The 288,358-nt window shown below is 37.4% G+C and overlaps 1 protein-coding gene, 1 non-coding gene and 2 pseudogenes across 7 annotated transcripts; 2 read left to right on the top strand and 2 right to left on the bottom strand.

Moving 5' to 3' along the window:
• Positions 1 to 47,876: 47,876 nt before the first annotated feature.
• On the top strand, positions 47,877 to 184,401 carry BRWD3 (bromodomain and WD repeat domain containing 3). 6 transcript variants are annotated; one of them, XM_061137254.1, is made up of 41 exons: positions 47,877 to 48,106; positions 48,237 to 48,295; positions 48,499 to 48,528; positions 48,942 to 49,001; positions 60,246 to 60,396; positions 62,067 to 62,165; positions 96,677 to 96,837; positions 98,159 to 98,380; positions 102,781 to 102,881; positions 103,396 to 103,466; positions 104,417 to 104,517; positions 106,763 to 106,803; positions 109,711 to 109,815; positions 110,848 to 111,001; positions 114,327 to 114,461; positions 115,703 to 115,831; positions 116,748 to 116,973; positions 119,885 to 120,052; positions 122,481 to 122,664; positions 126,188 to 126,281; positions 128,256 to 128,405; positions 130,107 to 130,183; positions 130,766 to 130,934; positions 132,350 to 132,463; positions 141,604 to 141,711; positions 146,473 to 146,597; positions 148,852 to 148,934; positions 149,970 to 150,081; positions 151,060 to 151,121; positions 151,222 to 151,377; positions 152,057 to 152,177; positions 153,192 to 153,317; positions 153,405 to 153,483; positions 158,145 to 158,201; positions 159,911 to 160,051; positions 160,923 to 160,997; positions 162,282 to 162,434; positions 163,760 to 163,923; positions 164,319 to 164,416; positions 168,359 to 168,517; positions 177,303 to 184,401. In XM_061137254.1, exons 1-41 carry the CDS (start codon positions 48,076 to 48,078, stop codon positions 178,055 to 178,057), a joined length of 5,406 nt encoding a protein of 1,801 aa, XP_060993237.1. In that variant the 5' UTR covers positions 47,877 to 48,075; the 3' UTR covers positions 178,058 to 184,401. The 6 variants fall into 6 exon arrangements, with proteins under 6 accessions (XP_060993237.1, XP_060993241.1, XP_060993242.1 ...); XM_061137255.1 differs by lacking the exons at positions 47,877 to 48,106; positions 48,237 to 48,295; positions 48,499 to 48,528; positions 48,942 to 49,001; positions 60,246 to 60,396 and adding an exon at positions 79,665 to 79,786; XM_061137257.1 differs by lacking the exons at positions 47,877 to 48,106; positions 48,237 to 48,295; positions 48,499 to 48,528; ... (1 more) ...; positions 60,246 to 60,396; positions 62,067 to 62,165 and adding an exon at positions 87,929 to 88,528 and having other exon boundaries at positions 177,303 to 184,400.
• LOC133051854 (tubulin alpha-1C chain-like) lies at positions 144,572 to 145,990 on the bottom strand (annotated as a pseudogene).
• Positions 184,402 to 185,185: 784 nt separating the features above from the next.
• Positions 185,186 to 185,257, bottom strand: TRNAG-CCC (transfer RNA glycine (anticodon CCC)). The gene has a single exon. It is a non-coding gene; the product is annotated as a tRNA-Gly (tRNA).
• A 59,146-nt stretch (positions 185,258 to 244,403) lies between these two features.
• Positions 244,404 to 244,820, top strand: LOC133052246 (small ribosomal subunit protein uS10-like; annotated as a pseudogene).
• The last annotated feature ends 43,538 nt before the right edge of the window (positions 244,821 to 288,358 follow it).

Raw genomic sequence — 288,358 nt, forward strand, 5'->3', positions numbered from 1 at the left:
AGGACTGTTGCTGCCAGTGCCCCTGTCCCTGCAGTGAGCCACTGCTGACCAATGCCTCCACATGAGACCCTCCAGCACTAGCAAGTAGGTCTGGTTCAGTCTCCTGTGGGGCCTCTGCTTCTTTCCTCTGGGTTTTGGTGCATGCAAGATTTTGTTTGTGCCCTCCAAGTGTGGAGTTTGTTTCCCCTAGTCCTGTGGAAGTCATGTAATCAAATCGCACTGGCCTTCAAAGTCAGGTTCCCTGGGAGATTGCCTGTCCTTTTGTTGAGTCCCCAGGCTGGGAAGTCTGATGTGGGGCTCAGAATCTTCACAACAGTGGAAGAACATCTTTGGTATTATTGTTTTCCAGTTTGCAGGTCACCCACCTGGCAGGTATAGGATTGATTTTGTCATTATTGTGCCCCTGCTACCATCTTGCTATGGGGTTATCATGTTTAATGCTGAAATAAACATTCAAATACAAAATTTTCAGTAGACATACATTTCAGTTCTTTGGAGTACATATCTAGGAGTAGAATTGTTTTAACTCTATGTTTAGATTATTGGGGAACTGTTGATCAATTTTTCAAAACAGATTCCACATTTTATGTTCTCACCAGCAGGGTATGAGGGTTCCGGTTTCTCCACATCTTTGTCAACGCTGTAAATTCCAGTCCAAGGTCAGGGCAGGATGAGATGAGATGTCCCAGCTTAACAGTAAGACAGGGAAAAAGAGAAAAATTCCTCTTTCCTCTACCTTTTGTTCTATTTAGGTTCTCAAGGGATTAGATAATCCCTATCTAAAATTCACAGATTGAAATGTTAGTCTCATCCAGAAACACCCTCCCAGACACACCTAGTTGTTATTGTTGTTGTTCAGTCAATAAGTCATGTCTGACTCTTTGTGACCCCATGAACTGTAGACAGGTTTCCTTGTCCTTCACTGACTTCCAGAGTTTGCTTAAACTCATGTCCATTTCGTTAGTGATGCCATTCAACCATCTCATTCTCTGTCACCCTCTTTCCCCTCCTGCCCACAGTCTGTCCCAGCATCAGAGTTTTTTTTCCAATAAGATGGCTCTTCTCGTCAGGTGGCCAAAGCATTGGAGCTTCAGCTTTAGCATCAGTCCTTCCAATGAGTTTTCAGGGTTTATTTCCTTAAGGATTGACTGTTTTGATCTCCTTGCTGTCCAAGGAACTCTCAAGAGTCTTCTCTAGCACCATGTTTCAAAAACATCAATTCTTCAGTGTTCAGCCTATATGGTCCAACTCTCCCATCTGTACATGACTCCTGGAAAGACCATAACTTTGACTATACAGTCCTTTGTTGGCTAAGTGATATCTTTGTTTTTTAATATGCTGTCTAGATTTGTCATAGCCAGATTTGATGCTTTTGAACTGTGGTGTGGAGAAGATTCTTGAGAGTCCCTTGGACTGAAAGGAGATCAAACCAGTCAATCCTAAAGGAAATCAGTCCTGACTATTCACTGGGAAGACTGATGTTGAAGCTGAAGGTCCAACACTTTGGCCACCTGATGCGCAGAACTGACTCATTGGAAAAGACCCTGATCCTGGGAAAGAGTGAAGGCAGGAGGAGAAGGGAGTGACAGAGGATGAGGTGGTTGGATGGCATCACTGACTTGAAGGACACAAGTTTGAGTAAGCTCTGGGAGTTGGTGATGGACAGGGAAGCCTGGCATGCTGCAATCCATGGGGTCACAAGGAGTCAGACACGACTGAGTGATTGAACTGAACTGAACTGAACTGAAATTTGACACACCTGAAGTAGTGTTTAATCTGGGCACCGCTAGGCCCATTCAAGTTGACACACAAAATTAACCATTAGAAGCCCGCCCCTGTCAATCTAAAAAACCAAATAAAGACAATAAAAAGGTCTTAATTCTAACATGATAAAAACATCCTGAAAATAACTGAAAACATACTGACACTTAAAGAGTAAATAAAGTCCTTGAGTGATGTTTAGTCTTCTTAATTTCCCATTATTTAAATATTATAATGTAAAATTGACAATACTTAAATACTATGAGATAAAATCAATACACCTTACATACATATACACACACACCTGCATTCATAGCAAAGTAAGTAGAAAATCATCCATAATAATTACAGTTCTTGTTTCTGTCACTGATCAGTGGACATAGCTGGTATTTTATAATCACCTTCTGCTATCCATTTTGTATTCCTTTTGTCTTCTGTAAGTACTTCAGCTGGTCAGGGTTCTTTACCTGGTAGGATGATTCAAACTTTCATTACTGAAAGATCTGGGTCATTACTAATTTTGCCTGGATTTGTGTGTTGTAGTTTTCCATTGATCTTAATCACAGAACATGGTAAAGAAGAGAAACACTAAGGGATCTCCTGTATACCAGACATACTCCTCTTTACCTCCATTCTGGAGCAGCAGTCCAATATTTCCTTTGTATTCATGGCAACCCACTCCAGTATTCTTGCCTGGAAAATCCCATGGATGGAGGAGCCTGGTAGGCTAAAGTCCATGGGGTCGCAAAGAGTTGGACATGACTGAGCGACTTCACTTCACTTTATTCACGATCAAACACTTCAGTCAGTCCAATAATTCCCTTATTTGCCTGTTGATTTAGAGGCATTAGGGGAAATTCCTTGTCAGTCAGTGGTTAGGACTCCCTGATTTCACTGCCAAGGTCCTGGGTTTGATCCCTGGTTGGAGAACTAAGATCCCATAAGCCACACAGCATGGCCAAATAAATAAATAGAGGCATTAGGAGGCCAAAGTGCCTGGATGACAGCCTTAACTTTCTTTTCAACGGAATCATTGTGTCTACTAGCGGAAACGTTCTTCCATTTGGAACTAAGATCTCCAGCCCAACAAAGCATAATATAATGGTAACAAGAATCAAAAATCTTGCTAACAGACCACTAAGGGTAATCGTAAGTGTTGCCACTCCCATTTTTACTCCTTGATTCTTGGATCCGTAAATCCTGGCTATTGGAGCAACAGTTATCATATATTGGATGTTGATTCAAAACATACACAGGTTTCGGGAGAATATTATGCTCTGAAAGATATCACCACCTAGTGAGCACTGTAACTGAATTTTCAAAAGCCATTATACTGTACTATCAAGCCAGCTTGCACAGTGATAAAGAATTAGCCTGCCAGAACAGGAGATGCAAGAGACCTGGGTTTGATACCTGCATCGAGAAAGCCCCCTGGAGTAGGAAATGGCAACCCGCTCCAGTATTCTTGCCTGGAAAATTCCATGGACAAAGGAGTCTCACAGGCTACAGTCCATGAGGTCTCAAAGAGTTGAACATGACAGAGTGACTGAGCAAGCATTAAGCCAGCTGCTTCAGGACAGCAGGGAACATGATAAGATCAGTGAATTCCATGAACATGGGCTCATTGACACACTTATTTACTGTTTCTTGATCAGAAACAATGCTGTGTAGTATACCATGATGGTGTATAAGGCATTCTGTTAGGTCCAGAGATGATACTGATGACAGAAGCATTGTATGCTGGAAAGACAAATCCACATTCACAGTATGCTATTTGAGAAAGAACAAAATGCTTTTACTTCCATGATAGAAGTGGTCTGATATAATCAACCTGCCACCGGGGAGCTGGCTGATCAACCCAGGGAATGGCTTTGTAGCAGGAGCTTAGTGTTGTTCTCTGTTGCTGGCAGATTGGGCAATTCAATGGTGGCCATAGTCAGACTGACTTTGGTGGGTAGAAATCTATGTTATTTAGCACACCTACAACCTCCATCCCTGCTCATTTTGCTCATGAGCCCATTGGGCAATGATAGGTCTGACTGGTACCCAGGGAACGGATCATACTATCAACTAGGTTATTAAAGTCACACTCTGCTAAGGTTACTCTTTGGTAAAAATTCATATAAAACACAGATATCTTCATATTTTTTGCCCATTCAGAGAGTTCTATCCACATAGTGTTAGTCACCCAACTCTCAGTGACCGCATGAACTGTAGCCTGCCAGGCTCCTCTGTATGGAATTATCCAGGCAAGAATACTGGAGTGGGTAGCCATTCCCTTCTCTAAGGGATCTTCCCTACCCAAGGATCAAATCCAGGTGTCCTGCATTGCAGACAGATTCTTTGCTGTCTGAGCCACCAGGGAAGCCCTCTTTCCACATACCTCTTCCCCAAATGCCATTGTTACCATTTTCCTGATCATGTTCCTTCCAAGTCCCAGACAATCCAGCCAAATCACTGGTTACAGCCCATCAATTTATATAATCACACATTTGACCATTACTCCTACCAAGTGAAGTGAACAACCAGGTGCACTGCTCACAATTCTGCACACTGGGAGAATGTCAATTTATCAGTGGCCTTCAGCAATGTCTCAGAAAGGGCCTGTAATGCTGTATTTCTCCACTTTCAGATGGTACCTTTTTGTTGTCCAGAACCATTTGTAAACCAGGTTGGAGTCTTCTCTTTTTCTGTCAACTTATCTTATAGAACTCCCCATAAGGCCAAATGGACCAGAATGGGAGAGAGAAGGTAATTTAAAAGGAGTGGATTTAAAAAAAAAAAAAAAAAAGGAGTGGAGACCATGGGCATTTGGGTGACTTCTTTGCATAACTTACTTGTGCCTCTAAAGCCTGCTTCAGGCTAAATCTGTATATATCACTTACACTTGATAATGGTGTGTTGCTGTGAATTCCCAACTTTATAGCTTGGTGTGTCAGATTACACCCAGTTCATGATTGGCAGCTTAGAGAACATGGAAACTCGGTGGCCCATAGTAAAGCATTTAGTCTCTGCTAAGGCCCAGCAGCAGGCCAAGAACAAATTATCAAATGGAGAATAGATATCTGCAGATGATAGCAAGATCTTGTTCCAAAATCCTAAAGTTCTGTGCTACAATTCACCTAGACAGGCCTCTCAAAGGCTTTAAAGATTATCCCTACCTGCTTTAAGCACCATTGAATATGCAGGATAATATAGTCCAAGTGGCAGAGCAGTCTGCACAGCAGCCAGGACCTGTTGTAGAGCCTTCCCTTGTTCTGGGCCCCACTTAAAAGTAGCAACTTTTTGGTTGACTTGGTAAATGGACCAGAGAAATACACCAAAATAGGAATATGCTACCTCCCTAATACAAAGAAGCCCACTAAGTGTTATGCCTCTTTCTTGGTTGTAGGAGGGGCCAAATGCAACAATATATCCTTCACATAGAAAGCAATTCTCAACATGTCTCATATCACAAGACTCCTAGAAATTTCACTTAGGTATAAGTCACCTGAATTTTAGTCAGATGTATTGCCCATTCTCTGCCATACAAATGTCTTACCAAGTTTATAGTAGTTGCTATCTCTTGCTCTCTGGATCTAATCAACATAATGTTATCAATGAAATGGAATAGTATAGTATCTTGTGGAAGGGAAAATTTATCAAGGTCCCTGAGAACTAAATTATAACATAGGGGTGGAGAGTCCATACGCTTCAGAGGAAGAAGAGTGAAAGTGTGTATTTGGCCTTCTCGGATGAAAGCAAAATGCTTCTGGTGGATTTTTATGTACAAAGATGTAGAAAAAGACATTTGACAAATCTATAGCTGTATATCAGGTACCAGGGGATATGTTAATTTGCTCAAGCAATGAAACTACATTTGGTATCAGTTCAGTTCAGTCACTCAGTCGTGTCCGACTCTTTCTGAACCCATGAATAACAGCACGCCAGGCCTCCCTGTCCATCATCAACTCCCAGAGTTTACTCAAACTCATGTCCATCAAGTCGGTGATGCCATCCAGCCATCTCATCCTCTGTTGTCCCCTTCTCCCCCTGCCCCCAATCCCTCCCAGCATAAGGGTCTTTTCCAATGAGTCAACTCTTCACATGAGGTGGCCAAAGTATTGGAGTTTCAGCTTCAGCATCAGTCCTTCCAATGAACACCCAGGACTGATTTCCATTACAATGGACTGGTTGGATCTCCTTGCAGTGCAAGGGATTCTCAAGAGTCGACTCAAACACCATAGTTCAAAAGCATCAATTTTGCAGCACTCAGCTTTCTTCACAGTCCAACTCTCATGTCCATACATGACCACTGGAAAAACCATAGCCTTGACTAGACGGACCTTTGTTGGCAAAGTAATGTCTCTGCTTTTTAATATGCTAAGTTGGTCATAACTTTCCTTCTAAGGAGTAAGCGTCTTTTAATTTCATGGCTGCAATCACCATCTGCAGTGATTTTAGAGCCCCCCAAAAATAAAGTCTGACACTGTTTCCACTGTTTCCCCATCTATTTGCCATGAAGTGATGGGACCAGATGCCATGATCTTAGTTTTCCGAATGTTGAGCTTTAAGCCAACTTTTTCACTCTCTTCTTTCACTTTCATCAAGAGGCTTTTTAGTTCCTCTTCACTTTGTGCCAAAACGGTGGTGTCATCTGCATATCTGAGGTTATTGATATTTCTCCCAGCAATCTTGATTGCAGCTTCTGCTTCTTCCAGCCCAGCGTTTCTCATGATGTAATCTACATATAAATTAAATAAGCAGGGTGACAATATACAACCTTGACGTACTCCTTTTCCTATTTGGAACCAGCCTGTTGTTCCATGTCCAGTTCTAACTGTGGCTTCCTGACCTGCATATAGGTTTCTCAAGAGGCAGGTCAGGTGGTCTGGTATTCCCATCTATTGAAGAATTTTCCACAGTTTATTGTGGTCCACACAGTCGAAGGCTTTGGCATAGTCAATAAAGCAGAAATAGATGTTTTTCTGGAACTCTCTTGCTTTTTCGATGATCCATAGGATGTTGGCAATTTGATCTCTGGTTCCTCTGCCTTTTCTAAAACCAGCTTGAACATCTGGAAGTTCTCTGTTCACGTATTGTTGAAGCCTGGCTTGGAGAATTTTGAGAATCTTTACTAGTGTGTGAGATGAGTGCAATTGTGCGATCGTTTGAGCATTGTTTGGCATTGCCTTTCTTTGGGATTGGAATGAAAACTGACTTTTCCGGTCCTGTGGTCACTGCTGAGTTTTCCAAATTTGCTGGCATATTGAGTGCAGCACTTTCACAGCATCATCTTTCAGGATTTGAAATAGTTCAACTGGAATTCCATCACTAGCTTTGTTCATAGTGATGCTTCCTAAGGCCCACTTGACTTCACATTCCAGGATGTCTGGCTCTAGGTGAGTGATCACACCATCGTGATTATCTGGGTCGTGAAGATCCTTTTTGCCACCTCTTCTTAATATCTTCTGCTTCTGTTAGGTCCATTTCTGTCCTTTATTGAGCCCATCTTTGCATGAAATGTTCCCTTGGTATCTCTAATTTTCTTGAAGAGATCTCTAGTCTTTCCCATTCTATTGTTTTCCTCTATTTCTTTGCATTGATCATGAGAAAGGCTTTCTTATCTCTCCTTGCTATTCTTTGGAACTATGCACTCAAATGAGAATATCTTTCCTTTTCTCTTTTGCTTTTCACTTCTCTTCTTTCACAGCTATTTGTAAGGCCTCCTCAGACAACCATTTGGCCTTTTTGCATTTCTTTTCCATGGGGATGGTCTTGATCCCTATCTCCTGTACAATGTCATGAACCTCCATCCATAGTTCACCAGGCACTCTGTCTATCAGATCTAGTCCCTTAAATCCTTTTCTCACTTCCACTGTATAGTCATAAGGGATTTGATTTAGGTCGTACCTGAGTGGTCCAGTGGTTTTCCCTACTTTATTCAATTTAAGTCTGAATTTGGCAATAAGGAGTTCATGATCTGAGCCACAGTCAGCTCCCAGTCTTGTTTTTGCTGACTGTATAGAGCTTCTCCATCTTTGGCTGCAAAGAATATAATCAGTCTGATTTTGGTGTTGACCATCTGGTGATGTCCATGTGTAGAGTCTTCTCTTGTGTTGTTGGAAGAGGGTGTTTGCTATGACCAGTGCGTTCTCTTGGCAAAACTCTATTAGCCTTTGCCCTGCTTCATTCTGTAATCCAAGGCCAAATTTGCCTGTTACTCCAGGTGTTTCTTGACTTCCTACTTTTGCATTCCAGTCCCCTATAATGAAAAGGACATCTTTTTTGGGTGTTAGTTCTAAAAGGTCCTGTAGGTCTTCATAGAACCGTTCGATTTCAGCTTCTTAAGCATTACTGGTTGGGGCATAGGCTTGGATTACCATGATATTGAATGATTTGCCTTGGAAATGAACAGAGATCATTCTGTCATTTTTGACTTTGCATCCAATTACTGCATTTCGGACTCTTTTGTTGACCATGTTGGCTACTCCATTTCGCTGCAATTAAAGTCATTGCCTGATTAAGCTTATCATGATCTAGCGTCATTCTCCAAAACCCATCTGTCTTCCTCAAAACCAAATAGGAGAGATGAATGGGGATATGGTAGGAATTACCACTCAGATGTCTTTCAAGTCCATGTTGGTGACACAAATCTGTGCAATCCTTTCAGCAATGTGGTATTGCTTTCAATACACTGTTTTTCCAGGTAGAAACAGTTCTAAGGGCTTCCACGTGGGCTTTCACATCATGATAACCCTCATCCCACAGATTATAGAGAACCAATGTGGGAATTCTACCATTTACTAAGTATGTCTATTCCAATATGCATTCTGAAGCTGGGGAAATAACCACAAGGTGTGTTTTGGGACACACTGTGAGATGGATCAAGGCATGTCTGTTGATCACCTGACCTCCATAAGCTCCTACTCTGACAAGAGGACCACAGTGACATTTTGGGTCTCCTGGAATCAATATCAGTTCAGAGCCAGAGCCCGGTAGTCCCCAAAGGTCTAATTATTTCCTTTTCTTCAGTACACATTTATTGTGGCAAAAGGTCATAGGTCCTTTTGGGTAATGATGAGAAAAAGACTAACAGTATAATTTTTAGGAGTGTACTAGTCTTTCCTTGAAGTAATGTGCCCTTCCCTTTATTCAAGGGTTTCTGGGTCTGTCTGTAAACTGGCTTTTCTGGTAATTGATGGAGTGACTATGACTCCATTTCTATGACTTAGGTTGGACTTTGGTTTACTTGACTTAGAACTTTTCTGCTCATATAGATTAAGTCAGGTTTTAGTAGGTTTCCTATCTTTTTTACTTCTAAGAACACTATGATCAATTAGCCAATGCTATAGGTCTGGCAAGTCATACTTTTGTAATTGCAGCTTTAATTCTATTGTCCATTACAGAAATCATGCCCACATTGCCTTTAATGGTTGAATGCAGCCACTTGGCCTCTGTCATCTAAGGATACAATTATTCCCACTGCATTTAGATTTTCTAATACAGTAAACTGTAGTTTCCACCATGAGGTGTGGCCTACAAAGAAGAGTGACCACAGAGCTCTTCAAAGATTCTGTGGCTCGCCTCACAAATATATGCCTCACAACACTAGTAAAATATATGTCTTTTGGGCCATCTCAGTTTGGGTGGGTTGGTCTTTAATGACAACCTCCACCATTCCAACCTCCCTAAGCCCTAAGTCTTTATAGCCCTTCCTCTGTTAAACCAAGGCATGTCTAGCATTTTCAGCTCACTCATGCTGGCTACCTTTTAATTCTACCAAACAACAAACTAAACAAACTGTTAAGAGTCCTTTCTTACTCCCTGGGCTGCAACATTAAACATGTAATTTCTGTTTAGTGAGCAGATATCAAAAAATTTGTCCTGATTCATTATGTTCCATCCACTATTATCCACACCCTTCCTATTCATTTCTACATATGTTCCCAGAATTTTGATTTGTATAATTAGAAAACTCAAGTAGTTCTTTTGGAATACATACACCTCCTTATGGGTCACACATATTGTACCTCATCTTTAGGGGCCTGCAGGTATTCCAGTCTAGTTATAGATATAGAAGTAAAGAGTGGTGGTGGAGGTGGGCCCTTGGGAGAATCACCATTGTCTTACATGGCAACTGCCTTAGAAGGGATCCTTACAATTTCTTTGGGCAATGCATGATTAACTCCTTTAGGTGGAAGAGGAAATCCTGATACTGCTATTGATGGAAAAGCTGATACCAATCAAGTTTGAGATGTTGCTGCTGCTGGAGGTAAAAGACTGCTTCTGACATCAGCTGGGAAGCCAATTCTACTGGGATTTACAAGGGCACTTTCCACTGGTGGAAAGATATCCCTTGGACCAGTAAATAAGATTAATCAGAATTTAGGGGCCCAAAGTCCTCAGCTTTTTCAGGATCTTCCCACATTTCCCCATTTCAATTTATGAGATCTCATTCTTTCAAAATCTATGTCCTCACTTTAACACAGACACCTTGCAAGGCAGGGAGTTCAACTTACATTATAAGTCAGCCAGTCACAAGATGACATTCTGTATTTGATTTTCAGCAATTTCAGCTCTATAGCTGAAAGAGATAAGAGATAAATAAGATAAGAGATAAGATTTCTTTCATGCTACATCCACACCTTCTTAGGTCATTTCTGTGCCTTTTTAAAAAAATTTTAATTTGTATATTTTCAATTAAATGATAATTACTTTACAGTATTGTGTTGATTTCTGCCAAGCATCAATATGAATCAACCATAGGCATACTTATGTCCCCTCCCTCTTAAACAACCCTCCCACTTCCCTCCTCATCCCACCCATCTAGGTTGTTACAAAGCCCCAGTTTGAGTCTCCTGAATTATATGGCAAATACCCATTGGCTATCTATTTTACTTATGGTAGTCTATGTTTCCATGTTACTCTCTCCATACATCCCACCATCTCCTTCCTTCTCCCCAGCCCCATGTCCATAAGTCTGTCCTCTATGTGTCTCTGTTTCTGCCCTGCAAATAGCTTAATCAGTATTGTCTTTCTATATTCTATATATATGCATTAAGAATATGATATTTATTTTTCACTTTCTGACTTCATTCTGTACAATAGGCTCTAGGTTCATCCACATAATTAGGACTGACTCAAATGCATTCCTTCTTATGGTTGAGTAATATTACATTGTATGTATGTACCACAGTTTCTGTATGCATTCATCTGTTGATGTATATCTAGGTTTCTTCCATGTCCTATATATTGTAAATAATACTGTAATAAGCATTGGGGTACATCTGTCCTTTTCAACTTTGGTTTCTTCAGGATGTATGCCTAGTAGTGGGATTGCTGGGTCATATGGTGGTTTCCTAGTGTTTTTAAGGAATCTCCATACTCACTTCCATAGTGGCTGCATCAATTTACATTCCCACCAACAGTGCAAGAGGGTTCCCTTTGCTCCACACCCTCTCCAGCATTTATTGTTTGTATATTTTTTGATGGTGGCTATTCTGACCAGTGTGAGGTGATACCTCATTGTAGTTTCGATTTTCATTTCTCTAATAATGAGTGATGTTGAACATCTTTTCATGTGTTTATTAGTCTTCTATATGTCTTTTTTTTTTTGGAAAGAAATGTCTGTTTAGGTCTTTTGCCCACTTTTTGATTGGGTTGTTTGCTTTTCTAGTATTGACTTGTATGAGCTGCTTGTATACTTTTTAAATTAATCCTTTGTCAATTGTTACATTTGCTATTATATTTTCCCATTCTGAGTGTTGTCTTTTCACCTTTTTTATAGTTTCCTTTGCTGTGCAAAAGCTTTTAAGTTTAAGGTCCCACTTGTTTATTTTTGTTTTTATTTTCATTACTCTAGGAGGTGGGTCATAAAGGATCTTGCTATGATTTATGTCATAGAGTGTTCAGCTTATTTTTTCCTCTAAGAATGTAATAGTTTTTGGTCTTAAATTTAGGTCTCTAATTCATTTCTAGCTTATCTTTGTATATGGTATTAGGAAGTGTTCTAATTTCATTCTTTTACATATAGCTGTCCTATTTTCCCAGCACCACTTATTGAAGAGGCTGTCTTTGCCCCATTGTATTTTCTATCTCCTTCATCAAAAATCAGGTACCCACAGTGCATTGGTTTATCTCTGGGCCTTCTATCTTGTTCCATTGGTCTGTATTTCTGTTTTTGTGCCAGTACCATACTGTCTTCATGACTGTAGCTTTGTAGTAGTGTCTGAAGTCAAGAAGGTTGATTCCTTCCAGCTCCATTCTTCTTTCTCAAGATGGCTTTGGCTATTTGGGGTCTTTTGAGCTTCCATATAAATTGTGAGTTTTTTATTCTAGTTCTGTGAAAAATGCCATTGATAATTTGATAGGGATTGCATTGAATCTGTAGATTGCATTTGGTAGTATAGTAATTTTCACAAGATTAATTCTCCAACCAAGGAGCATGGATTATATCTCCATCTGTTTATGTCATTTTTTACTTCTTTCATCAGTGTCTTATAGTTGTTGTTTTTATATAGCTCTTTTTTCTCCTTAAGTAAGTTTATCCCTAGATATTTTATTCTTTTTCTTGCAGTGATAAATGGGATTGATTCCTTAATTTCTCTTTCTGATATTTCACTGTAAGTGTATAGGAATGCAAGTCATTTCTGTGTTTTGATTTTGTATCATGTGATTTTGCTAAATTCATTGATTAGCTCTAGTAATTTTCTGATAGTACCTTTAGGGTTTTCTGTGTAGAGTATCATGTCATCTGCAAAGAATGAGAGTTTTGCTTCTTCTTTTCCAATTTGGATTACTTTTTGTTTTTGTTTTTTTTTTCTTCTCTGATTCCCTTAGCTAGAACTTCCAAAACTATGTTGCATAATAGTTGTGAGAGTGGGCACCCTTGTCTTGCTCCTGATCTTAGAGGGAATGCTTTCAATTTTTCACCATTGAGAATAATGGTTGCTGTGGGTTTATCACACATGGACTTTTTATGTTGAGATATGTTCCTTCTATTAGAGAAGGAAATGGCAACCTGCTTCAGTATTCTTACCTGGAGAATCCCATGGACAGAAGAGCCTGGCAAGCCCCAGTCCATGGTGTTGCAAAGAGTTGGACATGACTGTGCGACTAACACTTCATTTCACTTCACGTTCCTTCTATGGGCTTCCCTGGTGGTGCTAGTGGTAAAGAATCTGTCTGCCAATGCAGGAGAAATAAGAAAATACAGGGTTTGATCCCTTGGTCGGGATGATCCCCTGGAGGAGGACATGGCAATCCACTTCAGTGTTCTTGCCTGGAGAATCCCATGGACAGAGGAGCCTAGTGAGCTACAGTGTATGGGGTTGCAGAGAGTTGGGCACAACTGAAGGGACTTAACATGTCCCTTCTATGACCATTTTTTAAAGAGCTTTTATAATAAATGGGTGTTGAATTTTGTTGAAAGCATTTTCATAATTGAGATTATCATATTGTTTTAATTGTTTTAATCTCTCAATATGTTAATATGGTGTATCACATTAATTGATTTGTGTACATTGAAGAATCCCTGCATCCCTATGGTAAACCTGACTCGATTAGAGAGTATGAACTTTTTATTGTGTTGTTGAATTCTGTTTGCTAGAATTTTGTTGATGATTTGTGAATCTCTGATCATCAGTGATATTGGCCTGTAATTTTCTTTTCCTGTGTTGTTTTTGTCTGCTTTTGGTATCAGGGTGATGGTGGCTTCATAAAATGAGTTTGGAAGTGTTCCTTCCTCTGCAATTTTTTGAAAGAATTTTAGAAGGATAAGGATTAGCTCATCTCTAAATGTTTGATAGAATTCACCTGTGAAGCCATCTGGCACTGGGCTTCTGTTTTTTGGGAGATATTTGATCACAGTTTCGATTTCAGTGCTTGTAATCGGCTTATTCATAATTTCTACATATTCCTGGTTCAGTTTTAGAAGGTTGAACTTTTCTAAGAATCTGTCCATTTCTTCCAGGTTGTCCATTTTTTTTGGCATATAGTTGCTCATAATACTCTTTTATGATCCTTTGTATTTCTGCGTTGTCTGCTGTAATCTCTGTTTTTTCATTTCTAATTTTCTTGATTTGACTTTTCTCCCTTTTTTTCTTGATGAGTTTGGCAAGTGGTTTCTCCATTTTGTTTATCTTCTCAAAGAAACAGCTTTCAGTTATATTAATCTTTGCTATTGTTTCCTTCGTTATTTTTTCTTTTATTTCTGCTCTGTTCTTTATGACTTTTTTTCCTTCTAAAAGCTTTAATTTTTTTTTTTGTTTGTTTTCTTTTCTTCTTTTTCCAGTTGTTTTAGGTGTGAAGTTAGGTTTTCTATTCGATTTAGGTTTTCTTGATTCTTGAGATAGGATTTTATTGCTATAAACTTCCCTCTTAGAACTGCTTTTGATGCATACTATAGGTTTTGAGTTGTGTTTTCATTGTCATTTGTTTCTAGGAATTTTTATCTCCTTTTTGATTTCTTCAGTAACCTATTTGCTATTTAGAAATGCATTGTTTAATCTCCATGTGTTTGTGGGGGTTTTTTTGTTTGTTTTTTTTTCTTTTTTTACAGTGTTCTTATAATTAATACCTCATCTCATAGTGTTGTGGCCAGAAAAGATGCTTGATATGATTTCGGATTTCTTAAATTTACTGAGGCCTGATTATTTGACCCAAGATGTGGTCTATCCTGGAGAATGTTCTATGTGCACTTGATAAGAAAGTGTATCCTTCTGCTTTGAGGTGGAAAGTTCTAAAGTTATTGATTATGCCCATTTGGTCTAATGTTTCATTTAAGATCAGTATTTCCTTATTAATTTTTTTTGTTTTGATGGTCTGTCCATTGGTGTAAGTGGGGGCTTAAAGTTCCCTACTATTATTGTGTTACTGTCAATTTCCCCTTTTGTGTTTATTAGTGTTTGCCTTATATGGAGGTGCTCCTGTGTTGGGTGCATAAATGTTTACAATTGTTATGCCTTCTTCTTGGATTGATCCCTTGATCATTACATAGTGTCCTTCCTTATCTCTTATAATATTCTTTATTTTAAGGTCTATTTAGTCCGCTATGAGATTTCCCACTCTGGCTTTCATTTTATTTCCATTTGCATGGTATACATTTTTCCATCCTTTTACTTTCAGTCTGTACATGTGTCTAGGTCTGAAGTGGGTCTCTTGTAGACAGTATATATATATATATATATATATATATATATATATATATATATATATATATACTTATATATATATATGGGTCTTGTTCATATATCCACTCAGCCAGTCTGTGCCTTTTGGTTGAAGCATTTAAATCATTTACATTTAAAGTAATTATTGATATATATGTTCCTATTGCAATTTTCTTAATTGTTTTTGGTTTGTTTTTGTAGGTCTTTCCTTTGTCTTGTGTTTACTGCCTATGTAAGTCCCTTTAATATTTGTTGTAAAGCTGGTTTGGTTGTGCTAAGTTCTTTTCACTTTTGCTGGTCTATAGTTTTTTTTTTTTTTTAATTTCTCTATCAATTTTGAATAAGATCCTTGCCATATAGAGTAATCTTGGTTGTAGATTTTTTTTTCTTTCAGTACTTTAAATGTATCGTGCCATTCCCTTCTGGCCTGCAGAATTTCTGTTGAAAGATCGGCTGTTAATTGTATGGGTTTTCCCTTGTATGTTGCTTGTTGCTTTTCTTTTGATGTGCTTACAATTCTTTCTTTGTGTTTAGTCTCTGTTAGCTTGATTAGTATGTGTCTTGATGTGTTTCTCCTTGGGTTTATCCTGTATGAGACTTTGTGCTTCTTAAACTTGATTCAATATTTCCTTTCCCATGTTGGGGAACTTTTTGACTATAATCTCTTCAAAAAATTTCTCAGTGCCTTTCTTGTTCCCTTCTTCCTCTGGGACCCTTATAACTCATATGTTGGTTCATTTAATATTGTCCAGGAGGTCTCTGAGGCTAGCCTCAATTCTTTCTCTTTTTTTCCCTGCTCTTCAGCATTTATTTCCACCACACCATCTTCCTGTTCACTTATCTATTCTTCTGTGTGAGTTATTCTACTATTGGTTACTTCTAGAGTATTTTTAATTTCAGCAATTGTGTTATTCATCTTTGTTTATTCTTTATTTCTTCTAGGTCCTTGTTAATTGTGTTAATTGCTTCCATTTTCTGCATTCTATTTTCAATGTTTTGGAACATCTTTACTATCATTACTCTGAATTCTTTTCCAGGTAATTTGCCTATTTCCTCTTCATTTATTTAGTCTTGTGTGTTTCTAGTTTCTTCCTTCATTTGTGCGATATTTTCTGCCTTTTCATTTTTTAACTTATTGTGTTTGAAGTCTCCTTTTCTCAGGATTCAAGGTAGAATTCTTTCTTCCTTTTGGTTTCTGCCCTTGGTGGGTAAAGTTTGTGTAGGCTTCCTATTGGATGTGACTTGTGCTTGCATTTTGCTGGGAGTAAGTGAGTTTTTTCCCTCTGATGAGCAGACTTGTATGACATGGTAATCCTGTCTGATGGTGATCTGGTTTGTGTTTTTGTCTTGTTTGTTGTTTGGGTGAGGCTTCCTGCACTGGTTGCTTCGGGCAGTTGGGTGAGGTCTTGTATACAGTTGTCAGGTCTTGTATACAGTTGGAGACCTTTGTGGGAGTTCTAGCTAATTAATATTCCCTGGGGTTATAAGTTTTCTGGCCGTAAAGAGTCCTGTTGTCAGGGCTCCCACTCTCAAAGCTCAAGGCCCTGTCTCTGACTAGGAAACTGAGATTCCACAGGTGATTCGTTAATGGCATTAAAGGGAATTAATACACACAAAAAGAATAAACTAAATACAAACCCCTGACACATGGGAAATACAATATCAGGCAAATAATAACAAAAATAATAGAATGTACACACATATTTACACATATAAACAAAACCAAAACAGTCCAAAAAAGAAAAAAGAAAGCAGAAGTGATTGACCCAGTGAGCAAAGGAAAGCAAAAATGGTATCAACCAGTTAAAAACTAAACTAACTAAAGCACAAATGAAAACAAAACCAAAGCAAGGTGCCAACTTGGGAATAAAGCAATAAAAGCAAAACAAACTAACAAACATAGAGAGAAAAAGAAAAATAGAAGAGCAAAGTTAAATAGAGATGAAGATTTATATATATTAAAGAATAACTATAACAGGAAAGGGCTTCCCAGGTGGTGTTAGTGGTAAAGAACCTGCCTGCCAATACAAGTTAGGCATAAGAGATGCCGGTTTGATCTCTGGGTCAGCAAGATCTTCTAGAGAAGGGAATAGCAATCCACTCCAGTATTCTTGCCTGGAGAATCCCGTGGACAAAGGAGCCTGGTGGGCTACAGTCCATAGGGTTGCATAGAGTCAGACATGACTAAAGCAACTTAGCATGTCACATGGCACAACAGTAAAAGAACAATAAGAAAAGCCAACAAAATCATATATGTAGAAAAATAATAATAAATTTTTAAAATTCTAAAATAAAAAAAAGTTAAAAGAAAAAACCCGCATAAACTCATTAATGGACAACATAAAGGCAGAACTACTTAAAAGAAATAAAAAATGTGATTAAAAATTTCTCTAAAGCATAAATAAATTTAATAGTACTAATAAACAACTTCAGCAACAGAAGGGGAAAAAAGAAAAGAAAAAAATTCAGAAGCAACAACAGAACAGGTCAAAATATAAGAATAATAAATGTTTTTCTTGGATCTCAGCTGTCAGTGTCCTTTTTATTTGCTATGAGTCACAGTCCACCTCACCTCCCTAGGATGCCCTTGGTCTGTGGACCTGCTGTGAGGGCAGCTCAGACTCTAATTTGGTCCTACTCCTGCAAGTGCTTGCCTACAATTTCCACAAGTGCCAGGGCTAGGGCATTTTCTTTTGTGGGATATCTCATTTTCCTTTTATTTATTCATAGACACAAAGTCTGCCTAGCTGATCATGTGGATTTAATTTGCAGCTTGTACCACTGGTGGGAAGGTTTTAGGTCCTCTTCCTTAGCCACATTGTCCCCGGGTTTCAATTGTGGTTTTAACTCCAACTCTTCATGTGAGTCATCCACAAGGTTTTGCTCCTGAGGCTGCCCTGGAGGACCTGGGTCTGACCAAGTGAGGACCGGGTGTTGTGGTGGTACAGCTGCTTGGATCACTGAGGCCCTGGCAGCATCAGTTACTCAGGGGAGCTGGAGGCTAGGGCAGCAGGAAATATGGTGATCTTAGGGTTTTTTCTAGCCTCTGGCAGCACTGATCCAGTGGAGATTGAGCGTGGAGTTTGGGCAGTTTCTTGGATCATGGTGACCCTGCCAATGTGTCCCTTGAATGTGTGAATTTGAATCTCATCCTTTTCTTTCACCATTAGTGATATTAAGAACAGTAAACCAACATCATTATACTTATTAGTTTTCAAAAAATACTGGAAAGTATCATATACCAGTTACCTAGCTCTTGCTCAGTGTCATCTTTCAATGTAATCAATTAGAGATTTGAAAAGCTTAAACCCTAGAACCAAGGAGGTTTGTAACATTGTATAGGAGGTGATGACCAAAATCGTCCCCAAGAAAACGAAATGCAAGAAGGCAAAATGGTTGTCTGAGAAGGCCTTAAGAATAGCTGAGAAAGAAGGGAAGCAAAAGCAAAGGAGAAGAGGAAAGATATACCCATTTGAATGCAGAGTTCCAAAGAATAGCAAGGAGAGATCAGAAAGCCTTCTTATGTGAACAATGCAAAGAAATAGAGGAAAACAATAGAATGGGAAAGATTAGATCTTCAAGAAAATTAGAGATACCAAAGGAATATTTCATGCAAAGATGTGCCTAGTAAAGGACAGAAATGGTATGGACATAACAGAAGCAGAGGAGATTAAGAAGAGGTGACAAGAATACACAGAAATACTGTACCAAAAAAAAAAAAAAAGTCTAAATGACCCAGATAACCACGGTGGTGTGGTCAGCAACCAAGAGTCAGACATCCCAGAGAGTGAAGCCAAGTGGGCCTTAAGAAGCATCACTAAGAACAAAGCTAGTGGAGATGATGGAATTCCAGCTGAGCTATTTCAAATTCTAAAAGTTGATGCTGTTAAAGTACTACACTCAATATGCCAGTAATTTGGAAAACTAAGCAGTGACCACAGGACTGGAAAAGGTCAATTTTCACCCCAATTCCAAAGAAAGGCAATGCCAAAATGTTCAAACTACTGCACAATTGCACTCATTTCATATGCTAGCAAAGTTATACTTAGAATTCTTCTGGCTAGGCTTCAACTGTTATGTGAACTGAGAATTTCAGATGTACAAGCTGGTTTTATAAAAGGCAGAGGCACCAGGGATCAAATTGCCAACATCTGTTGGATTGCAGAAAAAACAAGAGAATTCCAGAAAATCATCTACTTCTGCTTCACTGATTATGCAAAAATCTTTGACTGTGTGTATCACAACAATCTGGAAAATTCTTAAAGAAATAGAAATACCAGACCACCTTACCTGTCTCCTGCGAAACCTGTATGCAGGTCAAGAAGCAACAGTTAGAACCGGACATGGGACAGACTGGTTCAAAACTGGGTAAGGAGTACGTCAAGCCTGTACACTGTTACCATGCTTATTTAACTTATATGCAGAGTACATCATGCCAAATGCCAGGTTTCATGAGTGGCAAGCTGGAATCAAGACTGTCAGGAACAATATCAACAACCTCAGATATGCAGATGATACCACACTAATTGCAGAAAGGGAAGAGGGGCTAAAGAACCTCTTGATGAAGGTGAAAGAGGAAAGTGAGAAAGCTGGCTTGAAACTCAACATTCAGAAAATTAAGATCGTGGCATCTGGTCCCATCACTTCATGGCAATCAAAGGGGAAAAAATGGAAACAGTGACAGACTTTATTTTCTTCGGCTCCAAAATCACTGCAGATGGTGACTTCAGCCATGAAATTAAAAGAAGACACTTGCTTCTTGGAAGAAAATCTATGACAAACCTAGACAGCATATTAAAAAGCAGACACATTATTTTGCTAATAAAGGTTTGTCTAGTCAAAGCTATGGTTTTTCCAGTAGTCATGTATGGATGTGAGAGTTGGACCATAAAGTAGGCCAAGCATGGAGGAATTGATGCTTGCAAATTGTGGCACTGGAGAAGACTCTTAAGAGTCCCTTGAACAGCAAGGAAATCAAACCAGTCAATCCTAAAGGAAATAAACCCTGAATATTCACTGGAAGGACTGATGCTGAAACTCCAATACTTTGGCCACCTTTGGTGTTACTGAAGGAACATAGATGTGGGGTCTGGCTTCTCGCTGCTCAAAAGCCAATACACAGGCCAGATTGTGGAAAAGAAAGTTTGCCTTATTTCAGATGCTGGTAACTGGGGGGTGGGGGGTGGGGGTGGGGAGGGTGGCAGACATTGTCCAAAGGCCGACTCCCCCTACCTGACAAGCAGGGGGTGAGGGCTTTTATAGAGTGGAGGGGTGGGGGTGGGCTACATGCAGAAACTGCACAGTCATGTCTATCCACCTGGGGTTTTAGTATCTGTAAGACAGCTCACAGGATATGGCTCATATCATTGTCTACAGACCTTCAAGAACAAAAAGTCCTTGACTATGCTTAATGACTACATTATTATTATTATTTAGTCTCCTTTGGCTGTCTTCCTTTATTTCAGCATTTAACACTTCTTTGATTAAGCTTATTCTTTTCCACAGACAAAAGCCAGGTAAAGGACGTGCTTTGGGGAAGGGGGGTATGGACAAGGACCATATGATCCTGCTCCATTTCAGTGGGAAGAGTCAACTCATTGGAAATGACCCTGATGTTGGGAAAGATTGAAGGCAGAAGAAGGTGACGGCAGGGTGAGATGGTTGAATGGCATCACTGACTCAATGAACATGAGTTTGAACAAACTCCAGGAGATGGCGAAGGACAGGGAAGCCTGATATGCTGCAGTCCATGGGGTGGCAAAGAATCAGACACAACTTGGTGACTGAACAACAAACTCCATAACAACTTTAGAAAACAGATCCATAAAATTCTGTTCCTCTAGGAAATGTCTTACATGTTTACAAAGTCTTGAGAAGTCCCAGTTGTTTCCAGTTTAGAGACTGTGGTATAATTCATTCTTAAGTCTGAAGCCCTGAGAATGAGGGAACCAATGTTGTCGTACTTATTCAGAGGGCAGGAGAAGATGAGATGAGATGCTCCAGCTTGAAGAGTGAAATGGGAAAAAAGGGGTCAATTTTCTGCATTCCCTGTCCTTGGTCCTTTTAAAGCTGTGAATGGATAGGATGATGCCTACCCACATTAGGAGGGACAGTCCACTTTACTGAGCCTACCAATTCACAAGTTAATCTCATCCAGAAATAGCCTCAAAAACACACCCAGTATTGTTTAATCTGGTCACCTATTTCTAATCAAGTGGACACATTAAATTAACTATCACAATATTCATAGGCAATACTGTCTCTAGTTTTCTTGTGATGTATTTTTTGCTTTGGATGTCAGGGTAATACCTCATAAAATGATTTATAAAGTATTGTTTCCTCTACTATTTTTTGTGGAATTTGTGAAGAATCGCCATTAATAATTTAAATGTTTGTCAGAATCCAGGAGTAAAATTAACTGGGTCTGGGCTTTATTTTTTTTAGATTTTTTTTTTTATTATTTTTTGTTTCTGTGAGTTTGGCAAGAGTGCCTCACCTTTCATTCTTGATTTTAGTAGTGTGATTCCTCTTTCATTTTTTTTCTTGGTCAGCCTATCTAATTTTCTCAGTTTTGTTGGTTTTTCACATTACCAAGTTTTTCTTTCACTGGTTTTTCTCTACCATTTCCCCATTTTCCATTCCATTAATTTTTCTTTAATTTTTCTCATTTCTTTCCTTTTGTGTGTTTTGCATTTCATTTGGTTTTCTTTTTTCAGTGTATTGTGGTGTAAAGTTAGATTACTGATTTTGGAGTTTTCTTCTTTTTTAATATAGGCATTTACAACTTTAAATTTCCCTCTAAGCACTGCTTTAGATGCATTTCATAAGGTTTTGCTTCATTGAGTTAATCTAAAATTTTTTAATGCAATTGAAGAAGCAAGCAACAGGACCATGGTTATGCACTTAGCATGGTAAAACCTCCTCTAGGACACATTCTTAAGTTTTTACAATGCTTTTCAAACTTAAGTTAAATAGTTTTGGACAGTCTCAATGACAGGTGATACATTATCTATTGTATAGTTCTTCTGTGTATTCTGATCACCACTTCTTAATCTCTTTTCTTTCTGCTAGGTCTTTGCTGATTCTGTCCTTTATTGTTCTTATCCTTGTGTGAAATTTTCCCTTGGTATCTCCAATTTTCTTGAAGAGATCTCTATACAAAAAAAAAAAAAAAAAAAAAAAAAAAAGAAAGAAAAGAAAAAGAAAAGGTCTTAATGACCCAGATAACCATGATGGTGTGGTCACTCACCTAGAGCCAGACATTCTGGAGTGTAAAGTCAAGGGGGCCTTAGGAAGCACTACTATGAACAAAGCTAGTGGAGGTAATGGAATTCCAGCTGAGCTATTTTAAATCCTAAATGATGATGCTGTTAAAGTGCTGCACTCAATATGTCAGCAAATCAGTGAAACTCAGTAGTGGGCACAGGACTGAAAAAGGTCAGTTTCATTCTAATCCCAAAGGAAGGCAATGCCAAAAAAAATGTTCAAGTGCCAAACAGTTGTGCTCACTTCACATGCTAGCAAGGTTATGCTCAGAATCCTTCAAGCTAGACTTCAACAGTTTGTGAACTGAGAACTTTCAGATGTACAGGCTGGATTTAGAAAAGGGAGGGACTTCCCAGTAGGTGTTAATGGTAAAGAATTCACCTGCCAATTCAGGAGACATCAGATGTAGTTTCCATCCCAGGGTCAAGAATATCCCCTAGAGAAGGACATGGCAAACTACTCCAGTATTGTTGCCTGGAGGATCCCATGGACAGAGGGAGCCTGATGAGCATAGGGTCGCAAAGAGTCAGACATGACTGAAACAACTTAGCATGCACAGAGACAACTTATTAAAAAGCAGAAACATTACTTTGCCAATAAAGGCCCATATAGTCAAAGCTATGGTTTTTCCAGTAGTCATGTATGGATGTGAGAGTTGGACCATAAAGAAGGCTGAGTGCCAAAAAATTGATGCTTTCAAATTGTGGTGCTGGAGAAGATTCTTGAGAGTCCCTTGGACTCCAAGAAGACCAAAACAGTCAATACTAAAGGAAATCAACCCTGAATATTTATTGGAAGGACTGATTCTGAAGCTGAAACTCCAGTACTTTGGCCCTCTGATGCGTACAGCCAACTCATTGGAAAATACCCTGATGCTGGGAAAGATAGAAGGCAAAAGGAGGAGAGAGTGACAGAGGATGAGAAGCTTAGATGGCAACACCGACTCACTGGATGTGAGTTTGAGCAAGCTCCTGGAGATAGTGAAGGACAGGGCAGCCTGGCATGCTGCACACAGTTCATGGAGTTGCAAAGAGCTGGACATGACTTAGCGACTGAACAACAACAACATTATCTTTTGAGGGTGAAACAAGTTTTGGAGATATTTCAAAAGTAATTCAGAACCAAGTCTAGTGAACAGTGTGTGTGTGTGTGTGTGTGTGTGTGTGTGTTAGTCGCTCAGTCACGTCTGACTCTTTGCAACGCCATGAACTTTAGCCTGCCAGGCTTCTCTGTCCATGGGATTCTCTGGGCAAGAATACTGGAGTGGATTGCCATTCTCTTCTTAAGAGGATCTTCCTGACTGAGGGATCAAACCCTGGTCTCCTGCATCATAGGCAGATTCTTTACCATTTGAGCTACAAGGAAGTCTACAATGGGAAGAAGAAAGTGAACAATGAGGGTAACACTATTTTTGTTTGAAAATTATGTCATAGAGAGGACACTGTGAAAGCAGAGTAATACAATTCTAAAGTCAATAAATGATTTAAAGTATATTTCTGTACTTCACAGATACCCTCAGTTTACAAAATGAATTTGAATCAAGTTTTGAGAAATTTTGTACAAAGACTACCACTGAAGTTGATGAAAGAATCAATATTTTCACTTTTTGTTCATCTAGTTAGCAATCATTTACTGAGTTTATAACAGAATTCAAGAAAATCTAAAGTTTCTACTGAAGGGGTTGATGTTCTTTGAGGTCATACTGTTCATGGGGTTCTCATACTGTTCATTGGCTTGTTCCTTGGAATAAAAGCTATCACCAACCTAGACAGCATATTAAAAAGCAGAGACAGTACTTTGCCAACAAAGCTATGGTTTTTCCAGTAGTCATGTATGGATGTGAGAGTTGGACTACAAAGAAAGCTGAGAGCTGAAGAATTGATGCTTTTGAACTGTGTTGTTGGACAAAACTTTTGAGAATCCCTTGGACTGAAAGGAGATCCAACCAGTCCATTCTAAAGGAAATCATTCTTGAATATTCATTGGAAGACTGATGCTGAAGCTGCAACTCTAATACTTTGGCCACCTGATGCGAAGAACTGACTCACTGGGAAAAACTCTGATGCTGGGAAAGATGGAAGGCAGAAGGAGAGGGGACGACAGAGGATGAGATGATTGAATGGCATCATTGACTCAATGGACATGAGTTTGAGCCAGCTCCCGGAGTTGGTGATGGACAGGGAAGCCTGGAATGCTGCAGTACATGGAATCACAAAGAAACGGACATGACTGAGTGACTGAACTGAACTGAACTGAACTGAAATCATACTCTAAACATTTTGTTTTATCATTAGGTACTGATGTGAACTTCCAGATGTTCAAGCTGGTTTTAGAAAAGGCAGAGGAACCAGAGATCAAATTGCCAACATCCTATGGATCATCGAAAAAGCAAGAGAGTTCCAGGAAAACATCTATTTCTGCTTTATTGACTATGCCAAAGCCTTTGACTGTGTGGATCACAATAAACTGTGGAAAATTTTGAAAGAGATGGGAATATCAGACCACCTGACTCACCACTTGAGAAACCTATATGCAGGTCAGGAAGCCGCAGTTAGAACTGGACATGGAACAACAGACTGGTTCCAAAGAGGAAAAGGAGTACATCAAGGTTGTATATTGTCACCCTGCTTATTTAACTTATATGCAGAGTACATCATGAGAAACGCTGGGCTGGAAGAAGCACAAGTTGGAATCAAGATTTCCGTGAGAAATATTAATAACCTCAGATATGCAGATGACACCACCCTTATGGCAGAAAGTGAAGAGGAACTAAAGAGCCTCTTGATGAAAGTGAAAGAGGAGAGTGAAAAAGTTGGCTTAAAGCTCAACATTCAGAAAACTAAGATCATGGCATCTGGTCCCATCACTTCATGGCAAATAGATGGGGAAACAGTGTAAGTAATGTCAGACTTTATTTTTGGGGGGCTCCAAAATCACTGCAGATGGTGATTGCAGCCATGAAATTAAAAGACGCTTACTCCTTGGAAGGAAAGTTATGACCAACCTAAATAGCATATTAAAAAGCAGAGACATTACTTTGCCAACAAAGGTCCATCTTGTCAAGGCTATGGTTTTTCCAGTGGTCATGTATGGATGTGAGAGTTGGACTGTGAAGAAAGCTGAGTGCCGAAAAATTTATGCTTTTGAACTGTGATGTAGGAGAAGACTCTTGAGAGTCCCTTGGACTACAAAGAGATCCAACCAGTCCATCCTAAAGGAAATCAGTCCTGGGTGTCCATTGGAAGGACTGATGCTGAAGCTGAAACTCCAATACTTTGGCCACCTCATGCGAAGAGTTGACTCATTGGAATAGACCCTGATGCTGGGAGGGATTGCAGGCAGGAGAAGAAGGGGACGACAGAGGATGAGATGGTTGGATGGCATCACAGACTGGATGGACATGAGTTTTAGTAGACTCCGGGAGTTGGTGATGGACAGGAAGGCCTGGCATGCTGCGATTCATGGTGTCGCAAAGAGTCAGACAAGACTGAGTGACTGAACTGAACTGAACTGATTTCCTCAAAGACTAGTTTTCTTAAAAGATCAGAATATCTGACATTTCAGGTATATTACCTCTTGAAACATGGACAAGGACTGTCTCTAAAATCCGGTTCATAATAAAAGAGAAATGTAGCTCACATTTCAATTTCTTTTTAAAAGAAATCCAGTTTATTTAAATGCAACAATCTTCAGTTATTCTGAAGATTATTGAACAATGAACAATGAACAAATGAAATGAAATGAACAATCTTCAAATATTCTTTGGGAGAAATACAATTTCAGTGATTTCATCAAATAAATGAATAGATAAAATAGAATATAAAATTTCCCTTTTGGTTTCTTCTTCCTTGGTAATATAGGAGTGTGCTGTTTAATTTCCACATATTTTTAAGTTTCCCAATTTTCTTAGTTTAAATTATTTATTTTAATTGGAGGATAATTACTTTACAATGTTGTTTGTTATTGACTTCTAATTTCATTTGATTGTGGTCAGCGAACATAATTTGTGTTACAGACCTTCCTTGACTTATGGTGGAGTTACATCCTAATAAACCCATTATAAGTTGAAAATATTGCAAGTCAAAAATGCATTAATGCATCTAAACTACTGAGCATCATAGCTTAGCCTTGCCTACCTTAAACATGCTCAGAGCACTTGCATTATCCTACACTTGGGCAAAATTATTTAACACAAAACTTATTTACAATGAAGTGTTGAATATCTAATGTATTTTCTTGAATAATGTACTAGAAGTGAAAAACAGATGATTGTGTGGGTACAAAACCTTATGTATCAGCTGTTTACCCTGGTGATTGCATGCTTGACTGGGAGCTGCAGCTCACTGCTGCTGCCCAGCATCATGACAGAGTATTGTATTATATACTGCTTGCCCAGGAAAAGATCAAAATTCAGAATTCAAAGTATAGTTTCTTCTTTCGCACCACTGAAAATTTGAAAAAATCGTAAGTACCAACCTAAGTTGAGGGCTGCTTGCATTTCTATCTTTTACAAATTATTGTTGTTCAGTCGCTCAGTCATGTCTGACTCTTTGTGACCCCATGGACTGCAGCACACTAGGCTCCCTTGTCCTTCACTATCTCCCAGATTTTGCTTAAACTCAATGTCCATTAAGGTCAGTTTTATGGCCTAGAATATACTTCTTCCTGATGTATTGAAACTTCTATCATAAAAAGTTCCTCTTTATTACTAGTAACATTTTTTGTTTTTAATTTTATTTCTTCTGATATTAGTATAGACTCCAACTTTCTTGTGGTTGCTGTTTGCATGATATATATTTTTCCATCCATTTCATTTTAATCTGTTTGTATCTTTGAATCAAACGTGTTTTACCTACAGACTGCATATAGTTGGATAATATTTTTTTTTAATCCATTATGACAAACTGCCTTTTCACTGGATTGTTTAATCCTTCATATTTAATGGCATTATTGATATATTTGGATTTACATATCATATTAGTTTTCCCCCAGCTTTATTGACATATAACATTGTGTAAGTTTAAGATGTATAATGTGATGATGATATAAATATGTATTGTGAAATGATTAGCATATAAGATTAGTTAACACATCCTTTCAGTTTAGTTCAGCCACTCAGTCATGTCCAACTCTTTGCAATCCCATGAATCGCAGCATGCCAGGCCTCCCTGTCCATCACCAACTCCCGGAGTTTACTCAAACTCATGTCAATCGAGTCAGTGATGCCATCCAGCCATCTCATCCTCTGTCGTCCCCTTCTCCTCCTGCTCCCAATCCCTCCCTTTATATAATTGCAATTTTTGTTTTTATGGTAAGAATGTTTCAGATTTATTTTCTTAGTAACTTTCAAGCATACAATACTGTACTGTTAACTATAATCACCGTGTTGTACATCAGTGTTGAGGATTTAGTTAAAGTACTCTACAACATCGCTTCCTTGGTATCCATTTTGTGTAGCCAAGACCTACACACTAGGTCTTGGTCTTCCTGGGAGCATCTGCCCTAGAAACAACTTGCAGAGTCACAAGCAACTGCAAGTTCCTGACATGACTGCCCTAAAGGCCCTTTTGATAAACAGTCCCCACCACCTCGCAGAGCCTTCCCCTTGTGCACTCCTTAGAGAAAACCCTTGTAAAACAGACCAAGCACCTTCTCTTTTTGGTTTGAATTGATCAGTCTGGCTTTAGCCTGGAAATCTCAAAGCACTGCACCCTCGGACTCTGATAAAGGCATGGATCTTAGGTCGTGCTACACACAGTCCCTTGAGGCATGCTGTGTACCTCCTCCAGGACCTGTGAGGAATAAACTTCACTAGCTTTGTTTTTGTTTTTATTTGATGGCCTCGCATTGCAAGGCTTGTGGGATCTTAGTTTCCAATCAGGAATTGAACTTGTGCCCCCTGCAGTGGAAGGGCAGAGTCTTAAACAGTAGACTGCTAGGAAGCCCTCAAAATGTCTCTATTTTAATCCTCTTGTTGTCTTTTCTTGAGCTGAGGCTCACCACCTGACACTGAGGCTCTACTTAAAAATAACAACATAACAATTAGATTCCCAGAACTTCTGTATCTTATAACTAGAAGTTTGTACCCTTTGACCAATGTCTCCTTATATTCCTACTCCCTTGCTCCTGGCAGCCATCATTCCACTCTTGTTTTTATGTTTAGCCTTTTTAGATTCACATATAACTGTGAATAATAATAAAAAAACAAAAACCGAGATTATACAGTATTTGACTTTCTCTGTCTGACTTCTTTCACTTAGCAAAAGGCCCTCAAGTTTTATTCATATTGTTGCAAATGGCAGAATTTCCCTTTTTTATGGATGAATAATGTTATATATATGTATATATCACATTTTTTTTTTCATTTTTTTTTTGGTTGCACTGTGTGGCATATAGGATCTTAGTTCTCCAACCAGGGATCGAACCTGCACCCCCTGCATTGGAAGCATGGGACACCTTCCTACTGGACAGCCAGGTAAGTCCCTATACCAGATAGTTTCTATCCTTTGTTGGTTGACACTTAGGATGTTTCCCTGTCTTGGCTATTGAGGATAATGTTATGAACATGAGAGTGCAGATATCTGCATGACAGTGATTTCATTTCCTTTAGATATATACACAGATGTGGGATTGCTGGATCATAAGTTAATTCTTTTTTTAATTTCCTGAAGAAACTTATACTGTTTTCCGTGCTGACTGCACTGATTTACACTCCCACCAACAGTTGTTATCATTTTACTTTTTGTTCATTTTTGTCCCTCTACTCCTTATTTGTTTCTTTCTTCTGCATTAAAGTGAATATTTTATGATGCAGCATTCAAATTTCTTTAATAATATTTTCACTACATTTTGGGGAGTTATTTCCATAGTGGTTCTGAAGCTTACTATGTACATTATAAATCATCAGAATCATCTTAAGATTTATACTAAAAAAAAATAATTAAAAAAATTTATACTAACTTAATTCTGTGGAGATATGGAAATATTACTCCTGTATGACTCTACTCCACTCCCCCTTTGTGATGTTAAACATACTATATTTATAATTTTTTCAATCCACACAATTTATTTTTATAACCATTACCGTATGTAATTTAATCTTTTATAGAAGTGAAGAGAAGAAGAACTAGTATATATTTATAGCTTTTGTTATATTAATGTGATTATTTGTTATTTTTTGCACTCTGCATTTGTTCCTACAGATCTGACTTACCATTTGGTATTACGTTCTTAACCCAAAGCAGCTTTGTTCTCACCTTCTTTTTGCTGTTATCTGCAAATTTATTACGCTTTTATATGTGATATGCTAAGCATTTTATTTTATACAATCATAAAATAATTCAACAATGTAGGAGAAATATATATTTTTACTGTCTTTTGTAGTTTACCCAGTTATCTTTGCCATTGAGTTTTTGTTTTCCGTGTGGACTTGAAAATTTTTTTCATCTGGATTCAATTGCTTTCGGCCCAAATAACTTCCCTTGATAGTTTTTGCAATATGGGTCTGCTAGCAACAAATTCTCTCACTTTTTATCTGGTAATTTCTTTATTTCACCTTCATTTTAAAAGATAGTTCTCTTGGATATAGTATTTGTCTTTTTTTTTCTCTTTGAGCACATTAAATATGTTGTCCACTGCCTTCTGTCCTCCATTGTTTCTGATGAGAAATCAGCTTTTAATCATCCTTTGTAAGATAGAAATCATTTTTCTTTTGCTGCTTTCAAGGCTTCCTCTTTGTTTTTATCTTTCAGAATTTTTACTATAATGTGACTATTTGTGGATCTCTTTGCATTTTTCCTAACTGCAGTTCACTAAGCTTCCTGCATGTTTTGAGTACTGTTTTTCAATAAACAGTCATCATTTTTTCTAATTTTTTTATTCTCTCTTTTCTCACTCTTCTTTCCTTCTAATACTCCCAAGCCACATATGTTAGTACTCTTTCTTCAAAAAATTATTTATTTATATTTGGCTGCACTGGGTCTTCAGTGCTGCATGAGGGCTTTCTCTGGTTGTGTTGAGTGGGGGCTGCCCTCTAGTTGTGGTGTGCAATTGTGGTGGTTTCTCTGGTTGCCCAGCTCTGCCTCTAGGCACACAGGTTCAGTAGTTGTGGCCCGCAGGGCTTAGTTACTCCAAGGCATGTGGAATGTTCCCGGACCAGAAATCAAATCCATGTCCCTTGCATTGGCCTGGAATTCTCCAGGCCAGAATACTGGAGTGGGTAGCATTTCCCTTCTCCAGGGTATCTTCCTAACCCAGGGATCGAAACTGAGTCTCCAGCATTGCAGACATATTCTTTACCAGCTGAGCCACAAGGGAAGTCCAGCAATGAACTTGGGGGGGGGTGGTGCATATAACTTTTTGAAACAGCGGTTTCATTTTCTTCAGGTAAATACCCAGAAGCAGAATTTCTGGATCATATGCTAGCTCTGTGTTTAGCTTTTTTTTTTTTTTTTTCTTTTTTAATTTTTATTATTATTATTTTTTTTCCCAGTGGGTTTTGTCATACATTGATATGAATCAGCCATGGATTTACATGTATTCCCAATCCCGATCCCCCCTCCCACCTCCCTCTCCACCCGATTCCTCTGGGTCTTCCCAGTGCACCAGGCCCGAGCACTTGTCTCGTGCATCCCACTTGGGCTGGTGATCTGTTTCACCATAGATAGTATACATGCTGTTCTTTTCAAATATCCCACCCTCACATTCTCCCACAAAGTTCAAAAGTCTGTTCTGTGTTTCTGTGTCTCTTTTTCTGTTCTGCATATAGGGTTATCGTTATCACCTTTCTAAATTCCATATACATGTGTCAGTATGCTGTAATGTTCTTTATCTTTCTGGCTTACTTCACTCTGTATAATGGGCTCCAGCTTCATCCATCTCATTAGGACTGGTTCAAATGAATTCTTTTTAATGGCTGAGTAATATTCCATGGTGTATATGTACCACAGCTTCCTTATCCATTCATCTGCTGATGGGCATCTAGGTTGCTTCCATGTCCTGGCTATTATAAACAGTGCTGCGATGAACATTGGGGTGCACGTGTCTCTTTCAGATCTGGTTTCCTCAGTGTGTATGCTCAGAAGTGGGATTGCTGGGTCATATGGCAGTTCTATTTCCAGTTTTTTAAGAAATCTCCACACTGTTTTCCATAGCGGCTGTACTAGTTTGCATTCCCACCAACAGTGTAAGAGGGTTCCCTTTTCTCCACACCCTCTCCAGCATTTATTGCTTGTAGACTTTTGGATAGCAGCCATCCTGGCTGGCGTGTAATGGTACCTCATTGTGGTTTTGATTTGCATTTCTCTAATAATGAGTGATGTTGAGCATCTTTTCATGTGTTTGTTAGCCATCTGTATGTCTTCTTTGGAGAAATGTCTGTTTAGTTCTTTGGCCCATTTTTTGATTGGGTCATTTATTTTTCTGGAATTGAGCTGCAGGAGTTGCTTGTATATTTTTGAGATTAATCCTTTGTCTGTTTCTTCATTTGCTATTATTTTCTCCCAATCTGAGGGCTGTCTTTTCACCTTACTTATAGTTTCCTTTGTAGTGCAAAAGCTTTTAAGTTTCATTAGGTCCCATTTGTTTAGTTTTGCTTTTATTTCCAATATTCTGGGAGGTGGGTCATAGAGGATCTTGCTGTGATTTATGTCGGAGAGTGTTTTGCCTATGTTCTCCTCTAGGAGTTTTATAGTTTCTGGTCTTACATTTAGATCTTTAATCCATTTTGAGTTTATTTTTGTGTATGGTGTTAGAAAGTGTTCTAGTTTCATTCTTTTACAAGTGGTTGACCAGTTTTCCCAGCACCACTTGTTAAAGAGGTTGTCTTTTTTCCATTGTATATCCTTGCCTCCTTTGTCAAAAATAAGGTGTCCATAGGTTCGTGGATTTATCTCTGGGCTTTCTATTCTGTTCCATTGATCTATATTTCTGTCTTTGTGCCAGTACCATACTGTCTTGATGACTGTGGCTTTGTAGTACAGTCTGAAGTCAGGCAGGTTGATTCCTCCAGTTCCATTCTTCTTTCTCAAGATTACTTTGGCTATTCGAGGTTTTTTGTATTTCCATACAAATTGTGAAATTCTTTGGTCTAGTTCTGTGAAAAATACCGTTGGTAGCTTGATAGGGATTGCATTGAATCTATAGACTGCTTTGGGTAGAATAGCCATTTTGACAATATTAATTCTTCCAATCCATGAACACGGTATGTTTCTCCATCTGTTTGTGTCCTCTTTGATTTCTTTCATCAGTGTTTTATAGTTTTCTATGTATAGGTCCTTTGTTTCTTTAGGTAGATATACTCCTAAGTATTTTATTCTTTTTGTTGCAATGGTGAATGGTATTGTTTCCTTAATTTCTCTGTCTGTTTTTTCATTGTTAGTATATAGGAATGCAAGGGATTTCTGTGTGTTAATTTTATATCCTGCAACTTTACTATATTCATTGATTAGCTCTAGTAATTTTCTGGTAGAATCTTTAGGGTTTTCTATGTAGAGGATCATGTCATCTGCAAACAGTGAGAGTTTTACTTCTTCTTTTCCTATCTGGATTCCTTTTACTTCTTTTTCTGCTCTGATTGCTGTGGCCAGCACTTCCAACACTATGTTGAATAGTAGTGGTGAGAGTGGGCACCCTTGTCTTGTTCCTGATTTCAGGGGAAATGCCTTCAATTTTTCACCATTGAGGGTGATGCTTGCTGTGGGTTTGTCATATATAGCTTTTATTATGTTGAGGTATGTTCCTTCTATTCCTGCTTTTTGGAGAGTTTTAATCATAAATGAGTGTTGAATTTTGTCAAAGGCTTTCTCTGCATCTATTGAGATAATCATATGGTTTTTATCTTTCAATTTGTTAATGTGGTGTATTACATTGATTGATTTGCGGATATTAAAGAATCCTTGCATTCCTGGGATAAAGCCCACTTGGTCATGGTGTATGATTTTTTTAATATGTTGTTGGATTCTGTTTGCTAGAATTTTGTTAAGGATTTTTGCATCTATGTTCATCAGTGATATTGGCCTGTAGTTTTCTTTTTTTGTGGCATCTTTGTCTGGTTTTGGAATTAGGGTGATGGTGGCCTCATAGAATGAGTTTGGAAGCTTACCTTCTTCTGCAATTTTCTGGAAGAGTTTGAGTAAGATAGGTGTTAGCTCTTCTCTAAATTTTTGGTAGAATTCAGCTGTGAAGCCATCTGGTCCTGGGCTTTTGTTTGCTGGAAGATTTTTGATGACAGTTTCGATTTCCTTGCTTGTGATGGGTCTGTTAAGATCTTCTATTTCTTCCTGGTTCAGTTTTGGAAAGTTATACTTTTCTAAGAATTTGTCCATTTCATCCAAGTTGTCCATTTTATTGGCATAAAGCTGCTGGTAGTAGTCTCTTATGATCCTTTGTATTTCAGTGTTGTCTGTTGTGATCTCTCCATTTTCATTTCTGATTTTGTTAATTTGGTTCTTCTCTCTTTGTTTCTTAATGAGTCTTGCTAATGGTTTGTCAATTTTGTTTATTTTTTCAAAAAACCAGCTTTTAGCTTTGTTGATTTTTGCTATGGTCTCTTTAGTTTCTTTTGCATTTATTTCTGCCCTGATTTTTAAGATTTCTTTCCTTCTGCTAACTCTGGGGTTCTTCATTTCTTCCTTCTCTAATTGCTTTAGGTGTAGAGTTAGGTTATTTAATTGGTTTTTTTCCTGTTTCTTGATGTAAGCCTGTAATGCTATGAACCTTCCCCTTAGCACTGCTTTTACAGTGTCCCATAGGTTTTGGGTTGTTGTGTTTTCATTTTCATTCATTTCTATACATATTTTGATTTCTTTTTTGATTTCTTCTATGATTTGTTGGTTATTCAGAAGCGTGTTATTTAGCCTCCATATGTTTGAAGTTTTAACAATTTTTTCCCTGTAATTGAGATCTAATCTTACTGCACTGTGGTCAGAAAAGATGACTGGAATGATTTCAATTTTTTTGAATTTTCCAAGACCAGATTTATGGCCCAGGATGTGATCTATTCTGGAGAATGTTCCGTGTGCACTTGAGAAAAAGGTGAAGTTGATTGTTTTGGGGTGAAATGTCCTATAGATATCAATTAGGTCTAGCTGGTCCATTGTGTCATTTAAGGTTTGTGTTTCCTTGTTAATTTTCTGTTTAGTTGATCTATCCATAGTTGTGAGTGGGGTATTAAAGTCTCCCACTATTATTGTGTTACTATTAATTTCCTCTTTCATACTTGTTAGCGTTTGCCGTACATATTGCGGTGCTCCTATGTTGGGTGCATATATATTTATAATTGTTATATCTTCTTTTTTGATTGATACTTTGATCATTATGTAGTGTCCTTCTTTGTCTCTTTTCACTTCCTTTATTTGAAAGTCTATTTTATCTGATATGAGTATTGCGACTCCTGCTTTCTTTTGGTCTCCGTTTGCATGAAATACTTTTTTCCAGCCCTTCACTTTTAGTCTGTATGTGTCTCTTGTTTTGAGGTGGGTCTCTTGTAGACAGCATATATAGGGGTCTTGATTTTGTATCCATTCAGCCAATCTTTGTCTTTTGGTTGGGGCATTCAACCCATTTACATTTAGGGTAATTATTGATAGGTGTGGTCCCGTTGCCATTTACTTTGTTGTTTTGGGTTCACGTTTATACAACCTTTCTGCATTTCCTGTCTAGAGAAGATCCTTTAGCATTTGTTGAAGAGCTGGTTTGGTGGTGCTGAATTCTCTCAGCTTTTGCTTATCTGTAAAGCTTTTGAATTCTCCTTCATATCTGAATGAGATCCTTGCTGGATACAGTAATCTAGGTTGTAGGTTATTCTCTTTCATTACTTTCAGTACGTCCTGCCATTCCCTTCTGGCCTGGAGGGTTTCTATTGATAGATCAGCTGTTATCCTTATGGGAATCCCTTTGTGTGTTATTTGTTGTTTTTCCCTTGCTGCTTTTAATATTTGTTCTTTGTGTTTGATCTTTGTTAATTTGATTAATATGTGTCTTGGGGTGTTTCGCCTTGGGTTTATCCTGTTTGGGACTCTCTGGGTTTCTTGGACTTGGGTGGCTATTTCCTTCCCCATTTTAGGGAAGTTTTCAGCTATTATCTCCTCGAGTATTTTCTCATGGCCTTTCTTTTTGTCTTCTTCTTCTGGAACTCCTATGATTCGAATGTTGGGGCGTTTCACAGTGTCCCAGAGGTCCCTGAGGTTGTCCTCATTTCTTTTGATCCTTTTTTCTTTTTTCCTCTCTGCTTCATTTATTTCCACCATTTTATCTTCTACCTCACTTATCCTATCTTCTGCCTCCGTTATTCTACTCTTGGTTCCCTCCAAAGTGTTTTTGATCTCATTCATTGCATTATTCATTTGTAATTGACTCTTTTTTATTTCTTCTAGGTCTTTATTAAACAGTTCTTGAATCTTTTCAATCTTTGTTTCCAGGCTATTTATCTGTAACTCCATTTTGTTCTCAAGATTTTGGATCATTTTTATTATCATTATTCTAAATTCTTTTTCAGGTAGATTCCCTATCTCCTCCTCTTTTGTTTAACTTGGTGGGCATTTTTCATGTTCCTTTACCTGTTGGGTATTTCTTTGCCTTTTCATCTTGTTTAGATTGCTGTATCTGGAGTGGGCTTTCTGTATTCTGGAGGTCTGTGGTTCCTTTTTGTTGTGGAGGATTAACCCAGTGGGTAGGGTTAGACGATTGGCTTGTCGAGATTTCCTGGTTAGGGAAGCTTGCGTCAGTGTTCTGGTGCGTGGAACTTGATTTCTACTCTTTGGAGAGCAATGGAGTGCCCAGTAATGAGTTTTGAGATGGGTCTATGTGTTAGGTGTGACCTTGGGCAGCCTGTATGTTGATGTTCAGGGCTATGTTCCTGCGTTGCTGGAGAATTTGCGTGGTATGTCTTGCTCTGAAACTTATTGGCTCTTGTGTGGTGGTTGGTTTCAGTGTAGGTATGGAGGCTTTTGGACAGTCACTTATTACTTAAAGTTCCTTGTAGTCAGGAGTTTTCTGGTGTTCTCAGGTTTTGGGCTTAAGTCTCCTGCCTCTGGATTTCAGTTTTATTCTTCCTGTAGTCTCAGGACTTCTCCAACTATGCAGCCCTGATAAGAAAACTTCTAGGTTAATGGCTAAAAGATTCTCCCCCGTTAGGGACACCCAGAGAGGTTCACAGAGTCACATGAAGAAGAGGAGAGGGAGGAGGGAGATAGAGATGAACAGGAGGAGAAAAAGGGGGACTCAAGAGGAGAGAGACAGATCTACGCAGCTGTCTGTTCCCAGAGTGTTCTCCGTAGCCCAGTCACCTACAAAGATTCACAGAATTGGATTGGGAAGAGAAGGGGAAAGGAGGAAATAGAGGTGTTCTGAGGTAGAAAACAGAGAGTCAAGATTGGGAGAGAATAATCTTCGGTTTAAAAATAGGGCTTCTCTTCTTTTTTTTTTTTTTTTTGTAAGGTTATAGTGTATTGAAAATGAAAATTAAGGAGTAGTAGAGGAGTACTAGAGGACTTTAAAAGAAATAAGAGAAAAAGAAAAATAGAAAATAGAAGAGAAAAAGGAAAGAAAAAAAAGAAAGAAAAAGAAAGAAAAAGAAAAAAAAAAAAAAGAAAAAAAAAAAAATTTTTTTTTTCCCCCTAATTAAAAAATCGTAAAAGTCTATGGAAATGAAAGTTAAGGAGTAATGGGGGAGTAATAGGGGATTTTAAAGGAAAATAAAAGAGAAAAAATAAAAAAGAAAAAAGAAAAAACGAAAAAAAGGAAAAAAAATTGAAAAAATAAAAAAAAGAGAAAAAAGTAAAATTATATCTAGGAGTTTCTCTGGAGCTGTTGCGGTCAGTGTGGGTTCGGCTCAGTTTCAGATAGCTCCTCGTTCCAGCTTACGCTTCTCGATATCTACAGGCTCCTCCGGTGTAGACAATGTTTCCTAGAGGGATTTTAATCTGTTGCACCAGTCCCTTCTGAAGCGGTTCCCTTTGTTTATTTGGCTTCTGTTTGCCGGTCTCTTCAGAGCCTCATTTCCGCCCTGACACAGGCGGGCGGAGGTGGACTCTTATTCAGGTAGCTAGTTCCGTCGCTCCGCGGGGAGGGGCTTGCGCCGCGGGGATGGGCTGGGGCTGCCAGGAGGGGCTGACGCTGCTCTCTCCTTCTGCGCTGCTCAGGCTCCCGGCTGTTCTATATGGAGCGCGCCCCGCGCTGCGCGAGGTTCCAGCCCTCGGGTGTTCCACAAAAGCACGGAAGGAAAAGCTGCGCCCGCTCTCAGTGCCTTCCCCGTCAGAGCGGTCCAGGCAGCCAGGGGCTTGGTGGGCGCACTCTCCCCAGGTGTGGCGCGCCCCCTCCCCTCCGCGGACCCAGTCTCAGTTTCCGCTGGCGCCAGTCGGGTGCGCGCGCCTTCTGCCCTCCGCGTCCCCAGCCCCAGTCCCCGCCCGCGCCGGTCGGGTGCCTGCGCCCTGTGTCTCGCCGCGACCTTCCCCTCCCCCGTGCCTCCTGCCTCCGGCGGGGCTGGGCCGGTCCGCAGCTTGCGAGCTCCTCTCTGGACCCTCTCGGTCTCTTTGTTCTGCGAACGGCCGGCAGTGTGTTCGGGCTGGTTAATTTACTCTCTCTCCTCTGGTCTCCCACAGTTCATGTTGGCAACTCACAGAAGCTCCCTCCCATTGTCCTCAGGGCACTCAGGCCCGGACCCTACCCCAAGCAATGCCGCCTAAGAGCTCCCGGGACGGATCTCCGTCCTTAGCTCTTTTGTCTCACTTTTTATCTTTTATATTTTGTCCTACCTCCTTTCGAAGACAATGGGCTGCTTTTCTGGGCGCCTGATGACCTCAGCTAGCAATCAGAAGTTGTTTTGCGAAGTTTGCTCTGCGTTCAGTTATTCTTTTGATGAATTTGTAGGAGAGAAAGTGGTCTCCCCGTCCTACTCCTCCGCCATCTTGGCTCCTCCCTACTGTGTTTAGCTTTTAAAAGGAAACTCTATACCATTTTCCAAAGTGTCTGTGCCAATTTACATTCCCCACAGCAGTGCACAGGGGTTCCCTTTTCTCCACATCCTAGCTAACACTTGTTATTTCTTTTATTTTTGATGATAGCCATTCTAACAGGTGTGAAGTGATATCTTATTGTGTGTTTCTTTTTTCTCATTGTGGTTTTGATTTGCATTTCCCTGATGATTAGTAGTGTTGAGCATCTTTTCATGTACCTATTATGTCTTCTTTGGCATAATGTCTGTTCAGATTCTCGCCCCCCCCCCCCCCCCCCCCCCCCCCCCCCCCGCATCCTGTGGCTTGTGGGATCTTAGTTCTCTGACCAGGGATTGAATCCAGGCCCTAGCAGTGAAACCACTGAGTCTTAACCACTGGATCTCTAGGAAATTCCCTCTCTGCCCATTTTAAAGTCAAATTGTTTGTTTTTTGTTAATGAATTGTATGAGTTTTTCATGTACTTGGATATTAACCTATTATGAGATATATAACTTGCAAATATTTTCTCCCATTTAGTAGGTTGCCTTTTTAATTTGTCGCTTCCTTTGCTGTGGAGAACCTTTTTAGTTTGATGTAGTCCTGCTTGTTTATTTTTATTTTGCTATTTCTTTTTATTCTGCCAGTTCAAATATAATCTTGTTCCCTCTAGTGAGTTTTACATTTTAGTTATTGTTCTGTTGAAACCCAAAATCTCCATTTTTATAAATATGTTATCTTTATATTCTTTATTTGATGTGACATTGATGTCATACTTTCCTTCTTTAATCATGGCTTCCTTTAGTTTTTTGAGCATACTTATAATGGTTACTTTGAAGGCTTTGGCTATTGAATCTAATATAATCTGATCATTTTCACAGGAAGTTTTTGTTGCCCCTCCCCCCTTTTTTTCTGGTGTATTGTTCATGCTTTCCTATTTTTTTCATGTCTTTTTTTTTTTTGATGGAAACTGGACATTTTAGACATATTGTAGCAAGTCTGGGTACTGTTTTTTTCCCCCCATCTCCACCTCTTTGTTATGTGCTTGTTTACTTCACTGTGCGAAGACCTTGATGTTGACCCTCCGAGGGTGTAGCTTTGAATACACATACAATCACCCTGGGATGACACTAATTTTGGCAGGGCTCTCTCTTTGTCTCTTTCTCTGACCGCTTCCAGCTCTTAAATTTCATTATTTGCCTGCTGTTTGCTCTACTGTTTTCAACAATACCCTTGGGTATTATTGTTTCACAGTCTGATCCTGTCAAATTTGGGCTCCTTTGAAGAGGTATTTCCCTAAGCTAGTGTTTGAGATTTGCTCTGACTTCAGGAGGGTTTTTTTTTTTTTTGCCTCACCACACAGCTTGTAGGATCTCAGTTCCCCAACTAGGGATCTAACCTGGGCCTTTTGCAGTGAAAGTGCAGAATCCTAGCCACTGGACCACCAGGGAATTCCCAAGAGGGCTTTTTTCATTTGTCTTTTTCCTATTTTTCTTTTCTGCAAGCTAACCAGCCTATGGTTTAGCCCATAATTCCAAAGAATAAACCAATTTTCTTAAAATCCTCTTTTACCACTATCTTCACTGTTTTCTAGAGTACTCTTAGGCTTGAATTTGTTTATTCTGTTGCAAATGAAATCAGTTCTTCTGGGTGAAGATTAAGAGCTCTCTATTCTTAGCCCAGTTTCTCCCCTAGGACAAAATTTCTGAGCTACAGCTCTGGTACTGAGGGCCAGGACAATAGCACACTTCTCTCTGACATCTCCGTTTTTGGAGATGAGTGCTCTGTGTAGGAAGGGAGCAACAGGCCTAGGTCTCTTTGTCTTGCCTATTTAGCATATATCTCCTGTGCCTCAATCTGGTGCAAGGGTGATTGAGGCTCCAGTATTCCCAATACTACCCATCATGTCCAAGATGTAGTCCCATGACTGGGGGTTGGGTAAAAGAAGAGGGCTCCCACCTCTTGGTTATTCAGAAGTTAGCCTCAGCAATAGGTAGCTGGGAGAAGTATGAGAAACACTTGTGTCCCTTCCCACACAAGAATATAGCCCTTCAACTGAGAAGCAAGGGGAGAGGTAGCCCTGTGTTCTTGGCCGTTCTACTCAATAGCTTCAGTAGGCAGAGGAAGGGAGTGGGTCTTGGTTCAAATACCATAAATTTTCACTGTTCTTAAAGTTTTAGTAGATTTCTTCAACATGTGTTTTTTTTTTTTTAATTGTTTCATGCCATTAGGACCATTTTCAGAAATTTTAAATGATTGTTTACATTTTATAATTTTTACTAGTTTAACTGGGGAGCTGGTCTACAAAGCTCTTCATGCTATCATGTCAAAAGTGAAACTTATCCATATACATGTAATGTTTTTATTGACGTAGTTAGATTTATGTCTGCCATTTTAATATTTTTTTCTATATGTCTCATGTCTTTCTTGTCCTACTCTTCCTTTTTCCCTTTCTTTTGCACTAAGCAAATACTTCTTAGTGGAACTTTAATAGTTTTTTGAACTTTAAAAATAATTAATTTTTTTTCACTATTTTTAAAGTTATTTTCTTAGTGGTTCATCTAGGGCTGACTGTGTACCTCTTAATAGAATACAGCTTGCTTTTATACCAAATTCATTCTTTTGAGATATACAAATGATACTCTTCTATAGTTCTATTCCCTCTTCTTTTTTTCTCTATTTTTGTTATATTACACGTATGCATGTGTTAAAATGTATTATTAGTAATGTATTATAATGCACAGGATATATTTTTAATGTAAGAGCATGTTATTTTAATTGTCATACTATATAATTTTGTTATTTTAAGAAATGGAGACAGGAAAAGAAAGCAACTATTTATTTACAAAGTTTGTTATATTATTTTTTTTAACTTTTTTGGCAGTGCTGAGTTGCTTGCAGAATCTTAGTTCCCTGGCCAGGGATTGAACCTGGGCCCACGGCAGTAAAAGCATGGTGTTCTAACCACTGGAAAGCCAGGAAAGTCCCTTAATCTCCTTATTTACCACTTCTGTCCCTCCATCTCAGAATTTCCTATCTTTTTTTTCTTTCTTTTTGGCCATCCTGGGGGAACTATTAAATTTTCAAATTTGATCTTCCCTTAACATGTGATTTTTATAGAGTCAGAATAAAATAAAAATTTTGTGGGTTTACTTATGTGTTATCCAAAAAATATATCTATGACTTATCCTCCAGTACCTGTGAATATGACCTTGTTTGAAAATAAAATCTTTGCAGATGTAGTTAAGTTAAGGTGCTCAAGATTATTCTGGATTTGGATTGGGGTCAAAATCCAATGACTGGTATTCTTGTAAGAGAACAAAGAGAAGGAGATTTAACACAGGGACACACAAGGAAGAAGGCCATGTGAAGCCAGAGGCAGAAATTTGAGTCTGTGCATGCTAAGTCGCTTCAGTGGTGTCCAGCTATTTGTGACGCTATGGATGGTTAGCCCACCAGGCTCTTCTGTCCATGGGACTCTCCAGGCAATAATACTGGAGTGAGTTGCCATGCCCTCCTCCAGGGAATCTTCCTGACCCAGGGATCGAATCCACATCTCTCTTAAGTCTCTGGCATTGGCAGGTAGGTTGTTTAACACTAGCACCATCTGGGAAGCCTGAGATATGAGTTAGACAACCATAATTTCCAGGAATGCCAGGAGCCATCAAAGCTGAAAAAAGGGTTCTTCACCAGAAATGTTGAGGAATTCTGGCCTGATGACAGTTTAATTTCAGACTTCTGGCCTCCAGAACTCTCATAAAACACATTTCTGTTATTTTAAGCTGCCCAGTTTGTAGTATTGGGTTAAATACCACAAAAGGTTTGTTTTGTATTTTCCTTAATACGGCTCTCATAGTGCTTAGTTGTCTTTAACTTCATTTGGAACAATTTTGTTAGATTGTATTGTGACGGCTGTCATATCAGCATGAATTAAAAAAAAATCAAAATAGGTGAATTTTCATATAGCCATTTTAATACTGAAGATGGAAGAGAAAAAGTAACATTTTCTGCATATTATGCTTTATTATTCCAAGAAAGGTAAAAATGCAACTGAAACACACAAAAAGGATTTGTGCAGTGTATAGAGAAGGTGCTGTGACTAATCAAATGTGTCAAAAGTGGTATGCAAAGTTTCATGCTAGAGATTTCTGGTTGGAAAACACTGCATAGTCAGGTAGACCAGTTGAAGTTTATAATCATCAAATTGAGACATTAATTGAGAGCAATCAATGTTAGACAATGCAGGAGATAGCTGACATACCCAAAATATCCAAATCAAGTGTTGAAAATCATTTGCACCACCTTGGTTATGTTAATCGCTTTGATGCTTGGGTTGCAGTACGTTAAGTTGGGTGTGGGGGAGATGGGGGACATTCTTGACTATTTTCACATATGATTCTCCACTGAAACTTAGCAAAAACATTCCATTTTTAGAACTGCTATATGACCCAGCAATCCTACTGCTGGGCATACATACCGAGGAAACCAGATTTGAAAGAGACACGTGCACCCCAATGTTCATCACAGCACTGTTTACAATTGCCAGGACATGGAAGCAATCTAGATGCCCATCAGCAGACGAATGGATAAGGAAGCTGTGGTACATATACACAATGGAATATTACTCAGCCATTAAAAAGAATTCATTTGAATCAGTTCTAATGAGATGGATGAAACTGGAGCCCATTATACAGAGTGAAGTAAGCCAGAAAGATAAAGACCAATACAGTATACTAACTCATATATATAGAATTTAGAAAGATGATAATGAATACCCTATATGCAAAACAGAAAAAGACACACAGATGTACAGAACAGACTTTTGGACTCTGTGGGAGAAGGCGAGGGTGGGATGTTCTGAGAAAATAGCATTGAAACAAGTATACTATCAAGGGTGAAACAGATCACCAGCCCAGGTTGGATGCATGAGACAAGTGCTCAGGGCTGGTGTACTGGGAAGACCCAGAGGGATGGGATGGGGAGGGAGGTGGGAGGGGGGATTGGGATGGGGAACACATGTAAATCCATGGCTGATTCATGTCAATGTATGGCAAAAACCACTACAATGCTGTAATGTAATTAGCCCCCAACTAATAAAAACACAGGCAAAAACAAACAAACAAAAAAAAAACAACTGTGACCAGTGATGAAAAGTGGATACTGTACAACAATGTGGAATGGAAGAGATGGTGGGGAAAGTGAAATGAACTACCATCAACCACAGCAAAGGTTGATCTTCATCCAAAGAAGGTGATGTTATGCATATGGTAGGATTGGAAGGGAGCCCTCTATTATAAGCCCCTTCCAGAAAACCAAATGATTAATTCCATTAAGTACTGCTCCCAATTAGACCAACTGAAAGCAGCACTTAATGATAAGCATCTGGAATTAGCAGAAAATGCATAATCTTCCATCAGGATAATGCAAGACCGCATGTTTCTTTGATGACTAGGCAAAAACTGTTACAGTTTGGCTGGGAAGTTCTGATTCATCCACTGTATTTACCAGACACTGCACCTTCAGATATCCATTTAATTTCAGTCTTGACAAAATTCTCTTAATGGAAGAAATTTCAATTCCCTGGAAGACTGTAAAAAGGCACCTGGAACAGTTCTTTGCTCAAAAAGATAAAAAGTTTTGTGAAGATGGGATTATGAAGTTACCTGAAACATGGCAGAAGGTAGTGGAACAAAACAGTCACACACTTTTCAATACATTTCTTGGTAAAAATGAAAAATGTGTCTTTAATTTTTACTTAAAAATGAAAGGAACTTTTTGGTCAACCCAATAATTTGTTATGGTAGTCCTTGTAACTAACACACCTATCAGGTAAACATTCGTGACTCGTTCTACATAAATCCATATTTGCTTTATGTATGGCAATAAATACATAATTTATTTAGCCACAGGTTATTTTTGAAATAATTTTATTTATTTATTCATTTTTATCTGTGCTGGGTCTTCTTGCAAAACACAGGCTCTAGGGCATGTGGGCTTCAGTACAACTACTGGCTTCCAGTACAACTGGGTCTTCAGTACCACTACTGGCTCCCAGACTCTAGAGCACAGGCTAAATAGTTGTGGCACATGGGTTTAGTTGCTCTGAAGTGTGTGGGATCTTCTTGGATCAGGGATCAAACCTATCTCCTTCACTGACAGGTGGATTCTTTACCACTGAGCCACCAGGGAAGCCCCACAGGTGATTTTAATTGCAACAAAATAATTCAAAGCATTAGCCTCATCTAAAACACAGATGCGGGGATTCCCAGGTGGCTCAGTGGTAAAGAATCTGCCTGCCAATGCAGGAGACAGCAGGCCTGATCCCTGGGTTGGGAAGATCCCCTGGAGTAGGAAATCAAAACCAGCTCTAGTATTTGTGCCTGAAAAATTCCGTGGACAGAGAGCCTGGCAGGCCACAGTCCATGAGGTCGCAAAGAGCTGGACACAACTGAGCACACTATATTACATACTATGTCTTCTATTTCTATTTTTTTGTTGTTGTTGTTATCATTACACCTTATTAGGTAATTCCTCATTATTCCGATCTTCTGTTATTGTTAATAATTCTGTATCTTAAACTTTTTCTATTCAAATTACTGTATACTTTTCTCTCCTGTGTGCACCCAGATTGATACTAAGGATCATGGAAATAACAATGCCCTATAAAGTTTGAAATATGACACAAATATATTCACATTAATTTTAGAGCAGTTCCTTTGAAGTGGGATGGCAAATACTATTACATTTTATACATGAAGAATATGTAAGTGAGTTGTCCAAAGTCATACAGTATTTTTATCATTTGTAAAATGCAGATAACAATAGAAACTACCTCCTAGTGTCATTATAAAGATTAAATGATATAAATTATGTAAAGTGCTTTGTACATGGTAATGGCTTAATGTTAACTGTTATATATATTATACTTGATCTGTAAAGTGCATTCAGTCTGGTGTTTTGCTGAGCTACTTGCAATTACTTATATAGGGCTTATATATTTTTTCAATATCTAATTTTTTTATTTTTAGTTAATGGCATTTGTCTTATCAAGTACTATAGCATAATGACCTAAGACAGACCTATCATATCACATATCTTGTGTGGTTCTCTCTGAGGGGAAAATAATGGCCAGAGTGAGAGCTAACCAAGGTATGCTAAGTTTATGTCAGTATGATGTAATTCTAGGCCCACTGTGGTCACTGGCTGAGCTCTGTGGGAGGAAATCAAATTCCTAAGAATCCAGCCCTAACCTTAAAAGGTGAACCTTCAAATCAGAATATTTCATTGTAAATAGTACATGCAGCTTAAACAGCATTTCTGGTCTCATCAGGTTCAGCTTCCATTAACCACTTTTTGGTCAGGGTATGAGGTGGGAACATGACATTACATAACAGAAAATAAGAGCCTTGATGAAAGTGAAAGAGGAGAGTGAAAAGGCTGGCTTAAAACTCAATATTCAGAAACCTAAGATCATGGCATCTGGTCCCATCACTTCATGGCAAATAGATGGGGAAACAATGGAAACAGTGACAGAGTTTATTTTTTGGGGTTCCAAAATCACTGTAGATGGTGACTGCAGCCATGAAATTAAAAGATGACTGCTCCTTGGAAGAAAAGCTATGACCAAACTAGACAGCATATTAAAAAGCAGAGACATTACTTTGCCAACAAAGGTCCTTCTAGTCAAATCTATGGTTTTTCCAGTAGTCATGTATGGATATGAGAGTTGGTCTATAAAGAAAGCTGAGCACTAAAGAATTGATGCTTTTGAACTGTGGTGTTAGAGGAGACTCTTGAGAGTCCCTTGGACTGCAAGGAGATCCAACCAGCCCATCCTAAAGGAGATCAGTCCTGAATATTCATTGGAAGGACTGATGCTGAAGCTGAAACACCAATACTTTGGCCACCTGATGTCAAGAACCGACTCATTGAAAAAGACCCTGATGCTGGGAAAGATTGAAGGCAGGAGGAGAAGGGGACAACAGAGGATTAGATGGCTGGATGGCATCACAGACTCAATGGACATGAGTTTGAGTAAACTCCAGGAGTTTGTGATGGACAGGGACGCCTGGTGTGCTGCAGTCCATGGGGTCATGAAGAATCAGAAATGACTGAGTGACTGAACCGAACTGAAAGAGAAAATAGGGATGAAGACTGTTCATTATATGTGTCAATTACTCTACAAATCCTTTCATCACTTAAATAGTTCAATAACCAAATACTGAAAATCAGTATTATACTAAAAGTTAGGCATTTTATATTAAATAACAAACGTTGCCCCAAACCTGTAAAATACCTTGCATACAGATATGAAAAAACGAATAAAAACCCATGGCTAACGTAAAAATATTTTGGCAGTATTTGAAGACACAACTGAAAGTTATCCTATAGGAAAGGGACAGATATGGCATGTGTTAAACATTCACTTCATGGCAAATAGATGGGGAAACAGTGAAAACAGTGGCTGGCTTCATTTTTCTGGGCTCCAAAATCACTGCAGATGGTGATTGCAGCCAGGAAATTAAAAGATGCTTACTCCTTGGAAGGAAAGTTATGACCAACTTAGATAGCATATTAAAAAGCAGAGACATTACTTTGCCAACAAAAGTCCGTCTAGTCAAGGCTACGGTTTTTCCAGTGGTCATGTATGGATGTGAGAGTTGGACTATAAAGAAGGCTGAGCGCAGAATTGATGCTTTTGAACTGTGGTGTTGGAGAAGACTCTTGAGAGTCCCTTGGACTGCAAGGAGATCCAACCAGTTCATCCTAAAGGAGATCAGTCCTGGGTGTTCATTGGAAGGACTGATGTTGAAGCTGAGACTCCAATACTTTGGCCACCTGATGCGAAGAGTTGACTCATTGGAAAAGACCCTGATACTGGGAAAGATTGAGGGCAGGAGTAGATGGGGACGACAGAGGATGAGATGGTTGGATGGCATCACCGACTCAATGGACGTGAGTTTGGTAAACTCTGGGAGTTGGTGATTGGTAGGGAGGCCTGGCGTGCTGTGGTTCATGGGGTCGCAAAAAGTCAGACAGAACTTAGCGACTGAACTGAACTGAAACATTCAGAAGTGGAAAAATAAAATGTTTCATGTCTGACAGCAAATTCTTCCTGAATTATTTATCAGAATCCGGGGACATTTGATAGCTGCTCTTTCTTTGTAACAATAAGAGCCCTGCCCTCTGGACTGCTAACTACACAGGATTTTCACCCGGTACAAAAATCATTTTAAAGAAAAAACAAGTGACCACGAAGTAGGAGATCCTTTTCTTTCTCAGTCACAAGACACTTTAGCGGCTAACCTCCTTTCGCTGGAAGAGAGGTAAAAAAATAAAGCCTCTTTGGTGCCGTGAGGAAATCTACGAAAGACGCTGAGTCAAGTTGGCTCCTCACAAGTCCCTCATCACAAAGCCAAAGGGAAAAGTCCTTAACAGGAAAAGACCTGACTGCTCTCACAGGAAGGGAAAGGATTCAGAAGCTCGCGGAAGGGAACGTCATCACCGAGTTCTGCGGCGGCTGCCAGAGCGTCGGCCATCAGTTAGCACCTCCCCTTCCTTCTGGGAGTAGTAGCTAGGCAACCGTGGACGTCTAGGAGAGAGGAGGACTGGCGGCTGCGTTAGTGCCCCTGGCGGCGAACAACGAGCGCTGCAGTTACCTCTTACAGTTTTTACCCTCCCCTCTCTCCACCCCCTTTGCCCCCGCCCACCCCTCCGCCACTTCGGCTCCTCCCTCCTCTTCTCTCTCTTGCTCTCCTTCCTCCTCCGCCTCCTCAGCTCTAGGGCTAGGATATCTATGGGTCGAAACGTGATGCGATGAATCCGAGAAAGACCGAAACTGGGACGCGGAGTGCAGCGGAAGCGGCGGGACTCCTGGGCATGGGGGCTTCACCACAATAGAGACAGCGCCCCCACTCTCCCCCGCCAGCCCCTCTGGAGCGAAGCCCCCAAACCCCCTCAGGAAAAGGATGGCGGCGGCACCTACCCAGATCGAAGCCGGTGGGTGGCTGTGTCCGGGGGTTAAGAGGATGGGGGCTTAGCGCGGCGGCTGTCAGTTTCTTTTGAAAAAGCTTCTATTTCTCTTTGCCTCCCTCTCAACCTCTCCCCCCCCCCCCCTCCTCTTCCTCAGAGCTGTATTACCTGATCGCTAGATTCTTGCAATCCGGACCCTGCAACAAATCCGCTCAGGTGAGAAGGGGAAGGAGATCTGGGAATCTTGGGGAATGGTCCCAATGGGGAAATTGAGGCAGCAGAGTGTGCGGTTTCGTTGTGGTTGAGGTAAAGGCCGGCCTTGAGTAGCTCTACAGCCAGCGGCTGGGTTCGAATTGGGGAGGGAGGAATGGGTGATGGCCCGAGCTGCTCGTCATAATCCGTGTTTCCCTTTTGCTCAGGTGCTAGTGCAGGAACTCGAGGAGCATCAGGTACGTAGCCCCATCGAGAAGAGGTGGGTAGGGTTTGGGTGAGACTGGAGGAAGGGGAGGGCAAGTAAGGGGCGGAGGGCAAGGGCTGGGAGGGAGCCTTGGATCTGGGCACTCATAGCTGTTGCTACAGGGGTGAACCGGCTCCTTCCCTCAAAGGGGGCGGATATCTCTGGGGTCCTAACTCACCCCATTTTATGCCTGTGGGAGGTGGTTTTTCAGGATTTCCTCCTCCTCGGCCTCCCCCCCCCCCCCCACACACACACTCGTCTAGCTCTGAGACAACAGCTATCATGCCAGAGAAATTAAGACGCCAAGGGTCGAGGACCCGGACCCAAGCTGGGTCGGGTTGATGCGGAGCAGAGGCTTGGCCTTTATCGTTGCCCCCTCCACCCTTTCTTTCTGCCGGCCCCCAGCTTATTCCGCGCCGCTTAGACTGGGAGGGGAGAGAGCACCGAAGAAGCTTCGAGGATCTGGTGAGTAAAGTTTTCATTTCAACTCAACCCAACTCTTTCTTCACTCCCTTTCCACCACCTTGTACCCCCAACCTACCCCCGACCCCTCTACCGACGCGGCTCTAGAGCTCCGTGCTGAGCCCATGAACGTCCCTTCCCCCCTCTTGGCGAGTCGGAGAAAGGGTATCTTGCCCTCCCCTTGGCCTCGTTTGTTTCCACCCGAAAACTTTGAAGAATGTGAGTTGGTTATCAGAGATGCCGTATTGTGGTTTATAAATATGTTACAAACATCAGGAAAGGCCCATTGTAGGGGGAAAAAGGAGAGAAACCCGGGGGTTATCTTGGGGCACGTACCAGGACTGACGCTGGCCAATGACAGCGTTGGTAACAGCCGGGAGTTCCGGATTAGTGGAAGAAAACTGGTTTCTGGTTGGTCCTGGCTTAAAATACGGGAACTGAGGCCAGGCTTAGCCTTTTTTGGGGAGGTGGGGGGGAGCAGTCGGGCGGCACGGCGAAGGGGCTTCCGAAGGGGAATTGACAGACCCCGGACTAGGGAAAAACGGCACAATTAAAAATAATAGGGAGCATCGAGCTAATTACAAAACTTGCCAGGTTTAGATAATCGACTGAGGAATAATAGCATAATCATTGTGTATCTCAGATTTTAGAAAATAGTCATTATTAAATCGCGTTTGTGTAGTTAAAATTTCACTAGATAAGAACTATATATTATGCGTTTTTTTGAGGACTAATGAAACACGATTTGGGATTTTCAAGGAGACAACAATGGTTTTTAAAATTTTAAAATAGAATGTACTTTAGTAAAGGACCAAAAGCTTTGGATTGACTGTTGTTTGTCTTATAGATATAATTCATAGTGTAAATGCACCTTCTGTTTGGCATTGACACACACAAAAAGGTGATCCTTTTTATTTGGGGGGGGGTTGTTACCTTATGTTATCCACTGGCACAGTCACTTGGAAGGAAATGGAAGGAGAAAGGCATGATGTTACTAAAATCTAAATTCAGCTACTTTTCCTTCCGATAAGATCCGAATGGAGGAAAATTAAAGAAAGTTGGAGGATGTGGTAGACTCTAAATATAAATAACATAATTTAAAATTTGCTTTCAGCAAGACAATATTTAAATTACTTTGGTGTTCATTTGATTTTTCTTTTTATTAAATTACAAGAATGAAGCCATGCTAATTACCAAATCTAAATTTTTTAGTTTTGCGAAGCACAGAAAATGGTATAATACTTGAGATAAGGATAAACTCCATCATCTGTACTATTATTAAATGGCAAAAATTCTCAGATAGATAAAAATTATTTCTGAAAAACTGCTTGTATTTCCAGTTTATTTAATTTGTAGTCACACCTTTTTGTTGGACTGAAGTCCTGCCAAAAAAGGGCAAAAACAACAATGTCTACCAATATGTTTTAACACTTCATGACTAATGTGGTTTTGAAAATAGTGCTTCATACTAAGGTGTATCGACAAATTTTTTGGTTAACATTTATTTGTCTCTAAGTCTACCATTTTAAGCAAGTAGCATTTTTTAAAAGTAAAACCCTTTTTAAAAATTAACTTGATGTGGTAAAAAGTAAATGAGCATCAAAATTATTAAAAATACAGTCTTCTAACCACACACACATATACACAGAAACACACACAGAGAAAAACAAAAAACTAAACAAAGCCCAGTTTACTAGACTTCCTTTCCTTATATTGTAAAGGCATATTTTCATGTATTTGCAATAAGTATCCACTTCATGCTTTATATTTTCTTAACACTTTTACATATACTTATCTATATTTGAATAGCTATTGTTATTTTAATGGCAAGGAAAGATTCAATTTTATCTAAGTTGCTGTGATTAGAACTCAATTGCTAGTTGAGCATTTGGGTTACTTGCAGTTTTTCACTAATATCTTTGCATAGTTAAGTAGTCATTCTGCTTTTTCTCCCTTTTTTTCCCCAGTTGTTTTCCTGGGCTATATTTCTGAAGTGGAGTTATCAGGTCAGGGGTCTCATCCATTTTATATATTATAAAATTGCTCTCCAGGAGAGTGTACTAATTTATAATCTAACCGTCTAGATACTTAGAATGAATTTTTAAAATCTTTTGGTGGTTTTAATAGGTGAAAATAATCCTCTTTGTTTATTTAATTAGCTGTTTTCTGTTAGTGAGGCTTTAACTTTAGCAAGTTATTTTTTAATTATTGTTAATCCATTTGTATATTCCTGTGTATACATGATTTTCACCTTTTTAATTTATTGTTTTTATAATTCCTTATACATTTTTAATTTTTATATACACAGAATTTCTCTATTAATATTATCCTTAGTTTAGATAGTGTTATCTTCTTTGTTTTTTGCTTAATTTTTATGTTGTACATATAGGCTTTCATTTTTCCACACCAGGATCCAATTTTTCTAGGGATAATACATTTTGATAATATAGTTTTATTTTTCATCATATGTCTGTTCTCTACCTATAGATTTCTTTGTAAGGGGAGATGAAACAGAGCTGAATAAGAATTTGAACAGAAGGAAAAGATGTGGCTGAGAACTGAGTGTGTAGTGTTAGATGGATTGCTAGATTCATCAGTTGTTGATAAAAATGATTTCAAATCTGATGTGAGATTTTGAGTGGCTTCATTGTAGGAGAGATGGATGTTTTTCTTGGGGTATTTTTTAAAGTGCTGTTAGAACAATGGATTTAAACAGTGTGATCTTTGATTTAGCTACATATTTTTTATTGAAATTTAGGACAAAGTGGTATTAATTAGTATAACCTTATATGTTAAATTATATTGCAGAATTTCAAACTTAAATGTACTGGGATATTAAAAGGAAAGAATACAAATGCATAATAAAGAGGGAAAGGAGTATAAACAAGGATATCAAAATAGTGAATTGAAATTGCATAGTCATGTATACTACATACTTGAAACAAAAATCCTGCCTTTCTGTCCATATGAATATTTTTAATTGAATTGTAAAAAAACTATCCTGCTTAGCTTGATTTATCCAGAAGAATACTAAGGTAATATGTTGGATTTCTTCAGCACGTATTACTACTGTTATTATTACATAGTCTAAAAATCCCTCTTTTTCTTTCTTAAATCTGATTTAGTGTTTTACTTATAATTTGAAACACCAGGAAAGGTGCTTTTTTTGTTAAACCTACTTGCAGCCAAATATCAGCATGTTGGGATCTAAAGTGCCTTTTAAAAATGAGTCTTGGTGAAATGTTTGTCAGTATATGTTGAACTGTAACATTTTTTATTATGACATTAGAAAATTCTAAATTAATTTTCAGAGTTTTATAGTGATACAGGGAGAGATTTGAAGTCAGGGTGATTGTTTCTGAAGTTTGATCTGAGGATTTTTCTTTATTTCTGCTTGACTTATTTACAATATAATAGAATTAGATTTGCTTCTTACTTTTTAAGGTAGATAATTTAAGTAATTACAAATGTCCTTTCATTTGTGGTGACCCTGTTGAATTGTTCACTATTTTATTGCTTCCTCCTTGGAGCTTTACTGGGGATGATCATTGGGAATGACAGAGCAGTGAGGAGTGTGTGTGTGTGTGTGTGTAAATGAATAGTTTTTGTTAATACACAAATTTTACATATTGGAAAGATGACTTGGAAACATTTTTAAAGACATACCTTAAGATTTTTGAATCATTTTGTGGGTACTTTTATCATAAGACTGAACCAGAGACATAATTATCTTTAGGTGTGGTGTTTATTTTTACATTTATTCAGCATTTTTCATCTGTAGAATTGAAAGCATCAATTAGTGCTTACATTTGGAGTGGCATAGATTGTATTGCCTTTGTTTTATATGGAAAAGACTTGAAGCAGTTTTATGCTATTTAAAAAAAAAAAAGAAAACTTTATCAAGATTTTAATCTTCACTCGTATCTTTAAAAGTAATACATCTATGGTGATATATGCCATTATAAGAATTTACACCTGCATTTAATATACTTAAGTTTAAAAATGTTTTCACATTATTTCATTTGATCCTCACCAACTGCTTTTAAATACCATATTTGAATTCCAGACATACCTGTATTTTTTTCTCCTCTTACCCAGCTCTTGTTCTCTAGTTACTAGTAATAGCTTAAACTGTCTAGTAGAACTGTAGAATGATCTTTGAGTGCTAGTAGCATGGTTGTTGCATCTCTAAGTGTGGAAGCAATTTAAGCATGTGTGACTTATTAACTGTTATGTGAACACACAGCCATAGTTAGGAACAGAATGCATCGTGGGAAACCAAAAGGCATGTGCTGCTTGACCCCCTTGTACATATAATGCTAACTGATAGGTATGGCAGACAGCAATCAATGTCTGGAAACTGGTATTCTTTGCTACTGATTTGCTTGAGCCACATCAGTTTTAGCTATTCATCTGGATTGATCTTTGGCTTTTCCCCCCACACTTGGGCTCTAGGAATACATTTTCAGTGATTAAAACCCCTTTGGAGATTTCTCATCAGTCCTGGGAGAACTAGTATCTCAGTACAAATGAGATGGTATTAAGTAAATGAAGAGAGTGAGAATTTGGATTGGGTGAATGTTTCTTTTAAAATTTTGTCCCGAAAGAACCTTTGTGACATTTGACTATTAAGTTTAGTTTGTGTGTTTTTGTTAAAGTTTTACTGATGTTGGTTATTGATTGATTAATAAATTTTTTGTAGGGATTAAAATAGTAATTTAAAGTCAATTTAATGTTTATATCATATTTTAGAGATGCTTTTAATTTTTTCAAATAGAATTTTGTGGGTAGTAGAAAAGGCCATAATATTTAGTCATTACTTGCTGAGCCACCCTGGGCAAGTTACTTAACCTCTTAGAGGATCAATTTCTTCATTTATAAAATAAGAACCCCCACCTGTTTTGCAAGGTTGTTATGTGTATCAAATGAGTTAAATATGAAAGAATGCAAATGAGTGCAAATAAGTTGGTTACTACAATTTACTGTATTTTAAAAATAGAACACAGAGTTTGAATGACCAGCATTAAAATCTGAAGAACTATGACCCCAGAATTTATGTTTTCTTAGCTAGCTAATTATCACTACCCAATTTTCCTAGTAATTTTTCTTTTTATAAAGTAAGGGGTATATATAATAGTAACATTAAAAACAGCATTTAGAAAGTGTCAGAATTGAGCCCAAAATGAGTGTTTTTGAAGTGCATCTGTGTTAAACAAAGAATGATTATTATGTCAAAAGATATTTAGTGTTATTTACATTTTTATGAATTACAGAAAATAATTCAGTGTAATACTGGAACAGTATTCACTGATTTTTAAGAAGTGGAAGCTATCTTTTCCCATGTCTTGCAGGGATCCTCAACCCTTCTGATTGATTTCTTCTTATCCTAATCTTATTTTCTACACATGATTGATAATTTATTTCTTGTACTTTATATTACCTTGTTGAACGTGTTTTTCTTATGCCTTTTAGTACCTACCGTGGCGCTTTATAATTAGCTAATTCTTACTTGTTCAATTTTCTTAACTTTTTAAAACAGTGTTTCATGGTATATACTTTTTACATATGCTAATCTGCTAGCTGGTATGGAGTTCTTTTCATTGGACCTTTCTCTCCTGAGAAACTTCTAGAATGTGGTTGGGTCCCTAGTTCTCGTCTCGATGTCATCTGACCTTAAAGTTATAGTACTTTTAGTACTTTCTTGAGGCAGTATAACCCAGAGAATACTTGAGCCCTAGGTGGATTGCTTTGCCTGTTTCATTCCTGAGGAAATCTTAAAACTAATAAAAAGAAAAAGATGCTATGAACTATGATTAATATTTTCAAAAGAAAGTGATAGGAAGTCTTAACACTGTAGCCCACCCTGTTAACCAGTGGTTATTAGTACAATGGGGAGGCCTGTTTTCTTTCCTTTGCTGCCCAGTTTTTCATTTCTCCTTCAAATTCATCAAACATTAAAACTAATTTTTTAAAATTATAAAGGTAATATTGGATTATTGTAGACATTTATATTTTACTGGAATGTATCAAGCAGAAAATGAACTATTAATTTTTAATATTCTCTTTCATTCTTCTTTTTTGTACAAATATGTGCATTTTTTTCCTTCAAAACCAGATGGTACTCCAGATAGTGTTTGATTTTTTTTTTTTAACTTAATGTTATGGAGGTGCATCTTAAACCTTGAGGAGATATATGTACTCGGCACTGTGAAAGTGTTTGCTTTTTGCCTGGAATGCTTTCTCCTTGTCTCTCTTGTTACCTTTCACTTAGAATCCGGGTGTGAAATTAGACATGAACCCCTATCCCCAGGGTGAATGAGGTACTGTACTTTATGCCTTTAGCTTTCTGTACTAAACCTCTGGGCACTTGTAGATTTGATTTGTTTCTATCTATTAGTTTTCCCAACTCGGACTATGGATTCTCTTAGGGCAGCAATTTAATCTCTCATTATATCCCTATACTTTAAACGTCTGAATGAATGGTTTTGTTTTTGTTTTACAAATAATATTAAGTAGCTATCATTACTCCCTGTTTTACAGATGAGGGAGCTCAGAGTCAGAGAGGCTGAATAACTTTGCAGGTCACATAAGTAGGGGCCTGGGGATGCTGGAAAAATTCAAATCCAAGTCTTTTCCCTGTATCACACTCCCAAAAGAAGTAACAGCTGGTCAGTTTTAGAACTTGAGTAATTCAGGCTCTTAGACTTCAGAGTATCATGCTTATCTTAAAGCCTTGCTGTATTTTTCAAAATCTGTTTCGTTTTCTGTCCCTAGATATCAGAAAGTCCTATGATAAACTGCATATGTGCTTTTTCTCTTCCCCCTCCTCCACCAGAAAAAAGAACATTTTAAATCTCAGATAAAATGTTGCATTTTACTTCTTCAGCATATGTTCTCAGTTTCATTCTTCATTTTTCCTGTGTAGTCATGATTTTAGTTAGAAAACAAAATATACAATTCTTTTTTCTTCGTTTTTTAGTTACTTGTCTGATCCTATTATTTCAAAACGCGAAGTAAAATTACTATCATGGCCATCTGAAAATTAGTATTTCAAATATAGCTCTTGGTGCAGGCCTGGCCCCCTGAGATTAGGGACCCTTTGTGTTTTATTCAGTGCCCAGCTGGATTTCTTTTAACTAATTATGACTGGTAGGATCTCTCTGGTCTTCTCAGTTGTCATAATGATTTTGAAATGTGGTAATTTCAGTTGTTAGATTTGCTCTTTAGGTCAGCCAGTCTTCCTGTTAAGAAGGTTTATTTATAATCTAGGCTTTATTTAATTTCTTTCAGTTTATTCAGATTTTATAGTTTTAATTTTTTGTAGTCTTTGTATTAATCACCTTCATTTTTCAGCTGCCTTAATGGGGCAGTAATAGAAATAACAGTGGGCAGAGAGACCCAGATTGCTATTCATTCATTGTGACCATTGGACATCACTTCTCTGAATCTGTTTTTCCTACTCAGATATGGAATTAAGTTAATTATATATAAGGATCCTTCCAGTTCAAAAGTTTTATGATTTAACTCCTTGGAGTTTTTTTTTTTACAAAATAATACAGAAGTTTGTATTATACTCTTGAACTGTGTTTTTAGAGAATGGTTTTCTTCTTCCAATCTGAAAGCACTTGTTCTGTTACTTGTTGGTCATTATATTCCAGAAAGAGAAATTTGGTTAAATAATTGAAATTAGAATGCTTTGAGTTTTAATAAAAAAAATAGCTTTTAATAAGGCATTAATTTCATAGAATATTTTTAATACATACTTTTGATATTATATTTTATTATATATTTCATTATATTCACATGTAATTCTAATATAGAATTTTTTTAAAAACTTAGAAATGTAATTACTGAGTGTAGGTAAGAGTTCCTATGTTTAAAAAGATCACCTTTAAGAAATTCCAGCTTTAATCAAAGAACATGGGTTGAAGTAAACGTTTATACCACTTCTAAGTCCTGAAGTTTGATTTAGAAGAAACCGTTATTTGCAAGAACTGTGCTGATAAAGTCTGGAAGCCTGCTAATGTTATTTAAAGGAGAAGAGCATGTTCAAACTCAAAAGTATTGTTACTGCCATTGTGTTGATAGAATTTCTCTGTGTTCCTCTAGTACTGTTTTATAATCAAATTTTTATTGATTTTAGAGTAATCAATTTTTGAATGGGACTGCCTAGAAGTTGAGTAATTTTTCTGTTGTATAGGGTGAAAAGCAAACTTGTGAACTTTATTTAATAGTTTATAATGCAGATTTTCAAGGGGAAGAATTTGAGAGTAGATGAGCCTTGTTTTAGTTGCTTAATTAATGATTCTGTGTTTTAAAATAATTACCGAGGAAATGATAAAAAGTTTATATAATTGTTGGTGCAGATGTTAAAGAATCCACCTGCCAATGCAGGAGACACACACAAGAGGCATAGGTTCAGTCCCTGAGCTGGGAAGATCCCCTGGAGGAGGAAATGGCAACCCATTCCAGTATTCTTGCCTGGAAAATTCCATGGACCTTGCAAGCTACAGTCCACAGGGTCACAAAGAGTCAGACAGAAATGAGCGTGCGCATGCACACCCATGTGCGCATGTACACACACACACACACCTGAAAATCGAACATCATTTTTTAAAAAATTTGTTTTCATTATTTATTTGGATGTACACACACATCTGTCTTAGTTGCGGCAGGCAGGATCTTTGATCTTTGTTGCTGCATGCGGGATCTTTAGTTGCAGCATTCAAACTCTTAGTTGTGGCATGTGAGAACTAGTTCTCTGACCAACGGTCAAACCTGGAGTCTTAGCCACTGGACCATTAGGGAAGTCCCTAAATATCATTGTTTTTATAAAATGAAGTAGCCAGGGGGCCTAAGATTTCAGTTCAAGACATAATTGTTGAAATATTCAACTTTAAGTAGTAAGGGTTTTTGAAGTAAGATTATATTTATTTTTTGTCCTTTTCTTACTGCTTGATTCTTAATAAAATTTATATAATCATAAAGAAGACATAAATCTGACAGCTTTCTATAAGAGGGTAATTCTCAAAATTCATATCAGAGAACTCCTATTTTCTGGGTATATATTACTGTATATTTCAAGTTCTAGGGTAGTTAGCTTTTTGTAACTCTTGAGATGGTAATGAAATGAGGAAAAGAAAATTGATAGAATAGAAAATACCACTGAAGACATCAACTACCATCATGTGTAAAGCCTTCTTATAACATTTACTTGGTGGAAAATGTTAACAGAAGCCCAGTTTATACAAGACAGTTTTTTGGGGAAAAAGGCACAAACTATTATAGATGTTAATATGCTGTATTTTAAGGCTTTTTTCTTTGTGATGTATATATTTTTGGGAGTATTAATTATATTTGTGTGTAGGCCTATTTAGGAATGCCCTCTTGTGGAGATGATGAATTACAAACTAGGGTTCTAGGATATCAGTGTCTCTGAAAAGTGAAAGTCGCTCAGTTGTGTCTGACTCTTTGTGACCCCATGGACTATACAGTCCATGGAATTCTCCAGGCCAGAATACTGCAGTGGGTAGCCTTTCTCTTCTCCAGGGGATCTTCCCAACCCAGGGATCGAACCCAGGTCTTCCGCATTGCAATAGATTCTTTAAGGGAAGCCCATCAGTGTCTCTAGGTAACAACAACAACAAAAAGGGCTTTTAAATTGAATCATCACCTGCTTTGACTTTAATATTACTTGTATTATTTTAGTTCTATGTAGTTAATTGCTTAGAAACAAACTAGATTTGTATGAAGTAACTGAAAGAATTGGCTTTATCCTTTGTCCCAATCCAGATGCAAATAAAGAGTAATCAGATTAAGTTGCCATTCTTCCTGACCATCATGACAGTTGCGCAGGCCCCAGTGATTTGGGTAGATCAAAATTGGTTTGTGGGGGCTTCTCCGATGGTCCAGTGGTTAATACTTCCAGGGCAGGAGGCATGGGTTCTATCCCAGGTCTGGAACTAAGATCCCACATGTCATGTCCTGTGGCAAAAAAAAAAAAAAAAGGTTTTCGAGGGGGCTTGTAAAAGATAATTGGCAATAAATAATTTTAAAAAGTCATGGTAGATCACTTATCCCCAGATCCTACATACATGTTGGATTGTAGTTCTTCAACCTGTGTTTCCTAAGAAAACAATCTGATAGGAGAAGTATTTTTCCTCTGTGAATTCTTCTGATTTTGCTTATAGGTAGACTTTGGTTTTTATTTATTCATTGATTCAGTGAACCAATATTTATCAAGAAAACACATAATCTCTTCTGCTGGTGATCATTAAGGATGATTTACAAAATTATCTTTTGTACTATATTGTTCTTGATTTGGTGGTAATATATTGATGTGTGTTCTATGTGATGGCAGGTATATATATACACACACATATGTGTTTCTCTCTCTCTATAGCACTTATAAAAATTGGCGTTGTAACTTTATAACTAGATAGATTTTAGGACCTTTTGTCAAGATGAAAATGTAGGTGTTCTTTTTATCTAAGGATTTTTAATATTCTAGTTTACCCTGTTTACTGTTTTAATAATTAGGTATTTGTGAAACACATCCGTAACTTTAACACTAGCTTAGATAAAAAATGGAAACCACTTTTGTTGTTTTATTGTCTCATTCCTGTCTGCATTTGTTAGCCATCTTCAAAAATTGTGTTTTACAAATGAGTTGTTGCATTGAATTTTAAGTACATAGGTTAGTTGTTTAGAACATGGTATATAAAATTATCATTAATTTTATACTCTTTTGAAAACCAATTAGCTTTTTTAGGGAAAGAGTGCTGCTTTAATTAAGCAAATATGTACTGTTAATCCTAAAGGGGCTTAAGTGGGAGTTTTATGGAAGTAATACCTTTGTTTGCATTCTTATCATTTATATAGAACCTAGATTCTCTGATTCTTGATCAGTTTGTCCCTGCTGATCAAGTACTAGTAGAATTTAGCCATCATCTTTGTACTTCTTTGCTGTTTTGTAACACTTACTTGTATAAGATGAACAGCTAAGCAAATGATTTAATCAAAACATGTAAAAGTAAGTTAAACTGCCTTGTCATTTACATGTTAATATTTGCTTAAATGGTGCTTAATTCTTTGTAGCTGTTTCCTAAATTTGGTTGAAGTATTAAATATTTAAAATGTTGTTTTCCTTGTTGTGTACTTTAAAATTGTACTTTGTTCCATATTGGAGCAGTTTGGTAATATCTTTAAACCAAATTTGTTTTCCTGTATTTCATTTATGCTTTTTAGGTGGCAGCCAATGCACACATTCCTCCAGACTACCTCCTTAAAATTTGTGAGCGGATTGGTCCCTTACTAGATAAGGAGATCCCTCAGAGTGTTCCTGGGGTACAGACATTACTCGGTGTTGGTCGGCAGTCTCTGTTAAGGGATGCCAAAGGTAAGATTTTTACAGTTTTTAGAGAAAGGAATATTTTTATGTGAATGAAATGTTCCCAGGCTTTTCTAAATACTAATTTTCTTCTAGTTTCTTATCTTGCCAATCTTGTTTTTATTTTCCTATTATACAAGTAAATTTCTAGAGGCCTAAATGGTGCCCTTTTCTGTAAAACAGTGAATACTGTAGAGGTAAAGGATATAAAATCTCTTTGTAACCCTGTGGAATAGAGATCTCAAAAGATCACTGCTCTGATTAGTACAGTATAAATGTGTAAAATATTCTTTCATTACATTTTGATGTTCTTAATCTTTGAGTCTTGATATTCTAATCACAAGGGGTATTTCATAACAGGTAAATTAGAATTATGATTTGTCAAGATGTTTATATTTAAAGATATTTAAACAAAGGTATCAATCCATCATTTTTCAGTAACAGTTACTCTACTCCACTGTTTTCAGTCTTTTACAGATTTTCCCCAAAGTTGTTTTTTAATTTATTAATTGATTTATGGCTGCACTGGGTCTTTGTTGCTGTGTGCAGGCTTTCTCTAGTTGCAGTGAACAGGGGCTCCTCTCTAGTTGTGGTGCTTGGGTTTCTTATTACCGTGGCTTCTCTTGTTGCGGAGCACAGGCTCTAGGCTCTAGGACTTCAGTAGCTGTGGCACGCGAGCTCAGTAGTTGTGGTACACAGGCTTAGTTGCCCTATGGCTTGTGGAATCTTCCTGGACCAGGGATCGAATCTGCATCCTCTGCATTGGCAGATGGATTCGTAACCACTGGACTACCAGGGAAGTCCTCCCCAAAGTTTTACATGGAACCCCAGTATGTAAATTATATAGATAGAATTTTCTGAACATAAAAATGTGTAATTAGGTGTTAAGGATGCCTTAGTGAATTAAATACTTCAGGTCTATCTAGAAACCAATTTATTTCTGTTTTGCTTTTTTAGCATAATGTTTTTAAAAATCCTAATTCACAAAGATAAATAAATGGTTGCATAAATGATACCAGTTTTTTATTATCTCTTTTATAATTTAAGGAAATTCTTTGATTCAGTTAGCTTGACATCTTTTGGGAGATTGGTAGAATACTTTTGTTTCAAAGTTGAATTATTAGGAATATTTCATATTTGCTTGAATTTTGACATAAACATTAAAGACAAAAAACACAACTATTTTTACTCAGTTTTCATCTGATACATAGTGTTGTTACCTGTTACAGTACTGGCAGTCACTCCATAACATGAGCATACACAAAGTATAAATTTCTGAATGTTACTTGGCATACTTGTGCTATATTCATTTCCTTGCTTATACAGTTTTATATGAGTAGACATGTGTAAGCCTAAAGATCCAGAAGGGGACCAATATAAACTTAAAACCGTATTAATCCATGACATATTTACATAAGATTCAAATATATGTATAATAAGAGCTTTGATTCTAGGTCAGCACAGAAAGTGAAATATCCTGATGATAATATGAAGGCATTGGTGTTTACCTGCCATAATATAGATTATAGCATGTTTAAACATATATGTTACTTTTTTATTGTGGTTTTAATAGTTATAAATGTATTTCAACAAATGAAATTTAAAATAGACATTTGCCTCTGAGGTGCAGTTTAAAAAATATTCTATGCCTTGACTAACTTTTGAATCTTTTTGTGTAGACTGTAAGAGTACACTATGGAATGGCTCTGCTTTTGCAGCTCTACATAGAGGCAGACCTCCAGAACTACCTGTAAATTATGTGAAACCTCCAAATGTGGGTGAGTAATGTCCATGTGAGTTATAAACACATTCTTGATTTGTTCCTTCCTGAACTCATTATAAACCCAAAAATAGGTATCAGAATTAAAATTGAAATGTAAATGAACTGCTTACGTTTTGAGGTGTTTCATGGTTGGTCCAGAATTTTTTTAAAGCATTTTTCTTAAAGCAAATATAATCATAGTTTTGTAAAAGGTGATTTTTTTTTAATTCATTTTCTTTATTCCCCTCCCCTCTCTCCCTCCTCCTCCCTCCCCTGCTTCCCTCCTTTTCCTTTCCTCTTCCATCCTCTTCCCTTGTTTTTTCCCTCCTCTCCCCTCTCCCTCCCTTCCCTCTTAAGACCCCTCCTTTTTCTCTCCTCTCTCCTTCCCCTCCCTATCCCCTTTCCTCCTCTCCCCTCTCTTCCTCCCCCATCCTCCCCGCCCCCTTCCACTTCTTTCCTCTCCTTGCCTGTCTTTTTCTTTCTTCTTAGCAGAAGCATTTCCTTTTTTATATAGTTCAGGTGTTTTTAGCCATATGGAAGTGTATTTACATATTTCTGTGCCAAGCTCAAAGATTTTACAGGGAACTATGTAAAGACAGATTTTAGAAGGAAACAGAAGTATATTTTTCTTATATTTGCTTGCCAAACTTATAATGATACAATAAGTTTTATCTTTATTAAAAGGAAGAAATATCACCCTTCCCATATGTAGTTTACTGAAATTCTTATGTCCTTTTCATATTATCCTGGGTCATCTCTGGCCAGAACATTGTAAAGAAATGCTAGTATGGTTCCTGAGAAGATCTAGCTAACAAAACCATTTATACTAAATTTAATTCTTGCAAAGACTGTATAGAACCAAGCAGATAGATGAGTAACTGCCACTCTGTTTTCCTATTTTCTCACTCTTCTGAACAATTAAATTATTTTATTTAGTGCCCAGTGCCTAGAGAATATTCCTTAAATTCGAATTGAAAAATAAGAATACATAATTAGCTTATAGAACTTATTTACCCAAAGAGGTTAGATAAATTTAGACTAGAAATAATTTTTAAAATATTTAGATGAAGTCATTGATAAAAGATTCATAAGCATTATTAAGATAATTTTGGATTCTTTGATCTATATTGCCAACAGTACTCTTTGATAGCCTGGATTTTACCAGAAAAAGTAGACTACTAGGTTGAGTCTAATTTGACATGGTGTTTTTAACACTTTTTTTCATTTTCCGGGGTAGTTTGTTCACCATCCAGAATTTTCTGGTGTTCACTTTTCCCTTAAGCTTTATTGATTGAATTATATTGAGATAGCTTTTATTATTCATGTATTTATTTATGTTCAGAAGATATAATAGTTTTAGCCACACTATCAATATTGTTTATATGCTTTATTGCTTCCTTCAGTGGTCACATGTGAAGTGTTGAAGAGCAGGCTTTAGAGTATTAGGTTTTCAATATTTCTTTATTCTTCTCTTTTCTTTTAAAAAATTCTAATACTGCACATATGCATTTGAACTTTTGTTGGTTTTTTACAGTAATTGCATTGTAATTGAATTGTTATTCATAATGTTAATTGCTTGGGAATTTTAGTGTCCCTGTCATTGATGCTTTCACATTCTTAAATCTGCCATGTTATTTGAGGAGGAGCTATTAGAATAGAGATAGTTCAAATATGATATGTTTTCATGTAGTATGTACTAGTCAAGATACTTAAGTTCAACATATTTAGAATTCAGAACCTGATAAAAACTCAAGGGAGTTGACTAGGAATAGGAGATCTTTTAAAATTTGTCCTTTGAAATAGTTTTCTCATGGTGGAGTATAGTTTTCCATAGCTACTTTTAAATCAGTTAGTTTTATAGTTCCCCTATGTAAATAAAGCTTAATCATGAAAGTAAGTCTTAAAGGTTTTATAAAAGAATCTTAGCACTAGAAAGAACTTTTATTAATATTATTTCTTATCTTGGTCAAGTAAATGTGAAAAACACTGAGTTTAAAAAAATATGGGAAAAAATGACTACATGTAGGACTGCTCATATACTAAAACGCATTGTGAATCATCTCTTTGGGAGAACATTATCTAAGTAATTTGACAGTGGAAATCCCTTTCCCTGTAACATTCTGAAAGTTTCCTGGTAATAAATTTGGGAAACTGGGTTGTAAACCCCTATTTACAGAAGAAAAATCCATAGCCCAGAGAAGTATGTGGCTGGCGTACATTACACTGCTTGTCTTTCAGTTTATTTCTGAACCATTTCATGGGGCATTCCCTGACAGTCCAGTGGTCAGGACTTTGTGCTGTCACTGCCAAGGTCCTGGTTCAATCCCAGCCCAAAAAAACAAACCAAAACCAAACAGATGTTACCAATACTTTGTAACATATCTATACTTACAGCACTCAGAAGATTGAGAATTAGCCGCATTACTTTTATTTTTTTTTTAAGTCAAGTACATTACGGTGTGTGTATGATTCACATAAAAAAGTTCTCCCCTTTTTTTCTTTTGGTCCCTGCCATGAGGTTTGTGGGATCTTAGTTCCACAACCAGGGATTGAACCTGGCTGGCAGTGAAAGCTGAATCCTAACCACTGGACCACCAGGGAATTCCCAAGTTCTGCCCTTTGAAGTGTGCAGTTCAATGAGGTTTGACAAATGTATACATTTATATAACCACCAGTAGCACAATACAAATATGGAACATTTGTATCACTCCTTAAATGTCTTTCGTGCCTCCTTAGAGTCAGTCCCCTATTCCTCAATCCCTAGAAACCACTAATCTCTATCACTGTACTTTTGCCTTATTTAGAATCTCATCTTAATGCAATTATACAGTATGTAGCCTTTTGTGCTTGTTTGATTTCGCTTAGACCAAATTCTTCTGATTCATGCATATCATTTCACCAAGTTGTATTCTGTTATATGGATATACTACAGTCTGTTTGTTCATTCATCAGTTGATGGACATTTGGGTTCCATATTTTGGCTGTTATAAATAAAGGCCTATAAATGTACACGTTGTTGCATGAACATCTTTTTTCATTTCTCTGGGTAAATAGCTAGGTAGTGGATTATTGGATCATATGGTAAGTGCAGGTTTAACTTTAAGACACTGTCAAATTATTTCGAAAGTAGCTATCTCATTTTGTATTCTACTAGCAAGGTATAATTTTAGGATTAGAATATCAATTTCTATTAAAAAAGTGATATAGATTTTGTTTGGGGTTACTTTGCAGCTATAGATTAATTTTGGGAAAATTAATATCTTAGTAACATTGAGCCTTCAATTCTAGGAGCATAGTATAATTCTCCATTTATTTAGATCTTTTAAAATTTTTCACAGCAATGTTTTATGAAATTTTTCCCTAAGAATTTCCTGGGTTTCTGATGATATTTTAAATTATGTATTTTAAAATTTCAGTTTTCAGTAAATAGAAAATATATATATATATGATATATATATATATATATATATATATATATATATATATCACTAAATCCACAATTCCACTAACTACATCAAATAGCCTCTAGTTTTTTGAGATTCTTTGGGATTCTCTACATGAATGATCATGTTGTCTGCAAATAAAAACAGGTTTACTTTATCCTTTCTAATCTTGTTTGCCTTATGGTGTTGTTGTTGTTTTCTTTTTTTTTTTTTTGCATTGAACTGCTAGTACCTCAAGTACACTGGTGAATTGAAGTGATGAAACTGGATGTCCTTGCCTTGTTGCCATTCTTATAGGGAAAGCGGGCAATCTCACCATTACATATGATTATAGATGCTCTTTATCAGGTTGAGAATGTTCCCTTCTAGTCCTACTTTCTTTAGAATTTTTATTGTAAATAGATATGTCCCACGTTTACAATTTTATTCAGTAATGTTAGAATTTTATTAGTCATTTCTTGGCACTCATTTTAACTGACATTTTATGTAGAATAGTGCTATCTCAAAGAACTTTCAGTGATAATGGAGATGTCCTATCTTGTGATATCGAAAACAGTAGCCACTAGTCACATGTGGCTATTGTATCTGAGGTCTAAGTTTTTGTTTTTAATTTTAGTTATTTTTTTGGCGAGCTTTTCTCTAGTTGCAATGTGCAGGCTTCTCATTGCAGTGGCTTCTCTTGTTGCAGACCACTGGCTCTAGAGCACAAGCTCAGTAGTTATAGCACATGGGCTTAGTTGCTCCACAGCATGTGGGATCTTCCTGGACCAGGTATAGAACCAGTGTCCCCTGCATTAGAAGGAGAATTTTTTTTTACCACTGTGACACCAGGGAAGCCCCTAAGTTTTTAATTTTATGAAATTTTAAGTAATTTGACATTATGTAAGCACATATAGCTAATGGACAGTGCATATCTAGACCTATGTGGGAATCAGTAAGCAGCCCTCTGGATAGGTGCATAATTTGTTAATAATCTGTTGACTAATATTCACTCTACATACTTAACCTGGAGTGTTTCCAATTTTTGTACTCAGAAGCTGACTTTAACTTTTCCTATTATGAGTTTAGTAATTCACTTTAAAAATCACACTGTGCCACTTTTTTTTCCACTCAGAGTTTTACAGTTGTCTTTGGCCAAACCCAGTAAATTTTTACCTTATCTGGACTCTACTATATTGGATTGTGTATTCAGATGTTTCCATCTTCTGTGCAGTTAATCAGCAATATTATTTAGTAATTTAATGAAATGGAGGGGAGGGAGCATGGAATGAAATTTGGGAGTTACTTCCCGCATACTCTTCAGGCTAACAACTGTAGTACTTTAAATGTATGTGACTTAAGTGTACCAGGAGTAAATTTCCAAATTACTTTAGGGCAGGGCCAGTGCCTATATTTACATTATTATAGGTCTAAGCTCCAGTCATTCTACCTCATTAGTTGTATGCTTGACTAATCAAGTTGATTTTGCTTTGTGTCAAATCAGAGGAAGAAACTTGAACTGAATTAAAAATAGTATTTTTTCATATTAAGTCTCTGTCTTAATCTTTTTTAACCTTTTTTTAAAAATTGAAGTATAGTTAATTTACAATGTTGTGTTTCAAGTATATAGCAAAGTGATTCAGTTATATGTATATTTATCTACTTCTCAGATTCTTTTCCATTATAGGTTAAGATACTGAATATAGTTCCCTACTATATAGCACTACTGTATAGTGCTATACAGTAGGTCCTTATTTAATCTATTTTATAAATAGTAGTGTATATAGGTTAATCCCAATCTCCTGATTTTTTTCCTTCCTGTCCACTATCCTTTTAGGTATTCATAAGTTTCCCATGTCTGTGAGTCCTTTTTTCTTCAAAACAGTATTAATACCTAATGCCACTCAAAGAAATCTTGGAGCATATGTAATTAATATTTGTAGTATTGTTTGAGATCTTGCACTCTAGTCACTATGTATTTTTACTTCTTTATCCCTTTAAAAATTAGTAGTTGTCTTGGAAACTGTGTAGTGGTCACACTAAAATTTGAAAATATAATTTCACACCAACACAAATCTGCTATGAGCTAGTTTTTCAATACAGAAATAATTTAAAAAAATCTGTTTCATGTCTGTTCAAAATGGGTATTTGGAAGAACTAGTATTATAGTTGTTACCCATCATGGTAAAGATTTCAGAAATTGTCCTAGTTATCACATTCTGAACAGTTTTCATAAAATTATAGAAATGGCAGCAAGATAGCTTGTTCATTTTAGCTTGCAGCTTAATGTAATACCCAAGGAACAAATGTACATTCTTGTATTTCTAAACTGAGTGAAGAGTATGATGCAGTAACACTCTAAACCTTTTTTGTGTTTTACCCCTTTTATCTTTAGTACAGTTGACATATAGCAGTGTCCTATAATTTGCATAGTAGGCCTGTAATTTATACCTTACACAGCTCAGAAGACTTATATTAACTCTATAGACAAATTAATATTTGTTTTCATAAGCTTCCATTTAGCATTGATTGACTCTTGACTTATTGGCATTCATTGTAGGGTTATATGTCACACTTAAAGCCAGAATTCACTTGGAGGTGGGAAATCTGCCTCTTGTTAATATGTAAATATAAATTGAAAGAAAGGAGTCTAATTTATGCCTTATTTGGCTGAGGTGACAGGGTTTCTGCCAGGAATATTTGTCATCCTTCCGCTCTGATTTTATGTAGTTTTCATCTCTTGCCCATGGATTACTCTTTGGCTAGGCCTTGCTGTTTGTTGCTTGCTTCCCTCCACTTCACCTTCCTCCTTTTTGTGCTTGATAATTGTGCATGAAGCAAGTTACTTCTAAAGTTATTACCTTTTTATTTAATATCTGGAGAGGAGCAAGGGATTCTTGTCACACCTGCAAGTGATTAGAAGTGGAATATAAACTCAGTCTTTTTGTACATTCTACATTGTGAGTCCTTACTAAATATTAAATGAATGGAAGTGCTATAATTGCTGTTACATGGAAATGGAAGCATCCCTTTTAAAGGCATTTTTATGGTTTTTTATAGCTTATGTGAGTTTCTAGCCCCTCGTATCCATTTCTGGAATCACCGTTGTATTATTAGGGCAAATAATTTTATTTGATTTATTTGAAGGAAAATAGATTTTATTGTCTTAGTATGATCATGTAAAGTATAATGAAAAAGTTTTAGGAGAAGAAAATGGCAACCCACTCCAGTATTCTTGCCTGGAAAAGTCCATGGACAGAGGAGCCTGGCAGGCTGCAGTCCATGGGGTTACATGACTGAGCATGTGTGCACGAGGGTGGAGGGAGATGGGGTGGTAGCAATAAAGTGGTAGAACTAAAGAAAAAAGGAAAAAGAGTTTTGTTTAATTCTGTTATCAACACTTTTTTCCTTTCCTTATCATTCGTTCTCATTTCTTTAGCTTTTTCTTTCAACATACATCAAAGTATTCTAAAAGGATCTTTTAGTACTTGTTATATACATTTTACTCGGTACCTTATAGAAATAGAATTTTATATTTATAGTTCACAAAAGGAAGCTGTAAACAGTTCTAGATTTGTTTAGTTGGAGGAAAAGGCAGTCTAAAATGTTTGTGTATAATAACCAAATCAAATGAAATGGTTTAGAAGAATATAGTAAAATGAAGATTTAGAATATTTATTCTCAAATTATATTAAGTGAACTTTGCAGAAAGGCTGAATGGAATTAGAAATACTGTTTCTTTGCTATATCTTAGTATTATCTAGTAATAAGACATTCAATGACCATGAATACCAATAGCTTTAGGATTTACTAGTTTTATTTAAATTGTACTGTGGATGGGTGTTAAGAGGGTGGGAATGGCATCAGCCTTAAAGATTGTAAAGCTGTTGTTACTTTATGTGATTAAGGTTTCAGAGACCTAATTTGATTCATAGTAGCATCAAATCCATGAAAGAAATAGTTCTGTTTTGCTTCTACTACAGTTTTCCGGTTTTATTAAAATTCATTTTTCTTTTTTTTTTTCTGGCTTCTTTTGAGACTTTATGTTAATTTGCTTCCCAGGTGGCTCTAGTGGTAAAGAACCCCCCAGCCAATGCAGGAGACCTAAGAGGCATGGATTCGATCTTTGGGTTGGGAAGATACTCTAGAGGAGGTCATACTAACCCACTTCAGTGTTCTTGCCTGGAGAATTCCATGGATGGAGGAGCCTGACAGGCTGCAGTCCATGGGGTTGCAAAAGAGTTGAACTCTACTGAAGTGATTTAGCAGGCACTCATGCATGCAGAGCTATTTTGGGAAATCACAAACCAAGCTTCACAAAGAAAACACTACTAGTCATTTTAAATCTTGAGTTGACACTGAATTTCATGAGTCAGTTTCCAATGTTCTTTTTTTATGTATACATTTTTAAATTATTTATTTTTTTATTGCATTGGGTCTCTGTTGCTGTCTGTGGGCTTTTCTCTAGTTGCAAGGAGTGGGGGCTACTCTTCATTGTAGTGCACAGACTTTTCATTGCAGTGGCTTCTCTTGTGAAGCACAGGCTCTAAGTGCATGGGCTTCAGTAGTTGCAGCTCTCAGGTCCCTAGAGTACGCAGGCTTCAGTAGCCGTGGCCCTTGGGTGGTTCATGGGCTCTAGAGTTTTGTGGGCTTAGTAGTTTTGGCACAGGGGCTTAGTTGTTCCGTGGCATGTGGGATCTTCCTTCCTGGTCCCGGGATCAAACCCATGTCACCTGCACTGGCAGGTGGATTCTTATCCATTGTACAACCAGGGAAGTCTGATGTTTTTGACAGTATTTTCTTGGTTTGTTATAGGCCTCTCTGTTTATAGGAGCTGATTGATATGTTTAACAATATTTTAACCAATCAGAAAGTGGTATATATGCTATCATTCTATTTTCTAATTAAAATTAAAATACATGACTATAAATGTTAATCATGTGACTTTTTTTGTGAAAGAGAAAAGACTAATCCAAGAATATTTTAGCACTCTTTAAATAAGGCTTGTCTTCTGAAAAAATGTATTTGAAGATGTTGTTGATGGGTGTGGTATAAGAAGCCTGATCTGTGAACAATAATCTTTTCTGCCTTGTGTGTATACAGCCTTAAGTCTTTTATTTGGTTAGCAGTTATTGGCTGAGCCTGGTACTGTTTTGATTGTCTTAAGCTTTTGCTGAAAGCAGGCTTCTCCCTGTTTCATCCTCTACCCTACCCCCACATTCCTGAGGTTTGTCTTTGAGGTAGATGTATAGCTACTATTTCCTAGAAGGTCACAACTTTGCTTTACTGTTATGGAGTTGTTTTCAGTTCAGTTCAGTTCAGTCGTGTCCAACTCTTTGCGACCCCATGAATCGCGGCACGCCAGGCCTAGGGAGTTTACTCCCGGAGTTTACTCAAACTCATGCCCATCGAGTCGGTGATGCCATCCAGCCATCTCATCCTCTGTCGTCCCCTTCTCCTCCTGCCCCCAATCCCTCCCAGCATCAGGGTCTTTTCCAATAAGTCAACTCTTTGCATGAGGTGGCCAAAGTATTGGAGTTTCAGCATCAGTCCTTCCATTGAACACCCAGGACTGATTTCCTTTAGGATGGACTGGTTGGATCTCCTTGCAGTCCAGGGACTCTCAAGAGTCTTCTCCAACACCACAGTTCAAAAGCATCAATTCTTCGGTGCTCAGCTTTCTTCACAGTCCAACTCTCACACCCATACATGACCACTGGCAAAACCATAGCCTTGACTAGACAGACCTTTGTTGGCAAAGTAATGTCTCTGCTTTTTAATATGCTATCTAGGTTAGTCATAACTTTCCTTCCAAGTAGTAAGTGTCATTTAATTTCATGGCTGCAATCACCATCTGCAGTGATTTCATCTGCAGGAGCCCAAAAATATAAAGTCAGCCACTGTTTCCCCATCTTATTTCCCATGAAGTGATGGGACCAGATGCCATGATCTTAGTTTTCTGAATGTTGAGCTTTAGGCCAACTTTTTCACTCTCCTCTTTCACTTTCATCAAGAGGCTTTTTAGTTCCTCTTTACTTTCTGCCATGAGGGTGGTGTCATCTGCATATCTGAGGTTATTGGTATTTCTCCCGGCAATCCTGATTCCAGCTTGTGCTTCATTCACCCCAGCATTTCTCATGATGTACTCTGCATATAAGTTATAAGGAGTTGTTTTAGTGGATTTTAAAACATTTCTTCTTGATGCTATAGGCATCATATTGGAGTCTGCTATCTCGAGCTTGATGCCAAGTTGAAGATACAGTGTTTTTTCTAGCAAATGCAGTAGTTACTGGGCTTCCCAGCTGGCCCTAGTGGTAAAGGACCTGCCTGCCAATGCAGGAGATATATGAGACACGGGTTTAATTCCTGGGTCGGGAAGATCCCTGGAGGAGAACATGGCACCTCACTCCAATGTTCTTGCCTGGAGAAGCCCATGGACAGAGGAGCCTGGCAGGCTACAGTCCATAGGGTCACACAGAGTAGTTACCTGGTTTTGGTTAAGCATTATTATCTCTTAGCACCATTGATATCTCCTGTGATATGAGGAGTAGAATTCAGTGTGTTGTTCATCTTTATTGGAAGTGGAAGTTTCTTGTGCTTAGTGATTTTCAGGTTTAGTTTCATGAATTTTTTGTTTTGGAGTGGAGAGGGCTTTTCTCAGTACTAAACTGCTGAATGTGTAGGGTAATTCAAAATAACTTACCTTGTTAAGGTCTCATCAGACAGAGACCACCAGGAACAAGCCTGTAGTCTGACAAAATCAAATGTATTGACTCATAGTGAAGGAGTGTACTCCTGAGGGACCATGGAAGGCCTTTGGGCAAGAGGGAGGAGGGAAGTGTCTTTGTGAATTTTGGCTTACCACTGAATAATTCTGAGGTCAATCTGAAGGAAGCCAGGATTAGTTCTGGATTGGTGGCTGCTTCTGAGGCAAATTGAGAGAAGTGGGGATTAACTAGGGGTTGGGTACTGTTATGAATCAGGGCAGTATAGGAGTTGGGTATATTGTTCCAGTAAGAAATGAAAATACCAAAGTGAGGATGGGGGCATCATTGGTAAGAAAGCAGTAATCACCCAAAGAAGGGGTCATTATGATAGTTTATTTACAACTGCTGCATGACCTTGGGAAGAACAGTGTTTCCTGTTAACTTTGCAGCTGGCTTTATCTGTGTCTGTCTTCACAGCCTGATAATTGCAGAGCTGCTTTTTTCTTTTTCAGCCCTAGCTGATAGTTTACTCTTTCAGTCCCAAGTAGATTTTGATTGTTTCAACATTTGTTCTTATAAGTCTTTTAGAAATGCATGGTCAGCATACAACGATTTGTTATTTTGTTTAAGGGCTTCTCTGGGCTCTCTGTGGCTCAGTTGGTAAAGAATCTGCTTGCAATGCAGGAAACCCGGGTTTGATCCTTGGATTGGGAAGATCCCCTGGAGAAGGGAATGACAATCCACTCCAGTATTCTTGCCTGGAGAATTAGATGGACAGAGGAGTTTGGCAGGCTACAATCCATGGGGTCGCAAAGAGTTGGACATGACTGAGTGAGCAACAAGGGCTTTTCTGGATGTTCTTGTTTGTTGAATCGAAAATCCTTTGTTTAGCCTAGAAATATTTTCTAACACCAGTTCAATGTTCCATGCCAATGTAAAATAATTTTAAAACAAACAGATTTTTCTCCAATGTAAATAGAAAATGAGTGGAGTAGAAGAGTGTTCTAACAACTCTGATGTGGCCATTTCAGAATACTCTTTGGATCTTGGTAAACTTTCCAGTAAAACCTAATTTAGTAGATACCAGAATCCCTGCTGATTTTGTTCAGTGTCTTGCAGGTAGAGGGAATATTGAAGAATATAATATAGAATTTTTTTTTGGTGGGTGAGAACATTTTTTTTCATTTATTTTTATTAGTTGGAGGCTAATTACTTTACAGTATTGTAGTGGTTTTTGCCATATTTTTAATGTTAAAGTTATTTCCTATTTCAGGATTATATTAGGTTGTATTTCCTATAATATCATTAAGTAAACAGCATTGAAATGTAAGGAGACTATTGAACTAGAATCAAGAGACCTGGATTGAACCAAGGGTCTGCCATGTATTGATGTTAGGCAAGACACTTAGTTCCTTTGGGCTTTAATTCCTTCATTTGCGGATTGAACAAAATGCTTGCCTTCACATCTCACAGAATTGCTGTGAATTCAAATGAGATATCTGTAGAATTACTTTTTTTATAGGATTTTATTTTTTCATTTATTTTTATTAGTTGGAGGCTAATTACTTTACAATATTGTAGTGGGTTTTGTCATACATTGACATGAATCAGCCATGGAGTTACATATATCTGTAGAATTACTTTATAAGCTTTAAAATGTTATGCAAATATAACATGTAATTAAGATTTTGGGCCATGTGTGTGTGCTTGCTGCTGCTGCTGCTAAGTTGCTTCAGTTGTGTCTGACTCTGTGCGACCCCATAGACAGCAGCCCACCAGGTTCCTCTGTCTCTGGGATTCTCCAGGCAAGAATACTGGAGTGGGTTGCCATATCCTTCTCCAATGTATGCATGCATGCTAAGTCACTTAAGTTGTGTCCGACTGTGCGACCCCATGGACAGCTTCCCACCAAGCTCCTCTGTCCACAGGATTCTCCAGGCAAGAATACTGGATCGGGTTGCCATTTCCTTCTCCAGGCTCAGTTGCTTAGTTGTGTCCAATCCTTTGTGACCCCATAGACTGCAGCCCGCCAGGTTCCTCAGCCTTTGGAATTTTGCAGGCAAGGATACTGGAGTGGGTTGCCATTTCTGACTCCATGGGATCTTCCTGACCCAGGAATTGAACCCCTGCATTGGCAGGTGGATTCTTTACCACTGAGTCACTGGGGAAGCCCATGATATTGGGTCACAGATGCTGATAATAATGTTGATAATAATGACTCAAATATTAAAGATCTAGTATTCAGGTTATCATCACAAAAAGAATATCTAGCTCACATGCAACTGTAGTGCAGTGTTTTTTTAGTATCTAAACTTTTTAGATACTTTAGTATCTAAACATTTTTAGTATCTAAACTTTTAGTATCTAAACTTATCAGAATCTGTTCTTTGTCTCCAAATCCAGACTTTCCACAAAAGTCTCAGCAAAGTAAGTAATATATATTTCCTAGTTGCCATAATAGAACCCCTTGTAAGAGCTTAGGGTTTGTGGTGGGAGGTGAAACTGGAAAGAAAGGTTTGTTGTTCTTTAGTAACTAAATTGTGTTTGACTTTTTTGTGACCCCATGGACTGTAACCTGCCAGTCTCCTCTGTCCCTGGGATTTCCCAGGCAAGAATACTGGAGTGGGTTGCCATTCCCTTCTCCAGAGGATCTTTCTGACCCAGGGACTGAACCTACATCTCCTACATGACAGGCAGATTCTTTACCACTAAGCCATCTGGTGAGCCAAAGTGAGGTTAGGACCCAATTATTCTGAACTGTCCATGTCAGGAGTCAGCAAAATTTTTGATAAAAGGGCCAGATAGTTTAATTTTTTTGGCTTTCTGGATCATTTGGTCTCTGTTAAAATTTTTCAACTCTGTGGTAGTGTAAAAACAGCTCTAGATAATATGTAAATGAATGAACATGGTGGTGGGCTGAATTTGGCCTACTGACCCTAGTTTGCCAACCCCTGTTCTACAATTATGAATTCAGATTTTATCTTATAGGTACTGAGGAAATATTGGATATTTTTGAATGGGAAAATTATATGATTGAATTTTTTATTTTGAAAAGATAACAGGTGACAGAGGCAGAGTATAGGATAAATTGGAGAAGAGAGAGACTGGAGGAGGCAGGCTGGAAAATCAGAGAAGTCTGTTAGTGTAGATGTAGACAGAAGATGATGAGTGCGGGAGCAGTAGCAATAGAAATTGACATAAGCAAATTGATTCAAGCAAAACTTTTGAGGTGAGATGAATAATACAGTTTGATTGGAAATGGGGCGTAAAGGAGACGAGTTAAAAATAAATCTATCAATAACAAAATTGAGGAGAAGGCGAATATAGAAAACTTGTGCTGAAAGAATAATGAACTTGATTTGGGAACTCTCCATCTGTGGTACACCTCTAGGTAGAGGGGAAGGATGTCTATTAGGTAGAAAATGTGGTCCCGGAGCTAAGGTGAAAGATAATGTTCTGGGTAAAGATTTCACAGTAATTAGTATGTGAGTAGGTAAGATTGCAGGGACAGCATGAAAACAGAGAAGAAAGCCCAGGATAAAATTTGAATGAACTGTAAGCATTTCATCAAGAGTGAGTTGGAGTAGAAAAAAACAACATAAGGAAGTAAAAAGCCAAGATTTACAGAGGCAGGGGGAGAATTAGAAATGATATTTTGGAAGTCATAATAAGAGAACTATAGATTTGATCAATATTCCCTATAAAATTTGCTATTAAATTTGTATTCTCAATGGTTTGGAAGGTTTAACACTAGAAATAATTTTTATTCAATTCAGCAAACACTGTAACACCAAATTGATACAAAACTTTTTCTAAGTATTCAGGGCAGCACTTACTTTCAAGGATTTGACTCTTTGGGAAAGTTTAGACAGATGCTGGAGTATGATTATAGTACAAGGCATTGTCTCAGTCCTTTGAAACTGCTATAACAAAATAGTATAGACAAAGTTATTTATAAACAACATTTATTTTTGACTGTTCTGGAGTTTGAGAAGTCTAAAATTAGGCTCTAGCAGATTTAGTGTCTGATTAGGACCAGTTTTCTGGTTCATAGATACCTTACATGGAGGAAGGAGCAAGGTAACTTTCTTAGGCCTCTTTTGTAAGGCCACTAATTTACTTCCCTGAAGGTTCCACATCCATTGTTCAGTCACTAAGTCATGTCTGACTCTTTGTAACTCCATGAACTGCAGCACACCAGGCTTCTCTGTCCTTCACTGTCTCCTAGAGTTTGCTCAAACTCATGCCCATTGAGTTGGGGATGCCATCCAACCATCTCATCCTCTGTCACCTCCTTCTCCTCCTGTCCTCAGTCTTTCCCAGCATCAGGCTCTTTTCCATTGAGTTGGCTCTTCACATCAGGTGGCCAAAATATTGGAATTTCAGCTTCAGCATCAGTCCTTCCAATGAATATTTGGGACTGATTTCCTTTAGGATTGACTGCTTTGATCTCTTGGCTGTCCAAGGGACTGTCAGAAAAGTTCAGTCTAAAGCAGACACAGGCTAACTGATTTAAGGGAAATACAATAATGAACATTAAGGAAGAAGAGAGGAAACTGATTAAGAGAAATAAGGAAAGATATTAAGGAATAAGTAATCTTTGAAATGAACTTTGAAGGATAAATTATAACTGAAAGAGGGGAACATTCCAGGTGAGAGTATATCTGCATAGGACAGAAAAAAAGGCTTGTCTGATTTTAAATGGAAAATTTATACCTTGGAGTAGTGTGAATTATGGTTGGATATTTTGGGAAAGATGGGACTGGATTAATTGAACAAATATTTGGGCGTTTTTTGCTCCCAAGGGACTGAGCTCAGTCAGTACATGATACATTAGACATTGATCTCTGTCCTTAAAGTGCTAGTAATTAATCTTAGATCAGAGATGTATGCAAATAACTAATATTAGGACTACGATAAATGAAGCTGGAGAGTTTACTTTTGGTTGAAGTGATTGAAAAATATTTCATGAAAAAGAATGATTTTAGGTTGTGCCTCCAAGGATAAGGATCTTGACAAGCTGTAATGGCTGAAGTTTGGCATAAGACTAAGGGAATAGCATAAGCAAAGGTGATGGGTTGGTAAACTTGGAGAAGTTTAGGTTTGAAGTTGAGGTGAAAGTTAATTTTTTTTTAATCAATAGATGTCTAGTTGCTCCAGCACCATTTATTTAAAATTATATCCTCTTCCATTGCATTTTGATTAGTACTTTTTTAAAATATCAGTTAAGATATTGTAATGGTCTTTATCTTTCTGGCTTACTTCACTCTGTATAATGGGCTCCAGTTTCATCCATCTCATTAGAACTGAATATTTTTGTGAATCTACTTCTTGGTCCTCTATTCTGTTCCATTGATCTATGTATTTAACTCTTTACCAGTACTGCATTGTTTTGATTACTATAGTTACATAGTAAGCCTTAACATTGGAAAGAGAAATCCCTCCCACTTTATTATTTCTTGAGAGTGTTTTCAACATGCTAGGACCTTCTAGGGCCAGCCGGTGCCATTCCATATAAATTTTAGGACAAGGATATTAATGTCTGTTAAAGCCTGTGGAAAGGAATTGCAGTAAGAGCTTACTTAATTGCAGTAAGATCATTTTGGGAGAATGGACGTTTACTTTGTGGAGACTTCCAATCCATGAACATGGTATGTCTCTATTGAGGTCTCCTTTGATTTTTTTCCATCAAAATTTTATAATTACAGTATACATATATTGTACATGTTAAGTATATATATAAGTATTTTTTGAGTGATCAAAAATGGTATTGTGTTTTTAATTTTGGTTTCTGCATATTCATTATTAGTGTGTATAAATGCATTTGATTTGTGTGTGTGTATCTTTTTTCCTATGACCTTGCTGAGTCCACCTATTTCTAGGAGTTTTCAATCTCTTTTTAAACATTTTCTATCTTGCTTTCTTATACTATAGTTTTGGGATTGGATGATTTGGCAGATCTAATTATGTTCTGAGTTGGTTTGGGCTAGAAGTTAAGGTTTGTGTTGAAACCTATTATAGTCATTGTAGCATAGTTTACCTCTTGGGGCAAATGCTAATTTTAAAAAGTTTTTTCTCTTCAAAAGAGCTATTATAGAATATTGGTTAAGAGATCAGCCTCTGAGGTCAGATTGAATCTTGTTTGTATTGCTTACTAGCTTGGGACCTGGGAGAAGTTGTTTAACTCCTTTTTGCCTCAGCTTCCATGTCTTAAAAAGGGGATATGAATAGTAATCATGGGGTTAAATAAGTTAAACATATAATGTAGATGTGCTGCAAAATTCACTTCACTTAATTTTCAGGATAGGTTGTATTATGCTTATAGATTTTATAGGTAAGGAAGAAGATAGGCCACTTGTTCTTTTCTCAATACTGTGTTACGTTTTTACTCCATCATTCTGCCAAAATAGGGGGAATTAGCAGAACCCATTCTGCCAAAACCTATTGAGCTACATGCCTGGCTCTTTTATTTTTCCCATAGGATTACTGATGTATATATCCTTACCCCTGCTCTCCTTGCCCGTCAGACACATGTCCTCATTGTTTACCATTTTGTATTAAATAGTGACTTGGTACCCATAAAAACAAGGAGATGAGTTCACTGCTTTGATCATCAATATCTTTTATTTGGTGGGAGATAAGTATTGCTGCTATGTTTAAACATAAAGCACTAACTGAAGAGGCAGCTATCATATAAGAAGAAAGAACATTGGACCCAAGTTCAAGCACCCTCCTTCTCTGTTTATTATCACCTGTATGACTTTGGAAAACTTGCTTCACCAACCTGAATCACAGTTTATTTATATGTAAATGAGTGGTTTTACTAGAAATTAATCTTTATAAAACCCTTTCAAGCTCTGGCAAAATTCTATAATGTACACTAGTTCAGAGAGAGAAAGGTAGAGCATGGTTGCTTGTAGATTATTTTCTAGGGCCTCAGAAATGGTGATTAACCTCTCAAAATCTTCCCTAGTGTTGGTTTGCATTTTTCCTTTTTATTTTTGACAGATACATATTGTATACATATAAGTTGTACAACGTGGTGTTTTGATATATGTCTGTGACGTGAAATGATTACCACATTTGTGTGTGTAATGAAAACACTTAAGATCCACTTTCTTACCAAATTTCAAGTATACACTAGATTATTATTGCTAATTATTGTCACTAAGCCATATATTAGCTATATATTAGATCTCCAGAATTTTTTTCATCTTAAAACTGAATGTACTCCTTGAATAATATCTCCTTTTCTGTCTCCCCCAAGCCTCTGGCAGCTACCATTCTACTTTATTGTTAGTATGAATTCAATATTTTAAAAAAAAGAGATTCTACATATGGGTGAACTCATGTAATATTTATCTTTTTCTGGCTTATTTCATTTAGCATAATGTCCACCAGATTCATCCATGTTGTCATAGATGGCAGGTTTGCATTTTCTCATTGCAAAAGGCAGCTGTTTTCTCTATCTCCTGCATTTCCTATATCGAGAATTAAAGAGCACAAAGGTCAGTTACTTTTTAAATGTAAATCTCAATGAAAAATTTCATAAGACAGAAAATGATTACAAGTATTAAATTTCTAATTGTACCTGTGGACAAATATTTCTTCTTGTGGTTGAATCAAATGCTTATTTGAGCCTATGCTTTTTTAAAAAATAGACATTTTTAATGCACATTTTTAAAATTGAGGTAATTTGTTACACATATAGTGTAAATTTAAGGATTGCAACATATTGATTTGATACATTTACATATTGTAATATGATGTCCATTGTAATGATAGTTAACACCTCTATCACATTATATAATTATCATTTTATTTTAGCAATTGGAATAATTAAGTTCTAGTCTTTTAGCAAGTTTGATGATTATAAATCAATTCTGTTGTCCGTATTCACTGTACTGTGCATTACGCCCCTAGGACTTATTTACTACTTACTAGAAGTTTATACCCTTAAATATCTGTCCTATCCCCCTAGTCCCCAGCCCCTGATAACCACCATTTTACTGTCTTTATGAATTTGGCTTTTATTAGATTCTGCTTATAAGTGATATTGTATAGTACTTATCTTTCTCTGAGTTTTAACACTTTTATTAAATTCTTCAAGGTCTATACGTGTTGTCACAAATGGCAATATGTCCTTCTTTATCACGGCTGAATAATATTCCATTGTGTATATATTTATATACCATAACTTCTTTATCCATTTGTCTGTTGATAAGTAGGTACATAGACTGTTTCCATATCATGGCTATTGTGAATAATACCACAGTAAACGTGGGAGTCAGAGAAGGCAATGGCACCCCACTCCAGTACTCTTGCCTGGAAAATCCCATGGATGGAGGAGCCTGGTAGGCTGCGGTCCGTGGGGTCTCTAAGAGTTGGACACAACTGAGCGACTTTACTTTCACTTTTCACTTTCACACATTGGAGAAGGAAATGGCAACCCACTCCAGTGTTTTTGCCTGGAGAATCTCAGGGACGGGGGAGCCTGGTGGGCTGCCGTCTATGGGATCACACAGAGTCAGACACGACTGAAGTGACTTAGCAGCAGCAGCAAACATGGGAGTGACTCTCTTCAGTGTCCTATTTTCATTTCCTTTGAGTATATAATGAGAAGTGGAATTGCTGGATCATATTGTAGTTCTTTTTTTTGACTGCACCATGCAGCATGCAGAATCTTAGTTCCCCAACCAGGAGTTGAACTTGTGCCCCTGCAGTGGAAGCGCAGAGTCCTAATCCCTGCACTGCTAGGGAATTCCCTGGTATTCTATTTTTGATTTATTGAGAAACCTCTGTATTATTTTCCATAGTGACTGAACCAATTTACATTCTCACCAACAGTGGACAAGGGTTCCCTTTTCTCCTCATCATTGCCAATTCATGTTATCTCTTATCTTCTTGATGATAGCCTTTCTAACAGATGTGAGGTGATATCTCATTGTGGTTTTGCTTTGCATTTCCCTGGTGATTAGTGATGTTGAACCTCTTTTCATTTACCTGGTGCACATTTGGATGTCTTTTTTGGTTTTAGTTCCTCTGCCTATTTTTTTCCTCTGCCCACTTTTTAATAATATTTTTTTGTTGAGTTTGAGTTCTTTATATATATTGGATATTAACCCCTATCAGATATATGGTTTGCAAAAAATGTTTTCCATTCTGTAGTTTGTCTTTATATTGTCAAATACTTTGCTGAGCAGGAGCTTTTAAGTTTGCAGTCCCAGCTGTTAATTTTTGTTTTTGTTGTTTATACTTTTGATGTCACATCTGAATAATCATTGCCACAACCAATATCAAGGACCTTCCGTATATTTTCTTTTTAGAAGTTTTATGGTATCAGATTTTTGATACATTTTGAGTTAATTTTTGTGAGTAATGCAAGATAGGGATCTGGTTTCATTTTTTGTTGTTGATGTTGGCCTGTGTTTATCCAGTTTTCTCAGCACCATTTTTGAAGAAACTGTCCTTTCCCCATTGAGTGTCCTTGGTTCCATTGACTTTGTTTTAGAACATTAGTTAACTGTACATGAAAGAGAATTAATTCTTAGGTAGGTTGGTAAGAAGTCCTGGGTCTCCGAAGAGGGGGAGAGGGAGGGAGTCTGGGACTCTCAAGGAGGAGAAAAGGACAAACTTTTCTTTTTCTACATTGCTTTGTCTTAGTCACATAAGACTTTTTTTTTTTCTTAAACTCTTGAGTAGTTATGGCAACAATCTTTAAGACTAACTTTCTTTAAGCCCAGAGCTAATGATTATACAAGAAAACAATGCATTTTTCTCAAGGGTATGTTTTTCCTTAAGCTCTGTACTAATGATTATATAACAACAGTGCATCTTGCTCAAGGACATGTTTCTCCTTCTTAACAGGAACCTTCTGACTAATCTTATTTTCTTAAGAAATGTTGTGGGACTGAGTCTGGTAAGACCTTTCTATTGTTAGTTCTAATCTTGTTCACTTAAGATGTATGTTGTGGGAGTGGGTCTGGTAAAAGTCTATAAGGCCTTGGTAAGACTAGCAAGTGGGGCACTCTCCATCCCCCTTCTGATGTCTATGTCAGAAGCTTTCTCTGTCCCTTTTCAGTGTAGTAAAACTTCTGCCACACAAAAGCTCTGCTTAATCAAGCCTTGTCCCTGATCCCAAAGCTAAATCTTCTTTGGAGGTCATAAATTCACCATAAGCTATCACATGGAGGCTTATTTCTGGATTCTCAATATGTTCCATTTGTATGGTTCCATTTGTATGTGGGTGTGTGTTTATACCAGTGCTATACTGTTTTAATTACTATAGCTTAGTAGTATAGTTTGAAATCAGAAAGTGTGGTACATCTGGCTTTGTTCTTTCTCAGGCTTGCTTTGGTTATTTTTGTGTTTTTGTGTTTCCCATACAAATTTTAGGATTGCCTTTTCTGTATCTTTGAACTGTGCCATTAGAATTTTGATACTGGTTGCATTGAATCTATAGGTAGCTTTTGGTGGCATGGACACTTTAACAATCTTTCCATCCATGAGCATGGGATTTCTTTCCATTTGTTTGTTCTTCAGTTTTTTTCAACAAAGTCTTACAGTATTTTTTGGTTTTTTTTGCATAGATCTTTTACATTATTGGTTAAATTTATTCCTAGATATTTTGTTGTTTTTGATGCTGTTGTGAATGGAATAAGCTTGTTTACAGATGTTTCATTAATTTTTGTGTTTAGAAGTGAAACTTTTATCTTTATGTTGATTTTGTATCCTGCAACTTTACTGAATGTGTTGATTCATTCTAACATGTATAAAATCATATCATCTCAAAAAAAAAGAAAAATTATATTATCTGCTAATAACAACTGTTATACTTCTTCCTTTCCCATTTGGATGTCTTTTATTTCTTTGTCTTAGGTAATTACTCTGTCTAGGACTTCAGTACTAAACTGAATAAAAGTAGTGAGAGTAGGCATCCTTGTCTTCCTCCTAGTCTTACAGGGAAACTTTTTTGATATTTTCCATTGAATATGATGTTAATTATGGATTTGTTGCATATGGCCTTTATTATATTGGTATGCTGTTTCTATATCCAATGTATTGAAAATTTTTACCATGAAAGGATGTTGGATTTTTCAAATGCTTTTTCTTCATCTTTTGTGATGATTATGTGATTTTTATATTTTAATATATTATTGTTATACATTATAGTTACTGATTTGCATATGTTGAACCATCCTTGTATCCTAGGAATAAATTCCACTTGATCATTGTCTATGATTCTTTTAATGTTTTCTTGAATTCAGTTTGCTGATATTTTGTTGATAACTTTTTGCATCTGTGGTCATTAAGATATTGATATGCAGTTTTCCTATAATGTCATTATCTGACTTTCAGTTCAGCTCAGTCACTCAGTCATGTCCGACTCTTTACAACCCAATGAATTGCAGCACGCCAGGCCTCCCTGTCCATCACCAACTCCTGGAGTTTACTCAAACTTATGTCCATCGAGTTGGTGATGCCATCCAGCCATTTCATCCTCTGTCATCCCCTTCTCCTCCTGCCCCCAATCCCTCCCAGCATCAGGGTCTTTTCCAATGAGTCAGCTCTTCACATTAGGTGGCCAAAGTACTGGAGTTTCAGCTTCAGCATCAGTCCTTCCAATGAACACCCAGGACTGATCTCCTTTAGGATGGACTGGTTGGATCTCCTTGCAGTCCAAGGGACTCTCAAGAGTCTTCTCCAACACCACAGTTCAAAAGCATCAATTTTTCGGCGCTCAACTTTCTTCAGAGTCCAACTCTCACATCCATACATGACCACTGGAAAAACCATAGCCTTGACTAGATGGACCTTTGTTGGCAAGGTAATATCTCTGCTTTTTAATATGCTATCTAGATTGGTCATAACTTTCCTTCCAAGGAGTAAGCGTCTTTTAGTTTCATGGCTGCAGTCACCATCTGCAGTGATTTTGGAGTCCAAAAAAATTAAGTCTGACACTGTTTCTACTGTTTCCCCATCTATTTCCCATGAAGTGATGGGATCAGATGCCATGATCTTAGTTTTCTGACTGTTGAGCTTTAAGCCAACTTTTTCACTCTTTCACTTTCATCAAGAGGCTTTTTAGTTCCTCTTCACTTTCTGCCATAAAGGTGGTGTCATCTGCATATCTGAGGTTATTGATATTTCTCCCGGCAATCTTGATTCCAGCTTGTGCTTCTTCCAGCCCAGCGTTTCTCATGATGTACTCTGCATATAAATTAAATAAGCAGGGTGACAATATACAGGCTTGACGTTTCCTATTTGGAACCAGCCTTCAGAGTAATACTGGCCTTGAAGAATGAATTTGGAAGTGTTCACTTCTCTACAATTTGAAAGAGTTTGAGAAGGAATGGCATTAATTCTTCTTGAAAGTTTTGGTGGAATTGGCCTGTGAAACCACCTGTTCTAGGGTTTTCTGTATTGAGAGCTATTTGATTACTGATTCATTCTGTTTACTTATTATTGATCTGTTCAGATTTTCTGTTTATTCCTGCTTCAATGTTGGTAGGTTATGTGTTTCTAGAAATTTATCCGTTTCTTCTAGGTTATCTAAATATTGGCATGTTCATTGTAGTCTCTTATGAACCTCTGTGTTGGGTTGGCCAAAAAGTTCTATCATGTTTTTCCCCATAAGATGGTTTTTAGTTGTCTTTAACTTGATATGAAACAATTTTGTTAGATTGTATTGTGTATAATGACACTGTCATATCAGTGTGCATTTAAAAAAAAAACTTAAGAAAAGTCGGTGAATTTTTGTGTAGCCATTTTAATGTTGAAGATGAAGGAAAAAAGCAACATTTTTGGCACATGATGCTTTATTATTTCAAGAAAAGTAAAAATGCAACTTAAACACACAAAAAAAGATTTGTGCAGTATATTGAGATGGTGCTGTGACCAATCAAATATGTCAAAAGTGATTTGTGAAGTTTTGTCCTGGAATTTTTTTCTCACTGTCTGATGTTCCATGGTTGCAGAGACAAGTCAAAAGTGATAATGATCAAATCGAGACGTTAATTGAGAATAATCAATGTTATACCACATAGGAGATTGTTGAGATACTCAGAATATCCAAATCAAGTGTTGGAAATCATTTACACCAAGTTGGTAAATTAATCACTTTGATGTTTGGGTTCCACATAAATTCAGTGAAAAAACTTTCTTGACCATATTTCCACATGTTATTCTCTTCTGAAACATAACAGAAATGTTCTGTTTCTTAAAACAAATTGTGACAGATGATGAAAAGTGGATAGTGTATAATAATGTAGAATGGAAGAGAGTGTGGGGCAAATGAAATAAACCACCACCAACCAGACCAAAGGCTGGTTTTATCCAAAGAAAGTGATGTTGTGCATATAGTGGGATTGGAAGGGAGTCTTCCATCATGAGCACCTTCTGGAAAACCAAATATTAACTCCAACAAGTACTGCTCCCATTTAGACCATGGGAAGCGGCCCTTGATGAAAAGCATCTGGAATTAGTCAGCAGAAAATGCATAATCTTTCACCAGGCTAATGCAAGACCACATGTTTCTTTGCTGACCAGGCAAAAACTGTTACGGCTTGGCTGAGAAGTTCTGATTGATCTGCCATATTGATCAGACATTGAACCTTTGGATTTCCATTTATTTCGATCTTGACAAAATTCTCTTAATGGAAAAACTTTCAGTTCCTTGGAAGACTGTTAAAAGGCACCAGGAATAGTTCTTTGCTTAAAAATACAAAGTTTTGTGAAGATGGAATTATGAAGTTGCCTGAAAAATGGCAGAAGGTAGTGGAACAAAACAGTGATACACTGTGCAATAAAGTTCTTGGTGAAAATGAAAAAAATGTGTCTTTAATCCAAAATCAAAGGAATCTTTTGGCCAACCAAATATTTCTGCAGTATCATTTGTAATGTCTCTTTCATTTCTAGTATTATTTGAGTCTTCTCTTTTTTTCCTTAGTTTAGCTACAGTTGTCAATTTTGTTTATCTTTTTGAAAAACCAGCTCTTAGTTTTGTTGTACCTTTCTACTATTTTTCTTGTCTGTTTCACTTATTTTCCCTCTGATCTCTTATTTCCGTCCTTCTGCTGTTAGGTTTTACTTTGTTCTTTCTAGTTTCTTGAAGTGATGTTGTCTATTCCCGATTGTTCTAATTTTTTGATACATTCTGCAGCATCTCATAGGGTTTGATAAGTTTCCATTTTCATTTATTTACATATAGTTTTTTATTTCCTTTTGTTTTTTTTTTTCCTTTTACGATTGGTTGTTCAGAAGTGTGTTGTTTGGTTTTCACATGTTTGTAGACTTTCCATCTTTCCTCTTTTTGTTGATTTGTAGTTTCATACCATTATGGTCAGAAAAGGTAGTCAAAATGATTTCGGTCTTCTTAAATTTGCTAGGACTTGTTTTGTGTCCTGTCATATGATCTTCTAAGGAACAAGCGTCCTTTTTAATAGTCTTTTCCTTTAAGCAGTATACTAAAGTTAAATGGTTAACATACCATTCTAATATGGAATTATAGTTTTCTAACTCTGTCCATTTTTAACGTTTACCAGAGTGTTTCATATGTTATCATCTTGCTTTTTAGTGTTTTTTTTTTTTTTCCCCTCAGCTTGACGAACTCCTTTTAGCATATATTTTCAAAGCAAGTATACTGGTGTTGAACTCCCTCAGCTTTTGTTTGCCTTAGAAATCCTTTATTTCTCCTTCACTTTTGAAGGATAACTTTGCTGGGTAAAGTATTCTTGGCTGGCAATTTTTATTTTTCAATAATTTGAATATGTCATTCCACACTCCCCTGACCTATAGAGTTTCTGCTGAGAAATCTGCTGATAGCCTAATAGGATTTCCTTTGTAGATCATCTTTTTTCCTTTTACTGCCTTTAATATTCTTTCTTTATCATTGATTTCTGAAATTTTCATTATGATGTGTCTTACAGAAGGTCTTTTTGAATTGTGATAATAGGGTTTTCTTTTAGCTTCGTGTACTTGCATGTCCTTTCCCCATGATTGCAGTGTTTTCAGCTATTATTGTGCAATTAGTTTTTCATCAAAGGGGAGCGAAAAATAAGAAAAAATTCAACTGCTACAACGCTGACATAAATCCCCTCAGTTCAGTTCAGTTCAGTCGCTCAGTCGTGTCCGACTCTGCGACCCCGTGAATCGCAGCACGCCAGGCCTCCCTGTCCATCACCAACTCCCGGAGTTTACTCAAACTCATGCCCATCGAGTCGGTGATGCCATCCAGCCATCTCATCCTCTGTCGTCCCCTTCTCCTGCATCAGGGTCTTTTCCAATGAGTCAGCTCTTCGCATGAGGTGGCCAAAGTACTGGAGTTTCAGCTTCAGCATCAGAGTGCATTTTAAATTTGAATTCTGCTATTGATAGCTGTATCCTTGCAAGAAATGATGTTTACTATGAGATTTAAAAGAAATACTCATTTCATTTATTTTTTAAAAATGTTCATTTTAATACAACATTTTTTATTAAGTATGTAAAATATGAAACTTTAAATTTAGTATAAGATAAATATTTTATACTTTATTACTAATTTCCCGAATTTTAAAATTATTTGCTACTTTGTAGTCTTTGTCCAATATCTGTTATATGATTGTTTCAACATGTTTTAGCAGAGGTTTCCTAATCTTTTTTTTTTTTTTTGGTCTAATAATATTCTTTTTCATGTATGGAGATAATAGAGGGAAATATATTTTGAGGTTTTTATTTTTTACCCGCCACAGAATTTGTGCATTTTCAATTCTGATGATCCTTCTCTTTCTTCCTGCTTACTGTCCTGGGTGCTTTGATATGATTGACTGGATTTAGGAGAACAGACTGTGTTGTCTTGAACAATTGTAGAAATAAGCTGATGTACTAATTAAAGTTTTCTTGATATAACCACCCTGTAATAAGTCCTTGATTTCGATTTGCTGTCCTTGTTATTTATTCTTCTAATGTTTTTTAGGTCTTTTTTACCATTTAATATTTGAAGGTCTAGTACTGACCTTTGAAGTCAAGATAATAAATAGCACATGTTGTGCTTCATGCAACAAATATTCTAAAATATGCACACTTTTTTCTAACAGTAGAATTTTACCAGCTATTGATACTTTTTAATTTTTTTTCATATGAAATGATGAATGGATCGCTTAATGGAGAGAACAGTGAAGAAAAGAGTAACATAAGAAGCACATCCTTATAAAAAATTGAGGATGTCACAGCATGAGGAAGTTCAAGCTATTATTGAAGACTAGATGAAAAAAGTCAGTGTGATTCTAATTTTATTAATTTGGAATACAGTGTTCTGTATTGTAATTTTGAAACAAATAGAACTTGATTACATGAAATGGTACATTAATATCCAACATACAGTAGGATGTTATATGCTTGCATTATGATATTTTGTTTCTTTTTTCAAAGGCCATTATTATTCATTTCTCAATGTAACTAAATAACATCTAAAATGTTAATAGAATAAAATGACAGATTTCAGGAGAGCCTTTATGTGAATTTTATTCAGTTTTAATTAATTCTTTAATATGTTCTTCATAAAATTTGAAGCTTTTTAGGGGATTACTGTGTCCTTGTATTCTCTCCCTTTTACTCTTCATTACCACTTCTAACTGATGTTGAGAAAGCACAGTATATTAAGCCAAAATAAGTTTAAGTTACTGTTTTTTAGTGACATTAGTAAAGTTACCTGTAAGAAAATTACCTAATGAATGATATGATTAAGTATACCAGGTATAACATGAGGAAAAGACCTATAAAGTGGAAAGTGACCAGTAATTCACAATAGAAAATGTTTAAGTTAGGCAAGATATTTTAAAATATTGGATATAATGCAACAGAGTGAGTAGAAATTTTAACATAAAGAGATTCAAAACTTGAAATAGTATTAGTGCTTAAAATGTGATGAGTGGCTATATTTGGTCCTAAACAAACATATCTATTGGCAAGGTGAGGCATAGTAGTGCAAGTTAAATGTATTTACAAATCAATGGACCAAAATTTGCCTGTACTACAGTGGGTAGAAATTGAGTGATAAATTTATACAGGATTATATTACAGACTGGGCAGTATAAATGATGCTTTCCTAGTAGAGAGGTAAAAAAGCAGGATGTCTAGATCAAACTAAAAATGAATGTCCCCCATTCCTCCCAACTCCAATTTGGTTATTATGTTGAGGCATTTAAAACTACTACTTCTGTTTGTAGAAAATTACTGAATATTAACAATTTCATATGGTTAATCCATGTAAGAATACTCCCAAAACATTTTAAAGTCCCAGTTAGCATATGGGGAAGGAATTTATAGATTTATTAAAAAGGAATAGAAGGGATAAGTTAACTACTAAAGTTTTAAGTGTTAGGGATAATTCTATTTTGCTTTAGTCTTCTCTGTCCAAGAGAAAGTTTTCTACCTATAAAGGGTAGAGCTAGCAGGTGAAAAAATATCTCAAGATATATGAGTGAGTACCTGGCTACTTTAAGAGTCCCAAAATGAATTAAGTCCTGGTATACTGAACTAGTTTAGGTATTCTTTGTGCGATCAGAGTAGACAAAAGAAATGGGAATACCCATTGAGCAGGTATACAAAAGGCAACAAAGAATAGATCTTGAAATTATTGATTGGTGAATTTAGCTTTAACCCCAGGAAAATTTGAGATAGGCTTATTTAATAACTGTGTACTTTTATTTTTTTAATTTTAATTTTTCATTGGAGTATAATTGCTTTACCATGTTGTGTTTCTGCTGTACAACACAGTGAACCAGCCGTATGTATACATATATCCCCTCCCTTTTGAACCTCCCTCCTGCCTCCCCCATCCTACCCATCTGAGTCATCAAAGAGCACTGAGCTGAGCTCCCTGTACTTTACAGCAGGTTCCCACCGTAGTGTATATATGTCAATCTTAATCTCCCAATTTGTCCCACCTTCCCCTTCTGCCTCTGTGTCCCCATGTCCATTCTCAATGTCTGTGTCTCTATTCCTGCCCTGGAAATAGGTTCTGCGGAAGACCTAAATAGACCTCTCTCCAAAGAAGACATACAGATGGCCAAGAGTCACATGAAAAGATGCTCAACATCACTAATAATTAGAGAAATGCAAATCAAAACTGCAATGAGGTATCACCTCACACCGGTCAGAATGACCATCATCAAAAATAACTACAAACAATAAATGCTGGAGAGGATATGGAGAAAAGGGAACCCTCTTGCATTGTTGGTGGGAACGTAAATTGTGGAGAACAGTATGAAGGTTCCTTAAAAAACTAAAAGTAGAACTATATATGACCCAGCAATCCCACTTTTGGGCATATACCCTGAATAAAACATAATTCAAAATGACATGTATACTCCAATGTTCATTGCAGCACTATTTACAATAGCCAGGATATGGAAACCACCAAAATGTCCAATGACAGATGAATGGATAAAGAAGATATACATAAATACAGTGGAATATTACTCAGCCATAAAAAGGAACGAATTTGGGGCTTTTATAGATGTGGATGGACCTAGAGTCTGTCATACAGAGTAAAGTAAGTCAGAAAGAGAAAAAAACAAATATCATATATTAATGCATATATGTGAAATCTAGAAAAATGGTACAGATGTGTACTTTAAGGAGGTTGTCACTAGAACTTAAATATGTATACTAAAAAGAAATGTCTAACTAACTAACCTGGCTAATAGGTAGTATAAGGCAGCTGTTTTAGAAATCTAATGTAGTCTTTGCAATCTTAAATTGCATTTGTAGAGGTGTAGCTGGAAATAATCCCCTGTATTCTGTGCTGATTAGACCACCAGGATATTTTGCTCAGTTCTTACTGTTTGAAGAAGCTCAGATATTGATGAACTAGGTATTTCCCAGAAGAAAAAGCAAACACAGTAGTGTTTATGGTGAAAGAGTTTTTTCTGTGGGGAATGATAGGAAAGAAAGGTATTTGTAAATCATTGCTGTGAGTAATGTAAAGGGGGACCTCACATGTTGAGAGGCAAAATTAAGGTGCAAATGATAGTGATGTTTAAATATTTCATTAATTACCATATAGCAAAGAGATTTGACTTGTCTTTTCTGTGTAGCTCTCAAGGGCTAAACTATTATTCTCTGGAAGTTATGGGGAAAGCAGTTGAGTTCAGTTAAAGATTGAGTCTCTCCAAAATTAGAGCAATTTTTGAGAAATAATAATCTCTTCTTTATTAGAAGTGTACAGGAAGAGTCTAAAAGGCCTTCAAACAGATATGTTATAGAAAGGATAATTTTGTGGGGAGAGAATTTGGAGTAGAATTGGTAGTTCCCTAATTGGGCACAGTATCAGCATCACTTGCAGAACTTATTAGAAAAACATGTTGAGAGCTATATATATTTCTGTATATAATTTCATTAAAATATCTTATTCATTCCTATAGTTGACTAAATGATTAAAGCTTTTGCCCAGTAGAATAATGTAAATTCCACAAGGATAGGGATCTTGTTTGACTTATAATTTGTATTTCCTGCATCTGTCACAGTGCTTAGCTCATAGTAGGTTGTGAACAAATATGTTTTAAGAAATATAGCAATAACTTTATTTGTAGCTGTTATTAATTTTTGTGACTTAATAAGTTTATAAATACATAGAACAAGTCTTGTTATTACTTGAATCTTTAAGCATTTTGGTCTCTTATTGAGTTAGTTCATATATCATTTTTTTAGAGAACAATTTGGAAGCTTACTCTACAAAAAATTAAAGAAAAAATTTAGGAGACATAATGGATTTTGAATATAACATTTTGTACTTAAATACACTTTATGCATATGTATATTTGACTAATTTGTCAACATTTTATTGTGACATCAAAAATGTTTCTCTCAAAAATTCTTAATATGTTTCAAGACAAAGTTGGCATGTTCACAGCACTACTCAAGAGAAGATACTCTGTGGTTGATTGTTCGAACCTGACTATAACCATCTTAGCTCCCTAGATAGAAAGGTGTCCTAGTTAATGTGTGCTGTTTTTCAAAGGTTGCCAAATCCTTTACAACAGTGGATGAAGAAGCAGACATTTTGTTCTGACTAAAATTGTGTTTCTTGATTGCCCTGTTCTTACCAGTGTTTTGAATGTTGTAATCTCACTTTTTAACTTTGAGACCTAAATTCCTTAGTAAATAGAGGCTGAGATAACATTTACTCTTATAGTGTTTTTAAAATACTTTAATCAAGGTAATTAATTATATATACTAAAACTGTTGCCTGCTTTTGAAATACTGTAGATATTAGAAGGCTAAATATTGAGAATGTGATAATGAATACTGGATATATTGGTATCGAGTTTGTGGGAATTTTTTATTTTTAGTTGTTTCTCATTAATACATCATTTTACTTTGTTAGAGTGAAAGTTTAAATTGCTCATCTCTTGTGCTTATAATAGAAGAGGAAGCAATGTAGTGTTTTAATCATAACTGCAATATCTTTATCTAAAGGCCTGTTGCCATTTTTATCTTTTCTGAAATTTTTGTCACCAACAAAGGCAGGATTACATTTTTTTCCTTCCAGATTGAGTTGGTGTGGTGTATTCTTGGCTATCAAAATACTCATAGCTTTGGGACTTTGGAATGATAAATATTTATGATGTGTGAAACAGCATGATACTTAACTGTAAGATCTTAATTACATAAAAATGGATGCTTAGTTGTGAAAATACAAGAATGAGACCTAGAAGAACACATCAAATGGTAAACTGCTTGTGATTATGAATGACTTTGTTTTTTGCTTCTTATGTTTTTTGGTTTCCTATTATGCACATGTTAACTTTTAAGAAATAAATGTTATTTTAAAAACCTTAACAAAAGAATCAATGTGTTCAAATAGTGCATTTGATAGACATTTATTTTTAAAGATTTTAAAAAATTTGGTATATACTTTTTATTTTTGACTTTTATTTTTATTTATTTTTAGTTGACATGAAATTGATTTACAGTATTAGTTGCAGGTATATAATTGATTCAAAATTTGTATTGATTGTACTGCATTTATAGTTATTGTAAAATACTGGTGATATTTCCCTGTGTTGTACAATATATATCCTTGTGGCTTCTATACATTGTAGTTTGTATCTCTTAACCTCCTATCCCTAAGTTGCCCTTACCCCCTTTCCTCTCTTCATTGGTAACCACTAGTTTGGTTACTGATGGACTACTCATATTTTCTATTTCCTCCTGGTTTAATCTTAGGAGATTGTACATTTCTAGGAATTTGTCCATTTCTTCTAGGTTGTCCATATTATTGGCATATAGTTTTTCATAGTAATCTTGATAGACTCATTTAAATACAACACAGTAATAATTGTGTATGTGTGTCCCTTTATTTTATTATTACTTTTGAGGAAAGGAACTTTGAGCATCCTTCTCCCCCAAAGGAGCTATATATATTCATGCTGGAAGAATGAGATTCACGTCTTTGTAGTAAAATACTCAAGGGTTGGTCAAAAGTAAACTCTTTTTAATTGTGTTTTTATAGTTATTTATCAGTCACTACAAAATTCAGAAAATGTTCTTGATAAAATGCTCTTTAAAGATGTGAGAAAAACAAAAAGCATCAGTGCTGAAAATAGTGGCTAAATGGAGAATACATGCAGAAGAGTGTTGACAGAACTCCTTATTGAATATAGAGCCTAAGGCCTGTTGACATTACCAAATGTCTGAGAAAAATGTACAAACATTATCATTTCATGTGATTGATTATATATATATATATATATATATATATATATATATATATAAAAGATTGCTGAGTTAGGAAACAAGGAATATTTGATGATTATACTGTCAAATATGCAATATAGCTTATATTGGAATTTTTTGAATAGCTGTTAGTAGATTACAGAACCTAATAGAAAACTTCTGTTTAAGATAAAAATGTATGTTAAAAGAGTGTTAGTGAAAGTGAAAGTTGCTCAGTTGTGTTCAACTCTTTGCGACCCCATGGACTGTATAGCCTGCCAGGCTCCTCTGTCCATAGAATTCTCCAGGCAAGAATACTGGAGTGGGTAGCTGTTCCCTTCTCCAGGGAATCTTCCCAACCTAGGGGTTGAACTGAGGTCTCCTGCAATGCAGTTGTATTCTTACTGTCTGAGCCACCAGGGAAGCCCATAGAAGAGTGTTTAAATGAAACTTAAAAAAAAATCTACACTTTTATCACAAAGTGGTTGATTTCATTTTTCTTTTTCTTTCTAGTGTTTATACACATATATATGTATTTTTATATAACTTAAGTCATCATATATTTAGAAGTCCATATGTTTTGCTTTGTAGTTCATAATTCCACACTGAGGTAGTTTCCAATTTTAATTATTAATTTTTATGGAATAGTTTATCATATATTCTGTAATTTTGATTCTTTCTCCATCTGATTTTCTGGTTTATTCTTCATGTTGATGATGTTGCTTTTAGTTCTTAAATTTCAAATTGATTTTTAACCAGGGGCAATTTTTCCCCCAGGAGATGTTTGGCAATGTCTGGGGATGTTTTTGCATGTCACAAGTTTTTGGTGATGGGGTGTTAATAGCATCTGTTGGGTAGAGGCCAGGTATGCTGCTAAACACTGTACAATAGACAGATAGCCCCCCTACAACAAAGATTCACCAGTCTTAAAGTTCCTAAGTCCAGTAGTTCCAAGGTTGAGAAATCCTTCCTTAAAGTAATACACCTTTTCCTCTATTTACTTACAAAATATGAATGTAGAAAAGCAAAGCAGAAGTAATGGTTGATTATTTCAAGGAACTCAGAGCAGTAAGAAATGTTTGACTAGAGAAGGAAGATAACTTATATAATTTTCAGACTTTAATGCCTGCTCTTCCCAACTTAGACATGTGGATATTTCTAGAGTTTGGGATGGGAAGCAACTGCCCAAAAGGAATCTTCTTACATAGTACTGATGGTTATGGATTTTCTACCATTATTTACTCAGCATCTCGATATAAATACTCAGATATCTAATGTGTTCTTATGTTTTGCATTCAAAGTTGGATTTTGCTATTAATCATTCATTTTTTATCATTTTGTCAATTTAAGGAGACTGTTAAGGAGACTGCCTGACAAGAGATTGAGATGTTGAAAGGTTTTTTTTTTATTTTTAGTTGTGTCATGGTTCTAATTGTATTAATCACAGTTCTTGCCTTAATTTTGCCTTGCTTCAACATAAAGGTATTATTTATACTGTGTTTTATGCAGTATGGTAAAATTTTGCCTTGCCTCAAGATCAGGTTTCTGTGTTTTGATTAAAATACAGTTTATGGGATGTGGAATACTGGAGGAATTTCACAGAGTGAGTAGATGCTTGTATATACTTACATAGGGAACAAGATCTTTGTTTTAGGGACGTGAGAAGAACCCACATAGTATTTGGAGAATTGTGCAGATTTATGCTTTATTCTCGGAGAAGGCAATGGCAACCCACTCCAGCACTCTTGCCTGGAAAATCCCATGGGCAGAGGAGCCTGGTGGTCTGCAGTCCATGGGGTTGCGAAGATTCGGACACGACTGAGCGACTTCACTTTCACTTTTCACTTTCATGCATTGGAGGAGGAAATGGCAGCCTACTCCAGTATTCCTGCCTGGAGAATCCCAGGGATGGCGGAGCCTGGTGGGCTGCTGTCTAAGGGGTCGCACAGAGTCGGACACGACTGAAGTGACTTAGCAGCAGCATGCTTTATTCTGGCTGCTTTTTAAGAAAATTAGATCACAAAACAAAAAAGGAGACAGGATCTAAGATGATCTTATAGGAGATGAAACCTCTAAAATTCATTGATAACTAGAGGGGGAGTCTAGTTTCTGAAACTAGAAATGAGGAAAACCTATAGACAAGTCTAGAAAGCATTGTTACTGAAAACCTATGTGGTGTTATAGTCTTCTTCCTCTTTTTACTGTATGAATCTCTTGTAATACTCTTAATAAATTTTTAGGGATGACTGCTTATGGTATGGATAGGTGTGAGAAGGTAGGACAGGAGTTCATAAAATTTCCTATATAGTTTTTAAGATGTGTTATACTTGACCAAATGCTGTCTTTATTCTAAATTTCCTTCATGTTATAGTAAGATTTATTTATATATTTAAAGTTACAGTTTCTTGACTATAGTGAACCAAGGAAGGCAAAATGGAATTGTACTTGAGAAACCATAGGAAGGCAAACAGAAAATCAGACTTCTGGGATTTAAAAGAAAAGTATTCTTAGGGCTTTGTGGTAATGAACTTGAGTTTGTAAAATCGTGAAATGTGTGATGGAATTTAGACTTCTCACAGCATAGAACTGCTGTTGTGTGTGTGTACCCTCTTTTGTTTCATCATAATATTGATGATTTAACTTTAAATGTAGATTTCGCTTTTAGGTTTTAAGAAGTGAATCTTCTGTTTTATGTTTTTCAGTGAATATCACCTCAGCCAGGCAATTAACCGGATGTAGTCGTTTCAGCCATATTTTCCCTTCAGCTGCTTACCAGCACATTAAGATGCATAAGAGAATTCTGGGTCACTTGTCATCTGTCTACTGTGTAGCATTTGACAGAAGTGGGAGAAGAATTTTTACAGTGAGTTTAAAATTTATGACACTTGCATATTAGAGATTTACAACAATGGAAGCTAGGCTTCATGGCATTGAATTATGCTTTGTAAGCAGTTCTTCCTTTTTAGACACATGAATGCAAGAAAAAAATAAATGGAAATTGAAAATCTTTTCTCTTTTTATGTAAGTAAATGGATGAACTATAATGACTTCTATCATTTGGGAAATCTAATTTTTTAAAAAATTAAATCATCAGAAGGCCTTATATTCTAGAGGTGGTTAATTTATGTGAATCAAGTTTTATCTACTTAATTTGATTTCATTCTATTTTAGCAAACATTAAAATGCATTTTTCATTTGCCATTTAGCATAATTGGTGCCAGTTCTGCTTAATTAATGATTATATCATCCTTATAGTTGAGTAGTTGAACTACACAGTAACAAAGATTATATATTGTAATATTGTATATATCTCTTTTTGAATTCAGTACTATTTTCAAAATCGGATTTTTATTAACTAGATCATATTGTATGCTTTTTTGTACAAAATTGTAGCACACTAACGTTTCCAAGTTAAGGCTTAATCTCATTGTTTTAGTACTAAGTTAATGTAAAAGCGTAGGTAATGGCATAATTTTCTTTTTAAATTCGTATGCTAAAACAAAGGAAGCGGTTTGTATTTTGAGAAGTTCGACTTGGAGTTCTTTACAGACTCTTCCATTGATGTTTTCATGACTTCAAAATGAGTATATGGATGTTGTTGATGATGAGGAGGAGGAGGATGATTTTAATTTTTTTATAAATAGATAGCTTATCTACCACATTAGAGTAGAATTGCTTTTTACTATTTTTAAAGTGCTTTTGAAATTCTCACGAGGAAGTTCATAATAGTTTCACCAGAGATTGTAACAGAGCCTCATGTTTACTGAGAAATGCATGTAGATTTTAGGTTAAAGTTTTAAGTATTTGTAGAGAAAAAAATATTCAAAATACTCAAGCAATTAAGAAAAAAGGCTGTCAGGTGTAAGGAAAGAAATAATGGCAGATATACTTAATGCCACCACACTTAATGTGAGTTAAAAATGTTTTGAATTATCAAAATTGATAGTAGCTTTAAGGAGTTCTTCACATATGCCATCATTTTAGACTGTCAGTGCTATTATTTGGACATCTTTTATATTTGCTATTAGATCCATATTATATGAAGAAAAGAGACTAAAAAGTAAATGCTTAGAAGCAACCTTAATAAAATCCTCACTTTGTTTTTGCTTTTTTTTTTTGACTCCTTTGTGAGGGGGCGAATTTCTGTTTCATTGTAAATCTTTTGTCCTTTTGTGTTGCTGTAGGGTTCTGATGACTGTTTGGTGAAAATCTGGGCAACAGATGATGGACGCCTTCTTGCTACACTTCGAGGGCACTCTGCTGAAATTTCTGACATGGCTGTTAACTATGAAAATACTCTCATTGCCGCAGGCAGCTGTGACAAAGTTGTAAGAGTGTGGTGTCTTCGAACTTGTGCACCAGTTGCAGTCCTTCAGGGACATTCAGCTTCTATCACTTCCATACAGGTAAGAAAAATACAAAGATACCTCTAATATATATATAATAAGAATGAGAATTTTCTTGTTTTTTTGTTACGTTGTTTGTATGATATAAAGAATGACAACAGAAAAATTTTCATCTCTTAAGGGCTTTGTCTCTATCTTAGAGACAGGTATTTTTTTTAAAGTTCCTTTTTCATATAAATCTGTTCCATTTAGAAACAAGTAAAACAGTTATTGAAAAGGTTTTTCGAGTACAGTGTAAGGCATCTTATTTATCTCATTTGTATTTGTGAAGAAGGGACAAGACTTGGAATTGCCTTAAGGAACACTGATACCTTTTAGGCAGGATATAAATAGATTCTAACTTGAATATTGGCATACTTTGTATTAATATTTAATGCAAAATGTTTGTCAGTTCAGATTTTGTGTGTGTGTAGTTTAATATTAGGGAAATTTTTATTCTTATTTTCAGTAATTTTTTATTTCAACTTGATGTTTGACATACATCAGCTTTTTAAATATTTGTCCATATAGTGTTTTTACCAGATGTTGGTAGTGAAAATCCTGGATACTCCCCAGAGAACTTTTGTTTTCTTCTTTGTGTTGACAGCAAAACAGAGGAATCCTTTTGACACTGTCTTTTAGTTTGGTCAAGGAGACCACTTTTGTGGATGAGATAATTACTCCCATTTAATTTTCTTTGTTCTTTAGTCACTAATAAGTATGCCAGGCAATTTTTGTTATCAATATTTAAATAATATATCACCTGTTTATGAGGCACTAGCAAGAATTGGGTTCAATGTATATTGGATTTGAAAATTTATATGTCAAATTTTTGATTGGTTGAAATTATCTATTGGATTTTGTTTTGGGATATTACTAGTTACTTGTGTTCTCACCATCCTATCTGACAGACTATTTCTGAAATTTGGAGATAGTCTTATACAACATGAAAAATATGAATATTTGTTACTACTGAAAATGTTTATGGAACTGTTTTGCTCCATCATAGTTTCATTTGCTAGTTTCTGTCTCATTTTGTTTTTGTGTGTAAGTGCCCTAGAGATCCATGGACCTCTTTTTGTTTGTTTGTTTTTTTGTTTTTGTTTGGACCTCTTTTCTATATAACATTCTTTCCCTTAGTGATTGCATCAAGTCTCATGGCTTTAAATTTCATCTGTAAGCTGATGACTCCAAATGTGTACTTCCATCTTTGGGTCTGTCTTTTAGCTCCATACTTGTACATTCAGTTACCTAGTTGGCGTCATCACATGAATGTCTGCAAGGCATCTCAAACTCATCTTCAAAATTGAACCCCTGTCTTCCTTCCTCATATTTGCTCCTCCCAAACCTTTTGCCAGATAAACAAATGACAACGTCATCCTTCCAGTTGCTCAGAGTAGTCATCCCTGACTTTTTGTTTCTTATATCGCATATCTAACTTGTTAGCAAATCATGTTGATTCTACCCTCAAAATATATCCAGAATCTGAACAAATTCTCATGATCTTTGTCATTACTACCGTATTTCAGACCACCATCATCTGTGACCTAGATTATTGAAACAGACTTCTAACTGATCTTCCTGTTTCTTCCCATCCCTCTTTCCTACCCGAGTCTAGCCTCTGCATAGACACATAAGTGATTTTAAGGTGGAGGTTTAAAAAAAGGAAATTAAATCATGTCACTGGTGCTCAGAACCTTTAATAGCCTCCCAACTCAGAGTTAAAGCCGAAGGTTTTACAGTGACCCACAAAACCTTACATTCTCAGCTCTTTGCTTTCTTTGACCATATCTCCTACTGCTTGTTATCATTCTGCTTTAGCTGCTTCTTTAAACCACTCTAGCTACTCCCCTGCCCTTGCTTTTGCTGTTTTATGTCTCTGAAATGGTCCTCTTTGGACCGTCATATGACTTATTCCCTTACTTTCTAAATGATGGAAATGCCTGTCACTTTTCCCAGGGAGACCTTCTCTGACTAGCTTACTATTTTAAAATTGTAAATCATCACCCCTACTAGCACTATTTCATTTTTGTTCATAGTAATAGTCATCATTTAGCATACATTCTATATGCTTTATTCTTTGCTAATTGTCTCTATTAACATTATAGTATATATATTTTTTTCAGTTCCTTTCTTTTTTTTTTTTTTCCTTTCTTTTTTTAATAAAATTGAAGTAAAATGGTATGGTATTAATAGTGGTTGCCTCTGGATAGTGAGGTTATGAATAGCTTTTGTTCTGTTTTTCTATATTTCCTAGCTTTTCTTCAATAACTATGTATTAAATAAAATTATAATTGTAATGTAATAAAAATTATATTCAGAAATGCACATGTGTTTTTAATTTTATAATCCTAAACATGATTTCTCATTTAAAAACAACCCAAAAATGGGGCTTCCCTGGTAGTCCAGTGGTTGGGAGTCTGCCTGTCAATGCAGGGAACATGAGTTCAGTCCTTGGTCCCAGAAGATCCCACATTCTGCAGGGCTTAGAACTAAGCCCAGGTGCCACAACTACTGAGTCCACGCTCTAGAGACTGCAAGCTGCAACTACTGAAACCTGCATGCCTAGATCCTGTGCTCTACAAGGGAAGCCACTATAATGAGAAGCCTATGCACCACAACGAAGAGTAGTCCCCGCTTGCTGCAACTAGAGAAAGCCTATGTGTAGTAATGAAGACCTAGTGCAGCCAAAAATAATAAGTTAATTAATTAATTAAAAATACATTAAATACAAAAATAGATACATTTATGAATTGAATTCCCCTTTGTGATTGAAAAAGTTAAAAGTATAATGAGGATAATAAAGGTTTTAGTGTTTCTTCAAACTTAATAAAATCATACTATTTCATCTTTTATTGTCTCATTCCTGTAGATCCTAGATCAGCATATTTACCAGCCAGATAGTAAATATATTAGGCTTTGCAGACCATATGGCCTTTACTGCAGACTGAGCGACTTCACTTTCACTTTTCACTTTCATGCCTTGGAGAAGGAAATGGCAATCCACTCCAATGTTCTTGCCTGGAGAATCCTGGTGGGCTGCTGTCTATGGGGTCACACAGAGTCAGACACGACTGAAGCGACTTAGCAGCAGCAGCAGCAGCAACTACTTTGCTATGGTGCAAAGCAACCATAGCCAGTTTAAGGTGACTGTGTGCCAATAAAACTTTATTTACATAAACAAGCAGGAAGCTGGATTTGGTGTGTGGGCTATAATTTGGAGGCTTCTGCTATAGATTGTGGATTAAGCTTTCTGATGCAAGCTCCTATAGCTCAGAAATGAATATGTAAGTGTGCTACCGGAGCACTGGTTTCTTTACTGTTCATCAGCTCTTAATGGATAATATTAATAGGTATTTTTTGTTTGATTTAAGCTTTGTAGTCTTAGAAGGTCTGTGCTTCCAAACAAGAAAACTAAATAAATGAGTTCTAATATCTATAATGATTATTTGCTTTTGATTTGAGTTTAAAATTTATTCAAGTCATATTCATCTGATCCTTAATCTTCATCTCAGTGGAAGGTATTCATTATGTTTATTTGGAATTTTTATTTTTTTTTTAATTATTAATTTGGCCATGCTGAATGGCTTATAGGGTTTTAGTTCCCCAACCAGAAATTGAACCCAGGATATGGCAGTGAAAGCACTGAGTCCTAACCACTGGACTGCCAGGAAATTCCCTATTGGGGATTTTTAAAACTCATGGGCATGCTTGAGACCCTGGTTTGATTTTCAGTCTTCCTGTGTCCTAGACATCAGGAATGCAGTTAACTTTTCCCTTATTCTCTTCTGAGGATGTGTAAAATACTGAGAGTTAGAGTTTGAGAATCCTACATGACTAAGACCATCTGTGGTTTATCTAGGATAGTAGTCATACTTCAAATTGGCAACTCAATTTATATTTTTAAATCTTTTTTCCACAATGATACATACAGACATTTGACTTATGTTATCTATGTACATGAAAATGATTTAGATTTAAAAATGCCAAAATTTCCATTGTACTTCATTGCAGTTAAGAATTTAAAATGTTAAAACCGAAATACTTAGACTTATAACTTCCTAGTTACCGATTTTTAGATTTTCTTTTGATGTCTTTTTTGGGTAAACTATAAAAATTTTATGTTGTTGCTATATAAGCATGTATTCAGCAGATTTATAATGGTTTTACTAGTAGTGACTTTGTGTTTTTTGCATTAAAAGCAGTGAAATAATAATCTTTAAGTGTTATATTGAATAATTTTTAAACAATTGTCTTTAGGACTAAAATATTTAATCCTAAATTAAATGACTGACTTTACAGTTTTTTGATATTTTAATAAGATATCCATTAATCTAGGAAATTTAAATAACTAATTTCTTGAAACTGAAATTAACTTGGAACATGAAAGGTTTCTATTTTAATTAGAATTTTTTTTCCAGTTTTGTCCATCAACTAAAGGCACAACCAGATACCTCACTTCTACTGGTGCTGATGGAACAATCTGTTTCTGGCAATGGCATGTGAAAACAATGAAGTTTAAGTAAGTTTAGAATTTGGTTAAAATTTTTATGAAAAGAATGTTCATTTTTCTTTATCATCTTGAGAGATTCTTGATAGTTCATGTATTAAATATGTAGATTATGTGTGCATGGGTGTGTGTGTACACATCCATACTGACTTCAATTGGATGTTAGAGATTTTAGAGTAAATTTTTTATGAAACCAATGTTGAAGAGACTATACACAAAATTTTGATAAGGAGTATTTGTTTCATTTCTTACTGTGATAAGAACACCTTGAACTTTTCTTTGTGATGGTAGTAAGTAACATGGTAACTTATTTGTAAAGCTAAAATAACAATACTGATAGCATAAAGTATGTTTGTAAGTTTAAATGCATTTTTAACTTCAGTAGTGGAAATAGTACCTATTGACTACTTCAGTTTTGTGGTTTCTATAATATTGATGATAAATCTGTCAGTGTCTAGCAGTGTGCTAAAATTCTTGTGCTTTAAAAGAACATGATGAAAAATAAAACATCTTACTTTTCTCTTAGAGATCGCCCAGTGAAATTTACTGAGAGATCTAGACCTGGAGTTCAGATATCTTGTTCATCTTTCAGTTCTGGTATGTATAAAAATTTAGTGTTTTGAGTACCTAAAATATTGTTATAAAAGATTTTTCAATTGTAAAATATTTTTCAGTTTTGTGGAGAAAAATGCATATGCTTGAGAATTAATAGACACATACTAAAAATGTGAGCCATGTTATAATAGACCTTTGTGAATTCTAATTAACATATAATAGAATTTGAGTTTTTTTGTTATTTACAATTAATGTGTTTTTATGTAACAATGAATTTAGTTGGTAAAAAGTACAGCCTTCCGCCAACATTCATACACAATTCAACATGAAAATCCTACCCTGACTTTTCAGAAAACATGTACTGTGGCTCCATATAGAAGACCCGTTCTCAGTACGTAAACAGCGCTTTTCTACTGCTATTAAGAATTGTATGCTAATTAACCACCTATTTTTTTTGTCATAAAATATAGCATTAAATTTACCATTTTAAGAAACATTTTTTAAGTGTACAGTTCTGTGGCATTAAGTACATTCACATTGTTCTGCATACATTGCCACCATCCATCTCTAGGATTTTTTTCATTATCCCAAAAGCTGCTGAGTTTTCACCCTTAACCACTATAACCACTAAACAGAGAATTGTAAATATATTTTATAAATAATTGTGGAACATTATGTTTTTATAAGATATAAAGCAATGAATCCCTCAAGGCTTTTAGTGTTTATGATCCAAAGACCTATATTTGGTGTAAAAGTTGTGTTTTTATTGGGTGAGTGATATAGTTGTTCCTTAAATAGTCCTCTTGTTTTTCTTGAATTTTACTTATTTTTGTCTGAAATATTAATATGCCTTTAATAGTTAGAAGATAACCTTGTGTTTGTTGAAGACTTTTTATTAATAAGGTAAAGTATAACTAAGGAAGCAATCAGAGGGTTTTTAAAGTTTCTTGGTATAGTTTTCTTAAATGTTTGTTTATTTTTTAATCCTCTAGGTGGTATGTTCATTACAACAGGTAGCACTGACCATGTGATTAGAATATATTATTTGGGTTCTGAGATCCCTGAGAAAATTGCTGAATTAGAGTCACATACGGTAAGAGCAAAATGAAAAACTTAAATATCATGCTTTCTTTTTAAACACCCATGGAAAGCTGGTTTTATTTCTTCTTTGCTGATCTCTAATCTAATATAGATTTGTCCTGAAACCTGTATGGTAAGATGTCTCTTTAGTGGTAAAGATTGGTATGAAATTCTGAATTTAGTATGCTTATAGTATATAAGACAATTTCTGACTATATGAGAAGGGAAAAATATATATTACAGTAATAATTTATTAAAAAATCATCTTTTAGCCTGCTTTATTAATCATGTAAGTGTTTGTTACTTTGAAGTCTATTTATTAAAAGACATATTAAGGTACATCTTAGGAAAACAATTCTTTTCACTGAACTTGGCTCATTGGTCTTAGTTTGATTGTTTTCAGAATGCCATCAGACTATTGAAATCTAATCCCACTTAATTGTCAACAACAGCCTTCCATACAGGGAACAGTTTTATACTAGGGTGACAGCCATTGGTGCTTGGGACTTTTCTTCTCAAGCTGTCTCCACTGTTGTGTGACATTTACAAGAAATTTTGGAGCCATTATTGTTTATTTATATCCCTGTATACCTTTTATTTCTTCCTCCTCTTTATTTCTTACCTTCTTCTCCAGACTGTTGTTTGCTATTGAATACGGGAGTATTTGTTTCAACTCACTGTAGATCTCGTGTTCCTCATTGTCAAAGCTATATAGTCTGCATCTGAAAGTACCCAGCTTTACAAGTCTTACTATTACTGTTCCTACTACTTTTGATGCTTAATTGATTTGGAATAGTATTAGTACGTATCAGTAAAACACAAAATTTCCCTGAAAGATAACTTTTAAAAAAAGATACTTTGTGAGTTCCAGAATCACTCAGGTTCCTGAAATTTGAGAAAAACAGAGACCCCTGTTAGAAACTTTTCCTTGAACTTTTGGAAACAGCCTCCTGCTTTTGTCTTATCATATGAACATAATTGGATATTCAGCTTATGAAGAGTTACTGAACCAAGCTGAGCTCTCACCTTGGTATAACTTATTCCTAGATACTAAAATCCTGGAATATTATTTCCATTGTGAAATACAAAAACTTAGGAAATATATAACAATCTCAATCTTGAGACTATTCAGTGGGAAAAATCCACTTGTGCTAGAGCACACAAAGGAGGCATCTTTACAGTTACCACTCAAGCAAAGTGTGTATACAGTGGGGCAAATTTATTGAGAACTGAGAAAAGAGGAGTAATAAATGGGAAATAATTGAGGGGGAGAAGATGAAGAAAAATTGATTGGTAGAGGGTTTTTTTGCAGAGGCCCAGATAAAAAAAAGTCAAAAAACTTAAACATTCCCTGTTGAAATTAGTGGCAGCTGTTAGTCATTGAAACTAAGACGTCCTTTTAAAACATTTAAAACCAGTTACTGGAACTGGCAATGAGAGTCCTGAATCTATCAGATAAAAATACTCAGTGAAATCATGGAACAGTGCGAATCACAGATATGTCTGAACACATGAAGATGGTATAATGTGTTTTTAAGATGAAAAAATAACTAAATATGAAGACATTTAGTATCTGAGCTTTTTATTAAAATTTAAGTACAAATAAAAAATAAAATTAAAAGAAATTAAGTTCAAATGTAGTTCAATAATTGTGGTTTGTGAAAATGTTTACTACATTTGAAGGTACCTTACTATAGCATAATCACTACAGTACACATTATATTTGTAATAAGTATAGTTTAGTCATAAAGGAAGATTCAAACAACAGTATCTAAATTAAGATACCTAAAGACTGTCAAATGAATTCATTGTAAAATAATTAAATAAACCATGTGAGAAACAGCAAATGACTGATTTGTTTTCTGAAATTAAAAAAAATGTTAAGTGAAAAATTTAATTCAACTACTATTAAATGAATTATTTTAAAGTGGCATTTTAGTGTGTTGTTTTATTATGGGGAATATAATAAACTAACACCTATTCAGAACTATCTTGTCTCTTGAGATTATGGTTTAGAAACAGATTTGCTTATATTTAGAAACAAGTTTGTCTCAAATTACTGCTGATAACTATTCCTCCTTAGTTAATAATTTCAGTCTTCATTAATTTTTTTAAAGAAAATTGGAGATTTTTTTAAAGAAAATTATAATGTTAAAAAAATCTACTTAATGAAACTTTTGCACGTGAATTTGAGGGAAAGAGTACTTTATTAATTTTAAAAATAATTCTAATCACAAACCTTTTGTTTTATGTCTTAGGACAAAGTTGTTGCTGTTCAGTTCTGTAACAATGGAGACAGGTAATTATGTAGTACATACCTGTATAAACAGATGTTTCACATATTTTACCTCTATGCCTTCAGAAAAAGCTACTTCTACTATAGATGTTTTATTTCTGTCTAGTTAATTAAACTGAAAGCTGTTGTCTATTTTTGATGACATTGTCATCCCAGATCTTTTTTTTTTTCCACAACATTGTTCATTTATTGTTTTTCCTCTTTTTTCTTGCCTGTGATTTCATTTTCTTTCTTTTTTTTTTTAAATTTTACTTATTTTTTTCCCAATTATTTTTATTAGTTGGAGGCTAATTACTTTACAATATTGTAGTGGGTTTTGCCATACATTGACATGAATCAGCCATGGATTTACATGTGTTCCCCATCCCGATCCCCTCTCCTGCCTTCCTCTCCATCTCATCCCTCTGGGTCTTCCCAGTGCACCAGCCCTGAGCACCCATCTCATGCATCCAACCTGGGCTGGTGATCTGTTTCACCTTTGATAGTATACTTGTTTCAATACTGTTCTCTATGAACATCCCACCCTCGCCTTCTCCCACAGAGTCCAAAAGTCTGTTCTGTACATCTGTGTCTCTTTTTCTGTTTTGCATATAGGGTTATCATTACCATCTTTTAAAATTCCATATATATGCGTTAGTATACCGTATTGGTATTTATCTTTCTGGCTTACTTCACTCTGTATAATGGGCTCCAGTTTCATCCATCTCATTAGAACTGATTCAAATGAATTCTTTTTAATGGCTGAGTAATATTCCATTGTGTATATGTACCATAGCTTCCTTATCCATTCATCTGCTGATGGGCATCTAGGTTTCTTCCATGTCCTGGCTATTATAAACAGTGCTTCGATGAACATTGGGGTGCACATGTCTCTTTCAGATCTGGTTTCCTCGGTGTGTATGCCCAGAAGTGGTATTGCTGGGTCATATGGCAGTTCTATTTCCAGTTTTTTGAGGAATCTCCACACTGTTCTCCATAGTGGCTGCACTAGTTTGCATTCCCACCAACAGTGTAAGAGGGTTCCCTTTTCTCCACACTCTCTCCAGCATTTATTGCTTGTAGACTTTTGGATAGCAGCCATTCTGACTGGCTTGTAATGGTACCTTATTGAGGTTTTGATTTGCATTTCTCTGATAATGAGTGATGTTGAGCATCTTTTCATGTGTTTGTTAGCCATCTGTATGTCTTCTTTGGAGAAATGTCTGTTTAGATCTTTGGCCCATTGTTTGATTGGGTCATTTAATTTTCTGGAATTCAGCTGCAGGAGTTGCTTGTATATTTTTGAGATTAATCCTTTGTCTATTTCTTCATTTGCTATTATTTTCTCCCATTCTGAAGGCTGTCTTTTCATCTTGCTTATAGTTTCAAACCTAGCAATATATCTACAAAATACAGTTGACCTTTGAAAAACATAGGTTTGAACTGTGCAGGTACACTTATGCATACTTTTTTTAAATAAATATATTAGAAAACTTTTTGTAGATTTGTGATAATTTGAAAAAAACTCAGACAAATCACATAGCTTAGAAATATTGAAAATATTAAGAGAAAGGTATGTCATGAATGCATAAAATATATGTAGATATATGTATAACACATAAGATATGGGGTCTTCCATCTTTGCTGGGACGTGGGATCTTCCATCTCCATTGTGGCATGCAAACTCTAGTTGCAGCATCTGGAAAAACACTATAAATCAGTGTGTGTGTGTGTGTGTGTGTGTGTGTGTGCTTGTGTGTGTGTGATAAGTCGCTTCAGTCATGTTCAATTCTTTGTGACCCTATGGACTGTAGCCCGCCAGGCTCCTCGTCCGTGGGATCCTCCAGGCAAGAATACTGGAGTGGATTGCTATGCCCTCCTCCAAGGGATCTTCCTTTGTACTGTAATTCTATTCCCTGTAGTGGGAATATATAAATGTATGTGTCTATATAAAGTCTGAAAGAATGGAAACTAAGTTACAGATAGTAGTAGGTTATAGGTTATAGTTAATAGATTAACGAATGTATTTTTATTTAGTTTTATTGAGATGTATTCCACATAAAATTCAGTGTTAAGTATATTCCCAGGGCTGTGCAGCCTTCACTATGATCACTTTTATTTTTTAATTAAAATATTTTTAATTTATAAGATTATATTAATTTCAGGTATAAAAGATGGTGATTCAATATTTTTATAGATTATGCTCCATTTAAAGTTATTATAAAGTAATCACTATATTTCTCCATGCTTTACTCTTATATCCTTATTGCTTATCTGTTTTATACATAATAGTTTGCATTTCTTAACCCCATATTCCTAGAACATTGTCATCACCCCCAAAAGAATTCCCATATCCATACCCTTTAGCTTTCAAGTTCCCATCTTTCTACATCCCTACCCTCAGCTCTGAACAACCATTAATCCAATTTTTATTTTTGCCAATTTGCCTATTCTGGACGTTTCATATAAATGAAATCATACAGTATTTGGTCTTTTGTGACTTTTTTTACTTAGCATGATGTTTTCAAGATTCACCCATGTTGAAGCATGTATAAGAATTTGATTTCCTTTTTATGGCTGTCAAGAATTCGATTGTATGGCTATACAATATGTTTATCCATCTATCAGTTGATCAACATTTGGGTTGTCATCACTTTTAGAATATAATGAATAATACAATGAATACTTGTATACATGTTTTTCTGTGGACTTATGTTTTCATTGCTCTTGTATACTTATAGAGGAGTAGAATTGTTGAGTCATGTGGTACTGTTTATCATTTTGAGGAACTGCTGAACTGCTTCCCAAAGTGTACCATTTTCATTATCCACAGAAGTGTATGAGGTTGAATGTATTACTTTTATAATTAGAAAAGAAGTGATTTCCATTCTAGAGAAAGGGAATAAGAATATTTTAACTGTTTCTTTGCAGTTTAAGATTTGTTAGTGGAAGTAGAGATGGAACAGCAAGAATTTGGCAATATCAGCAACAAGAATGGAAGAGTATAGTACTAGATATGGCTACGAAAATGACTGGGTAAGATTGGACGTTAGATATTTTAGTGATTCTCATATATTATAGTATCATTTACATTATTGTGTTCTATTTAATAATGATAATAAATATCTTTTTAATTTGGAGTTAATTGTTAGACATTTGTATCTGTGTTTAGTCTCTTAAGAACATTGTCTTTAACTGTTGATTGACGGATTGGATGATAGGAACATATCTGACTCATTCAAACTTCTGGTCTTTTGTGATCCAAAGATCTCTGTGCTTTACTAATGCCTATAGAATCATTCTCTGCCCTAGTTCTCTATAAGTCATTTTTATATTTATTTATACTAGACAACTTTGGGGGTTGTCTGTATTAAATGTCATCTTTTTTTTAAGATATTTCTCTGACTTACTGAGAATACCTTTGTGTTGCATATTGTTAGCATTCCTACTCAACATTATAAATACAGTTAATCAGAATTACATTTCATCATCTTCACTGTTAACTGGAAGATACATAATTACTGCTTTAGGATACAACAGTTTCTTTAGGGTATGATCCTGAAATTAATTATTTTCCCATTAATAACAATATAGAATCAACTTTGTGGTCATAGTCAGCTACTGATAATGTCATTTGATTAAATCAACTGAATTTCTTACTGCTTTTTTGTATAATACCTATTTTAGTTTCAAAAAATGAATATTTAAAGGAATAAAGTGTCCATTTAATTATGTTTTCTTCATATTTTCTGGTAGCCAACCTGACGTTGTATTTTACTTTTCATGGTATCTGAAGATTCCTTTCTAACTTCACTGTTTTATTGCTCCCATTTAACTAACTATAAAATTTTTGTCATTTTGTGTTCTCTTTCCTCCCTAAAATAAGACTATAGATGTTGCCCTATGTGATGTTAATACTTTTATTATTTTATTTCAAGTGTAGTTAAAGACAGTTTAGGAGTTTTTTTATCTAAAAAGTTGCATGCTGCTAGGGAGATTTTCTTCATAATTTGCTATTTAGATGCACCCTTGTTCAATATCTATTAGCCCTGAAATTATTTTGTTTAGGAACAATTTGTCATCTGGAGAAGACAAGGTCACTAAACTTAAGGTGACTATGGTGGCCTGGGATCGATACGACACCACAGTTATTACTGCAGTGAACAATTTCCTTTTAAAAGTATGGAATTCTATCACAGGCCAACTTCTTCATACTTTATCCGTAAGTATTCTATTTTTGGAATAATTAAAAATGATCTAAAAGGGCATTATTCTAGAAGACAGGAAATTTAAGTGTTCTAGTTTGCTTTCTATGGCTTAATATTCCTTGGAGAATTATTAAAAGTTCCTTTGTTGACATATCTACAAAATAAGGATGGCACATGGTGTAGTATGAAAATTTTTCAGGATCTTTTCCCATATTTATTTACCCATTATGTTATCATGTGCAGTCAAGGGTATATAAGTTATTTGTTTGTAGCATGAGTTGGGATTTTTTTGTTGTTGTTTTTAAGGGTAGAGCTGGCTTTATTTAACCCAGTATATACAAAATAGTAGCTTTTCAACATGATATAAGAAATATTAATGAAGTTGTTGACATTTTTTCATACTAAATCTTTGAGATCTAGTGTGTATTTTAAGTTTATAGACTATCTCAGTTTCCATTAGCCACATTTCAGATGCTTAGTAGCCACATGTAGCCAGTGGCTACAGGTCTTTATCTCTAAAAATCACAACTTCAAAGGCCATTTGTAGCCATTGTTTTTATAAAATCCATGTAAAACTCTGTCTTAATTAGTATCTTAATTTACAGTTCTGTTCAATAGTACTCTTCCCATGGGCTGATTCATGGGTCATCTTTCCAGTGAATTTTACTGAAGAAATTTTAAAACAGACTATTTTTAGTCCTTATAACAGTTAAATCTGCTTAGTTTTGGTATAGAATTTATATTTTATATGTTAAGAATTTGTGTACCAGAGGGTGTGAAGTTCTTCAATTCAACAAATACTTATTGAGTATCCATTGTTCCAGCCACTGAGATAGCTTTAAATAGTAGATTAAAGAGTCCCTATCCTCCTGGAGTTTATAGCCTATTAAATAAAACAAAGAAACAAGTATTTAATCAAGTAAATGCTAAGAAGAGCAAAATGCAAGTTTCTACTAGGATAACCAAAGCTGGTCTGGAAGGGTCAGAGAAAGCTTCCTGAGAAGGTGAAGCTTGTGTTAAGATTTGTAAGATAGGTAAAAATTTCCCAGCTCTCATCCTAAATGTCACCTCCTTGACAAGGCCTTCCTTGAGCAAACAATCTTGGGTAGCCTCCCAGTCATCATCTTGCTTTATTTTCATCATAGTGTTGATCACTATCTAGTATTTTCGTAACTGTATTTTTTGTTTGTTTATTTTCTGTCTCAGCGTGGTAGGGGATCAATACATATTTGGTAAATTACGTGTGAGGAGGTTGAAAGTTCCCTCCAAGAAGAGGGAAAAGCATGTACAAAGGTCTTGAGGTAGAAAGGAGGTGAAAGCCAATTTTTTGGCTAAAGCACAGAGAGCAGAAAGAATATAACCTGATAGGAGGAGAAATAGGCAGGGGCCAGACCATGCAAGGTCTTGTAGGATCTATCCTGAGACCAATAGGTACCATGAAAAAGTTTAAAAGCAAAGGAATAGCATGTGAATTTTGCTTTTGAAAACTGCCTCCTAATTGTAGCAACAGAGTAGAGAGAATGGATTGGAATGAGATAAGGATGACTCCGAGTATACTGTAGGATTCTGCTAAGATGGGCCTTAATGATAATTTGGATTTGTATCATAGTGATGGAAATAGAGGTGTGCTTAATAATTAAAATTAGGGCAGATGATAAATCTTAAGATATTACCTAATCTGACTAGGTTTTGTTTCCCATGACCAAGGATCAAAAATGGAACCCCCTATTTAAAAGTCTCTCTTCCCTAATGTACACTAGTGTAGTTGTATCATTATCATTTGACTTTAACAGAGTAATTTTACTGCTTACTGATTAGGAACCTGAGAAAGTATTTACTATATCAAATTGGATATTCAGTAAGAGATTTTGTTATAACAAATAATTTTTTTGATAATCACTGGGAAAAAAGTGTTTTGTTGGTATTTATTGAAATGGATTTTACCTCTTCATCTTCCACTTTTCATTTTGAATCATTCTGAAGTTACTTTTTAATAAGCTACATTTTTAACATAATGGTAGTAGGGCAGGATAGTCTTCTATTTTTTATGCAATGATTTGGGGTAAAATGCACTTTTTAGATTCACAACATATGATTATTTCTGGAAGCTCCTGATGTGTAATATGCTGATATGTTCCTAAGTGAAATGCAATTTCAGGATGTCCCGCATGCTTCTCTAAAACTTGGAGCCTGTACTCTAGCCAGTAATTAATGAAAATGAACAGTGATCTAAATTAGCTGTTGACAAACTTTTTCTTTAAGAGGCCAGATAGTAAATATTTTAGGCTTTGCAGGCCATATATGGTCTCTGTTGAATATTCTTTCGTTTTTTACCACCTTTTAAAAAATGTAAAAATCATTCCTTAGGCTCTCTGTCCAGAAACATTGGGGAGCTAGTTGGCCTAAAGTTTCCAGACTCCTGATCTAAAGTCTGTAGAGATGCTGATATTGATTTTTTGTGGGGGAAATATAGGAACATTGATTTTCAAACTTATTTTTTAGCAGCATATCCATTTTTCAGGTAGAATATTAAATGAAACCTTCAACTATAAAGTAGATAAAGGTAGAAAAGACAAACTATAATTTGTTGTTTGAACATATCATAGGTCCTCCTATGATACAATATGAATATCAGTGAGTACTGGATGAAGAATAATGAAGGTTTGTCTGTTATTACTGTGTCAGAATTGGGTGTTAATAAGAGATTTTGTTTGTCACATATTCTGTGACCTTTTAATAGCAAAGTCCTCGGAATATGAATTCCACTTCAGGGGCCTGATTTTGGATTGTATTTCAAATACCTTTCAGGTTTTCTGTCTATTGAACATTTTATGAAGTGAAAGTGAAAGTCGCTCAATTGTGTTTGACTCTTTGAGACCCCTTGGACTATATAGTCCCTGGAATTCTCCAGGCCAGAATACTGGAGTAGGGAAGATCTCCAGGGGATCTTCCTAATCCAGGGATTGAATCCAGGTCTCCCACATTGCAGGCAGATTCTTTACCAGTTGAGCCACAAGGGAAGCCCATGAATACTGGAGTAGATAGCTTATCCCTTCTCCAGTGGATCTTCCCAACCCAGGAATTGAACCGGGGTCTCCTGAATTGCAGGGGAATTCTTTACCAACTGAACTATCAAGAAAGCCATATTTTATGAAGTCAGTATTAAACATATAAGGAACTCTGACAACTATTTCTTGTAGTGTCCATGTTTGTAAATGCTGTTAAATTTGCATATATGAATTCATCTGAATCAGATTGATAGGATATCCTGAGATCTTTTAACCAAATAAGACAGATATTCAATGTTGCTTTTCATTTTTAATATTGATTTTATCACAGGGACATGATGATGAAGTATTTGTTTTGGAAGCACATCCATTTGATCAAAGGATCATACTTTCAGCAGGTCATGATGGGAACATTTTTATTTGGGACCTTGACCGGGGGACCAAAATTCGGAATTATTTTAACATGGTAAGGGAAATCTATGCTTGTGAAAGTCGCTCAGTCATGTCCGACTCTTTGCAACCCCATGTTCTATACAGTCCATGGAGTTCTCCAGGGTAGAATACTGGAGTGGGGCAACCTTTCCCTTCTCCAGGGGATCTTCCCAACCCGAGGATTGAACCTGGGTCTCCTGCATTGCAGGCAGGTTCTTTACCAGTTAAGCCACAAGGGAAGGCCAATCTATGCTTAGTTGATATAAAAGCAGACTATGATAATTGGGTAAAGTATACTTAATGCCAAGGAACCTCTTGCCCTCTGTTTAAATCCACGTAATAACTTAGAGAATGACTCAAGATCTGAGAGTAAGACCAATTGAGAATTACGCCTTTCAGGGTGTCTCTGTTTTGTGGTGTTAACATTTTCCAAATTCTGTTTCCAAGCTCTTAGTTCTAGAAACTCAAATTGAATAAGCATTTGAATTTAACACTAAACAAAATTACAAAAAAGTTAACGTTTAAACTATAATCCTAATGAATGAATCACAACAGTGACTGCATTGTATCTGTCTCTGGTAAGTCCTGTACAGTTTAGTTAGTAATCAGGAAGTTGTTTGTCACACATGGAATTGGAGATGTGGATACTCCTAAGATATATTTCATACAAACAATGGAAAAATATGGTGAAGTATCTCTTCTCCCAGTTGAACACCCTCCTATGGTGATGGGAAAACTCATATTTCCCATATTTATTGTTCCTTTCTGAAAAATAGTTCTGACTAAATATTTCTAAATTGTTGGCCTTTGAGCTACCTTTTATGGGCTTTATACAGATTCATAGTGTTAATAATAACCCTTTGTCTTTTGTCAGTGAGATTGATTTGTGTGCTTTAATTTTAGGATGGTTCTTTTAAAGTTTGATTTGAAAAAAAAGTTTGATTTGCAGTTTAAATAATATCTTGACTTTCCTGAAATAGCACCTTTGTCAATTTGGTTGTGTTTAGGTCTTTTTTATCCTCCTCAGTCATTCATGCAGTCCTTCTTCAGTTAGGGCATTGCTAGTAATGGTTGATGTGATACATTGCATATTGAATCTCCCTAATTTCTTTCAGAGCTTTACTATTGCAGTAGGATTCTGGCTAGAGAAATCAGAGAGTACATTAGAATGTTGAGGTATCACAGAATCCACGATATTAGCAAGCAGAAGCTACTGACTACTTATTATTTGAAAATTACCTCCTAAGGTGACTTAAAGTGACTTCTAAATTTCAGATTGAAGGCCAAGGCCATGGTGCAGTGTTTGACTGTAAATTTTCACCAGATGGAAACCATTTTGCCTGCACTGATTCGCATGGGCATTTGCTGCTTTTTGGATTTGGATGCAGTAAATACTATGAAAAGGTTAGTATACTTAATTGTTGTTATAGATTGTGATTTTTGATAGTATCATTCATACATCTTATTTGAAGCTTTATGGTTAACAAGGGTCACTATGTTTCAATAGATATAAAATAACAAAGTCGCTTTTTTTTTTTTGGTAAAATTTTTTATCACTGCCAGAATATAAGGCTTGGCAGTTCAAATTACTATTAAGATGTAGGGTGATATAGATATAAAAATTCATTGGAAAATACTCTTGCTTAGTACATATTCTCTCTCTGTACTACATTTTAGGTGTAATGAGAGAATAACTTGACCAGGTTACATCCTTTACTTATCCTAATTTAGGAATAAACAACTCATTGCTGAATGTTTATTTTACCTATTATTGATCTTGTTAAAATACTTTAGAAGCTAATTTAATTGGTTTCTTTTATTTTATTAGCTGTGAGTTTAGGATAGATGATAGAATCTTGGGGTTGGAAAAGAACTAGAATCTTTGAGTTCATCTTGATACTTAATCACCTTTGTGTCTTTCATGCATTGATATTTACCTGTCTCACCATTTATATTATACTCTGTCTATTCTTGTTTGAATAAAAACAAGAAAAATAGTTATTAAAGTTTGTATGTTTTTTGCAACTTAAAAATAACTAACTTTATCTACTACATTGTTGTTTTGCTTCTTCTTATCCTAATTGGAGAAATATGTTAGGGAAGGGCCAGAAAATAATATATATTATAGGGTTTTGTGGAGAAAAATAGGATTATGATCTAGGTGATTCACTTCTACCTAGGGAGAACACGTGACAATAAAGGAGTATATAGATAATGCAAAAATTGTCTGATTTGAAAAACAGACATGATCTAGGAATGAAAATAAATGCTTGTTAATAAATTTTCTGTGCACATTAAATACTAAAAGTCTATCATAAAGATTCCAGATCAGATGTTCTTCCATACTGATTATCGACCTCTTATCCGTGATGCCAACAACTATGTATTGGATGAACAAACCCAACAAGCTCCTCATCTCATGCCTCCACCGTTCTTGGTGGATGTTGATGGAAATCCTCATCCCACAAAATTTCAAAGACTGGTACCAGGACGGGAAAATTGTAAAGATGAACAGCTTATACCACAGCTGGGATATGTGGCTAATGGTATGTTATCAACAAAATTAAATTTAAAACATTTTGTAAAGTATTAAACTTACTGTTCTCTCCGTAATATATCCCCATGCTAAACTATGTAGTAGGTTATAATATATTTTACCTGAAAATGAAAAGTGTTAGTTGCTCAGTCATGTCCAACTCTTTGTGACCCCATGGACTATTGCCCACCAGGCTCCTCTGTCTATGGAATTTTCCAGGCAAGAATACTGTAGTGGGTTGCCATTCCCTTCTCCAGGGGATCTTCCCAACACGGGTTTAGCTAGCAGATTTTTTACATCTGAGCCACCAGGGGAGCCCCATATTTTACCTTTTCAGTGGCATAGAACTTTTTACCTTACCAATGTACTTTTTTGCATTGTTTATCTCATCTGGACACAGATAAATGGATTAGGGCAAACAAGAGTATACTCAAGCAGAGAATGTATTGACCTACTTCCTTAGAAACCTGAACATGTCTATGATTGTGATGCTTTTAGTATTGACTTCTAGTCATAATTTAAGCTGGTTTAAAACTCAACATTCAGAAAACTAAGATCATGGCATATGGTTCCATCACTTCATGGCAAATAGATGGGGAAACAATGGAAACAGTGACAGACTTTATTTTCTTGGGCTCCAGAATCCCTGCAGACAGGAACTGCAGCCATGAAATGAAAAGATGCTTGCTTCTTGGAAGGAAAGCTATGACAAACCTAGAAAGCACATTAAAAAGCAGAGACATTACTGTGCCTACAAAGGTCCATCTAGTCAAAGCTATGGTTTTTCCAGTAGTCATGTATGGATGTGAGAGTTGGACTGTAAAAGGAGACTGAGTGCTGAAGAATTGATACTTTTGAACTGTGGGGTTGGAGAAGACTCCCTTGAGAGTCCCTTGGACTGCAAGGAGATCAAACAATTCCATTCTAAAGGAAATCAGTCCTGAATATTCATTGGAAGGACCGATGCTGAAGCTCCAATACTTTGGCCGTCTGATGTGAAGAACCTACTCGTTGGAAAAAACCCTGATGCTGGGAAAGTTTGAGGGTAGGAGAAGAGGGCGACAGAAGATGAGATGGTTCGATGGCATCACTGACTCAATGGACATGAATTTGAGCAAACTCCAGGAGATGATGAAGGACAGGGAAGTCTATGCTTCCTGCAATCCATGTGGGTGCAATCCATGGGTTCGCAAAGAGTCAGACACGACTGAGTGACTGAAAAACAAAAGTGACTAAATTTACTAACTTTAATGTGTCAAGCTTTTTATAATTGGTGAAATTCTACTGCTCTTACTATTGGTATTTTGAGAGTACATAGTTAATGGACTGAAGAAGAGGAAATTTCAAGAACTATAAACTGGAAGGTGGCTGTTTACCCACCCTCATGTTTGAAATGTAAAGAATCATTGAGTGTTGGGGAGGAGAATACTAAGTGTTTAAATAACAATAGTATTGGTGGATATTGAACATGCAGTGATGAGTGTGATGCATGATGGGAGCATAGTAGAAAAAGACATTAAAAAACAACTCTTTTGGTTGACATGTTCCCCTTAGGTATACTGCCTCCATCCCACCCTGACACCAGAATGCCTTCATATGTTAGTTTGTTACTTGTAGGTTTTCTTCTAAGTATGAGGCAATGAGTTATTTATGTGCAAATGGAATTTTATATCCTTACTTGCAAATTAAGACTTGACCTTTATAGAATGAAGTGTTACATATCCTTTTTATATTCTCTCATAAAGATTTGTAGAGCAATGAAATGGTGTTAAACGTGTGATAATAGTTACTTTATTGATGCCATATTTAATTAAACAAGGGGGAAATGTATGAATATTAAATAGGAGGTAGAGCTGAAAACATATGAATTAAAAAAATCTATACTTTATCATATTTTGTTTCCTGTAAGATCTGATCACTTGGCTACTCTTAATAGATACCATTTATTCTGACTAGAAGACAAGATGAAAAACAGGTCTAAGATGTAGTTAAGAAAGAAAAAGATCATAGAAATAAATAAAATTTTCATTTGGATGTAATAATAGAATTTCATTATAAGAAATAATTTTTATACTCAAATGTATGAAAAGTGAAAATGAATGTTGCTCAGTCATGTCCGACTCTTTGCGACCCCATGGACTATATGGTCCATGGAATTCTCCAGGCCAGAATCCTGGAGTGGGTAAGCCTTTTCCTTCTCCAGGGGATCTTCCCAACCCAGAGATGAAACCCAGGTCTCCCGAATTGCAGGCAGATGCTTTACCAGCTGAGTCACAAGGGAAGCGCAAGAATACTGGTGTGGGTAGCCTATCCATTCTCCAGGGGAATCTTCCCGACCCAGGAATCAAACCAGGGCCTCCTGCATTGCAGGCGGATTCTTTACCAACTGAGTTATCAGGGAAACCATCACATCTGTCTACTGAGATGTTATCAAAAGAGACAATATATTAAAGACCATAATTTTTATTTCTTTCAGAAAGGAAGTTCTCATGAAAGATGCAAAGCATTTTCAGTGTTGAACTTATTAAAACCTTACTCAAATATTTACTCCTCACTTTTAGCTTCCGAGGAACCTGATGGGCTTCAGTCCATAGGATCACAAAGAGTCAGAAATGACTGGGCAAATGAGCATGCACACAAGAATATTCCATAGAGAAAATTCATTCTTAATAATTTAATCACTTTTTTCCCCCTGTAAGATGAGAAGGTCCTCATCAAAATGTCTAATTTGGGGACATTGGTTAAGTTAAACACACAAGCTGACGTGCTTAAAATATTTTGTTTGCTATGTGCTTTATTTTCATTTTAATCCTTTAAAAACTATTTGTCTAGCAACTTATAGATTGACCTTGATTTTACTCTACTTATGGTATACAAAAATGTAAATAATTTTGTGGCTTTATATCTTTGGTCTGATTTAGGTGATGGTGAAGTAGTAGAACAGGTAATTGGGCAACAAACCAATGATCAAGATGAGAGCATTCTTGATGGAATAATCAGGGAGTTACAAAGAGAACAAGATCTGAGGCTAATTAATGAAGGAGATGCTCCACATTTTCCAATTAATAGATCATATTCTGCTAATGGTGGTAAGTATGTATATATTTGTAAAAGATATAATGAATGTACTTTATTTTATCTGTACCAAATAATTACACATGAGGAACATTTTAGATTTTTAAATAAAAGCAACATTTTGTTAAAGTTTTGATATCAGATACACCAAAGTGCCATGATCTCATTATCATTTGGGAGTAAAGTGATTTAGCATGTTCTAAGGAATACAGACTGTGTATTTTAATATACTATTTTCTTTTAACTTAGTAATATATTTGTAGTCTTGTTCTAATAAGCAAGGTGCTATAACAAGTCCAGTCCCTTCTAGGGGAACCAACCTATAAAGTTTTCAAAATTAAAATCACTTTAAATTTTAAAATTACTTTCAGAAATATTTGTTCTCATTTGTTGAAAAAGTGGGCTTCCCTGGTGGCTCAGATGGTAAAGAATGAAAATAGCAACATATCATCTGTCTCTCTTGAGTTTACAAAAACACACTGGCAGACAACAAGCCCTCTTCTTAGGGAATACAGTTTCTTAATCGACTCTCATAAGTTTGATCTCATAGTATTATTCTAATCTATTGTAGGTCTTCCTTCACTTTACATGAAATGTGTTTATGCATCTGAGTTTTATATAATCTTAGGCTATGTTAGTTTTATTTTTGTTAAGAACTGTTCAACTTTAAAAATGCATCCTCTTATGGGATTTTGGCACATGTTTCTTTTTATGTTTATATAATTGCAGTCATTGATTTGGGTAGTGTAGCATTTTGGAGTCCACAGAAATGTGATCTAAATTTGAGGTGATTCACAGGGTGGCATCACCGAATCGATGGGCATGAGTTTGAGTAAACTACTGGAGTTGGTGAGGGACAGGGAGGCCTGGCGTGCTGCGATTCATGGGGTCGCAAAGAGTCGGACACGACTGAGCGACTGAACTGAACTGAACAGGGTCTTTTACTCTATCTCTGATTTGTTTGGTATCCCATAAAATTAAAATTTCTTGTTCATGTCATATGGAGCACCTATCTCATAAAACTTTCCTTAACCTGGAATGAGATAAGACATGGACTGATGATCCTATATGTCCAAGCCTTTTGTTCCTAAGACATAATACTTTCTTAGAACCCTAATTTAGAGATCAGTAACTTCATTACTAGGTTTGCATGAATAGATTTGAATGCTGTTAAGCAAAGAGATTCAATTGTCTTCTCATTGCAGTGTTCATTTGTTTTGAGTTTTTTCTGATGCATACTTTAATAGTTTAGTGTTTCAGTTTCCATTTTTGTTTCATTTGCAAATAGAACAAAATAATCAGAAACCTTTGTGGAGGATTAAAAAGAAAAGTAACATTTCTATTACTTATTTCCCTTTTCTTTCCTTCCTTACCAATTTTGAAACTGAAATTTTGATAGCTTAAATTTTTTTTTATAATTTTTTTATTTTATTGTATTATTTTTAAATCTTTGGCTGCCCTGGATCTTCATTGCTGCCTGAGGGCTTTTCTCTAGTTGTAGCGAGCAGGGGCCCCTACTCATTGCAGTGCACGGACTTCTCATTGCACTGGATACTCTTTGTTGCAGAGCACAGCCTCTAGGTGTGCAGGCTTCAGTAGTTGCCACATGTGGGCTCAGTAGTGGTTTTGGGCTGTAGAACATGGACTCAGTAGCTGTGCACAGGTTCTCCTTTTTCCTTCAGCTATTTTTTTTTAATAACTTATATTTATGTTATTTGTTTATTTATTTATTCTTGGATGCACTAAGTCTTCATTGCTTTGCTTGAGTTTTCTCTAGTTGCAGCGAGTAGGGGCTACTCTTTGTTACAGTGTTCAGGCTTCTCATTGCTATGGCTTCTCTTGTTGCAGAGCATGGACTTATAGGCACAAGGGTTTCAGTAAAACCGTGGCCCACAGGCTCAGTAGTCATGGCTTATGGGTTTAGTTGTTCCACAGCATATGGAATCTTCTGTACCAGGGATAGAACCCATGTCCCCTGCATTTGCAGGCTGATTCCCAAACACTGGACCACACAGGAAGTCCTATAATTTTTTTCTTCCTATTTTTGAAAAGTCTATTGGGGTTTTATTCAGAAGCCTTTTAATGGGCTAAAGGTAGAATTTAGATTAAAAAGCTGCTTTCTGAACTAGTACTAAGAACATGTATTAATCTCCCAAATATATTAAATATACTTTTTGTATTTACTGAGCGTTTAGTAGATGACAGATGTGAAAGTACTTTGAAAAAAATTAAAAGAGCTATAGAGACAATAAACATTTATTGAGTGCCTGCTTTATTTATAAGGCTATAAAGACCATAAAGGGGATACAGAAAATAAAGGAACAGCAATATTGTCTAGCAGTATTATCTTTGAATCTCTTATTTTATTTAGAGCTCTGATCTGAAAAAGTTTGGTGTCTTTCTTTGCTCAGAGCGTGGAGCATTCCTTTGTTTTTGTTTTAGCTCTGAGAAATCCAGATATGGACATATCTTCTTCCCCAAATGTTGGACTGCGACGTAGTGGTCAGATTGAAGGTGTCCGACAAATGCATAACAATGCTCCTAGAAGCCAGATGGCCACTGAACGAGATCTCATGGCATGGAGCAGAAGAGTGGTAGTCAATGAACTAAATAATGGGGTTAGTAGGTGAGTCAACATGGTAACATTCATAAGAACATTGAGAGTTTCCTTTTTTAGTAAATAAATTAAAATGTACTATGTTAGGCTAATAACTAAGTTTTTTTTTCAATTTAGCTGAGTCATGCATTAATTTTTCCACATTCTTCCATTAGTTCATTCTATAACAACTATTGAAAGATTATCTTAAATTTTCTTAGCTTGTTGCTAAATGGTTTGGGGAATAATGAAAAGTGAAAAACATGATCTCTGTCTTCTTTGAGTTTACAGTCTAGGTTAGAAGATAAGAAAAAATAGTATTAAGTAAGAACATGAGGCCATATGTGAGTAAATATGTCAGTGATACATGGACCCAAAAATTCAACAGTGGTTCTGAGGATACTCAGAATTGGAACAGTTTGGGAGTGCAGTACAGATATATAGTACAGCCCAGTGTATAGTGTAGTTTATAAATATATTTAAGTAGACTTCTTTGGATGAAAAGATTTCATTAGGATGCATTTCAAACTTGGAATCCCTATCTTTATCTGTAAACATTAACATTTACTATAATATTGACTTCAAATAATGCACAACAACTGGAAATAGATTTGGAAAAGAGAAAGCACATTGACAGAGGACCTATAAAATCCATTTAAATCATGATATCTTCCCAGTAGACCTTTTCACAAGCTGAGCCAACAAGTAGCAAAATTAATTTGGTTTCACCTTATTATTTCTTTAGCAGTAATAAGAAAAAGGGAGACATGGCTAATTTATGAACTGAATGCTACCCCCTGGCAGTAGAACAATTTAATGCAATTCTCTGCTCAAGGTGTTAAAAAAAAATAGAATTGAAAGCAGGGACTCAGATATTTGTATGCCAATATTTATTGTAGCATTATTCATAATACCTGAATATTAGAAATGATTCAAAATATATATCAGTGGATGAATTGATAAATAAAATGTGATAGATCTGATATAGTGCCTGAAGTACTATGGATACAGGTTCATAACATTGTACAGGAGGCGGTGATCAAAACCATCCGCAAGAAAAATAAATGCAACAAGGCAAAATGGTTGCTGAAGAGGCATTAACATACAGCTGAGAAAAGAGACCTGAAAGGCAAAGGAGGAAAGAAAAGATATACCCAACTGAATGTAGTTCCAGAAAATAGCAAGGAGAGGTAAGAAAGACTTCCTAAGTGATCAATGCAAAGAAAAAGAGGAAAACAGTAGAATGGGAAAGACTAGAGATCTCTTCAAGAAAATTAGAGATACCAAAGGAACATTTCATGCAAAGATGGGCATAATAAAGGACAGAAACAGTATGGACCTAACAGAAGCAGAAGATATTAAGAAGAGGTGGCAAGATTACACAGAAAAACTATACAAAAAGATCTTAATGACCCATATAACCACAATGGTGTGATTACTCACCTAGAGCCAGACATCGTGGAGTGTGAAGTTAAGTGGGCCTTAGAAAGCATAACTACAGACAAAGCTAGTGGAAGTGATGGAATTCCAGTTGAGCTATTTCAAATCCTAAAAGATGATGTTGTTAAAGTGCTGCACTCAATATGCCAGCAAATTTGGAAAACTCAGCAGTGGCCACAAGACTGGAAAAGTTCAGTTTGCATTCCAATTCCAAAGAAGGGCAATGTCAAAGAATGTTCACACTACCACACAATTGCACTCATTTCACATGCTAGTGAAGTAATGCTCAAAATTCTCCAAGCTAGGTTTCAACAGTACGTGAACTGAGAATCTCCAGATGTTCAAGCTGGATTTAGAAAAGGCAGAGGAACCAGAGATCAAATTACCAACATCCGTTGGATCATAGGAAAAGCAAGAGAATTCCAGAAAAATATCTACTTATGCTTCTTTGACTACACTAAAGCCTTGACTGTGTGAATCACAAGCTATGGAAAATTCTTGAAGAGATGGGAATACCAGACCACCTTGCCTGCCTCCTATGAAACCTGTATGCAGGTCAAGAAGCAAGCAACAGTTAGATCCAAACATGAAACAACGAAATGGTTTAAAATTGGCATAGGAGTATGTCAAGGGTATATATTGTCACCCTGCTTATTTAACTTATATGCAGAGTACATCATGCCAAATGCTGGGCTGGATGAAGCTCAAACTGGAATCAAGATTGCAGGGAGGAATATCAATAACCTCAGATATGCAGATGGCACCACCCTTATAGCAGAAGGTGAAGAGGAACTAAAGAGCCTCTTGAGGAAAGTGAAAGAGGAGAGTGAAAAAGCTGCCTTAAGCATTTAAAAAAACTAAGATCGTGCCATCAGGTCCCATCACTTCATGGCAAATGGGTGGGGAAGCATTGGAAACAATGAGACGCTTTATCTTCTTGGGCTCCAAAATCACTGCAGATGGTGACTGCAGCCATGAAATTAAAAAATGCTCCTTGGAAGAAAAGCTATGATAAACCTAGATAGCATATTAAAAAGCAGAGACATTACTTTGCTGCCAAAGTCTGTCTAGTCTTTGGTTTTTCCAGCTGTGGTTTTTCCAGCAGTCCTGTATGGATGTGAGAGTTGGACCATAAAGAAGGCTGAATGCCAAAAAATTGATGCTTTTGAATGTGGTGTTGGAGAAGACTCTTTGAAAGTCCCTTGGACTCCAAGGAGATCAAAGAAGTCACTCTTAAAGGAAATCAGTCCTGAATATTCACTGGAAGGACTGATGCTGAAACTCAAGCTCTGATACTTTGGCCACGTGATGCAGAGCTGACTCATTGGAAAAGACCCTGATGCTGGGAAATATTGAAGGCAGGAGGAGAAGGGGACGACAGAGAATGAGATGGTTGGATGGCATCACATTCTCAATGGACATGAATTTGAGCAAACTCTGGGAGTTGGTGAATGACATGGAAGCCTGTCATGCTGCAGTCCTTGGGGTCACAAAGAGTCAGACATGACTGAGCAACTGAACAACAACAACAGTGTACTTCAGTAGAATGAAATTCAGCTGTATAAACTTCTCATACTTGCTACATGCTTGAACATCTAAAACATTCTGCTAAGTGAAATAAGTGAGACACAAAGGGGCAAATAATGTATAATTCTACTTATATATGGAGAAGGAAATGGCAAGCCACTCCAGTATTCTTGCCTGGAGAATCTCATGGATGGAGGAGCCTGGTGGGCTACAGTCCATGGGGTTGCAGTGTCGGACACGACTTCACTTTCACTTTCATTTTCACTTCCTACTTATATAACATACCTAAGGTAGACAAATTGATAGAGGCATAAAGTAGATTGGCAGTTAACAGGCACTGGTAGGAGGAGAGAGAGAGTTATTGCTTAATCGTTACAAAGTTTATGTTTGGAGTGATGAAAATGTTTTGGAAATAGTGATGTTGGTTTCACAACTTTGTAAATATCAACAGAACCACTGAATTATACACCTAAAATGGTTAAGATGTCCAGTTTTACATTTAAAAATGTTTTTATTATCTGATTTTAAACCATTTGGTTTGCTTTTTGATGATCTTCTATTATGTTGACCTTCAATTTATTACTAGGGTTCAGGAAGAATGTCGAACTGTAAAAGGTGACATAGAAATCAGCCTTTATACAGTTGAAAAGAAGAAAAAACCATCTTATACTAACCAAAGGGTAAGTTTAGCTACAAAGTACTCTGCAGTACACTATTTGCAAATACCAAGTGTTTGAAAAGTGGCCATTATGTATTAAGTGATTATTTTGATAGGTCTGTATATAGGGAAACTATTTTTTGAACCCCATATTGAGATATGATTATTATTAATAAGGATAAAATTGCACAGCATTAGGACTCTCTTCCCAAGTCTAGGATGTGGTTATTGTAGGTATAAGATATTTGGATTAAAATATCATTTTCATTTGGTTAAAATAGAACCTTAAAATTATTGCCTGATCACTAATCACAATGTAAAACAAATGTTGAGATACCCGAGGCCAGAGGTTGACCAACTACTGCCCATGGACTAAATCTGGTCTACTGCCTATTCATGTTAATAAAGTTTTATTGGAACACAGCTATACCTATTCATTTATATATTGTCCATGACTGCTTTCATGCTCTATGGAGTTGAGTAGTTACCACAGAGATCATATCACCTGCAAAGCCAAAATATTTATACTCTGACCCTTCACAGAAAAAGTTTGCTCACCCCTGCTGTAGGCTCACTTCTGTCCTACCTAAACAGGTGCAAAATCTGATCTATACATTAGGAAGATTGATATTCCCAGTAGAGACTTGTAAACAGGGAGTAAGATCCTATACTCCATTAGGTGCATAGTAAACCCCTTACTAGGGCTTCTCAAGTGGCTCAGTGGTTTAAAAAAAGAAAGAAAGAAAGAAAATCCACCTTCCAATGCAGGAGACATGGGTTCCATCCCTGGGTTGGAAATACCCCCTGGAGAATGGCATGGGTATCCACTCCAGTATTCTTGCCTGGGAAATCCCATGGACAAAGAAACCTGGTGGTCCACAGCCCATGGGGTCAAAAAGAGTTGGACACGACTTAACTGAACAACAACAACAGGAAAACCCCTTACTAGTTCTTAGAGGTTGAACAAACTAGGGGCATAAAATACATAGTTTTGTTCCCAGATCTAATAAATGTAACTCCTAAAGAGTATGATAAATAGGGAAGTCTAGGTTGATTTTAATTTTATTAAACAAATATAGGGGATGGATGCTGAATTTTAAATGTCTTTCAGTATCAATAAACACAGTTTTAGGTAGTGTATTACTATCTCTAAATATACTTAGATCATTTTGATACCCACTTTCTTAATTTCTATTCAGATTTTATTAGCTTATTTGATATTCTCTGATAAGATTGCTTTCTTAGAGATTATGAATAACTCATATCCATGATTTATATTCTTTTTTCCTGCTAAGCTGATTTATCAGACATCAGACTTGTCTAAGACTAATAAACAGGGGAGTTGACTCTGTAAGCATTTTTATTTATACAGAAAATGAGAAACATTTACACATAAGATAAAAACCTGGCCCTTGATACTGATTTATAAGAACTTTAAAATTATTTACTTCTGATGACATATTAGGGTTATAGGTTTGACATATGATATATCAATAATAATATTTTATACTTGTAAAGTTTAGAATAAAACAGTTTTTGTTTTAGTTGTTAAAAATTACATTTTTATTTTGACTTATTTACTGAATGTAGTTTTTATAGAACTAAAGAAATACACATTATATTAAGAATTATATATATAGATATATAGATAGCTTGCTTTATCCTATAATAATTTGTAGATAATATGGTATATGTAAATTCTGGGCAAATTCTTGTAGCTTAGAGTTTCAGCACTGTCTAACTTGATCACAATGTTTTCAAAATAGGAAAGTAATCAATATTAATGGAAATGGGTTAAATATATAGAAATGAAATATATTTTATATAAAAATGTAGTATAAAGGTATATCTTGGGTTTTCTTTTGAGTATTCATTCCTGTATTTCACCTCCACCCTTACTCTACCCATACCCAATTGATTTGCTTTATATATATTCTTTTGTGCATATTCACTGAGCTTTTCATCTTTAAAAATTTTTTTTCATTCTGTTTTACAGAGTGATTATCAGCCTAGCTATGGGCGGTCTTTACGAAGGACACAACGCAAACGACAGCATACTTACCAAACACGATCCAACATAGAGCATAATTCACGAGCATCATGTCAAAATTCAGGTGTACAGGAAGACTCAGATAGCTCCTCAGAGGTTAGATATCTGCTATTATTTATGCAGTGTAATTTTTTGTTTCCCAGTTAGTATCATCACTTTGGATTTACTTTTTTTTTTTTTTTTTTGCTTTGTCAATATTCCTTTCTCAATTAGATTTAATAACATGATACCATCAATGAAGTCGATATCTGAGATCTTGTAAAATCACAAAGAAGTTAATGAATATCTGATACCTAGATTCCTTTTCAAAGTTCTTTTTATCAATGAATGGCTGAAGATCTACACATCACAAAAGAAACAGCAATTTGATAAAATCTGGATTTACTTTTAAGGGTCACCTTAATAAAAAATTATTTAAATAACTTTCTTATAAGAGGATTATTCATTAATAAGGCATTTAGTAGGCAAATTTGAGCATTATGTCGAATTCCTTTAGATATCTTCTCTTATTTGTACCTAAGATATTATCTTGGTTGAGGGTATCAAACATGCCAAGAAAAGTTTGACTTTGGGGCAATGAGAAAAGAGAGTGAGAGCAAATCTGCCTAGAAATGAAAAAAAGTAAATATTAACAGAGATAACTAGTTATACAGTCCCAGAACTTGTTCACTGGATAATCATAATAAACATGTTTTCTGTTATTGTTGACTTTACTCGTCATGGAGATTACTGAATAATGATTTTTCTGAGACCTAACCCTTTTCATGGTAATGGAATAAAGACCATAGCAGTTTTTTTCTTCATGTTCCTCTCTTCTTTAGTCCTTTGCTTTTGTTCTTTTAAACATCTGTCATTGTTAAGTGAACAATGAAGGTTTCATTACGTACTGACAATATATGGTACCCCCATTCTTCTCCCAGCATTCACAGTTCTTTAATTCTTATCAATGATATGCCTCCTTCTCTACCCCTATTGATGAAAATCTTGATCTGAAAAGAATGATCACATATTCAGGAATTGATATTGTCTTTTTAATATAATAATTGTGGTTGTGCTTTAAAAAGGTTTCCTGGTCTTAATAAATATTTATAGTAGAAATGCTTCCCCCCCAAAAAAAATAATCCCTGAGAGATGAGGCAGTTGGTAAGAGTATATATACAATAAAATAGGCAATGTGATACTGTCTAAACTGGTGATTGTATATACAAGGGTGTTATCTATTTCCTCTACTTTGGTATGTTTGAGATCTTATATAATCAAAGGCTTATTAACTTTTTTATAGACAGTAATTATACTAACTTAGTATAGGCATATAAGTATTTTTATCTTTTTTATATAGATATTTTAAAAATAATGGTTTTCTATAAGAAAATAATCTGAACAAGAGTATATTTTATATGTATATACAAACATATATATGTATATATACATGTAAGACTGAATCACTGTGTTGTATACCTGAAACTAACACAACATTGTAAATCAGCTATACTTAAATTGAAAAAAAGTTTTAACAAAATTTAAGAGAGCTATATTTGGGATTCTTAAGGAATCTACTGAACCTTTGAAATAATAATAGATGCCTCATATCAATAAGATAGTAGATGCTAGAAATCTTTAAATACTTGGTAGGCTTAGTTGTGAGTTATATAGAATAATGATTATGTACATTTTAACCAGAACTTCTTTTTTGGAGGGAGGAATACAAAAAGTTTTATGAAACAAGTAGAACACACTAATTAATAATATATTAGTTAATAATAACCATATATCTCAATTGCTGGCTCTTTCTTCCAGGAAGATGAAACAGTTGGCACAAGTGACGCTTCTATAGAGGATCCTGTTATTGAATGGCAAAGTGAAAGTTCCTCCAGGTAGTTTTAATGGTTTTGATTTGGTCAAAATTATTTGATGGTTTTAATGTGAAATTATGTACTTATAGAAATTTGGTAAATCCAGTTAAAATAGTGTTTTATAGTAGAATGAGTACTAGGTTGGAAGCCCAGAGATCTGTTGTGTTATCCTGGCTCTACCAATATCTATTTGCGCATGGAATTTAGTTCCCTCATCCCTAAAGTAAGATTCTTTGTAAATCTAAGATTCAACATGTTGGCAGGCTATTTGTATTTATTTCAGGGTTAAAACAACTATATTTAAGCATTTTTAGGGATAAGGAGCATCTTTATTTAAAGAAGTTTTTGTGGTTTGGACAGGAATTTTGAATTTTAAATGCTGTTATGGGAAATTAAGCATTATACTTTATCCAAGAATCATTTCATTAAAATCACTTAGGTAATGCTTAAAATTCTATATTGATTAATTTTGTCTTTGGTTAGAACAAAATCAAACAATGTCATTTATAATGCTGTTTGATTACAAAATAATCATCTTTCAATCATGAGGCAAAACTATTCCTTTTCTAAACTTATGTATTCATAATTTTGATTTATTTACAGTGATTCATCAAGTGAATATTCTGATTGGACAGCAGATGCTGGAATAAATTTGCAACCTCCAAAAAGGCAAACAAGACAGGCAACACAGAAAATATGCAGCAGCTCTGAGGAGGAAAATTTGAAGTCACTTGAAGAAAGGCAGAAGAAACCTAAACAGACTAGAAAGAAGGTTTGTGGGTTTACAGGGTTTTTTTGTGTTTTGTTTTTTTTCTTTTGATATTTGAATATTTGGGCTTCCCTAGTGGCTCATATAGGCTTCCCTGGTAGCTCAGCTGGTAAAGAATCCACCTGCAATGCTGGAGACCCCAGTTCAATTCCTGAGTCAGAAAGATCCCCTGGAGAAGGGATAGGCTACCCACTCCAATATTCCTGGGCTCCCCTGGTGGCTCAGACGGTAAGGAATCTACCTATACTGCAGGAGACCTGGGTTCAGTCCCTAGTTTGGGAAGATCCGTTGAAGGAGGGCATGGCAGCTCACTCCCGTATTCTTGCCTGGAAAATCCTCATGGACAGAGGAGCCTGGTAGGCTACAGTTCACAGGGTCACAAAGAGTCAAACTAAGCATACAGCACAGTGGCCCAGATGGTAAAGAATCTGCCTTCAGTGCAGGAGACCGGGATTTGATCCCTGGGTGGGGAAGATACCCTGGAGAAGGGAATGGCTACCCACTCCAGAATTCTTGCCTGGAGAATCCCATGGACAGAGGAGCCTGTTGAACCCCAGTCCATGGGGTCACAAAAAGTTGGGCATGACTGAACAACTAACACTTTCACTTTATTTCACTTAAATATTAAGCAATAACACTTCAGTTTTCTCTAAAAATACTATCCCATCTGAGAAACTAAGTAAAATTGTATATAATGACTTTGAAATGTAAAGACCTTTTGAAATTTTTCAAAAGTAGAGGCTAGAATATTTTCATTATTTTAATTATTAAATTAAAACATATTGACAGTTTGTTAAAATGTAGCAGAGTTTTAAATAAGCTACTATAGTATGAAAGGATTATTCTTGTCAATGTTACGAGTAATACATTTCTATACATTGTTGACTTGTAAAATGGAAGGATGTTGTAAATCCTGTAGGGCTCTTATATTTCTTTGTGTTTTTATTTCACTCCAGTGATGGATTTTTCTCCACTATAATTACATTTGAATGATATAAAAACTTAATCCACATAATTCTTTGAATACTAATTTAAATATGTATTCTGTGTGCATGCTGTAACTTATTGCTTTAGTAGACAATTATCTTCTTGATGGTCACCATTTTATTGGCAAAAAGTTACTGTGTTACTTGTGTTTGAATTCATATGATATACTAGGGACATGAAGAGTAACATTTATGGTATTTATATAGTATATAGTGTCATATTATCTGTCAACCAAAATTGAGCAGCATGTTACTCACTTGACTGTTTTATTGGTACAGAAGTTGTACATAATTAATTGGTAAATTAAGTGTTTAAAATGTATATATTTTGTTTTATTATAACCTGATTTTTTTTTTTACCATTTTCTACTTTCGATTTTTCCTGTGACTGTTCATATATTAAAGTTTATATATTTGTGAACCATATTTTAGAAAGGAGGACTAGTTTCTATGGCAGGAGAGCCCAATGAAGAATGGTTTGCCCCTCAGTGGATCTTGGATACCATACCACGACGTTCACCATTTGTCCCACAGATGGGAGATGAGGTAATTGTTTCCTATTGTAACATTTTTCTCTTGTAATCTCAAGAACACTCACTTTAATCAGTCTTAGGTTATTTATATTCTCAATTCTATTATAGTTATATATATGCCATCTTAAGTGTGCTGCTCAATTATATATTTCTTGTGTACAATGACTGAATCTTACTGATTTTTGTGTCCTTTGTAGGACCTGACACAGAGTCTTTAATTTAGTGTATGCTCAATGAACATTGAGATAAATTTATTGGTTTGTGATGCCATGAACATAATTGTCTTTGTTTTTATCTTAATTTCCACATAGGTGAATTGAGTGGTATTTTGAATACTAATCAAGTCCTAATATTGTTTTTTTAATATTTACTTATTTTTTATTGAAGGATAATTGCTTTATAGAATTGTGTTGATTTTTGCCAAATATTAATATGAATCAGCCATAGGTATACATATATCCCCTCCCTTTTGAACGTCCTTCCCATCTCCCTCCCCACCCCACCCCTCTAGGTTGTTACAGAACCCTGGTTTGAGTTCCATCAGTACCATCTTTCTAGATTTCATAAATATGTCTTAGTATATGATATTTGCTTTTCTCTTTCTGACTTACTTCACTCTGTATAACAGGTTCATCCTAGGTTCATCCACCTTATTAGAACTGACTCAGATTCTTTGCTTTTTATAGTTGAGTAATATTCCATTGTATATATGTACCACAGGTTCTTTATCCATTCATATGCCAGTGGACATCTAGGTTGCTTACAAGTTCTAGCTATTGTAAATAGTGCTACAGTGAACATTGGGGTGCATGTGTCTTTTTCAATTTTGGTTTCCTCAAGGTATATGCATAGTAGTGGTATTGCTGCCTCATATGGTGGTTTTATTCCTAGTTTTTAAAGGAATCTCCCTACTGTTCTCTATAGTGGCTGTACCAGTTTGCATTCCCACCAACAGTGTAAGAGGGTTCCCTCTTCTCCACACCCTGTCCAGCACTTGTTGTTTGTAGACTTTTTGATGATGGCCATTCTGACCAGTGTGAGGTGATATCCCTTTATAGTTTTGATTTGCATTTCTCTAATAATGAGCAATGTTGAGCATCTTTTCATGTGTTTGTTATCCATCTGTATGTGTGCTTTGGAGAAATATCTGTTTAGGTCCTTTGCCCACTTTTTGATTGGATTGTTGGTTTTTCTGGTATTGAGTTGTATGAGCCACTTGTATGTTTTGGAAATTAATCATTTATCAGTTGTTTCATTTGCTATTATTTTCTCCCATTCTGAGGGTTGCCTTTTCACATTGTTTATAGTTTTTTTTTTGCTATGCAAAAGCTTTTAAGTTTAATTAGGTACCACTTGTTATTTTTGTTTTTCATTTCCATTACTCTAGGAGGCGAGTCATAGAGGACCTTGCTGTGATTTATGTCATAGAGTGTTCTGCCTATGTTTTCCTCTAAGAGTGTAATCATTTCTGGTCTTACATTTAGGTTTTTAATCCATTTTGAATTTATCTTTGTGTATGGTGTTAAAAAGTGTTCTAATTTCATTCTTTTACAAATAGCTGTCCAATTTTCCCAGCACCACTTACTGAAGAGGCTATCTTTGTCCCATTGTATATTCATGCCTCCTTTGTCAAAAATAAGGTACCCATAGGTGCATGGGCTTATCTCTGGGCTTTCTATCTTTGTCCATTGGTCTGTATTTCTGTTTTTGTGCCAGTACCATACTGTCTTGATGGCTGTAGCTTTGTGGTAGTATCTGAAGTAAGGAAGGTTGATTCCTCCAGCTCCATTCTTCTTTGTTAAGATTGCTTTGGCTGTTCAGGATCTTTTGTGTTTCCATATGAATTGTGAATTTTTTTTGTTCTAGTTCTGTAAAAAATGCCATTGGTAATTTGATAGGGATCACATTGAATCTGTAGATTGCATTTGGTACTATAGTCATTTTCACAATATTGATTCTTCCAGCCCAGAAACGTGGAGCATCTCTCCATCTGTTTATGTTGTCTTTGATTTCTCTCATCAGTGTCTTACAGTTTTCAGTATGCAGTTCTTTTGTCTCCTTAGGTAGGTTTATTCCTAGATATTTTATTCTTTGTGTTCCAGTGCTGAATGGGATTGATTCCTTAATTTCTCTTTCTGATTTTTCATTGTCAGTGTGTTTGAATCCTAATCAAGTCCTAATATTTTTTTTTAAAGAAGCCAATAGTCAACCTGATAGAAAATATTATAGCAGATAATCACCCCTTTCATTGCTCGGGAGAATGTCATTTCACAAACAAGGCCTTTCTACTGAACCTATGATCGAGTAACAGCTATATTTATGATTGGTTAGTCAAAAGTTGATTTAAATTCTATACAGTGACAAAATTTGATTTTCTTGTAAAAATTATGGTAGCATTATTATATTTTAAGCCCTAGTTGACTTGTATAGTTTCTGATACATTGAATAATCATTCATTTTTGAATTTTTGAATCATTTTTGAATCATTAAATGTTTACCCACAGTTTTCAACTTAAGACCAATAGTAGGAATGCAATATTATCATTGTAACAAAGGAGGAGCAAAAGCTTGGAAATGGTTCTAAATGTCTTGGGCCATATAACAATTTCACCAAACATTTCTATAATTGTCTTTTATAGGTACTTTGAGAGACAGCTGTGGAGTAACCTTACAATTAAGCTATTACTTGCTATGTTTTGATTTTATTAAAATGTCTCCTTGCCTAAGTGTGTTTTTTTTATAAGTGTTAGACTTTTGAGCAATGCTTGTTTGTGTGGTTATTTTAGTAAAACGTGCTCTGAAGGAATGCTGTATGAAAAAAGTTAGAAGAGCTTTTTAGGAGCATATCCAAAATCAAGTTTCTTGTATTTATTGCCTTTTATATGGGAGCTTAAGAGAAATATTTTTGAATTAATCTTAGAACAGAATAAGGATCTGTATGCTCTGTGATCTGAGACTCCTTTCTCTTTTATAGGAATGCATTTGCCTTTCCTTCTATTTTATTAAACTTAACACATGCTTATATGTTTCAAGATTAATGTGTATTAGGTAATGACAGTTGTTCAGGTAATCAGAAAGGTGTGTAAGTGAATCAAACAATGAAATGTGTGAATTAAAGAATGTTTTTAAAGAACTCATAAAAGCAGAAATATACTTTTTATGTAATCATTCTCTTAATGACAGCATTATTTTTTTCTTTTTTTTCCCTTTATTTATTTATTTTTTTTCAGTGGGTTTTGTCATACATTGATATGAATCAGCCATAGATTTACACGTATTCCCCATCCCGATCCCCCCTCCCACCTCCCTCTCCACGCGATTCCTCTGGGTCTTCCCAGTGCACCAGGCCCGAGCACTTGTCTCATGCATCCCACCTGGGCTCGTGATCTGTTTCACCATAGATAATATACATGCTGACCAGTTCTAATGAGATGGATGAAACTGGAGCCCATTATACAGAGTGAAGTAAGCCAGAAAGATAAAGAACATTACAGCATACTAACACATATATATGGAATTTAGAAAGATGGTAACGACAACCCTATATGCAAAACAGAAAAAGAGACACAGAAGTACAGAACAGACTTTTGAACTCTGTGGGAGAAGGTGAGGGTGGGATGTTTTGAAAGGACAGCATTATTTTTTAAATGTTAAGTCTTCATTATTTTGCCTGGAATATTCCTTCCCACACATCATTACCTCTCAAAGTGCTCATTTTTCAAGGTTTAACTTAAATACCAACTTCTTCTGCGTGTTATCCCTACTTTCCATTTGCTTCCACACCTTCTTCATGAACTTTCCCATCTAAATTATTTCTCTCATGATACCTATTACTTTCTGCTGTGCATTGTATATCTACATGTCTGTCCATATCCTTGAGGGAAAAGATTTTATTTTGATGATGTGCCTTGTACATACATATATATTTGTTCAATATTTGTTGAGTACAGAAATAAATAATAATGGATAACTGAATAACATGCTTATCATGTTATTGGTAAGCATGATAATGACTTTTTTTCTTAACCATTGTGGTTGTGTGCATATGTGTTAATCATTCAGTTGTGTCTCACTCTTTGTGACCCCCATGGACTATAGCCTGCCAGGCTCTTCTGTCCATGGAATTCTCCAGGCAAGAATATTGGAGTAGGTGGCCATTCCCTTTTCCAGGGCATCTTCCTAACCCAGGGATTGAACCTGAGTTTCTGGCATTGTAGGCAGATCCTTTATCATCTGACCTACCAGGGAAGCCCCTGTGTTTGTATACTAATATTTAAACCTTTAAAAATTTTACCTGTATTTTTAACTATTAGAAATTCTGACTTAGACAGTGTTGATAGATATATGTCAGAGTATTTTAGAAATCTCCATAGTATGGTATTTTTTGTGTTACTTTCTTCTATTTACCTCTACCACCACTTTAAAATTATTGTAGAAACATAAGGTTTTTTTTTTTTTACTTTTTAAAAATTTTTATTGGCGTATAGTTGATGTACAGTGTTGTGTTAGCTTCAATTGTACAGCAAAGTGGATCAGTTATACATATACATATATCCACTTTTCTTGTCAGATTCTTTTTTCCGTATAGGCTATTACAGAGTACCGAGTAGTATTTCCTGTGCTATACAGCAGGTTCTTATTAGTTATCTATATTATATATAGTGTTTGTATATGTCAGTCCTGATCTCGCAATTTATCCATTTCCTTCTTATCCCTGATAACCATAAGTTTGTTTTCTGTATCCATGACTTTACTTCTGTTTTATAAATAAGTTCATGTGTATCTTTTTTAGATTCCACAAATAAGTGATATGACATTTGCCTTTCTCTGTTTGACTTACTTCACTGAGTATGATCTCTAGGTTCATACATGTTGCTGCAAATGGCGTTATTTCATTCTTTTTTATAAATGATTAATATTCCGTTGTATATATGTACCACATCTTCTTAATCTATTCCACTGTTGATGGGCATTTAATTTGCTTCCATGTTCTGGCTATTGTAAGTTGTGCTGCAGTGAACATTGAGGTGCATGAAACATAAGATTTTGACCAATTTTTGACCAATTACTTAACTTCTCTGTCCCCTAGTTTCCTCAACTGTACAATGATGATAAAAGGTATCTACCTTATCGGGTTCTGAGAATAATTAATGGATATTTGTAAGGCATTTAGGATAGTACCTGAGGCATTCTTCTCTACCTCTTGTTATTAATCTTTAAAACACACCTGGCACCAGAGTGTTCTCTTCATTTGATAGGTGAGCATGTGAAAGACCAGAGTCACATGGCCTATAAAGCTAGCACCAACAGCAGTCAGGTCTCCTGACTTTTTCCCTGTCCCCAGAGTTGCCTCTGTGTAATGATTGTGAGGTGTTTGGAGTAATAATAAATCAAGGAAGTAAGAGTGGGAAAAATTCCTCCAAAATATGTCTGCTGTTTGGGAGTAGCTATGTGTTCAAGAAGGGTAGAACTACTTACCTATTCTACGTGCAAGCTGATCTTTAGCTTCTCAGGTATGCCCCCAGGGGTATTTGAGGACCAATACTGAGCAAGGACCAATACTGTGCAAGGCTATTCACTCTGGCATTGTTCTACCCTGGTGGGCACATGCTTGAGACAATAAGCTGTATCCAGGGTGACACTCACTTGTGAAATATTTACTGATTGTTTAGTCAGATCTAGTATTCGTAGCTTTAAAGGAAACTAAGACTTGTGTGGTTGGGAGGTGATTCAAACCTGTCAGTAGGGTGTGAGGTTGAAAAAAGAATTATTATGGGAAGGAAACTTTTTTAATGAATTTATATGGTAGTGAATGCTGTCTTAAGGAGGCGAAAGGTTTTATCAAACACTTGGATTAATTTTTCTTTCATACCATGCCAGTTCTGATGTTAACTTTTGAAAAAGAAAAATTTTACTTTGGAAATTACTGCATTTAGTAGTAGACTGTGGTATACACTCACACGGACAGGCTTCCCTGGTGGCTCAGATGATAAAAGAATCTGCCTACAGTGCAGGAGACCCTGGTTCAATCCCTGGGTTGGAAAGATCTCCTGGAAGAGGGAATAGCTATCCACAATAACATTTTTTTAAATGATTTTTAATTGGAGAATAATTACTTTACAATATTATGGTGGTTTTTGCCATTCAACGACATGAATCAGCCACAGGTGCACATGTGTCCCACCATCCTGAACCCCCTCTCCCACCTTCCTCCTCACCCTAACCCTCTGGATTGTCCCAGAGCACCAGCTTTGAGAGCTCTGCTTGATGAATCAAAGTTGCACTGGTCATCTGTTTTACATATGGTAATATACATGTTTCAATGCTATTCTATCATATCATCTCTCCCTCGCCTTCTCCCACATAGTCCAAAAGTCTATTCTTTACATCTGTGTCTTTTTTGCTGCCTAGCATATAGGATCATCATTATCATCTTTCTAAATTCCATATATGTGCTTTAATATACTGTATTGGTGTTTCTCTATCTGACTTACTTCACTCTGTATAATAGGCTCCAATCTCATCCACCTCATTAGAACTGACTCAAATGTGTTCTTTTTTTTTTAATAGCTGAGTAGTATTCCATTGTATATATATATGTACAACTTCCTTATCCATTCATCTGTTGATGGACATCTAAGTTGCTTCCATGTCCTGGCTATTATAAATAGTGCTGCATTGAACATTGGGGTATGTGTGTCTCTTTCAGTTCTGGTTTCCTCAGTGTGTATGCCCAGCAGTGGGATTGCTGGGTCATATGGCAGTTCTATTTCCAGTTTTTTAAGGAATCTCCATACTGTTCTCCATATTGGCTATGCCAGTTTGCATTCCCACCAACAGTGTAAGAGGGTTCCCTTTTCTCCACACCCTATCCAGCATTTATTGTTTGTAGACTTTTTCATGGTGGCCATTCTGACCAGCATGAGATGATACCACATTGTGGTTTTGATTTACATTTCTCTGATAATGAGTGATGTTGAGCATCTTTTCATGTGTTTATTAGACATCTTTATGTCTTCTTTGGAGAAATGTCTGTTTAGGTCTTTTGCCCACTTTTTGATTGGATTGTTTGTTTTTCTGGTATTGAGCTGCATGAGCTGCTTGTATATTTTGGAGATTAATTTTTTGTCAGTTGTTTCATTTACTATTTGTCCCATCCTGAAGGCTATCTTTTCACCTTGCTTATAGTTTCCTTTGTTGTGAAAAAGCTTTTAAGTTTAATTAGGTCCCATTTGTTAATTTTTGTTTTTATTTCCATAAATAAAAACACTCACCTCTGGGAGGTGAGTGATAGAGGACCTTGCTGTGATTTATGTCAGACAATGTTCTGCCTATGTTTTCCTCTAAGAGTTTTATAGTTTCTGGCCTTACATTTAGATCTTTACTCCATTTTGAGTTTATTTTTGTATATGGTGTTAGACAGTGTTCTAGTTTCATTCTTTTACACATGGTTGACTAGTTTTCCAGCACCACTTGTTAAAGAGATTGTTTTTTTTTCTCCATTGTATATTTTTGTCTCCTTTGTCAAAGATAAGGTGCCATAGGTGCACGGATTTCTCCCTGGACTTTCTAGTTTGTTCCATTGATCTATAGTTCTGCCTTTGTGCCAGTACCATAGTGTCTTGATGACTGTATGTTTGTCATATAGTCTGAAATCAGGAAGCTTGATTCCCCCAGTTCCATTCTTTTTTCTCAAGATTGCTTTGGCTATTCAAGGTTTTTTGTGTTTCCATACAAATTGTGAAATTATTTGTTGTAGTTCTGTGAAAAATACTATTGGTAGCTTGATAGCAATTGCATTGAAACTATAGATTGCTTTGTGTAGCATATTCATTTTCACTATATTGATTCTTCTGATCCATGAACATGGTATATTTCTCCATCTATTTGTGTCATCTTTGATTTCTTTCATCAGTGTTTTATAGTTTTCTATATATAGGTCTTTTGTTTCTTTAGGTAGATTTATTACTAAGTATTTTATTCTTTTTGTTGCAATGATGAAAGGGATTGTTTCCTTTTCTTTTTCTATTTTTTTCACTCTAGTATTCTTGCCTGGAGAATTCTATGGACAGAGGAGCCTGGTGGGCTACAGACCATGGGATAGCAAAGAGTTGGACACGACTGAATAACTTTAACACACACACACACACACACACACACTTTATATATATATATATATATATATATATAGAGAGAGAGAGAGAGAGAGAGAGAGAGACTTCCTAGGTGGCTCAGTGGTAAAGATCTCCCCCTGTGTCAGTGCAGAAGACAAAAGAGACACAGGTTCAGTCCCCGAGTTGGGAAGATTCCCTGTAGGAGGAAATGACAACCCACTCCAGTATTCTTGCCAGGAAGATCCCATGGAGAGAGAAGCCTGGTGGGCTACAGTCCATGGGGTTGGAGAGAGAAGCCTGGTGGGCTACAATCCATGGGGTAGCAAAAGAGTCAGACAAGACTTAGTGACTAAACAGCAACAACAAATGTGTGTGTTCACACACATACTTAGGCTCACTATTAAGATGTTGATGTTTTAGAATGTCAATTATAGTTTGAAATATATTATTTTAAAAGATGACTGCTTTTGTGTACATTTGTCATTAGTCTGTTTCTTTAGAAATTGATGGAGGAGGACTGTGTTTTTGGGCTTCCCTGATAGCTCAGTTGGTAAAGAATCCACCTGCAATGCAGGAGACCCCGGTTCAATTCCTGGGTCAGGAAGATCCCCTGGAGAAGGGATAGGCTACCCACTCCAATATTCTTGGGCTTCTCTGGTGGCTCAGCTGGTAAGGAATACACCTGAAATGTAGACCTGGGTTTGATCCCTGGGTTGAAAAGATCCCCTAGAGAAGGGAAAGGCTACCCACTCCAGTATTCTAGCCTAGAGAATTCCATGAACTGTATAGTCCATGGGGTTTCAAAGAGTTGGGCACGACTGAGCAACTTTCACTTTCTCTCTGTTTTTATTATGCAGTGCTTATTGCAGGGCTGCATAGGCATAAGTACTGAATGAACATTATTTGAGAACTTTATTGTATATTTTTTCAAAATTATATTTTTTGTTAATAGAAGAGGACATTTGTGGGAATATATTGGGATGTATAGAGTGGTTAAATAGGATGCTGCTGTTTAATAACTCATTCTTTTTTGTTTTAGCTTATATATTTTAGGCAAGGACATGAAGCTTATGTACGGGCTGTAAGAAAATCAAAAACATACAGCGTTAATTTACAAAAACAGCCATGGAATAAAATGGATCTCAGGGTAAGTTTGTCAAATTAATAAGCTATGCACTTGAAGTATCTTGGAATTAAGTTACTTTCCTGTATGCTTATTCTCAATTTCTGGATATTTCAGTGTTGATTATATGTACAGGATAAGGTGATGTACCATACTCATCTATAGCTGAATGTTGTGGGCCGCATTTTGTTTCCTGGAATTTGTACGCCATCTGTTTTCTTGATTATTTGACCTGATTTCCTTCAAGCTTCAGGTTCTCTGGTGTATACCATATACTTGGAGCAGTGCAGTAGTTCCATGGTGTGGGTATTTTCCTTAGCATCTTTGTGGTTTCTGGAGGCTCTATAAATTGACTGCATGTGTGGACCACAGACACCCTCAAGATTCTGGCAGCTTTAGGATATAGTAAATATCATAAATCCTAAGAAACTTGTAACTTTGCGGTTATTGTTGTTCTGTCACCCAGTCGTGTCCAACTCTTTGCGACCTCATGGACGATGGCAGCATGCCAGGGCTCTCTATCCCTCACCATCTCCCAAACTTTGCCCAAGTTCATGTCCATTGTATTGGTGATACCATCCAACCATCTCATCCTCTGATGCCCTCTTTTCATTCTGCTCTTGATCTTTCCCAGCATCAGGGACTTTTCCAGTGAGATAGCTGTTCACATCAGATGACCAAAATAGTGGAATTTCAACTTCAGCATCAGTACTTCCAATGAGTATTCAGGGTTGATTTCCCTTAATATTGACTGGTTTGATCTCCTCACTGTCCATGGGACTCTCAGGAGTAGTTTGAAGGCATCAATTCTTCAGTGCTCCGCCTTCTTTTTAGTCCAGCTCTCATAACTGTACATGACCACTGGGAAGATCATAGCCTTGACTGTACGGACCTTTGTCAGCAGAGTAATGTCTCTGCTTTTCAACATACTGTCTAGGTTTGTCATAGCTTTCCTGTCAAGAAGCAAATTTCTTCTGATTTCATGGCTGCAGTCATCATCTGCAATCATTTTAGAACTCAAGAAGGGGAAATCTGTCACTACTTCCACCTTTCCCCTATATTTGCCATGAAGTAATGGGGCTGGATACTATGCTCTTAGTTTTTTTAATATTTAGTTTTAAGCCAGCTCTTTCACTCTCCTCATTCACCCTCATCAAGAGGCTCATTAGTTTCTCTTCACTTTCTGCCATTAGAGTGGTATCATCTGCATATCTGAAGTTGTTGATGTTTCTCCCGCCCATCTTGATTCCAGCTTGTAACTCATCTGGCCTGGTATTTCTCATGATGTGCTCAGCATATAGATTATGCCAAGAGGGTAACAGCAGACAGCCCTGTTGTACTCCTTTCTCAATCTTGAACCTATCAGTTGTTCCATACAGGGTTCTGATTGTTGCTTCTTGACATGCATACAGGTTTCTCAGGAGACAGGTAAGATGGTTTGGTATTCCCATCTCTTTAAGAGCTTTCCACAGTTTATTATGATCCACACAGTCAAAAGCTTTGACATAGTCACTGAAACAGAGGTAGATTTTTTTTTTTTTCGTAATTCCCTGGCTTTCTCTATAATCCAGTGAATGTTGGCAATTTGGTCTCTGGTTCCTCTTCCTTTTCTAAATCCAGCTTGGACATCTGGAAGTTCTTGGTTCACATAATGCTGAAGCCTAGCTTGCAAGATTTTAAGCATGACCTTACTAGTATGGGAGATGAGTGCAATTGTCCAATGATTAGCACATTCTTTAGTTGTTTTGTAATGATGCTTAACAGGAAGGATAGAAGAGAGAATGTGTGCATTTATTGAAATAAAGATTTAGGCACTTCTAAAAATTGTATTAAGGCTATAAGGTGCCAGAATATCAAGTGAGCTTTACATAATCATCTCCTGGGAAATAGGGGTGCTACCATTTATTGTGAAATGGGTGAAAAATAAGATTTTTTTTTTAGAATTATAGGAATGGATAAACTGTATGTTTTCTTTTCTTTTTTTTATTTTTGGCTTTTATACATTTATACTTGACACCTGACCACACTTTCAGTCACCATAATACCTTCTCTCCAGGTTTAAAAAATAGTATGCTGATTTCTGTAACAAAGCTTTTTTTCATACAAAAATCAAATAATGGCCAACAAGTCACAACAGTGCAATAGGTAGAAAATAAAACACCACATTAACAAAGTGCTGAAATAAATACTAACAGGAGGAGAGGACGCGCCCTCATGGGGTGTTTCTGTCACCGGGATGTGTGGGGTTTGTCTTCATAGCCCAGAGGCCACAGCCTCATGGAGCCACATCCTCAGACTGAGTGGCATTGGACCCAGTGCCTACAAGTTGGACGCCTCGGGTCACCAAGGTTGTGGTGGGGTCAGGACCATGCTGACTCCCAAGGAAGGCCATTTTCTAGTGCTCAGCCTGGCCTACTGGGCATTCAGCAGCAGTTCACTGAGCCTATGTGATTTCTTATTTTAAATTCTAACCCTGTGGTTATAGGAAATTTTAGAAGTCAACTTACTTGTGGTATAAGACCCTGGACTTAGGAATCGGATCTGAATTTCAATCCCAGCTCTGCTATATACAAGTGTGTAACTCTAAAAACATCACTGTACCCATGAGGCCCTGTTTTGTCATCATTAAGTGTGACTAATAACAGTGTTTAAGGATGGTATTTAAAATAATATTGTAGCACTCAAAATTGTATGTCCTTTCCCCAAACATATACATAACATGTCCACCTGCCTAATTACAGACTGTATTTCTGCTAGAGGAATGATTTTTTTTTAGTAGAGTTATCAATAGAATTTAATATTATTGACAAGATAGGGCCACAATGGGCAGCTCCACAGAACACAAATAAGACAATCCCAAGAGTGTAAAATTGTAGTAGACAGGTTAATATTTTCTAACCTCATCCTCTCCCTCAGCCCTATGCACTGCAACTTCCTCATAATCCTTCTCAAAGGCAGCCATGTCCTCCTGGGCCTCAGAAAACTCTTCTTTCTCCATGTCCTCACCCACATACCAGTGAACAAAGGCAAGCTTGGCATACATCAGGTCACATTTGTGATCCAGGTGAGCCCAGGCCTCAGCATGCACAAAGCTCGCTGTACTTTGGCTTGGTCTCCACCAGGTAGCACAGTGGGAGACTGGTAATTAATGCCAACTTTGAATCCAGTGGGGCACCAGTCCACAAACTGGATGCTGCACTTGGTCTTGATGGTGGTAGTGGTGGCACTGACATCTTTTAGAATCGTGTCGCCACGGTACAACAGGCAGCAAGCCATGTATTTACCTTGGTGAGGGTTACATTTTACCATCTGGTAGGCTGGTTCAAAGCAAGCATTGGTGATCTCTGCTACAGAAAGCTGTTCATTTTAGGCTTTCTCACCAGAGATGGCAGAAGCATAAGTGGCTAGAAGGAAGTGGATGCAGGGATAGTGTACTATCCCTGGTCTATAATTCTGTCAGATCTACATTCAGGGCTCCATCAGATCTCAGGGAACTAATGATGGAAGACACTACTTGTTGGCTTATGAGACAATTAATACTAGTGTAGATTGGGTGCTCAATATCAGGGTTTCTACGACAGATGTCATAGACAGCCTCATTGTTTACCGTGAAGATACAGAGTGCTCCAGGGTGGTGTGGTTGGTGAGGGTGGAGTTGTAGGGTTGAACTATAGCTGTGGAAACCTGGGAGCTGGGTAAATGGAGAACTCCAGCATGGACTTCTTGCCATAATTGACAGAGAGAGGTTCCAATGGCAGGAAGGTAAACCCAGAACCAGTTCCCCTACCAAAGCTGTGGAAAAGCAAGAAGCCCTAAAGACCTTACATTGGTCAGCCAGTTTCTGAATTCAGTCCAAGACGAGGTCAATGATCTTCTTGCCAAACATGTAGTGACTGCGAATATAGTTATTGTCAGCATCTTCCTTGCCTTGATGAGCTTCTTTGAGTGGAAGAACTGGCGGTAGGTGCCAGTACCAGCTTCATCAGTGACCGTGGGTTCTAGGTCTACAAACACTTCCTGGGCACATGCTTGCCAGTGTCTGTCTCATTGAACAAGGTGTTGAAGGAGTCTTTTCCTCCCCCAGTGGTTTTATCACTTGACATCTGGCCATCAGGCTAGATGCCATGTTAAAATCAGTAGAGGTCCCAATAGGCATTGCCAGTCTGGACACCAGCCTGGCCAATGTGGATTAAGATGCACTCACACATGAATGAAACTTGTAGGGTTCTGTGGGACTTGAGGAGGTGAGGGATCGGCTGCAAAGATTTCACACCAACAGACTACCAAGGAGTCCAAGGGAGAAGTAGTGGCTAGAGGAGTGATTCTTAACCAGCAGAAAACTTAACTTTCCAGAGGAAAACCTGGGGAGTTTGTTCAAAATACATATGATTGAGCTTTATCCTAGACATAGTGAACTCAGTTCCATAGTAGTATGGTTTAGGAACATGAATTTTAAAAAGATTACCAAGGGGATTCTTCTGCTTATCCTTGGTTTAGAGCCATGCACTAAACTACAAATTGCTGTTAAGGGGTCAAAAGCCATGTCTTATTACCTTTAACACTTAGTGGAATGCCTCAAATCAGGTGGGTATTCAGATAATTTTAAAATTTAATATTTTAAAAATAAAATTTATCAGATAATTTTAAAAATTTTAATGGAGTATAGTTGATTTACAATGTGTTTCAGATAATTTTTAAATTGTTCAAATAATAATGAAATAATATGTGAATATTAGGCAATTATTTATATTGAAATTAATAATTTTTTGGTATTCTCATGAATAGGAACAAGAGTTTGTTAAGATTGTAGGAATCAAATATGAGGTTGGACCACCTACACTATGCTGCTTGAAGCTTGCATTTCTGGACCCCATTTCAGGCAAAATGACTGGAGAATCTTTTTCCATTAAGTGAGTATCTATGCTGGATTGTGTGTGTGTGTGTGTGTTTTAATTCCTAACATGTATTCTTGATGGTAAAGAAAACATGACAGCACTATGGGCTTTAGTGTTTTAAAGACCATGGTTTAATGTTTAATTCTTGTTTTGTTTTTCCACTTAATAGGGTCACAAAGAGTCAGACATGACTGAAGCGACTTAGCATGCACACTGTATATACATACATATATATATATATATACACACACACACACACATATATATATATGTATCTCAACTGAAATAAAAACATACAACATGAGACCTATGGGTTTCAGTTTTATTTGGGAGCTTGCTGAGGACTATAGTCTGGGAGATAGCCTTAGACATCTCTGACAAGATGTTCTCAAGAGGTAGCAGGGGCAGAGCCAGGGTATATTTGAATTTTTTTTGGCTGGGGAATACATATATTTGAGCATACATCTTGCTAGTTATTGGTAGTCATGAGGATCAGATATCTCGGTGATTTTAGTCTTCTATATATGGAAAGATGCAAGAGTCCAGGGTCATTGAAATTCTTCCTTACATATGCATCTTAATTGTCTAAGAGTCCATATATCCAAAACACAGAATGCTTCATCTTGAATTCCTTTCAGGGTGAGCTGTTCAGGTGAACAACTACAGTGGCTCATGACTTGATTCTTTTATTGGGATAGCCCGAGTTCTTTTGGTTTTTTTCCATAAGATGACTCTCGTTGTCTTTAACTTCATTCAGAACAGTTTTGTTAGGTTGTATCACAACCTAACAGCTGTCATATCAGTGAGCATTAAACAAACAAACAAAAAAATCAAACATGAATTTTTGTGTAGCCATTATAATATTGAAGATGGAAGAAAAAGAGGAACATTTTTGGCATATGATACTTTATTGTTTCAAGAAAGGTAAAAACAACTGAGACGCAAAAAAAAAATGTGTGCAATATATGGAGAAGGTGCTGTGATTGATCAAACGTATCAAATGTGGTTTGCGAAGTTTTGTTCTGAAGATTTCTTGCTGGACAATGCTCTATGATCGGATAGATGAGTTGAAGTTGATAGTGATCAAATTCAGACATTAAATTGAGGACAATCAAAGTTATACCACACAGGAAATAGCCAACATTCTCAAAATATCCAAATCAAGTGTTGAAAATTGTTTGCACCAGCTTAGTAATGTTAATTACTCTGATGTTTGGGTTCCACTTAAGTGAAAAAACCTTCTTGACTGTATTTCTGCGTGTGATTCTCTACTGAAACAAAGCAAAAATATTCCGTTTTTAAAACAAATTAGGACAGATGATGAAAAGTGGATAGTGTACAATAATGTGGAATGGAAGAGATCATGGGGCAAATGAAATGAACTATTACACAACCACACCAAAGGCTGATCTTCATTCCAAAGAAGGTGATATACATATAGTGGAATTGGAAGGGAATTATGAGCTCCTTCCAGAAAACCAAATGATTAATTCCAACAGGTACTACTTCCAATTAGACCAACTGAAAGCAGCATGTGACAAAAAGCTTCCAGAATTAGTCAGCAGAAAACGCATAATTTTCCATCAGGATAACTCAAGACCACATGTTCCATTGATGACCAGACAAAAGCTGTTACAGCTTGGCTGGAAAGTTCTGATTCATCCACTGTATTCACCAGACATTGCACCTTCAGATGTCCATTAATTTATGTCTTTACAAAATTATCTGAATGGAAAATATTCCCTGTAATACTGTAAAAGGCATCTAAAACATTTTTTTGTTCAAAAAAATGAAAAGTTTTGGGAAGATGGAATTATCAAGTTGCCTGAAAAATGGCAGAAGGTAGTGGAACAAAATGGTGATACACTTAAAGTTCTTGGTAAAAATGAAAAATGTGCCTTTAATTTTTGCTTTAAAACCGAAGGAAGACTTTGGCCAACACAGTATATGATCAGTTGTCTCAAGACATTTAGGCATCATTAGTTTTGTTGGAGATATCCTTACACATTGGATAATGTAAGAAATAACAGTCTTACAAGATAGGATAAAAGTAATATAGCTAGTGATTTAAGGTCATAAGTAAATATTTAAGACAAAAACATCAAACACATGGGGTTTGATTTAATTAAAAGCATTTGTAAGGACCTTGAGGTTTGCAGCAGTTTGCTCAATAGCTCCACATTAAGTGTATATATCCCTGGATATTTAGAAAGTGACATATACTGTTGTATCTGTATACTGAATCACATGTACTTTATTTTCTCTTCAGGTATCATGACATGCCAGATGTCATTGACTTCCTTGTGCTACATCAGTTTTATAATGAAGCCAAAGAAAGGAACTGGCAGATAGGTAAATATAGAATTCCCACTTAAATATTGTTTGAAGCAGAGTAACTTTTAAACTGAATTAACATTGAGAAACTTTAGACTGAAAAATCTGTTAGCCAAATTAGAAAAATTAAATTTTTCTTTTCAGTTATGTTTAGGTGGTTTTATATACTCTGTATGTGTTACAAAACCTTTTCTATGAATATCTATTCTATTAGAATGCAAATCTAAATTAAAATGAAACTCTGAAGTTTCAATTGCCTTCACATGGGGTACTTAACACTTGGTCTCTTAACAGACCTTTACTGGTTGTGGCTTTGTCTCTCTCTCTCTCTTTCCTCTTCCACCTCTCTCCCTTTTTCTCCTTTTCTCTCTTTACCCCTCCTGTTGTCTCCCTGTCTATTCCTTCCACCTTCTCTAGCTATTTAATCTTGGGCACGATTTTAACCTCTCTGTGCCTCACTTCCATTATCTGTAAAATGGGAATCACATCTGAGCATACCTATAAGGTTGATACGAATGATAAATAATATGTAGAAAGAACTTGAAATGTACCAGACACAGAGCAAACACTGTATAGTTATCTGCTATTAGTAGTTTTTTTTTTTTTCTATTAGTATCTTCTATCTTTTCTAATGTGAAAGAAACATTTTTATCCACATGGTTGGCTTTGTATTCCTTAGCCATTAAGAGGTACAAAATTAGTATGAAGAGATTTTTAGAAACAAAATGGTAAAACAAAAAATAGGAGGAAGAAAAAAAAAGAAACAACTGTGGTATCAAATGTGCAGTACAAAAAGCAGACTGTCTAATGATGATCCCAAGTAATTGAAAGAAGTTAAATTATATGTGGTAATATGTGATTTTATTTCATAATAATTATTAGCACTTGGAAATCAAAATCCTTGAAGAGAGTAATATGGAATACTCATATTGAAATCTGTAATAATGCTGGATACAATGATGCTATTGTATTCATCAAAATGTACAGTTTAGACTGGGAACGTAGCAATTATGCTCAAGAGCACTCTTTTAAGAATTTTTAAAAACATTGTAGGTGATAGATTCCGCAGTATAATAGATGACGCCTGGTGGTTTGGGACTGTGGAAAGTCAGCAACCTTTTCAACCAGAGTATCCTGATAGTTCTTTCCAGTGTTACAGTGTTCAGTAAGTACAGTTATGGTCTTTTACATCTGATAAAATACTTTAGTACTATATGGACTTTCTATAAACCCTGCCTTACCTAGTCTTATAAGACCTGTACCTGTAAGGAAGGAATCATAGTACTTTTAAGGAAGGAATTTGATGATAAACCTTCTGGTGCAATATGCATGCTAAAACAAAGCAGGAGCTGAAAACTTATTTCTGCCTCCATAATTCCTGTGTTTTCTCTTAAATATTTCTATTTTATTTTATTTTTTAAATATTTCTATTTTAGACAAGAGTTACAACTATTATTTCCTAAAGAATACTGAAATTAATTCAGTGTTTAAAGTAATTGTTTCAGCTGGAATATAGTAGTGAATATTTATATAGTCTTTTATTTGATGGTATAAGTTCTAGTCAAGGGTGAGTGCATTACTTTTGGATATATTGATATTATTTGTCTATAGTTACTTTTGTTCTTCATGAAATACCAGAGTTGTAAGATTCCTAACAAATAAAACTTTCTTCTTAAGAATGATAAAACATATGTTTATTCTGTGAAGACTGACTGTTAGTCTTCATATTGTAGATCAAAAGGGAATTGTAAACTTTTGGAGAAGCTTTAATACTCAACCTGGTAGAAAAAAGCAGGTTATCTCACAGAAATAAGTGATGTATTAAATTGATTTTTTAGCCTAAAAGGAATTTTCTGTGAGATCTTTTTATTCTGTACCCTAGCTTAACATTGAATGTATGCTTGGTTGAAATTAAAAAGAAAAAAAACAGAAATAAGAGTAAGCTTAGGGCTCTCTAACTTTCATATTAGTGGATCATTTTTTCTCTGTTAGAGGGTTATTGTTATCTTTGTGTAAGCAAAGTTATACTTTAAAGAAATTGTACTGCCCTTTTCCAGATTTTACCCCCAAGAAGTCCTCCAAATTATGCTAGTATGTAAAAGTATCATGTGAATTTGATTTGTATCTTATTATTTTTTAATAGCTGGGACAATAATGAGAGAGAAAAGATGAGCCCCTGGGATATGGAGCCAATTCCAGAAGGAAGTAAATATGCTTTTAAAAAATGAATTCTAATTTTTCTAAAAGAATGGCAATAACATTATTCTGAAAACTAATTGTTTCTGATTTTTTACCTTATGCATAGCTGCCTTTCCAGATGAAGTTGGTGCTGGTGTTCCTGTGTCCCAGGAGGAACTGACTGCTTTGCTATACAAACCTCAGGAAGGAGAGTGGGGGGCTCATTCCAGAGATGAGGAATGTGAACGAGTTATTCAGGGAATCAACCACCTTCTTTCCCTGGGTATGGTGAATGTGAAAGAATATTAAGAAAATGAGAAAAGAATATTAGGAAGATGAGAAGGAATAAGGAAAACCAGCAGATTTTTAAGTTCTGTAAAAGGAAATACAGTTTTTCACTGTATACTTCTAACTCAAGAGGCACAGTGCTTCTAGTTTTAATAATATTTTTGTATGCTTGGCCAAAGTAATGACTTGCAAACCTTTTCAGTTCTGGGGTTATAATAGTGAAGGCATATAAGTGTCTTTTACTTTTGTGAGCCATTTTGGCTCTCTAGCTATTCCCTGAGCCTAACTTTGGATGGATTTTTTTGGTAAAGACTATGTGTGGAGTAATCAGTTTTACTCCATGAGTAGTTATATTTTCTGAAGTATATCACATGAGACATTTGGCATTTATCCAGAAAAGACATAAATTTGAAGTTAAAAAGCAGTTCTGCAATAATTTTGTCTTGTTTTTATCTGATTTGAACCAGTGTATCATGCATGATTCATAGATAATATGTCCAAATAAAAAGAATAACATAATAGTATTGGTCTAATTTTTGCATAATTTAATCATCTCATTTTAGTAATATACTTTTATATTGCCCACAGTTCTTGTTTATATGTGGTTTTTGTTTGTTAACATGAGATGTTAGTGTTGTTTATAACTAGCTTTGCTGATTTTGTAAATATTGTAGATTTTGCCAGCCCTTTTGCTGTTCCAGTGGATCTCAGTGCCTACCCCTTGTATTGTACTGTAGTTGCTTATCCAACTGACCTCAACACCATCAGGCGGAGACTTGAAAATCGCTTTTACAGGTTTGTTTAGTTTTTACCATTTCCTATAAAGCTTATAGCTTTATGTCTTTTGATTTTGTTCTTGCATGACGATACACTGAGATCTTTGTTTTCAGAAGACCCACCTCAAAATTTCTTTTGAAAATGTGGAACAATTGATTTCCTTTCCTTCAGAAGATTCTCAGTCTTCCCGGGTAAAAAGGAGTATGGACAGGGAGAAAATTATGACTAGTACAAGTCACATATGAAACAATAATTACAGTTAACTTTTAGGTTATTAAAGGCAGATTAAGTGGTTTGTAGATTCATCCTGATTATGGTGCTCCAGAGTCTTTGAGTATGTTTTAAATCCCCTGTTGGGAAATTAGGCAGCAGTTAATTAGATTTAATCACCAGCCCCAAAATGTGTAAAGAAAAAAAAATCAAGTTATTTTTTTTCTTTGGTTTTGTTGGAAGTTATGTGATTATGGGGAAGCGGTGGAGGGCAGCTTTTGTTCTCTCTCTCACCCTCAAGTCTACTGTGTCCTAACAATAATTATTCCATGAAATTGTTATAAATAATACCATTTGGGTGTATCTTATAACATTACCTATAATTTCTTTAGTAGTGTATTATCATAACAGCAAGTGCATTAAAATATGTGTCCTTTTCTACAACCTGGCTTCTTGATTTTTGGTCTTCTCTGAAAACTAAACATTTTTTGTTGACTTTATCAAAGCACTGTTTGTTTCTATTTGTTTCTTTGTATTTGGTCAAATCACTATTTACCCATAATATCATGGGTCAGTTCTCTTTCAGGTTTTAATATCCAAGTTTATAATCCAGTGGTTCTGAACTCTTGCCTGTGCTTCAAATACTGTAACTATATAATTTTATTGGTGCATATTAGTCACACAGATATGTTGAGTCACATACATGTATTTGAACGCCTTTGACATATCATGATTAAATGCCTAGTTGTTCTATATTGTCTAATTCTAGAATAGATTTTAAATGTATTGACCAAGAGTAACAGGATATTTTTGCTTTCATAGGAGAATATCAGCATTAATGTGGGAAGTACGCTATATTGAGCATAATGCTAGGACTTTCAATGAGCCAGACAGTCCTATAGTTAAAGCAGCCAAAATTGTAACTGATGTCTTACTTCGATTTATTGGGTAAGAAGCAGTTTTATCTTCCATAGAGGCTGACTTCTGAGTTTTTAAAATTTATTGAAGTGTATTTTAACCTATCTTGTTTCTCAGGGATCAGAGCTGTACTGATATACTGGATACTTACAATAAAATTAAAGCAGAAGAACTAAACAGTACTGATGCAGAGGAGGTAAGAATCGCAGCATGACCAGTAGGCATTAATTTCTTTTCTGTCATTTAAAGTACATTAGATATCATACATGAGTGTTGTAACTAGGTATTAGCAATGAATCTGATTTCTGAAAGCTCGCTGAACACCTGCATCTTTTTGTATTAAGCTTTTTAACCTATATTTAGATAGTGTATACCAAAAATATAGTGGTGTTGCAGTGTTTGGTCAGAGAGAGGTGGCCATTCATCCTTTTGGACACAGTGGGTTTCAGTGTTGAGAAATCAATACTTTATTTTCCAGCCCTTGAAAACAGGACAAAGCACTAAACTGTGTTTTAAAAGAATGGTTAGTTGATGGAAATTTTAGTAGGGATTAATTTTCTATACTACAGACATATATATACATGTATATATATGTATACATATAATATTAAAGTATTTCATAGTTTTAGACTTGAAAGTCTCTACTTTTAGTAGTTTCATGGAAATGCTATTTGATTTCCTTTGTGGAAATTTATAAACATAAACCTGTTGTTCTTAATGAAATGAAATTAGTATTGTCACCAGACCCTCATGTATCTTATTTCCCCACCCAGTCATATCCCTAATTTACATTAAGTTATTTTTGACTAGAGGCCATGATAGAAGCAAAAACCAGGTTAAGAGGCTGAAACAATAATGGAAAGAGACAATTCAAAATATTTTATGGAAAACAGTTCATCCCAGGGATAAGTGACTCAAATATGCTGGATTTTATTGCAGTGACTATGATTATACAGAGGTATTTTACATGTTTTTATTTTCTGTACTGTTAATTCTCAGAATGGTAAATCTCTAATAGTTTTTCAATTTCATAAAAATGTGTTTGGCTATAAAATGTAGTAAGTATTATTGAAATTAAATGCTATTTACATATTAAAGAAAACTCAGATATACCAATTAGATATTATCCTCCTGAAACTAATAAAAAATGTATCATTCTTATACCTGATATTTTCTCTAACCTTTAATATAAATGCATTTTGACTCAGAATTTGATGTAGCAAGAATTTTTCCTCAAAATAACATAACTTGGATTAGAACAGGAAAGTAAAGTAAAATATAATTCAGCAAGCTTATTTTTTCTTTTTCTTTCTCTCCTTTTCTTCCTTCCAACATTTGAGTTCTACACTTTAAACAAATTGCAGTTATACAATACAGTGTTATCAACTAGAGTCACCATGTTTTACATTAGATCCTTATATTCTCAGACTTTATTCAACTTATAGCTAGAAGTTTGTGTCCATTTACCACCTTCTCCCTGTCCCCTCCCACCATTAGTCCACTACCTAACAACTTTTCTGTATTCTGTTTCTGAGTTTGACCTTAAAAAAAAAATTCTACATATAAGTGATACCATGCTGTGTTTGTCTTTCTCTGTCTGACTTAGTTTACTTAGCAAAATGCCCTCAAGTTAAATCTGCATTGTCACAAATGGCAGAATTACCTTCTTTTTTATGACTGAATACTATTCCATTGTGTATATGTGTGTGTGTGTGTGTGTGTGTATACACACTGTGTGTATATATATATATATGTATACATATATGTATCTTATATATATATATTATGTATATACATGTATACATATATATATATATATACACACACACACACACACCATATTTTCTTTGTCTGTTTACCTGTTGACAGACACTTAGATTGTTTCCATATCTTGGCTATTGTGAATAATGCTTCAGTGAACATGGGAGTGCAACTTTATATCTTTGATATCTTGTTATTATTACAGAAATGAAATTGCTGGATCGTATGGTATTAATAGTTCTATTTTTAATTTTTTGAGGAACTACCATATTATTTTCCATAGTGGCTGTACCAATTTATATTCCCACCAACAGTGCACAAGGGCTCTTTTTTCTCCACATCCTCGTCAATACTTCTTATTTTTTTGTCTTTCTGATAATAACCATTCTAACAGGTGTGAGGTGATGTTTCATTGTGGTTTTTATTTGCTTTTCCCTGATGATCAGAGATGTTGTGTGCCTTTTCAGTTACTTATTGGCCATTTGGATGTCTCGTTTGTAAAAATGTCTATTCAGTTTCTCTGTGCATTTTTCATTAGGTTATGTGTTCTCCTGTTATCAAATTGTTTATATATTTTAGGTATTAACTCTCTGTATGTGATTTGCAAATATTTTATCCCATTTGATATATTGCCCTCATTTTGTTGATGGTTATTTTTTGCTGTGAAGAAGCTTTGTAGTATGATATAGTCCCCATTTTTTTATTTTTGCTTTTTTTGCCTTTTATTACCTTTTGATTTTGTTAAACCAAAAAAAACTCATTGCCAAGACCAGTGTCAAGCAGCTTACCCCTGTGTTTTCTTTTAGGAGTTTTATGGTTTCATGTCTTATATCCAAGTCTTTAATCCGTTTTGAGTTGTGTTTAATATATGGTGTAAGATAGGGGTCCAGTTTCATTCTTTTGCAAGTGGATATCCAGTTTTTCCAGCACAGTTTATTGATGAAATTATCCTTTCTTCATTTTATATTCTTGGTTCCTCTGTTGTAAATTAATCGACCAATATGCAGGGTTTATTTCTGTGTACTTTCTGTTCCCTTAACCTATATATTTTATGTTAATACCGTACATTTTGATTATAATAACTTTGTAATACAGTTTGGTATCAGGAAGTGTGATGCCTCCAACTTTATTCTTCTTTCTCAAAATGGTTATTAGAATTTTTTGTAGTTCTACATGAGTTTTAGGATTATTTTTCTATTTCTGCAAAAAATACTGTTGGGGTTTTGATAGGGCTTGCATTGAATCTGTATATTGCTTTAAATAGTACAGATGTTTTAACAGCATTAATTTTTCATAGCTGTGGGCATGTAATATCTTTCCATTTATTTGTGTATTCTATTTCATCAGTGTCTTATAGTTTTTAGTGTACAGATCTTTCAACTCCTTGGTTAAATTTATTCCTAGTATTTTGTTCTTTTTGATGTAAGTATAAATGGCATTGTTTTCTTAATTTTTCTTTCTGATAGTCCATTGTTAGTGTATAGGAACACAACTTATTTTTGTATGACGGTTTTGTATCCTGCAGTTTTACTGAATTTGTTGATTAGTTCTAACAGTTTTATGGTAGAGTATTTAAACTTTTCTATATGTAATATCATGTCATCTGCTAATGGAGACAGTATCAATTTTTCCTTTTTGATTTTAATTTTTTTGTTTTCTAATTGTTCCAGCTAAGAATTTCAATACTATGTTAAATAAAAGAGCGAGCATTCGTGTCTTGTTCCTTATCTTAGAGGAAAAGCTTTTAGCTTTTTACAATCGACTGTAAATTAGTTGTGGGTTTTTCATATATGGCCTTTTTTATGTTGAGATACAGTCCCTCTATACCTATTTTATTGAGAGTTTATATCATGGATGGATATTGCTCTCAGAGTAGCATTCTGGGTTAGAATAAAAAATGAAACTAAAATGTAATTCAGCAACTTCAGAAAGGGAAACTAATGGCTTGTGAGCTACTTCTCTTCTTTTTGAAAAAAAATTCATAGTTGATTTACAATGTTGTGTTAGTTTTAGGTATACAACAGAGTGAATCTGTTATACATATATGTAGACCCACTCTTTTTTAGATTCTTTTCCCATATAGGCCATTTCAGAGTATTGAATAGAGTTCCCTGTGCTATACAGTAGATCCTTAGTAGTTATCTATTATATATATAGTAGTGTGTATATGTAAATCCCAATCTTCCAATTTATCCCACCCCTTTACCCCTGGTAGCCATAAGTTTATTTTCCACACCTATAGCTCTATTTCTGTTTTGTAGATAAGCTCATTCGTAGCATTTTTTTAGATTCTCCTAGGCATTTCCTCAGAGAAGGCAATGGCACCCTACTCCAGTACTCTTGCCTGGAAAATCCCATGGGCAGAGGAGCCTGGTAGGCTGCAGTCCATGGGGTTGCGAGGAGTCGGACATGACTGAGTGACTTCACTTTCACTTTTCACTTTCATGCATTGGAGAAGGAAATGGCAACCCACTCCAGTGTTCTTGCCTGGAGACTCCCAGGCACGGGGGAGCCTGGTGGGCTGCCCTCTGTGGGGTCGCGCAGAGTCGGACACGACTGAAGTGACTTAGCAGCAGCAGGCATTATCTATATGCTTCACCATCACCAGATTAGTAGTGCTGTGTGGGACTTGTCTCTTTGTATTAAAAAAACTATCTGTCAGAGTGATACTTCACTGAATCTTATTTTTTCTTATTTTCCCTATAGAAAAGAGGTTTGTTTCTTGAAGTAGCAAAAGATTAATCATGAGCAATTCATGATGATAGTATGTTAAATTAGCATGTTGTATAAAATAAGTTTCTTTTTAAATACTAGTACTTAGGTGCAACTTTGGAGACCAGTCACTGTACTTTCCCCCTCATTTCCTGTTGTGAGTTAAAGAGAAACCTTGCTTATTTTTTCTCCCAGTATATTTTCCAACTTGTATATAGCATGCAGCTGAAGTTTAGAGTGGATCTTTCTCCAACCTCTGTTCTGCTGCCTGCTTCAATGAGGGAGTTAATTATGATTGTATTTGTCATTTCTTTGTAAACATTTATCTAGTTTATAAGACTAAATATAACAATATCTTCTCTCACTCTTCCCTTTTAATTTTAGGATACAGAAATGGTTGATTTAGATTCAGATGGACCTGGTACTTCATCTGGAAGAAGGGTGAGTGAATAAATGAACTGCTAATAAGAAAAAATTCAAGCTTCCTGCATCAAGGATCCCTAAAACCAACTCCACAAATTTGGAGAGTTGCTAGAAAGACTTACAGAACTTAGTATATATACTTGTTGCTGTTGTTTAGTTACCAAGTCATGTCTGAGTCTTTTGCAACCCCATGGACTCTAGCCTGACAGACTCCTCTATCCATGGGATTTCCCAAGCAAGAATACTGGAGTGGGTTGCCATTTCCTTCTCCAAGTGATCTTCTCAACCCAGCGATCGAGCCCATGTCTCCTCTGTTGGCAGGTGGATTCTTTACCACTGAACCACCAGGGAAGCCCTATGTATACTTAACTCATTGCTGAGGTTTATGACAGTGACAAAGTAAAGATACACAGCTGGATCACAGGGAAAAAGATACTGGCAGAGCCTGGAGGAATCGATGCACAGTTTTCCTTATGTACTCTCTCTCCTCTGAAAGGCCACACAGATTACGCTCTTTCCCCACAATGAAAATGTAGCAATATGTGCGTGACTAGAGACTCAGTTCCCAAAGAATTTATTGGGAACTTGTTATGTCTACCTCATCTGACTAGTCCATACCAAGATTCCAGACTCTCAGAAAGCAGGAAAGCAAGGGAAATGTACAGGAAAATGGGTATTCAGCACAAATAACATTGTACCAACTTGGGCACAGTAAACTACTTTTATCATCTAAAAAAGAGTTCCAAAAAAAAAAAAAAAGAGTTCAAGTCCCAAGTTCCGAGACATCAATCAAGGGCTAACCTGACAAGCAAGGCCTGTTAAAGATAGCCTCAGATCTTTTATGTTAACTCTGTTCTGCACACTTCTACTCTATGATAATTAGACAAACATTTGTTATATATAAGGAAAATGTTTCCTTTCAAATACTGAAAAAGAATGCATACAAAAGACATCAAAATAGTAAAGGCTAGAGTATATTCTGATGACAAAGAATTTACTTTAAAAATATACATATTGTTCGAGTGTTATTTTGAGGAAATCATGGTGCCATCGTCATATATCTTAACTACCAGCAAAGATTAAGGTATTGAAATTATTGCCCTTGTACAGGAAAAATTTGTTCCTCTGTGTTTAAGATTTGGATTTTCTCAAAATGAGAATTCAGAATACTAGAGTTCTTGCTGTTTCCATGAATATAATAATCTAGTTTTTGTTTATATTTTTGCCAGGAGGAATGATGTTTAATCAAAACTAAGAAACTTTTAAATGGGTGCTGTAAGGCAAGTGCAGACAAAAAGAGACTGAGCCGGCAGAGGGGCAAGAAAAGGAAATTTATTAGAGGGAAAAGAGAGGGTGACTGGCTCTTAAGGAGAACCAACATTCTCCCTTTCTGACGGAGTCCTTCTTATACCCCACCAATGAAAAATTCTCTGAAGGGGTGGTCACGTAGCCAGAGGTCTGGAATCTGGTGGTCTTGCAACTTTGAAAAGATAGGCGCCAGTGAGATAACAGGATGCCATTTGGGAAATTTGGTCAGTCTCACAGATCACTGTGATTTATTCTTTGTTTGCGAGGTCAACATAATGAGCATCTTATCAATGAGACCCCATGTGGGCCCTATCAGGTGCTCTATCTTATATAGATATATTAACATTAGGAAGACAGGAGAAAAATCAATGAAGGCTTAAGGAAAGAGCTTTTAAATATAATTCTTTAAAAATCTACAGGTCAAATGTCGAGGCAGAAGACAGTCTTTAAGGTGTAATCCCGATGCTTGGAGAAAACAGTGCAAAGAACTGTTGGGCCTCATTTATGAACGTGAAGACTCAGAACCGTTTCGACAACCATCTGATCCTCTTTCCTACCCAGTAAGCATAGTTATTTAAATAATTACCAATATGTATTTTAATTTCCTATAAATGACTATGCTAAGGTCTAGTTAAGAGCTCTTTCTCCCCTTTCTTCTTTCCTTCCTTCTTCTTTGTTAGTGCATCTCTGAATTGTGAAAGTGAGTAAGTAGTGTGATTAGTCCTGACTTTTTAAAATGGCTGACATACTTTGTGTGTAAATACACAGTTGTAAACCAAATTTTAATCTAAATATCTTTGTATTTCCTTCCTGCTTTTATTTTGGATATTTATTTAATGCTTTTTACTAACTTCTAATACACTCCTACACACTGGAGACCATTCATAACATATGTCAGCCTTATTTAATTTGTAATAAACATGTTATTCAATATGGTCACTTATTGAGTAACCAGTATACCATATTACTTTTCATCAAAGCTAAAAGCATGAGATCTTTAAATTATAGGATACCTTTTCTAGGAGTTTATCTATTTATATGTTGAATAACCTTTATTACAGATAGCAAATCTGTTTTAACTTTTTCAAAAAAAATGATACAGCAATATTTCAGAAACACCATCAGACCATCCTCTGAAATTAACAAGCATCAGTAGTTTCAGTTGGGGGAAAATGTCATTTGAATAAGGATCAAAATTATGTTCAACAAAGCTTGATTTGTTTTTTGTAGTGTATTTAGGTAGAATAAATTAGTCCTGTGTTTTTCATAATAGAGAATGGTGAATGTAGAATTCCTCCTTCATCTTAAATTATAGTCAGTAAAAACATTCCTATTTATGGATCTTTGTGCATCAGATCATAATTGCATTATAAATTTTGATATTTTGTTGTGGTAGTCTGGAAACACAATACATCTTTTTTACCCTAATAGGGGCATCAAGAGCAAGAGGGTGAATCCTCTGAGTCTGTTATTCCAGGACAACAACAAGATTCATCTCTTTGTGAGGTATGCCTAGTAATTTCTTAAAAGGTATATATGTTCTGATTGTTTTTGTGTTATTTTACTTTTTTAAATCTCCATACTGTAAATAAACCTTGTAATTTGTAAAGCTGTTTTCCAACTTTGCTCTCTGTCTTTTTACCTTTGCTTAAGCTTTTGGTTGTTACTTTTCGTTTTTTTAAATAATGCATGTTCTCAAGAGTTCTTTGTAGCATCTAGGCAAGTGTTTGTTTCTATAGATGTAAAGCTACTGTAGCAGAGTAGAAAACATCAGTTACACAACATAACTATGTCTGTAATTGCAGCTGATTATTCTGAGTAGGACTTTATTCAGCAGGCTGAGTGGGTCTTTTGAGTTTTGGCCATCATGTTATACAAAGTACCTATAATTTTTCTCTATGAGAAATCTTTGTTTCATAAACCATATTATATTAGAATACACTTTTTTTAATTTAAGCCAAAAAATTGAAAATATATTAATGCATTAAGATCAATTGTGTTTTCTTGTACTTAGAAAAATATTTTTGCCTTCATTTTATAATACCTTTCTTCTGCCCCATCTTCTGGCCCTTTGGCTTCTCCTTTGAGAGAAATGTGCTTTTGCTTCTTAATGATTCTAAATAGGATGAAGGAGCTAATATTGGCTATGGTTTTCACTCCAAAACATGTTTATTATTGGTGGTAGTGGTATATATAAGACATAAATTCCAGATGTAGTTCCATATGATAACCCTAAGAGCATCTTAAGTAAACTTGAAATATTTAGGCAAAAATAGAATCTTCTCCCACCCTTAACTAATGAGTTGGCCAAAAAGTTTGTCTGGGTTTTTCATAAGGTGTTACAAAAAACTTGAAGGAACTTTTTGGCCAACCAAATAAAAATCAAGCTAATTATGAATCTGAGACTGAAGACTTTAGATGAAGAAAACTGTCACATTTATTAAAAAACAAAAAGGAGAAATACACAGGCATGACCAATTTGATTATAACCTTCAACTAATGACAGTTTAGGGAGAATGCCCTCATGCCAACTCCCTGGCAAATTGCTCAATGAAAGTAGAAAATGGGGTTATTCACACAGAATTAAATAATTTGATGTCACAAATTAGCCACTATTTCCATGGGCCACCAAAAGACCTCTATTAAATAGATGACTTGGGGGCTAGGAAGAGGTAAGTGGCAGATTAAAGAGCAGTATATTTATTTCATGACGATGCAAATCTCAGTCCCATTGTTTTGTGTAGTATTGTTACTTAGCCTTTGTGTTTAATAACACATTCTTCTTTGTAGGATCATCATGATGTTATAGACACTCCTATGGACTTCAGCACTGTGAAAGAAACATTGGAAACAGGAAACTATGGTAGTCCTCTGGAATTTTATAAGGATGTTCGCCAAATATTCAGCAACTCCAAAGCTTACACCTCTAATAAAAAGTCACGGGTATGAAGAACCATTATTAGGTGGATTAATTCCCTAGATGTTTAGTTATATATATCAGGCAGCTTTCTATAACCAGTTTTAAAATTACTAAACAAGTATGTACTATCATTCTGATGTAGTTTCTGAAGTTGATTCTCAGTACTTTCTCTGAAACAGTTTATCAAGCAAGCATTAAAGAGAAATTAAGCTGCCCCTCTTGCTTTCTCCTACTTGCCTCTTTACTCTTAAATAACACCCTATTTGCCAAAAAGAAGTCAAAGAAAGGAATAGTAGAAATTTGAGTACTCTTTAATATGTTCAATAAATAATTTAATAAAAATGGTTGGCAGGATTAGTTTATATGAAGTATTTAGATTAGCTCTGAATATTTATGTTCCCTTTATTATAACAAATTAATGAACTATATTTGGAAGTTATAACTTTATTCATACATTTAATGTAAGGCTTTTTTATGTTCTATCATAACTTACACATCTTAAGAATAATGTAATTTTCATGTTTTTTTATCACTAGTATCTGATTAACTTTTAAATCATTTGCACAGTAGGTATATACATGGTCACTTCTACTTCATATAAAATGAATTTTTACTGATTTCTGCACACATAATTTTTCATACTTTTTTCCCTATATTTTTTGCATATTTCTAAAATAAATGTAGATTTATTTTCTATATTTACATGTGTACTTATAAATGTTTATATATCTTTTAGTAGGATTTACATTTTGAAGCCTTTCTGAAAATATATAATGAACATTTTCCCATTTTATCATTACTTTTTGAAGACAGAAGTTTTAATCTCTCCATTGTATTCCACCATATAGGTGGTTTTCTGTTGTTTAACCAGCATCCTATTGCTAGAGATACAGGTTGTTTTAAACTTTTCACTTTAGATGGATAATGCTGTGGCTAACATCTTTAACATCCTTGAACATAGTGAGCATGTGTAATTCTCTGATATTACCTTAGGATAAATTCCTAGTGAAGAAATTATTAGCCAAAGGATGTGTATATTTTAAGGGTTTTGGCATGTATAGCCTATTGTCTTTAGATTTTGTTCAGGTTAAAATATCCACTGGCAATGTATAAGAATGTTTTTTCCTGCCCTTCCCAACACTGGATATTATCTTTTGAAAATCCTTATTATTTGTTGGTGAAAATGGCTTCTTGTTTTAATTCTTCAGGAAGAATTTTTCAAGTGTAGAAGTAGCACATATATTATGTCTGACAGGATGATGTTGATATTGTTCAAGCATGTTTATAACCTTTTGTTTTTATACAATTGAAGTAGTTGGTAAAACAAGACTAATTTCTACCTTTTCAGATCTATAGCATGACACTGCGATTGTCTGCCTTATTTGAAAGTCGTATTAAAAATATCATCTCTGAATATAAGTCAGCTATCCAGAGTCAGAAGAGGAGAAAGCCACGGTACAGAAAACGTCTAAGAAGCAGCAGCAGTTCATTATCTAGTAGCAGAGCTCCTAGGTATATTACATTGATGTAGCAGTTTAGTTTTCAAACATTTTGTATGTATTACCTTACTTCTTAAAGTTTATTAACTACTTTGAGGGAATCTCAAGACCCAAGAGGATTTTTTTTTTCTTTTTTGTTTTTTTTTTTTAAGAACTCTTAAACCTGTGTAAAGATGGAGCTGGTAACCTAAAGCTTCGTTTATATGAATTTTACTATACCAAAACCTTTTTTAAAAAATTTTTAATAATTGAAATTTAACTCTGTCCTATTACTAGTTTGAAGTATTTCATTTACATTATATTGTATTTCTTCTATGCTTAGCTTAGGCATTCTGTAACATACTATCTATCATAACATATTGCTACTAGAAAAAAGAACTGCTCATTATTCTATATTTTTACTTATAGTCCAAAAGGGAAACAGAAGCAAATGAAGCTGCAGCCTAAAAATGACCAGAATACCTCAGTGTCTTATGCCAGGACTAGCTCTCCTTTCTCATCTCCTGGTAAATATGTCTTTTATTTTTGGTGTTCTGTATTTTAGCTAAATACTAAGGATATAGAAGAGGCAGTGTGGTTTATAATGCAAAGGGTAATGGATATGGATATACAAAAGTTGCATTTTACCCCTAGTTCTTCTATCTCTGTGGCCCTAGGTAAGATATTAGGTGATAGTTTCTTTATTTTTAAAGTGAAGGTGTTAAGACTAGATGAATTTTCAAATAACTTATGTTTAAAATTATGTGACTTTATGATTTTTAACATCTGTAATATCTCAGACCACTCATCTGCAATATATTTTCCAACATAAAAATTGAAGAGTCATTATGTGAGGAAGTAGTTTCCTTGGAAACATTTTTTTTTACATTCTGTGCTTAAAAGTTTCAGTTTCATTCAGCTCAGTTGTGTCCTACTTTTTGTGACCCTATGGACTGCGGCATGCCAGGCCTCCCTGTCCATCACCAACTCCTGGAATTTACTCAAAGTCATGTCCATTGAGTCGGTGATGGCATCCAACCATCTCATCCTCTGTTGGCCCCTTCTCCTCCTGCCTTCAGTCTTTGCCAGCATCAGAGTCTTTACAAATGAGTCAGCTCTTCACATTAGGACGCCAAAGTGTTTTAGTTTCAGCTTTAGCATCTGTCCTTCCAATGAATATTCAGGACTGATTTCCTTTAGGATGGACTGGTTGGATCTCCTTGCAGTCCAGGGACCCTCAAGAGTCTTCTCCAATACCACAGTTCAAAAGCATCAATTCTTCAGTGCTCAGCTTTCTTTATAGTCCAACTCTCACATCCATATGACTATTGGAAAAACCATAGCTTTGACTAGATGGACCTTTGTTGGCAAAGTGATGTCTCTGCTTTTTAATATGCTGTCTAGGTTGGTCGTAACTTTTCTTCCAAGGAGTAAGTGTCTTTTAATTTCATGCTGCAGTCACCATCTGCAGTGATATTGGAGCTCAAAAAAGTAAGATCTGTCACTGTTTCAACTGTTTCCCCGTCAATTTGCCATGAAGAGGTGGGACCAGATGCCATGATCTTAGTTTTCTCAATGTTGAGCTTTAAACCAACTTTTTCACTCTCCTCTTTTACTTTCATCAAGAGGCTCTTTAGTTCTTCTTCGCTTTCTGCTGTAAGGGTGGTGTCATCTGCATATCTGAGGTTATTGATATTTCTCTCAGAAACCTTGATTCCAGCTTGTGCTTCATCCAGCCTAGTGTTTCTCATGATGTACTCTGCATATAAGTTAAATAAGCAGGGTGACAATATACAGCCTTGATGTACTCCTTTTCCTATTTGGAACCAGTCTGTTTTCCATATCCAGTTCTAACTATTGCTTCCTGACCTGCATACAAATTTCTCAAGAGGCAGGTCAGGTGGTCTGGTATTCCCATCTCTTGAAGACTTTTCTAGTTTATTGTTTATTTCCACAGTTTATTGTGATCCACACAGTCAAAGGCTTTGACATAGTCAATAAAGCAGAAATGTTTTTCTGGAATTCTCTTGCTTTTTTGATCATCCAGCAGATGTTGTCAATTTGATCTCTGGTTCCGCTGCCTTTTCTAAATCCAGTTGGATCATATGGAAGTACTTCATCTGGAAGTACTGGCTTGGAGAATTTTGAACATTACTTTACTAGCATGTGAGATGAGTGCAATTGTGCAGCAGTTTGAGCATTCTTTGACATTGCCTTTCTTTGGGATTGGAATGAAAACCGACCTTTTCCAGGCCTGTGGCCACTGCTGAGTTTTCCAAATTTGCTGGCATATTGAGTGCAGCACTTTCACAGCATCATCTTTTAGAACTTGAAATAGCTCAACTGAAATTCCATCACCTCCACTAGCTTTATCGTAGTGATGCTTCCTAAGGCCCACTTGACTTCACATTCCAGGATGTCTGGCTCTAGGTGACTGATCATACCATCATGATTACCTGGGTCGTGAAGATCTTTGTTGTATAGTTCTGTGTATTCTTGCCACTTCTTCTTAATATCTTCTGCTTCTGTTAGGTCCATACCACTTCTGTCCTTGATCAAACTCATCTTTGCATGAGATGTTCCCTTGGTATCTCTAATTTTCTTGAAGAGATCTCTAGTCTTTCCCATTCTGTTGTTTTCCTCTATTTATTTGCACTGATCACTGAGGAAGGCTTTCTTATCTCTCCTTGCTATTCTTTGGAACTCTGCATTCAAATGGGTATATCTTTCCATTTCTCCTTTGCCTTTTGCTGCTCTTCTTTTTACAGCTACTTGTAAGGCCTCCTCAGACAGCCATTTTACTTTTTTGCATTTCTTTTTCTTGGGGATGGTCTTGATCCCTGACTCCTGTACAATGTCATGAACCCCCGTTGATAGTTCTTCAGGCACTCTGTCTATCAGATATAATACCTTGAATCTATTTCTCACTTCCACTGTATAATTGTTAGGGATTTGATTTAGGCCATACCTGAATGGTCTAGTGGTTTTCCCTACTTTCTTCAATTGAAGTCTGAATTTGACAATAAAGAGTTCATGATCTGAGCCACAGTCAGGTCCCAGTCTTCTTTTTGCTGACTGTACAGAGCTTTTCCATCTTTGGCTGGAAAGAATATAATCAATCTGATTTTGGTTTTGACCATCTGGTGATGTCCATGTGTACAGTCTTCTCTTGTATTGTTGGAAGAGGGTGGTTGCTCTGACCAGTTGCTATGACCAGTACGTTCTTTGGCAAAACTCTTATTAGCCTTTGTCCTGCTTCATTCTGTACTCCGAGGCCAAATTTGACTGTTACTCCAGGTGTTTCTTGACTTCCTACTTTTGCATTTCAGTCCCCTATAATGAAAAAGACATCTTTTTTGGGTGTTAGTTCTAGAAGGTCTTGTAGGTCTTCATGTAACCATTCAACTTCAGCTTCTTCAGCATTACTGGTCAGGGCATAGACTTGGATTACCATGATATTGAATGGTTTGCCTTGGAAACAAACAGAGATCATTCTGTCATTTTTTGAGATTGCACCCAAGTACTGCATTTTGGACTCTTTTGTTGACTATGATGGATATTCCATTTCTTCTAAGGGATTCTTGCCCACAGTAATAGATATAATGGTCATCTGAGTTAAATTCACCCATTCCAGTCCATTTTAGTTCTCTGATTCCTAAAATGTTGATATTCACTCTTGCCATCTCCTGTTTGACCACTTCCAGTTTACCTTGATTCATGGACTTAACATTCCAGGTTCCTATGCAATATTGCTGTTTACAGCATCACACTTTGCTTCTATCACCAGTCACATCCACAACTGGGTGTTATTTTTACTTTGACTCCGTCTCTTCATTCTTTGTGGAGTTATTTCTCCACTGATCTCCAGTAGCATATTGGGGACCTACCGACCTGGGGAGTTAATCTTTCAGTGTCCTATCTTTTTGCCTTTTCATACTGTTCATGGGGTTTTCAAGGCAAGAACACTGAAGTGATTTGCCATTCCCTTGTCCAGTGGACCACATTTTGTCAGAACTTTTCACTGTGACCCGTCCATCTTGGGTGGCCCTACATGGCGTGGCTCATAGTTTCATTGAGTTAAACAAGACTGTGGTCCATGTGATTAGATTGGTTAGTTTTCTGTGATTGTGGTTTTCAATCTGTCTGCCCTCTGATGGAGAAGGATAAGAGGCTTATGGAAGCTTCCTGATGGGAGAGACTGACTGAAGGAGAAACTGGGTCTTGTTCTGATGTGAGGGGCCATGGTTAGTAAATCTTTAATGTAATTTTGTGTTGATGGGTGGAGCCTGAAAGTTTAATGATGTAATAAACCATTTGTTCTCAAAATATTCATATTTTCTCCTTCAAACAACTTGTAATTTTGATGTTAGAGTGAAATAACTGAGTGAGCTATAGTTTTAAAAGCAGCCTTTTTAGTTTTTATGAAAGCATAATTATGTTAACATTAAAGTCTTTTTTAAAATGTTAAGTTTCAGATGCTGCTGAAGGGCTTTCACTGTATTTACTTGATGATGAACCAGATGGGCCATTTTCTTCATCGAGCTTCAGTGGATATAACCGAAGTGGAAATAACCATGACCCAGGGAAAGCCAAATCATTTCGAAATAGAGTTTTGCCGATTAAGCAAGGTAATAAATAAAGTGAACAGGGCATTTATTATTTGTTCCTTTAAGACACATCCTTTAAAAGCTGATATATTTAGGTAGTAAAAATTAGCATTTCCTTAAAATTAATGAGGATTTCAATATTGTCAAATCTGAGTCAGATAGGATTTCATATGCACATTTCTAAACATATCTTAGTTTTTTAAAATAAAATTTAAAATGAGTAGGGAAGAAAAACTAAATAAAGTGATCTTTCCCTGAGCATATAAAACCCAGACTGTTTGACATATTTAAGATTGTTCATTTTATTAAACCACATTAAGAAAAAAGGAAAAAGTTTTCCCGTATCATCTTTAAATAGGCCTAATATTTCTAAGGGCTACTCATATTTTACAAAGCGTTTATGTTGAAAAATGAGCCTTCTTTCAGTCAACACCCACTTCTGAAACCTTTTTGTTTTCCAGTTAAATAACTCAGATATTCTCTTTCTCCGGGGCCTGCTCTCTCAATAATTCAGGGGTTTTCAGACTCCTCTACCGATTTCTTGATAATCCGCAGAGGTACTTCAGAAAGTCTCAGAAGAACTTTCTCCATTCAACCAGACCACTCTTTTTTTTTTATTTCATGTTATGAGCTTTCATGTAACTTTCATTTGAAGAATAATTTTCATTGCTAAAAAGGAAATCACTGACTTAATAATTCATTATCATGTACATCCAGTTTGGACCATGTCTGGGGGCATCAGTTATAAGTACTAAACGTTATGCAAACTTTATGTTGTAGACCCTGACCATGTTCAAAGGAAGTTCTGATGTAGTCATCTGTTTGAAGTTTGGAAGAATGATTAATATTCTTTACAAATATCTTTTTTGGAATATATACATTCAAATTTATATAAATTTTAATGAAAGATTAAGTAGTTTATTACTATTAAAGTATTAAATAGCTTAAAAATATATATTCTATAGTTATATTTTGTTATATGACAAATATTGGAGCATCTGATTACTTTAAAATAGTTAGTGCCTTTATTTTTCCCAGTCTATATCTTTACCTTCACCTTTGATCCTGCTATACATTGTATATTCATTGCCACTTCTCTTTCTGTCCTTTCCTTCACTGTCAAGCTTTTAGAAAGAATAGCTTCTACTTTCCACCTCTGTTTTCTTTCCGTCTAAACATCCCTTTATCCTCTGTAGTCTGACCTCTGCTGCCACCACTCCCCAAAGGCTATTCTCCTCAGAATCACCAGTAATCTTCAGTGACCAACCAGTGTCCTTTTCTTAGTACCCCACCTCCTCGATCTCTCTATATCTTTGCATGCTATTGACTACCTACTCTAGGAACTCCACTGCTTGGCTTCTATACTCTACTGATTGTATATCTCTGTTTCACCTATATTTCTATATTTTGTCTTTTCTTTGGCCCTTCATGCCTCCTATTTGCAGTTTCTCACTTTTTTTTGTCTTCTACAAATAAAGGAATCTAATAACTACATCAGTCGTCTTTATGCCAATGACTCCAAATTCATGCATCTAGCCCTAACATCTATTTGTTCTATCAGTATAATTTATAGTACTTCCTAAAAAAAGTTTCCCTTGTGTGCTTAGCATCCATTTTTCTGTTTCAAGTGTGCTTCTTTCTCTGCACTCACTATTTTAGTTAATGACACCGTCATCCTCTGTGTCATCCACCTTAAAATCTTACAACGTTCTTTGACTAACCTTTTATCCCTCATAAGTGTCACTTTCTAAGTTTTGTAAATTCTACAACTTTTTAATATCACTTAAATCTCTTGTCTACAGTTCATATTGCTATCCCCATAGTTTCTCGCCTAGTCTAGTAGTCAACGTGGGTGGTCACAATAAGATACTACAGACTGGGTAGCTTAAACAACAGATACTCATTTTTTAGCAGCTTTATTGAGATACCATTTGGTATTTAAAAATTGTATGTTTAAAGTGTACCACTTGATATTTTGTTATATATATGCACTGAGAAATGGCCACCAGAGTTAAGCTAACATTATCTATCACCTCTACATAGCCACTGTGTGTGTGTGTGTGTGTGTATTTGTGCATGTGTGGAAAAGATTTAAAGTCTAGCCTCTTAGTGAATTTCAGGTATACAATACAGTATTAACTGTTGTCACCATGCTGTATATTTGATATCTAGAATTTATTCATCCAGAATAACTGAATCTCTGTACCCTTTTACCAACACCTCCACGTTTTTCCTTCCTCCAGCTCCTGGCAGCCACCATCCTACTCTTTGCCTCTATGAGTATGACTATTTTAAATTATACATATAAGTAATATTGTGCAATATTTCTTTTTCTGTATGTTGCTTATTTTGCTTAGCCTAACGTCTTCCAGTTCCATGCATGTTGTAAATGGCAGGATTTCTTTCTCTTATCCATTCATCTGTTGGAAGATAGGTTGTTTCCATGTCTTGTCTCTTATGAATACTGCTATATTGAACATGGGAATACAGACATGTCTTCAAGATCCTGATTTCTGTTTCTTTGGATATATGCCCAGAAGTAGGATTGCTAAATCAAATGGTAGTTCTGTTTTAGGGAACATCTGTACTGATTTCCATAATGGCTGTACTGATTTACTTTCTCTCCAACAGTGTGTGAGGGTTCCCTTTTCTCTCTATCCTCACTAACACTTATCTTTTTTCAATTTTGTATTTGATTATTTAGTTTTTAAAAATTTTTGTCTGTGCTGCACAACATGTGGGTTCTTAGTTCCCTGACCAGGGATTGAACCTATACCCCCTGCATTGGAAGTGTGTAATCTTAACCACTGCCAGTCTTTATCTTTTCAATATTAGCCATCCTAACAGCTGTGAACTGATACCTGATTGTGGTTTTGATTTGCATTGCCCTGATGATTAGAGATGTTGTACACCTTTTCATAAATCTGCAATAGACATTGTTTTCTCACAGTTCTGAAGGCTCAAAATCCAAGATCAAGGTGCCAGCAGGGTTGGTGTCTGGTGAGGACTTTCTTCCTGGCATGCTGATGGCTACCTTCTCCCTGTGTCCTCATGTGGCTGTTTCTGTCTATACACAGTCAGGGAGAGCCAGCAAGCACTGGTGTGTCTTTCTCTTAAAAGGATGCCAGTCCTAGTGCATTAGGGCCCATCTACCCTTATGATTTCATTTAATTTTAATTATTTCTATAAGGGCCCTGTCTCTAAATACAGTCATATTCAGGGCTAGGACTTCAACATATATATTTGGTAAAGGTAGGGAGGGCACACAAAATTCAGTCCATAACACTTAGACTATTATACCAATCTTGTAATTATGGTTAGCATACAACCCTACTCTTTTTTCTCTCCAGTTTTTTCAGTTCACTCTACTGTTTTCCTCCTACCCTGCTTATCTTTGCCAATTATTTTTTATTTCTAAATGTTGAAATATACCAAGTCTCAGCCCTCAGCCACCTTCTTACTCTCTCCATGAGCTTTCTCAGTTCTCTTCACCCTAAATGTTACCTCTTTATTGAAAATTTCCAAAACTATATCTCCAATTCTATCCAAGTCTCCCTTGATTTCTAGACTGCTATATCCACCTGATTTTCTTTTTCTTCTTAAAATGCCTTAAGAGTTCTAATAGTATTTAAATCTGGAATCTCTATTTTTTTTCAACAGCTTGCCCAAACCTATTCTCCTTCATTGTTCTCTAACCAAGCAAAAGATCTCCACCATCCACCAAGTTATTCAGGCCATAAAACCTTGGAGTTGACTTTCCTTTTTGCTTAGCATTTCATATCCAGCCAGTTAACAATTCCTGTCAGTGCGAACTATAAGTATTGGTTCTGATAGCTCCTCCAGAAGGAAATATGTAAATCCAATCACTTCTCATCACCTCAATTGGTAAATCTCTTATAATATCTTACATATCATGTCTATTACAGTGTACTGCCAATTGATCTCTGCTTCCAATCTTGCCCCTTCTCTATTCTGTTCTCTGTACAGCAACCATTGGTGTTCAGTCGCTCAGTTGTGTCCAACCCTTTATGATCCCATGGACTGCAGAATGCCAGGCTTCCCTGTCCTTCATCATCTCCTGGAGCTTGCTCAAACTCATGTCCATTGACTCAGTGATGATGCCATCCAACCAGCTCGTCCTATGTCATCCCCTTCTCCTCCAACCTTCGATCTTTCCCAGCATCAGGCTCTTTTCTAAAGAGTTGGCTCTTCGAATCAGGTGGCCACAGTAATGGAATTTCAGTTTCAGCATTAGTCCTTCCAGTGAATATTCCAGGGTTGATTGCCTTTAGGATTGACTGGTTTGGTCTCCTTGCTGTCTAAGTCTTCTCCAACACTACAATTCGAAGGCATCAGTTCTTAGGCACTCAACCTTCTTTATGATTTAACTCTCACATCCATACATGACTACTGGAAAAACCATAGTTTTGACAAGATGGGCCTTTGTCGACAAAGTAATGTCTCTGTTTTTTAATATGCTATCTAGGTTGGTCATAGCTTTCCTTCCAAGGAGCAAGTGTCTTTTAATTTCATGGCTGCAGTCACACCCTGCAGTGATTTTGAGCCCAAGGAAATAAAGTCTGCCACTGTTTCCATTGTTTCCCCATCCATTTGCCATAGCACAGCAACCATCAGTTCAGTTCAGTTCAGTCACTCAGTTGTGTCCAACTCTTTGCAACCCCATGGACTGCAGCACACCAGGCCTCCCTGTCCATCACCAACTCCCAGAGTTTACTCAAACTCATGTCCATTGAGGTGGTGATCCAATCCAACCATCTCATCCTCTGTCATACTTTCTCCTCCCGCCTTCAATCTTTCCCAGCATCAGGGTCTTTTCAAATGAGCAGGTCTTTGCATCAGGTGGCCAAAGTATTGGAGTTTCAGCTTCAACATCAATCCTTTCAATGAATATTCACGACTGATTACCTTTAGGATAGACTGGTTGGATCTCCTTGCAGTTCAGGGACTCTCAAGAGTCTTTTCCAACACCATAGTTCAAAAACTTCAATTCTTCAGCACTCAGCTTTCTTTATATTCCAGCTCTCACATTCATACATGAGTACTGGAAAAACCATAGCCTTCACTAGATGAAAATTTGTTGGCAAAGTAATGTCTCTGCTTTTTAATATGCTGTCTAGGTTGGTCAGAATTTTTCTCCCAAGGAGTAAGTATCTTTTAATTTCATGGCTGCAGTCACCATCTGCAGTGATTTTGGAGCCCAAAAAAGTGAAGTCTGCCACTGTTTCCAGTGTTACCCCATCTATTTGCCATGAAGTGATGGGACTGGATGCCATGATCTTAGTTTTCTCAATGTTGAGCTTTAAGCCATCTTTTTCACTCTCCTCTTTCACTTTCATCAAGAGACTCTTCAGATCTTCTTTGCTTTCTGCCATAGGTGGTATCATCTTAATATCTGAGGTTATTGATATTTCTCCCAGCAATCTTGATTCCAACTTGTGCTTCATCTGGCCCAGTGTTTCTCATGGTGTACTCTGCATATAAGTTAAGTAAGCACGGTGACAATATACAGCCTTGACGTACTCCTTTTCCTATTTGGAACCAGTCTGTTGTTCCATGTCCAGTTCTAACTGTTACTTCCTGACCTGCATACAGATTTCTCAAGAGGCAGGTCAGGTGGTCTGGTATTCCCATCTCTTGGAGAATTTTCCACAGTTTATTGTGATCCACATAGTCAAAGACTTTGGCATAGTCAATAAAGCAGTAGATCCTTCTCTGGAACTCTCTTGCTTTTTCGATGATCCAGCAGAGGTTGGCAATTTGATCTCTGGTTCCTCTGCATTTTGTAAAACCATCTTGAACATTTGGAAATTCTTGGTTCACGTATTGCTGAAGCCTACCTTGGAGAATTTTGAGCATTACTTTACTAGCGTGTGAGATGAGTGCAATTGTGTGGTTGTTTGAGCATTCTTTGGCATTGCCTTTCTTAGGGATTGGAATGAAAACCGACCTTTTCCAGTCCTGTGGCGACTGCTGAGTTTTCCAAATTTGCTGGCATATTGAGTACAGCACTTTCTCAGCATCATCTTTTAGAATATGAAATAGCTCAACTGGAATTCCATCACCTCCACTAGCTTTGATCATAGTGATGCTTCCTAAGTCCCATTTGACTTCACATTCCAGGATGTCTGGCTCTAGGTGAGTTTTCACACCATCATGATTATCTGAGTCATGAAGATCTTTTTTGTACAGTTCTTCTGTGAATTCTTGCCACCTCTTCTTAATATCTTCTGCTTCTGTTAGGTCCATACCATTTCTTTCCTTTATTAAGTCTATCTTTGTATGAAATGTTCCCTTGGTATCTCTGATTTTCTTGAAGAGATCTCTAGTCTTTCCAGTCCATTGTTTTTCTCTATTTCTTTGCACTGATCACTGAGGAAGGCTTTCTTATCTCTCCTTGCTATTCTTCGGAACTCTGCATTCAGATGGGAATATCTTTCCTTTTTTCCTTTGCTTTTTGCTTCTCTTCTTTTCACAGCTATTTGAAAGGCCTCCTCACATAGCCATTTTGCTTTTTTGCATTTCTTTTTCTTGGGGATGGTCTTGATCCTTATCTCCTGTACAATGTCATGAACCTCCGTCCATAGTTCATCAGGCACTCTTATCAGATCTAGTTCTGTAAATCTATTTCTCACTTCCACTGTATAATTGTTAGGGATTTGATTTAGGTCATACCTGAATGATTTAGTGGTTTTCCCTACTTTCTTCAAGTTAAGTCTGAATTTGGCAATAAGGAGTTCATGATCTGAGCCACAGTCAGCTTCTGGTCTTATTTTTGCTGACTGTATAGAGCTTCTCCATCTTTGGCTGCAAGGAATATAATCAATCTGATTTAGGTGTTGACCATCTGGTGCTGTCCATGGGTAGTGTCTTCTCTTGTGTTGTTGGAAGAGGGTGTTTGCTATGACCAGTGTGTTCCCTTGGTAAAACTCTAAAGTATTTACATTTACCCTGCTTCATTCTGTACTCCAAGACCAAATTTGCCTGTTACTCCAGGTGTGTCTTGACTTCCTACTTTTGCATTCCAGTCCCCTATAATGAAAAGCACATCTTTTTTGGGTGTTAGTTCTAAAAGGTCTTGTAGGTCTTCATAGAACCGTTTAACTTCAGCTTCTTCAGCATTACTGGTCAGGGCATAGACTTGGATCACCTTAATATTGAATGGTTTGACTTGGAAATGAACAGAGATCATTCTGTCGTTTTTGAGATTGCATCCAAGTACTGCATTTCGGACTCTTTTGTTGAGTATTATGGCTACTTCATTTCTTCTAAGGGATTCTTGCCCACAATCACAGAAAACTAACCAATCTAATCACATGGACCACAGCCTCGTTTAACTCAATGAAACTATGAGCCATGCCGTGTAGGGCCACCCAAGATAGATAGGTAATGGTGGAGTGTTCTGACAAAATATGATCCACGGGAAAGGGAATAGCAAATCACTTCAGTATTCTTGCCTTGAGAACCCCATGAACAGTATGAAAGGGCAAAAAGATAGGACACTGAAAGATTTAACTCCCCAGGTCGGTAGGTCCCCAATATGTTACTGGAGATCAGTGGGGGAATCACTCCAGAAAGAATTAAGAGATGGAGCCAAAGCAAAAACAACACCTAGTTGTGGATGTGACTGGTGATGGAAGCAAAGTCCAGTGCTGTAAAGAGCACTACTGTATAGGAACCTGGAATGTTAGGTCCATGAATCAAGGCAAATTGGAAGTGATCAAACAGAGATGGCAAGAGTGAACGTTGACATTTTAGAAATCAGATAACTAAAAGTAACTGGAATGGGTAAATTTAACTCAGATGACAGCAACCATAGCACTGTTTTAATGTAAATTGAATCCTGTCATTCTCTAGCTTTAAAATTATACACTGGCTGTCATCTCCTACTTATTTCCTATTTTTCTCTTCTACTCTTAATTTTACTGGTTTTTCTTTCCTCCAGTGGAAGTCCAGATATCACCTTATTCAGTTTTTTTCTCAAATACTGCCTCAGCCGAAAAAGTCTTCCCTAGCCATTATACATATATTCACACTCTTTTCTTTACCACTTTTCCTTTTCTTTATAACCCATTTTAGTACTTGAAATTATTTATTTGCCTGCTTCATTGCCTGTCAGGTTTTCCACACTAAAATATAAAACATAAATTCAAAGAGCAAATACTTTGTCTCATCATTGCCATATTCCAAGGTCCAAACAATGCCTAGTTGATAGTAGGTAGTCAGTAATAATTGTTGAATGCATGCATAAAATTATTCTGAACACGTGCCCATGTTCCCTTTTAGAGTTCAAGCCCTTAAATTTTTGCCTAGCTTTTTCATCCTCCGTCATCCCTACACAGTCCCTTCATCCCTGCAAAAATTAGTCAGACAAAAGTAAAAACCTTAGTATCTTCCGTTTCAGCAGCTTCCCTGGTCACCTAGTGATAAAAAATCTGCCTACCAATGCAAGAGATGTGGGTTTGATCCCTGGGTTAGGAAGACCCTCTGGAGGAGGAAATGGCAACCCACTCCAGTATTCTTGCCTGGGAAATCCCATGGACAGAGGAGCCTGTCAGGCTGCAGTCCACGGGGTTGCAAAAGAGTCAGACATGACTTAGCGTCTAAACAGCAACATCTTCCATTTCAAACAGATTTAAATTCATACTCGAACACTCTGTATGGTTTTACCCCATCTATATTTGGGCACCAAATATTTTTTGATAGATTGTTTCTTTACTTTTGAACGTATATAATCATCTTATCAGTGTCAAAGCTTAACTTTAAAAAATTATTCATCTTGATTTAGATCACTCCCATGATGGACCCCTTACAAATGGTGATGGCAGAGAGCCCCGGACAGGAATCAAGAGAAAACTACTTAGTGCATCAGAAGAAGATGAAAGCATGGGAAGAGAAGAGAAAGAGAAAAAAGAAACAAAAGAGAAATCACATTTATCCTCCTCAGAGAGTGGAGAGTTAGAATCCAGTTTAAGTTCTGAAAGTACCTGTGGTTCTGATTCTGACTCTGAATCAACTTCCAGAACAGATCAAGATTATGTAGATGGAGACCATGATTATAGCAAATTCATACAAACTAGGCCTAAAAGAAAACTCAGAAAGCAATATACCAATGGAAAAAGAAACTGGAAAACGAGAGGCACGGGAGGAAGGGGCAGATGGGGCAGATGGGGTAGATGGAGTAGAGGAGGCAGAGGAAGAGGAGGCAGGGGACGAGGCAGTCGAGGAAGAGGTGGAGGTGGTGGGAGAGGGAGAGGGAGAGGGAGAGGAGGAAGAGGTGCTTCTAGAGGAGCCACCAGAGCCAAACGTGCACGTATTACAGATGATGAATTTGATACTATGTTTTCAGGACGCTTCAGTAGACTGCCTCGAATTAAAACAAGAAACCAAGGCAGGAGGACTGTTTTATATAATGATGATTCTGATAATGACAATTTTGTGTCCACTGAAGATCCTCTGAATCTTGGTACATCCAGATCAGGCAGAGTGCGTAAAATGACAGAAAAAGCCAGGGTTAGCCATCTCATGGGATGGAATTATTAGCAGTTAATAAATTTAGGATAATTTTAAAAATTCAATGGCCTTCTACTGCAGGGAATTTACCAGGAAATCTACAAAGCAAGTTGTGTGGGGACTTCTGCTTCCTTTCACATTGGTGCTTTTCCATTATGCCAGTATACATTTGTTTCAAGACTTTTGATCTCCACACTTCATTTGTTCAAACAAGCCTTACTCATTAGGCCTTAAATTTTAAAAAAATTCTACACACATACACACACACACAAACCACAGACACACTACAGATTTACTACATTAAGGGAGCATTCAGCTTCTTAAGAGTAGCATGACATTTTTATCTAAATGGAATATCCCTCTTTTGCTTTTGTATCACAGAAGTATAGCACCTTCTTACAGAGTTTTATATAGTTTGTTTTTGCCATTTTGATTCTTGTACCAGTAATAATAACTTTTGCACAATACACCAATCCTAAAGGCAGCTATTAAATGTTTACAGTTTCTATATTGTAAGAACGATCTGGATTATTTTACTCTTCCCAGGCCAAACTTTCATGAATTGTACTGAACTGAAGTATATATTTATACTACAGTTTTTTTTTGGGGGGGTGGGGGGTTCTTAATATGCTTTTCATTGATTTGCTTAATTCATGTTAAAGGTGAGAAAGGGTTGGTGCCTTGTAAATATGTAGCAAATCTTTGTGGTGTGTCCTGATGTGTGCATTAACTTTATTAAAAAAAGAATACTTGAGGTATCAATCTAGACAAGGTGCCAAATGCAAAAGTATCTTGCATCCATTTTCTTTTTTTCTGTTATATTTTATTGCATTAATAGAACTTGTGTAGCTTAAAGAATAACTTAAACATTTGAAAAATCCTCATCCACAAAGAATAACTGAATAGTAGCTCAGCTACCTCTATTAACTACAACTACTGGAAACATTAAGAAAAATAGATGCTGTTATTCATTACTAACTAAGGAGAAATAGAACAAGCTTGGTAGGAATGAATCCTCATAAGTTATAAGCTGAGAGGTTGTTGATAATTGTATTGGCTCTCAAATGAATAGTTGTAATTAAATTTTCTCAAGTATCATAAGCTCTACCTTATTAGGCTTTTCTTAGAGCATATTTGTGTAAGTAGACTTGATCTACTGCTTATATATCTCTGCTACCACTTGCGATTTAACAGCTGTGAGTGACTGGTATTGAATTTTAAAATGTAGCACAGCACCTAGTTTGAGTTGGAATGTTTTAGCTAGCTAATATTTTGAATCAATGTAGGTTCTTCTCATCCCATTCCAAAGGGTTCTTCTGTTAATCTTTCAGAATAGAACCTGGTTGCACTGCATACTGATATTTTGAGTCATTATTTTATAGATTAAAAATAATCTTTAAACCCTATGATCTTGTTTACAGCAGTAGAGTGCACATTGGTTCCATAAGTGAGCTTGAGTTCCAAGATCAATTTTACTCCTCAAATTTGAGAGATTGCAAATTTGTTAATTCTTTAGATACCTAGATTTTTGAGGTAAGAATAATATTGATCTGTTTCTGTAACAACCAGTTTGCCCATAGATCAGACTTATGGAATAAAAGGAACTTCTTAATATATGCTTAGTAATCCCAGGATATTTCTTAAGCTAATGTATTTGTCTCATGTTTTCAATCATTTCATGCATCTGAAAATCCTTAAGTGCAGAGGAAGGAGTACACACATAGCATTGCTTTTTTGGTTGGGTTGGGTGGGGGGTTTTCTTGGACTAACATCTTTAAGCAATTTTCACTTGCAGTAGAAATGATGTTCAGGCTTTAAGAAAGTATTTTGAATTATTAATGGAACTAACTTCTATTTCCTGACAGTAGATCAAGTTTATTTTTGGTTGTTGTAGTCTACTTTTCACTAAACCAAAATTACTTCTGGTTGTAACTCAGCTGCCACTTTTAACCCATAATATAGATTTAAAAACATTCATGTTTAAAACTCTACATTTAATTTTTGATAAAATGTACTATTTTAGTTATTCATATCTTGGACATTTAGACTAAATTTGTGCCTGTGTTTTCCTGGAATCGATAACACTTTGGCCTACCCTATTCAAAGTAACATAGTTACTTAAATTCATGGATATATCCAAATGTGTATCATGTATATCGTTTTAGTGTGAAATTTTTTTTTGACATTCTTCTATGAAGAGCTGACCTCTTGAAATGTAGAAGAATTGCCATTTGTGTGATTTAGCTATCTCAAGCTTTATTTATAATTTATTTTGAAAAATAAAAATGGCACATTTATTTCCCAAATGTCAAGATTTTCTAGGTTTAGATAATTAGAATAAAAAAGGTGAAGACATTTTAAAGAATATTTTATATGTAGTGAGATACTGTGAAAATACTAGTGAACAGCATTTTGCTGTAATGTTGATTTCAGTTATTAGGATGTAAAGAGTTAGTCACCAGGGTATGTTAGATGAGCATAGTTTTCACTTACTACAAAACAAACAGATAATTTTCTGTTTGCATGCAAATTATTTTAATAAGTGTAAAAATAAAACTTTGGAAGACAGTGTTTTTACCTTTATATCTGGATTCCCACCCCCCAATTTATACTTTGCTTTTTTTTGTAATACCACCTCCTGTGAATGTGTTGTAATTTGTATCGCATTGATATTTTATCACTTTAATTTTTTAGAGGTTCTTTAAACCTAAATAAGATCTGGGTTTAGCCATAGCAAAGCAAGTAGGAAATGAGCTAAGAAATTTGAAAAAAAAGTCTAAATTTTAAATGAATTTCTAAGAAAAAAGTTACATTTAGGTCCATGAGAGCATATACATGTACAAGCCTATTCCCGTTCTGGATATTAATAGTCAATGAGTTGTAATATTTCTCATGAATGCTAATAATGTTTAAATTCCCAGCTTTAAGATTCTAGCATGTGTATCTGTTTATGAAACAGATTGTGTTGCTTCTATGGCTTGCTGTGTGTATCTCTTCCAGCAATAGGATGCTCTCTAAAACATTCACTGGCCTCTTAGTGTAATGACTAAATTTGTGTGTGTGTGCGTGCACGCATACACTCATGTGTGCGCATGCACAGATCTATATGTAGATTTTTTCCCTCAACTTGACATGTTTTATCTCAGACATTAAAAAAAAGTTTGTATGGTAGACAGCTGTATTCACTGTCTACCAATTCATTGCTTCTGTTGTAAAGCACTTACCCTGTATATATACTGCTTGATTATCCATATCATTATGCCTTCTAGATAAACAGTCTAGGTTTTGTTGTGTACATATGCCCTATTTTTAAAATTTAATTTGCCCTTCTTTCATGTGTTTCTTTGTCCGTTTCCTTTCCCAGAGATCAGGCTTGTGCTAGAATTCTTCCATACAGCACTTTGTTTCACCCAGAGGCTAGGAAACTGAGTAAAATTATTAAATCTTATTCTGCACAACTGTGTGCTCAGATTTCTAACTCAGCCTTCCAATATTTTAAAGTAAATTTGAGTGATTTATCTTTGTCATTGCTTTTGTTGTAATCCTAGATTGTCATCAGATAATAACAGAATGATTGAAATAGAAAGATGTGTATGCCACTTCTAACTTTTGATAAAAACCTTTTGGAGAATTTTTCAAAATTTGTATCTTGTAGTGATAAAATTAAACATCTATTACTTGCTTATATATCTCGGGAATTATTTTATGCACATTTATCAACTGGTACTTATGTTTAAAGTTGGCATTTTCTTTTTAAGTTGGAATTTTCACATCCACAGAAGGGAGACTTACTACATAATTTTCAGTATATTTTGATATTCCGCCTTTTAAACAATAACCAACATTTTGAGTTGAGAAGTAAATAATTACTTCTGGGGGAAGAAATGGAACTTTCAACATTTAAAGTTCATTGTTTTAAATATTAATTCCATCCCCAACATTTTTGTGTTACATGAGGCTTTATGAAAGTTATTGAAAGTAGAATATTCGAAGATCATTTTCCCAAATTTAACAAGTTTTGATTAAATTTTAATTATGAAGTTAAATTATATTTATGGTGCTGTATTTTGTATAATATGTATTGTCCTCAAATTTCTTGACGTTTATTTCTCATATAGTCTTATCCTTATTTCCTATTCCATCATTTCTCTCCTGCTTGCTCTTACCTTCATTTCTCTTTCTGCAATGAAGACTGCACCTAATTTAGCAAACTTCAACAAAACTGGCAATTTATGATTCATTGATGGGAGAAGTACAGTAGAAAGGCCCTGCAGTTTAGAGTTAAGATGTGTTTATTTATATGTGTGCCCATTTGTTACTCTTAGACCTATCTTAATTAAATTTAGAATATGATACTTTGACATAAAAGCATTGTAAGTATTTTCTAAAAAATAAAACTATTGATACATATTAAAATTGCCATTGGTAATTGACTTTTGAAATCACGTACAAGAATATTTAGAAACCCACTTGGGAAATGTGGTTTACATGTGTCACCAGATACATATTAGGCAGTACTACAAATGTTAATTCTTTAAACAATACTGTGGTGATGGCAATCAGTAATTTATTTCTTTGTCCTGTAACTTATCATCCTTGTCTTTTGTAATTCCTAACAAAGTATTAACAAAATTGTACCTTATGTTTGTTCTTAGTATCCGTAAGTTTTAAGGTGGAAAATCATTCAGTTAATAGTTGATGTGATGTTGTATATGGACAAAATGTCCATTAAACTAAAATTCAGTAAAGAAAGGTAAACTAAACTGGCTTGGTTTATAAAAGATGTTTTGTTTGGCAGTTATTAGTCATTATAAGCAATTATCTTCAAAGAAAAAAACTGGACTAATTTGTTGCCATTCTTTATGGGATGTTTACAATAAAATTCCAAGTTGTTTGGAATCAGTTGCACTCTTGCTGCTTTGTGCTTCAACTCAGATACTGGAGATAAATTAACAAGAAGAAAGAAATATGGAGTTACCTTTCCATTATCCAGCTTCAGAGACTGTAACATGTAACTCTTAGGCCTTTCCTTTCTTGTTTCTTGTCATATAGTATTTTATTGTTAATATTTTAGCCTGAGAAACTAGGGTGCTTCTTCCTATCAAAGAAAATTAAGGTTTTTTTTTTTTCCTTAGTTGTTTCAGATATTCTTTGGGTCATTTTTAGGTAGTAACTATGTTAACATTTCAAATGTGGGCTGCTTGGTGCATTAAAAAAAACAGCCTGCAAAGCTTTATTTAACATTTTGTTTTATAGAGAGAGCTCTTTGAAATGAATAGATTTCTAATGTGTTTAAAGCTTCTTAGAAGTTGTAGCAGCTGAGCTTTTGAATCTCCACCATTCTTATTTATAGTAAAATTGCCCACAGAGGCTTAGCTATATTATAAATGGTGCTTTGATTCAATGTACATGAAGGAGGGAGAGAAGTAAGGTTAGAGGTAACTTTTGAGCCAGGAAGTGAAGGCTCCTTTAACAAGAATATTCCACTCCTGCAACTAAATGGTTGCTGAGAATTTTCTTCCCAGTGGTCAGAACTCCATTCGGTTCAAGGTAAGTAAGCTGGCTAAAGACTGGACCGTATGTTTTATACATACACTGTCTATTTTGTGCATTTAGAATTAAGAAATAAGGTATTTAGAAAAAAATACTGCCTTTGCCTTCCAGCATCATCCTATGGCTATGAGAGTAGTCCACATATTTGCAGTATTTGGAGATTGAAGTAGAGATACATTGTTTGGTATTTATGTGTAGTTGCTTGATTGGTTAAAGATAGCCCTCTTTAAAGATACAGAAGTGTACCTTAAAAATTATTTATTAACAGGCTCTGATGTTTTCTGACTTCACCTGATAGGTTTTCTAAGATTGTTGTTATTAAGTCACTAAGTCTTGTCGGACTCTTCTGTGACCCCATGCACTGTAGCCCACCATCTCTGTCCATGGGATTTCCCAGACAAAAATACTGGAGTAGGTTGCCATTTCCTTCTCCAGGGGATCTTCCTGACCCAGGAATTGAACCCCCTCTCCTGCACTGCAGGTGGATTCTTTACCTCTGAGCCACCGGGGAAGCCTTTTTAAGATAGAAAAAGTAAATAACTTTTAATAACAAAATTTTACAGCAGTATTCAGAGGATCCATTTTTTTCCTAGTTGGGAAGGTCAAGGACAGGGTGCTCTCTACCCTATTCTTGAGTTATATGTCCCTGATAATTTAAAATTATTTTCCATAAATGCACAAAATAAATTAAAACCTATGTATTGAGCCTGTGGGTTGGTTTTCTTTGGATACTTAAGCCTGTACACTTATGGTTGCTTTCTTAGGGCTTTTATATAAGTACTTAAAAGAATTTTTTAATGCTACTTATTGTCGGTAAACCAAATATATCATTAAATAAAAAAGAACTTTTTATGGTATCAATGTTTTACTGAATTTTGAAGAAATTTTTTTTCCTTTTTTTGTAAATTTAGTATGTTTTTCCTTCACTAGCTATGTCAGTTGTCTTAGTAAAGTTACCTCTCACCTATCAATTATAAAACATCTAATATATAATTCTAACTTTTATTAATTATTAACAAATTAAACCTTAATTTGACATTGGAGCACTTTTAAAAACAACTTTGAAGCTAGTATCCTTTAATTTGTAAACTTTATGTACTGTTAGATTGCCTTCTCAGCATCTTTATGTTCTTCAGAGAATAAGTTTTATAGTAAATGTTTGAAGAAATAAAAACATTTTAAATTGCTTGATTTAGGTTACTAATATTACTTGGTGGAATTTATTCATTTTTAAGAATGCTTTTGTGGTTGATTTTTGTCATGTTACAGTTCTAAGTAGTATTTGTATAGCACAATATTAATTTATATTTGGTATTTTGTGTATTCTGTCAAGTAATTTAAGGCATTAAAATTCGGAAGGTGTTTTTTTAATTTCATTTTTCTTTGCTTTTTAGAAAAAGTTTAGAATATCATGCTAAAATGAGATACTTCAGCCCAAATTATACATTAACTTATTTTTTAGAGGATTTTTTTTTTTGTAACTGTTGGGTATTGTTCACCTAAAACGTTAATGATATACTGGTCATTCTGAATTGTTTCTGTTTGTTAATTTTTTTTTTTTAAATTTGGCTGCTCCAGATCTTAGTTGAGGCATGTGAAATCTAGTTCCCTGACCAGGGATTGAACCCGGGCCCCTGCATTGGGAGCACAGAGTCTTAACCACCGGACCACCAGGGAAGTCCCTATTTGTTAAATTTTAATTTATTAATTAGAGCAAGCCTTGTATACAAGAACATAAGTGTTAATTTTGTCTAGTCTGATGGTACGGAGTAGTAAATGCTTGGTCATAGTCACATTGCCTTTCACTTTTGAAGGATGCTATTCATTTTTATTGCTAATTGTGTTGAGTAGTTATCATAATATAGAAAAATAATTAAGTGATATATTTCTACTCTCCGGTCACCTCAAAAATATGACTGGTAAATACGTTTCAACATTGTCAAAATATTAATCTTTTATCACTTTGCTTAATTATTCAGGTAAAAATTGTTGGAAAAAAATCTGAGATAATGAGTTACATTCTTTTTCCAGATACATATGAAGATCTCCTTCATAAAAGAAGATACTTACCACCAGGAATTTATAGCCTATATTCTTCATATCAATGATAAGAGATGGCTAAAAGAAGACTGATTTATTCCTTCTCATACTTGTTTATTTGTTCATTTTATTAATTCAGTCAACATGTATTAATTAATTTCAGCCTTTACTGAGTACTTGTTATGTGCCAAGCATTGTGATTTTATTAAAAGAGCTTTGCAGTTTACAAATTTCATCTTTAAATATATACTCAAGCACCAGAATGACACTATCAGTAAATTCTGTTTTTCAGATCAGAAAAAGTGAGTTTCAGTGAAATCTAGTAATTTGCTGAAGGTCACATGGCTAGTAAATAGAAAAGCCTTGATTAATCCAGACTATCTGCTTCCAGGTTTCTAGTCTTAACTCTTGTATCTTATTAATGGGGTAATATTTGGTTCCATTTTCCTCTTTTCCATTGTCCATGAAATGAAGACTGCAAAGTCATACAGTGTGTATTTTGAAGGTCACATTTCTTTTTGCTTATGGCTAAGATTATTTAATAAAGGAGATATTAAGATGTGGATCTTTATGCTTCTTAGTACTTTCAGGAGGTGGTAGATAGGAGCTAAAAATTTTAAAGATATCAGATTTATAAGTAGGAAAATACATATCTTATGCATACTTACACAAAGGTAATATCCAAGGAAAATCAAAGAATTTACTTATATCTTATTTTGAGGATTAGTTTTGCTAATAGTCTATACAAGTGTCCTTTTCAGTGCATGATACAAAATTTATTGGTTATCACTACTTTACACACTGTGGTCTCTTTCCAGCTGCAAAACCTAGACTGTCTTTTTTCTTCAGAGTTTGAATGGGTTTTAAGTACAGTTCTCAGAGAATATAGGAAGGTTCCTGGTTTAAGCCATGGGTTTAATTTAGTTAAGTGTTTTAATTTGTTTTTGTTTTCATTCCTTGAATCACTTCTGAGTTTCACTCATTTAATTTGTCACTCTTCCCTTTTACCCTCATTTAAAAAAAATTTCCTAAATTGAAAATGTCTAGGGAAAATAAGACTATTTCAGAAAAGAAATGTTTTTTAACCCATCTTTCATACACCAGTCCTTTTGTACCATTTTAATTTGGATTTTTTTGTAAGACTTTGGGTCAGGGATGATTTGGTGGGTTTCAAGTAGCTGTATAAGTATAGTAAAACTGAATTTGAACCCCTGCTAATTTGAATTTAAAACAGTTTTTGTATTTTATTTTTATAGCAGTAATGTTTATGTGGTTATTCGGGGGAAAGCTTCAATAACTCAGAGCTAATGTCTTTGTTACATTGTAGATCTCCCCTTGTTATTCTTAAGTAATGGAATTCTTCAGTGGGTTTTGGAAAGCCATTAGGACTGCCTGAGTTGAATTTTGTTATATCATTTTACATTGGTCTCATTCATATTTCATCATGCCACCTTTTCTAACCACATTCTACTCATTGTCATCCAAGGAACAGAAATGTTGATTTCTAACAGATTGACTATTCAGTTCTTCTGTCAACAAAGATTACTGTAAAAATCAAACAGGGAGTAAAAAATAGAATATATTAATTTTCTTCAGGCTTGCTGCCTAATTTCTAGTAAGTCAATTCTACTTTATTTTGGGCATCGAAATGAATAATTTATTTTCTAGCTAAATAGAGCAAGTCTGGTTTGGCTAAGTTAGTATACCTATGATAATCTTTGCTTGTATTAGGATAATATAACCTAGAAACCTAGGTTGAGGCCTTGTGCTGTGGTTGGACACCATTCTGTGGCCTAGCTTGTAAGCTTAACATGTGTTTTGATGGAAAGAATCTGACTTGAGTCAGGTACTGTGGTTATGGTGGAGGGTAAGGGGAGAAAGGGAAGCTGAGGGGAAACTTAGAAATTTCTAAAATCATCATAACTAGAGGAGAGAGAGGAATGGGATTTGGTGGGTTAATAAAGAATAAAATTCTCTAATGTTCAGGTTGCCAATGATAGCAGATAAGATAGCAACCTAAAATATGCAGATGATATCGCTCTAATTGCAAAAAGTGAAAAGGAACTTTAGAACCTCTTCAGAGCCTCTTGAAGGGGTGGAAGAAGAGAGTGAAAAAGCTGGCTTCAAACTCAGCATTAAAAAACTAAGATCATCCCATCACTTTATGAAAAATAGAAGGGGGAAAAGTGAAAACAGTGACAGATTTTATTTTCTTGGGCTCCAACATCACTGGATAGTGACTGCAGCCATGAAAATAAAAAAAAAAAAAAAATGCTTACTCCTTGGAAGGAAAGCTATGACAAACCTAGAAAGCATATTAAAAAGCAGAGACATCACTTTGCTGACAAAGGTCTAGCTAGTCAAAGCTCTATTTTTTCCAGTAGTCATGTACAGATGTGAGTTGGACCATAGAGAAGGCTAAGCACCCAAGAATTTATGTTTTCAAATTATGGTACTGGAGAAGACTCTTGAGAGTCCCTTGGACTGCAAGGAGATCAAACCAGTCAATCTTAAAGGAAATCAACCCTGAATATTTATTGGAAGGACTGATGCTGAAGCTGAAGCTCCACTACTTTGACCACCTGATGCAAATAGCTGACTCATTGGAAAAGACCCTGATGCTGGGAAAGATTGAAGGCAAAAGGAGAAGCGGGTAGCAGAGGTGATTAGATAGCATCACTATCTATCTCAATGAACATGAATTTGAGCAAACCCCAGGAGACAGTGAAGGACAGGGAAGCCTGGCGTGCCGCAGTCCATAGGTTCACAGAGTCGGACACGGCTTCTCAACTGAACACCAAGTGTTTAGGATTTGAGTGTCGATACCTTCAAGCACAGCAGCCTCAGAAACAGGTTAGGGGAAGCTCCACCTGAGTTTTATTTTTTTGAGGGGACTGGGTTGGAAAGGGATTATTTGTGATGGGTGAGATTTTAATGTCAGAATTGATACACTAGTGATAGATTTCTTGAGAGCTCAACACTATTGAGAAGGTATTATTAGCTCTATTTTGCAAATGAGGAAACTTGAGGTGTAGAAAAGCAAACAACTTGCCCAATATCACACAGCTCATAAATGGCAGGGTTTACACTCAGATCTGTTTCCAAAGCCTGTATATATACTTAACTGTTATTACACATGCCACTTCCCATTGGTCTATTTTAACCCTAGATCTGTCAGAGACTGACTGGCTTTGGCCAATTTCCTTTTCCTTCTTGGTTTCAGTTTTCTTTAGCTATACAAGGGTGAAGTTGATCACTAAATGATTTCTAAGGTCCTTATGAGTTTATTCTTTTAATTTTTTGCATATTCTTTATGCATTTTCCTAATCTCCAAAATATACTTTCATTGGAGACTTGATTTGCTTAGATTTTTGATAACCCTTACACTGTATGGATTAAAGTTATTCATTTGAAGATAAATATCTGAACTACTTTAGGATGTTTCCGTTTTCTTAAAGGAAGGCTTACAAAGTATAATTTTAAGTGTAAAGAAAGAATTTAAATGATTAATTTTTAGCATGACAATGGGAGGCTCAAGAGGGAGAGAAATATGTATACATATAGCAGATTCACGTTGTTGTACAGCAGAAACTAACACTATATTGTAAAGCAATTATACTCAAATAAAAAATTAAAATAACAGGATTCAGGTGGAAAGAAAAAAAAAAAAACAGGCCAATATGTAGGCAGGCTAGTTTGCATGAAAGAGCTGGGGAATGAGAATTCTTCAGTCCAGGGCAAATATCAAACAGGGACTTCAAAACCTTTAGTTTGTAGAACAATTTATGCAAATAGGCCTTATTGAAAAGAATTAAACCATCAGTCTAATTAGTGGAGTTTAACAGCTGAGTGCAGTCAGGAAAAGAGGAAGAGACCCTTCTCAAATCACTGTCATCCCAGCGTGATTATAGGCATACTAGAAACAAACTCCCTGAGGCACAACATTAGACTTAACACTGTGGGAGGAGAAATAGACCTCATTAAAATCATCTAATCAGTTACTAAACAATTAAGCAAATAACATTAACAAGCCGAGTTGCTACAATATATTATTTTAAATGTCGAGTTTCCAAAAAAATAGTCATGAGACAAAAAGTGAAAGCAAATGGCAAAAGTAAACTCAACTGTATATGTGACCTTAGATGTGAAAGGATTAAACAATACAATCAAAAGGTAGATATGCTGGACTAGATTAAAAAAAAAAAAAAACAGCAGCAACTAGACATTGTATACAGGAGATATTTTAGATTTAAAGATACAAATAGGTGACAAGTAGAAGGATGGCAAAAAGTAAAGAGGGTATAGTAAATATAAGCAAAAGTAGACTTTAAGACAAAAACGTACTAGCAATAAAGAGGTATATTTTAGAATAATAAAAGGGTCAATCTTTAAGGAAGATCATTATAAATCTTCGTGTACCTAACAACAGCCCGAAACACATGCAGCAAAAAGTGACAGAATTAAAGGATAGTTAAACAGTATTTGGGGACTCAGTTCCCCACCTTCAATAATGAGTAGACTAACTAGGAAGAAAATTAAAGATACAAAAGGCTCAAGCAACACTCTACTACAATTAGACCTAACAGACATATATAGAACACCACTAGTAACAGCAGAATACACATTATTCTTAAGAACACATGAGATATTCCCCAAAGTATACCATATGCAAAGCCATAAAACAAGTTTTGGTAGATTTAAAGGATTAAACCATGCAAAGTATGTCCTCCCACTAATGACATTGAAAGCAAACAACAGGAGGGAATTGGAAAATTTATGTAGAAGTAAAACAACACTCTTAAATAACCAATAGACCAAAGGAAATTATAAGGAAAATTGGAAAATAATTGATATGAGAAAAAAATGAAAAACAAAACCAGCAAAAGGAGTACTCAAAGCAAAATTTATAGTTGTAAATACCTATATAAAATGGAAGAGGGACTTTACTGGCAGTTCAGTGGTTAAGACTTCATATTCCCAATACAAAGGGCATGGATTCAATCCTAGGATGCAGGACTAAGATCATTCATGCTGCACAGTGAGGCCAAAAATAATAAATAAATAAATAAACAAACAATGGAAGAAAACTCTCAAGCCAATAACCTAACCTTTCACTTAGGAAATTAGAAAAAGAACATTCCAAAACCAAAGCAAGGGGGGAGGAATAGAAAAAGAACATTCCAAAACCAAAGCAAGGAGGGAGGAAGGGTATGGTAAAGATTAGAGTGGAAATAAATGAAATAGAGCATAGAAAAACAGTAGAGAATATTAAACAAAAAAGTCAACTCTATGAATTGATTGACAAAACTTTAGCTACACTAAGAAAAAAATGAGATAGACGCAAATTACTAAAATCAAAAGTTCAAGACTTTACCTTCTACCTTAAATAAATCCAAAGGATTATGAAGGAATAACTACCCCATGCCCGAGGCCAGGGGTGGCGGCCTAGAGGAGCTACTCCAAGTCTGAGGTAAGGAGCAGCGGCTAAGCTTTCCTGGAGCAGCCGTGAAGAGATACCCCACATCCAAGGTAAGAGAAACCCAAGTAAGATGGTAGGAACTGAGAGGGCAGAGAGACTGAAACCACAATCACAGACAACAAGCCAATCTGATCACACGGACCACAGCCTTGTCTAACTCAGTGAAACTAAGCCATGCCGTGTGGAGCCACCCAAGACAGACAGGTCATGGTGGAGAGGTCTGACAGACTGTGGTCCACTGGAGAAGGGAATGGCAAACCACTTCAGTATTCTTGCCTTGAGAACCCCATGAACTGTATGAAAAGGCAAAAAGATAGGACACTGAAAGATGAACTACCTAGGTCGGCATGTGCCCAATATGCCACTGGAGAACAGTGGAAACATAACTCCAGAAAAAATGAAGGGATGGAGCCAAACAACAACAACAACAACACCCTGTTGTGGATGGGACTGGTGATAGAAGCAAGGTTCAATGCTGTAAAGAGCAATATTGCATAGGAACCTGGAATGTTAGGTCCATGAATCAAGGCAAATTGGAAGTGGTCAAAAAGGAGATGACAAGAGTGAACATCGACATTCGAGGAATCAGCAAACTAAGATAGACTGGATGGGTAAACTTAATTCAGATGACCATTATATATCTACTACTGTGGGGAGGAATCCCTTAGAAGAGATGAAGTAGCCATCATAGTCAACAAAAGAGTCTGAAATGCAGTACTTGGATGCAATCTCAAAAAAGACAGAATGACCTCTGTTTCCAAAGCAAACCATTCAATATCAAGGTGATCCAAGTCTATGCCCTGACCAGTAATGCTGAAGAAGCTGAAGTTGAACAGTTCTATGAAAACCTATAAGACCTTCTAGAAGTAACACCCAGAAAATATGTCCTTTTCATTATAGGGGACTGGAATGCAAAAGTAGGAAGTCAAGAAACACCTGGAGTAACAGGCAAATCTGGCCTTTGAGTACAGAAAGAAGTAGGGCAAAGGCTAAGCGAGTTTTGCCAAGAGAACACACTGGTCATAGCAAAAATCCTCTTCCAACAACACAAGATGCTACACATGGACATCACCAGATGGTCAACACTGAAATCAGATTGATTATATATTTTGTAGCCAGAGTTGGAGAAGCTCTATAGAGGCAGCAGAAACAAGACCAGGAGCTGACTGTGGCTCAGATCATGAACTCCTTATTGCCAAATTCAGACTGAAATTGAAAAAAAGTGGAGAAAACCACTAAATCATTCAGGTATGACTTAAATCAAGTCCCTTATGACTATACAGTGGAAGTGAGAAATAGATTTAAGGGACTAGATCTGATAGAGTGCCTGATGAACTATGGACGGAGGTTCATGACATTGTACAGGAGATAGTGATCAAGCATCCCCAAGAAAAAGAAATGCAAAAAAGTAAAATGGCTGTCTGAGAAGGCCTTAAAAATAACTCTGAAAAGAAGGGAAGCAAAAAGCAAAGGAGAAAAGGAAAGATATACCCATTGGAATGCAGAGTTCCAAAGAATAGCAAGGAGAGATAAGAAAGCCTCCCTCAGTGATCAATGCAAAGAAATAGAGGAAAACAATAGAATGGAAAGGCTAGAGATCTCATCAAGAAAATTAGAGATACCAAAGGAAAATTTCATGCAAAGATGGGCTCAATAAAGGACAGAAATGGTAGGGACCTAACAGAAGCAGAAGATATTAAGAAGAGGTGGCAGGAATACACAGAGGAACTGTACAAAAAAGATCTTCATGACCCAGATAAACACGAGGGTGTGATCACTCACCTAGACCCAGACATTCTGGAATGTGAAGTCAAGTAGGCCTTAGGAAGCATCACTACAAACAAAGCTAGTGGACGAGATGGAATTCCATTTGAGCTATTTCAAATCCTGAAAGATGATGCTCTTAAGGTGCTGCACTCAATATGCCAGAAAATGTGGAAAATTCAGCAGTGGCCACAGGTCTGGAAAAGGCCATTTTACATTGCAATCCCAAAGAAAGGCAATGCCAAAAAAATGTTCAAACTACTGCACAATTGCACTCATCTCACACACTAGTAAAGTGATACTTAAAATTCTCCAAACCAGGCTTCAGCAGTACGTGAACAGTGAACTTCCAGATGTTCGAGCTGGTTTTAGAAAAGGCAGAGGAACCAAAGGTCAAATTGACAACATCTGCTGGATCATCGAAAAAGCAAGAGAGTTCCAGAAAAACATCTATTTCTGCTTTATTCACTATGCCAAAGTCTTTGACTGTGTGGGTCACAATAAACTGTGGAAAATTCTTCAAGAGATGGGAATACCAGATCACCTGACCTGCCTCCTGAGAAATCTGTATGCAGGTCAGGAAGCAACAGTTAGAACTGGACATGGAACAACAGACAGGTTCCAAATAAGAAAAGGAGTACGTCAAGGCTGTATATTGTCACCCTGCTTGTTTAACATATGTGCAGAGTACATCATGAGAAATGCTGGGATGGAGGAAGCACAAGCTGGAATCAAGATTGTTGGGAGAAATATCAATAACCTCAGATATGCAGATGACACCACCTTTATGGCAGAAAGTGAAGAAGAACTAAAGAGCCTCTTGATGAAAGTGAAAGAGGAGAGTGCAAAAGTTGGCTTAAAGCTCAACATTCAGAAAACTAAGATCATGGCATCCAGTCCCATCACTTCATGGCAAATAGATGGGGAGACAGTGGAAACAGTGGCTGACTTTAGTTTTCTTGGCTCCAAAATCACTGCAGATGGTGACTGCAGCCATGAAATTAAAAGACACTTACTCCTTGGAAGGAAAGTTATGACCAACCTAGGCAGCATACTGAAAAGCAGAGACATTACTTTGTCAACAGAGGTCCATCTAGTCAAGCGTATGGTTTTTCCAGTGGTCATGTATGGATGTGAGAGTTCTACTATAAAGAAAGCATAGCGCCAAAGAACTCATGCTTTTGAACTGTGGTGTTGAAGACTCGTGAGAGTCCCTTGGACTGCAAGGAGATCCAACCAGTCCATCCTAAAGGAGATCAGTCCTGGGTGTTCATTGGAAGGACTGATGTTGAAGCTGAAACTCCAATACTTTGGCCACGTGATGTTAAGAGCTGACTCATTTGAGAAGACCCCGATTCTGGGAATGATTGAGGGCAGGAGGAGAAGGGGATGACAGAGGATGAGATGGTTGGATTGGATCACCAACTCAATGGACATGGGTTTGGGTGGACTCCAGGAGTTGGTGATGGACAGGGAGGCCTTGTGTGCTGTTGTTCATGGGGTCACAAAGAGTTGGACACGACTGAGGGACTGAAGTGAACTGAATACACCATGAATAGTGGTATATTAGCCTGCTATGTCTGCCATAACAAAACATCACAGCCCATGGGCTTTAAACAATAGAAATTTCACAGCTATAGAGACTAGAGACCAAAGTGTTGGCAGGTATGTTTTTTTTTTTTTTTTTTTTTTCCTGAGGCCTCTCTCTTTGGCTTACAAACGGAAGACTTCTTGCTCTTTCCTCACACAGAGGAGCATGCATCCCTCGTGGCTCTTTCTCATCTTAGGAGGACACCAATCATACTGGATTAGGGCCCCATCCTTGTGACTTCATTTGACATTCATTGCTTCCTTAAAGACCCTTTCAAAATACAGTCATATTAGGGGTTAGAGCCTCAACATACAGGGCAGAAGCCAACAATTCAGTCCATAACAACTGCATACCAACATATTAAATAACACATGAAATGCACAAATTCTTAAAATGACAAAAACTGCCCAAACTGACAGATAAATAGAAAATCCAAATAGCACTTTAGCATATGTTATGGACTTAATGTTTCTGACTCCCAGAAATTCATATGTTGAAACCACAACTCCCAGCAGGATGATATTAGGAGGTGCTGCTTTTAGGATGTAATTAGGTTTAGGTGAGGTGATTAGGGTGAGGCCCTCATGATAATAATAGGGTCCTTAAAGCACTTTCTGGGGGGGCTCCAAAATCACTGCAGATGGTGACTGCAGTCATGAAATAAAAAGATGCTTACTCCTTGGAAGAAAAGCTATAACCAACCTAGACAGCATATTAAAAAGCAGAGACATTACTTTGCCAACAAAGGTCCATCTAGTCAAGGCTATGATTTTTCCAGTAGTCCTGTATGGATGGGAGAGTTGGACTATAAAGAAATCTGAGCACCGAAGAATTGATGCTTTTGAAATGTGGTGTTGGAGAAGACTCTTGAGAGTCCCTTGGACTGCAAGGAGATCCAACCAGTCCATCCTAAAGGAAATCAGTCCTGAATATTCATTGGAAGGACTGATGTTAAAGCTGAAACTCCAATACTTTGGCCACCTGTTACAAAGAGCTGACTCATTTGAAAAGACCCTGATGCTGGGAAAGATTGAGTGCCGGAAGAGAAGGGGATGACAGGGGATGAGATGGTTGGGTGGCATCACTGACTCAATGGACATAAGTTTGAGAAAGCTCCAGCAGTTGGTGATGGACAGGGAGGCCCGGCGTGCTGCAGTCCACGGGGTTGCAAAGGGTCGGACATGACTGAGCGACTGAACTGAACTGAACTGAAGAGTTGTTTGGCCTGAGGAGAGCCAGCCCTGGAGTCTACAGGCTCTATAGTAGGTGGTGACTTCCAAGAGGACTTAACCAAGGGGCACCTCCCAGGACTGCTACTGCCAGTGCCCCTGTCCCCAAAGTGAGTCACTGCCAACCCATGCCTCCAGAGGAGACCCTCCAACACTAGCAGTCAGAATCCCAGAATACATTGAAATCTCTTTTCAATTGAAGCTTGTTGCTGTTCAGTTGCTCAGTCATGTCCGACTCTTTGTGACCCCATAGACTACAGCACACCAGGCTTCCCTGTCCTTCACTATCTCTCTCAGAGTTTGTTCAAACTCATATCCATCAAGTCAGTGATGCCATCCAACTATCTCGTCCTCTGTCACCCCCTTCTCCTGCCTTCAATTTTTCCCAGTATCAGGGACTTTTTCAGCGACTCAGCTCTTCATATCAGCTGGCAAAATATTGGAGCTTCAGCTTCAGCATTAGTCCTTCCAATGAATATTCAGGGTTGATTTCCTTTAGGATTGACTGGTTTGATATCCTTTCTGCCAAAGGAACTCTCAAGAGTCTTCTCTAGCACCAGTTTGAAAGCATCAGTTCTTTGGTGCTCAGCCTTCTTTATGGTCCAACTCTCACATCCATACATGACTACTGGAAAAACCATAGCTTTGACTAGACAAATGTTTGTCAGCAAATCAGTGTCTGCTTTTTAATACACTGTCTAGTATTTAATATGCTGTCTAATATGCTGTCAATTGAAGCTACTTCAGATTATTCCTATCTCCTAGATACCTTTTAATTCAAAGAACATCTGACTTGAGTTCAGTTTATTAAATAGAACTTAAACGTTTTGAGAGAGGCTAATTAAACTTTGAGTCAGCCAAAGCAAAAGCAGCAACAGATGGTGGATTTACTTTAAGTGATTTTTGTTACCAGGCAAGACAAGGCTGACAACAACATAAGCCTGAAGGGGTTCAGAATGAAACTCCCCAAAATGTGGCACATTGGGATGTAGACTGTTTTGAGCTGAAGGCAATCAAGAACTAGAAGACTTAAAAATTTTTACCTCTCCCTTAGATACCTAAAGTAATTTAGATAGTGGGCCTGCCCTGTGAAAGAGTTATTTCCAAGAGATCACTTTTTCTCTGAATGACTTATGTGTATGGCAGAATAAACATCTAGTTACCAATCGTCTTCTTCCCATATAGTACTGTGAATCACCCACCTCCCCTTTGAAGCTCCAGGCCCTAACCCCATTCCTTAGCTCAACTTGGCATATGCTCAGTTGCTCTGTTGAGTCCAACTCTTTGTGACCCCATGGAATGTAGCCCACCAGGCTCCTCTGTTCATGACATTTTCCTGTCAGTATTATTGGAGTGAGTTGCCACGTCCTCTTCCAGGGGATCTTCCTGACCTAGGGATCGACCCTAAGTCTCCTGCATCAGCAGGTGAATTATTTACCACTGAGCCACTTGGGAATCCCTCAACATAGCATATAAACCTTAACTTCCCAACTTGTCCTTAGGTCTCATTGTCTTCGTGGAGCCCCTTGTGCATGCTAAGTCACTTCAGTCATGTCTGACTCTGTGACCCTATGAACTGTAGCCTGCCAGGCTCCTCTGTCCATGAGATTTTTCAGGAAAGAATACTGTACATGTGCAATTAAATTTTAATCTATTGGGACTTCCCTGGTTGCCTAGTGGTTAAGAATCCACCTTGCAATGCAGAAGATGTGGGTTCAGTCCCTGGTTAGGGAACTAAGATTCCCCATAACACCGAGAAACTAAACTTGTGCCTCACAAGTATTGAAGCTTATGCACCACACCTACTGAAACCTGTTCACTACAACTAGAGAGTTCATATTGCCACAACAAAAGATCCTGCATGATGTGATGGAGATCCCAAGTGCCTAAACTAAGACCTGATGTAGCCCAAAAAATAAATAAAAATTTAACCGGTTAAAAAATAGTGTCCTTATTAGAAGAGAGACTAGAGCCTTGCCCCATATACATGAAAGGATGCAATAAGAAGATGGCTGTTGCAAGCCAGGAAGATGACGCTCACCAGTTATTGAATTTCCCATTACATTAATCTTAGACATTCCAGCCTTCAGAAATGTGAAATAAATATTTGCTGTTTAAGCTATCCACTCTATTGGTATTCTTGCTATAGAAGACTGAACTCAGACAAGTAAATTTAATACATAATTTTAACACATCCCACAGAGAAAATCCATTTTGCTGTTAAGCTATTTCAAATCCTAAAAGATGATGCTCTTAAAGTGCTGCACTCAATATGCCAGAAAATGTGGAAAACTCAGCAGTGGCCACAGGTCTGGAAAAGGCCATTTTACATTCCAATCCCAAAGAAAGGCAATGCCAAAAAAAATGTTTAAACTACTGTACAATTGCACTCATCTCGCACACTAGCAAATAATGCTCAAAATTCTCCAAGCCAGGCTTCAGCAATACATGAACCATGAACATCCAGATGATCAAGCTGGTTTTAGAAAAGGCAGAGGAACCAAAGGTCAAATTGACAACATCAGTTGGATTATCAAAAAAAGCAAGAGAGGTCCAGAAAAACATCTGCTTCTGCTTTATTGACTACGCCAAAGCCTCTGACTGTGTGGATCACAATAAACTGTGGAAAATTCTTCAAGAGATGGGAATACCAGATCACCTGACCTGCCTCTTGAGAAACCTGTATACAGGTCAGGAAGCAACAGTTAGAACTGGACATGGAACAACAGACAGGTTCCAAATAAGAAAAGGAGTACGTCAAGGCTGTATATTGTCACCCTGCTTGTTTAACATATGTGCAGAGTACATCATGAGAAATGCTGGGATGGAGGAAGCACAAGCTGGAATCAAGATTGTTGGGAGAAATATCAATAACCTCAGATATGCAGATGACACCACCTTTATGGCAGAAAGTGAAGAAGAACTAAAGAGCCTCTTGATGAAATTGAAAGAGGAGAGTGCAAAAGTTGGCTTAAAGCTCAACATTCAGAAAACTAAGATCATGGCATCCAGTCCCATCACTTCATGGCAAATAGATGGGGAGACAGTGGAAACAGTGGCTGACTTTAGTTTTCTTGGCTCCAAAATCACTGCAGATGGTGACTGCAGCCATGAAATTAAAAGACACTTACTCCTTGGAAGGAAAGTTATGACCAACCTAGGCAGCATACTGAAAAGCAGAGACATTACTTTGTCAACAGAAGTCCATCTAGTCAAGCGTATGGTTTTTCCAGTGGTCATGTATGGATGTGAGAGTTGGACTATAAAGAAAGCTGAGCACCGAAGAATTGATGCTTTTGAACTGTGGTGTTGGAGAAGACTTGTGAGAGTCCCTTGGACTGCAAGGAGATCCAACCAGTCCATCCTAAAGGAGATCAGTCCTGGGTGTTCATTGGAAGGACTGATGCTGAAGCTGAAACTCCAATACTTTGGCCACGTGATGTTAAGAGCTGACTCGTTTGAGAAGACCCTGATTCTGGGAAAGATTGAGGGCAGGAGGAGAAGGGGATGACAGAGGATGAGATGGTTTGATGGCATCACCGACTCAATGGATATGGGTTTGGGTGGACTCCAGGAGTTGGTGATGGACAGGGAGGTCTGGCATGCTGTGGTTCATGGGGTCACAAAGAGTCGGTCATGACTGAGGGACTGAAGTGAACTGAATTGAATGCACCATATTAATAGAATAAAATGAAAACTAAATCATCTTGTCATTAGAATTAGAAAAATCATTTGAGAAAATTCAACACCAAATTTTGACAAAAATATGCAGCAAACAAAAGGGAACTTCCTCAGCCTGATAAAGGGTATCTATGAAAAAAACCATTCAATATCATACTTAATAGAAAAATACTGAATACACTCCACTTAAGATCATGAAGAAAGGATTTATTCCACTTCCACTTCTATTCAACATTATCCTCTATGTCCTCACATGGGTGTTTGCATAAGAAATAAAAAAAAGGCAACCAGAGTGGAAAAGAAGTGAAACTATCTCCATTTGCAAATTACATCATTCTATATATTAAAAGTCCTAATGAATATAAAAATTATTTGAATGAGTACAGCAAGTTTGCATGATACATGATAAATATTAAAAAAATAGTTATATTTCTGAGGGGCAGTCCTAAGATGGCAGAGGAGTAGGATGGGGAGAACAATTTATCCCCCACAAATTCATCAAAAGATCATTTGAATGCTGAGCAACTCCCACACAACAACTTCTAAATACTGATGGAGGACAGCAGGCACCAAAAAGGTAGCCCATTTTCTTTGAAAGGAGGTAGGACAAAATATAAAAACCAAAAAGAGAGTCAAAAGAGTTAGGGATGGATACCCACCCCAGGGAGGGAGTCGTTAAAGAGAAGTTTCCAAACAGCAGGTGTGTGGGGAGTTTTGGAATCTAAGAGGGCAACATAAGCGGGAGGGAAAAAAAAAAAAAAAAAAACACGCACACACAGAATACACGCCTAACTACAACTCCCAGCAGAGAAGTAGCCCAGAAGCTCCTGTCTGCCACTAGTGAGTGCAAGCTGAACAGGGAGGCATGGGTTGCATGCTTAGGGTAAGGAGCAGGCCTGAATGCCCAGAGGACAATCTGAGGGAGCTAACAGGAGATAGCAACCCAAACTGTGGGATAGCCAGAAAGAGAAAAAAAAGAGAGAGAGAACTTAGCCATGAAACACTCTAACCTAAGGCACATCGGGGCCCACTCACAGAACAAAGGATTGAGGGAACACCAAAAGAAAGCTAGCTGGCTGCGGACTGGCCCATTCCCTCACCAGAGGCAGACAAGCAGGTGGGCTACAGCGAAAGCTAGAAGGCAAGGGGCAATCTTGGTCCCAGTGATGGCATACCCCACCAAACTGTGAGTAGGCATGCAGTTGCTAACCAAGTCTTCCTGGGATCGTGGACGGTTGACATCTGCCAGGAGGGTCACAGTCAGAGATCAGTTCCCCAGAGGAGACACACAGCACACCTGAGACGGCACTCTTGCAGCACACCGGGGAAACCAAGCAGTCGGGACTGGGGAGGTGATTAAGATGCACAGCCCACCTGGGACAGTGTGCTCGCCAAGCACCTGGTCACCCGAGCTCCTCGCACCTGGGAAGGGCACACAATGCATGCCCAACCAAGTCTGTGCCTTTGTGGAATACCCGAGAATCTGAACCTGAGCAGCTTAGACCTGGGAAGTGCACAAAATCCAGGGCCGGCTTTGGACAGCTCCCTTGCAGAACAACCTGGAGCCTGAGCAGTGTAGACAGGGAAAGCACACATGCTGTGAGCTGGGGCAAACCCAGTGTTGTCCGTACACTGCGAGCACTTTCCACATACACCAGTGATATTTGTTTGCAGTTTCCCTCCCTCACCACAGCACAACTGAACAAGTGAGCCTAAATAAGTGAGCACCTTCGCCCCCTTGTGTCAGGATAGAAATAAGACCCTGAAGAGACTAGCAAAGAGAGGACGCCAAAATAAACAAAGAGGGAACAGCTCTGGAAGTGACAGGTGCAACAGATTAAAACCCTGTAGTTAGCATAGACCAAGCATGGCAAGTGGCCTATAGACCTTGAGAAGAACAAGGAACAAGGAATATCTGGAACTGAACTGACCCCATATTGCCCTCAATAGCTCCACAGAAATCCCTAGATAATTTTATTATTATAATTTTTAACTCTTAAAAATTTTAAGTTATTTATTACTCCTTTAATTTTCATTTTATAACCTACTATTACCTTGCCAAAAAAGATCCTATTTTAAAGCAAATTTCGTATATTTTTAAAATAATTTTTGTGACTGATTTTGATTTGTATTTTTAATATTGTATTTTTGAAAGTCTAAACTATAGATTTCTAATCTTTGCTTTTTGATATTTGTTATCAATTTTGTACCTTTAAGAATCTGGTCTTCAGTACACATTTTTATTTACGGGTGTGATTACTGGTTTGATTGCTATCTCCCCTTTTGACTCTCCCTTTTCTCCCCCAGATCACCCTATCTCCTCCCTCCCCCTTCTTTTCTCTACTTAACTCTGTGAACCTCTCTGGGTGTTCCGGGCTTTGGAGAACACTTAGGGAACTGATTGCTGGCTAGATTGGTCTCTCCACCTTTGACTCCCCCTCCTCTCCTCCTGGTCACCTCTATCTCCCTCCTCCCTCTTCTCTTCTCTATGTAACTCTGTGAACCTCTCTGGGTGTCTCCCACTGTGGAGAATCTTCTCACCATTAACCTAGATGTTTTATCATCAGTGCTGTATGGATGGAGAAATCTTGAGGCTACTGTAAGTATAAGACTGAAAGCCAGAGGCAGGAGGCTTAACTCCAAAACTTGAGAACACAACAAAACTTCAGACTCCAGGGAATATTAATTGACAAGAGTTCGTCCAAAAGCCTCCATACCTACACTGAAACCAAGCTCCACCCAAAAGCCAACAAGTTCCAGAGCAAGACATACCAGGCTAATTCTCCTGCAACAGAGGAATATAGCCCTGAGCATTAAAATACAGGCTGCCCAAAGTCACAGCAAACCCATAGACACCTCAAAACTCACTACTGGACACTCCATTGCACTCCAGAGAGAACAGATTCAACTCCACCCACCAGAAGACAGACGCAAGTTTCCCTATCCAGGAAACCTTGACAAGCCACTCTTCCAACCCCACCAACAGGGATGAACCTCCACAATAAAGAGGAGCCACAAACTTCCAGCATAGAGAAAGGCCACCCCAAACACAGCAATCTAAACAAGGTGAAAAAGCAGAGAAATACTCAGCAGGTAAAGGAACATGATAAATGCCAAAAAAAAAAAAACAAAACAAAACAAAACAAAAACCAAACAAACAAACAAACAAAAACAAAAACAAAGAAAAGAGGAGGAGATAGGAAGTCTACCTGAAAAAGAATTCAGAATAATGATAGTAAAGATGATCCAAAATCTTGAAAACAAAATGGAGTTACAGATAAATAGCCTGGAGACAAGGATTGAGAACATGCAAGAAATGTTTAACAAGGACATAGAAGAAATAAAAAAGAGTCAATCAATAAAGAATAATGCAATAACTGAGATCAAAAGCACTCTGAAGGGAACCAACAGTATAATAACTGAGGCAGAAGAGAGGATAAGTGAGGTGGAAGATGGAATGGTGGAAATAAATGAAGCAGAGAGGAAAAAAGAAAAAAAGAATTAAAAGAAATGAGGACAACCTCAGAGACCTCTGGAACAATGTGAAACGACCCAACATTCAAATCATAGGAGTCCCAGAAGAAGAAGACAAAAAGAAAGGCTATGAGAAAATACATGAGGAGATAATAGCTGAAAACTTCCCTAAAATGGATAAAGATATAGCCACCCAAGTCCAAGAAACCCAGAGAGCCACAAACAGGATAAACCAAGGAGAAACACCCAAAGACACATATTAATCAAACTAACAAAATCAAACACAAATAACAAATATTAAAAGCAGCAAGGGAAAAGCAATAAATAACACACAAGGGGATTCTCATAAGGGTAACAACTAATCTTTCAATAGAAACTCTTCAGGCCAGAAGGGAATGGCAGGACATACTTAAAGTGATGAAAGAGAAAAACCTACAACCCACATTATTATACCCAGCAAGGATCTCATTCAAATATGAAGGAGAAATCAAAAGCTTTACAGATAAGCAAAAGCTGAGACAATTCAACACCACCAAACTAGCTCTCCAACAAATGCTAAAGGATCTTCTCTTGACAAGAAACACAGAAAAGGTTTATAAACTCAAACCCAAAACAACAAAGTAAATGGCAATGGGATCATACTTATCAATAATTACCTTAAATGTAAATGGGTTGAATGCCCCAACCAAAAGACAAAGACTGGCTGAATGGATACAAATACAAGACCTATATATATATATAAATATATATAAGACCTATATATATATATAAATTTATATATATATATAAATTTATATATATATATAAATATATATAAATATATATAAGACCTATATATATATATAAATTTATATATATATATAAATTTATATATATATATAAATATATATAAAATATATATATATATTCTGTCTACAAGAGACCCACCTCAAAACAAGGGACACATACAGACTGAACGTGAAGCACTGGAAAAAGAAATTTCACATAAATGGAGACCAAAAGAAAGCAGGAGTAGCAACACTTATTTCAGATAAAATAGACTTTGAAATAAAGGCCATGAAAAGAGACAAATAAGGACACTACATAATGATCAAAGGATCAAATCCAAGAAAAAGATATAACAATTATAAATATATATGCACCCAATGTTGGAGCACCACAGTAAATAAGGCAAATGCTAACAAGTATGAAGGGGGAAATTAACAGTAACACAATAATAGTGAGAGACCTTAATACACCACTCACACCTAAGGATAGACCAACAAAACAGAAAATTAGCAAGGAAACACAAACTTTAAATGATGCAATGGCCCAGTTAGACCTAATTTATATCTGTAGGACATTTCACCCCCAAACAATTAATTTCACGTTTTTCTCAAGTGCATACAGAACACTCTCCAAAATAGATCACATTCTGGGCCATAAATCTAGCCTTGGTAAATTTAAAAAAACAGAAATCATTTTCTGATCACAATGCAGTAAGATTAGATGTCAACTACAGAAAAAAAAAAAAAAAACTATTAAAAATACAAACATATGGAGTCTAAACAACACGCTTCTGAATAACCAAAAAATCACAGAAGAAATCAAAAAAGAAATAAAAATATGTCTAGAAACAAGTGAAAATTAAAGCAAAACAACCCAAAACCTATCAGTTCAGTTCAGTTCAGTCACTCAGTCATGTCCGACTCTTTGTGACCCCATGAATCACAGCACACCAGGCCTCCCTGTCCATCACAAACTACTGGTGTTTACTCAAGTCCATCGAGTTGGTGATGCCCTTGAGCCATCTCATCCTCTGCCGTCCCCTTCTCCTCCACGGGACACTGTAAAAACAGTTCTAAGTGGAAGGTTCATAGCAATACAAGCTTACCACAAGAAACAAGAGAAAAATCAAATAAATGGCTTTACACCTAGAGCAACTAGAAAAAGAAGAAATTCTAAAAATTAAGGCAGAAATAATTGTGAAAGAAACAAAGGAGACTATAGCAAAAATTAACAAAAGTAAAAGCTAGTTCGTTGAGAAGATAAATAAAATAGACAAACCATTAGCCAGACTCATCAAGAAAAAAAGGGAGAAGAATCAAATCAACAAAATTAGAAATGAAAATGGAGAAATCACAACAGACACAACAGAAATACAATGGATCATAAGAGACAACTCTCAGCAACTGTATGCCAATAAAATGGACAACTTGGAAGAAATGGACAAATTCTTAGAAAAGTATAACTTTCCAAAACTAAACCAGGAAGATACAGAAAATTGTAACAGACCCATCACAACCACGGAAATCAAAACTGTAATCAAAATTCTCCCAACAAACAAAAGCCAAGCCCCAGATGTCTTCACAGGTGAATTCTAACAAAAATTTAGAGAAGAGCTAACACCTATCCTACTCAAACTCTTACAAAAAATTGCAGAGAAAGGTAAACTTCCAAACTCATTCTATGAGGCCACCTTCACCCTAGTACTAAAACCAGGCAAAGAGACCGCAATAAAAGAAAACTACAGGCCAATATCACTGATCAACATAGATGCAAAAATCCTTAACAAAATTCTAGCAAACAGAATCTAACAACATTAAAATGATCATACATCATGACCAAGTGGGATTTATCCCAGGGATGCAAGGATTCTTCAATATTTGCAAATCAATCAACGTGATACACCACATTAACAAACTGAAATATGAAAACCATATGATTATCTCAGTAGATGCAGAGAAAGCCTTTGACAAAATTCACATCCATTTATGTTAAAAACCCTCTAGAAAGCAGGCATAGAAGGAACATACCTCAACATGATAAAAGCCATATGTGACAAACCCACAGCAAATATCGTATTCAATGGTGAAAAATTGAAAGCATTTCCCCTAAAGTCAGGAACAAGAGAAGTGTGCCCACTCTCACCACTACTATTCAACATAGTTTTGGAAGTTTTAGCCACAGAAATCAGAGAAGAAAAAGAAATTAAAGGAACCCATATTGGAAAAGAAGAAGTAAAACTCTCCCTGTTTGCAGATGACATGATCTTCTACATCGAAAACCCTAAAGACAACACCAGAAAATTACTAGAGCTAAGCAATGAATATAGTGAAGTTGCAGGATATAAAATTAGCACAAAGAAGTTCCTTGTATTCCTATACACTAACAATGAGAAAATAGAATGAGAAATTAAGGAAACAATTCCATTCACCATTGCAACAAAAAGAAAAAAAAATACTTAGAAATAAGTCTACCTAAGGAAACAAAAGACCTATATATATAAAACTATAAAACACTGATGAAATAAATCAATGATACAAATAGATGGCAAAATATACCATGTTCATGAACCAGAAGAATCAATATAGTGACAATGAGTATACTACCCAAAACAATCTATAGATTCAATGCAATCCCTATCAAGCTACCAATGGCATTTTTCAGAGAACTAGAACAAATAATTTCAGTTTGTATGGAAATACAAAACCTCGAATAGCCAAAGCAATCTTGAGAAAGAAGAATGGAACTGGAGGAATCAACCTACCTGACTTCAGACTATACTACAAAGCTACAGCCATTAAGACAGTATGGTACTGGCACAAAGACAGAAATATAGATCAATGGAACAAAATAGAAAGCCCAGAGATAAATCTACACACATATGGACAGCTTATCTTTGACAAAGGAGGCAAGAATATACAATGGAGAAAAGACAACCTCTTTAACAAGTGGTGCTGGGAAAACTGGTCAACCACTTGTAAAAGAATGAAACTAGAACACTTTCTAACACTGTACACAAAAATAAACTCAAAATGGATTAAAGATCTAAATGTAAGACCAGAAACTATAAAACTTCTAGAGGAAAATATAGGCAAAACACCCTCTGACATAAATCACAGCAGGATCCTCTATGACCCACCTCCCAGAGTAATGGAAAAAAAGCAAAAATAAACAAATGGAACCTAATTAAACTTAAAAGCTTTTGCACAACGAAGGAAACTATAAGCAAGGTGAAAAGATGACCTTCAGAATGGGAGGAAACAATAGCAAACGAAGCAACTGACAAAGAATTGATCTCAAAAATATACAAGCAGCTCATGCAGCTCAATACAAGAGAAATAAATGACCCAGTCAAAAAATAGGCCAAGGAACTAAACAGTTTTTCTCCAAAGAAGACATAGAAATGGCTAACAAACACATGAAAAGATGCTCAACATCACTCATTATCAGAGAAATGGAAATCAAAACCACAATGAGGTACCATCTCACACTGGTCAGAATGGCTGCTATCAAAAAGTCTACAAGCAATGAATGCTGGAGAGGGTGTGGAGAAAAGGGAACCCTCTTACACTATTGGTAGGAATGCAGACTAGTACAACCACTATGGAGAACCGTGTGGAGATTCCTTAAAAAACTGGAAATAGAACTGCCATACGACCCAGCAATTCCACTGCTGGGCATACACACTGAGAAAACCAGAATTGAAAGAGACACGTGTACCCCAGTGTTCATCCTAGCACTGTTTATAATAGCCAGGACATGGAAGCAACTTAGATGTCCATCAGCAGACGAATGGATAAGAAAGCTGTGGTACATATACACAATGGAATATTACTTAGTATTCAAAAGAATGCATTTGAGTCAGTTCTAATGAGGTGGATGAAACTGGAGCCTATTATACAGAATGAAGTAAGTCAGAGAGAAAAACACCAATGCAGTATATTAAGGCATTTATATGGAATTTAGAAAGATGGTACTGATGACCCTATATGTGAGACAGCAAAAGTGACACAGATGTAAAGAACAGACTTTTGGACTCTGTGGGAGAAGGTGAGCGTGGGATGATTTGAGAGAATAGCACTGAAACATGTATATTACCATATGTGAAATAGATTGCCAGTCCAGGTTAGATGTATGAGACAGGGTGCTCAGGGCCAGTGCACTGTGATGACCTTGAGGGATGGGATCAGGAGGGCACTAATAGTGGGGTTCAGAATGGGGAACACATGTACACCCATGGCTGATTCATGTCAATGTATGGCAAAAACCACTACAATATTCTAAAGTAATTAGCCTCCAATAAAAATAAATAAATTAATTTAAAATAAAAAATAGTTATATTTCTATAGATTATCAGTGAAGTATTCAAAAATAAAATAGAGAAAGCAATCACATTTACAACAGCATCAAAATTAATAAAATACTTCAGAACAAATTTAACAAAAGTATAGGAGATGTACACTGAAAACTACAGAATACTTTTGAAGGAAAATTAAAGATCTAAACAATTAGAAAGATCTTGCATTCATGATTTAGAAGACATGATATTAAAATGGCAATATGCTCAAATTGATCTACAGATTCAACAGAATCTCTAGCAAAATCTTAACTGGCTTTTGTTCAGAAACTTAAGAAATCCACTTGGAAAAGCACAGCACCTACAATAGCCAAGACAATGTTGAATAGAACAAAGTTATAGGATTCACACTCCTCAGTTTCAAGTCTTACTAAAAATTACTATAAAGTAAAACTGTGGTATGGATGCAAAGATAGACATATAAATCAGTGGAATATAATTCAGGGTCCAGAAATAAACTGTACGTCTATTATCAACTGATTTTTCACAGTGGTTCCGAGGTAATTCAGGCAGAGTAAGAATAGTGCTGTGACAATGGGATTGTTGTTGTGTTCATTTGCTAAGTCATGTCCAATTTTTTGCAACCCCATGAGCTGAAGCATGCGGGGCTTCCCTGTCCTCTATATCCCCGAGTTTGCTCAAACTCATGTCCACTAAGTCAATGATGCCATCCAACCATCTCATCCTCTGTCACCCTTTTCTGTTGCTCTCTATCTTTCCCAGTATCAGGTACTTTACCAGTGATTCAGCTAGTCGCATCACGTGGACAAAGTATTGGAGCTTCAGCTTCAGTATCAGTCCTTCCAATGAATATCCAGGGTTGATTTCTTTTAGGATTGACTGGCTTGATCTCCTTGCTGTCCAAGAGACTCTCAAGAATCTTCTCCACCACCACAGTTTGAACTCATCAATTCTTTGGTGTTCAGCCTTCTTTAGGGTCCAACTCTCACATCTGTACACGACTACTGGAACATCCATAGCTTTGACTAGATGGACCTTTGTTGGCAAAGTGATGTCTCTGCTTCTTAATAGACTGTCTAGTTTTGTCATAGCTTTTCTTCCAAGTAGCCAGCATATTTTAATTTCATGGCTGCAGTTACCATCCATAGTGATTTTGGAGCCCAAGAAAATGAAATCTGTCACTGTTTCCACATTTTCCCATCTGTTTGCCATGAAGTGATGGGACCAGATGCCATGATCTTCATTTTTCTTTTAATTTAATTTATATATTTTCTTGTTGCACTGTTTCTTCATTGTTCCATGAGGGCTTTCTCTAGTTGCAGTGATTGGGAGCTAGTCTCTAGTTGCCATGCACAGGTTTCTCATTGTGGTGGCTTCTCTTGTTGCAGTGCACTGGCTGTAGGTGCATGGGCTCAACATCCATGGCACAGGGGCTTAGTTGCTCCAAGGCATGTGGGATCTTCCAGGATCAGGTATCAAACCCATGTCCCTTGCATTGGCCGGCAGACTCCCAACCACTGGTCCACCAGGGAAGCCCTGATCTTCGTTTTTTGAATGTTGAGTTTTCAACCAGCTTTTTCATTCTCTTGTTTCAGCATCATCAAGAGGCTCTGTAGTTCCTCTTCACTTTCTGCTATTAAAGTGTTATCATCTGCATATCTGAGGCTGTTGCTATTTCTCTGGCAATCTTGATTCCAGCTTGTGAGTCATTCAGGCCATGATTCAGATGGTAAAGTATCTGCCTGCAATTCAGGAAACCGGGGTTCAATCACTGGAACAGGAAGATCACAGAGAAGGGAACAGAAACTCGCTCCAGCATCCTTGCCTGGAGAATTACATGGACAGAGGAGTCTGACAGGCTACAGTCCATAGGGTTGCAAAGAGTCAGACATGACTGAGGGAGTAATACTTCCACTTTCTACTCTGCATATAATTTAAATAAGCAGGGTGATAATATACAGTTTGGACATATTCCTTTCCCAATTTTGAACCAGTCTGTTGTTCCATGTCCAATTCTAACTATTGTTTCTTGTCCTGCATACAGATTTCTCAGGAGGCAGGTAAGGTGGTCTCATATTGTTGCAGAAACCAGTACTCGAGAAACCAACTACCACACTCAGAGAGTTGGAGAACTCAGGTTTATTACACCGGCAGGCCCAGAGGAGTTAACACTCCAAGCTCTGAGCCCTGAACAAAGGGATTACAGAGTTTTTATATATCGACAGGCATGATTAAGCGGGTTTGTGGGTCTTCAGGGGCCAGGGCGATTGCAAAGAGTAGGACAAGGGTGAGTGAGATAAGCTCCAGTTCCTAGTACTGTTAATCCCACTTTCTGAGACCTACATGATCAGAGCCAGCTGAGTTACAGAGACAGAAAAAGCAGGAGGTTATGTAAAAATTTTAACTTTTCCTCTTCATTCCCCCCTCTTGATGCTTCTATCACTCATTGTAGAAAGCACCATCTCATGTTTTAGTAGGATGTTTAGAGCTCCCCATTGTTTAGGGGACTATACTGAGCTATTACAGTTTGTAATTTTATGGATTCAATCCAAGAGGTTATGAACTGGGTAATTGCATTCAGAATACAAGGGCCAAACAAGAGCGCCACAAAGAATATGAAGAGAGGACTGGTTAAAGGGAGAAACCACGATGCCCAGCTCCAGATATTGTTCCAATTATCCCAGGAATTTGCTAGTTCCTCTCTCCTTTTCACGATTTGTTCCCTTAGCTGTTGGGCCATGTCCCTGACTATTCCTGATTGGTTTACATAAAAGCAGCATTCTTCATTTAAGAAGAGGCAGAGTCCTCCCTTTTCAGCTGTCATTAGGTCTAGCCCTCTTCTACTCTGTAAAACCACCTCAGCCAGGGAATCTAGTTGGTCCTGTAAGGCCACTAAAGATTTGGCTACTCTCTCAATGTTGTCTGTGAAGTCTTTGGATAGTGTATGGTAAAAGGTGGTTGATGAAGCAATTCCTCCTATTCATATACCTATTCCAGCCTTGATTCCTAGACCAACTAGTAGGAGTATAAACTGGATGGCTCTTTTTGACCACATATGTGCTGCCAGAGGTATGATGAGAGTCTGATTGCTAGGGACAATATTTATCTGGGGAGTGAGGAAAGCTAAGGTGCAGATACCCATCCAATTGACTGGTAGACATAAGTAAGCATCTGCCCCACAAACAAAAAGGCCTTGGGAGTGACACCACATTGTGTTTGTGGGAGGATGAGTGGGCCACTCACCTTTTAAAGTTTGATTACATTGGTCCCTTGTTTAATTGCCTACGGGTTCATTTCCTCCATCATTTGTAAAGCATTCTGTAGCCTTTTGAGTTAACTCAATTACCCTTAAGACTGGCCCTTGTAAGGATGGATCTATAGGAGTTCCCATGGCTGTTGCATTAATAGTACTGGTGTAGCTAAGTACCGTGGAGCTCCTATGGATAAGCACAGCCAGGAATCCTTGGCCAGCTGGGGGTTGGTGTCATTAAGGAGGTGATGAGTTGCCTTGAGAACCAGTTAGACTAAGGTCTAAGGGGGAGTTAACTCTAACCTGGGTTATACTGCCAACAGGTAGAATATGAATTTTTAGGGCAAGGTTGGTCTGTGATTTTGTTTGTCTGCATTACTGTCCCTGTCCAGTAGGTTTTTCCATTTATTTGACAGACACCTGTACTGGGTTGTAACATCTGAGTGGCATTTAGCATAGACGGAGGCACAGGGGTATTATGGCAATGCCATGCTGTCAGGATACTACCCGGGGTTTGGATCCTCTGGTGGGGGAAAGGTAGCGGCAGTGGGGGGCATGACTGGAAAACATTTTTGGCACCCAGGCCCCTGGATATGCATCATATGGTTAAGAAGGCAGTAGGTGATCGGCCTATAGGATTGGCTATCTATACATTGTTCTAGCTGATGGTTAAGTAAGTGATTTTCCAAGGGCAGACTGTAATGTCGACAGGTGCATGATGGGTAAGGAAAGGCACCATCTGTTACAGCAAGGGACACCAAAAGGCTGCAAAGTAGCCTGCACATAACAGATAACTGAACACTAGCAAAAGGTTTTCTCCCCATCTTTGGGTTGTCATGGCTATAGCAACTGAGTCTATCGTGAATGGGGGGGTCAGCTGTACTGTGGAGCAGTTTAGTTAGTAGGAAGAACTGATCATAAGCGACATCTAATAAGAATGAGGCTTCCCACTACAGTGAGATAATAGACAGCTAACTGCAGCTTCTGACCCAAATCCCAGTCCTGGGGTATGACTGAAGCTAGTCCTGTAGTGAAGAGCACAGCAGCAATACCAATCAGGGATAGAGTCCAGGGTTGACAATGAAAATCCATTGATATTTTGATAGCTGGATCCTCAAGCTTCTGCTGTGATTGACCAGCCAGCTGCCAGAATGTGGCTGGAGCAAGGCTGAAGAATTCTCAAGCTTCTGCTGTGCATTGAATGCTTCTGGAATGACTAGAGCAGGGCTCAGCATCCTTCATGGGTGAGGGTTGTTGTTTTTGGAACCAGACCTTGAGGGGGTTTTGGGGGTCCTGAACTGTTTTCCGGGTGTCCTCATTACAGGAAGCCACTGACTTCTTGACTCTGTTGTGGTGGATCCAAGGGATGACACCTGTAACTTTAACAGCAGTAGGGGTTGCCAGGACAACGATGCGAGGGCCCATTCAAACTGGCTGAAATGGTTCTTTTTTCCAATCTTCAACCCATACTTCATCTCCTGGCTGGCAGGGATGAACCCAATTGCCCAAAGGAATGGGTGTCCTTTCTAAGGTTTCTTGGGCGATATGGTGGAAGACTTTTCCTAGGGCCTGGAGGTGTCAGGACATCTCCAGGTCAGCTAGTTGTTGGGAGTTTCCCTTGAGTTTTCCTATCACTGGGGGCGTTCTTCCATATAAGATCTCAAAGGAAGAATAGCCTGAGGGCCTTGGAGTGCATCAGGCTTGGAGTAAGGCTAGGGGTAAAATGTCAACCCAAGATAACTGGGTCTCCTGACAGAGTTTAGCTAATGTAGTCTTGAGGGTCCAATTCATGCATTCAACTTTCCCTGAGCTCTGTGGCCTGTAAGCAGTGTGAAGCTTTCATTTGATTCCCAGTGTCCTGGATAAAGTTTGGATTATCTCAGACACAAAAGCTGGCTCATTGTCAGACTGTATGGAGAGAGGCAGGCCATATCTCGAGATTATGTCTCTTAGTAAGGCCTTGGCCACTTCTTGTGCCCGTTTAGTGTGTGTGGGGTAGGCTTCAGCTCATCCTGAGTAGGTGCAGACTACCACAAGTAAATACTTATAGCCCCTATCGGGCTTGACTTCAGTAAATTCCACTTCTAGATCTTCAAAGGGCAGAGTCCCAACTGTCTGCACCCCTGGGTTGGGTCTTTGTCCTTGGCTGGTGTTGTTTTGCACACAAGTCACACATCTAGCACTGATCTGGGCATGCAAGGATGGGAGCTTAGGAATGAAATAGTAGCAGCTCAGTAAATTCTTCAGCCCAGTTTTTCCTAAATGAGTTGTCTCATGATGTTGTTTTACCAGCTGGATTGCTATATTGCTGGGAACAAAGAGTCTTTAGTCTGGGAGCTTCCATCAGCCCTCCTTTTCTTTTATTCCTCCCTCATTGATCTCTTCCTTGCACATTGATCTTCTTCCTTGATGTATCTCAGGGATGGAGGCAATTCTGGTGCCAAGAGGATCTTAAAGATTGATTTGGGGCCCACTGTGGGGCTTGGTTGGGTTGCCACCTCTTTGGCTGCCTGATATGCCAATGGATTTCTTTTGCTGATTGGATCAGTTCCTCACTGATGGCCTTTACCATGGATGATTTCCACTTGGGAAGGCTTCCAGACTGCTTCCAATAGCTGAAGGATTTTTTTTTTTTTGCTTTTAATCTCCTTTCCCCCTGCTGTCAATAGTCCCCTCTCTTTATAAATGGCTCCATGTACATGTAGAGTATCAAAGGCATACCTTGAATCAGTACAGATGTTGACTTGTTTCCATTAGGCATACCTTAGCACCTGGGTGAGTGTCCACAGCTTAGCCCATTGTGGTGACCACCCTTGTGGCAAGGCCTCAGCCTTCACTATCTCATCAGTTGTTGTTATGGCATAGCCTGCTTTGCGTTGCCTGTCTTGGATGAAACTGCTTCCATCAGTGAACAGTTCCAGTTCTGGGTTCTGGAGGGGAATGTCTGTCAGGTCCAGTCTCATTGAGTAAATTCCATCTATGACCTCCTCACATTTATGATCTGGGGTTCCCGCTTCTGTAGGTAAAATGGTGGTGGGGTTCAGCATCTGCACAGTCTCAAGTTGGACCTATGGGTTTTCACAAAGCAGTCCTTGATAGTAAGTCATCCTGAAGCTGGTCAGCCACTTATGCCCCTGGCTGTTCATTAGGGCAGTAACAGCATGGGGAACCCTTACATTTAAATTTTGTCCTAGAGTAAGCTTATCTGCTTCTCTGACCAAAACCACAGTGGCAGCTAGTGCCCAGAGGCATGGCGGCCATCTCATGACCATTGGATCCAGTTGTTTGGACAGGTATGAGACTGGGTGCTGCCACGGCCCAATTGTTTGTGTGAGGACCCCCCAGTGCAGTGTGATTTTTCTCATGTATAAAGAGGTTAAAGTCCTGAGTCACATCTGTCAGCCCTAATGCTGGAGTGCTGGTCAAGAGTCTCTTTATCTTCTTGAAGGCCTTTTCCTGTTCAGGTCCCCACTCTAGGGAATCCTTATCAGACCCTACTGTGGCTTTAAACAAAGGCTTGGCAATTTCAGAGGAACCTGGTATCCAGATCTGGCAGAATCTGGAAGCCCTGAGGAACTCGCAGACTTCTTTCTTGGTGTTCAGCTTGCTTCCTCTCATATCCGAGTGCCTGATGACCTTTTGAGATGACAAACCCCAGGTACTTGACCTCCTGTCTTCAGATCTGAGCCTTTTTCCATGACACCTTGTACCTTGCTGTGGGGAGTAGAGCCAACAGGGCTTTGGTGCCTCTCCAGCAGTCTCCTTGGGTGGGACTGGCTAGCAACAGGTCATTCACGTACTGGAGTAGGGTGCAGTTTAGTTTCTCTGGGAAAGGGAGCAAGGCCCACAACCAAGGCTTTACCGAACAGGGTAGGTGAGTTTTTGAAGTCTTGTGGTAGTCGAGTCCAAGTCAGCTGTGTCTTTCTCCCAGTGTCTTCCCATTCCAAGGCAAACAAGGGCTGGCTGGTTGATGACAGCCGGAGGCAGAAAAATGCATCCTTGAGATCGAGGCAGGTGAACCAGCTTGCCTGAGTGGGCAAGAGACTCAGGAGAATGTAGGGATTTGGGACCATTGGATGAATTGTGATCACTGCACTGTTGACTGCGTGGAAGTCCTGGCCGGGGAGGTAGTCGTTTCCTCTAGACTTTTTGACGGCTAAGAGTGGAGTGTTCCAAGGAGACTGACATTTGATGAGGATCTTGACATCTTGTAGGCACCGGATGTGGTCCTGAATTCCCAGGCGTGCCTCCCATGGTACTGGATATTGTTTCTGTCTAACAGGAATGGCTCCTGGCCTCAGGTCCACTACAATGGGGGCATGGTTTTTTGCCAAACCTGGAGTCCCCTTCTTTGCCCAGACTTGAGGGAATTATTTTAGCAGTCTGGGGAGATTTATTTGTTCCCTCCCTGGGGAATAGAGATGCCATTCATCTTCCCTGGGCACAGTCATGGCCATCATCAGACCCGATTGTCTCCCCAAGGTGAGGCCCACAGGCTTTCTGGGGATAAAGGTGATTTGTGCCCCCAGTTTTGTCAGTAAGTCTCTACCCAGCAGGGGAATGGGGCATTCTGATAAGTACAGAAATTCATGAGTCACCAGAGGGCCCCCTGCCTGACACGAATGGGCCTTGCAAAATGAGCCGGTTGCCATGTCCCCTGTGGCCCCAACAATAGTTGCTGTTTGGCCTGTGAGGGGAGCCACAGGTGTGGTTACCACAGAGTGTTCAGCTCTGGTATCCACCATAAAAGTCACTGATTGGTCCCCTAGTTTCATCATGACCATGGACTCCTGGGGGCTCAGGATCAGGGAGCCTGGTCTTCCCTAGTCTGATTCTATTCCAGCCAGGCTGATAAGGTTTTGGACAGCCAGCTCAGGCTGGTACCTTTCTTTGTTGGGTTGAGTGAACTTCTTTGATCCTTTAGATGTCCCTCTGTGATGAAGGCACTCATTCCTCCAGTGTCCGGTCTCTTTGCTATAGGTGTACTGTTCGTAGCATACTGGTGGTCTCTTCTTAGTTTCCCCTTTCCATGAGGAAACAGTCTGTTTCAGGGATCTGAGCTCCTCAATGCTGCTGGTAGCAGGGCTGCTTTCTGTTTCTTCTTCTTTTTTTTTAATCTACTTCTCATTGGGCTTCATTGGTCTCGGTTCACAAAGACTTTATTCACTACTTCCAGGAGCTGTGTGGCATTCATCCCAGTGAAGCCTTCCAGCTTTTGGAGCTTTCGTTGGATGTCTGCACGGGATTGAGCCACAAAGGCAGCATTAATCATCTGTTGATTCTCGGCTGTCTCAGGGTTGAATGGGGTGTATGTCCAGAATGCTTCACACAGTCTCTCATAAAATTTGGTGGGGGTTCTCATCCGCTTTTTTGATTATCCTTGTAATTTTGGACATACTGGTGGGCTTTTTGGCTCCCGCTCGAGGTCCATGTAGAAGGGCATCATGGTATCAACCCAGGGTTTCTTGTCCTTCTCTGGTATTGAAATCCCAATTAGGTCTCATCTCCAGCATCGCTTAAGACCTCTGCGGGGGCTTGTCCTCGGAGCCATTTTTGGGCTTCTGTTGAGATGCATTGCCTTTCCTCAGTGGTGAAGAGAGACATAAGGAGCTGGTGACAGTCGTCCCATGTAGGCTGATGGGTGTAGAAAATGGACTCTAGGAGGTCAGTCATAGCCTGTGGTTTATCAGGGTATGCTGGTCTTCTAAGGTGTTTCCAGTTTAGGAGATCAGTAGTGCTGAAGGGCTGGTAATAGAGGATGGAGTGACCAGGATAGACTGAGCCATCCTAATTCACTTGTTGAGGACCTTGAGTTTCTCACAGTGGCATCTGATGGGCCGTGGCCAGGAGGTTAGATTGTCTGGCCGAGCAGAGCTAATTCCCTAATGGCTTGGGGCTGGAGTCTTGCTCATGAGGTAGTGCAGGGGACACAGAGGGAGGTGGACTGTCCAACAGTGGGTCCAGTGCTGGCTGTGCTGGGGTTTGTGGAATCAGGGGAATGTATGGCCAGGGCAGTAGTGGGTCTTCCACTGGATCTCCCTGGAATATAGGGTTTTTTTCCCCTTCTTTCTTTTTTCTGAGTGGATGGGCCACAAATGCCCTACTCTGTCCCTGTCCGTTCGTACAAAATCTTGCCCATGGGGGCAGGGTCTGTGTCATTAAAAGCCAGGAGTCTATGTATGGAAACTGATCTGGATGTTCTGGAGTTCCAGTGACTACCTGGTGGACTTCTTGGACAGTGGGCAGGTCGAGAGTGCCCTCTGGCGGCCATCCAAAGTCAAAGGATGGCCAATTGAGCTCACATATGTTACAAAGCTTCCTGGGGGGGGGGGGGGTCATCTTGACTCCATTATCTCCTACCAAGCCCTTCTTAAAGTTCTTTATCGTGCAATCTAAAACTGTTGGCTTAGAGGAAATTTCCCCCATGTTAACAACTGTAATCTACCTGGCAGGGTTTTGAGGAAAACCTAATCTCTTAGATGTCAGCTCAAGGAGTCAGTCAATAGGAGACTAACTGGTAACCAATAATTTCTCCCTCCCTGTGTATCCCACCCTGAGTTGGTGGTGCAAAGACAAACAAGGCTGGGTGCCACTTCAAAAGAGGACGCCATTCACGTGCCCACTTGGCCACATCCCCAGGGGGAAATTAGGTGCCTGTTACCATTGGCAGATCAGTATAAAACCAGATCTGTCTCACAGGGAGGGACTGGGTCCCCCAAAGGTAGACACTGCCTTGAGCCATATGGGGTCACCATGGAACCACAAGCTAAGGCCCACTTGGACTCCATAACCACAAAGGCCGTGAAGCCCCACAATCGAGCCTGAAGCACAAGCGAGTCAGACCACACACTCATTCGCATTCATTTTTCTTCTGCCTGGCTGCTCTCCTGAGGGAGACTTAAGATGCCTCTTAGCATTGGCAAATCGGTATAAACCCCCGACCTGGACTAGCCTTGCAGGGAAGGATCAAATCTCCCAGAGACTGGCACCACCTTTCAGCCTTATAAGGTCATCATGGAACCGTAGGCTTTGGACCCTCTCAAATTCGTAGTCCAAGGATTGTGGAGCTCATTTTCACTTCCTTCAATCAGCAATCATGCATACACAATCACTCAGAGGTTATCACAATGCCTCCCTTTTTCCCGAGTCCCCAGGTCTCCCTATCTGATGCTCCCTTCCTGGGAGCCCAAGGAGGTGATCAGTCTCTTCTTCTAACCATTGGGGTAGTTTCCTGCCTGGGGACCAGCCCCAGGCCTTACCTTATCCTGTGGACGTTCCTGGTGAGTTGGTCCATCCCTCCGATGAGCCCAGTCGGGGCTCGACCATCCAGAGTGTTGGAACACCAGTCCGAAAGAGAGCCCAGAATACCGTCAGGTGGCACGCCTTCTTGTTCATCTCGGGACTCCTCTGCTCTGACCTGGCCGAGCCACTAGTCCGGTGGCTCAAGGGGCCAGCGTGGTTGGAGTCTTTCTGGGGCCTCCAGAAATGCTGCAGAAACCAGTGCTTGAGAAACCAAGCACTACACTCAGAGAGTTGGAGAACTCAGGTTTAATACACTGGCAGAGCCCTGAACAAAGGGCTTACAGAGTTTTTATACATGGACAGGTATGATTAAGTGGGTTTGTGGGTTTGCAGGGGCTAGGGCAATTGCAAAGAGTAGGACAAGGGTGAGTGAGATAAGATCCAGTTCCTAGTATTGCGAGTCCCCACTTTCTAAGACCTATATGATCTAGACTTTGTAAGGAGCAAGCTGAGTTACAGAGGCAAAAAGGGAAGGAGGTTATGTAAAAAATTTAACATTTCCTCTTCAGTATTCCCATTTCTTTAAGAATTTTCCATAGAGAATTTCGGCTGAAGATGGTGGAGTAGAAGGACGTGCACTTATCTCCTCCTGTGAGAGCACCAAAATCACAACTAACTGTTGAACAACCATCAACAGGAGGATGCTGGAAACGACCAAGAAAAGATACCCACATCCAAAGGCAAAGAAGCAGCAGCACTGAGATGGTAGGAGGGGCACAATCACGGTAAAATCAAATCCCATACCCACCAAGTGGGTGACACACAAACTGGAGAGCAACAATAATAAAGAATTTCTCCCACTTTTGTGAAGGTTATGAACCCCACATCAGGCTTCCCAGCCTGGGGTTCTGACAAAGGGACTGGGAATCCCCAGGGAATCTGATCTTGAAGGCCAGTGGGATTTGATTGCAAGACTTCCACAGGACTGGGGGTAACAGAGACTCCAGTCTTGGAGGGCACAAACAAAACATTGCCTGCACCAAGACTCAGAGGGAAAGAACAGTGACTCCATAGGAGACTGAACAAAAAGTACCTGCTAGTATTGGAGGGTCTACTGTGGAAGTGTGGGTTGGAAAGTGCTCACCCTAGGGATGGGGGCACTGGCACCAACAGCCTGGGAAGGTACCTGCCCTTTGGTGTAAACCCTCTTGGAGGTCTCTATAGAGCCATAGGGCTGGGTCATCTCAAGCCAAAAAACTACCAGAGTATGAACCCTACCTATCAGCAGATAATTGGATTTAAAGCTTTACTGAGCAAAACCCTGCCCACCAGAGCAAGGTACAGGTTTTCCCATCACTAGTCCCCCCCCGCCCCAGGATGCTTACACAAGCGTCTTAGCCTCCTCCATCAGAGGGGAGAGAGAAGAAGCAAGAAGAACCACAGTCCCAGAGTGACTAAAACAAAAACAACATTACAGAAAGTTAATCAGCACAAAAAAGCAGAAAGGTATGTCGAGAAGAAGGGAGAAGATAAAACCCCAGAAAAACAATTAAATTAAGTGAAGATAGGCAACCTTTCAGAAAAAAGAATTCAGAATAATAATAATGAAGATGTTTCAGGATCTTTGGAAAAGAACAGAGGCAAAGATTGAAAAGACACAAGAAATGTTTACCAAAGACCTACAAGAACCAAAGAACAAACAGAGATGAATAACACACTAGATGGAATCCACAGCAGAAAAACTGAAGCAGAAGAATGGATAAATAACCTGGAGGACAGAATGGTGGAAATCACTGCTTCAGAACAGAATATAGAAAAAGAATGAAAAGAAATGAAGGCAGCTTAAGAGACCACTGGGACAATAAACGTACAAAAAGTCCCAAACAGGAGATGTCAAGAGTGAACGTCAATATTTTAGGAATCATAGAACTAAAATGGACTGGAATGGGTGAATTTAACTCAGATGACCATTATATCTATTACTGTGGGCAAAAACCCCTTGGAAGAAATGGGGTAACCATCATAGTCAACAAAAGAATCCAAAATGCAGTACTTGGATGCAATCTCAAAAAATGACAGAATGATCTCTGTTCGCTTCTAAGGCAAACCATTCAATATCACGGTAATCCAAGTGTATGCCCCGACTAATAATGCTGAAGAAGCTGAAGTTGAATGGTTCTATGAAGACCTACAAGACCTTCTAGAACTAACACACCAAAAAGACGCCCTTTTCATTATAGGGGACTGGAATGCAAAAGTAGGAAGTCAAGAGATAACTGGAGTAACAGACAAATTTGGCCTTGGAGTAAATGAAGCAGGGCAAAGGCTAATAGAGTTTTGCCAAGAGAACTCACTGGTCATAGCAAACACCCTCTTTCGACAACACAGGAGAAGACTCTACACATGGACTTCACCAGATGGTAAACACCAAAATCAGATTGATTATATTCTTTCCAGCCAAAGATGGAGAAGCTCTGTACAGTCATCATAAAGAAGACTGGGACCTGACTGTGCCTCAGATCTTGAACTCCTTATTGCCAAATTCAGACTTAACTTGAAGAAAGTAGGCGAAACCACTAGACCATTTAGGTATGACCTAAATCAAATCCCTAACAATTATACAGCAGAAGTGAGAAATAGATTTAAGGAATAGATCTGATAGAGTGCCTGATGAACTATGGACAGAGGTTCGTGACATTGTACAGGAGACAGGGATCAAGACCATCCCCAAGAAAAAGAAATGCAAAAAAGTAAAATGGCTGTCTGAGGAGGCCTTACAAATAGCTGAGAAAAGAAGAGTAGCAAAAGGCAAAGGAGAAATGGAAAGATATATCCATTCGAATGCAGAGTATTCAAGAATAGCAAGAAGAGATAAGAAAGCCTTCCTCAGTGATCAAGTGCAAATAAATAGAGGAAAACAATAGAATGGAAAGACTAGAGATCTCTTCAAGAAAATTAGAGATACCAAAGGAATTCATGCAAAGATGGGCTCAATAAAGGACAGAAATGGTATGGACCTAACAGAAGCAGAAGATATTAAGAAGAGGTGGCAAGAATTCACAGAAGAACTGTACAAAAAAGATCTTCATGACCCAGATAATCATGATGGTGTGATCACTCACCTAGAGCCAGACATTCTGGACTGTGAAATCAAGTGGGCCCTAGGAAGCATCGTTATGAACAAAACTAGTGGACATGATGGGATTCCAGTTGAGCTATTTCAAATCCTAAAATATGATGCTGTGAAAATGCCAGCAAATTTGGAAAACTCAGCAGTGGCCACAGGCCTGGAAAAGGTCAGTTTTCATTCCAATCCCAAAGAAAGGCAATGCCAAAGAATGTTCAAACTACTGCACAATTTCACCCATCTCACAAGCTAGTAAATAATGCTCAAAATTCTCCAAGCCAGGCTTCAGCAATACGTGAACTGTGAACATCCAGATATTCAAGCTGGTTTTAGAAAAAGCATAGGAACAAGAGATCAAATTGCCAACATCTGATGGATCATTGAAAAAGCAAGAGAGTTCCAGAAAAACATCTATTTCTGCTTTATTGACTATGCCAAAGCCTTTGACTGTGTGGATCACATCAAACTTGGAAAATTCAAGAGATAGAAGTACCACACCATCTGACCTGCGTCTTGAGAAATCTGTATGCAGGTCAAGAAGCAACAGTTAGAACTGGACATGGAACAACAGACTGGTTCCAAATTGGGAAAGGAGTATGTCAAGGCTGTATATTGTCACCCTGCTTATTTAACTTACATGCAGAGTACATCATGCAAAATGCTTGGCTGGGTGAAGCACAAGCTAGAATCAACATTGCTGGGAGAAATATCAGTAACCTCAGATATGCAGATGACACCACTTTCGGCAGAAAGGGAGAACTAAAGAGCCACTTGATGAAAATGAAAGAGAAGAGCGAAAAAGTTGTCTTAAAACTCAGAATTCAAAAAAGCTAAGATCATGGCATCTGGTCCCATCACTTCATGGCAGATATATAGGGAAACGATGGAAACAGTGACTCCAAAAATGGGCCAAAAATGATTTTTGGGCTGGTGACTGCAGCCATGAACTTGAAAGATGCTTGCTCCTTGGAAGAAAAGCTATGACCAACCTAGACAGCATATTAAAAAGTACAGACATTACTTTGCCAACAAAAGTCTATCTAGTCAAAGCTATAGTTTTTTCCAGTAGTCATGTATGGATGTACGAGTTGAACCATAAAGAAAGCTGAAGAATTGATTCTTTTGAACTGTGGTGTTGGAAAAGACTCTTGAGAGTCCCTTGGACTGCAAGGAGACCAAACCAGTCAATCCTAAAGGAAATCAGTCCTAAATATTCGTTGGAAGGATTAATTCTGAAGGTGAAACTCAATACTTTGACCACCTGATGCAAAGAAATGACTCATTGGAAAAGATCCTAATGCTGGGAAAGATTGAAGGCAGGAGGAGAAGGGGATAGCAGAGGATGAGATGGTTGGATGGCATCACCGACTCAACGGACATGAGTTTGAGCAAGCTCCGGAAGTTGGTGATGGACAGGGAAGCCTGGCGTGCTGCAGTCCATGGGGTTGCAACGAGTCGGACATGGCTGAGCAACTGAACTGAATTGACTGAACTATTATTCACTTAATACCATTGTATCATAATTTATCAAGAGAAAAATAATAGAATTCTGTGTCACTAAAACTGCCATTTAATAGAAAAACCTGTAATCACTTTTAAAAATCCAGATGCATTTCAGAATTATCTTGGAATTTGTTGAAAAGTACAAATGCTCAAGTATTTCTTTTTTTGGCCACACCTCCAGATATGTTTCTAGACAGCAGCCACATTTAAAAACAACTGGACTATATGAGGATATATTACTTTCATTTACTTTGTTCCCCTTTTTCTATTTCATGACTATGCTCCCATTTCATTTAGTTTATGCTTTCCAGTTTCTCCATCTCTTCTTTTTATGTTCTTTCTCAAACCTTTATCACGCATAGTAGAAAAGATATTCTATACCTACATATAAATAATATGTATAACATATATATATATTAGAAAACATGAATTTTTTCCTAAGTAAAAATTTATGACATTCGGATTCTATTTGTTTGACTTAGTGTGGATAGAATGCTAGATTTCTAATTTGAAAAATCGATATGCAACAAGCAACAAAGGTTTACTGTATGACACAGGGAACTATAGTCAATATCTTGTAATAACCTATAATGGAAAATAATTTCAAAAATAATATATCTGTATAACTGAATCAAAAAAATTCTACTTTTTGAAATTTAGTAGTTTATCTTTTTGCCAGTTTTTCTAAATATCCTATGGAAACCTAATAACAATGTATGAGATACAAAATTTTAAGTATATTTGTGTAGGATTAATACAAATAGAAATCTACTACAGTTAAATTATTAATGACATCATTCAAGATGCTCCTATTCTTACTTTTTCTACACTTGATAAAATATTCTCAGATTTCACTTTCACATGATTATATGTTATTCTTTTCCTTTATATTTCTTCTGATTGTTGCTTTATGTATCATCAGTTATACATATGTATCATCAAGGATACATAAAGCAAAAATCAGAAGAAATATAAGGGGGCTTCCCTTGTGGCTCAGCTGGTAAAAGAATCTGCCTGCAGTGTGGGAGACCTGGGTTCGATCCCTTGGTTGGGAAGATCCCCTGGAGAAGGGAAAGTATTCTGCCCTGGAGAATTCCATAGACTGTATAGTCCACGGGGTCACAAATAGTTGGACACAACTGAGTGGCTTTCACTTCACTTTCTTCTTCATCTTTAATATACTCATCTTTGTTTCATTTAAAAATAGATAGATAAATTTAATTTTAAAAAACAGGAAGAGGAAATTTAGACACAAAAGAGATACCAAGGACACGAGGCTCATAGAGCATTTCAAGGTCTATCATCCCAACTTAGATAATATTATGGTCCCATATTTTAGTTCTACTTAACTATTTAACCTTCAAATTAGACATTATCATGCTTCATTATTCAGTGTTTATTTTTATTTACTCACATACTTCTCAGTATTTTACTCACAATTTCTTCTTGTATGTCAAACATTCTTTTTAGAATCTTATTCCTTAAGGAGGCAAGCTGTAGGTTTCTGAATCTGAGGATCAGTGACTTTCAACATTTCTGGACAATTATCAACCCTATATTTCTTGAATGTTATGTTTCTATTCCCTTCACTATCTCCTCTAATCCTGGTTAGAATTTATTACACCTTCATATTCTGGTCTCCATGTCTCTTAAATTGAATTTCATACTTGTCATCTATTTATCTCTTTAAGCTTCATTCTTGATCAACTATCTGAATATATTTTTCAGCTCACTAAACGTCTGCTGTACCCATTCTACTGTTCAATGAATCTAACAATTATTTCACTATAATTTTTTTTTTTTTTTTACTTTTTTAACATATGTTTCACTTTTCTCAGAGTTAGCCAATGGTATTTGCTATTTTGACAATCACTGTTAACTGAATTAATTACATATTTGGCAATTACATATGGTTTCTGACAGGTAGTGCTTCTTTTTTTTTTTTTTTTTTAATTAATTTTTTTATTATTATTATTATTATTTTTTTCCAGTGGGTTTTGTCATACATTGATATGAATCAGCCATGGATTTACATGTATTCCCAATCCCGATCCCCCCTCCCACCTCCCTCTCCACCCGATTCCTCTGGGTCTTCCCAGTGCACCAGGCCCGAGCACTTGTCTCGTGCATCCCTCCTGGGCTGGTGATCTGTTTCACCATAGATAGTATACATGCTGTTCTTTTGAAATATCCCACCCTCACATTCTCCCACAAAGTTCAAAAGTCTGTTCTGTATTTCTGTGTCTCTTTTTCTGTTCTGCATATAGGGTTATCGTTATCACCTTTCTAAATTCCATATACATGTGTCAGTATGCTGTAATGTTCTTTATCTTTCTGGCTTACTTCACTCTGTATAATGGGCTCCAGCTTCATCCATCTCATTAGGACTGGTTCAAATGAATTCTTTTTAATGGCTGAGTAATATTCCATGGTGTATATGTACCACAGCTTCCTTATCCATTCATCTGCTGATGGGCATCTAGGTTGCTTCCATGTCCTGGCTATTATAAACAGTGCTGTGATGAACATTGGGGTGCACGTGTCTCTTTCAGATCTGGTTTCCTCAGTGTGTATGCCCAGAAGTGGGATTGCTGGGTCATATGGCAGTTCTATGTCCAGTTTTTTAAGAAATCTCCACACTGTTTTCCATAGCGGCTGTACTAGTTTGCATTCCCACCAACAGTGTAAGAGGGTTCCCTTTTCTCCACACCCTCTCCAGCATTTATTGCTTGTAGACTTTTGGATAGCAGCCATCCTGGCTGGCGTGTAATGGTACCTCATTGTGGTTTTGATTTGCATTTCTCTAATAATGAGTGATGTTGAGCATCTTTTCATGTGTTTGTTAGCCATCTGTATGTCTTCTTTGGAGAAGTGTCTGTTTAGTTCTTTGGCCCATTTTTTGATTGGGTCATTTATTTTTCTGGAATTGAGCTGCAGGAGTTGCTTGTATATTTTTGAGATTAATCCTTTGTCTGTTGCTTCATTTGCTATTATTTTCTCCCAATCTGAGGCCTGTCTTTTCACCTTACTTATAGTTTCCTTTGTAGTGCAAAAGCTTTTAAGTTTCATTAGGTCCCATTTGTTTAGTTTTGCTTTTATTTCCAATATTCTGGGAGGTGGGTCATAGAGGATCTTGCTTTGATTTATGTCGGAGAGTGTTTTGCCTATGTTCTCCTCTAGGAGTTTTATAGTTTCTGGTCTTACATTTAGATCTTTAATCCATTTTGAGTTTATTTTTGTGTATGGTGTTAGAAAGTGTTCTAGTTTCATTCTTTTACAAGTGGTTGACCAGTTTTCCCAGCACCACTTGTTAAAGAGGTTGTCTTTTTTCCATTGTATATCCTTGCCTCCTTTGTCAAAGATAAGGTGTCCATAGGTTCGTGGATTTATCTCTGGGCTTTCTATTCTGTTCCATTGATCTATATTTCTGTCTTTGTGCCAGTACCATACTGTCTTGATGACTGTGGCTTTGTAGTACAGTCTGAAGTCAGGCAGGTTGATTCCTCCAGTTCCATTCTTCTTTCTCAAGATTACTTTGGCTATTCGAGGTTTTTTGTATTTCCATACAAATTGTGAAATTCTTTGGTCTAGTTCTGTGAAAAATACCGTTGGTAGCTTGATAGGGATTGCATTGAATCTATAGACTGCTTTGGGTAGAATAGCCATTTTGACAATATTAATTCTTCCAATCCATGAACACGGTATGTTTCTCCATCTGTTTGTGTCCTCTTTGATTTCTTTCTTTTTTTTTTTTTTTAATTTTATTTTTTTTTATTATTATTATTTTTTTTTTCCAGTGGGTTTTGTCATACATTGATATGAATCAGCCATGGATTTACATGTATTCCCAATCCCGATCCCCCCTCCCACCTCCCTCTCCACCCGATTCCTCTGGGTCTTCCCAGTGCACCAGGCCGGAGCACTTATCTCGTGCATCCCACCTGGGCTGGTGATCTGTTTCACCATAGATAGTATACATGCTGTTCTTTTGAAATATCCCACCCTCACATTCTCCCACAAAGTTCAAAAGTCTGTTCTGTATTTCTGTGTCTCTTTTTCTGTTCTGCATATAGGGTTATCGTTATCACCTTTCTAAATTCCATATACATGTGTCAGTATGCTGTAATGTTCTTTATCTTTCTGGCTTACTTCACTCTGTATAAGGGGCTCCAGCTTCATCCATCTCATTAGGACTGGTTCAAATGAATTCTTTTTAATGGCTGAGTAATATTCCATGGTGTATATGTACCACAGCTTCCTTATCCATTCATCTGCTGATGGGCATCTAGGTTGCTTCCATGTCCTGGCTATTATAAACAGTGCTGCGATGAACATTGGGGTGCACGTGTCTCTTTCAGATCTGGTTTTCTCAGTGTGTATGCCCAGAAGTGGGATTGCTGGGTCATATGGCAGTTCTATGTCCAGTTTTTTAAGAAATCTCCACACTGTTTTCCATAGTGGCTGTACTAGTTTGCATTCCCACCAACAGTGTAAGAGGGTTCCCTTTTCTCCACACCCTCTCCAGCATTTATTGCTTGTAGACTTTTGGATAGCAGCCATCCTGGCTGGCGTGTAATGGTACCTCATTGTGGTTTTGATTTGCATTTCTCTAATAATGAGTGATGTTGAGCATCTTTTCATGTGTTTGTTAGCCATCTGTAAGTCTTCTTTGGAGAAGTGTCTGTTTAGTTCTTTGGCCCATTTTTTGATTGGGTCATTTATTTTTCTGGAATTGAGCTGCAGGAGTTGCTTGTATATTTTTGAGATTAATCCTTTGTCTGTTTCTTCATTTGCTATTATTTTCTCCCAATCTGAGGCCTGTCTTTTCACCTTACTTATAGTTTCCTTTGTAGTGCAAAAGCTTTTAAGTTTCATTAAGTCCCATTTGTTTAGTTTTGCTTTTATTTCCAATATTCTGGGAGGTGGGTCATAGAGGATCTTGCTTTGATTTATGTTGGAGAGTGTTTTGCCTATGTTCTCCTCTAGGAGTTTTATAGTTTCTGGTCTTACATTTAGATCTTTAATCCATTTTGAGTTTATTTTTGTGTATGGTGTTAGAAAGTGTTCTAGTTTCATTCTTTTACAAGTGGTTGACCAGTTTTCCCAGCACCACTTGTTAAAGAGGTTGTCTTTTTTCCATTGTATATCCTTGCCTCCTTTGTCAAAGATAAGGTGTCCATAGGTTCGTGGATTTATCTCTGGGCTTTCTATTCTGTTCCATTGATCTATATTTCTGTCTTTGTGCCAGTACCATACTGTCTTGATGACTGTGGCTTTGTAGTACAGTCTGAAGTCAGGCAGGTTGATTCCTCCAGTTCCATTCTTCTTTCTCAAGATTACTTTGGCTATTCGAGGTTTTTTGTATTTCCATACAAATTGTGAAATTCTTTGGTCTAGTTCTGTGAAAAATACCGTTGGTAGCTTAATAGGGATTGCATTGAAACTATAGACTGCTTTGGGTAGAATAGCCATTTTGACAATATTAATTCTTCCAATCCATGAACACGGTATGTTTCTCCATCTGTTTGTGTCCTCTTTGATTTCTGTCATCAGTGTTTTATAGTTTTCTATGTATAGGTCTTTTGTTTCTTTAGGTAGATATACTCCTAAGTATTTTATTCTTTTTGTTGCAATGGTGAATGGTATTGTTTCCTTAATTTCTCTGTCTGTTTTTTCATTGTTAGTATATAGGAATGCAAGGGATTTCTGTGTGTTAATTTTATATCCTGCAACTTTACTATATTCATTGATTAGCTCTAGTAATTTTCTGGTAGAATCTTTAGGGTTTTCTATGTAGAGGATCATGTCATCTGCAAACAGTGAGAGTTTCACTTCTTCTTTTCCTATCTGGATTCCTTTTACTTCTTTTTCTGCTCTGATTGCTGTGGCCAGCACTTCCAACACTATGTTGAATAGTAGTGGTGAGAGTGGGCACCCTTGTCTTGTTCCTGATTTCAGGGGAAATGCCTTCAATTTTTCACCATTGAGGGTGATGCTTGCTGTGGGTTTGTCATATATAGCTTTTATTATGTTGAGGTATGTTCCTTCTATTCCTGCTTTTTGGAGAATTTTAATCATAAATGAGTGTTGAATTTTGTCAAAAGCTTTCTCTGCATCTATTGAGATAATCATATGGTTTTTATCTTTCAATTTGTTAATGTGGTGTATTACATTGATTGATTTGCGGATATTAAAGAATCCTTGCATTCCTGGGATAAAGCCCACTTGGTCATGGTGTATGATTTTTTTAATATGTTGTTGGATTCTGTTTGCTAGAATTTTGTTAAGGATTTTTGCATCTATGTTCATCAGTGATATTGGCCTGTAGTTTTCTTTTTTTGTGGCATCTTTGTCTGGTTTTGGAATTAGGGTGATGGTGGCCTCATAGAATGAGTTTGGAAGCTTACCTTCTTCTGCAATTTTCTGGAAGAGTTTGAGTAAGATAGGTGTTAGCTCTTCTCTAAATTTTTGGTAGAATTCAGCTGTGAAGCCATCTGGTCCTGGGCTTTTGTTTGCTGGAAGATTTTTGATGACAGTTTCGATTTCCTTGCTTGTGATGGGTCTGTTAAGATCTTCTATTTCTTCCTGGTTCAGTTTTGGAAAGTTATACTTTTCTAAGAATTTGTCCATTTCATCCAAGTTGTCCATTTTATTGGCATAGAGCTGCTGGTAGTAGTCTCTTATGATCCTTTGTATTTCAGTGTTGTCTGTTGTGATCTCTCCATTTTCATTTCTAATTTTGTTAATTTGGTTTTTCTCTCTTTGTTTCTTAATGAGTCTTGCTAATGGTTTGTCAATTTTGTTTATTTTTTCAAAAAACCAGCTTTTAGCTTTGTTGATTTTTGCTATGGTCTCTTTAGTTTCTTTTGCATTTATTTCTGCCCTGATTTTTAAGATTTCTTTCCTTCTGCTAACTCTGGGGTTCTTCATTTCTTCCTTCTCTAATTGCTTTAGGTGTAGAGTTAGGTTATTTAATTGGTTTTTTTCCTGTTTCTTGATGTAAGCCTGTAATGCTATGAACCTTCCCCTTAGCACTGCTTTTACAGTGTCCCATAGGTTTTGGGTTGTTGTGTTTTCATTTTCATTCATTTCTATACATATTTTGATTTCTTTTTTGATTTCTTCTATGATTTGTTGGTTATTCAGAAGCGTGTTATTTAGCCTCCATATGTTTGAAGTTTTAACAATTTTTTCCCTGTAATTGAGATCTAATCTTACTGCACTGTGGTCAGAAAAGATGACTGGAATGATTTCAATTTTTTTGAATTTTCCAAGACCAGATTTATGGCCCAGGATGTGATCTATTCTGGAGAATGTTCCGTGTGCACTTGAGAAAAAGGTGAAGTTGATTGTTTTGGGGTGAAATGTCCTATAGATATCAATTAGGTCTAGCTGGTCCATTGTGTCATTTAAGGTTTGTGTTTCCTTGTTAATTTTCTGTTTAGTTGATCTATCCATAGTTGAGAGTGGGGTATTAAAGTCTCCCACTATTATTGTGTTACTATTAATTTCCTCTTTCATACTTGTTAGCGTTTGCCGTACATATTGTGGTGTTCCTATGTTGGGTGCATATATATTTATAATTGTTATATCTTCTTTTTTGATTGATCCTTTGATCATTATGTAGTGTCCTTCTTTGTCTCTTTTCACTTCCTTTATTTGAAAGTCTATTTTATCTGATATGAGTATTGCGACTCCTGCTTTCTTTTGGTCTCCGTTTGCATGAAATATTTTTTTCCAGCCCTTCACTTTTAGTCTGTATGTGTCTCTTGTTTTGAGGTGGGTCTCTTGTAGACAGCATATATAGGGGTCTTGTTTTTGTATCCATTCAGCCAATCTTTGTCTTTTGGTTGGGGCATTCAACCCATTTACATTTAGGGTAATTATTGATAGGTGTGGTCCCGTTGCCATTTACTTTGTTGTTTTGGGTTCACATTTATAAAACCTTTCTGCATTTCCTGTCTAGAGAAGATCCTTTAGCATTTGTTGAAGAGCTGGTTTGGTGGTGCTGAATTCTCTCAGCTTTTGCTTATCTGTAAAGCTTTTGAATTCTCCTTCATATCTGAATGAGATCCTTGCTGGATACAGTAATCTAGGTTGTAGGTTATTCTCTTTCATTACTTTCAGTACGTCCTGCCATTCCCTTCTGGCCTGGAGGATTTCTATTGATAGATCAGCTGTTATCCTTATGGGAATCCCTTTGTGTGTTATTTGTTGTTTTTCCCTTGCTGCTTTTAATATTTGTTCTTTGTGTTTGATCTTTGTTAATTTGATTAATATGTGTCTTGGGGTGTTTCGCCTTGGGTTTATCCTGTTTGGGACTCTCTGGGTTTCTTGGATTTGGGTGACTATTTCCTTCCCCATTTTAGGGAAGTTTTCAGCTATTATCTCCTCGAGTATTTTCTCATGGCCCTTCTTTTTGTCTTCTTCTTCTGGAACTCCTATGATTCGAATGTTGGGGCGTTTCACAGTGTCCCAGAGGTCCCTGAGGTTGTCCTCATTTATTTTGATCCTTTTTTCTTTTTTCCTCTCTGCTTCATTTATTTCCACCATTTTATCTTCTACCTCACTTATCCTATCTTCTGCCTCTGTTATTCTACTCTTGGTTCCCTCCAAAGTGTTTTTGATCTCATTCATTGCATTATTCATTTGTAATTGACTCTTTTTTATTTCTTCTAGGTCTTTATTAAACAGTTCTTGAATCTTTTCAATCTTTGTTTCCAGGCTATTTATCTGTAACTCCATTTTGTTTTCAAGATTTTGGATCATTTTTATTATCATTATTCTAAATTCTTTTTCAGGTAGATTCCCTATCTCCTCCTCTTTTGTTTGACTTGGTGGGCATTTTTCATGTTCCTTTACCTGTTGGGTATTTCTTTGCCTTTTCATCTTGTTTAGATTGCTGTGTCTGGAGTGGGCTTTCTGTATTCTGGAGGTCTGTGGTTCCTTTTTGTTGTGGAGGATTAACCCAGTGGGTGGGGTTAGACGATTGGCTTGTCAAGGTTTCCTGGTTAGGGAAGCTTGCATCAGTGTTCTGGTGCGTGGAACTTGATTTCTACTCTTTGGAGAGCAATGGAGTGCCCAGTAATGAGTTTTGAGATGGGTCTATGTGTTAGGTGTGACCTTGGGCAGCCTGTATGTTGATGTTCAGGGCTATGTTCCTGCGTTGCTGGAGAATTTGCGTGGTATGTCTTGCTCTGAAACTTATTGGCTCTTGTGTGGTGGTTGGTTTCAGTGTAGGTATGGAGGCTTTTGGACAGTCACTTATTACTTAAAGTTCCTTGTAGTCAGGAGTTTTCTGGTGTTCTCAGGTTTTGGGCTTAAGTCTCCTGCCTCTGGATTTCAGTTTTATTCTTCCTGTAGTCTCAGGACTTCTCCAACTATGCAGCCCTGATAAGAAAACTTCTAGGTTAATGGCTAAAAGATTCTCCCCCGTTAGGGACACCCAGAGAGGTTCACAGAGTCACATGAAGAAGAGGAGAGGGAGGAGGGAGATAGAGATGAGCAGGAGGAGAAAAAGGGGGACTCAAGAGGAGAGAGACAGATCTACACAGCTGTCTGTTCCCAGAGTGTTCTCCGTAGCCCAGTCACCTACAAAGATTCACAGAATTGGATTGGGAAGAGAAGGGGAAAGGAGGAAATAGAGGTGTTCTGAGGTAGAAAACAGAGAGTCAAGATTGGGAGAGAATAATCTTCGGTTTAAAAATAGGGCTTCTCTTCTTTTTTTTTTTTTTGTAAGGTTATAGTGTATTGAAAATGAAAATTAAGGAGTAGTAGAGGAGTACTAGAGGACTTTAAAAGAAATAAGATAAAAAGAAAAATAGAAAATAGAAGAGAGAAAGGAAAGAAAAAAAAGAAAGAAAAAGAAAAAAAAAGAAAAAAAAAAAAAGGAAAAAAAATTTTTTTTTTCCCCCTAATTAAAAAATCGTAAAAGTCTATGGAAATGAAAGTTAAGGAGTAATGGGGGAGTAATAGGGGATTTTAAAGGAAAATAAAAGAGAAAAAATAAAAAAGAAAAAAAGAAAAAAAAATAAAGTAAAAAAAAATAAAAAAAAGAGAAAAAAGTAAAATTATATCTAGGAGTTTCTCTGGAGCTGTTGCGGTCAGTGTGGGTTCGGCTCAGTTTCATATAGCTCCTCGTTCCAGCTTACGCTTCTCGATATCTATAAGCTCCTCTGGTGTAGACAATGTTTCCTAGAGGGATTTTAATCTGTTGCACCAGTCCCTTCTGAAGCGGTTCCCTTTGTTTATTTGGCTTCTGTTTGCCGGTCTCTTCAGAGCCTCATTTCCGCCCTGACACAGGCGGGCGGAGGTGGACTCTTATTCAGGCAGCTAGTTCCGTCGCTCTGCGGGGAGGGGCTTGCGCCGCGGGGCTTGCGCCGCGGGGACGGCCTGGGGCTGCCGGGCGGGGCTGACGCTGCTCTCTCCTCTGCGCTGCTCAGGCTCCCGGCTGTTCTATATGGAGCGCGCCCCGCGCTGTGCGAGGTTCCAGCCCTCGGGTGTTCCACAAAAGCGTGGAAGGAAAAGCTGCGCCCGCTCTCAGTGCCTTCCCCGTCAGAGCGGTCCAGGCAGCCAGGGGCTCAGTGGGCGCACTCTCCCCAGATGTGGCGCGCCCCCTCCCTTCCGCGGACCCAGTCTCAGTTTCCGCTGGCGCCAGTCGGGTGCGCGCGCCTTCTGCCCTCCGCGTCCCCAGCCCCAGTCCCCGCCCGCGCCGGTCAGGTGCCTGCGCCCTGTGTCTCGCCGCGGACCTTCCCCTCCCCCCTGCCTCCTGCCTCCGGCGGGGCTGGGCCGGTCCGCAGCCTGCGAGCTCCTCTCTGGACCCTCTCGGTCTCTTTGTTCTGCGAACGGCCGGCAGTGTGTTCGGGCCGGCTAATTTACTCTCTCTCCTTTGGTCTCCCACAGTTCAAGTTGGCAACTCACAGAAGCTCCCTCCGATTGTCCTCAGGGCACTCAGGCCCGGACCCTACCCCAAGCAATGCCGCCTAAGAGCTCCCGGGACGGATCTCCGTCCTTAGCTCTTTTGTTTCACTTTTTATCTTTTATATTTTGTCCTACCTCCTTTCGAAGACAATGGGCTGCTTTTCTGGGCGCCTGATGACCTCAGCTAGCGATCAGAAGTTGTTTTGCGAAGTTTGCTCTGCGTTCAGTTATTCTTTTGATGAATTTGTAGGAGAGAAAGTGGTCTCCCCGTCCTACTCCTCCGCCATCTTGGCTCCTCCTCTATTTCACTATAATTATTATGTTTTTATTTCCAGAAACTCTCTGATTTTTTTCTATTTTAAAGTATGCATAATCATTTTCATAACTTCTTACTATTTGCTAATATTTTCAGTCCCCCTTTACTTCTTAAATATACATCTTTTGTATTAAGTGTCTAAATCTCCACCATCTGAAGTCTCTGATTCTAATTCTATTGTCTGTCTCTCTTTCTCCTGCTGGCTTACTTATAGTTACTTGTTTTGGGCAGAGGTGGGTGTTTGGTGATTTCTGACTGTGGGTGTATATTCTTTGAAACATTTTAGTGGGAACTCTTTGAGGCCCAACTTGAAATTCCATTCCCCAGTGAGGATGTGTGTTTCCTTTTCCCAGTGCCCTCTGGTCACTATCAACCTGGGTCCACATTAAAGAAGAAAGTCTGGCTGTGGTTTGTCTGGTCTACAATCCTAGCTGAATGCTCACATGAGGGTCAATTTGTGGTTATTATTTCACAAGGGTAATATTTTCCTTTCCCCTATCCAGAACCATAGTTGTATCAGGTGAGTTTTGTTACTGTTCTTTCTGCAGAGAGAGTTGCTTTCTCATGTATCCTAACACCAACTGTATAGTGTTAAAATGTCTGTAGTACCCCAAAACATATATAGAGTCAATGCAATTCCTGTCAATATTCCAGACATTTTTTATAGGAATAGAGCAAACAACCATAAAATTTACATGGAACCACAAAAGATCCCAAAGAGCCCAAGCAACCTCAAGATATAAGAGCAAAGCCAGAAGTATCATACCTCCTGATTTCAAACCATGTTACAAATTGATGGTAATTAGAGCAGTATGGTACTGGCATGAAAATAGATATGTAGACCAATGGAACAGGATTGAGAGCCCAGAAATGGATCCATGCATATGCGTCAATACTGACAAGGGAGCCAAGAATAGTCAATGGAGAAATGATAGTTTCTTCAATTAATGGCTCTGGGCAAACTGGATTGTCACATGCAAAAGATTAAAATTGGACCCCTATCTTACGTCACTCAGAAAAGTTAATGCAAATGGATTGAATAGTGTAAGTGTGTATACATACAATATGCACATATATATATGAATACTATTTAGCCATAAAAAGAAAAAAAAATCCTGACATTTGCAAAAAATTGGATGCACTTTGAAGGCATTATATTAAGTGAAATAAGTCAAACAGAGAAAGACAAATACTGTATGATTTCTCTTACACATAGAGTCTGAAAAGGTTGAACTCATAGAAACAGAGAATAGAATGATAGTTACAAGGGGCTGAGAAGTGGAGGAAATCAAGAAATACTGATTAAATGGTACAACTTTCCAGATATAAGGTGAATACGTTCTGAGGACTCTAATGTATAGTATGCTTACTATAGTTAATAATACTTTCAAATTGCTAAGACAATAGATCTTTAAAGTATTCACTATGAAATATTGTTATTATGTGAGGTGATAAAAGTGTTAATTAACCTTGTTGTGTAATTATTTCACAAAGGACACATGTATCAAATCATCACATTATATACTTTTAATTTACAAAATGCTATATGTCAATTGTATCTTTTTTTTCATTTATTTTTATTAGTTGGAAACTAATTACTTTAAATATTGTAGTGGTTTTTGCCATACATTGACATGAATCAGCCATGGATTTACATGTATTCCCCATCCCGATCCCTGCTCCCACCTCCTTCCCCATCCCATCCCTCTGGGTCTTCCCAGTACATCAGCCCTGAGCACTTGTCTCATGCATCCAACCTGGGCTGGTGATCTGTTTCACCATTGATAGTATATTTGTTTCAATGCTATTCTCTCAGAACATCCCACCCTCGCCTTCTCCCATAGAGTTCAAAAATCTGTTCTGTACATCTGTGTCTCTTTTTCTGTTTTGTATATATGGTTATCATTATCATCTTTTAAAATTCCATATATATGTGTGGGTATACTGTATTGGTGTTTATCTTTCTGGCTTACTTCACTCTGTATAATGGGCTCCAGTTTCATCCATCTCATTAGAACTGATTCAAATGAATTATTTTTAATGGCTGAGTAATATTCCATTGTGTATATGTACCATAGCTTCCTTATCCATTCGTCTGCTGATGGGCATCTAGGTTGCTTCCATGTCCTGGTTATTATAAACAGTGCTGCGATGAACATTGGGGTACACATACCTCTTTTGGATCTGGTTTCCTCGGTGTGTATGCCCAGGAGTGGGATTGCTGGGTCATATGGCAGTTCTATTTCCAGTTTTTTAAGGAATCTCCACACTGTTCTCGAGAGTGGCTGTACTAGTTTTCATTCCCACCAACAGTGAAGGTTCATAGCAATACAGGCTTACCTCAACAAACAAGAAAAAAGTCAAATAAATAACCTAACTCTACACCTAAAGCAACTAGAGAAGGAAGAAATGAAGAACCCCAGGGTTAGTAGAAGGAAAGCAATCTTAAAAATTAGGGCAGAAATAAATGCAAAAGAAGCAAAAGAGACCATAGCAAAAATCAACAAAACTAAAAGGTGGTTTTTTGAAAAGGTAAATAAAATTGACAAACCGTTAGCCAGACTCATCAAGAAACAAAGGGAGAAGAACCAAATCATCAATTATATCTTTTTTTTTTCCCATTTATTTTTATTAGTTGGAAGCTAATTACTTTACAATATTGTAGTGGTTTTTGTCATACATTGACATGAATCAGCCATGGATTTACATGTATTCCCCATCCTGATCCCCCCTCCCACCTCCCTCTCTACCCGATCCCTCCGGGTCTTCCCAGTGCACCAGGCCCAAGCACATGGAAGCAGTCTAGATGCCCATCAGCAGACGAATGGATAAGGAAGCTGTGGTACATATACACCACGGAATATTACTCAGCCATTAAAAAGAATTCATTTGAATCAGTTCTAATGAGATGGATGAAACTGGAGCCCATTATACAGAGTGAAGTAAGCCAGAAAGATAAAGACCAATACAATTATATCTTAATAAGCCTGGGGAAAAAGAAAAAAAATTTCCTGAGATTGTTGTGATCCATACAGTCAAAGACTTTAGCATAGTCAATGAAGAAGTGTTTTTTTTTTTTTTTTTTTTTTTTAATTCCCTTGCTTTTTCTATGGTTCAGCAGATGTTGGCAATTTGATCTCTGGTTACTCTACCTTTTCTAAATCCAGCTTGAACATCTGGAAGTTCTCCATTCATGTTCTGCTGAAACCTAGCTTGAAGGATTTTGAGCATAACTTTTCTAGCGTGCGATATGAGTGCAATTGTACAGTAATTTGAACATTCTTTGGCATTGCCTTTCTTTGGGACTGGAATGAAAGCTGATCTTTTTCCAGTCCTGTGGCCACTGCTGAGTTTTCCAAATTTGCTGGCGTATTTAGTGCAACACTTTCACAGCATTGTCTTTTAGGATTTGAAATAGCTCAGCTGAAATTCCATCACCTCCATTAGCTTTGTTTGTAGTAATGCTTCCTAAGGCCCACTTGATTTCACAGTCCAGGATGTCTGGCTCTAGATTAGTGACCACACCATGTGGTTATCTAGTTCATTAAGATTTTTTGTATAGTTCTTCTGTGTATTCTTACAACCTCTTCTTAATCTCTTCTGTTTCTGTTAGGTCCTTGCTGTTTCTGTCCTTTACTGTGCCCATCTTTGCATGAAATGTTCCCTTGGTGTCTCCAATTTTCTTGAAATCTCTAGTCTTTCCCATTCTATTGTTTTCCTCTACTTCTTTGCATTGTTCACTTAACATGGCTTTCTTATCTCTCCTTGCTATTCTTTGGAACTCTACATTCAGTGGGATATATCATTCCCATTCTCCTTTGCCTTTTGCTTCTCTTCTTAGATCTTAAATGTGTTAGATATGTGTAAAGCCTCCCCAGACAACCACTTTACCTTTTTGCATTTCTTTTTCTTGGGGATGGTTTTGGTCACCACCTCCTGTACAATGGTATGAACCTCTATGCAAAGTTCTTCAGATACTCTGTCTACCAGATCTAGTCCCTTGAATCTATTTGTCATCTCTGCTGTATAATCACAAGGGATTTGATTTAGATTATACCCGAATGGCCTAGTGGTTTTCCCTACTTTCTTCAAGTTAAGCCTAAATTTTGCAATAAGGAGTTCATGATCTGAGCCATGGTCGGTTTTTGCTGACTGTATAGAGTTTCTCCATCTTCTGCTGTGAAGAATATATTCAATCTGATTTTGGTATTGACCAAATGAATGATGTTCCTGTGTAGAGTTGTCTCTTGTGTTCTTGCAAGAGCGTGTTTGCTATGACCAGTGTGTTCTCTTGGCAAAACTCTGTTAGCCTTTGCCCTGCTTTATTTTGTACTCCAAGGCCAAACTTTCCTGCTCCTCCATGTATCTCTTGACTTCCTAATTTTGCAATCCAGTCCCCTATGATGAAAGGGATATCTTTTTTTTTTTTTTTTTGGTGTTAGTTCTAGGACATTTTGTAGGTCTTCATATAATCATTCAACTTCATCTTCTTCAGCATTAATAGTTGGGGCATAGACTTGGATTACTGCGATGTTGAATGCTTTTCCTTGTAAATGAACCAAGATCATTCTGTCACTTCTGAGGCTGCAACCAATTACCATAGTGTTATCCCACTGTATATATGTACCAGAAATTCTTTATCCATTCATCTGTTGGTGGACATCTAGGTTACTTTTATGTCTTGGCTACTGTATATATTGCTGCAATGAACACTGGGGTACATGTGTCTTTTTGAATTACGATTTTCTCATGGTATATGCCCCATAGCGGTATTGCTGGGTGATATGGTAGTTTTATTTCTAGTTTTTAAAGGAATCACCATATTGTTCTCCATAGTGGCTGTGTCAGTTTACATTCCCACTAACAGTTCAGGTGGGTTCCCTTTTCTCCACATACTTGCTGCATTTATTATTTGTAGATTTTTTTGATGATGGCCATTTGAACTTGTGTGAGGTGACACCACATTGTAGTTTTGATTTGCATTTCTCTAACAGTAAGTGATGCTGAGCATCTTTTCATGTGTTTGTTGGCCATCTGTATGTCATCTTTTAGAGAAATGTCTGTTCAGGTCTTATGTCCTTTTTTTTTTATTGAGTTGTTTGCTTTTCTGATTTTGGATTGCATGAACTTCTTGTAAATTTTGGAGATTAATCTTTGCCAGTTGCTTCATTTGCAATTATTTTCTCCCATTGTAAGGGTTGTCTTTTCATCTTGTTTGTGGTTTCCTTTGATGTGCAAAAGCCTTTAAGTTTGATTAGGTCCCATTTGTGTATTTTTGTTTTTATTTCCATTACTTTAGTAGGTAGGTCATAGAGGATCTTGCTGCAATTTATGTCAAAGATTGCTTTGCCTGTGTTTTCCTCTAAGAATTTTATAGTTTCTGGTCTTATATCTAGGCCTTAATCGGATGAAGTGGCATTTCTTTAAGGCCTACACACTTCCATCTTCCTTCTGTAGTTGTTGTTCAACTGCTCAAAAGTGTTCAACTTTTTGTGACCACATGGACTGCATCACACCAGGCTTCTGTGTCCTTCACCATCACCCAGAGCTTTCTCAAACCCTTGTCCATTGAGTCAGTGATGCCATCCAGCCATCTTGTCCTCCATTGTCCCCTTCTCCTGCCTTCAATCTTTCCCAGCATCAGGGTCTTTTAAAATGTGTCAGCTCTTTTCATCAGGTGGCCAAAGTATTAGAGTTTCAGCTTTAACATCAGTCCTTACAATGAACACCCAGAACTGATCTCCTTTAGGATGGACTGGTTGGATCTCCTTGTAGTCCAAGGGACTCTCAAGAGTCTTCTCCAACATCACAGTTCAAAAGCATCAATTCTAGTATCACACCTTAAAAGCATCAGTTCAAGTTTAGCTTTCTTTATGGTCCAACTCTCATGTCCTTACATGATTATTGGGAAAACCATACCTTTAACTATACAGACTGTTGGTAAAGTAATGTCTCTGCTTTTTAATATGCTTTCTATGTTTGTTACAGCTTTTCTTCCAAGGAGCAAGCATATTTTAATTTCATGGCTGCAGTCACCATCTACAGTGATTTTGGAGCCCCCAAAATAAAGTCTCTCAGTGTTACCAATGTTTCTCCATCTATTTGCCACGAAGTGACGGGGCCAGATGCCATGATCTTAGTTTTTTGAATGCTGAGTTTTAAGCCAACTTTTTCACTCTCCTCTTTAACTTTCATCAAGGGGCTCTTTAGTTCTTCACTTTCTGCCATAAGGGTGATGTCATCTGCATATCTGAGGTTATTGATATTTCTCCCAGCAATCTTGATTCCAGTTTGTGCTTCATCCAGCCTGACATTTCACATTATTCACTCTGCATGTAAGTTAAATAAGCAGGGTGACTACAGACAGCCTTGATGTTTTCCTTTCCCATTTTGGAACCAGTCTGTTGTTCTATGTCTGGTTCTAACTGTTGCTTCTTGACCTGCATGCTGGTTTCTCATGAGGCAGATAAGTTGGTCTGGTATTCCCATATCTTGAAGAATTTTCCTCAGTTTGTTTTGATCCACACACTCAAAGGCTTTTGTGTAGTCAATAAAGCAAAAGTAGATTTTTTTTTGGAATTCTCTTGCTTTTTCTATGATCTAATGGATGTTGACAATTTGATCTCTGGTTCTTCTCCTTTTTCCAAATCCAGCGTGAACATCTGGAAGTTCACAGTTCACATACTTTTGAAGTCTAGCTTGGATAATTTTGAGCATTACTTGGTTAGCATGTGAAATGAATGCAATTGTGCAGTAGTTTGAGCATTCTTTGGCATTACCCCTCTTTGGGATTGGAATGAAAACTGACCTTTTCCAGTCCTGTGGCCACTGCTGAGTTTTCCAAATTTGCTGGCATATTGAGTGAAACACTTACACAGCATCATCTTTTAGAATTTGAAATAGTTCAGCTGGAATTCCATCACTTCCACTAGCTTTGTTTGTAGTGATGTTTCCTAAGGCCCACTTGACTTCACACTCCAAGATGTCTGGCTCTAGGTGGATGATCACATTATCGTGGTTATCTGGGTCATGAAGATCTTTTTTGTATAGTTCTTCTGTGTATTCTTGCCACTTCTTAATATCTCCTGCCTCTGTTAGGTCCATACCCTTTCTGTCCTTTATTGTGCCCGTCTTTGCATGAAATTCTCCTTTGGTATCTCTAATTATCTTGAAGTGATCGCTAGTCTTTGCCATTCTTTCCTTTTCCTCTATTTCTTTGTATTGCTCACTTAGGAAGGTTTTCTTATTTCTCTCTGGTATTCTTTGGAACTGTGCATTCAGATGGGTATATCTTTCCTTTTATCCTTTGCCTTTCACTTCTCTTTTCAGCTATTTGTAAGGTCTCCTCATACAGCCATTTTGCCTCTTTGCATTTCTTTTTCTTGGGGGTGGTTTTGATCACTGCCTCCTATACAGTGTCATAAACCTCTGTCCATAGTTCTTCTGTCTACCAGATCTGGTAGCATTCTGTCTACCAGATCTAATCCCTTGAATCTCTTTGTCACTTCTATTGTATAATCATAGGGGATTTGATTTAGGTCATACCTGAGTGGTCTAGTGGTTTTCCCCACTTTCTTCATTTTAAGTCTGAATTTTGCAATAAGGAGTTCATGATCTGAGCCACAGTCAGCTCTCAGTCTTGTTTTTCCTGACTGTATAGAGCTTCTCCATCTTCAACTGAAAAAAAAAATCATCCCTCAGTTTACTAGGAATTCTGGACCTTTTCTAAGGTAATATTTTTAACTTTTTCCAACTTTTCTCCTGAAGCAGTATAGGAAGTAGGGAGCAGACTTGGGTGACAACGTAGGAAAGTGCCATAAAAACAGCAAAACGCCAATGATTGTCCAGATTTCCTTTCACCAACTCCAAACCTCATTTGTTCCAAAGAATAAGGATTAGCTGCAAAATTTTTACCCTTTAGGTTTGCATTGAAAGTCATAATTGGTTTACTATCTCCCCCTGGCCCAAAGTGTTTCAGGCTTGAACCATAAAATCATGTGGCTTTTAAATTCTTTGAAATCAAATCCCCTATTTTCTCTTATTGCAACACATTTTACTTGAGAGCATCACAAAAATGCAGCAATACCACTGACCTATTTTCTTACCTTTTTATCAGTAGTGTCCAACCATAAATTTGTAGTAATAAAGGTACAAAGTTATGACCACTTTTTTCCATTTATTTTTATTAGTTGGAGGCTAATTACTTTACAATATTGTAGTGGGTTTTGTCATACATTGACATGAATCATTTTTGAACTTAGGATTCACTTCTAACGACGTGTCCTCCACCACAGGAATGAGGGAAATTGCAAATTCTCCTGTAAAAGTGTGAATCAAGATTTAGACTCTTTCAGGGATTCTACTGTATTGATATAAATTGAACTGAGGTCAATGTTTAAACTTCTTTTTGTGACTTTCAAGACCCTACATGATCTCGTAAATATGTACCTTTCCTCTCCTACCTCATGGTCTTTACACTTTCCATTCCCTCTGCCAGAATCGTATTTTGCATGGCTGCCTCCTACTTGCCATTCAGGTGTCAGCTCAAATATTTCTTCAGAAAAGTCTTCCCTGGCCATCTTACCAAAGAATAGCTCTTTCCAGCTAGTACTTGTCACTATTTGAATCTATTTTTTACTGATTTGTGCTTTGTCTGTCTCATGGCACTAGACTAGAATCTCCATGAAAATAGGGATCTTCTCTTGTTAACTCAGAAGATTAGTCGCTCTTGGGTAAATATTTGGTTAATTAATTGCCTGAAACTGTCAGTATGTTGGTAGAATTATCTTTTAGGAATCAATTTATCTAGTATTACTTCCTTCAAGCAAATTTATTTTTGTCACATTCACTGATATTAGCAATAATGGTAGGATTAATCCTGGTCAACTTGATTTCATATTATGCATCCATTGGAAACTTTTCACATTATGTTCTGGGGTTAAAAATAAAAAGGACATTTTATTTGTACCACAAAGTTACTTCAGGTAAAGGAGACATTGTGACATAATACTGTAAGTTGATCATGAAAGGTTGTTGCTGCATCATGCAAAGACGCCGGGGTTCTTGGCCTCCGGAGGAGAAGAATTCAATCCAGGGCCAGAGACAAGGCTGGATCGCTCAGAGCTTTTGTGTAATAAAGCTTTATTAAAGTATAAAGGAGATAGAGAAAGCTTCTGACATAGACATCAGAAGGGGGTCGAAAGAGTACCTGCTTGCTACTGTTAGCAATGGAATTATATACTCTCAAATTAGTTATTACAGTGAATCAAAAGAATGTCTAGAGGTTGTAAAGACCTCACCAGATCTACTCCCATAATTTACATTTTGAGATAACAGAATTAGCCAGAAGGTTTTTTCCAGAGACTGTCCTCAAGCAGGATCCATTATTGTTATATAATCCTAAAGAATGTATAGGGACAAAAAAGTTTGTCCTTTTTTCCTCCTTGAGAATTCCAGACCCTTCTCTCCTTGGTGACCCCTAGACTTCTTATCAACCTGCCTAGGAATTGACCCTCTCATTCCCCTCTTTTCTTTTAGGAGAATTATGTTGCCAAGGAAAGGGACACTGTTTTTGTTCCATAACTACTTCCTGCTGTGTAGGGACATGCTCCCTAAATTGTTAAGGCAACATATTCTCCTAACCCTCATATTGAGGGTCTCTGATCCAGGGGCCCCATGTAATAATAGTTGGAGGAGGCTGTGGCATTCATAGGAGCTTGGACAACCATTTGTAACTTAAAAGCCTTCATGCAACTAGAAACAAATCCAGTTACACAGTTACAGATGCAGGGAGCAAGCAGCAAAAATAGAACAACAAGAATTATTGTAATTAAGATAGTTTTTCACCATGGGGAACTAGTTAACGTCTCCCAAAGTGAGGCAATTGAGGCTTCAGGAGTATCCACAGCCCCAATCATCTTCGTCATGTGTTTAGTAAAATGAGTAACATTAGTGCTCATATCAGGTATATATAAGTACAGCATTGGGTATGAATAGTGACACAAGTTCCTCCTTGTGCAGCTGTCAGAATATCTAAAGCTAATCTGTTTTGTAAAACCACCTTTCTCTCTTTGAGGAAGATGCGGTCGCTGCTGCCGCGGAACTCCGGGCCACCCGCTCTTGTTCCTGACTCACCGCTGTTCGCTCTCGCCGAGGCACAAGTCGGTCAGGAAGCCGCGCAGCAGCCATGGCCTTTAAAGACACCGGCAAGACTCCCGTGGAGCCAGAGGTGGCTATTCACCGGATTAGGATCACCCTCACCAGCCGCAATGTGAAGTCTCTGGAGGTGTGTGCTGACCTGATCAGAGGCGCAAAGGAAAAGAATCTCAGAGTGAAAGGACCAGTTCGGATGCCTACCAAGACTCAGAATAACTACAAGGAAAACTCCTTGTGGTGAAGGTTCTAAGACTTGGGATTGATTCCAAATGAGGATCCACAAGTGACTCATTGACCTGCACAGCCCCTCTGAAATTGTCAAGCAGATCACTTCCATCAGTACTGAGCCAGGAGTCGAGGTGGAAGTCACCATTGCTGATGCCTAAATCAATCTTTTTAATAAATCAATAATCAGTTGTTAAAAAAAAAAAACCTTTCTAATTTGTGCTTGTTCAGCATGAAGAGCTGAAATAGCTTTTTGAGAATCTTGTAATACCTTTTGAGTAAAATTAGTCAAAGCATCCACTCGTAGCATAACATCTGTAGTTCCCAAAGAGGGAACAAACACTGCAGCCAAATAATCATACCAGTGAAATACAGACCTTGCCCACCGAGTTTTAAGGTGGGGTAAATTAGCAGGCTTTTCTGGAAGCTCTGAAGATATAAAGCCATGAGTAAAGGCTAGACCTAGGGTGCATCTCCCTATCCAACCAGGGGGAAGCCAAGCCCATAGGTAAGAGTCACATATCCAGTAAGTCCCACTTGGAGCAAACCAGCATAACTGAGATATCCAGTCCCAATCAGTGCCTGGCCAGACACAGGGAGGACCTGAATTGGGGTTGGAAAACACAGGAATGATTACATTGCATATTTCCTGAGGCAAAAATCCCAAGTGTTTGCAATCACTATATTTAAGTTGTTGGCTAACTTTTGGGGATGGCTCTCTTTGTCCCCAGCATATAGGGGCAGTAGATATTAGATGTCCTTTTTCAGGAGTTAGCCATATAACCTCATCCCATATTTGATAAACATCAGATAAAAAGCCATCAGATCTAGACCTATTTGTCTGATGTGTAGCAAAATAGTCATTAAACCGAGACAATGTATAATCAAAATTAAAAGTCACATTATGTCCATAGTTAAAGTACAAAGTGTTGCACCAGTTCATTTTAGGGTTGTTAGATTTCATCAGATGAAGAAGAGGCATCACATGCGATTGCTATTGAAGGTATTCGCAGACTTGGAGAAAGTCCTTTCCTTGGAGTTGAGATGTCCACCACAAGAAACCTTCCACTGATGAAGAGGGGAACACACACCCAGCAGTTAGACTGATTGTGGAATACTGCATAGGAGTGAGCCCAGGGTCTTGAGGATCAAACGACAGACTCAGGATTTTTGGAGTCAGCAGAAGTAGGCTCACATAGATTGTCAGGCCCATCTGAAAAGTACAAAGTCAGAGCATAGAAAGTAAAGACAAAAAATGAAATCACTTAGTTCTGGTCAGGGTGCCACCTCTTAACTCGAGTGTGATGTACCCACGAATCAATTCCTGGCACTTTGACAGCTGTGGGAGAAGAAAGAATAACCTGGTAAGGGCCTTCCCAGAAGGGCTTGAGGGATGGGCCCCCAGACCCTAATGTTTTTATGAGGACCTCAGTTCCTGACTCAAATAGAGGCTTGCTTGACTCAGAGGCTGGGTCAGGAGTTATCTCCCGGAGTTCTGTTAATGCCTGTTGAAAAGCTGAGAGCTGAGTTGCATAATTAGTTAATTCCAAGGCTTCAGGGTCTATAACAATGTCGGTGCATAAGAAAGGCTTTCCATAAATACATCCAAAGGGGGACAGTCCTTCCTTTTTGAGGGCAGTTCGAGCCCTCATTAAAGCTATGGGTAGGACTTTAATCCAATTGTCCTGCATCTCTTGAGTTAATTTGCACAGATGTCTTTTGATAATGTCATTAGCTTTTTCGAACTTCCCTGAGGATTGGGGTCTCCAGGAACAGTGTAAGCGATACTTTATTCCTAGAGCTTTACACACCCCCTGAGTTACAGCAGCTTTAAAGGCAGAGCCATCGTCATTCTGAAGGCTCCGTGGCAGCCCAAACCTGGGGATAATTTCATGGATTAAAATCTTTATAACCTCTTTACCTTGTTCACTATGACAGGGGAAAGCCTCAATCCATCCAGTAAAAGTATCTACCCAAGCTTGTAAGCAAGAATACCCATTAGCTTTTGGCATATGAGTGAAATCAATTTCCCAGTCCTCTCCAGGATACTTTCCATGCTGTTGTAATCCAGATTTTGCTAGCTTTTCAGTCTTTGGGTTATTTTTCTGACAAACCTCACAGCTTTTGATAATGTTCTTTAAAGTTTTCGTTACATTTTTACCTTCAAACAAATGAGAAGCCATCTGGTAAGTACTTTCTGCACCCAAATGAAAACTCTGTTGTAAACCTGTAAGAATTTTCCACTGAGCATTTTCAGGAATTATTAATCGTCCATCCTCGGACTGTAATCATCCTTTATCAGTAATCTTTGTTCCTCTTTTCTCATATCTTTCTAATTCTTCCTCAGTATATTGTGGCTTTTCCTGTTCCACAGGACCTGTCCAGATCAAAGGCATCTGTAGTGAGGGGGTTTCGTAAAGTGACGCTTTTCTGGCTTGACAGTCGGCCAGTTGATTTCCTTCAGCTATTTTACTCCCATCCCTGCTGTGCCCTTTGCAATGCATAACAGCTACTTCTTTAGGACAATAGATAGCAGTTAAAAGTCTCTCAATCTCTCTGAAATGTTTAATAGGTTCTCCTGTTGCTGTTTTAAACTGTCTTTCTTTCCATATTGCAGCATGAGCATGTAAAGTCAAATAAGCATACTTAGAATCAGTGTAGATATTTACCTGCTGCCCTTTACTTAACTCTAGAGCTCAGGTCAGAGCCACAAGCTCTGCTAACTGAGCACTGGTTCCCTGGGGGACAGACTTTGCTTCTAAAACCTGTTCAGCAGTCACCACACAGTAACCTGTTTTATGCTTTCCATCTTGAACAAAAGAACTGCCATCTGTAAATATTTCCATGTCAGGATTGTCTAATGGGGTATCCATTAGATCCTCCCAAGCTGCATAGTTTAAAGTTAAAAATTGGGAACAATCATGATCAGGTGTCTCATTTTCCTTCTCAGGAAGGAAAGTGGCAGGATTTAAATTTCCACAAACTTTAAGCTTAGTTACTGGTCCTTCTAACAATAATGACTTATATTTAAGAAGTCTACTTTCTGTCATCCAAATATTAACCTTAGAATTTAAAATTCCCCTCACATCATGAGAAGTCAGTACAGTAAGGTTTTGCCCTTTATAATAAATAAATAAATAAATACAGTAATTATTTTTAAAGCTTCAGGTGCTAATAAATCTGCTGCCCCAATTACTCTTAGGTAGTGGGGCCACCCACGTGCAATTACATCTAATTTTCTGCTTAGATAAGCAATAGGTTGCTGGTGAGGCCATCAGGGTTGTGTTAAAATTCCCAAGGACATACCTTTTCTTTCAGTGACAAACAAATTAAATTCTGACCCTGTGGGCAAGCTCAGAGCGGGAGCTTGCAGGAGAGCAGTCTGAAGATCCTTAAAAGTCTTTTGAGTATCTGGAGACCAAGCCAGTTTGTCAGTTTGGGCCTGCTGAGTTTCAGCTATAAGTTTATATAAAGGCTGGGCAAGTTCCCCATAACCCGGAATCCAAATATGACAGTAGCCTGTGATTCCCAAAAATCCTCTCAATTGTCTTAAAGTCATAGGTAGGGGATGGTTTAGTATAGGTTTAATTCTCTCAGGGCCTATGGCCCTAGTCCCTTCTGATATGATTAGGCCCAGATATCTAACAGATTTTTGACAAAGCTGAGCCTTCTCTCTTGATGCCTTGTAACCACCACCTGCCAGAAAGTTCAAGAAATCTTCTGAGGCTCATGAACAAGCTTCTGTTATGCCCGATGTCCGAATCCCTGCGCAGGAAGAGAGAAGGCTTCCAAGACAATGCAACTCGCAAAAAAAGGGAAGTTTATTGCTGACTCGAGTCAGGGTTCCTGCCGCGCGTCCAACAGAGTGGTACGGGGTCAGAGAGCACTGAGCCCAGGGTGTTACCCAATTTATAAGGTGTGCATAAGCCGTTGGTAGCTGGCTTAAGTGGATTGGTTACATGTTTGCAAAGTAATCTTATTGGCCCAAACCTTCACGGGCTTTTTTCAAACTTGGGCGTTCACAGGCTTTTCTGCTTTCCCCTGATAGGTTCCCTTTTTCTTTCTAGGTGCATGTTGATTGGCTGGCTCCAGGTGGCCTGATAATCATGTTACCCTGGAAAACCAGGCCTACTCCTAATCTAGGCTGCCTGTCATGGCACAGCCTCACAGCTTCCTCTGTCTCAGCACAGAGCAAAATATCATCTACATATTGTAACACCACCACTTCAGAGCTATTAAAGTTTTGTAGATCCCGTGACAAACTTTGCCCAAATAAGTGAGGACTGTCACGAAATCCCTGGGGCAAAACTGTCCAGGTTAACTGAGAAGCTGGCTGCGTAGGGTCTTCAAAGGCAAATAGAAATTGACCTTCTTCTGCCAAAGGCACTGAATAGAAGGCATCTTTCAAATCAATTACTGAGCAATATTTGGCTCATTCAGGAATTTCAGACAATAGAGTATAAAGATTAGGCACCACGGTGTGTAAAGGAACTGCATCCTCATTTATTATTTGTAAATCTTGAACTATTCTCCATTTACCATTTGATTTCTTTATACCCCAAATAGGAGTATTGCATGGACTGTTACAGGGAGCTAATAGTCCCTGCTCCTTTAAATTTTCGATGATGGGTTTTAACCCTTCCTTAACCTCAGGTTTCAGTGGATACTGCTTCTTATGTGGAAATAAGTGCGGGTCTTTGAGCTTGACAACTACAAGAATAGCATTTTGTGCTCAACCCACAGATTTTCCATCAGCCCATACTCTAGGATTTACATTTTGTTCAACTAAAGGGAGAGAAAGGGAGGGCTCCATATTCATGAAAACAGAGGCATGGACCTTGCTCAGTATATCCCTCCCCCAAAAGGGGTGATTCTGGCACGATCAGAAACTCATGTGAAAATAGCACAGAATCCCAGTTGCAAGATAAAGAATAACTGAAATAATATCTATTGGCTCATCCAGACAGTCCCATTATGGAAGTGGATAGGGGAGAAAGTGGGCCGGGGGCTTCAGTAAGCATGGGGTAAGTTGCCCCAGTATCTAAAAGGAAATTGATGGATTGGCCTCCCACAGTTATCAATACCCAGGGTTCCTCAGGTGTAATTAGGAGGGAGCTTGTGTGGGGACCCCTGGGCACCTGCAGTCCTGATTTTCTTGAGATTCTGACCCCTGAAACCTAGCCTCTGGGGGCAGTCTCTCTTCCAGTGTGGTCCTTTGCAGACCAGACATGGAGCCGAGGGCGGCTTAGATGCTTGAGGGAAATCCCACTTGAGGTGCCCCTCCTTTCCACAGTAATAGCAAGTCCATCCCTTTTCACCTGGGTCCCTCTGGGCATTTTTCTCAGGCTGTTTAAGAACAGCTTTCATAGCCATTGTGAAGGCTTCTGCCTGTTCCTTTGTCTTTCTCTGCCTTTCTTTTCCTCATATTCCCTACCATAATAGACTGTCTGAGCCAGTTGTAACAGATTACCTAAAGACTAATTTGGTCCATACACCCATTTTAATCACTTACGGCAGATATCTGGAGCCGACTGAGTGAGAACTCTATCCTTTAAGATCACTTTTCTCTCTTCATTTTCAGGATCAATCTCAGTGAATCTGCGAAGGGCTTCTCTCAGTCTATCTAGGAATTTACCAGGAGCTTCCTTCTCCTCCTGTTCTATGTTTGCCAGTTTGCCATAGTTTAAAGGCTTAGAATGCACCTACCTGAGTCCTTCAAGAATACATCTGACAAAATGACTCTGATCCCATCTTCCTTTAGCTGTGTTGTAGTCCCAGTCTGGTTCTGTAGCTGGGACTGCCTGATTTTCAGTGGGGAGAGCGGTTATCTCATCCTCCCTCTTTCTTATTGATTCATTACCAAGCCATTCATCTCCATAAGCAACCACTTTTCCCAAAACTCGACTTTTTGAGTCAAGAGTCAGTGTTTGTCCCAAGATATACATCACATCCTTCCAAGTAAGGTCATAATGCAGAGTAACACCTTTAAAAGCTCTAATATATTTTTCTGTGTCCTCTAAATAGTCTCCCAGATCCTCCTTGATTCTTTGTATTTCTTGATAAGAAAAAGGTTTATTAACTCTCATAGACTGATTATTTCTCCCTGTGGGTGCTTCTTGAAGAGGCAACAGCTTGTGTGGCTGTTCTTCAGTCTCTCTTCCTGTTCTGTACATATGATCCCAGGGATAGATTGGAGAAGCCTGCTTTTCTTTATCTCTTTGTTTCCTGTCCTCCATCTCATCTAGCAAAGTAGGAGGACAGGAGAAAGCTGAAGGTGTCACACCCAAATCTATACCCTTAGAACATAAATCTGGCATATTTCGCAGAGAGAAAAAGGGCAACACATATGCTACTTCCACCCATTTCCCTTGTTTTCTACAGAACCGATCTAATTGTACAGTATTTTATACTTAAGAGACCCTTCAACTGGCCACCGTTCACCATCCTCCAGTGGGTACCGCGGCCATGCAGTATCACATAGGAAGACCAGGTGTGTCTTCTTTAAGCCCTGAGGATCGAATCTATTCCAGTTTTTCAGGATAGAGTTCAAAGGAGTGAGGCTGGAATTGTTAGCTCCCATCTGCAAGAGAGAAAAAAGCGACCAGCACCATCTTTCTACCGGAGGCGTCCCTCCCTGCTCTAGATGGGGGTGTGAACAGACTTTATACCAAAAGCTTTTCCTGCCTAGTTGGACTTAGTCTGTCCCTTATCGACGCAGACATCACACTCGTCCCTCCCGATTCTACCACCGAGATGAGGTGGGGATGCACCAGGGGCAGACCTGATGGCATCCCTGACTGACGTCCAGCTCCTCACCATTAAAACCTTGCTTGCCTCTGATGCCACCCGGGGTGCAATCAGAGTAACCTTCTGAAATGCCTCCCAAGCCAAGACCACTGGGGGAGACATTCATCACCTGAGTGACTGTGCACAACCCTGAGTATATTCCTGACCACAATAAAACCGATATGAACATAAAACTGAGATGTTCCTTCCAAGCATCACCACACCAGTGTAAGAGCCTCCTCTGGTCCGCTAAGAGCCAGTGTTGCCAAAGGGGCGGGGGGGGGGGGGGGGGAACACAGCATTGCAGTTGCAATCTAAGTAACCTTTAACCTCAGAGATGCTCTTGGAGCTAGAGCTCCATCTAGCTTCCAGACTTTCCATGCCTAGTGAGGCTAGGTGCTTCCTGACTACCAATCCAAGTTTGGGACCTGGGCCACAGTACACATTAGCAACATGGATTACAAGTCCCTTGAAAGCCTATGACCCGATAGATTAGGTTAGTACTTCTAGTTCCCAAGGAGTTATGAAATGGTCAAAGAGACAGAGAAGTTTGACCAAGAAAGGAGAGTTCGGTCCACATGCTTTGCCCATTTCTGGTTGGTTCCTGAAGGAGACATTGGGTGACTCTTGGCATTGGCAGGTCGGTATAAATCCCCGACAGGTTTCTGCCATAAGCAATATGAGGTCGCCACGGAACCGCAGAGCAGGGCTCCTCACTTGCTTCGCGCAGGGGGTTTCATTCATTCATACAACCACACCGTAAAGATAGTAAAGTACAGTGGCAAACGTGTTCGCTAGGAGAACAAAGAACTAGAGCTCCAAGCATCCTTACCTTGTCCTGAAGGATCCCGGATGAGCCCCCGAGATGAAAGGTTGTTGCTGAATCATGCAAAGATGCTGGGGTTCTTGGCCTCTGGAGAAGAAGAATTCAACCCAGGGCCAGACACAAGGCTGGATTGCTCAGAGCTTTTGTGTAATAAAGCTTTATTAAAGTATAAAGGAGATAGAGAAACCTTCTGACATAGACATCAGAAAGGGGTAGAAAGAGTACCCACTTGCTAGTGTTAGCAATGGAATTATATACTCTCAAACTAGTTATTACAGGGAATCAAAAGAATGTCTAGAGGTTGTAAAGACCTCACCAGACCTACTTCCGTAATTTGCATTTTGAGATAACAGAATTAGCCAGAAGGTTTTTTTCCAGAGACTGTCCTCAAGCAGGATACGTTATTGTTATATGATCCTAAGGAATGTAGACGGACAAAAATGTTTGTCCTTTCTTCTTCCTTGAGAATTCCAGACCCCTCTCTCCTTGGGGACCCCTAGACTTCTTATCAATCTGCCTAGGAATTGACTCTCTCAATCATTCAGTTCATTAATTAATGGATCCAAGTGAAAAACATTTTTTTTTTATTTAAAAAATTATGCTTTAAGAAACTTGAAGACTTAACACTGTGAAAGGGACATTTAATTTATCTGGAGCAATTTCCAAAAAATGGCATGATATATTATTCTTATTCTTCCATCTTTTGGAGGCAAGTGCTCAGGGCTGGTGCACTGGGATGATCTAGAGGGATGGGATGGGGAGGGAGGTGGGAGGAAGGTTCAAGATGGGGAACACATGTAAATCCATGGCTGATTCATGTCAATGTATGGCAAAAACCACTACAATATTGTAAAATAATTAACCTCCAACTAATAAAAATAAATGAAAGCAAACAAACAAACAAAAATAGGAATTAGTTGTGGTAAAATGCACTGAACCTAAAATTTACCATCTTAACCATTTTTAAGTGTACAGTTCAGTTCTAAGTACATTCATGATGTTGTGTAACCAACCTTGTGAATTCTTTTCATCTTGCAAAACTGAAACACTGTCCCACTAAACAACTCTCATTTCCTAAACCCCAGGAACTATCATTCTGCTTTCTGTCCCAGGAATCTGACCCCTCTAGATACCTCACCTGAGTGGACTCACACAATATTTGTCCTCTTGTGTATTGCTTATTTGACTTATCAAAATGTCCCCAAGGTTTATCCATGTTGTAGATGTGCCAAAACTTCCTTCTTTTTTAAGGCTGAAAAATATTCCACTGTACATGTATATCACGTTTTGTTTATCTGTTCATCCATCAACACATAAGGTGTTCTTGATTATAGACAACAATGTTCTATGAAAAAACAGTTTAACATAAAAGGAAAATCTTTATTGGCAGTGGTAAATAAATTATTTGGAAAACATATTGTCATATAAAATGAATTTTGTAATCCATTGCTTTTAAAAATAATTCAATATGTATATGCTAATTCTAATCTCCTAATTTATCACTTCTCCTCACATTTCCTCGTAGGTAACCATAAATTTGATTTTGAGAACTGTGAGCCTGTTTTGTAAATAATTTCATTTGTATCATTTTTATTAGATTCCACATATAAGTAATATCATATAAAATAAACAATAAGGACCTACTGCATAGCACAGGGAAATAAAAAAGAATATAAATACACACACACATATACTGTTGTATTTTCTCAGTTGTGTTCAACTCTTTGCGACCTCATGTACTACAGGCCATCAGGCTCCTCTGTTCATGGAATTTTCCAGGCAAGAATACTGGAGTGGGTGGTTGCCATTTCCTACTGCAGGGGATCTTCCTGACCCAGGGATCAAATATACCCAGGGAAATATATATAAGTATATATGAAAGTGAATGTTGCTCAGTCATGTCCGACTCTTTGCGACCCCATGGACTGTATAGTCCGTGGAGTTCTCCAGGCCGGAATACTGGAGTGGATAGCCTTTCCCTTCTCCAGGGGATTTTCCCAACCCAGGGATGGAACCCAGGTCTCCCGCATTGCAGGCGGATTCTTTACAAGCTGAGCCACAAGAGAAGCCCAAGAATACTGGAGTGGGTAGCTTATCCCTTCTTCAGCGGATCTTTCCAACCCAGGAATCAAACCAGGGTCCCATGCATTGCAGGTGGATTTTTTACCAACTGAACTATCAGGGAAGCTTTGCTATACACCTGAAACTAACACAACTTTGTATATATACTATACTACAAAATTTTTTTTTAATGAATAAAAGAAAAAAATACTTCAATGTGAAAAGCAATTTGGTAGTTTTGTGAAAAGTTAAATATAGAAATACTGCATGATTTAGCAGTTTTATTTTCAGGTATAACCAAAGTAAATAAAATCAGGGAGTCACATATATTTGTACACCAGTATTCATGGCAGTGGTATTGACAACATTCAACAGTAGAGAACAATCCAATGTCCACTGATGGATGAATGAATAAACAAAATGTAGTATATAACATACAATGTAATATTACTCAGGCTTAAAAAAGAAGGGAATTCTGACACATGCTACAACATGGGTGAACTTTGAAGACATTATGGTAAGTGAAACAAGTCAATCACAGGTGGACAAATATTGTATAATTCCGCTTACATGAGGTTCCTAGAGCAGTCAAATTCATAGACACAGAGAATAACTGTTGGTCTCCAGGGACTGGATCAAGAGGAGAATGGGGAGTTATTGATTAATGGGTATGGAGTTTCTGTTTGGGATGACAAAAGAAGCTATAGAAAAAGATAGTGGTGAATTCAATGTGGATACACATTGTAAATGTACTTAATGGCACTGAATTATAAACTTAAAAATAATTATTAAAATGGTAAATTTTATGTTATGTATATTTTACCACAGTTTTTAAAGAGTCATCTGTTTGATCTTTCCTTTCTTTTAACAATCTGAATTTAATCTACTTCATTATAAGCAACTCTATAGTCTGGGAAGCCAACTTGGGCCTTGGAATCAGGCAGATTTTGCTCTGCTACTTATTAGCTGTGTGATCTTTGACTTATGACTGAAACTCTCTGAGCTTCAGTTTTCTTATCTATATGAATTATCAATTTTTACTTTTAGGTAGTAGAATCCTGGCAGTGGACAAAATCTCATACTGAAAAATAAAATCATATTAGTACCCAGATAGATAAAACATATAAATGAAACTGTGCTATATATATAAAGGAGGTGTATTTTAATGGAGGTAGGAGTGAGGGGAGGAAGTCCCATTACCCCTGCCTCTACCCCCACAAGTCACTTCCCTAGAACTCTAGTCTCTGGATCATTGAAATGCTGCTTAGGAGTAATCTATGATTACACATGTGTGAAAGTACTTTGTAAACTACAGTGAAGTGAAGCAAAGTCGCTCAGTCATGTCTGACTCTTTTGCGACCCCATGGACTGTAGCCTACCAGGCTCCTCCCATGGGATATTCCAGGCAAGAGTACTAAAGTGGGTTGCCATTTCCTTCTCCAGAGGATCTTCCCTACCCAGGGATCAAACCCGGGTCTCCCACTTTGTAGGCAGACGCTTTACCGTCTGAGACAAATGAGAGCTACAGTTGTTATGATCATGTTCTACTTCTATCTTATCCCAGGTGTGGTAAAGCAAATGCAAGCAGTATAAGACAGAACACTAGATGGCAGCAGCAGAAAGACTGAAAAGCAGGGGAAAAAAGGACAACATAGCCCTGTCCACTCTTCCTCTCCCTCACGGTATTCACTTTCATAACAAAACAATATTCATCAGGCTAAAATTTTTCAGTTTTAAAAATTTCATATTTAAGCAACTCTAACATAATAATCTATCTCCATTATATAATCAGAAGGAACAAATTAAAGTAGAAACTGAAAGACAGAACCATAATCGCTTAAATAAACAGTTGCCAAGATTCTGCTGCTTTTTAGTTGTGATAAAAACTGGATAAGGCCTATAGCACCATACCTTTAGTATACTTCACACTCCAGGATGATGTTAATTGAACTCTGTAGCCAAATGAAGAGCAGCAGTGGATTAACACTAATATATGTCACCTAATACCAAGAAAATTAGAGATTCCAAGGGGACATTTCATGCAAAGATGAGCACAATAAAGGACAGAAATGGCATGGGCCAAACAGAGGCCAATGGCATTAAGAAGAGGTGGCAAGAATACACAGAATAACTATGCAAAAAATATCTTTATGACTCAGATAACCACAATGGTGTGATCACTCACCTAGAGCCAGACATCCTGGAATGTGAAGTCAAGTGGGCCTTAGGAAGTATCACTAAAAACAAAGCTAGTGTAGTTGATAGAGTTAATGGAATTCCAGTTGAGCTATTTCAAATCTTAAAAGATGATGCTGTAAAAATGCTGCATTCATTATGCCAGCAAATCTGGAAAACTCAGCAGTGGCCACAGGACTGGAAAAGGTCAGTTTTCATTCCAATCCCAAAGAAAGGCAATGCAAAGAATGCTCAAACTGCCATACAATTGCACTCATCTCACACACTAGCAAAGTAAAGCTCAAAATTCTCCAAGCCAGGCTTCAACAGTATGTGAACTGTAAACTTCCAGATGTTCAAGCTGGATTTAGAAAAAGGAGAAGAACCAGAGATCAAATTGCCAACATCTGTTAGATCATAGAAAAAGCAAGAGAGTTCCAGAAAAAATATCTATGTTTGCTTTATTGACTACACCAAAGCCTTTGACTGTGTGGATCACAGCAAACTGTGGAAAATTCTCAAAGAGATGGGAATACCAGATCCCCTGACCTGCCTCCTGAGAAATCTGTATGCAGGTCAAGAAGCAACAGTTAAAACTGGACATGGAACAACAGACTGGTTTCAAATAAGAAAAGGAGTACGTCAAGGCTGTATATTGACACCCTGCTTATTTGGCTTACATGCAGAGTACATCATGCAAAATGCTTGGCTGGATGAAGCACAAGCTGAAATCAAGATTGCTGGGAGAAATATCAGTAACCTCAGATATGCAGATGACACCACCCTTATGGCAGAAAGCGAAGAAGAACTAAAGAGCCTCTTGATGAAAGTGAAAGAGGAGAGTGAAAAAGTTGGCTTAAAACTCAGCATTCATAAAACTAAGATCATGGCATCTGGTCCCATCACTTCATGGCAAATAGATGGGGAAACTGTGGAAACAGTGGCAGGCTTTATTTTTGGGGGGCTCCAAAATCACTGCAGATGGTGACTGCAGTTGTGAAATTAAAAGACACTTGCTCCTTGGAAGGAAAGCTATGACTAAACTAGACAGCATATTAAAAAGAAGAGACATAAAAAAAAGCAGAGACATTACTTAACCAACAAAGGTCCATCTAGTCAAAGCTATGATTTTTCCAGTAGTCATGTATGGACGTGTGAGTTGGACTATAAAGTAAGCTTAGTGGTGAAGAATTGATGCTTTTGAACTGTGGTGTTGGAGAAGACTCTTGAGAGATCCTTGGACTGCAAGGAAATCCAACCAGTCCATCCTAAAGATCAGTTCTGAATATTCATTGGAAGGACTGATGCTGAAGTTGAAACTCCAATACTTTGACCACCTCATGTGAAGAGCTGACTCATTTGAGAAGACCCTGATGCTAGGAAAGATTGACGGCAGGAGGAGAAGGGGACGACAGAAGATGAGATGGTTAGATGGCATCACCGACTCGATGGACATGAGTTTGAGGAAGCTCTGGGAGTTGGTGATGGACAGGGAGGCCTGTCATGCCGCAGTCCACGGGGTCCCAAAGAGTCGGACACAACTGTGACTGAACTGAACTGAACTGAATACTGCCTTTTCAATGTTTTTTCTGCTGCCATCTAGTGTTCTGTCTATACTGTCTGCATTAGCTTTTTAGTATTAACTGGTATCCCTTTGTATCCCTAAATGCCATTGCAAGAAAGGATCTGGGTATTCTAACGTCTCTGTCAATGATCTTTTCACTTTAGACAGGAAGTATATTGATAATTGAACAGAGTTTCAAACTGCTTGCATATTCCTCCCCCCCCCCCCATTTCTCAGTACAGTTTGTAATAATATTATAAATAAAGCTAAGGCTGCAGATTAGCTTTACTCTGCTCTCTTCCTACAATCATTTGTTGAATGCCTATGTTTAGTATGTTTGGGTGCAAAGACATATACCATCTTCAAGGAGCTCACACTCTCATGAAGAAGATAGACAATATGTACAGTGCAGTAAGATATACACTACTAAAGTGCAGGGTTTTTTTTTAATTAATTTATTTTCTATTGAAGGATAATTGCTTTACAGAATTTTGTTGTTTTCTGTCAAACTTCAACATGAATCCATATGTAAAATAGATAGCCAAGGGAAATTTGCTGTATGGAAACTCAAACAGGGGCTCTGTATCAACATAGAGGGGTGGGATGGGGAGTGTGATGGGAGGGAGATTCAAAAGGGAGGGGATATATGTAAGTGCAGGGTTTTATGTGAACATTACCCAAGCAATGGGAGACAGTAAAAGGACCTATAGAGAGTAAGTACTAAGACATTTCTGTTAAGGGAGCATGTTTGAGAAAATGCAACTAGTTCAACATTTTTTAAGGATTATGGCAGCCAGGGGAGGAGAATGTATTAATAGTGTGACAGAGAGATGAGGCTGGGCAATAAGCAGAGTCCAGATGTTGAAGAACTTTGGAAGATTTTGAACTTTATCCTGAAGTCAATGGCTAATCATTGCTTAAGCCAAATAATGACATAATAAGGCTTTAGAAAGATTACCTACTGTAGTATGGAGGCTGGATTAGGTGGTGTGGAGGGAAGGATTCAAGAGGACGGGCAGAGAAACAAGAGGCTGTCACTATACTCCAAGCAAGAGATAAAAGTGACTCGTCTGTATTAGAGAAGTATCACTGAATATAGAGAAAAGTAAACGGATCCTGTATAAACTGTCAGATTTGGTGATTTATTGAATGGGAAAGTTCATTTTGAGACAGTGAGGCATTGTGAATGATGACCTGGTTGCTGTCTTGTGCAGCTTGGATAGAGAATACAGGGGAAAGAAATAGGTGGGAGTATAAAAGCAGGATATTAAATTCAGTTTTTAACATGTTGAATATAAGAACTATGAAACATTTGAGTAGAATAGGTAGTTGGATACATAGTTTTTGTCTGGGATAGAGACAGTGTTGGATCAGTGTTGGACAGTCCCATCACCCTCCCCATCCCACCCCTCTAGGTTGATACAGTGCCTCTGTTTGAGTTTCCTGAGCCATACAGCAAATTCCCATTGGCTATCTATTTTACATACAGATTCATGTTGAGGTTTGATGGAAAATATCAAAATTTTGTAAAGCAATTATCCTTCAATAAAAAATAATTTTAAAAAATCCCTGCACTTTATCAACAACATATATAAGTGGTAGCTGGAATCATAAGAATGGATCAGATTGACTATAGAAAGTTGTCTGGGTTTAAAAAGAAAGAGTTAACATTAAAACCCCAAGGAACATCAACATTTAAGGGTTGGATGGTATAAGAAGAACTTACAAAGGAAACTAGGATAGAGACAGGGTGATTAAAAGGGAAAGAGTTGATAAGGACAGAAACACCTGCTAGATTTAGCTTTATGAAACTCTTAGGTGATCTTGTTGATAGCAATTTCAGATAAATTATAAGTGCAGAAAGTCAGATTCCCATGAATTAAAGAAAGAATAAGAAAACTTACAGTAGTATAATGGACTATACTCATTGAAGGGCTTTCTTGAGTGCATCAATTAGATTCTGAATAAAATAGATATTTAGGGTATTGCTGGGTTTTTGAGGCACTCTGCCTACAAGCTAAAATAAGGATAAGCTGAAACCAGAACAGATACCAACAAGCAATCAGAAACATGGCTTAAATATGAGGGCAAATATTATTATCGACACTAAAATCTAACAAAAGACAAACTTGATTCTTGGGTCAGCATCAAGCAAGGGAGCTGAATTTGAGGGTGTGGCCATTAAGCCAAGCCCCTTAAAAAATGGTCCCAGGTTGGTAATATCTCTGACACACACACACAGAGACAAAAGCAAATTTTCTCTGGAAGAAAGTTTTTTCAATTTAAATTCCTTGGAGTCCAGCAAGTGAAGACCAAGAAAACATAAACTCACAATAAAGGGTCACAAATACGAAGGACAAAACTATTGAGTGAATGTCAACAGATAAAGAGCAAACAACAGATTTAGACTCCTAGGGACTTCCTCCAGTTACTGAAATAAATATAAATTATGAAATTTCTGTGTATGAATTGTTTCATGAGGTACTTTTTTTTTTTCATTTATTTTTTATTAGTTGGAGGCTAATTACTTCAGAATATTGTAGTGGTTTTTGTCATACATTGACATGAATCAGCCATGGATTTACATGTATTCCCCATCCCGATCCCCCCTTCCACATCCCTCTCTACCCAATCCCTCTGGGTCTTCCCAGTGCACCAGGACTGAGCACTTGTCTCGTGCATCCAACCTGGGCTGGTAATCTGTTTCACCATAGATAATATACATGTTTCAATGCTGTTCTCTCGAAACATCCCACTCTCGCCTTCTCCCACAGAGTCCAAAAGTCTGTTCTGTACATCTGTATCTCTTTTTCTGTTTTGCATATAGGGTTATCATTACCATCTTTCTAAATTCCATATAAATATGTTAGTATACTGTAATGTTCTTTATCTTTCTGGCATACTTCACTCTGTATAATGGGCTCCAGTTTCATCCATCTCATTAGAACTGATTCAAATGAATTATTTTTAATGGCTGAGTAATATTCCATGGTGCATATGTACCACAGCTTCCTTATCCATTCATCTGCTGATGGGCATCTAGGTTGCTTCCATGTCCTGGCTATTATAAACAGTGCTGCGATGAACATTGGGGTGCACGTGTCTCTTTCAGATCTGACTTCCTCAGTGTGTATGCCCAGAAGTGGTATTGCTGGGTCATATGGCTACCCACAGCAATCTATAGATTCAATGCAATCCCTATTAAGCTACCAATGGTATTTTTCACAGAACTAGAACAAATAATTTCACAATTTGTATGGAAATACAAAAAACCTCGAATAGCCAAAGTAATCTTGAGAAAGAAGAATGGAACTGGAGGAATCAACCTGTCTGACTTCAGACTATTCTACAAAGCCACAGTCATCAAGACAGTATGGTACTGGCACAGAGACAGAAATATAGATCAATGGAACAGAATAGAAAGCCCAGAGATAAATCCACAAACCTATGGACACCTTATCTTTGACAAAGGAGGCAAGGATATACAATGGAAAAAAGACAACCTCTTTAACAAGTGGTGCTGGGGAAACTGGTCAACCACTTGTAAAAGAATAAAACAAGAACACTTTCTAACACCATACACAAAAATAAACTCAAAATGGATTAAAGATCTAATGTAAGACCAGAAATTATAAAACTCTGAAAGGAAAGCATAGGCAAGCACTCTCCGACATAAACCACAGCAGGATCCTCTATGACCCACCTCCCAGAATATTGGAAATAAAAGTAAAACTAAACAAATGGGACCTAATGAAACTTAAAAGCTCTTGCACTACAAAGGAAACTATAAGCAAGGTGAAAAGACAGCCCTCAGATTGGGAGAAAACAATAACAAATGAAGCAACAAAGGATTAATCTAAAAAATATACAAGCAACTCCTGCAGCTCAATTCCAGAAAAATAAATGACCCAATCAAAAAATGGGCCAAAGAACTAAACAGACATTTCTCCAAAGAAAACATACAGATGGCTAACAAAACACATGAAAAGATGCTCAACATCACTCATTATCAGAGAAATGCAAATCAAAACCACAATGAGGTACCATTACACGCCAGTCAGGATGGTTGCTATCTAAAAGTCTACAAGCAATAAATGCTGGAGAGGGTGTGGAGAAAAGGGAACCCTCTTACACTGTTTGTGGGAATGCAAACTAGTACAGCCGCTATGGAGAACAGTGTGGAGATTTCTTAAAAAACTGGAAATAGAACTGCCATATGACCCAGCAATCCCACTTCTGGGCATACACACCGAGGAAACCAGATCTGAAAGAGACACGTGCACCCCAATGTTCATCGCAGCACTGTTTACAATAGCCAGGACATGGAAGCAACCTAGATGCCCATCAGCAGATGAATGGAAAAGGAAGCTGTGGTACATATACACCATGGAATATCATTCTTTTTTTCTTTATTCTGCTCCTCAGTAGTTATTTCTATCTTCTAACTCACTTATTCATTTTTCTGCTTCAGTTATTTGTTATTGATTCATTTTAGTGTATTTTTGAATTTTGTTAGTGTTGTTAAATACAGTTTGTTTGTTCTTTAGTTCTTCCAGTTCCTTATTAATCACTTCTTGCATTTTTTCAATCACTGCCTCCATTCTATTTCCAAGATTTAAGATCATCTTTACTATTATTACCTCGAATTCTTGTTCAGGTAGATTGCCTATTTTTTCTTTATTCATCTGAACTTGAATGTTTTTACTTTACTCTTTTGTCTGTACCATATTTTTTGTTATCTCAATTTTTTTTTGGATAGGTGGGGTTTTGTTCCCATCTTGCTGGTTGTTTGGCCTGAGGCATCTAGCATTGGAATTTGTAGGTTGTTGATGGAGTCTGATCTTGGTGAGAAGATGAGGACCGCCAGGAGCATTCACAATGATTAATATTTCTTGGGATCTGCAGTTCTCTGTTATTTTAGCAGTTTAGACTCAGTGCTCCCAACACAGGAGTTCAGGCTTGCCCCCTGGCCTGGGAACCTGGACACTGAAAACCATGCAGCATAGAGAAAAAAGGCAACAAGCAAAAATGTCAAAACAATAGCAAGGGATACAAAATTAAATAAAATTAGAAAAATAAAAATGTAATAACAACAAAGTAAAATAGAATGACAAGAGCACACCAAAAAAAAAAAAAAAAAAAAAAACCTGGAAAAAACCTGGGCAAGGCAAGGCAAGGTGTGATGAGAGTGGGTGGGCTTAGGCTCATGATTTGCAAAACTAGAAGGGGACCCTAAGAGCTGAGTTTCAGGCTTGGGACTCCAGCAGGCTCACTAAGCCCCAAGCAGACAGAGATGCTTGCTGTGATCCCTTATGACTCCTTTATCCACTGGAAGTTTCCGTTCTTCTCTGCCATTCCTCACACTGTGAGGTTGGGCCCATAGGTGTGTTTGAACCCTTCCTCTCCCTCACTGTCTCTCAAGGTTGCCAATCCCATCCCATATCCAAATTTTCTCCCCTTCCATGCTCCCAGGACCCACCTGGCCAGAGGGGGCCCTTGAGGGCTGAAGTTCAAGCCCAAGACCCCAGCAGGCCTTCCAGTGAACAAGTGGGCAAGGAAGATGCTTGCCACGTTACCCTCTGATCCTCCAATGCCATGAAAGTTTCCTCCCAGCCCCTCTGATCATAAGGACCCTTCCTTTTATCCAACTGCCCCTCAGAAGTGCCAGTTATGTTCTGCTTCCAATTTTTCTTCCTCTCATGACCCTCATGTCCTACCTGGTCAAATGGGGATTCCTCTTACCCCAGTAGGTATCTGAGGTCCCCCATCAGTGCCTGGGTGGTGACCAACGAAGTTGACTCCAGCCTTTTTTTTTTTTTTTTTTTTCATTTCCATGCATATGGAATATCTTTTTCTATCCTGACACTTTCAGTCTGTATGTGTCTCTAGGTTTGAAGTGTGTCTCTGGTAGACAGCATATATATGTGTGTGTATATATATATGTATGTATGTATACATACATATATATATGTGTATACATATATATAAGTATGTATATATATATATACTCACATATATACATATACATACATATGTATATATATGTATACATATATATGTGAGTCTTGTTTTTGTATCTAGTCATCCAGTCTGTCTTTTGGTTATAACAGTTAATACATTTACATTTGAGGTAATTATCAATAAGGGCTTCCCTGGTAGCTCAGCTGGTAAAGAATCCACCTTCAATGCAGGAGACCCTGGTTCAATTCCTTGGTTGGGAAGATCCTCTGAATAAGGGATAGGCTACCCACTCCAGTATTCTTGGTCTTCTCTGGTGGCTCAGACTGTAAAGAATCTGTCTGCAATGTAGGAGACCTGAATTCAATCCCTGGGTTGGGAAGATTCCCTGGAGGAGGGCGTGACAACCCATTCCAGTATTTTTGCCTGGAAAATACCCATGGACAGAGGAGACTGGTGGGCTACAGTCCATGGGGTCACAAAGATTTGGACATGACTGAGTGACTAAGCACACACAGCACATGTTACTATTGACATTTTGTTAATTGTTTTGAATTTGTTTTTGTTGACCTTCCTTCTTCCCTCCATCTCTTATTCTCTTCTCATGTTGTTTGATGACTATATTTAGTGTTGTGTTTGGGTTGCTTTTTCTTCTTTGCATTTGTATCTACTGCTTTTTTTTTTTTCAGTCCCCATGAGATTTTGATATAGCAGTCTATATATAAACATGGTTGTTTTAAGTTTCTGGTCTCTTAATTTCAAGTACAATTCCCGTTTCCTGCATTTGTATTCTCCTCTTCTGATTATATGATATGATATGATATCTGCTGGCCTTGATATCATATTATTTCATGAATAATTTCCTAGTTTTACTGTATGTTTGCCTTTAGCATTCATTTTTTCCATTTGTGATATTCTTGTTTCTAGTTGTGCCCCCCCTTTTCTGCCCCCTTCAGGCATTTGTTTACCATTGGTTGTAAGGTTAGTTTGGTGGTGAAGAATTCACTTAGTTTTTGTTCATAAATCATTTTTTGGTTGCTGTTGGCTGAGCTGTGTGACTTGTGTGATCTTAGTTTCCTGATCATGGATTGATCCAAGGCAGTTAGGGTAGGGTATGGAGTCCTAACCACTGGAACCACAGGGAATTCTCATGAATGTCTGTAAAACTTTTGACTTCTCCATTGACTCTTCATGAGAGCCTTGCCTGGTAGAGTTTTCTTGGTTGTAGGTTTTTTCCATTCATCACTTTAAATATATCATGCCATTCCCTTCTGGCCTGTAGAGTTTCTGATAAAAATCAGCTGATAATTTTACAGAGATTCTTTTGTATGTTATTTGCTGCTTTTTACTTGTTTTTAATTTTTTCTTTCATTTAATTTTCATTAATTTGATTACTGTATGTCTCAACACATTTCTCCTTTAGTTTATCTTGTATGAGACTATCTGTACTTCTTGGACCTGGGTGACTGTTTCCTTTCCCTTGTTAGGGAAGGTTGTGGCTACAATCTCCTCAAATATTTTTTCAGGCCCTTTCCCATTCTCATCTTATTCTGGGACCCCTATAATGTGAATGTTAATGTGCTTATTTATTTATTCAGATCATGGTGCATGGCTTGCAGGATCTCAGTTTTCAACCAGGAATTGAACCCAGATCTTAGCATTGAAAGCTCTGACTCTTTTTTTTTAATTAATTTATTTTTTATTGAAGGATAATTGCTTTACAGAATTTTGCTGTTTCCTGTCAAACCTCAACATGAATCAGCCATAGGTATACATATATCCCCTCCCCTTTGAACCTCCCTCCCATCTCCCTCCCCACCCCACCACTCTAGGTTGATACAGAGCCCCTGTTTGAGTTTCCTGAGCCATACATCAAATTCCATTGGCTATCTATTCTACATATGATAATATAAGTTTTCATGTTACTCTATCCATACATCTCACCCTCTCCTCCCCTCTCTCCATGTCCATAAGTCTATTCTCTATGTCTGTTTCTCCACTGTTATCCTGTGAGTAAATTCTTCAGTACCATTTTTCTAGATTCCATATGCATGTGTTGGAATACAGCATTTATCTTCCTATTTCTGATTCACTTGACTCTGTATAATAGGTTCTAGTTTCATCCACCTCATTAGAACTGACTCGAATGTATTCCTTTTTATGGCTAATATTCCATTGTGTATATATACCACAACTTCTTTATCCACTCATCTGTCGATGGACATCTAGGTTGTTTCCACGTTCTAGCTATTGTAAATAGTGCTGCAATGAACAATGAACAATGGGATACATGTGTCTCTTTCAATTTTGATTTCCTTAGGGTATATGCCTAGGAGTGGGATTTCTGGGTCATATGGTGGTTTTATTCCTGTTTTTTTAAGGAACCTCCATACTGTCTTCCATAGTGGCTGTAACAAATTCCCACCACCAGTGCAAGAACGTTGCCTTTCCTCCACACCCTCTCCAGCATTTATTGTTTGTAGACATTTTGATGATGGCCATTCTGACCAGTGTGAGGTGTCTCATTGTAGTTTTGATTTGCATTTCTTTAACAATGAGTGATGTTGATCCTCTTTTCAAGTGTTTGTTAACTATCTGTATGTTTTCTTTGAAGAAATGTCTGTTTAGGTCTTTTCCCCACTTTTTGATTGGGTTGTTTTTCTGGTATTCACTTGTGTAAGCTTCTTGTATATTTTGGAAATTAATCCTTTGTCAGTTGTTTCATTTGCTATTATTTTCTCCCATTGTGAGGGCAGTCTTTTCACTTTGCTTATAGTTTGTTTTACTGAGCAAAAGCTTTTAAATTTATTTAGGTCCCACTTGTTTACTTTTGTTTTTATTTCCATTACTCAAGGAAGTGGATCATAAAGGATCTTGCTTTGATTTATGTCATCGAGTGTTCTGTCAATGTTTTCCTCTAAGAGTTTTATAGTTTCTGGTCTTACATTTAGGTCTTTAATCCATTTTGAGTTTATCTTTGTGTGTGGGTGTTAGGAAGTGTTTTAATTTCATTCTTTTACATGTAGCTGTCCAGTTTTCCCAGCACCATTTATTGAAGAGGCTGTCTTTATTCTTGCCTCTTTTGTCAAAAATAAGGTACCCATAGATGCATGGGTTTATTTCTGGGCTTTTGATCTTGTTCCATTGGTCTATATTTCGATCTTTGTTCCAGTACCTTACTGTCTTGATGACTGTAGCTTTGTAGTATAATCTGAAGTCAGGAAGGTTGATTCTTCCAGCACCATTCTTTCTCAAGACTGCTTTGTCTAGTTGAGGTCTTTTGTGTTTCCATATGAATTGTGAAATTTTTTGTTCTAGTTCTGTGAAAAATGCCATTGGTAATTTGATAGGGATTGAATTAAATCTGTAGATTGTATTTGGTAGTATAGTCATTTTCACAATATTGATTCTTCCTACCTAGGAACATGGAATACCTCTCCATCTGTTTATGTCATCTTTAATTTCTTTCATTAGTGTTTTATAATTTTCTGTGTACAGTTCTTTTGTCTCCTTTGGTAAGTTTATTCCTACATATTTAATTCTTTTTGTTGCAATGGTGAATGGGATTGATTTCTTAATTGCTCTTTTGGACTTTTCATTGTTAGTATATAGAAATGCAAGTGATTTCTGTGTATTGATTTTGTATCCTACAACTTTACTGAATTCACTGATTAACTCTAGCAATTTTCTGATATTATCTTTAGGGTTTTCTATGTACAGTGTCGTCAACTGCAAACAGTGAGAGCTTTATTTATTTATTTTTTCATTTCCAGTCTGGATTCCTTTTATTTCTTTTTCTCCTCTGATTGCTGTAGCTAGGACTTCCAGAACTCTGTTGAATAATAGTGGCAAAAGTGGACACCCTTGTCTTGTTCCAGATATTAGAGGAAATGCTTTCACTTTTTCACCATTGAGAATAATGTTTGGTGTAGGCTTATCATATATGGCCTTTACTATGTTGAGGTAGGTTCCTTCTATGCCCATTTTTTGGAAGAGTTTTAATCATAAATAGGTGCTGAATTTTGCCAATGGCCTTTTCTGCATCTATTGAGATGGTCAGATGGTTTTTATCTTTCAATTTGTTAATATGGGGTATCACATTGATTGATTTGTGTGTACTGAAGAATCCTTGCATCCCTGGAATAAACCCAACTTGATCATGGTATATGACCTTTTTGATGTGTTGCTGAATTCTGTTTACTAAATTTTTCTAGAGGATTTTTGCATCTATGTTCATCACTGATACTGGCCTGTAGTTTTCTTTTTTTGTGTGTTGTATCTGTCTGATTTTGGTATCAGAGTGATGGTTGGCTCATAGAATGAGTTTGGAAGTGTTCCTTCCTTTGCAATTTTTTTGAAAGAGTTTTAGAAGGATAAGTATTATCTCTTCTCTAAATGTTTGATAGAATTCTCCTGTGAAGCCATTTGGTCCTGGGCTTTTGCTTTTTAGGAGACTTTTGATCACAGCTTCAATTTCAGTGCTTGTAATTTAGTTGTTCATAATTTCTATTTCTTCTTGGCTCAGGAAGATTGAACTTTTCTAAGAATCTGTCCATTTCTTCCAGGTTATCTATTTTATTGCCTATAGTTGTTCATAACAGTCTCTTATAACCCTTTGTATTTCTGCATTGTCTGCTGTAACCTCTCCTTTTTCATTTCTGATTTTTTTGATTTGATTCTTCTCTCTTTTTTTTTCTTGATGAATCTAGCTAAGGGTTTGTCAATTTTGTTTGTCTTCTCAAAGAACCAGCTTTTAGTTTTATTAATCTTTACTATTGTTTCTTTCATTTCTTTTTTATTTATATCTGCTTAGATTTTTATGATTTCTTTCCTTCTACTAATTTTGTTTTTTTCCTCTTCTTTTTCCAGTTGCTTTAGGTGTAAAGTTAGGTTATCTATTCCATGTTTTTCTTGTTTCTTGAGGTAGGATTTTATTGCTATAAACTTCCCTCTTACAACTGCTTTTGCTGCATTCCATAGGTTTTGAGTTGTCTTGTTTTCATTGTCATTTGTTTCTAGAAATTTTTTTTATTTCCCTTTTTATTTCTTCAATAACCTGTTGGTTATTTAGAAACATGTTGTTTAATCTCCATGTTTTTGTGTTTCTCACAGTTTTTTTCTTGTAATTGATATCTAATCTCATAGCATTGTGGTTGGCAAAGATGCTTAATATGATCTCAACTTTCTTAAATTTACTGAGGTTTACTTTGTAACCCAAGATGTGGTCTATCCTGGGGAATGTTCCATGTACATTTGAGAAGAAGGTGTATTCTTCTGCATTTGGATGGAATGTCCTGAGGATATCAATGAGATCCATCTCATCTAATGCATCATTTAAGACTTTTGTTTCCTTATTAATTTTCTGTTTTGATGATCTGTCCATTGGTGTGAGTGGGGTGTTAAAGCCTCCTACTATTATTGTGTTACTGTCAATTTCTCCTTTTTTGTCTGTTACTATTTGTCTTATGTATTGAGGTGCTCCTATGTTGTGTGCACAGATATTTACAATTGTTATGTCTTCCTCTTGGATTGATTCCTTGATCATTATGTAGTATCTTTCCTTATCTCGTGTAATCTTCTTTACTTTAAGGTCTATTTTATCTGATATGAGGATTGCTATTCCAGCTTTCTTTTGCTACCCATTTGCATGGAATATATTTTTCCATCCTCTCACTTTCAGCCTACATGTGTCTTGAGGTCTGAAGTGGGTTTCTTGTAGACAACATATATATGGGTCTTGTTTTTGTATCCACTCAGCCAGTCTGTGTCTTTTGGTTGGAGCATTTAATCCATTTGCATTTAAAGTAATTATTGGGTTATCGTTACCATCTTTTTAAATTCCATATGTATGCATTAGTATACTGTATTGGTCTTTATCTTTCTGGCTTACTTCACTCTGTATAATGGGCTCCAGTTTCATCCATCTCATTAGAACTGATTCAAATGAATTCTTTTTAATGGCTGAGTAATATTCCATCGTGCATATGTACCATAGCTTCCTTATCCATTTGTCTGCTGATGGGCATCTAGGTTGCTTCCATGTCCTGGCAATTATAAACAGTACTGTGATGAACATTGGGGTGCACGTGTCTCAGATCTACTCAGTGTATGGCAAAAACCACTACAATATTGTAAAGTAATTAGCCTCCAACTAATAAAAATAAATGAAAAAAAGTAATTATTAATATATATGTTCCTTTTTCCATTTTCAAATTGTTTGGGGTTAATTTTGTAGATCTTTTTTTTTTCTGTTTTATTTCTTGACAATATAAGTCTATAAGTCCATTTAATGTTTGTTGTTAAGCTGGTTTGGTGGTACTGAATTCTCTTAACTTTTGCTTGCCTGAACAGCCTTTTATTTCTCCATCAGTTTTGAAAGAGATCCTTGCTGTGTACAGTAATCATGGTTGTAGATTTTCCCCTTTCAGTACGTTAAATATATCTTGCCATTCCCTTCTGGCCTGTAGAGTTTCTGTTGAAAGATCTGTTAAGTGTATGGGCTTTCCTTTGTATGTTACTTGTTGCTTCTCCCTTGCTGCTTTTAATATTCTTTCTTTGTGTTTAGTCTTTGTTAGTTTGATTAGTATGTGTCTTGGTGTGTTTCTCCTTGGGTTTATCCTGTATGGGACTCCCTGTGTCTCCTGGACTTGATTGACTATTTCCTTTTCCATGTTGGGGAAGTTTTTAACTATAATTGCTTCAAAAATTTTCTCATACACTTTCTTTTTCTCTTCTTCTCTGGGATCCCTATAATTCGAACGTTGGTGTGTTTGATATGGTCCCAGAAGTCTCTGAGACTGTCCTCAGCTCTTTTCATTCTTTTTACTTTATTCTGCTCTTCAGAAGTTATTTCCACTATTTTATCTTCCACCTCACTGATTCGTTCTTCTGCTTCAGATATTCTGCTATTGATTCCTTCTAGAGTATTTTTAGTTTCAGTAATTGTGTTTTTTGTCTCTGTGTGCATATTTTTTTTTTAATTCTTCTAGGTCTTTTTAAATTGATTCTTGCATTTTATCTTGTTTTCAAGGTTTTTGATCATTTTTACTCTCATTATTCTGAATGCTTTTCCAGGTAATTTTCCTATTCCCTCTTCATTTATTTGGACTTCTGTGTTTCTAGTTTGTTCCTTCATTTGTGCAGTGTTTCTATGCACAGTTTTTTCATTTTAAAAAATTTTTAAGTTACTGTGTTTGAGGTCTCCTTTTCCCAGGCTGCAGGGAAAGTTGAATTCTTTCCTTGAAGAAGATTGAATTCCTTCTTTCTTTCAGTTTCTGCACTCTTAAGCTTGGGCCAGTGGTTTGTGCGAACTTTGTATAGGGTGAGATTTGTGCTGAGTTTTTGTTTGTTCGTTTGTTTTTCCTCTGATGGGCAAGGCTGAATGAGGTGGTACTCTTGTCCGCTGATGACTGGGTTTGTATTTTTGTTTTGTTTGTTGTTTTGTTTTAGATGAGGCGTCCTGCACAGGGAGCTACTGGTGGTTGGGTGATGCTGGGTCTTGTATTCAAGTGGGTTCCTTTGTGTGAGTTCTCACTATTTGAAACTCCCTAGGGTTAGTTCTCTGGTAGTCTAGTGTCTTGGAGTCCGTGCTCCCACTCCAAAGGCTCAGAGTTTGATCTCTGGTCAGGAATGAATATTCCACAAGTGGTTTGTTATGGCATTAAGGGAGAGTAAAACAAATATCTAAAAAGGAGAAACAAAAGATGAACCCCAGACCAATGGCAGTTACAAAATCAAGCAAATAATAATTAAAATAATGGAATATACGCATATACATATACACCCATGAGCAAAGTGAAAACAGTCCAACAAATATAAAGTACAATAGATTGATCTGGTAAACAAAGGAAATAAAAAATCATATTTACCATTTAAGATCAAAACTAACTTAAGCACAAACTGGAAAACAAAACTAAAGCAAGGTGACAAGTTGGGAATAAAGCACTGAAAACAAAACTAACAAGTATGTTGAGAGGAAAGGAAAGATAGAAAAGAAAGAAAGAATAGATATACAATGTTAAATAGAGGTAAATGAAGAAGATTTATATAAAGATTAACTGCAAGGGGAAAAGAACAGTAGGAAAAGCAAACAAAAGAATAAATGTAGAAAAATATAATAATAGGTTTAAAAAATTAAAAATTAAAATTATAAAAAAGAGGAAAGTGACACAGAACTGCAAAAGCCCAATGTAGGGACAGAGGTTCATGACAACAATAAAAAATGTGACTGAGGAAAAAGAAAAAAAAAGTTTAAAAGCTTAATTGGGTTTCTTAGTGCAAATAAAATCAACAACTACAACAAGGGTGGGGAATGGGGAAAAAAAGAAAAAAAAATCCAGAAGAATCTACAGAACAAGTTAAAAAATAAGAATAATATATGTTTTTCTTGAGTCACTGCTTTCAGAGTCCTTTCCCGAACTGGAAATCACAGTCCACCTTATCTCCCCAGGATGCCCTCCAATACTGTACTGATCTCTGGGCCTACTGTGGGGGCTGCTCAGATTCTAGTCTGGTCCTGCTCCTGTGTGTTCTTGCTTCCAATGTCCACAGCTATCAGCGATAGTGTGTTTTCTTTTGTGGGATCTCTCAATGGCCTTTTATATATTCCATAGACACAGAATCTGCTTAATTGATCGTGTGGATTTAATCCGCAGCTTGTACAGCTGGTGGAAAGGTTTTGGATCTTCTTCCTTAGACATACTGCCCCTGGGTTTTAATTGTGGTTTTATTTCCACCTCAACTTGTGGGTCTTCCACTTGAGTTTAGCTCCTGAGGCTGCCCTGGAGAGCTTGGGTTTTCCCCTCTGAGGGCCAGGTGTGGAAGTGGTGCAGCTGCTTGGGTCTCAGGGGTTCTGGCAGCACCAGGTACTCAGGGGATTTGGCAGCTAGAGCAACAGGAAATATCATGCTCTAGAAGGGTATGGCAACCAGTATTGGCCAATACACTCCAGTATTCTTGCCTGGGGAACCCCTTCTCTGACAGAGAAGCCTGGCAGGCAACAGTCTACAGAGTCACAAAGAGTCGGACAGGACCACAGCGACCCTGCGTGCATAAACACACGATTTTTTTTTTTTTTTTTTGCCTATGTCAGCTCTGTCCCAGTGAGAGTTGAGCATGAAGGTGGTGTAGTTGCTTGGCTTGCAGGGACCCTGGCAGTGCCAAGTGTTCAGGGACACAGACTGTCTCCTTGGCAGGAGTTATAGCCCTATCAGAGTCTTTTTTTGAGCTTCTTGTAGCTGGTGATCAAAAGGCCCCTTTGGCCAGTCTCTCCGTAGCTCTGCCCATGCAGACACTTAAAGGGATCCCTTGCCTGGGGTTTTTCTCTGTTGTTCAGCACATCAGGCACATAGAGGGGCCCCCCTGACTGGGGTCCAACTCTGTAGACTGGTGAATCAGTCACGTAAAGGAGCACCCTGGATGGGGTCCTACTCTGTAGTTCAGTTCGTCAGGCATTTGATGGACCAGTCTCTCTATTGTTCAAGTGCGGATGCTGGCATGTGGAGAGAGAGAGGCTATGGGGATGGCTCCATCCACTATGCATGACTCAGCAGTATCGCCTTGCTTCCATGGCTGCCTGGCTTTCCTCCATAGGCATTTCCCACCACAGTCTCCTCCCTCCCTCACATCCCCTAGATCTGTCTCTCTGCAGTCAACAGCAGCCCTTGCTCTGGGATTGCTCCAGAATCCCTGAACTTCGGCTCCCAGCCGCTGCTCCTTCCAGGAACCTGACGTTGCTGCCTGGCATATGTATGGCTGCAGCAAGGACTGTCTGATTCTCATTCCATTTAGGCTACCACAGATCAGCTGTTTCACTCTCAGCCTTAAATGTTTCTCCTCTGACTCAGACAATTGCCCCACTGTGGGGATCAGACCCCTGTTTCAGTTCCTTCACCCACCGAGGGTAGGTCCAGTCCTACTAACGCTCCTGTTTTCCCCTCTAGTTCCTTTGTCCTACTGAGTTTTGCATGGTTATATATATTCTTTCCCACTGGTCAGGTCCTCTTGTCCATTTGGAGCTGGTGTTCTGCATGCACTTCTGTGTCTGAAGATGTATTCCTGATGTATCCATGGAGAGAGATGTACTCCACATCCACCTACTCCTCTGACATCTTGTTCTCTCAGAAAGCTGACTCTTAACCACTAGACTATGAGGGAATTCCCCTGTTGGTGTGTTTAACGTTGTCCCAGAGGTTTCTGAGGCCGTCCTCATTTCTTTACATTCTTTTTTCTTTATTCTATTCTGTGGCAGTGATTTCCCCACCCTGTCTTCCAGCTCACTTATTTGTTCTTCTGTATCAGTTATTCTGCTAGTGAATTCTCCTAGTATATTTGTCAAATCCCTTATGGGGTTGTTCATCACTGTTTGTTTGTTCTTTATTTCTTCTAGGTCTTTATTAAACATTTCTTGTACCTTTTTGATCTGTACCTCCATTCATTTTTTTTAAGATCTTGTATCATTTTTACTATCATTACTCTGAATTATTTTTCAAGTAGATTGTCTGTCTCCATTTCACTTAGTTGTTCTTGGGTTTTATCTTGTCTCCCCATCTGGGACATATTCTTCTGCCATCTCATTTTATCTAACTTTCTTTGATTGCAATTTCTATTCCACAGCTGCAGGATTGTAGTTTTTCTTGCTTCTGCTTTCAGTCCTCTGGTGGGCGAGGGCTGTCTAAGAGGCTTGTGTTGCCTTCCTTGTGGGAGGGACTAGTACCAGCTCACTGGTAGGTGGAACTGGGTTTTGTCCCTCTGGTGGGCAGAGCTGTGTCAGTGGGTGTGTTTAGCAGGCAACTGTATTCTCAGTAAAACTTTAAGCAGCCTGTGTGCTGATGGGTGGGACTTTGTTTCTGCCCTGTTAGTTGTTTGGACTGAGGCATCCCAGCATTGAGACCTGCAGGCTTTGGGATTGGGCTGGATATTGGTGCTAAAATGGGTTCCTCCAGGAGAGCTCACACTGATCAATATCTCCTTATGGCCTTCACTACCAGTGTCTGTACCCCCACAGTGAGCCACAACTGAGGAGATTCCCATAAGAATACTAGGTAGGTCTAGCTCAGGTTTCATGGAGGTACTGCTTTGTGCTGGGTCCCAGTGCATATTAGTTGCTGTGGCTATACTCCAAGAGTGGAGTCTTTGTTTCCCTCAGCCCTCTGGAGTTCCTGCATAAAGCCCTGCTGGCCTTCAAAGCTAAGTATTTTGAGGATTCTACCTCCTGATGCCAGATCCTCAGGCTGCTTGGAGGGTTATTTTTATGTGGGAATGTCCTTATAAGTCTAAGTGGATTTAATCTTTTTTGATAAGAGTGCTGTTTTGGGTTTGGATATCTGCCACCTCTTTCATCAGTGTATGCTGGCCATTATCCCCTTGATAGGAGGTGTGACTCATATTGTGGTGACCAGAGCCTGAAGTGAATGTTGAGCCGGGCCTCCCCTTCACTCTGCAGTTGTCACTGTTCTATCAGAGTTGGGGCCTGCTCACTAGTTGTTGGAGTAGAGGCCCTCAGATCCATTTCTTAGCTGTGTTTCTGGTCTGCAGTGTGAGATAGGTGAGATTAGAGCACTTCCACTGGGAAAGAAGCTACTGAGTATTGCCCCTCTAGAGCTGTTCACCTGTGAGCGTGCTCTGTTGTGTCACCTTTCTCCCATTATGTGACCTCTAATATTACACTGTTTTTGTCACTGCTCCAAGCCCCACTTCAACTGTAGGTATGCCAGCAATTCATCCTGGTGTCTCTCAGGCGTTGTTTTTACAAGGTCACCAGCATAGACCCACTAAAGTCAAGTCCCATGATTGCAGCAATTGTGGATCTTCAACCCACTGTGGGTGCTATGGAGGCAGCTCAGACTCTTGTCTGGCCAAGCCTCCCATATTTACATGCCCACAAATCTACAGATGGTAAAGTTAGACTCATTTCAGCTGTAAGAGCACTTTCCATTCAGATATTCTGCAGGTGAAAAGTTTCCAAATCTGGTCACAGAAGTATAAATCCAGTTTGTGCAGCCATAAGGAAATATTTCAGCTCATCTCCTCAGTTGCACAGCCCCTGGGGTTCAGTTGTAGTTTCAGCCCCTGCTTTGCATGTGGGGCACCCACAGGCATCTGCTCCCAAGGCTGCCCCAGAACACATAAGCCCATGTGAGTGGGAGGGTTAGAGAAGGTGGTGGTGGTCAGGGGCATGGGAGTCTATTTCAACATGAAGGATTAGAGGAGGTGGTGGTAGCTGGGGGCATATAAGCCTGCTCTGGTGGGAGTTCTTCCTAGTGCCCATAGAGACAGGGGCCTGTCCCCAGGGGAGAAATAATTTAATGGCAGCCCTGTCCTTTTCCCTGTCACTCAGCAGTGGTACTTTGTGTCTATGGTGGTCAGGGCTTCTTCCTTAATGAGCATTCCTGGTTGCATAGTTCCTAAGTCCGAACTGTTCAAGCTGCCCTTTCACAGCCAACAGCAGTCGTTTCCCTAGGTCTACCCCCCAAATACCATGTTCTAGCACCCATCTCACTTCCACACCAGCAGCAGCACATCTCAGACTGGAGTGCAGAGGGTTGTGTCATGAACCAACTATGTAGGTCTTATTTTGTCCTACCCATGACAGACTGGTCGATGTACTCTCCTACTGGCCCCTGGAGCTCCCCTTATGTCCCAGCTGATCTCTCCATCAGTGAGATAATATTACTATTTTTCAACACTATTTATTGAAAAGGCTATTTTCCCCTATTTTATGTTCTTGACACTTTGTCAAATATTGTTGACTTTATGCTTGAATTTAAATCTGGGCTCTCTATTTTGTTTTACTTTTCTATGTACTTGTTTTTATGCTAGTACCATACTGTTTTGATTATTATAACTTTGTAATATAGTTCAAAATCAGGACCAGTAATGCCTCCAACCTTGTTGTTCTTTCTCAGGATACTTTGGCTATTCAGGTTCTTTCATTGCTCCCTACAAATTGTAGTGTATCTTTCCCCTGTTTCTATGATAAATGTCATTTGGCATTTTGATAGGGATTGCATTGATACTGCAGATCACTTTGGGTTTTATGGACATTTTAATAACATTAATTCTTCTAATCCATGAGCATAGAATATTTTTTCCATTTATTTGAGTCTTCAATTTTTCTTTCATTAATGTTTAATAGTTTTCAGTATACAGATGCTTTACCCCCTTAGTTAAATTAGGGATGACAGTTTTAAAGTGCTTTAAAAACACAACCAAATTGGAAGTCTCTATTTTTCAGTATATTCTTTAAAAAATCAATGTAAGTGAGACTGAGATTTCTTCTATACATGAAGAAGTAAGGCACTCTGCAATAGCCCTCTTGGAGTAAACAACCAAAATATGTGGACCAAATATAGAAAAAAAAAATCTATTTTTTCAGACAAAATGGAGAACAAGAAAATAATCACATAGAAAACACAAACAAATGTAATGAATCCTAAAACCACCAAAGTTTTCTTCTTTGAGATAATCCCTAGACTACTTCATATGCAAGAACAACCCAAAGGGAATTTGGAAATCACATTGAGTTAAGAAGAAATAGAAAAGATCATTGAGGTGAGAAATTGAAGGATACAGTGTCCAAGAGAAGGGAACTACATAGACTACCAGCTCCATAATTAGCAAGGGGGATTCCTTGGGTTACTGACTGCATTCCAATCTTTTAATGCAGAGGATAGAGCCTTACAGATGAGGCAAGAATAACTTGTGAGGAAAATTAATTTCCAAGGACCGGCCAAACAAAAAAAAATTTCCTCATCTCTCAGAAGTCTGAAAATAATCTATCTTACTTCCAGCTAAAGGAGAAAGATCTTGTAGAATACATGGGGCATCAATAAAGACCCCAGAAGGGTTATACCTAAATAGTGAAGAAAAATTGGTACTAGAATAAAATTAATTCTAAGCCTTCCATAAAGAGTTTACAGTCAAATATTAAAATTATCAAATTGAGTCCCATGTTATTAAACTTTGTGCCAGAAAATTTCAATAGTATTCAAAAGATAACAACAACAACAACAACAACAAAAATCCGGCATTAAACAACAGAAAGTTCACCATGAGTGGCATCAAATCAACGTTTCCTAGGTATATAAAAAAGCAAAAAATACAATCAGTAAGAAAGAGACAAATCAGTCAATAGGCTCAGAAATGACACGGGAGATAAAATTATAAGAGAATAACACTAAAAGAGCTATTATAATTATGTAGTCTCATATATGTAAAGGAAAACATGAACAAAATGAGAAAGGAAAGAATAAATATAAAAAAGAACAAAGTGAAACTTCTAGAAAATAAAATATCAGAAATGGAAAAAAAGGGGATTAACAGCATGTCTAGAGTTTAGATAAGATACAGTCAATTCTTAGGTAGGTTGATAAGAACTCCCAGATCCCCAAGAAAGAGAAAGGTGTCTGAGGCTCTCAAGGAGGAGAAAAAGATAAACTTCTTTTTTTCTCTAAGCCCAGAGCTAATGATTACACAACAAAACAACTCATCTTGCTCAAGGATATGTTTTTCCTTAAACTCTGTACCAATGATTATGTAACAACAATGTACCCTGCTTGAAGAATGTTTCTCCTTCTTAAGACCCTTCTGACTACTATATCATCTTAAAATTTATATTATGGGAGTGGTTCTGGTAAGGTCTTTCTATTGTTAGTTCTAATCCTGTCATCTTATATTGTGGGAGTGGGTCTGCTAAGACCCTTTGCTGTAATAAAGCATATAGATCCCTTGCTAAGAATAGCGAGTGGGGCATTCTCCATCCCCCTTCTGATGTCTGTCAGAAGCTTTCTCTGTCCTTTTTCACTTTAATAAAACGCTGCTACACAAAAGCTCTTGAGTGATCAAGCCTGGTCCCTGGTCCTGAAGCTAAATCTTCTTTGGAGATCACGAATCTGATATCGTTCACCAGAAGCTATCAATACTCCATTGTATTGCTGACATGGCATCCATTTTTTGTTTTGGTTAAGCAACCTACAGTGATTAGATCTGATAGACACAGTACCTGAAGAAATATGGATGGAGGTTTGTGGCATTTTACAGGAGACGGAGATCAAGACCATCCCCAAGAAAAATAAATGCAAAATGGTTGTCTATGGAGGCCTTACAAATAGCTGAGAAATGAAGAGAAGTGAAAAGCAAAGGAGAAAAGGAAAGATATACCTATTTGAATGCAGAGTTCCAAAGATGAGCAAGGAGAGATAAGAAAGCCTTCCTCAGTGATCAATGCAAAGAAATAGAGGAAAACAATAGATTGGGAAAGACTAGAGATCTCTTCAAGAAAATTAAAGATACCAAGGGAACATTGCATGCAAAGATGGGGTCAATAAAGGACAGAAATGATATGGACCTAACAAAAGCAGAAGATATTAAGAAGAGGTGGCAAGAATTCACAGAAGAACTATACAAAAAAGATCTTCATGACCCAGATAACCACAATGGTGTGATCACCCACCTAGAGCCAAACATCCTGGAATGTGAAGTCAAGTCAAGTGGGCCTTAGGAAGCATCACTATGAACAAAGATAGTGGAGGTGATGGAATTCCAGTTGAGCTACTTCAAATCCTAAAAGATGATGCTGTGAAAGTGCTGCACTCAATATGCCAGCAAATCTGGAAAACTCAGCAGTGGTCACAGGACTGGAAAAGGTCAGTTTTCTTTTTTTTTTTTCCATTTATTTTTATTAGTTGGAGGCTAATTACTTTACAATATTGTAGTGGTTTTTGCCATACATTGACATGAATCAGCCATAGATTTACATGTATTCCCCATCCTGATCCCCCCTCCCACCTCCTTCTCCACCCAATCCCTCTGGGTCTTCCCAGTGCACCAGGCCCAAGCACTTGTCTCATGCATCCAGCCTGGGCTGGTGATGTGTTTCACCCTAGATAATATACATGTTTCGATGCTGTTCTCTCGAAACATCCCACCCTCACCTTCTCCCACAGAGTCCAAAAGTCTGTTCTATACATCTGTGTCTCTTTTTCTGTTTTGCATATAGGGTTGTCGTTACCATCTTTCTAAATTCCATATGTATGCGTTAGTATACTGTAATGGTCTTTATCTTTCTGGCTTACTTCACTCTATAATGGGCTCCAGTTTCATCCATCTCATTAGAACTGGTTCAAATGAATTCTTTTTAAAGGCTGAGTAATATTCCATGGTGTATATGTACCACAGCTTCCTTATCCATTCATCTGCTGATGGGCATCTAGGTTGCTTCCATGTCCTGGCTATTATAAACAGTGCTGCAATGAACATTGGGGTGCACGTGTCTCTTTCAGATCTGGTTTCCTCAGTGTGTATGCCCAGAAGTGGGATTGCTGGGTCATATGACAGTTCTATTTCCAGTTTTTAAGAAATCTCCACACTGTTTTCCATAGCGGCTGTACTAGTTTGCATTCCCACCAACAGTGTAAGAGGGTTCCCTTTTCTCCACACCCTCTCCAGCATTTATTGCTTGTAGACTTTTGGATAGCAGCCATCCTGACTGGCGTGTAATGGTACCTCATTGTGGTTTTGATTTGCATTTCTCTGATAATGAGTGATGTTGAGCATCTTTTCATGTGTTTGTTAGCCATCTGTAAGTCTTCTTTGGAGAAATGTCTGTTTAGTTCTTTGGCCCATTTTTTGATTGGGTCATTTATTTTTCTGGAATTGAGCTGAAGGAGTTGCTTGTGTATTTTTGAGATTAATCCTTTGTCTGTTGCTTCATTTGCTATTATTTTCTCCCAATCTGAGGGCTGTCTTTTCACCTTGTTTATAGTTTCCTTTGTTGTGCAAAAGGTTTTAAGTTTAATTAGGTCCCATTTGTTTATTTTTGCTTTTATTTCCAATATTCTGGGAGGTGGGTCATAGAGGATCCTGCTGTGATTGAAAAGGTCAGTTTTCATTCCAATCCAAAGAAAAGCAATGCCAAAGAATGTTCAAGCTACTGCACAATTGCATCAATCTCACACGCTAGCAAAGTAATGCTCAAAATTCTCCAAGCCAGGCTTCTACAGTATGTGAACCATGAACTTCCAAATGTTCAAGCTGGATTTAGAAAATACAGAGGAACCAGAGATAAAATTACCAACATCCGTTGGATCATCAAAAAAGCAAGACAATTCAGAAGAAAACATCTCCTTCTGCTTTATTGACTATGCCAAAGCCTTTGACTGTGTGGATCACAACAAACAGGAAAATTCTTCAAGATACGGGAGTACCAGACCACCTTACCTGCCTCCTGAGAAATCTGTATGCAGGTCAAGAAGCAAGAGTTAGAACTGGGCATGAAACAAGACTTGTTCTAAATTGGGGAAGGAGTACGTGAAGGTTTTATATTGTCACTCTGCTTATTTAACTTATATGCACAGTACATCATGTGAAAGGCCGGACTAGATGAAGCACAAGCTGGAATCAAGATTGCAGGGAGAAATATCAATAACTTCACATATGAAGATGCCACCAACCTTATGGCAGAAATTGAAGAGGAACTAAACAGCCTTTTGATGAAAGTGAAAGAGGAGAGTGAAAAAGCTGGCTTAGAACTGAACATTCATAAAACTAACATCATGGTCTCATCACTTCATGGCAAATAGATGGGTAAACAATGGAAACAGTGAAAGACTTCATTTTCATGGCCTCCAAAATCACTGCAGATGGTGACTGCAGTCATGAAATTAAAAGACGCTTGCTCCTTGGAAGAAAAACTATGACAAACCAAAGAGCATATTAAAAACCAGAGAAATTACTTTGCTGACAAAGGTCTGTCTAGTAAAAGCTATGGTTTTTCCAGTAGTCATTCATGGATGTGTGAGTTAGACCTTAAAGAAGGCAGAGCACTGAAGAATTGATGTTTTCAAGCTGTGGTGCTAGAGAGATCTCTTGAGAGTCCCTTGGACTGCAAGGAGTCAAACCAGTCAATCCTAAAGGAAATCAACTGTGAGTATTCATTGGAAGTACTGATGCTGAAGCTGAAGCACCAGTATTTTGGCCACCTGATTCGAAGAACTGACTCATTGGAAAAGACCCTGATGCTGAGAAAGATAGAATGTGGGAGGAGAAGAGGATGACAGAGGATTGTATGGCATCACCAATTCAATGGACATGAGTTTGAGCAAGCTCCAGTAGATGAAGGACAGGGAATCCTGGTGTGCTGCTGTTCATGGGACTCCAAAGAGTTGGACATGACTGACTGAACAACAAAAAGATAAGAACCTTGTAGAACTTACTAAACCCCACTCTTTTGGTTTGAATAACCAATTTGTCCCTAGGTCAGAAACCCCAAACCCCAAAACATTCTACCCACACACCCTAAAAAAGACACATGTCCATGTGCTGTCTGCCTCTGCACTTTGACTTGACTTCTCCATGTCACCCCTTGATTCACAACAGGCAGTTCCTCCAGGACCTGTGAATTATGAACTTCTCTATTTCAATTTCTTGTTTCTATTTTTGAACACATGGCTTACCATCCAGCACCCTGTGCTCCAATTTAAAATTGATAATTTGACAAATTCATAGCATAGACAATTAGACATTTCAAAAGAAAAGTTTAATGAACTTGAAGATACAGCAAAAAAAAATTCAAAGTGAGACACAAAATTAAAAAAGAAAAAAAAATTGAACAGAAATTAGTGAACTGTGCAATAATATCAAGCTGTTTAAATATGTGTAATTGGAGTCCCAGAAAGAAGATGTGATGTACAAATAACTACTTTGAAAAAGCAATGGCCAAACATTTTCCAAATTTTATACAAATTATAATCCAAGAGATTCAAGAAGTTATACAAACTAGAGGCAGAAGAAATATTGGAGATACCACATTGCTACACAATGCACATGATAAATTGAAAATAGCAGTAAGAAGAGAATATCTGAGAAGTAACCAGTAGGAATTCAGTGGCAGTCCAGTGATTAAGAATCAGTGGTTTTGCTACCATAGCCTGGGATTTAATCACTGGTTGGTGAACTAAGATCCCACAGGCCATGTGGCATGACCAAAAATGGAGGGGGGGGGGGGATACCTAGAGGAAAAAGTCATATTAAGGGAACAAAATGAGAATGAAAACTGTCTTTCACCCAAAACTATGAAAGACAGAAGAGAATGGAGTAACATTTTTTAAGGTACTGAAAGTGAAAAATCAAACTGAGGCATAATATCCAGTAAAATTGTTTTTAAAAATAAAAGTAGAAGTTCCAAGATGGCAGAGGAGTAGAAGGACATGGAGTGCATCTCTCTCCACAGATGCATCAGGAATAGAGCTGGAACATGGGGATTAAACTCAAAGCAAAGACTGATGTTGGCTGTGGGGAGATGGCCTGAGGGGATGGGGAGAGAGTAAATCTGAAACAAGTAATGCTTATGGAGGAAAATCAGACTGTCATGGAAACAGGGTGCCACTGCTGAGTCACACACAAGGGATAGAGCCACCATTGTAACCCCTCTCTGCCCACAGTATGGAGCCTATGTCCAAGCAATAGAAAAAGCCTGGCTAAGGCTGGCCTTCACTTGCCTGCTGCTGAGCACAAGAAAAGGCTCCCAATAGGGCTATATTTTTGCACTCTTGACCTCTAATTTTCCTGCCCACCAGGCGCCACAGAGTTCCCATGATCCAAGCAGCCATTCCATTTCCATGCCCTGTCTTCACTGGGGCAGACCCAAATACTCCAGGGTACTCTTGGGAACAGATGCCTGTGGGTGACCTACATGCAGAGATGGGGATAAAACCACAGCTGAGCCCCAGGTGTGAAGCAACTAAGGAAGAGGATCAAATACCTTTCCATCAGCTGCACAAGCTGTGGATGAAATCCTCATGATCAACTAGCTAGAACCTATGTCTGGAATATATGAATAGACAATGAGTGCTCCCACAAACGAAATGGTCTAGCTAGGGCAGCTGTGGAGCTGAGGAAGCTGAGTTTTAGCTGTACCCACAGGACCCACAGCAGGTCCAGAGATGTGGCTAGAGGCATTGGAAGATCTCCTGGGTAGGTGGAGGTGGGCTTCAGCTCATGGTGGCAACAAGGAAACTGATATCTGAGGCCCCTGGAAAACATTTGCTGTTACTTTTATTATTTTATTATATTTTAAATCATACTGTTTTTGGTTCTGTGTTTTTCTTTGAGTTTCTTGCTATTATCATTTTTATTTAGTCTTCTGGGATTTTTTGGTAAACCTTTTATTTTTAAAATATATTGTTATTTTACTTTGCTTTTCTGTGTGTTTTTTTCCCCCTTTTTAACAACATATATTTTTATTTTTTATATTCCCTTTGTTTTTCTGTTGTTCTGTGTTTTTTGTTTCATTTACATATTTTTAAAAATTAATTTTGATTGTTTTTCTCCTTGCTTTATTCTTCAGTTGACACTCTGCTTTGGTCTTAATTTTTGTTTTGTGTTTTTGTTAGTTTTCTTTGTAATTGATTTCATTTTTGTTTTCTTTTGTTTGTCTAATTGTTCTCTTGTTTCCTGTTTTCTTTGGTTCTGTTTTTGTTTCTTGTGTGTGTGAGCTCTTTTGTTCTTGTTTCTATTTGTTTGATTTTGTTTTTAAAATTTATCTGGAGTTTTGTTTGTCTTTTTTTCCCCTTTTCTTTAATTCAACCTACTGTTGTGATGTGACTCTTGGGGTCTTATTTTCCTGAATGGAAGTAGGACCTGAGCCTCTGAGATGGGAGCACCAAGTCCAGAATGCTGGGTCATTAGAGAGTTTCTGGTTCCAGGGAATATTAACTGATGAGAGAGCTCACAGAGGCCTCAATCTGAAATCAAGACACGACTTCACCCAACCTGCAGTGCTGGGCATCTCATGTTAAACAGCAACTAAGACAGAAACACAAACCTACTCATCAGTAGGCACTCCAAAACACATTATGTAACACACCACTGCCCATCTGATGGAAAATACTCAACTCTACCCACCTGAACTATTGTGGTCCTTTAATGGACCAGAACCTGGTGGTACAGAGTCAACGATAAGAAAGTAAAAGAGAGAAAGAGGCTGATATTCCCTAGTTTATGCAGAGGACCAATAGAGCCCTTGACACAGGACTTGCATCGCTCACAAAGGCACCAGGAGCCCTCTTAAGAGAGAGAGAGAGAAGACATGGGGACCTAAGTTCTGATGGAGCAAAGGTGATTTAATGATTTTTCTATGAGTATATATAGGCTGTGGTACAAGAAACTTCTTTCGGGAATGATAGAGATCAGAAAACCAAACGTACAGCAACTGTTACCAAGGGAACAAGGGGTAATGTTAGTCACAAGGTCAGGAGACAATCCATATCTCAAGAAAGGGGAGCAAGACTAAGCAGTTTTGTCCTAAAAGAATATTTACTAAAGGAGACCCAAGCCTGCCTCACACAATGACCTCAGTCCCTGGGAGCAGCGTGCTGTTCCGCTTGAAGAGGGACCAAGGACTCATGAGAGACCACATGTAGGAATCCTCCCATCAAACATTCTCTGACAATCCCCCCTTATTTATTTATAATATTTTTAAGAAGAGTTCTGACCATCAGAGTTTGTTTAGTTCTGACAATCTTTGCATGAAGGCAATGGTAGACAACAAGTATAATTGTTAAGACAATCACTAAAATTATAGTTCCAGACCCAATGCTATGAGTAAGGTTTTGAAACCATCCACGTGGGTCTAGCCCAGATAATTGATCAGCTAATTGTTTAGCTAAAGTTCCCATACTAGTGGAAGAGGGCAGATTGTTAGAAAAGGTTTCACATATTTCTTTTTGTAATAACTGTACATTCAGAAAGGCATTATCATGTATGTTTTGTAAATGAAACTTGATTTGTTCCCAGTTGTAGGCACTATTATTGAAAAGAACAGGAGTAACACAAAATTGAGTAGAATTCCATCACATTTTAGCATCACCTGTTTTTGTACATCTGTTAATTGATCTCCAACCCATTTGATGGCTGTTCTCAGTTCCTGTATTTCTTCTTGAATATCCTCATCTATTTGAGCCTGAGTGGCCCACATAGTATGAGCATCTTTAGTGCAATTTTGGGTAAAATTATGTGTTTGAATTGAGGTTTGTAAAGTAATACCAGTGATGGCAGCAGTGGTGCAAATAATTATTAACCCCAAAATGCCAAAAATCAGTCATCCAATGAATCGTTTAGATCTCTAGGGCAATTTAGTAAATAACCGGGAAGCAAGTTCAGGCTTGGGACCTTCTTCCCAGGGCCACTGGAGATTTATTGGTAACCACAGATTATGTCGAGATCAAAGAATCAAAAGGGAGTCATTTTTTAAGGAAATAGAGGGGTTAGGACAAGTATATAATTTACAATTTATGTAAGTTACAGAACGTAAAGTCTTATTGAATTGTAAATTTCTTATAGCTACAACAAAAGGAAGTGGAACATATGCTTGTATAAAATATGATTGATTATAGTGAAACAAATAATTGCTATAGCTACGATTGGTCCCTGTGAAATGTCCGGTCCAAGTCCCAAGTTCTTCGGTGCTTGCAGCAAGTTTTCAGATGTCCCATTGTTTAGGCCCAATCTGTTTATCAAGAATGATTCGAGGATGGGGGGGGGCATTCCATCGTCAAGCTATCCAAGAAGTCCTCTGTCATGGTAATGTTCCACTGTAGTATTAGTAACCTTCCATGTTACTTAAGTAATATAATCATACATAGTATTGTTAATATCACCTGAGCAGTTCAATAACCACATACTATGGGGTCCCCAATTGACAATTGTATGATTAGCTATAAACATTAATTTTCTTGATTTGGCCTGACATTTGTCCCAAAGAACAGGAATATATTTAAAGTTCTTATTAGTAAACCCTTTACATAGTGTTCTTTGTTCTTTCTTTAATTCTTTCCCTAAAGTTTTAGTAGTATAAACATGATTCACGGACAAAGAAAGGGCAGTAAATAATCCAAGCAGTGTCCAAAAGTCCTCTTTTGGAGACACGGTGAAAACCCAAGTTTGTCGGCTAACATTTATGCATAATTCTGTTGTGCCAATACACAAAGGAAGGACTTCATAACCTAGAAAGATATTAATTAGTTTTTCTTTTTCTTCAGGATGAGAGGGCCCCTCCAAGTTCCAAGGAGGAGCATATGTGTTGAGTCATTAGTGGATATGATTGGTCCTATATCTGTCCATTTTATAACCTACAATAAAAAAGGGGGGTTAGGTATATAAGCCCAATAAGTGTGATCAATCAAGTCAGCCTGAGCAGGGGAAGCAAAAGCAAGCAAAGCAAGCATAGCGAAGAAAAATATTTTCAGGATTCTGAGGCATTCTCTGTTGAGAAATCAGATTTTCAATTTGATTAGTAAGGGTTTTTATCTGCCCCCAAGTAGGGAGATCATAAGGTCAATGACGTCGAGTGCGGCGTTTTTTGGAAATTTTTAAAGTCGCCATGGCTTGTATTGGAATTTTTTCTTCCTGGGGTTTTTGTTGTTTTGTCTCTAGTCTGAATGTTGGGGGCTCCCTTAGGTTGAATTTTCTGAAGAGAAAGTCATGTGAGTTCGTTCGATCCATCTGGAAAAATAGAAGCATACCTCTTTCCCTATAAGATTAGTTTATTAGATTTCCATTGATTAATTAACCCGTCTTGATATCAAATGGGCAAAGGAAAGGAGGTGTCTTTTAATGTTTCAAAAACTTCTTTTTGTTGTTGTTGTTGTTTTGCTTTTGTCAAAACATCTCTTTGTGGTAAGTTTGAAAAGTTTAAAACAAATAAGGCTATATTAAAATAGTTATAAAAAGAAAGGAAAGCTATAATGATGAAAACATTCTTAGGAAATATTTCAGTCCAAAAGAAAAAAATCATTCAGAAGTCTGTTTGGGACTGGTATTTGGTTGTGGTTTTGAATTAATGGGTTGATTTTCTCTTCATACAGTGTATACATTTTTCCTGATATAAAAAGAAATGGGATCTGACTGTTTTGTAAGTGGTTTGTGTTATTTGGGGCAAAGGATTAGGAGTAAACATTTAAATATGTTTTCCTAAGTGAAATTATTGAAAAGGTGATGCAGAACAACTTGACAATTGAAATGTTGCTCACATCCAAATATATTTGAACTTGTCCTTGAAAAAGAAATGCAGCCTAGCAGCTGTTGAATCTCTCTGTTCAGTGTGTTAAAGATGATTATACTTTCAAGACAGACCTGAAAAGAAGGTGAATATTTTGCACTTTTAATATTCCTAGGAACAAATAATTTATTCGGGAAATGGTGTCTTTTTTATGTTGTCTTTGTTTTGTATTGTGAAACAAGTATTGAAGTTGATGTTGTTTTGTTTTAAGAATCTTACAGACTGGAAACAGAAATAAAGTTTTATTAATAATAGTTATAGGCTTAAAGAATAT

The sequence above is a fragment of the Dama dama genome, chromosome X (assembly GCF_033118175.1).
Source record: "Dama dama isolate Ldn47 chromosome X, ASM3311817v1, whole genome shotgun sequence".
NCBI classification, from domain to species: domain Eukaryota; kingdom Metazoa; phylum Chordata; class Mammalia; order Artiodactyla; family Cervidae; genus Dama; species Dama dama.

What these genes read in the sequence shown, in the direction of transcription:
- BRWD3 (XM_061137254.1), top strand. Translation starts at nt 48,076, where the DNA reads ATGGCGGCGGCACCTACCCAGATCGAAGCCG. An exon ending in TTGTTCATCTTTCAGTTCTG is followed by an intron (nt 103,467 to 104,416) that starts GTATGTATAAAA and finishes TTAATCCTCTAG; the next exon opens with GTGGTATGTTCATTACAACA. An exon ending in GCTGGGATATGTGGCTAATG is followed by an intron (nt 116,974 to 119,884) that starts GTATGTTATCAA and finishes GGTCTGATTTAG; the next exon opens with GTGATGGTGAAGTAGTAGAA.